The 281,355-nt window shown below is 49.7% G+C and overlaps 10 protein-coding genes and 1 long non-coding RNA gene across 45 annotated transcripts; 3 read left to right on the top strand and 8 right to left on the bottom strand.

Moving 5' to 3' along the window:
• Positions 1-7,455: 7,455 nt before the first annotated feature.
• Positions 7,456-13,637, top strand: LOC106845253 (uncharacterized). 2 transcript variants are annotated; one of them, XM_014863220.3, is made up of 7 exons: positions 7,456-7,966; positions 9,581-9,664; positions 10,400-10,488; positions 10,935-11,120; positions 11,810-11,947; positions 12,120-12,312; positions 12,878-13,637. In XM_014863220.3, the coding sequence occupies exons 1-7, from the start codon at positions 7,765-7,767 to the stop codon at positions 13,159-13,161; spliced, it is 1,176 nt and encodes a 391-aa protein (XP_014718706.1). In that variant the 5' UTR covers positions 7,456-7,764; the 3' UTR covers positions 13,162-13,637. The 2 variants fall into 2 exon arrangements, with proteins under 2 accessions (XP_014718706.1, XP_044601545.1); XM_044745610.2 differs by having other exon boundaries at positions 7,643-7,966; positions 12,865-13,637.
• A 2,532-nt stretch (positions 13,638-16,169) lies between these two features.
• On the bottom strand, positions 16,170-24,464 carry TMEM235 (transmembrane protein 235). The gene is made up of 4 exons (XM_044746013.2): positions 23,510-24,464; positions 21,809-21,889; positions 21,071-21,208; positions 16,170-17,885 (listed from the first exon to the last, which is right to left on the bottom strand). Exons 1-4 carry the CDS (start codon positions 23,688-23,690, stop codon positions 17,644-17,646), a joined length of 642 nt encoding a protein of 213 aa, XP_044601948.1. The 5' UTR covers positions 23,691-24,464; the 3' UTR covers positions 16,170-17,643.
• A 5,295-nt stretch (positions 24,465-29,759) lies between these two features.
• On the bottom strand, positions 29,760-37,096 carry BIRC5 (baculoviral IAP repeat containing 5). Of its 3 annotated transcripts, none has more exons than XM_014863208.3 (4): positions 36,904-37,089; positions 36,603-36,712; positions 35,218-35,335; positions 29,760-30,980 (listed from the first exon to the last, which is right to left on the bottom strand). In XM_014863208.3, the coding sequence occupies exons 1-4, from the start codon at positions 37,012-37,014 to the stop codon at positions 30,891-30,893; spliced, it is 429 nt and encodes a 142-aa protein (XP_014718694.1). In that variant the 5' UTR covers positions 37,015-37,089; the 3' UTR covers positions 29,760-30,890. The 3 variants fall into 3 exon arrangements, with proteins under 3 accessions (XP_014718694.1, XP_070339835.1, XP_070339836.1); XM_070483734.1 differs by lacking the exon at positions 29,760-30,980 and adding an exon at positions 30,987-34,249 and having other exon boundaries at positions 36,904-37,096; XM_070483735.1 differs by lacking the exon at positions 29,760-30,980 and adding an exon at positions 34,208-34,296 and having other exon boundaries at positions 36,904-37,093.
• Positions 37,097-46,353: 9,257 nt separating this feature from the next.
• On the bottom strand, positions 46,354-64,512 carry AFMID (arylformamidase). 2 transcript variants are annotated; one of them, XM_014863172.3, is made up of 12 exons: positions 64,163-64,512; positions 63,303-63,370; positions 60,777-60,867; positions 51,261-51,365; positions 51,133-51,181; positions 50,238-50,323; positions 50,073-50,145; positions 49,783-49,880; positions 49,409-49,487; positions 49,158-49,299; positions 48,857-48,961; positions 46,354-46,844 (listed from the first exon to the last, which is right to left on the bottom strand). In XM_014863172.3, exons 1-12 carry the CDS (start codon positions 64,359-64,361, stop codon positions 46,812-46,814), a joined length of 1,128 nt encoding a protein of 375 aa, XP_014718658.3. In that variant the 5' UTR covers positions 64,362-64,512; the 3' UTR covers positions 46,354-46,811. The 2 variants fall into 2 exon arrangements, with proteins under 2 accessions (XP_014718658.3, XP_044600413.2); XM_044744478.2 differs by lacking the exon at positions 63,303-63,370 and having other exon boundaries at positions 64,163-64,340.
• LOC139040086 (uncharacterized) lies at positions 54,629-56,470 on the bottom strand. The gene is made up of 3 exons (XR_011493961.1): positions 56,436-56,470; positions 56,030-56,143; positions 54,629-54,755 (listed from the first exon to the last, which is right to left on the bottom strand). It is a non-coding gene; the product is annotated as an uncharacterized lncRNA (long non-coding RNA).
• On the top strand, positions 63,501-76,208 carry TK1 (thymidine kinase 1). 2 transcript variants are annotated; one of them, XM_044744481.2, is made up of 7 exons: positions 63,501-63,771; positions 63,859-63,890; positions 64,972-65,082; positions 67,358-67,451; positions 74,320-74,409; positions 74,766-74,885; positions 74,977-76,208. In XM_044744481.2, the coding sequence occupies exons 1-7, from the start codon at positions 63,706-63,708 to the stop codon at positions 75,175-75,177; spliced, it is 714 nt and encodes a 237-aa protein (XP_044600416.1). In that variant the 5' UTR covers positions 63,501-63,705; the 3' UTR covers positions 75,178-76,208. The 2 variants fall into 2 exon arrangements, with proteins under 2 accessions (XP_044600416.1, XP_070339834.1); XM_070483733.1 differs by lacking the exon at positions 74,766-74,885 and having other exon boundaries at positions 63,614-63,771.
• A 1,196-nt stretch (positions 76,209-77,404) lies between these two features.
• Positions 77,405-81,437, bottom strand: SYNGR2 (synaptogyrin 2). Of its 2 annotated transcripts, XM_044744483.2 has the most exons (4): positions 81,257-81,437; positions 79,060-79,297; positions 78,540-78,679; positions 77,405-78,454 (listed from the first exon to the last, which is right to left on the bottom strand). In XM_044744483.2, the coding sequence occupies exons 1-4, from the start codon at positions 81,353-81,355 to the stop codon at positions 78,257-78,259; spliced, it is 675 nt and encodes a 224-aa protein (XP_044600418.1). In that variant the 5' UTR covers positions 81,356-81,437; the 3' UTR covers positions 77,405-78,256. The 2 variants fall into 2 exon arrangements, with proteins under 2 accessions (XP_044600418.1, XP_044600419.1); XM_044744484.2 differs by lacking the exon at positions 78,540-78,679 and having other exon boundaries at positions 78,144-78,454; positions 81,257-81,423.
• A 2,324-nt stretch (positions 81,438-83,761) lies between these two features.
• C13H17orf99 (chromosome 13 C17orf99 homolog) lies at positions 83,762-86,597 on the bottom strand. Its single transcript, XM_070483933.1, has 4 exons — positions 86,557-86,597; positions 85,877-86,214; positions 85,181-85,352; positions 83,762-84,485 (listed from the first exon to the last, which is right to left on the bottom strand). The coding sequence occupies exons 1-4, from the start codon at positions 86,595-86,597 to the stop codon at positions 83,903-83,905; spliced, it is 1,134 nt and encodes a 377-aa protein (XP_070340034.1). The 3' UTR covers positions 83,762-83,902.
• An 11,350-nt stretch (positions 86,598-97,947) lies between these two features.
• Positions 97,948-106,409, bottom strand: TMC8 (transmembrane channel like 8). Of its 5 annotated transcripts, none has more exons than XM_014863115.3 (16): positions 106,225-106,409; positions 105,334-105,628; positions 104,989-105,137; positions 104,482-104,631; positions 104,121-104,203; positions 103,474-103,610; positions 103,006-103,153; positions 102,484-102,654; positions 102,043-102,182; positions 100,814-100,937; positions 100,389-100,486; positions 100,006-100,189; positions 99,718-99,848; positions 99,469-99,627; positions 99,038-99,116; positions 97,948-98,465 (listed from the first exon to the last, which is right to left on the bottom strand). In XM_014863115.3, the coding sequence occupies exons 2-16, from the start codon at positions 105,492-105,494 to the stop codon at positions 98,280-98,282; spliced, it is 2,100 nt and encodes a 699-aa protein (XP_014718601.1). In that variant the 5' UTR covers positions 105,495-105,628; positions 106,225-106,409; the 3' UTR covers positions 97,948-98,279. The 5 variants fall into 5 exon arrangements, 4 of the variants coding, with proteins under 4 accessions (XP_014718601.1, XP_014718608.1, XP_014718592.1 ...); XM_014863122.3 differs by lacking the exon at positions 106,225-106,409 and adding an exon at positions 105,844-106,017; XM_014863106.3 differs by lacking the exon at positions 106,225-106,409 and having other exon boundaries at positions 105,334-105,791.
• Positions 105,999-124,110, top strand: TMC6 (transmembrane channel like 6). 18 transcript variants are annotated; one of them, XM_070483720.1, is made up of 22 exons: positions 105,999-106,059; positions 108,369-108,452; positions 110,306-110,444; positions 110,600-110,748; positions 110,917-111,012; positions 111,300-111,458; positions 113,062-113,167; positions 113,320-113,416; positions 113,675-113,932; positions 114,283-114,473; positions 115,715-115,859; positions 116,905-117,060; positions 117,428-117,579; positions 117,676-117,757; positions 117,985-118,082; positions 118,822-118,917; positions 119,195-119,270; positions 120,058-120,191; positions 120,355-120,531; positions 120,634-120,712; positions 122,938-123,005; positions 123,795-124,110. In XM_070483720.1, the coding sequence occupies exons 3-22, from the start codon at positions 110,389-110,391 to the stop codon at positions 123,859-123,861; spliced, it is 2,442 nt and encodes an 813-aa protein (XP_070339821.1). In that variant the 5' UTR covers positions 105,999-106,059; positions 108,369-108,452; positions 110,306-110,388; the 3' UTR covers positions 123,862-124,110. The 18 variants fall into 18 exon arrangements, 14 of the variants coding, with proteins under 14 accessions (XP_070339821.1, XP_070339824.1, XP_070339825.1 ...); XM_070483723.1 differs by lacking the exon at positions 105,999-106,059 and adding an exon at positions 106,350-106,444 and having other exon boundaries at positions 108,369-108,403; XR_006512748.2 differs by lacking the exon at positions 105,999-106,059 and adding an exon at positions 106,374-106,444 and having other exon boundaries at positions 120,093-120,191.
• A 5,740-nt stretch (positions 124,111-129,850) lies between these two features.
• TNRC6C (trinucleotide repeat containing adaptor 6C) lies at positions 129,851-268,701 on the bottom strand. Of its 8 annotated transcripts, XM_070483716.1 has the most exons (23): positions 268,569-268,701; positions 226,899-226,998; positions 226,091-226,112; positions 200,409-200,735; positions 180,347-182,944; positions 167,557-167,772; positions 165,633-165,799; positions 162,519-162,599; positions 161,028-161,085; positions 158,794-158,936; positions 157,111-157,260; positions 155,301-155,447; positions 153,000-153,119; positions 149,694-149,777; positions 149,192-149,423; positions 145,470-145,640; positions 144,267-144,458; positions 143,643-143,786; positions 139,776-139,892; positions 137,478-137,672; positions 136,522-136,592; positions 135,774-135,913; positions 129,851-131,356 (listed from the first exon to the last, which is right to left on the bottom strand). In XM_070483716.1, the coding sequence occupies exons 2-23, from the start codon at positions 226,959-226,961 to the stop codon at positions 130,996-130,998; spliced, it is 5,799 nt and encodes a 1,932-aa protein (XP_070339817.1). In that variant the 5' UTR covers positions 226,962-226,998; positions 268,569-268,701; the 3' UTR covers positions 129,851-130,995. The 8 variants fall into 8 exon arrangements, with proteins under 8 accessions (XP_070339817.1, XP_070339813.1, XP_070339810.1 ...); XM_070483712.1 differs by lacking the exon at positions 139,776-139,892 and having other exon boundaries at positions 135,774-135,971; positions 157,111-157,284; XM_070483709.1 differs by lacking the exon at positions 139,776-139,892 and having other exon boundaries at positions 157,111-157,284.
• Positions 268,702-281,355: the final 12,654 nt, after the last annotated feature.

The raw sequence follows: 281,355 nt of genomic DNA, 5'->3' as shown, positions 1-281,355 counted from the left end.
TGTATGTTATTTAGAGATTATAAGTTTCCATGACAATACGAATCTATTAAGTAATTTTATTACTTACAGATTACTGTGTTATAAAATATTCCCAAAAGATAGACATCTTAAAAGGATGAAATTTAAATACTCAGCATGAAATTCTCCTCTCCAGCCCAGTGGCTCATTCTGTGCATCCCACTTTGGAGACCCAAGTCAGGAGGTGGCCCCTTGGACTCCCCAGTTATGATGGGGTCCCTGGCGCCTCCCCTACTTTGGCCCATTCCCTAGCCTCAAGCTCTAACCTTCCTTCTCCCCAAAGACCGCCCCCAAACTCTGCCACTATGAAGACCATGCTCTTCCTGACTCCAGGCATCCTGTCAGCAGCTGAGGAGCCACGCCTGGGGTGCCCCCTAACAAGGGCCATCTTCCATCCTCTGCAGGGCTGCCAGGGGAAGAGAAATTAGACTTGTCTATGGCACAAGGGACAGAAGCAGGACCACTGAGGTAACAGTGGTAACAGAAGGATTGGGATTCCTTATGAGAAAAACTTCCCAGAGGTGTCCAACACACGGGCGACATCGAGGGGTGTTGCTCATCAATGAGGGCCACCTGCCCCCAGGGTACCAGAAGTCTGTCTCTGGATCCAGAACCTAGTAGAGGCTGGGCAGCCATCTTGCCCACGTCCCTGTGGCCTTGTGACCCTCTGGAGTAGTGGGGAGGGCCACCCAGGGTGGACAAGGTGGGCAAGCCCTGGAATTCTGGAGCAGAAGTCCTTTCCCATCCTTGCTTCCTGGGGAGAAGGGCCGAGGGAGTCTCCAGGCAGCAGACCCCAAAGCCCCTTCTGTGCATATGAATTCCATCCATGTCTGCTTTCCAGAACCTTCTTTGTCTGTCCTTCCCACACAGGCTCTGGCCCTGGTGGCTGCAGGAGCAGGAGATGGGGAGGCAGAGGAGGGTCGGAGGGGAAAGGTGCCCTGCCTGGGTCTTCTGCCAGGATGGAGGGGCAACGGGAGGAGCCCTGGCCGCCAACACACGGGATCCAGAGTCCCGGGCACAGCGCCTGGGACCCCCTCGTCCTGAAGTCCTCCACGCCCAGCACGGGGTCAGCGTCTGGAACTGGAGCCACCCGCCGCTGGGCCACCGTGCCCATGCCCGCTATGTGACCCCTCTGTCCTCCCCGCCTGCTGGGCCGAGGGGCCGGGGCAGAGGCCCTGGGAACAGACGAGGGCCCGGCCGGCACGGAGCTGACCCCACGCCTCAGCCCAGGCCGGGTAACAGGAAGCGAGCGGCCGATGCCGGTAAACGAGCGAGATTCGAGAGATTAGAGGTCTGCTGCCTGATCAGAAGCCGCCTGGAGTTGGAGGACAAGTTCCTGGAAGGGGTAGGAAGCTGCAGCAGTAAATAATGCCAGACCCCGGACACTTGCCTCCGCTGACGGGGGGCCCCACTGGGGCGTGCAGACCCGGGCCGGGAGGGGGCAGGTGGGCAGGTGCTCAGTGCGCTCTGGTTGCAGCCAGAGCTGGGCGGGCCGGGGAAGGCGGAGGGTGCAGAGGGTCCCCTGGGCCCAGCTGGCGGGGCCTGAAACACAGGGGGGCTCCGAAGCTCTGCAGGAAGTCCCTTGGGCCCAGTCCCCACTGGGGGCTACTGCCCGTGCAGACCCAGCCTCCACCCCCAGGGAGGCCCTTGAAATGGGGACCCAGCCCTCGGGTTGCTGGCTCCCCCCAAAAATCCTCCCTGCCCCCTGCCCCAGAGCCGATTCCTGGAAGGCGGGTGGCTTCCCAGCAGGACAGAGGGAGCCCTGGGGCTACTGTCCCAGCGCATTTCCCAGGATTCCAGCCACTCTGCCCACCGGCTGCCAGGGCTTCACACTGGGCTTTTTGCCTCTCAGACCCCCGAGGACCCTGAGAAGCCCTTAAGACCTAGAGCTCCCCGTGGCCCCACCCCACTGGACCCCAAGGTGTGGGTGCCTCTGTGCAAGGGGTCAGACTGACCCAGCACCTCCATTCTTGAGAGGCTGAGCCCCCAGCCTTGCACAGTCTGGGCGGGACCTTGAGAGGCAGCAGCCGCCTCCCACTCCCACAGGGAGGAGGTGGTTAGGGGTGGAGGGACAGTGCTGGGTCGAGGAAGGGGCCTCCAGCCTGGCCAGAGTGGCACGGGCGGGCGCCGCCCGTTATGCACCAGGCACTCTGATGTTCAGGGGCTCAAGGCCTGCCCAAGGCCACCTTTCATTCCCGAAGCCACAGTGGCACTTGCCTCTCCATCCTCTCTTTCCCTTCTGACCAAGACCTTCCCAGCCCCACCCCAGCTGCCCCCTCCTCCAGTCAGGACACTGTGAATCCCACCCTGACCCTGGCCACCAGCCTCGCCGGCCTGGACCGGGATGCAACAGCCATCTGGGAGCACAGCCACCCGGCCCGAGGAGCAAAGGGAGGACCCTGGTGGAGGGAACACGGCCTGGGCAGCAGAGGGTGGCTTTTCTCGGAGCTGCGGTCTCCACGCCTCTACAGCGGGGTGAGCAAGTGGCTGCGGGAAATGATCCGTCAACCAGTGTCAACTTCATGGGAAAGTCAGTACTCCAAACTCGTGACGATAAGTTGGAGACCAGCATTGTGACCCCAAGGAGAGGAAAGAGCTCTTACACAGGACACTGGAAAGGGGAGGGCACCCTACGTTTAACTGACTTAAGCTATTTAACTAAGTGACGGGAAGAAGTGGTAATTTCTCAAGAATTCCACGGAAGTGAAACGACAGGCCATAGAAAGGGGGAATTTTTTTTTTTGCAACAGTAAAACTAACAAGGATTCATGTACGGCATATATAAATAACTGAAAATCAAGAAGAAAAGACTAGGCTTCTCGCGGAAGAGGAATCCGAATGGCTGAAACATGAGAAAAGGTGCTCAATTTCCTTAGTTAGGGGAAAGAGCGATTAAAATCAGAGATACCGCCACACATCCACCAGAATGGCTGAAGTTACGAAGTCTGGTCATGCCAAGTGATGGAGAGTGACCAGCACGGGAACGCAGGAGGTTCGTCACTGCAGCCACGGGGGGGATGGTCTGGCCTTGCCGGGTAGAGCTGGAGATAAGCATCGGCTGCCTCAGCAGTTCCCCCAGCCGTGGCCCCGCAGAGTCATGCACACGTGCGCCCCAGGAAGCACGAATGCTCAGGCTCGAGGTGGCACTGTTGGTAACCAAATCTGAAAACACCCAAGGTCCCGAAACAGGTAGAACAGAGAGAGAAACTGTGGTCTGGTCACACAGTGGAAAATTACGTAGCCGTGGTGAAGAATGAACTACACCTGCAACACGGATGAATCTTACGGGCATCGACGCGACCAGAAGGAGCCAGGCATCTAAGGGCACCCACTGACTCAGTTTACATCATGCTCAAAACCCAGCAGCACTCAGCTATTACTGAGGGATCCGTCCATGGGGGAAAACCGTGAAGAGAAGCAGGTCACGATCGTAAATTCAGACAGCAGCAGTAACTTCTGGCAGAGGGAGGGTCTGTGAATGGCAAGGAAACTTCTGGAATCCTGGCCATGTTCTATTTCTTAATCAGAGTGGCAACGACACGGGAGTTCATTTGACATTTCTATTTATTTGTAAAACTGTACAAATATGTGTCATACACTTTTCTGTATTAGATCGTGTGAATTTCATAACTTTTTAAAAAACACGAGTGTGTCCGAGCGCTCCCTGTGCTGGGCCCTGGGGATGCGGCCGTGCAGACCCCACCCAGCCCTGCCCCTGGCACTCACGGTCCAGGAGCTGATGGAGTGCAGATGAAAGTTCTGTGGTTTTCCTCGGTGCGGACAGCTTCTGCTCTCCCAACGGCCATAACCTCAAGCCCACCATGAGCTGTCTGCAGGGTCTGCCTGCTGAGCTGTGGGGGGCAGCCCCTTCTCCCCTCGCTGCCCCCAACCTCTCCAGGTCTCCCACTCTGCTTGGAGTTCCCGAGATAGCTCTGAAGGCACTGTCACATTTCCTTCCCCAATCGGGGAGGCGCGGGGACTTGCAGGAGCTTTCTTCCTATCCCCTTCCCTGCCTCCCAACAGCACACGCGGCCTTGACATGGCATGGCCCCCCGGGGGCAAGTGTGTGCCTGGCCAGGGCCCCCAGGCCCAGCGCTCTGTCCTTTGCCACCCCCGAGACTGGGGAGATGATGGTGCAAACAGCTCTCCCTTAACTCTCAGGCTGTGAGGCCTGGCCCCGGGCCAGTGCCCTATAGATCCTGCAGGCTCGGGGCCAAGAGGATGGGATGGGAATGACATTTCCCCCAACCTGTTTACCAGGACCCAGGGCCGCTATCTCCAGCTCTAATCTGCTGCCTCCCTTTATCTCAGCGGGGCCAGCCCTGGGTTCCCAGCAGCGGCCTCCCCGCCGCTCACTTCCTGCCAGCGGCCCAGCATTACAGGAATATGCACGCTGCACTCGGCTTGTGCGTGTGTGAGTGTGCGCCCACACCTCAGAGCCTGCACCTGGAGGGGTGCAGGGAGACTGGGGGTGCCGTAAGTGGCAGCTACCCCAGGACTCACGTCCTGCTCCCCGGCCAGCCTGCTCAGTGTCCCCTCACTGCTCTGGGAGGAGCAAACAGACATCTCAAGAAGGCCAGGGAAGGAGCTATGTTGGGGACCCCCAGAGCTTCCCCATGGAGAGACCGAGGCAGGACCAGCATCTGCTCCTCATCCGTTCCTGGCCTCCTTCTGCACAGGGACCCAGGCTCCTCCAAAGTCAGAGCTCTCGACGTGGTCCCTGCCTCACACGACAGTGTCCACGCTGCCCAGGGTCCCAGGGTCAGGAGAAGTCGGATCATCCATCCCCCACCATCAGTCATTCGGTTGGAATTACTGAGAACTGGGGGCCAGTAGTGGGCTGGGTACACAGGACACTCCACAGGCCGAGTGTCCCGGCCCCCGCCCATAACCGGCAGGCAGCGAGAAGAGATGCCACCAGCACCCCAGAAGGAGGGCCACCCCCTCCCTGTTGGACTGGGGTCAGGGACCTTCCCGGAAGAAGGAGCGTCTCAGCTGAGCGCTGAAGACGGAGACAGTGGGAACCAGAGACACGTGCCAATGTTGGGGGTTTCCGGGCAGAGGGAACGGCAGGTATAAAGATCTGGGGGTGAGAGAGAAGCAAGTACATTCGGGGAACAGAAATGTTGCAATCGGGCCGAGGGATGGTGGGAGGGAGGTGGCTGCAAGAATAAGGCCGGGGAGGCAGGGGCGCAGGAGCCCGAGGTGGCCTGGCCAAGGGCGGTGGCTGTGGGAGAGAAGGAGGAAGCCGAAGCGTGCAGTGGGGCAGGTCTGCATGGAGGCAGGAGATGACCCCACACCCTCCAGGGCTGGCTGCTGGTGAGGGGGCTGGGCAAGCGGCTTCTGGCTTCTCACCCCAGCCTGGGGGCTATGAACTGTCCCTCAGATGTCAGACGCAGCCAGGGACACACACACACACACCTGGGTGCACCCGCCCACATACCCACCCCACACAAACACACAAGTGCACACACAAACACATACCCACACACATGTGTACACACCGACATAACTCACGCATGCAAATATACACGTGTGTACATGTGTGCACATGCAAACAATACTATACACGTGTGCACACAGACATGCATTCACACACACATATGCCTACACAATCCCCCTGAGACCACGCCTTAGTCAGAGGGTGCCCTGGGGAGGGTCCCCACCCTTCTCCCACGATAGCCCACCCTTCCTGCTCCCTCCACACTGGGACAAGCCCCCACTGTAGTGAGGGGGGCTGGCCCAGGTGCCCTGGGACTGGGTAGGAGGTGACAAGTAGCCGCCTGGCAGAAGGGACCTCCGCCGGGCCCAGCTTCCCCAGGAAGAGGCCAGCTCTGGGGAGACAGCTCTGCTTCAGGAAGCGGGAGGCCCGTTTGGTGACCAGATGTGTCACCTTGGTGGCATTCTTGGATGGCCCCAACCCCCTGTCCAGTCCCCCTCCCCGAGGTGGCTATGAGGATTAACAGGGAGGCTGTGGGCCAGAAGGCTGGGCGTACCGTGAAGAGCCTGCAAGCAGAAGGCTCTGCCGTGCCCGGAGGTGCTGGGGGTCCAGCTGTTTGCCCCTTTCTCCCTGCTCCCCTGAAGCCACCACTGCTGCTCCAACCCCTCCCTTCCTTCCACAGAGGCCTCTGCTCCCCGCCCCCCACTTCCCAGCAGAAGGGCTGGAGCCAGACACAGAGATAAGGGGCTTGTTTTCTAAGGGCCCGGAATTCAGTGAAGATTGCAGGTCAGGGCCAGGGGGCCCTGGGGTTGGGGAGGGCACCGCGAGCCTTTCCTTTAGATGGGGGTCCTTGGGGCCACAGACCCTACGGAAGCTTGCGATTTCCGCTCTTTCAGGATGGCCCCAGCAGGCCTGGGGGGAGCAGTGGAGCGCTGCAGGGAGGTGGTGGGACCCTGGATGTAGCTGTGGGTTCCATCTCCACCCTGCTCACTCCTCCAGCCAGGCTGGCCTTCTTTCAGGGCCTCCTACCCTGAGTCTTTGCCCATGCTGTCCCCTCTGCCCGGAGCACTCTCCCTTCTGCCTTTGTCTGATTAACACCTTGCTCTGCGTTCAAAGCTCAGCCTAATCGCTGCTTCCTCCAGGAAGCCTGCCCTGATGCTTTGACTAGCCCCATTGCAGCTTTTCCCAGCATCGACATTCTCCCTCCCAGTGCTCCTCTCTCCAGCAGCATCCTGTCCCCACCCCGAGGACCTGAGCTCAAAGGGCAAGCTGTTCTTGGGCCTGCAGGAGGCCCAGTCCCTGCCGAGGCAGGGTGCACCCCTCAGCAGTAGCGCCAAGCCCCGGACCCTGGGCTGTAACCAGTAAGGATGATAACAGCAGCAGTGAGAGAGCGAACACTCTCACACAGCACTTCCCACCAGCCAGACGCCAGGGTCAGCACTAAACACACTAAGTCATCGAACCCTCAAAACAGCCCATTTGACAGTTAAGGAGGCTGAGGCCCAGAGAGGTGAAATGGCTTGTCCAAAGCTGCACACCTGCTAAGTGGGGACTTGAGTCAGTAGGCGCCCTTCACCACTACCAGAAGGACCTCTGGGTGGCTACAGCCCACCCCTCTACGCCAGGGGTCATGGGGGAGGGGCTTTCTATGCACCCCTCTAATTCTGCCTCCCATTATGCTCCATGAAATCAGACGCTCTGACCGGTTGCACAATCTTCGTGCCCCTCTGCCTGGCACCTAGACGATAGCTGGCACAGAGCAGGTGCGCAACAGATCCGTATTGAAAAACGTAAATGTTGGGAAGCTACTTTTCAGGGCGGACGCAACACAGTGGTTCCGGGGCGGACTCGAGACAGCTGGCCCCGGCCGCTTCCGCGCCAAGTGACCTTAGGCAGTCCATTAGCTTCTGTGCGGCTCAGTTTCCCACGGAGATGATAACAGTACTTGTCCTAGCTGCCTTAAAGTCGGTACACTGCCTGGCATATGGTAACAGCCACACGAGCGTCTGTTCTATAAAAGCTTGGCCGGCTCGGTTTCCTCTTCGGTAAGCGGGACCCTCCCTCTCCCGCACGCCCGGCTGACGCTGTGCCCGCGGAACTACAACTCCCAGCATGCCGCGGGGCCCTCCCGCCCAGGCTTGCCGCGACGAAGTCCGAACTACAACTCCCAGCATGCCGCGGGGGCCCTCCGGCCGGCCCCGGTCAGCTGCGGCCGAGGTCCCGGAAGTCCCGCCGCGCCGACTCCGCGATTCGCGGTCGCCCTCACCCAAGAGGGTCGGGGCAGGGGGCTGGGCGCTGCCCCCGCCATGCTCCGCGGACTGGCTTGGGCCACAGTCCAGAGGCACCGGGCCCTCTGGGCTCGGGCGTTTGGGAGCTGGGCGGGGGTCCCGGCGCACGTGGTAGACCTGCGCAGCGACACGGTGACCAAGCCTGGGCCTGCCATGAGGCGAGCCATGGCCGAGGCAGTCGTGGGGGACGACGACTACGGCGAGGACCCCACCGTCCGCGGTGAGCCCGGCGTGCGGGCCCGGGCCGGGCTGGGGGTCGTCGCGGCGACCCCACAGCGCTGTCCGTGGTGCTGGCGGGAGAGGCTGCCCGGGCGCAGGGATGGCGGTCAGCTGGGGGCTGAGCACTGCGCTCTCCGTCCTCGCTCTCAGTCTGACCCATCGCCTGAGAGCCTGTTCGAAATCAGATTCTTGGGTCCCACGCTTACCTACTGAGCCAGAGTCTGCATGCTAACAGGATCACCGGGTGATTCATGGGCACATTACAGTGTCGTCCGACTGCCCGATGAGACGGGTGTTAGCCCATCTTGCCGAGGAGGGCTCTGAGATGCTGAGCCAGGTGCTCAAGGTCCCATACCTAGTGAATGGCGAGGCAAGATTTGAACTAGGTCTTCTCCCTCTAAAACCTATAGCTATCGTCCTGCACCCACCGCCTTCCCGCATGAAGACAAATAGAAAACCCGTCTAGAAGAGGGAGTTCTCCACGGGCTGCACCTCGGAGGAGTGGGTTCTAACAACCAAGGGAGTGTTTCAGGACACAGTGACTGACAGTTCTACCCTGGGTTGAGAGATGCTGCCAGTGTGAACCCCTCCTATTCCTGGGGTGTGGACAACCCTCAGCTGTGCCAGGACACGCCATAGGGTCGCCACTTGAGCCCCGAGGGCCCGTCTTTGGGGTCAGGCAGTGATTGGGGCTGGTCATGCATCCAGCGACACCCACTGTTGCCTGGAACTTCAAAGATGCTGAGCCCACTACTCAGCAGGCAGCCTGCTGAGAAAACAGTCACCACTGTCAGGGTGGGGGAGGGGCTGGGGTTGACAGGAGTCCACAGAGAGTGCCTTGGGAACTGAGGGGCAGGGGAGGCATGGGACTCACAGGGAAGGGGGTCTTTGCAGAGGAGCCCTCTTAAAGGATGAGTGGAGCCCCTGGCAGGGCAGAGTGCTGGCTTACCAGGTGGGGAACTGTAGAAATAGAAGCATGGTGGTGAGACAGGCATTCAGGATACAGATAGGGAATGTGGCTGGAGTGTGGGATGCAGGGGGACACCCCGTCCCTGGAGGGGGAGGCAGAGGCCAGATTCTGCTGGCCATGAATGTCATGCTAAAGGCTTCAGACCTGAGGCCACAGGCACAGAAGAGCCACAGCAGGATTTAAAACAGGAGCCAGAAGCCCCGCTCCCCTCCAGCCCCCCAGAGTCTCCCCTTCTGAGGGCTCCTGTCCTTCCATTCTGGGAGAGGAAGTCAGCAGAGAAACCGCAGGGCCCCACCTGCGAGGGGCTGATGGGAAAGGAAATGAGACAGGTGTGAGGTCTGGGTAGGATGGGGGTTCAAACCACAGAGTTTCATTGTGGGGGGAGACAGTGGCCCAGGAGGAGGCGGGGCACAGAGGGTTGACTGAGGGGCCTCTGGACTGGGATATGCGGTCCCCAAGACCACAGGCTGCGCAGCTGGCAGACTGGGACTCCAGTCCTGCTTGGCCAGTTGCCGCAGCCTCGGGCAAGGTGCCCTCGTCCGAACAGGCTCATGGTTGTGAGTAACGCAAGGAGGGCTCTCTGAAAAGCTGCTCTGAGTGACTGCCACTGTTGATGGAGCCCTCCCATCCCTTCCCTCTCCTCAGAGCTTCAGGAAAAGGCTGCAGAGCTGCTGGGGGTGGAGCAGACCTTGTTTGTGCCCACCAACACCATGGCCAATCTCATCTCTGGTGAGCGCGGGGGACTTCCGCTTGCCCTCCGGATCCATGCTTCTCTCCTTTGTGCCAGGGGCTGTGACAACATCAGTGGAGTCCCAAGCCTTCTGGATGTCTGTCGAGCTCACCCAGGGGGTGTCCCTGGCAGGAGATGAGGGAGGGGAGGAGAGTGAGGTCAGCATGGCCTTGCCCCTCCCCTTGCCCCCTCCTCCAGGGGTCTCCATGGGCCAGGCCCTGTCCTCCCCGTCCTGTCTCTAGGGTTCTGTAACCACACCCTCCTCTGCCCTTTCTGGCCTGGGGGTCCTGCACTGTCATTCATGACTTCCCTACATGCTCCCACACCTTTATGAATTGTCCATTTATTTAACTCTCCGGTTTCCCAGTGTGTGCATGCCCTGTCTCCTACCAGCCCAGCTGATGCCTGTGCCCTAGGCTGCTTGTCCCCCATGGGGTAGCATCATGGCCGGCTTCTCTGTGCAAGGGATGCTGTGCATGTGGGCCGCAGGGCACAGGGGTGCCCACTGTGCAGGGCCCAATGATTCAGTGTCGTCTTCCTGGACTTGTGTAGTTCATGGGATGGTTTCCTGGCACATGGCAGCTAGGTGTCTTGAAGGGGCGCTGTTTCCTAATTGGCATAAGGCACTTGGGAGCTGGCTGTGGTCCTGGGGCTCAGCCCAGCCGAGCTGGGTGGGGGCAGATGGGCCCCCTTGGATTCGGTGCCAACACTGCCCCCTACCCCATCTATCTCAGTGATGTGTCACTGCCGACGCCGGGGCTCCCAGCTCCTCCTTGGACAGGAGTGCCACCTCCACGTCTATGAGCAGGGTGGGGTGGCTCAGGTAAGGACATGGCACCCCTCACCTGGGGCCAGCGCAGGGTGCTCAGCACTTCTGGTGGGAACCTGCTTCCTAGGCACAGGGTTGGGACCAGCAGAGGGGAGAAATGGCTGGGATGGCCACCTCCCCAGAAAGGCGGGAAGGAGAGCCGTTCTCAGATTGACCACGGGGGCGCAGCCGCGGCTCAGACCAGCTGCCAGGACGCTAGCCGTGCTTGGCACCCTGCTGCCCCCTAGTGGGCACTCAGGATACCAGGGCGGAGGGACAGCAACCTCTCCAGAGCACACAGCGCCCGGGTTCCTCCAGCTCCTTAGCTGGGATGTCTGTACCCAAGTCCACAGCACAGGGGGAAGGCTCCACGACCCAGAGCTTGGAGGAGCAGACAGGACAGAAGTAAGCAGTGCCACCGGACCCCTGGACCTGATCCTCCATCCCCCCTACACCTGCAGATCGCAGGAGTGCACTCCCACCCCCTCCCAGACCTGCCCCATGGCACCCTGGACCTGGCTGAGCTGGAGAGGATTATCACACGGGGACTCGGGAGCCCCTACTACCCAGTCTGTGAGCTCATTTGCCTGGAGAACACCCACAGCAGTTCGGGGGGCCGGGTCCTCCCCATCGATTACCTACGCCAGGTAGGCTGGCCCACCACTGTGCCCCGCCCCTGCCAGCTGCTGGCTTCCTGTCTCCCCTGAGCCCCTCTCCCAGAATTTAGTCCCCTCTGATATATGCTGTGGATGTCCATCAGCAGCCAGAACTGCTGTGGGAGGGACGTGTGTGTGGTCCCAGGCTGCGGATGCAAAGGGAATTAGTGCCCCAGTTTAGGGCCCCAGTGCCCAAACTTCCCCCAAAAGAGCAGAGAGCCCCAGGGAGCTGAGTCCCAGAGCAGCGCCAGCTTGTGCCTGGTCCCTACCCCCAGCATGTGAGGCTGAGTTCTGTGCTCAGTGGCATGACAACCTGGGCCCTGACTCGGTCTCCAGACCTGTGCGTGCCTGGGAAATGGCACTGAGCATCTTCCTCGTGGTCCCACTTAACTAAGATGAGGCATTTATCGCTGGGACCACGGTAAGCACTTGGTCCATGGTGAGCGTGCCATAAACATGAAATAAAACACTTGCCATTGACCACCTTTCACAGAGGATGGCACACAGGTTCAGGCAGCAGAGGCGACCGCTCAGGTCCCAGATGGCCAAGCTGGTCACCAACCTGGGTCTCCTGACTCCAGACCCTTTGTTCTTGCTCGAGGAGCCAAGCCCAGTGACCTTCGGGAGACCCATCCTCCCTCCGTTCCTCCTTCTGACCTCCGTCTGTACCTTGCCCCCAGGTGCGCCTCCTGGCCCGGAGTTACGGGGTGAGGGTCCACCTGGACGGTGCCCGGCTGCTGAACGCCTCAGTGGCTCTGCATGTGCCTCCGGCCCACATCATGGAGCACTGTGACTCTGTGTCTCTCTGTTTCTCCAAGGTGGGAAGCCACTGGGCCACCCCCCAGACACAGGAGGGTGGGGGTGCCTGCAGCAGGAGGTGGAGTTGGGTTCCCCAGCTCCTGTGCTGGCAGCCGCTGAGCCTGAGCCCCGTTAACCCCTCCCCGGACTGGGCCATGGCATCTGCCCTTCCCCCTCTTCTCTTCCTCCCAGGGCCTGGGTGCACCAGTGGGGGCCCTGGTTGGGGGGCCCAAGGACTTCATCGAAGAAGCCTGGCGCCTCCGGAAAGCCCTGGGCGGGGGCATGCGCCAGGCTGGGGTGCTGGCAGCGGCTGCCCTCGTGGGACTGGCTGATGCCGAAGAGGTGCTGCTGAGGGACCACCAGAATGCCCAGAGATTTGCCAAAGGTGCCTGGATTATGGCCCCCCGCCCTCACTTCCCTTTGGTCCCAGGGGAGTGCCTTGGGGGTCCCCAGCAGCAGGGCCCAAATCCCCAGCAGTGTGCATCCTTCGACTCTAGAAGGGTGAAGGTTAGCCGCGGAGCCACTAGTGGTGGGATCCAGGGAACTAGAACGCTGGACCAGGCTGCCCCTGGTGCAGTGTGGGACCAGTCAGCGCTGAATGGGCATCAGTAATTCTTGCTCTCCGCAGACAGAATCCAGCAGAGTGGAGCCTCTAACTTGGGTCTTTACATACGTTAATTGAGTCCTCACAACAACCCCGTGATGTCCCTACTTTCCAAAAGAGGAAACTGAGGCCCAGAGAGGTTAACTGATTTGTCCAAGGTCACACAGCTAAAAAGTAGCAGAGCCCAGTCTGGGGACTCCAAAGGCCACGACAGGACTGAGGGTCCCTCTTTTCCTCCTGCCGTGGCTGAGCTGCCCTCGCCTTTCCTGGTGCAACAGGACTGGGTGGTGGGGGCAGTAGTGGGGTCCCGTGGTCAGGCTCCACTCACCACAGGACCTGGGCCCAGGACTCCAGGAACTGGCGTCCCCCATCTGCTCCGTGGATCTCGCCACCGTGGAGACGAACATAGTGATGGTGAGGGTGAACGGGCTGCCACCCGAGGAGCTGTGCCGGCACCTGGAGGCCGTGAGCGCTGACGAGGTGGCCCAGACTGGCCGTGCCGTGCGCGTGCTGCTCTTCCCCTGGACGGAGCGGTCGGTGCGCGCCATGTGGCACCGTGACGTCTCGGCGCAGGACACCGAGCTGGCACTGAGGAAGTGGGGGTTTGTGCTGAGGCAGCTGGGCCCCTGAGGATGGAGTGACCGGACCCTGTGCCCAGCTAGGATCATGGCGAGGAGTGGAGGTGTCCCCAGGGAGCGGGCGGGAGGAGAGGCACGACCCGGTCGTCCACTCATCTGCTTGGACCACTTTACCTCCCACGGCACTCAGGGCTAAGCTGCCACCCATGTTCCTCCAGCAAGCCCTGAGCGCTTCTGTGTCCCAGACAGGGCACCCACGCATGCAGGGACGGCAGGACCCCATCCCAGCGCCCTCCCCACGGCCCGGGAGGCCACCACAGCAGGGCCTCTGCTCCCAGGGACAGAGGGGAGACTGCCCGAGCCCACGAGAGCGTCCTGTGCTCAGAGGCAGGTGAGGGCCATCGGAAAGGGACATAGAGATGGTGGGAAGGGCGTCACCTGCCGTGGGAGGGGGCCGGGGCTTTATCTCGTAGTTGTCTAATACGTATTTACTTTTTTACAAAATAAAGTTTTCTGCCTATAAAATAATATGTCTTAATTGTAGAGAATTTGGGACTGGGTCTCATTTTTAGCAGCTCCTGGGGTAATTTCGGCAGACTCGGGGGTTAAGACCAACCTCCTGCTCAGGTGACCTAGAAGACCTGGACGAAGGACATTTTTAAAAGTCACCCAAGAATCACGTTTGTTAACGTTTGTGTGTATTTCTTTCTGGACACATATGTAAGCGTGCAGCCGAGTCTGTGTGTGTGCTTTAAGCAGCGAAGCTGTGCCGTCACATGGGTGCTCTGAAGCCCCCGATGGGAGTCCCGGGAGGCGGCTCTGCATGGCTTGAGCGGTGACTTCAGTTTGAGAGGGTGAGGTTTGAGACCCAGGTGCACGCAGTTAGGAAGCTGCCAGAAACACAGGTTTGGCGCTCTGGAGAGGGCTGGCCTGGAGGCACAGATGCGGGACGGCCGCGGGGTGGGAATCCTGACGGCGGTGCGGCCGGGTGTGCATGGGAGGAGAGAAGCGCCGAGGTGGCCTGAAGCAGAGCACCCTCCCGCGTCCCCTCCCGCCCATAGGAGGTTCTAGACCTATTCTCTGGGGGATGCAGCCGCTGGGGCTCCCCAAGGCCTCAGAACTGCTCTCCTGTGCTTGAGAATCAAAAGCCAGCCAGCAGCTCTGAACCTCTGTCGCTCTGCCCCTGCATGGCCCTGTCTGGGCAAGTGCCAGCACGTATGCACCAAATGAGTTACCCATTGCCATGCGACATATCACCCCAAAACATAGTGTCTTAAAACAGCAATAATCCTTAATCATTTCTCGTAGTTTCTGTAGGTTAGGAATTAGGGAGTGGCTTAGCTGAGCATCCTGGCTTGGCGCTTCTCACAAGGTTGCAGTGAAGACATCAGCTAGGGCGGCATTATGGGACTAACCCCCCTCCAAGGAGGCTCACTTACACAGCCAGCATGTTGCAGGGGGCCCTGGTTCCTAGCTATGGGGGTGTCTTCACAACATGACGGCTGGCTCCCCAAGGGCGGGCAGTCTGAGACCGAGGCGGAAGATACCGTGCCTCGTATGACCTAGTCACACGCTGTCACCTCTGCAGGATTCTATTTGCTGTCCAGGTCGGCCCTAATTCAGTGTGGCAGGGGCCATACAAGCGATGAGTCCCCAAGACGAGGATTGCGGGGGTCCACCTTGGAGGAAGGCTACTCCATTTGTGCGTGCTGGCTGGGAGTAGGGCCTGAGTTCACAAGAGGCCCCTGTCCTGGGTGGGGGCACAGGTGGCATCAGAGGATAATAACCAGAGCCAGCCCACAGAATGACGCAGGCAAATGTACCAGAAGGAGGAGAGGCCAGAGGGCGTGGGAAGGAGGATGGGGTGGAGGGGGACCGTCACTGAAGCAAGGGCTGTGACGACGCCAGAGCAGGAGGAAGAACATGGCCTGCTGGAGGCAGGGCCATCCTAGTCAGCTGCAAGGAACAGAGGCCCTGGGAGGCACTGCAAGTCAAGGATGGTGACTGTGGGACATGGTGTGCACTGGGAGGGACATCCGCCTAGTGTGGGAATAGCTGGCCTGCTTCAGTCACTGTTGCCCCTTGTTCTGCTTAAGCACACCAGTCACTGGTCCTCAGGCACGCCCCCCGTTTTCTGTATTTCAGACCCCATAGGGCGAGGGGTGGTCCTTCCACAGCAGCAATAAGTGGCGTGGGAGCAGCCATACCACCAGCATTGCCTGTAGAGTGGATCCACAGGCTGTGGGGACAGACACACTGCAAGGGGCTGGCTCTGGTGCACTCTCGCTCTCTCCTCTGGTTACAAGCAAATGCTGCACCACGTGAAGCTGGTGTGTGTCTGTGTCTGTTCTCAGCAACCTCAAATCATGCACTGGTCTCTCCCCTGGGTGGCACATACCTGCCTCATAACCTTGGCTGCACAGCCTGGCCACCCAGCGAACGATGAAACACTCACTGTGGAGGCTGGCCAATCGGAGAGTGAGGCACGTCCTGGCTGTCACACCCCCACTGGCATGTGGCCAGGCAGGTCTGTTCTAGAAGGGAAGGGGCAAGCGCCACACCCCTGCCCCCACGCCCTCCCTCAGGGAGTTCTGCGATCCCAGTGGCCACCCCATGTGTCTTTTCCAGTGTCCTGTTCCTAGAGCCCAAGCCCATGAGCAGTCAGAGAGGCCCAGGGTGGAACTCTTGCACTCCGCATCCCCAACAAACCCACGGGAGAGGCCACTGTGGGGCTGAGGGGAGGGAAAAGTCAAGGGCGGGCCTCACAGGCTCAGAGGATCTGCCCAAGAGGCCCCCGGATCCACCATGGAGGCCCCAGGAGTCCTCTCCTGCCTGGAAATGAGAAGGAGCTTGTCTCTGGATGGACCGACACGCAGACATACACACAGGACGTCTCTGGATGGACCGACACGCAGACACACACACAGGACGTCTCTGGATGGATGGACACGCAGACACACACAGCTAGGAGTGTTCTCACACTTGCACTGTCTGTAAGCTGTGGGCATGCATTATCTATTTCGAAAATCTTTAAGAAAGAAAAAGAACGGCTTATTCTGCATGCAGCACAAGCTGATTTATTAAGGACAATTTGGCACACCGTTATTGTGGAATGGTAAATGCTAAAACATGAGCAAGAAGGGAAGCCCCACACAGCGCCCAGCACTGTGCCCCTCAGTGCGACCCCAAGATGGTGCCAGCCCCTGAGCCCTAGGAGCTTCCTGTAAGCTTTGAAGCAATAAAGGGACACTGGGGAGGAGGGAGCCCAAGGCAGGAGAGGCAGCCATCTTCCCCAGCACACCCCAGACTCAGGGAGGCCCTGAGCCCGAAATGGGGCCGGTTGGGGCTTCAGGGACTGCACAGCCCCCCAGGCCCTTCTCCTCTGCCGCTCGACTTCTCTACCTACAGGCAGATGGGTGCACCTCAGTCTTCACAGACCCCAACAGCCTGGGGTGGGCTGGCCGCCCACCTGCCCTCGGAAAGGGCCTGCAGGCCTGGGCCTACGAACTGAGCGCCACCCAGCCTGGGGCTTGGCCTCCATTCCATGAGCCTGCAGCCCGACCCCAGGCTGTGGCCTCCGCCCTCCAGGCAGCCCAGTCCCTCCTGGCTGAGAAGCCCTCCCCTGCACGGTGGCATGGCACCCCAGCCCACCACGGCTTCCACACCTGCTTCTTTGGGGCGCCCAGCCGGCCCCTGGCCCATGCAGATACTCCCGGGGGGCTGCAGCCCGGAGGGTCGGGGTCCAGAGTGCCAGCCTGAAGGAGCAGCAGCGGCACCAGGTCTAGGACAGAGGCCTGAAAACAAGGCAGGGGGCAGAGGCGCATCCCGCCCATTCGGCTCCCCCTGTGCCTGCGAATCCAAGGGGCCCTCGGGCCCTCTCCTCACTCTCCTCTCCACCAGCACCTGCCCTCAGGGGTGAGTGGACAGAACAGAGGCCCAAAGGACATCTGGCTCTGCCATTTGCTCTGGGGTGGTCTGGGCCTCAGACTTGCCTTCTGTGAAATGGGTGAATGGTAACCAGTGTGAAGGGTGACCAGGGGATTAGAGGAGGAGATGGGTGGGCAGGCCCAGCACTGCGCCCAGCATGGAGGGTGCTTAACAGGTACCTGCTTCTCCCTTGAACGCCCCCCTCTCCAGGACAGCGGGAGCGGCTCCAGCCGACCCAGGTCTCTAGGAATGGGGACAGCTCTGGCACACCAGGACTCATGAGGGGAGTGTAGGCCACACACTCAAGAGGCAAGGAGGCCAGCTATGCCCCAGGGCCCTGCAGCACCCCCACCCCAATCCCCCCACTAACAATCCCTCAGGCCACTTGCTTCCTCTTTCTGGGACTCACTTTTCGAATCTCTAAGAGGAGCATAATGCGGCAGGGGAGCCCCCCAACATCAGGCTTTGCCTAACAAGAGATTCTTGGCTCTGTCCCCAGCCCCTGTTCACCCGCAGGACCCCCTCCCAGCCAGGCCGGTTCCGGCCGATCCCAGGAGATGCAAAGGGAAACCAGGACCCTCTCCTCCCCCACCTGCCGGCCTGGGACTCAGAGAACCACAGAGTGGGGGGTGCCCGGCGCCCGGCTCAGGCTGAGGGCTCGGGCGGCTGCGAGCAGGAGGGTGCCGCTGAGCGCCTCCAATGCACAGGAGCCCCAGGCCAGGGCCACAGACCAGCCGAAGCTGACACGGACATGCTGCACGTGCCAGGGGCCGTACTGGCGCGTGGTCTCGGCGAAGGCCAGGTGCGAGTAGCTGATGTAGGTGCTGAGGCCTGCCACGGTCAGGGCACCTGGGGAGGGAGTGCAGGGGCCACTCAGCGTGTCTGCCTGCTGGGGACACTGCCCTACCTGCGACCCTGGCCAGGGTAGTGCTGTGGACACAGCCTTGGGAGGCCCTGCCCACTGGCCTTCAAGGGGAATGGAGGCTCCAACTCAGTCCTCAAACCCCAGGACCTCCCCCCACAAAATCCCCTTGCAAACAGTACCACCGATACGCCCAACACACGGTCCCCACTCACATAACTGCCCCACGTACACAGCGCCCTCTTGTATCCCCGGGAGTACCCAGAATACACGCGTGCGTGCATGCACACACACACACACACACACACACACACAGACACAGGCACACACACACAGACCGCCAGTGACCTCTACTGGCAGCTGGGGGTCTCTGGAGCTCTGACCTGGTGCCCTGAGCCAGTCCCCCGGCCTGCACCTCCGGCCCCCTCTTCCTCACAGCTCCCTCTCCTCACCCCACTGGCTGACCGCCCCCCCTCCTCCTGGCCCAAGCCTCAGTGTGCCCCTTCCAGAAGCCCCCTCCCCAGCCCCAGGTCTGAGTTGCAGGCTCTTCCTCTCTGCTCTCATAACCCCTGTCCTTCCACAGACGAGGACTCCCTCCTCCCTCAACTTTCTGAAGAAACGCTCAGAGCCTTCCTCAAAGGACTGGCTTTGCCCAGGGTGCCAGGTGCCGAGTGACCCTTCGTCCGGTGGTTCAGGAGCAAGCAGAGAGCTGAGCACTGGGACATTTTCCTGTCCCCCCCGGGTTCAGAAGGACCAACCAGAGCGCCACCCTCTGTCCCACAGCTGCAGGCTGACATCAGAGCCTGCCCTTGGTGCCAACTGTAGGGAATCTTGGCCAGGGCGGGTGGGTACCGTGGCTCCGTCACTCACTTCTCAGGTGAGCACACTGCCCAGCCAAGGGCAGGAGGCTGACCAGAGCTGTCCTTCAGGGCCGGGTCTGGGTCTCACTGGGATCTAGAGAAGGGACCCAGCCTTGAGGTCCCCATACTGCCTGACTCTCACCCTGGTCCTCTGTGATTCCTCACTTGATCAAAGGTGAGAAGGAGTGGGGGGGGGGGGGCGGGGACACACAGCTGCAAGTGCAGGCTGGGCCAGGCAGCAGCAGAGGTTAGGGACTTAATCTGGGGAAGGATGTGAAGCCAAATCAAGGGACGTGGGCTCTGGGACTGGGGTCGGCACTCAGCAGCAGGGCTGGCAGACACTTCTCGGGCTTCCTCAGGGAGCTCTCATGCAGCTGGGGCCCCAGAAACAGAGGCGGCTGTCTCAGCCTGCAGCTGTCAGAGCGCCTGGCCAAGTCTCCACTCTGCCCCCACCCCCCTGGCTGCCCCACCAGCTGAGCTCATCTCCAAGCCACCAGCTGCCTCCATCCAGCCTGGCTGAGGACAGGACCCACTGCTCTGCCATGGCACAGGGTGCAGAGTAAGCTCCCAAGCTGGACACCCCCATCTGGAGCCCCCAACTCTCCCTGGGGACAGGGAGCCCAGGTCTGGCCCCTGCCAGACCACTCTCTGAGCCTCAGACTTACTGACGCTCTCAAACATCCCCCTGGCCAGCACCGGAGCCTCAAGCTGGGCGATTGTAGTGGAACGCATCACTCCAGGCCCTGTCCACGCACGTGCCCCACCAGGCTCCTATCTCAGGGAAGGGCACTCATCCATCCTTTGTCACCCTGGACCCCTCTGTGTCCCTCTCCCTTCTTGCAGTGCTGATGGAGGGGGGTGGGGTGAGCTGACCTCAGGCAGGTCCCCTTGGTGTGACCTTCCTGTCTTGGAGGCCCCAGACCTGGAATGTCTGTTGACCCTCCCCCCCAACCCCGGGCCACCTGAGTGGGCTCCTGACAGTGATGTCAGCAAACCCATTTCCACGGAAACCCGTCCTGCAAGGAAGGCAGCAGCGCAGTGAGGGCAGCACGTGGGGCTTTCTTGGAAGCAGGCCAGCTGCCTGCTCTCGAGCTCCCCGGGCCTCGGAGCAGAGGACGCCCCCCAGCAGCTGCCTCCCCTCAGCAGCTGCCTCCAGACCCTCCCTCCGCCCACTCGCCGCCGCCTTGGTTCTGACACAATGCCAAGGTTTATGGCTATCACCAGTTTACCTAGTTCCAACCCCACCCAATTTCTCCTCTTGGTGGCTTCCCAAGGCCCTCTTAATTGGATTTTGGACACACAGACCGTCTCCGGGCTCAGGCTGCAGCTGACACTTTGATTTCTCCTGCTGTCATTCTCTAAACCAAACAACTAGGCTGCCAGTCCCCTGGCTCTCGGTGCCAGGCAGGCCCACCTACTCCCTCCCCAGCTCCTTCCCAGAGCAAGCAGGCCTGCCCAGGAGGGAGCCCCAGGCCCACGTGGTCTGGTCCTCGAGTGCCACGGCTGGGAAGGTAGGGCTGGCCTGGGACACAAGACTCAACTCAGGCCTGGCCCTGGATGGCAGGGGCCACTGAGGAATGACCCCAAGGAGCCACCAGCCTACTGTCTTCGACAGCCAGCCTTGGACAGCTGGGGACACTTGGTGGCTGGCTGGGGCAGGTGGCACCAAAAGGCAGTGAAGGGGACCCCTAGCCAAGCTTCCTGCGGACCTCAGCAAATTCTTGGACATCTCAGCCAGAAGCTAAGACCACTGAGTGCCCGTGGCACACCATCATCGCATGAATCCCTGAGGGACCGCTTGGCCCAGCGCCCAGCACAGTCCAGATGAATGTCAGCTGATAAACTGTTCCTAGTCACAGTCTGGACCTGGGTGGGGGTCACTGCGGAGGACTCTGAGGCCCCTTCTCACCCCATCTTCATGTCTGGCCCTGCCTGGCCAGTGCTAACCCCCTGCCCGCCCTTGCTGCTCCCACCAGGACTGCCTAGGGAGGAGAAGGGAGTGAATGGGGCCGGCCCCACCCCTCGTGCAGATCCAAAAGGGCAGGTCCTGGGAGGGCCTCGGAGATCCCCGTGCCTCTTGAGCCTGGAAGCTCAACCCTGCGGCTGTCCCCATCCTGCTCGGAGCCCACAACCAGAGCCCCTGCCTCTGCCCCTCTGAAGGCCCCAGTGCCACCCAGGGTGCCTTTGCCTGCTGCAGCTCAGTCCCCAGGCTGGGCCCAGGCTTGGCGTAGCCCAGAGGGGAACCCACAGGGTGAAAGGAGAGGCAGCACCCCACTCCCAGGGCCTGCGACCCCCACAGCCCCCAGACTCACCCCCCAGCAAGAAGTAGCAGCCGGTGAAGAGCAGCAGAGGGACGCTCTGGGCCAGGGAGCTGAGGAGGCCGCAGACCCAGCCACACACGACAAGGACGAGGCTCAGGGGCAGAACCACCATGACGGCTCGGTGCAGCACTGTGGAGAGTGGGGCTCAGGGCGCGGGGGGGGCCAGGACCTGCCCCTCAAGGCAGGTCCAGGTGAGCACTTCACAGCCCTGTCTGCATGAGGTTCACCTTTGCAGGACACACAGGGCACCTTGGCCTTGGCCAGAGGAGGAGCTGGACCATCCACCTCCCTCCGATGCCCCTGTCTCCACGGTAACCACCTGACATTCCCAAGGGCCCTCTGATCCTGGCACAGGCTTCCTGAGGCCCAGGGCGAGGGAGGTTTCCCCAGCGCCGCCCCCCTCCCCACCTCCCAGCCTCCTCAGAGGAGCAGGCATGTGCCCCTCAACCCACCAGGTGGGAGATGCCCGCCAGGTAGACCCATTTGGAAAAATAAAGGAGAGTCCAGAAGCGGCACAGGGAGGGCAGGTAGGCTGGGGTCAGGTGCCTGTAGTCACAAGCCAATAGCGGAGCACGGGGGCTGTGGCCAGTCGACGGGAGTTTTCAGATATACATGGAAATGTCTTCTGGGAATGCAGGCTCTGGCTGGAAGTGGTTCTGCGGGTCTAGGATGAGGGCAGCTCTGATCCCAGCCCTGCCTGGAGATTAAGGGAGGAGGGCGGCGACTCACGGATGAGGTGCTGCACCGAGCTGGGGACGTCCAGGCCCTCACTGGCAAAGGGGTCGATCAGGGGGATGCAGCTGTTCTGCCCTAAAAAGCAGAAAAGATGCCAGCCTGGTGGGCTGGACATCCGTGGGGCCACCACCCACCCCGCACTTCTTGGAAATGCATTGTCCTGCAGGCATGCTTGAAGGCGTGCTCTCGTGCCCTGCCAGAGCCGAGGGGACTGACCAGTGACCACAGGGCCCTGTCAGAGTCTCTCCTGGAACTCGGAGTTGGGGCTCCAAATGGGTTTGGAGGGTCAAGAACTTCCATTTTGTTTACTTAATGTCTAATGTTTATTTACTGTCTAAAATTGCAAACATCCCAGAGAGGCTGGCCTTGGCACTCCCTCAGGCCAGGGTCCCCAGCATGCTCGCACCTGGAGGTGAGGCTTCACCTGGACAGGGAAAAGGTGCATGTAACATGGGCTCTCTGACTTGTGCACACCCACCCATATGCACACCCACTGGCACACACGTGCACAAGTCGGGAGGGCTCTGGAGCGTTCAGCAGTCTGTCAAGTGAATGAAGGAACAGCTGAGTCCTTCCTCCTGAGATGCCCCGAGGAAGCCACCCCCCCACACACATTCATAGTCACCTGCACACACGCACACACTCTCACAGACATGCTCACACTCACACACTCAGGTTTACATACACTCACACATTGATATTCACAGACACACCCATACACTCTCACACTGACGCGTGCTCACACACACATGGACACACACTCACACGTACCCTGCCATCAGCGCTCATCCAGTGCAGGGGGAGCTGCCCAGGCTGGCTGTGAGGGCGGCAGCTGGGGGCACCGGGAAGCCCTCAGCTTGCAGGCAGGCGCTGGGCCGTGCTGAGGAACACCCTCCCCTCTCCTGTGCCCCGCAGCCTGTGCACAGGCTTGAAACGCATGTGATGCTCCTGCCTTCTGCCTGTGCGCTGTCAGGCCATCGCCTCATATCTGTGGCTGCGCCTGACAGGGAGTGGTGATAACGGGGCTGCGGGCCCAAACCCCAGGGACCGTAATTAGGAAACAAACCCTGGTCAGTTGGATGAGGAACCTGGCCTGCCCAGAGGCCCCCAGCTCCCACGCCAGGCTTCCTGGGCCCACCCCTGCTCCACTCCATGCCCACGCCCTGCAGATGAGCAGAGGCCCCTCTGCTGGGCCTGCCCAACACTTTCCTCCCTCATTCTTCCTGACCCCCCAGTCTTGGTTGCAGGTATCATTTTCTCCCCATCTGACAGACCAAGACCTGGAGGCTGAAGGGGGACAAGGTCCCGGGTCACTCGGCTGTGAGTGGCAGAGCCTGTGGGAGCCTCTGGTGACCTGCCATCTATTAAGTGGTGTGCTAAGGCTTCTAGCTCAAGACAGGCCCCAATAGGTGAGGCCAGGGGAATGCCTGCGGGCTCCTGCTCTGGAAGCCTCTTTGGGTCCTTTTGGGGCCACCCAGAGTCCCCCTCACTTTTATTGCCCGCCCATGGCCTGGCTCTGAGCCCAAGTCCCTTCCTCCTCCAGCCCCACTGTCACCGCAGCATTTGCGGGGGCAGCCGAGAGACCCCAGAGGGCAGACACCCGGAGGAGGGGTGAGGGGGTGGGGAGTCCGAAGCAAAGGGATCGTGAGCGGAGGGGACGAGCAGGTGGTCACCCTGCCTGGGCGGCCGCGGTACCTTCGCAGATGCGCCAGAGCCCCGAGTGCGAGGACAGCTGCCCGGCGCGCCCCGTGTGGTTGCCGGCGTCCGCCACCTCCAGGATGTACCAGTAGTCGCTGGCCACGGCGGCGGCCAGCAGCGCGAAGCTGAGCAGCGCGCCCAGGGCGGCGGCCAGGAGCAGGGCACCCAGCCGGGCCATGCAGGGGGCGGGGTGCAGGGGCCCGAGGGGTGCGGGGGATGCAGCGGCCCCGGGAGTGGGGGCGGGAGAGCGGGTGAAAGGGAGTGCAGGGAGCCGAGGGGGCGGCAGGGAGTCGGGGATTGCAGGGGAGCCGGGGGCTCCGGAGAGTGGAGGGGAGTCAGGGAGTGGGGCGGTCCCCTGGAGAGTGAAGAAGCGGGAGAAGCCGAGGAAGAGCGGGAGGCGGGGACTTAGGGAGCCGGGAGAGCAGTGGGAGTGGGAGAGTGGGGGGAGGGAGGGTTCCGGGGAGTGCAGAGAGCGGGGAACGGGGGTCTCGAGAGGCGGGGAGCGGGGAGCAGGGCCGGGGAGCGGGGAGCCGCGCGGGGAGCCGAGCGAGGCTCCTCTGGCCGCGGCGCCCCCTTTGGCTGCTGAGCGCTGGCCTCGCGATGCCCCTCGGGCCGCAGGGAAATCGATCCCACCGCCGAGCTCGGGCCCCCGGAAAAGACGAGGAAGTCGCGCAGCCGCAGGGACAGCGCCGCAGACCTGGGTTCAAACCCCAGCGTCCCGACGAGCTGACCGTGGGTCCCTGGGCAAATTTCTTAATCTCTCCAAACCTTCGGCTCTTCAGCCGCCGAGGGGCTGGGCTGAGGAGGCATATGGGGAGGCGGGGGGAGCCTGAACGGGCCCCAGGAGGGGGCTCAGCTGGTGGCAGGTCGGCTGCCCTGGTGCTGGGGCACTGAGCCGCTGACTGGCCCCGTCCTGGTCTTCATCAGTCTCCAGGACCAACCAGAGGGCTCTGGTGAAGTGGGGTGGGTGGGCAAAGGGCCTGGCGGGGCTAGCAAGGGGGCTACAGGAGGAAGAAGTCTTGCTTCCCATTAGCTCCTAATTACAAAAGCCGCATGGGGCAGGCAGGCCCCTGCTGTTCCACTACTCACTCAACAAACATGCAAGAAGCACCTTCTGGGACAGGTGTCAGACACTAGAGGAGTGGGAGGCAGAGGAGCCACAGAGAGGCCCCCACCCAGGAGCAGGCAGTGACACGCATGGGGGTGACAGGCTGGGGCTGTCATGGTGGGCCTGTCTGGGGTTCAATCTTGGGCAATGGGAAGGCCTCCTCTCCAGGTCCCTTGACCAGCTGTTGCTGCCCACCCCCCACCCCCCCAACCCCCCAGACTGGGCGCAGACAGCGCAGAGGGTGAGCTCCACATCCTCACCAAGGGGGCCCTTCTGGGTTGAAGCAGCTTCGTGGCTTAGGGTCATCCTGGGGCTCTCCTTTCAGAGGGTTTGTTTCGGCCCCCTTTTCTTCCAGCAGGCTCTTCTTGTTTTGAGGAGTACAGTCAGGAAGTAAAAGCAATCGTAGCAAAGTTGTTGAAACAGTACTTCAAACAGCATTCAGACAGCGGCATGGAATTCGGTGGATATGGTGCAGACCGTCCATCTTGCCACACACCGCACCTGAGGCTGGCTTGGGGCACTCAGCGGGCCCCGGGGCTTCCGGCTGCCTCAGTCCCCACAGCTCTGCCCCCAACCCTTGCTCTGGAAGCTGGGCGGCAGCTAGGGACCCTTCTTTCTCCAGTAGCATTAGGCCCAGAAGGTGAAAGAATTCAGCAGGCAGGCAGGGAAAAGCAGGTGCTCAGGGAGCAGCAGCCACCTATGAAAGCAGGAGGGGTGGAGGGAGAGAGGCTGGGGAGGGGCCCTGCTGGAGAATGGCATGGGATCTGATGCGGCTGGGAAAGAAGCGTGCATGATGACCCGAACGCTTCTCCCACAATGTGGCAAGGATCAATATTGCTCTAGTTCGGTCAAAACCTTTTGTGTGTGTTTAAGGTTTGAACTGAAAGACTGTGTTCAGGGGGAACTAGAGGACCCCGTTTTTGGCCGCCTGCTCCACAGCCTTCCTCCCAGTGACCCCCTGCCTCTTGACCTGAGCTTTTGTGAAAGGGTCTCCTCTGCCCCCCTGTGAAGCTTAAACAGAACAGGATTCCGCTGTCAGGGCCAGCGAGGGGTGCTGTCTGAGGCCACACGTCTCCAGAGAGGAAGACACAGATTCCCCTTGTGTTGCAGTGTGGAAGGCCAGTAGCAGTCTACACCCCACGTGCTTCAAAGCTCTGGCTCAGTGTTTTAAACCCCAGATGTAGAGTCGGAGCCACTGATGGGGTTGTCCCCTAGGCAGCAGGCGCCGTCCTCGAGGGGCAACGTTGAATTCCGCTAGACTACTTCCCTTGAGATGGACCCAAATTATACTGTTGCCCAGTTCCGAAAAGGGGCCACTGCAGAGTGGCCCATTTTCATTACTCATCCTCCTTTCATCAACTTGTAACCGGTAACTAGAGCCGTTGGTGGGCCACTTGGCAAGCACCAAGCCATCTCCAGGCTGTCAGGGCCTCTTCACAGCCAGCACGAGACCACTACTGCCAAAATCAGGGGCAGGAGTGATCTTTTGATGGAAGAAACTCCAATTGTAAGTGACAAAAAACAGAGCTGCACAAGCCTCTTTTCTTTAAACTTAATTCAGCTAACTTGTCAGCAGCTGGAAGGACGGGATGCCTGGCCCCAGCAATGGCCCCAGCGATGGCCCCGGGGCAGATGAGACTCCTGCTCCAGGTGATGACACAGCCTCCAGCACAGGGCTGGGGAGGCAGCTGAAAGTGCTGGTGACACTGTCAGAGCAGCTCAGCATCGGCTACACGACTCCTCTCGCTGGAGGTGGCAGGCACCCTCCCACAGAAAATGAACCTTACTAACTCAGCCAACAGGTCAGCCCGTCCACTCAGGGGCTGTGTGAAGAGAATTCATCCTGGTGGACGCCGAAACTCTGTCCATGTCAAAACCAGCCATGCTACAGGGGCCGCAAATGGCTGAGGTCGTAGGCTGGGATCGTCTGCCTTTTACCCTGACCTGGATGGCCCATATCCTGTGAGACGTGGCCCTGATCGGGAGGCTGCTCATTCCCAAGCCGGTCAGTCTCATTCCCAAGAACTCATTGGTCTATGAAGGGCTCGTCAGGGCCCCCTCGGACTTGCCAGCATCTGTCCAGTGAGCCTGGCAACCTCTGACAGGGCTCTGCTAATAGGGAAACTGGAAGGTGTCACCGATGCCACATCACAGAGTGCACCTCTGTGCCCCCGGCATAGCGCATCTTTCCCATCCCGGTTCCCCTGGCAGCCTCCTCCTTGCTCCTGGACAAACAGAAGCTCCATTCTTCCTGTTGCGGCCTGAGGCAGAGTTCACGGTTGTCTTCTCAGTGCTCCTGAGTGTGGATGCTCACCACACTCACATGGCTATTTGTTGGGCTTTGTCTTCCCACCATTCAGAAGACAAGACCCCCGTGAGCCCACTGTGGGAGACTGAGTCCTCTCTGGGCTTCAGTTCCTGCACGCACCACCCAGCGCACAGTAGCTGCTCAAGCAAGTATCTGAGTGAACAAATGGATGGATAAATGTCACCTTGGGGATCAGGTGGAAAATAACCACAGGAGCTAAGGCCCCAGCCTGGCCCAGTCAGCTGAAGACAGGCTCGAGTGCTGTAGGCTGAGCCCAGGGGAGAGCACAGCTGCTGCTCAGGTGGTTCTTTGCTTTAAGAGCTCGATTCCCCCGGGGCGAGCCAAGAAACCCTCGTGAGGGCGAAGCGGCTCAGAGCAAGGCAGCTGCACGACTCAGCGCCTTCTCAGCTCAGACCTCAGAGGCTGACAGCGAGCACAGGCGCTGTACTGTGGGTACAACGGGGAGAACCTGGCAAAGGGTGCACGGGACCCCTCTGGACTGGCTTACAGCTCTTGTGAATCTTAGTTCAAAATAAAGTGACAATGCTGTACCGTGAGGACCAATGGAAGCCTCGGGGAGGCAGGTTTCTGTTCCATGTAATGAAGGCCTTTCTGACAACACTGTCTGAAAAATGGGAGGGGAAAGTTTTCAAGATGGCCCTCACTCCCTGGAGTCAGGCAGTTGACTGCGGCCGCCCCCCGAGGCTGGGCAGTGTTGGCAAGTGGTGAGGGCCTAGCTCTGGGGCCAGACTCCCTGGGTTCAAATCCCAACCCTAACACTCACTAACTGAATGTTCTTGGACAGCCATTTCACCCCTTTATAAGTCTCCACTTCTGCACCCAAAACATGCAGCTAGGATCACATTAGACTTTATTGGCAGTTGTTGAGTTATTCTTTTTAAGTGAGTACAACCTGCAAAAAAATGGTCAGCATCCCGAGGGTGCCAACCTGCCGGCAACAGCTGGCTGATGGCTCCATTCTTGACGTCTCTCCCTTCCAGTCAGGCTGCCCCCCAGTCCTTCAACCCACTGGAGACCAATGGAGGTTGTGATGCCCGAGGCTGGCCCTTGGGGCTCTAACCTCCCCTGACATGGTCACACCTGACGTGGCAGCCTGAGAATCACCCTGCCCACCTGACAGCCCATAACCACCCATTTCCGACCCTTTCCACTCCCACCTGACTTGGAGAACCTGAGAAGTGGACACACATTCGAAAGAAGGTCGAGGCTGTTGCCCTTAGCAAAGGCCTGAGCTTGATGAGTGATGTCTGTTAAGCGTTCCGACGCAGGCCGTCCCTAAGGTCCAGTGATAAATAAGCTTCTAGAAGAGGAAATGTGCAAGATGGACTAAGGGGCCAGCTCCAGCTCAGCCTTGCTCCAGAGCGCAGCCTGACAAAGTGAGAGAAAACTGCATTGTTAACCATTGTGCGAAAGAACTGAGGACAAAACCTTTTTCTCTCAGCCCCTCCACAAAGCCAGTTTGTACGGACCAGTTATTAAAGTGAAGTATCCATCCAAAGACTGGCACAAATACCAAAAATAAGCAGCTTAGATGAGTATAGAGGCTGGAGTGCTTTTTTATCCCCTAACAAAAACCACTCCAATGTTCTCCAAGCTTAGAGGGAAAAATACATTTCATTCTTTGAGATGTGGGAGAAAATTGAAGTCTGAGGTGCATTTTTCACAGCTGGTTTATACATGGAATGAGCCCAGATGAACAGACGGGTTGGCCCTCCAGTGGCTCTTGCAAAGGAGCCCGAGGCTGGCTTTGTCTCTGCAAGAGCACGTCCCTCCCCCGCAACTGTCTGGGCGGAAGGATCAGCTGGCAGGCTGAGAAGGGACCACCACAAGGAGCCAACAGTGCTTAAAAAGCCCATAGGATCTGCAGCAGGGTTTGAAATGGAACTGTTTTTATTTTCAAAAATGACAAAGATGACCTCCAGGTTTCCAATAGGACTGTAACAACCACCCTGCAGCTTAACTTCATGGACAGTGACATCGAATCTGTCCTCCTCCTGCCAGGCTCCAGCCCTGCTTGAGTTGGCCTCGGGGAGGGAGGGAGCGGGGTCACCGGCACCCAGCCCATGACGTGGAGAATGTGACAGATATGGAGAAGCCGATAGCAGTAATGCAGACTAGGGGAATCAGGGCTGACAGATCACCCGCAGGAGCCCACCCAGTGCCCACGGCTCTGAGCCAAGTCATTTAAAAAGGATCCAGGCCGCTGCGATGTTCCCGGGGAGGGAGCAAGCAGTGTGCGCCCCACGGCTCACCAGGGCTGTCCAACGTGGCAACAGCACAAATGAGTTTCTGTTAGATGATCATTCCTGCTAGCCTGTCTCCAAACTCACCTAAGGTTCACACTGGCCCCAATGACTCAGAATGGCTTTATGCTCGCTTTTAATTGTAGTTTGTGCTGTTCTGTGAAATAATAACTCAAACAAAATAAGAAAACGACACCGCAGAAGCTTAGGGGCTGAGACTGTCTCGATTCCCTTCCTCATCACACAAGTCATTTACTCCACCTACAATAAAAGCCAGCTGAGGCCGAACAGGGTTTATGACCCCTGTGTTACAGATGAGGAAACCGTAGCTCTGATTAAACAAGGGAACAAGGGCCGGGCCCAAGGCCACAAGGACGCATCCTGTTAGAGAGGGCCCCGGGCGGGTGTCCCAGAGCCCCTTTTTTATTATGACTGCTCAAACCCTTTGCTTAGTCCATGCCGGGGTTGAAGCTCACATATCACTGAATTTATGATCTTGTAAGATCGCAAACAATATAAACAAGTTATCTATTTTTTAAAAAAGTTCCTGAGAAAGGTTTTCCAGTCCACTTTTTAAATGAATTTATTCCATTGCCCTCCTTTAGGAGAGTCACATTAGAAAGACAGGTGAATTACCAGCCACCTAGGCCACATCAATAACGGGAAATAGCTGTCGGCAGAGCACTGACAATATTAAGACCAGGAGCTGCTCACAGGTGTTTCCCATGCCACTCGTGCCCGCCACATCTGTGAATGACAGCTCCCCCAGAGCGGGCTCCCCAGAAAGAAGCCGCTCTGACTGGGGACCCTTCTGACTCAGGAGAGGATGCAGCAGTGAGCCAGACCTCTGGAAAATGCCTTGTCTGGTATTGAGGACCCTTTCCTCATCTGTTTTAGAGAAATGTGGCAACCTTGCCATGTGCCCAGTGGGTAAAGAAGTATCTTCAACCGACCTCAAAGCAAGACATCAGCTCGAGACATAAGCCCTGCTCTGCGCCACCCCGCCACTCACGATCCAGTCATGGCAGGAGCTCACCCCACGCCAGGCCCGCGGCAGAGCCTGCGGTTTCATCCCAGTAGTTCTCCGTCTGAGAGCTCGAAGGTTACAAAACGCCAGGACAGGCAAGGGGCCGCCTGCACACACACAGCACTGCCAGAGGCTCGGCAGGGAGGTGATTTCAGACGATCCACTTTGGAGCAAAGGGAGGCTGTTGTAATGCCAGACCTGACGGGTGCAAGGATGGTCACAGACGTGCAGATGTCAAAGCGAGCTAATACAGAGTATTTGGAACACAGAAATGCACACTATAAACTTAGATTATTACACAAATAAAATTTAAAATGGTATCCTTAATTCTTTGCCCAGTCACAATGGACCTAGGATCACATTCACGAATTGAATCTCGGGCTCGACAGCCACAAGCCAACGTGACGCCCAGACACGTCAATAGAGCAAAAACTAGCCAAGAAAAAAGAGAGACTCCGTCACTGGACTCAGCAGCACCAGCTGTACAACGAAGGAGCCCCTGGGAACACTTTCAAGAAACAACGACACTACAGGTTAAATATTCTAATTTCAAAATGCTGACGTCCTCCTTCCCTAAGGCACCGCTAAGGGGCCCCACAGAAAAGTCAGTAACACCGGGGAAGGTGCTTGAAGTGAGGTCCCACTGTGGGACCCGCAAATATGCGGAGGCGTCACTCCAAGGCAGCCAGCTGCTCAATGGCATAGCGAACTTTCTTTGCAGTTTCTTCAAATTCTTTCTGCTTATTGTTGGTTTCCTTTGCCTGGAAATAAAGAACAGACACATGAAATGGAAACTCTAGCCATGCTGGAGTTGAGACACCCAGCTATATGAGGTGACTATCCTGATTCTCTCACTTAAGCTCCCTCCTAATAATTGTAACAATAGAGAACATTTGTGGAACACCTTGCATGTACTGAGCACCCTTCCACCTGCTTCACACATCAGCTCATGTATTGCTCAGTATCCCTGTGAGGCAGGTGCTATCAGCATCCCCATCACACAGATGAGGAAACTGAGGCCAGAAGCACCCTGCTCAGGGTCACCCAGCTGCCCATGGCAGAGCCGTGCTCTCGACCACCCCACATGCTCCTGAAGCTGCTGCGGAAAGGCCCAGAGCCCCCTCCTCTTGTCCCGTTAAAGAGACGCTGCCTAGCATCAGCTTTTTCCTGAAACAGGAAAAATTCTGTCACTTCCAGTCACTCCCTGAATGTGGCTTCCAAGCTTTTCACTCTGCTAAACGCTCCCTCCAGAGGGACAATGACAATCATGTTAGCAAATCCAGGGCCCTCCCTCCCTCCCCTCATTTTTATTCTCCTTGACTTCTCTGCCACATTAAAAAACAAACAAAATACCTTATTGGGTTAAATTTGTTTTCTAATAAGAAAAACAATAGAGGTTCACTTTTTAAAAATTACTTTTTAATGTGTATTTGTGTATCTTAAATTTTGCCCCAGGTGTAAGGCTCATTTTTTAAAAATGAATTAAAAAATAGTAAATTGACAAGAAAAAGGGCAACAGCACCTAACAAATAATGGTGCATCTTGTAAAGGAAACTCCACAGCCCCCGAGAGTCTCGTCTTTATTGGTATGAAAAGATGACCACGGCCTTTTAAAATATACTTATTTACTTTTTTCTTCTCTTTCAAAAGGCCTGAAATTAATTAAGCCCCTATGTACACAGGCCCCAATTTAACCACAACATGGAGGTCCACATCTTCATGTCACACATTTTCTAATCAAGGGGCAGAATCAAAGACAAGATGCTCACCACTAGAAACATAGCCCAGCGCCCCGAGCAGGACTCCTGCCGTCCGGGGCTTGTGACTCAGCTCTCCTTCCAGGACTCCGCTTGCTCCTCGTCACAGCTGCTCACAAATTCAAGTCTTACACAGAAGCAAGTTTCTCTGCTTGTTCCCATATTGAGTTTATCCCCAGAACTGATTTATTTTCAAACTGGCTCTAATTAATTTCATTCTTTTCAAGAGACGGAGGGCATGAAGCAGCAGCAAGAACCGAGTCACGAGCACAGGGTATGCCCCCGGTCAGCCCCACAGCCTGCTCTCTACCACCCGGCACCCATGCCCAGCATCAGGGCCCAGCGGGCGGCTTGATCGGCGATCCTGTCACACTGACTGGCAGCAGCATCTCACGCTGAAATCCGGGCTCTCAGAAATCACAGCATCACGACAAACACCGCCATTCATTCCTTGTCTTCAGTATTTGAATACAACACGTGAGTACTTTATCTGGTGTTGTCAACAATGTCTGGTAAACGATTGTTTTACACTGTGTACCACCATCACACAGCTGGCTGAATAAATGGAAGAAACGGTTTCAAGTACCAGCCCCCAACCATACGGACCCCTGCCAAGCAGACGAGGCACGCGTGCCAGCCCCTCCAGGAGCGAGGCGCCCAGCGCCCACCCGCTGCTCCAGCGTAAAGTGGACAGGCCTCTGGTCACGCCCATTCCTGCACTGGGCTCTGACCCCAGACCTTCCCATCCATTCACATGGGAGAGCCCATGGGGACACAAGGAGACCTGAGTTTTTATATTAGCGATAAATTATTTGCAACAAACCCCACAATTGCTTGGCACTCTAGAGCAGCTGTGTGCCACAGAACTTCCTGCAGTGACAAAAATGTTCTATCATCTGCACCCCCAACAGCAGCCACCCACCACGTGGAGCCACAGAGCAGGTAAAATGCTGCTAGTGCAACCGAAGACCCGACTTGTACGTTTTATTTCATTTAGTAGCTGCAGTACTGGACAGCGCAGATCGAGGACATCACGACAGCTCAGCCGAGTACCGCTGACTTACGGAAAACCTTTCTGCTGCATAAGTTTTATAAACCAATTAAGGAAAGTATGAATAGCTTAAACTTTCTATTCTTCTTTAAAATACATAAATTTTTAAATGAACTGGAAGGAAATACACAAAACAGTTAACAGTGGTCACCCCTAGCATAGGGGTGGAGCTTTTGATTCTTCCTTATAGAAGCTTTTATTGTCTGTTTTGTAATTTAGGTAATGAAAACAATGCCTAATTTTAAAGTATTCTGCATTCTGACTTGGGAAAAACAAAAAACAGCTGTAAAACGAAAGCAAAACACTTTGTTCCAGTCTCCCCACTGTTCTCATGGGAGTGTCTACTCCTGGTTCCAGTCTGGTTCCGGCCCCACTGCTGTGCACCCAGGGGACGGAGACCAAGCCCCTTCTGGTGGGTTTCCTGCTCCAAGCAGTCCTTCTGAGTCATTCTCCCAGCACAGGCCGACAGGGCCCACCGCCCTGGGCCGCTGTTCTGGGACCGGACCGTCAGCTGCACCGCCCTCCAGTCTGCTGCGCTCCCTAAAGGCCCCCCTCTCTCGCTGTCAGGACCCGGCTTCAGCCACCGTGCTCCACCCTCCGCCTTCCTCCTGTTCGTGCAGGCACAGCTTTCTCATGACTCTTCCTAAGCATTCAGGCTGGTCTCTCACCTAGAAGGAGGTCGGCAAACTGCAGCCTGCAGGACACAGCCAGCCAGCCACCGCCTGTTTTTCCTACAGCCACTGGGCTAAGAATGGTTTTTACATTTTTAAACAGTTATGGGGGAAAAAAAGCCACAAGGAATAATATCTAACAGAAACTACGTGGCCCATGAAGGCTAAAATACCATCTGTGGCACTTTACAGAAAGTGTGCTGACCCCTGACCCAGAAGGCTCTCCTTTCCCACTTCCCAGCTGCAACACTGCAGCTCCCAAGACCTCCATGGAGTAAACTCACTGCACCGACCACCGATTCTTTGCCCCTTCCTGACAAAAATAAATAAATGCTGAGGACAAAGTAGGTTTATTTATTTATTTTGAGGAAGATCAGCCCTGAGCTAACATCTGCTGCTAATCCTCCTCTTTTTGCTGAGGAAGACTGGCCCTGAGCTAACATCCATGCCCATCTTCCTCCACTTTATATGTGGGATGCCTGCCACAGCATGGCTTGATGAGCAGTGCCATGTCCGCACCCAGGATTCGAAGTGACGAAACACTGGGCCGCCTGCAGCAGAGCGCACGAACTTAACCACTTGGCCACGGGGCCAGCCCCTGGACAGAATTATTTTATATTGATCTCTAAAAAGGAACACAATTTTCAAGCCGAAAAGGACCTCAGAAACCATGGGGATCTACCCTCCATTTTACAGTAAGGAAAGTGCGACCAAGACTGGCCTAAAGTCACACAGTCTGCGTGTGGCAGAGACACAACCAGGACATCTCGACCCTCTGCCCAGTGCTTTGCCACGAAGATGTCAAACACGTGAGTATTTATTCTCAGGAGGGCTGCCAGATTTAGCAAATAGAAACAGGATGCTGAGTTAAATTTGAACTTCATATAAACGAGCGATTGTTCGGTAAACACCCATACAAAATGTGAGATTTAGGAAGAAATTACTCCTTGTGTACCTGAAATTCAGATTCAACCGGGGGTCCTGCTTTGCTCTGGCAACCCTAATTCTCTACAGCCAGGCTGCCTGAGAGCCACTTCTTTGCGGCCTCACTCTCCCAGTAGCCCAGTGCGCCTGCCCCAGAGTTGAAGTTCACCCGCAGAAATCCCGTCACAATCCAGTGGGACTTGGGCCTCCTTTCCCAGTACGTATAACGCCCCTTCCTCAATACGTGTCCCCGCTCTCTTCCTACCACTGCCAACACACGAACACACACCATACAAATGCCCTCCCATCTCAACTGTCGCGGAAGGCAGGAACGCCAGCCTAACCAGAGGTGACCTGACACCGGGCAAACCTTTCCCAAGGAGACGCGTTTCCCTGACTGCACAACCCCAGACCACACTCCAGGACAGATGCTTTTCTGTCCTTGAACGCTACGTCCTCACATACACATGTGAGGAGCTTAAAAAGCGCTCACTGAGGAAACCAGAGTCCACCCAGTGTTTGCGAGGGGCAGGGGTGCAGCGTCAAAGACGCTGGACAGGATTTGCTCCTGGTTCTTATTCCCAGTAATACATACAATTTTGTTCTTGGCTCTTTCTTTGTCCAGTTTCAAAAATTCACTGAGGGTTAATTCTTCAAACTGCTTCTTGACAGACAGGAAAGCACAGCCGGATGAATGCTTTTTATGTTCCTCTCTAGAAAAATCAACACAGGTGCATGTCAACAGAGAAAATCAGTAAAGGGAGAGGAGCAGAGCTCGTCACCAACAGTCCCCCCATCACCACCCCCAGGCACACGGACACACTGTCCTCTGCTCTAAGAGCAAAGTGTGAAGTCTGCAGCAGACGGAACAGTGCTGGGTCCCAAGCCACATCCCCACACAGCTCATCTTAGCACCTTCTCCCCCTGTGGACGTCGCTCCCCATGTCCTTGTGGCTGATGTACTTTATCTGGAGTCCTTTAGCAATTAGGAGGAAGAGTGTTACATGGAGTAAGTCCAGAGGTATCGCATGTCAAATCCTCCAGAAACTGCAGTAACCTCATTGCACTGGAATTGTGAGATAACCTGCTGGTGCACAATAAGGGCACCAGCGGCCAGGCTTCTCCCCCACACTCCTCTGCCTCACACCATCCTTCTCTGCGTTGGGAATCACCTCTGCACAGCGGACAGCACTGTCACCAGGACAGTAGTGAACGACCACACAGCCACACAAAGTCCAAAAGGACAGCCAAGAGTAACTATCATCTGAAAATACTACAGCCCCTAGAAACTCACTCCCAAGAACACAGAGATCCCCGTCAATACCAGATCACAAAGCAAAGATATGAGGGAAAACAGCAACACTCTTCTGGCCAAGAAGAGTAACAACTCAGGGGATTCTCGAGGGGAAAAAATGAAAGTTGTGGAAGCACTTGATTCTGACAGGGGGAAAAAGGGTGAGAACAGAATGTGGCACTACATTACAGAAAGACAGCTACCGTGTCTATCTGACTGTATACAACACAATTAAAAAAAATAACTAGGTGCCTTATAGAACAAAATCCAAAACAACACTGAAGTGTACCACTTTAAAAGGGTGGTGTTTGTGGCGTGTGAATTATAGTTTGAGAAAGCTTTAGATTTAAAAACTCTAAAACAAGAAAAGCACCTGGACATCCCTAGGTCACAAGAGGACCGGCTCCTGAATTCCGGCGAACGGGAAAGGCATCAAGTAGCTACAAGAAGGAGCCTTTCTTCAACATCCATCCTGAAGGACATTTGCCCAAATCAGGTTTGATTCGGTCGAAAGCGTCACCAAGGCGCCAGCACACAGAGAATCATCCATTAGCAACAGCTGGTTAGGGCACCAAAGGAGCTTGTGGCTCCCTCGCTAAGTGTCTTTGAAATCCGGAGAGTTTTCCGGAGCCCAGCTCAAAACAGAAGCTCCCGGAAGCCCAGCGAGGCCGGCCTGGAGGACTTACATGGGGTCGTCATCTGGCTCCCAGCCTTCCAGCTCCTTGAAGCAGAAGAAACACTGCGCCAAGTCGGGCTCGTTCTCAGTGGGACAGTGGATGAAGCCGGCCGCCGCCATCTGCAAAGGAGAGCGCGGATCAGGCCCCGGCGGGGCGCGTCCCGAGCCTCCAGGTCCTGGCCCGCCACGGAGGGACCGGAGCCCCGCGGGAAGGGCCACCCTGGGTCCCCGGAGCCTCGCTGGGGGGTCGCCGCGGGGCGGGCCTCTGGGTGGGGTGGGGCTGGGGGCCCCGGGAGGCCGCGCAGTCTCACCCGCTCCGGAGTGCAGGCGCAGCCCTCCAAGAAGGGCCAGTTCTTGAAGGTAGAGACGCGGTGGTCCTTGAGATACAGCTGCCAGGCTGGGGGCAACGACGGGGCGCCCATCCCGCGGCCGCCGAGCGCTGCCGCGATTCAAATCCGGCGGTTGGCGGCCACCGCGGGGCATGTCGGGAACGCCCCGCCCCGGAGCTCGCCGCCCGCAGCCTTCTGGGAATGCCAGGCTGGGAGGCGCGGAGCCTGCTGGGAGTTGTAGTCCTCCGGTCGGGTGGTGCTGTTCGCGGGTTGCGGAACGGCGGTCGCCCAGCGCTGGCCGGTTTCCACAGTTAGCGCTTCCCCGACTGCTTGCGAGAGTGGTGGGAAGAGGAGTTGAGGATGAGCTGAAGTCCCCGTAATGGGTTCAAAGAGTGGCCCCTGTCGAGCGCATACGTGTTAAGCCCTTTCAGCCTGCAAACTCTCGTTAGTGTTTTTATGGGCGCCCCACTGCTGGAAACCCCTAATGCCAGCTTCCTCTGCCCTTGTGCCGGCCAGGTTAGGATGTGTGCTGATCACATCGGTCTAGAGGCCCCGGCATCCCCCAGAGGGAAGATGTCACATAGCTGAAATCCACAGCTAAACCTCCACCCTCGCTCTTCTCTTCTTTTATCAAGCCTTCTCGCTGAAGCTTCTTGGAAGTCCAGAAATCGACCCTTGGACCTTTGCCCTTCCCTTTCCACCAGAATTCCTCCGGAAATAGATATCCCTCCAGGTCAATAGCTAGAACTCAACTATGCCGCAATGGCAGCACAGCTTCCAGATGTGAACAAACTCCTGCTTATTCCACCATGCCCCTTCGGCCGGGCTTTTAGGTATCCCGTTGTGCTGTACAAATGATGCTACGGCAAATACATCGTATAAATATCCTTGTGTCCTGGTACTTTTGCTTCCATGGGCTTGATTTCTAAAAGTGGATTCCTAGGTCGAATGTGAGTTTAAAATGTTAGTACCTAGTGCCAGGTGACTTTCCAAAAAGCTGCAGCAGAGCTCATACCCGTCTGCTGTGCCCGCTCCCTTGCCCCGACTTTGCCAAGTGTACTTTGACATAGGTATCTACTGAGTTGTCCTTTTTTTTCTTATCAATTTTTAGGAGTTCTTTATATGTATATATATCCCTTATCTGTTATGTGTGTTGCAGGTCTGTGCAGCATTAGGTGATGTCTATAGAGGTTACATGGGCATCAGAGCAGGTCTAAAACCTGATTGTCTACCTCCCACCCAGGGTCTCCAGAACTCCAGCTAGCTCACGTGAGGATAAAAGTCTGTGGTTACCGAGGCTTTACTATGTAAGCATTCATTCAGTGACTTCTAACTGATGACAGTATGCTCCAGGTACTGTTCCAAATGCAGGTGGCCCCATGGAAAACCAGTCAGGGGAGGCCCCCGAGTGACACCGCAGGCACCCCGCTAGCACGTCACCTGCAGACATTGCCTTACAGCTTACACAGAAGGCAGAGTCCTAACCTGTGCACATGGCCCATGGCTATCGGCAATAATCTGACTGATGTCTTCCTCCCACTTCTTCCAGCAGGGCAAGCTCCCTGGCCTCTCTGAGCCTCAGTTTCCTCAGATATAAATTGGAACTTGAATCACTCAGAACTATGGAACAACCCCTTTTCTCCTTTTCCACCAGCGGGAACGTTGCTGGACCAAAGATGGCATACTAAGTCCCCTGGGAGGGGGTCAGCCTTAAAAAGTCCTGGCTGCGACTGTTGGACGAGAACCCACACACAGCTGAGACCAATACACTGAAGCGCCTCTAAGTCTTGGGGAGCGGGGCTGCCTTCGTTGCCCAACTGGTGAGGGCCACCCAAAACGGAGGTGGCAGTGGGGGTCAACAGAGGTGACGAGTGTGGAAACACTGCCCACTGCCATCCCTCCAGGAGACCTGGGTGTCATCTCAGGGAGGCGGGCTTGGAACGGGACGAGAAGTGCTCAGCACAGGGCAGTCGGCCTGGATGATAGGAAAGAGAAGCCGAGGGGAGCAGCAGCTGCCTGTGGACTCAGCCATGCTGGGCCCAGAGCAGGGCTATGTGCGTGGTGGCTTCACCTGACACAGAGGTCCCAGCCTTCCAGTGACCCTTCCAGCTCTCTGAACCTCGTCCTTTAGGGGTTTTTTATTGGTTTGATTGATTAAATCATTGGCCCTTGGTGATTAATTCAATCTCCAGCCCCTCTCCCCTTCCTGGAGGTTGGGAGATGGGGCTGAAAGCTCCCAGATTCTAATCAAGGCTTGGTCTCTCTGGCTACCAGCCCATCCTGAAGCTGCCTAGGGCCCCACCAAGAACTGTCTCATTAGAACAAAAGATGCTGGAGCCGGCCCGGTGGCGCAGCGGTTAAGTTCACACGTTCTGCTTCAGCGGCCCAGGGTTTGCCAGTTTGGACAAGCAGACATGGCACCGCTTGTCAAGCCATGCTGTGGCAGGCGTCCCACATATAAAGTAGAGGAAGATGGGCATGGATATTAGCTCAGGGCCTCTCTTCCTCAGCAAAAAGAAGAGGATTGGCAGCAGATGTTAGCTCAGGGCTAATCTTCCTCAGAAAAAAAAAACCAAAAAACAAAAGATGCTCTTATCATACTGGAGACTGCAAAGGTTTTAGGAGCTGTGTGCCAGGAACTGGAGACAAAGACCAAATATATATTTATCACAAAAGTAAATTTGCATGTTTATGTGAACTCTCTGGATTTTCAAATAGTTTGCAACAAATTCTGATCAATACTTTGATGATCAAACAAACCCATTTGTGTGTGTGTGTGTGTGAGGAAGATTGTTCCTGAGCTAACATCTGTGCCGCTCTTCCTCTATTTTGTATGTGGGACTCTGCCACAGCGTGGTTTGATGAGCAGTGTGTAGGTCCATGCCCGGGATCCAAACCTGCAAACCCCGGGCTGCCTAAGCAGAGTGTGGGAACTTAACCACTGTGCCACTGGGCCAGCCCCCAAAACCAGTTTGAGATCATAAAATATCAATGCTAGATATTACTTTACAGGCCGTCTAGTCTGGCTGAGCCTTTTGTGAAAACGTTTCTTCTTTATTATAATGGTAACACATCAACATTGTAAAAGCAGAAACAGTGCAATGAGAAGGCACTCTTCCCCCCCACAAGACCTTGCTCCCTGAAAGGAGACTTTTCAGCAGTCTCTATATATCCTTCCAGATGTGGCACCCTGCCTTATCAGGTAACAGCACGTCCCAGCTTTATCAGCACACAGAGACCCCACCACCTTTTGTAATACCTGCGTGGTACTTATTGGATGGTCTACCCTGATTCTCATTGACCAGTTTCCCATTGGGAGACTCCAGGTTGTTTTTGCTACTAGGAACTTACCGCAGCATCAGTTGTACATGTGCGCCTGTGCCTGTAGGATAACTGTCTACAAGCAGGATGGCTGGCACCGTGTGTGCCCCTCTCACGATTTGTGTATATAGCCAATCACCCTCTCAATCATCAGAGCACAACACAGGTTGCTCTTCCATTTTGTCCCAGGAGATGTTGACCCTGCCTCTTTCATCCTAGGATTATTTTAATCAGAGTTCTACCAATATTGATGACATTCATTTGTGGACGCAAAATAACCTATAACCACTCAAGAAATATAAGGTGACCTTTACTGGGGCCAAGCTTAGGATTATAACCCAGGAAGGCAGTCTCCACAAAGGAAGCAGTCCTTCCGGAGAAGCATGGTTTTCAGGACAGTTTTATATCTTTTTGGAACAAAGAACATACATCAAACATGCCCAAGATACATGTTCACCAAAGTTTCAAAGACGTATTCAGTTGCAGACTAGCAGGTCAACGTGACCCTGATGTCCGGGAAAGGAAACAGCTTCAAGAGTTACCGACACTGGCACATTGTAGGAGGGGAACTATGCACTCTTATCTTAAAAGAGTGCATTCTTTTACTCTGAGATGGTGTCTAATGCATTCTTCACTTTAATGGTTAAAGCAGATGTGCAGTGTATGCTTGATACGCCATACGTCAGGCTTCTTTAGTTCACGCTGAATTAGTTTTAAACCAGAATAGCTACCCCACAGACTTCAATATGTGAACATTTCTTGTCACATTGAAAAAATGCGTCTTCTGGAGTGAACTCCATTAAGCCAATGTATTTCTATGATTCATTTTCCGTTTGGCATAAACAAGTTCTTTTTTTTTTTAAGATTGGCACCTGAGCTAACATTTGTTGCCAATCTTCTTTTTTTCTCCTTCTCCCCGAGGCACGCCAGTACATAGCTGTATATTCGAGTTGTAGATCCTTCTGGTTGTGCTATGCGGAACGCCACCTCAGCATGGCACGATGAGCGCTGCTAGGTCCACACCCAGCATGCGAACCAGCAAAATCCCGGGCCACTGAAGTGGAGCGTGCGAACTCAACCACTTGGCCACAGGGCGGGCCCCCATAAACAAGTTCTAACTTTTTTCTATTAAAATTTATATTTTACTGAAAACTTCAGCTGCTTGAAGTTGGTATCTGCGGATACCAATGGTTCCATTGGTCTTTTCCATAAGATTTAAAACTATTATTATTACTTGTATTTTTATCATACACAAGAATAACACACATAACATGGATAAGATATATATTATGAAGTTGGTATACATTGTAACATTGAATACACAGAGAAACCTTAACATTTTGGGCTTTGGTTACTTAAAGGTAAAATTAAGCTGAAGTATTTGGAGTGTCTACTTTTTTCCCCCCGAGATCATTCTTTTTATTATGTATATACAATTACATATGGTAAACTATCCATTACATAAAATTTACCATTTTAATGATTTTTAAGTGCACAGTTCAGTCACATTAATTAGTCACATTGTTGTGCAACCATCACCACCGTCCATCTCCAGAACTTTGTCATCTTCTCCAACTGAAGGTCTGCTCATTAAATACTAATTCTCCACTTTCCATAAGATTTTGTAACATTGAATTCCTAGATCAGCCTTTAGCTATATCAAATTTTACCAATAATAGCTTCTGCCATTTTGACCCCCCGCATTATTTCTACCAAGTGCCAACTGTCTCGGTCAAATTTGAATGTCCAAATTTAGTGGCTAAAAACCCTTGAGGCTCCTATCAGTCTTATTAAAAACATTGACCATGTGCAGCTTTAGCCTTTGTCAAATTAATTTTGTTTTGTTCATTTCTTCCAGCGACAATCACTATGAATTGGATAAGTTAGCTTGGATCTATTTCTCTGCGTAACTCACAGGAAAATTGTGAGCAACTTTGAGAAACAGAGTGGAGAGAAAATGAGGGCGAAAAAACACACAGAGATTAACAAACACACGGGGGTTCGAGGAGGGAGGGAGGGTTGTGTTGGTTCCATTGGTTGCTGAGTCCTCAGGGGTCAAAGGTCTCCCTGATACGCATGAGAATGTCAGGTCACTTTCCCTGACCTCCTGAGAGGTCTTGTTTTCCCACTACACCACGTGACGTCAAACTTTCTCATCTTTGCCCATCTGAGAAAGCAAAACAGCACGTGCTTGTTTTTTCGTTTGTTTTTTTTAAAGATTGGCCCTGAGCTAACATCTGTTGCCAATCTTTTTTTTCTTCCTCTCCCCAAAGACCCCCGGTTCCTAGTTGTATATTCTAGCTGTGGGTGCTTCTGGCTCTGCTATGTGGGACGCCGCCTCAGCATGGCCTGCTGAGCGGTGCCATGTCTGCGCCCAGGATCCAAACCAGCGAAACCCTGGGCCGCTGAAGCAGAGCCCGCGACCTTAACCCCTCGGCCGTGGGGCCGGCCCCAGCATGTGCTGTTTTAAGTTGTATCTCTTTATTTAAAAGGGAGGCTGATCATCTCTTCTCCGGTTGATCAGTCACTTAAACTTCTTTTTTTGTGAATTAGCGGTTCACGTTGTGGGAGAGCAGAATTGGCCACCCTAAAATGTGTGTCTTTGGCTTGATTGTTTTTAAGAACAAAAGACTCTGAAAGGAACTTTGACTCTCCCCCTAACTGCCTAAAATAATTAAAACAGAAGTTCTGTCCCAGGAAGGAGCTAATACCATAGGATAACTATAGTGTAATATAAATAGGTGTGGTAGACAGGAAGGTGCTGGAGGCCCATTTTTATCAAAGTTCTCTCTCGGGTCACACTGTCTACAGATGGCCCAGTAAACATTTATTTATCAAACATTCGCATTTTCATCTCCATGTGAATTGCCACCTCCAACACCCTGCTTTGTCTTTAGCTGAAGATGGTATTGAAGGTGGTGGCTTTGGCCATTTTGGCAAGTTACTCAGATTTCCTGGGTTTCTCCCATGTATACATGTTATTAAAGTCTGTTTGATTTCCTCCTGTTATTCTGTCTCACGTCAATTTAATTCTTAGTCCAGACAAAAGGACCTACAAGGTAGAGGAGGGGTTTTTCCTCCCCTACAATGTCTTTGCCCGCTTTTCTGCTGGGTTACTGATGTTTTTCCCATTACTTGGTGAGAATTTTTACACATAAGGGACTTCATTTTAGACATAAAGGATTTCACTTCATTTGTCATGTCCCCCACCCCCCAGCCCAGTTTGTTGGTTGTCTTTTGACTTTGTGGTATGTTTTTTTCCTACAGAAGTTTTAGATTTTTCTGCAATCATATTTATCACTCATTTCTTTCTGAGTTTTGTTCTCTATTTCTGGTTGGTTTCTTTTATATTGTTTTTGCTGTCCTTAGGAAGGCTTGTTCCACTCTGAGATGATTTATAAAAGATACTCATTGAAGATTTCTACTGGTTTGGGTTTTTATCTGAAGTCTTGACCCCTCCTGAAACGTGTCAACAAAAGGTGCGTGAAAGTGTTCAGATTTATGTTTTCCGAGATCCGGCCAGTTGCCCCCACATTATTTATTCAATCAGTGGCTGTGCACAATGGGTTTGAAACACCACCCTCGTCACATCCCAACCTCCTGTGTGTGCTGGGACCTGCCTCCCCAGTCTCGGTTCTGCCTGCCTATTCCTGCTCCAGGCAGAGTCTTTGACGGGTGAATAAATGGAGCCCCGGGGCCTCTGGCAGAAGTCTGGAAAGGACAAGAAGTCAGGGGTGAACACCGGGCTCTAGGAACAGATCCATGAGCAGCTCCCGAGTGCTAGTCAGCTGGAGGGCCCAGGCGCCCTGACCTGCTCCACAGAGTCAGAAAGGAGAGTTTCACAGGGTTCTGACCCCACACAGGAAATTCCACATGGGCTTGAAGGGCTAAGGGACAGGGAAAGAAGGAACTCCGAGTCCCTGAGGACGTCGCTGACCCAGACCTGGGGGTTCCAGAGGCTGCCGTCCAGCGGGTCCAGGGGCCGGGCCCCCACGTGACAAACCTACAGCAGAAAGGGAAAGACCAGGCGAGGGTGGGGGGCCGACCTCAGGGCAAACTCTCCCTTTCCCCCTCCAAGCAGGCGTCCCAGCCACAGTAAGTCCTGCAGCCTATGGGAAAAACATCTGTGAGTCCTCCGTCTGTGTGGGAACAGGGTGTTCTGAAGTCACTTCCCAGCTGCAGGGGTGGGTGGGCAGACGGCGCCTCTCTCCTCCGCAGGCCAGAAATAAAGAGGCCTCCTTGGTCCTCCAGCCCCGCGCGGCCTGCTGACCCCTGCTCTTTTAATGTCACAACTTCTCGGTAACTTTTTATTTTGTCATTTGAATTAGAGAACAGTTGCAAGAATAGTACCAGGAATACTCATGTACCCTTTACCCAGGTTTTCTAACTGGTTTGCATTTTCCCTGTTTTCTGTTTTCTCATTCTTATTCTCTCTCTGAGGACAACAGTCAGCCCTCGGTGTCCGCGGGTTTCCCCAACCACCGATTGTGGACTGTGTTTGCTATTCTGGTTGGTTGGGTCTGTGGATGCAGAATCCGCAGATACCAAGGGCCAACTAAGGGACTTGAGCATGCATGGATTTGTACATACACATGTGCAGGTGTGTATGCATATAGATGAGTATGTGAGTATATATATATAATATACATGTATATGTATTTTTTTTACGTGAGCCATTTAAGAATAAGTTGAAAGCCTTATGCCTCTTTATGCTTAAATACTTCAATTTCTCATATCACCACAGCACAATTTGTGTCAAAATCAGGAAATTTAACATTGATAGTTATCTAATGTAGACTATTTAATGTAACTTTTATATTAAAATGTTTATAGTCACATAAAAATTTATATTAGATAAAAGGAAGAAAATAAAAATTGCCCACAATTTCACCCTGTAGGTTAGCTGCTGTTATCTTGTGTACATCCTTCCAGAATGTCATATGCCCATATATGTGACTATGTATCCTTCTTAAATGAAAATAGGATCACACAGCGGGTGACACTTTTTTGTTCTCTTCTGCTTACCTTAAGGCATTTTGCCTTAAAAGGGCACAACCCAAGGGAGCAATTCTCCACCCAGGTGTGGTCACAACTCGGGTTTCCTGCCAGCAGCTGTGAGGTGTCTCACGAGGAATTTGTTACAAATATTAAACGAAGTCCTACAGTTTGTGAGTCATTTCCTTTAAAAATCCGGAATGGATTCAAGTTACACCTATAATGCCATTCTCATCTGCCTGCATGCTGAAGCTTTTCGAATATTTTAACGTTTCAAATTACATAGTACATTTAAAGACTCATTACATTCTTATCCTAAAAGATACAAAGAATCCAGACAAAGCCAACACCCCACTCCCCCTGTTCCCAGCCCCACTGCCCGGGGAGGAGCAGAGGCACGAGGTGTGGGTCCTCCCCAACCTTTTTCTCTGCATTCACACACACTGGGCACATGCAGAAACACGTCGTTTTGTGAATGCGTGTGATGAAAGGTTACTGAGATGGTCTTATTTTGTATCGTGAGCATCTTGCTTTTCGTCATGTAACAAATGTCTTGGAGATCTAAACGCAGGTCTCTTTCTAACGGCTACAGGGTGGTTGGCTGTTTAGATGTATTTATTCCCTACTGATGAATATTCAGGCCATTTCCTACTTTTACTATAATTAATCATTCTTGACCTGCTAGCTATGCAGAGTGGCGGAGAGAGGGGGTGGGCCGTGGAGGGTGTGGGTAGACACAGCTGGCTCCTCGGGAACTGAGTGCACACAGCCCTGGGGAGGCCAGAAGTGTGTCCTACCTGGGGATGTCATTGTCCTCTCACAGTCAAGGTGTCAGCCCCGAGGCTAACATCCCAGGGTGTTCAGGGACAGATCCAAAGGTCAGGTGGGGCCCAGGACAGAGCAGACAAAGAAGGGAAGCAAAAGACACAACAAAAACTGGTTTGGGCAACTCTTACAAAACGATTGGCAAACTTATTCTGTAAAGAACCAGATAGTAAATATTTTAGGTTTTGGGGGTCATATATCTCGAACACAACCACCCAACTTTGCCGCTGTAGCTCAAAAGCCATTACAGACAACTCGTAAACGAATGAACGGGGCTGTGCTCTGATAAAATTTTACTGATGGATGCTGAAATCTGAATTTTATATAATTTTGACATGTCACGAAATAATATTCTTTTTTGATTTTTTTCAACCGTTTAAAAACATAAAGTCATTCTCAGCTTGTAGGTCATACAAAAACAGGCATCGAGCTGGAGGTTAGTCCACGTGTGGTTAGGAGCTGTCATTTTTGTCACGCCCTCTCAGCAGGCTTGGGGGCCAGACTTGGCCGAGAGGCAGTTCCGGGCATCACGCAGTGTTGACCTGGGCCGGACCTTTCCTGGAGGCTGCTCCATCCAGGCCAGGAGAGGCCACGGAGATTTGTACTCGTGTTCAGGGCTGCGAGAAGGGACTCAAACGAAGGCGCTGCTGGGCGCCGGGGAAAGCTGAGGGCTGACAGGAAGGGACGCTGTCGGGCTCTTCAGAGAAGCTTCACAAATCCGGTGCACACCAGCTGGGGTTCAGGCGCTGTCAGGACTCCTGGAAGATTGTTTTCAAAATCATCTGCAGCAGGAAGAAAAGATACAAAAAGCCCAGAATTGGAGAGGCTCTTGTGAGGATCTCTGCGGAGGAATCTGATTAAAGAAACGCTGCGTTAGTGATCACAGAAATGTGACTTGAAGTGAGCGCTTTCCCACCTCTCCCCGGACACGTCCCAGTAAAGCTCCCAACCGCACGCAGACTTTCCTCCGGCTCGAGGCCTGTTTTTGTGTAACCCATGAGCTAAGAACGGCTTTACGTTTTTAAATGGTTGAAAAAAAAAAATTTAAAAAGCCTATTCTGTCATGAAATGTAAAAATTATACAAAATTCAAATTTCAGCATCCATAAGTCAAGTTCTATTGGAGCACAGCTACGTTCATTTGTCTGCGAACTGTCTGTGGCAGCTTCTGAGCTACAGCGGCAGAGTGGGTAGTTGTGTCAGAGACATACGGTCCCCAAAACCTAAAATATTTACTTCTTACATTTTTTAAGAGATGCCATTTAAGTGTGTTTGTTTTTTCCCAGTTAAAAAAAGTAATACATGGGAGCCAGCCCAGTGGCGCTCTGGTTAAGTTTGCACACTCCACTTCAGTGGGCAGAGGTTCGCCAGTTTGGATCACAGGTGTGGACATGGCACTGCTTGGCAAGCCGTGCTGTGGCAGGTGTCCCACGTATAAAGTAGAGGAAGGTGGGCACGGATGTTAACTCAGGGCCAATCTTCCTCAGCAAAAAGAGAAGGAGTGGCGGCAGATGTTAGCTCAAGGCTAATCTTCCTCAAAAAAAAAAAGAAAGAAAAAGTAATACATCTTCGCAGTAGAAAATGTGGGCATGAATTTTTAAAATGTACTTGCAATACCGCTGGTAAATGGATTTTTTCATGTACATACATGAGTGCCTCTAAGGGTCTAGCTGTCTATGTATTTAAAACTGGGAATACACTGGAACACCTGTTTCCTGTGTTTTTGCTCTCACATCTGAATCAACTTGACACATCCTAATTTTCACAAACTTCGTTTCATTAGCTGATTACATTGTAATTTGACCTCATTGGACACTTAGGTTGTTTCCAAGTTGTGAACATTAATAAAGCTTGGAGACCATCTTCATGTGCTTCTCTGATTATCCTGAAGACAAATTCCAAGCAGCAGAATTACTGGGTCAGAGGGTTTGGATCCACATTACCAGGCTGTGCTCCCACCGGCAGAACTGCAGAGGGCTCCTTTCAATACTTCTTCACCAGTGCTGGGCGCGAGTCTAATTAGGACATTTCCAGGAGAGGTGGGAGAGGACTGTCACTTTCAGTTACATTTCCGTGATCACCGATGCAGTTTAATTTTCCCCCATGTTTACTGGCCATTTATATTTCTTCTTAAATTGTTTCTTATTATTTGTCCATTTTTCCTATTTATTTCTGTTCTTAAAGGGAAATAAGAACTGTTCTTATTGATTTGAAGGTGCTCTTTATGTAGTAAAGATATTAACTTTGTGAATTAAAACCGAATGTTACAAAAGCTCCACTGAGGTGGCAGCTGATTAAAAAGCGAAGCTAAATCAGTGCCCACTTTCCCAGAAAAAAAGGAAAACAGTAGTAACTCTCTATCCGCCAGGTCTGTGGCAAATACTTTTCCCAATTCGTCCTTTGACTTTTAAAAGGCGTCCCTGTATTAAAATCGTAATGAACATTTGCGCAGCCAAATCCGCCATCCGTTCCCGTCTGGAGCTGGCGTTTGCTCTCAGCTTACACAGAGACAGGGGAATTTCTCCTGTACCTGCCTCTCCCATCCACACCGAGGCCCCGTGCGGATCCCACCTGTGTGCCCAGGACTGGACTCTGCAGCTCCCCTTGGGCTATTTCAGAGGGAGGTGAGGGGTAGGAGGCAAGTGTCTCACGCGAAGCCCACCATCAGGTCCCGCAGCCTCCTGGGTGCCAAAGAGCCAGCTGAGCGGCTCCTCTGTGCTCCCCACCTCCCCGCCTACTATGCGTCCGGGCTGTGACAGGACCCCCGGCATCCTCAGCGAAGGGACACATCCCACCTGGGTGAGCACGTAGTCCTTCTGGGTGAGGTTCCAAATGATCTCAAAGTGATCCACATCATCGAGTTCTTCAAACGAGGCTTTCCACCCTCCTCGGCGCAAAGCCTGGGTAGGAGACAGGAGGGCAGAGGAAGCATGAGGCTGCGGGAGAGGAGAGGGGCTCTCTCGTCGTGCCTGCATAGGCCAGGTGCTCACTAAGTAATTGTTGACTGAATGACTGATGGTCTTAGGGTCCATTTGGGTAAGATAATGAGACTGCATGACCCCTGACCTCCGGCCAAAATCAGGGTGCTGAGGGTACCTGATAAAACTCCCTGGACTGTCGGTGGTATTCGGGGGAGTCGTGTTGGCCCACAATCACCAGCACGGGGCAGGCTGCATCCACGGGCTGCGTCAGGGCGACCTCCAGGCACCGCTGTGGGCTGTTCCTCTGAGCATCCTCTCTGGTGCAGGGGGTGGGCATGGGTCAGCACAGAGAGAAGCCTTTGCTTCAGCCCTGGCCCTCCCCACAGGCTCCAGGCCAGCCGGGGGAGGTGGGGGTGAGTGACTCACAGGGTCATCAGGAGAGCTTCGTTCTCAGGGATGTGCATGATGGGCTCCAGGTCGTAGATCCCACTGACCAGGAAAAAGCCTGTGAAGGTGAAGAACAGCCACAGGGCCAGGCTGCAGGTAGGGCCAATGCTCCACCCAGGCCAGGCTTCATGCAGGCACAGGTGGGGCAAGATGGGGCCAGCCCAACTTCCAGTGCCAGAGGGACAAGACCAGCGTAGGGGGCAGAGAGGGAGCAAAGCGGGCCCTGCTCACAGGGCTCAAAACCCCCAGGTCAACAGTCACAGCTACTGGGATTTCGAACAACTGGTGCAGCCCCTCCGGCCCATCAGGGGAGGGTGAAGGCTGCCCCGCCCGGCTGCAGTCCCCACAGAAACCTTTGAGGTTGGGCGTGGCTCCATGCTTGGTCCAGTTGGCTAGCAGCATCATGGCGGCCAGGTGGGCCCCAGCTGAGTGTCCACACAGGTAAATCCCCCTGGGACGGGTCAGAGCAGAGGACCAGATTTGAATTCAGTTTCCCCAAAGCATCAGGCCAGTATCAAGGAGTCCCAATTTGCCTTCTGCTCCACAGGCTAGAAAGGGAAGTTGGGCTGCATCCAAGGGGCTGAATCCTCTGTCCTCCCACCCAGCATCGTCCGACAAAAGCAAAACCCGCAGTGACACCCACTCATTGCACGGATACCGCTTCTGGACAAACGCGATGCTCTGGGTCACCTGGTCCACCATCTGGTCCAGGGTGCCTGCAGAGAGCACGAGCTGGGTCAGGATCCACTGGGACTCTGTCCCGTCCAAAGCCCACCAACCTTCGAACCTGCAAGACCACCCCCTTTACCTTTGGGGGCGATGTCATAAGACACTACCACCACGGCCACTCCCTGGGCTGTCAGTGGGCTGACCATGAAGGCCGACGAGTCTTTACTGCAGAAAGAGACAAAGATGCGACAACCGGAGGCAACGTGGCCACTACTGCTTCTGTGTCCTGTCCACCCCAGCACAGCCCCTCTCTGACCCCGTGTGGTATGGGGAAGAAGGTGGGCTCTGTGCTTGCCACATCACGTGCTAGCTATGGGGCCTTGGGGACTTTATTTAACCTCTAAGCCTGGGTTCCTCATCTGTAAAATAGGGACAATCATCTTTTTTCTCTTAGGGTCTGCTTTTCGAGAACTGAAGGCGATCAGACACGTAGAGAGCCTCGCCTGGCAAAGGGCACAGGTGCGGCACATGTAGCCATGAGGATGAATCTGCCTGAAGGGCGGTGGGCCGGCACAGGCAGCTCCTTAGTAAGATCCTAGGGTACGGCGTCCTGAAGATCCCGAATACCCTGCTTGTCTGAGGGTCACCAGCTGTCCTGGGTTGCCCAGGACTCTCTTTTTAACACCGAAAGCCCCATATCCTGTGAAACACCCCCCGTCCCTACCAAACTGGGCTAGTTGGTCCCTGTGGCTTTCCCTTTGACTAGAGAGTAGACTGAATATGTGTCTCACCAGGTACAGTGGGTCGAACAGTGCCCCCAAAAAGATATGTGCAAATCCTAACCCCCAGTACCAGTGAATGCGACCTTATTTGGAAATAGGGTCTACGCAGATGTAATTAAGAACCTTGAGGGCCGCCCCGTGGCTGAGTGGTTAAGTTCACGTGCTCCACTTTGGCGGCCCAGGGTTCACTGGTTCAGATCCCGGGCGTGGACCTAGCAGTGACTATCAAGTCATCCCACTTCCCCAACTTACCTTCCACTCTGCCAGTACCCTCCGTGGAAAAACACAAAGAAGGGCAAAGCTGCAAGAGACGGAGGAGGCTGGGCTGCGGCCGGGCGCCGGCTGTGCTCTGCCACGGGGCCACTGCGCCCCCCACTCACCCTCAGACTCGTCCTCAGGAAAGTAGATGTCCAGTCTCTCTCGTTCCCTGTCTCCGTAGGGGACGTGCAGCAGGCTCCCCCTGGTGGCCTGGGCCCTCTTGGTGGCTGTCTCGGGAGAGGGACAAATGTCTGTCATCACAACCTCAGGCAGCAGCACTTTCTATTGTGTTTCGGGTAGAAACCTCTTTGCTGAAGGCCCCATGGGTCGACCAGTCAGCTCCAGCCGCCGGTGCCCCGTGAGGGTCTGTGGTGGTTCCAAAGCTTCCACGTGTGTGTAGCTCCACAGACCAGACCGCCTCACCCAGGTGGGGCCAATGCTATCTGCCGACGTCTGTCACTAAGTGAGAGCTCTAGTTCTGACCGGCACTGGCGGACACCCCTTATCACATGCTTGTATGGGCCTCACACTGTGCTACGTGCTCTGGGAAGAATGACCTTTTCTAAGCACTTGGAAAAGTAATCTAGGGAAACAAGGGGTGGGCTCCCTTGAAATAAATAGATAACGAGACAATATGAATATATAACTGAGTGCCACGATGGGAGGGGTCCGAGTGATGTGAGAACCGGCTGAGACTTGGGTGGAGAAGAAGGAGGAAGGGCATTATAAGAGAAATAAAGGGGCCGGCCCCGAGGTATAGTGGTTAAGTTCACTGGCCCAGGGTTTGCAGGTTTGGATCCCAGGTACAGACCTACACAGCACTCATCAAGCCATGCTGCGGTAGCGTCCCACATACAAAATAGAGGAAGACTGGCACAGATGTTAGCTCAGGGACAATCCTCCTCAAGCAAAAAGAGGAGGATTAGCAAAAAATGTTAGCTTAGGGCCAATCTTCCTCACCAAAAAAAGAGAGAGAGAGAAATAAATACCTCAGGCAGAGGTGTAGAGGTGGGAGGGGATTCTTATATTTACATTGCAGTAAAAATGCCCCAAATGCTCCCCCAACAATCACTGAAACCCTGGCAGCTTAGCTCCCCCAACACTGGGCACTGGGGAGAGTGTAAATTGGTAAGCTCTTCTGGAGGGCAACTTGGCCGTATGTATCAAAGGCCAAGAACATCACATTCCTTGGTGCATTCGTCCCTATCTATACATTTATTACAGGGAAATAGCCAGAAATATTCCCAGGGACCTGTTGTGAAGATGCCCACACTAGTACCATTTATAATAGCAAAAGATCGGGCACAGCCCAGTGACCTGTGGTAGGACACTGCTTAAATACTTTACGGTATATCCCCTTTCTCTGAATTATTTTTTATGCCAGCATTCATCCATCCTTGACATATTTTCCACCTGGTTTACTGTCTGTCTGTGCCCTCACCAGGACAGGAGCTCTGTGAAGACAAGGGCTTTGCTTTGCCCTCCTCTGTAAACCCAGGACCTGACACACGGTAAGCACTTAAAAAAAAATTGTGTGGGAAAAGAAAAAAGAAAAAGGAAAGTACGTAACCAATAAACATTTCAATAAGCAGGGCTGGGTCAATTGAGTATCCAAATGGAAAAGGAAGTTTCTTGACCCCAACTTCACACCAGGTGGGCGACAGGGTCTAAATGTGAGAGAGAAGACAACAAAGCTCCTAGAAAGGAAAATAGATCCTCATGACCTCGGAACAGGCAAAGATTGCATAACCTGGACCTAAAATGCACTAATGACAAAGGAAAAGCTGGAGTATTTCAGGACGTAAAGGGCGAAAACAGGATGCAAACTCCATGTAGTATGACCAGCTCCCTTTCAGCCGGACAGCTCAAGGCCCAGAGAAATAAAAACCGTGGTATATGCTAAGCCTCCCATGTGCCAAAGTCGGGGACCAGGCTGCCTTTGCAGGACAGGCAAAGTGGCTGCAAAACCAGTTTTGCCATCACTGACCATGTCTGCCCACCCCCCTGCCCTTGGAGTGAGGGCACAAGGCTGGGGGGCAGCTTCTTAGAAGAGATGTGGCAGGCTGCGCTCTGGGGGCCCCCACTCCCTTTCCCACGGAGGCGTCAGGAGAGACTTCTCGTCTCCTAAACCTTCAACCGACCAGCTGCTCAGAGCCTGACATGTGACTTCTGCAAGGACCTAACGACCGGAACGAGACAGGCTCCACGCGGGTCCACGTGCCACGCTGGGCGCAGACCACTCTGCAGGACACGCTTAGTAGAGTCGACCTATTGCTAGATAGATAAGTTTTAACTAGTTAGAACCATGAGATTCTGTTAAGCGAATCAGATATATTGCATTTGTGATTATAATTTAAAGTGTTTTTTAAGAATTAAACACATTTTGTAAATCGTGTTTAAACGTTTAGGGGAATTTAATCTGCGAAAATTAAGAGCTGAGAATTAATTAACAAATAAGTGAATGCCATTAATTTTTCTTATGCAGAAATAATGTTTATACGGTTAAAAAAAATACACAACAGCCTCTTCAGTGAAATGCTCCCTCCCCTCTGCCATCTGCCTAGCTCTCCGCCCCAGCCACAGGGACCCCCACTAACATGATACAGAATCTCCCCCCCTTTAACCCAAATCGCAGCATGTTAAAGGCATTTCTGCCCGGCTGTTTCACTTAACATCTCTGGAAGAGCTTTCCCAACCAATCCACAGAGAGCTTCCTCATTCTTTTTTTTTTTTTTTTTTGAGGAAGATTAGCCCTGAGCTAACTGTTGCCAATCCTCCTCTTTTTGCTGAGGAAGACTGGCCCTGAGCTAACCTCTGTGCCCATCTTCCTCTACTTTATATGTGAGATGCCTACCACAGTACGGCTTGCTAAGCAGTGCCATGTCTGCACCCGGGATCCAAACCAGTGAACCCTGGGCTGCCGAAGCAGAAAGTGCGTACCTAACTGCTGTGCCACTGGGCCGGCCCTCTTTTCTTTTTTGAAACAGTTACTTGGTATTCCATCCTACGGCTGCACGTTAACCTATTTAACCAGTGGCACCAGTTGCTTAGGACAAACAACCATGTCCAGTCATCAGGAAATTCTCTTGGCTCTCCCTCCTCTGGAGTCTCCTCCCCACCCTCACTGAGACCACCCGGGATCCCTCTTCACCTCTCCCCTGGAAGGCGGCGACAGCCACTCTGCTGCTTCCACAGGACTCCCTACAGCCACGGGTGTGAGCCAGCTGGAATGGGCATCCCATCCCATCGCTCCAAGGCTCAAAGCCACCCAGGGCTCCCGTCTTAGTCCGCTCCGGCGGCCGTAACAAAATGCCACAGAGTAAGGGTCTTAAACCGCACACACCGATTTCTCACAGTTCAAGCTCAAGGCGGAAGGAGGGTTGGGGGTGAGGGCCCTTCCCCTGGGTGGCAGACGGCCGCCTTCTTGCTGCGTGCTCGCATGGCCTCCTCTGTGTGTGTGCATGCAGCTCTCTCCCGCTCGGGAGCCAGGCTCTCTGACGTCTCTTCCAATAGCCCTGAGGGATCAGGACTCCACCTTTATGACCTCGTTTAACATTAATCACTTCCTTAGAGGCCCCACCTCCAAACACAGCCACTCAGGGGGCTAGGTCTTCAACCTGCGAACAGGGCGGGGGACACAAAGATTCAGTCCCTCACTGCTCCCACACTCCCCTGAAGGCCCTGCAGCTCTACAGAATCCACTCTCCCCTGTTCACCTTCTCCCAGGGGCGACCCCCGACCACCCTCACACCCACGCTCTGCCATCCCCTCCCCTGCTCCGGGTCTCCCATAGCATGTGCCCCTTCTGACAGGCGGTGATGTTTCCTTCTGCCTTATGTGACTGTCTATCATCTTCCCCTGCCCACCAAGAGTCACAGCGATACAGGAGCAGGGGTCGGTCTGTTTTGCTCACGGACAGGTCACATGCGCATAGATGGGGGGCCTGCACAGGTCAGGCATCCAATAAATATCAGTTGAATGGATCAAGAGACGATGAACCAGTCTGTACCGAGAGGCATCTGGGCTCAGCTATCACAAACAACCCTGCCGCGAAGAGCCTTGCACAGGCATTATGACACACGTGCACACGGATCCGTAGGACGTGCTCTAGGCAGTGGAATTTCTGGACCAGGTGGTCCATTCATTTGTCATTTTGAGGTCACTGCCCATTGGCCTCCGTGGGGGTTTGCCACCTACCCGCCCACGAGCACAGTGAGAAGATGTTTGTGCCTGACAAGCTCAGCAACAGAGTGCGTTCATCAAAAGGTAGCCATCTACTTAGCACAAGAGTCCTTAAAGTACAGGTGGACCAGCTAGATTCATCTGGTGCCAAAACTAGGAAACTGATCTTGAAATTGATGTTCTAAATTGAAAAGCAATTAAAACCAAGCGGCTGTAGGATGAACGACCCGGACAAGTTTCCCTGAGATGTTAAAAACTCAGCTGACCCTGAGAAGGAGAAATCTCCTCTCTCTAGGAGGTGGCCCGGTGGGTGGTGGCAGGCTGCTTTCTGTCTCTATGGATTTACTATTCTGCACATTTCATATACATGGAAGCATATATACGTGGCTTTTGTGCCTGGCTTCTTTCACTCAGTATAATGTTTTCAAGGTCCATCCATGTTCTAGAATGTACCAGAACTTCACTCCTGATTATGGCCGAATGCTATTCCACTGTATGGACATACCACATTTTGTCTGTGCATTCATCCAATGATGGACATTTGGGCTGTTTCCGCCTTTGGGCAATTGTGAGTAACGCTGCTATGAGCGAGTGTATCTAAGTACCTATTTTCAATTCTTTTGGATTAGAATGAATTTTTAATGTTTTTAATCTATTAAAAACAGGATTGCCGGGCTGGCCCCATGGCCTAGTGGTTATGTTCACGCACCCTGCTTCGGCAGCCCAGGGTTTTGCTGGTTCGGATCCCAGGCACGGACATGGCATGGCTCGTCAGGCCATGCTGAGGCGGTGTCCCATACAGCACAACCAGAAGGACCTACAACTAGAATACACAACTATGTACTGGGGGGGCTTTGGGGAGAAGAAGAAGAAGAAGAAAAAAAAAGAAGATTGGCAACAGATGCTAGCTCAGGTGCCAATCTTACAAAAAAAAAAAAACAAAAAACAGGATTGCACATTACAAATACAGAATGCTTTCTCCTAGGAGAAAAAAAGAGACCAAAGAAACCAAGTCAAAATGTTAACAATGGGTGGTGGAATTATTGATGGTTTTATTTTTAAAAATCTTTTTCAGTAAGCATACGCTCCTTTTGTAATCAGAAAACAACTGTTACCTGAACATAGCCAACTGCAGACGGTGCGGAGCCGGGCCACTTAACGTGCGGTCTGCAGATAGGGGAGCTGTCCCCGTTTCCCGCTGGTCCACGTTGAGCTCAGTGCACAAGGCGGCCGTGAGCATTTGCAATATATACAGTTTGGTAGAACGGCTTTGTCTCTTGAACTTAATAATAAGAAATTAGGGCTTTCAAACAAAAACTTGTACGTGAATGTTCACGGCGGCATTATTCACAATAACCAAAAGGTGGAAACAGCCCAAATGTCCGTCAACAGATGAACGGGTAAAAAAGATACACGTCCACCATGGAATAGCATTCAGCCATGAAAAGGAATGAAGGACTGACATATCCTAGAACGTGGACGGACCTCCAAAACATTACGATGCCAGGGGAAGAAGCCAGACCCCAAAGGCCGCATATGTGTGGTTCCATTTATACGAAATGTCCAGAATAGGCAAATCCAGAGACAGAGAGCAGTGAGCAGTTGCAGGGGTTGGGGGCAGGGGGAATAGGGAGCCACTGCTTAACAGGTGGGCTTCCCTGTGGGGGGATGAAAGTGTTTTAGAAATAGAGGTGACGGTCGCACAACATTGCAAATGTACTAACTGCTACTGAATGGCACTCTTTAAAATGGGTAAAGCGGTAAATTTCATGTTCTGTGTATTTTACCACAATAAAACAGAACGGGGGGTGGTATTTTCTGTGCCTTTGTTTTGCTTCTTTCATTTTTCTGTTGGAGAGGAAAAATCGGAGATGGTACGGGGGGCCCCCCGAGACCCTCTCAGAAGCAGAGGCTGCCGGTCACGGGGCCCCACCCACCTCGCTGGCGGCTGGTCCTCCTGGGGGAGGCGTGGTTCGGGGGACCACGAGTTCAGATGTGCACCCGTCGCGGGGTTTGGGCGAGCTGCTGGACCTGCAGAGGCGAGACCCCCTGACTGTGGTTCTCTCTCTCTCTACTTGTGTAGTTTATTGTACAATATATTTTTACTAAGAATCTTGGTAAAACAAGTTTAGAAACTGGTAGAGGAGCCACCAGGTGGCGTAGCGGTTAAGTTCGCAGGCTCTGCTTTGACAGCCAGGGGTTCACTGGTTGGGATCCTGGGCGTGGACCTAGACACTGCTCATCAAGTTATGCTGCGAAGGCATCCCACATAGAAAAACTAGAAGGACTTATAACTATGATGCCTAACTATGTACTGGGGCTTTGGGGAGAAGAAAAAAAAGAGGAAGATTGGCAACAGATGTTAGCTCAGGGCCAATCTTCCTCACCAAAAAAAAAAAAAAAACCACACCAAAACCTACTGGTAGAGGAAGTAGTTCTTAAAGCCTCCCTCTGCTGTCTGCCCATGCTCGCCCAGCAGCCCCGTGTGCCCAGCCTGAGGGAGGCCAGGCCTTGGCGGGTAAAGGTGGTCTGCTTATTAGAAGAGGACATTGTAAGTTAATAGGTCAACACTGTAAGGACGAATACAAATAAAATAATAGTAATAATTCTCCCTGGTACAAAAAAGGAAAAGAGTTTATCTCCCTCCCTTAGAGCATTTATTTGAGGGAACTTACAGTTGTAAATCCTTTCTCTATCCCTTTGAGATGTTTGTAAATATTTTTAAAGCTAAATGAGAGCCAGCCCTGATGGCCTAGCAGTTAAAGTTCAGTGTGCTCCACTTTGGTGACCCGGGTCCTGTTCCCGGGCGCCAACCATGCCACTCGTCTGTCAGTAGCCACGCTGGGGTGGTGGCTCACATAGAACTAGAAGGACTTACAACTGGAATATACGACTATGCACTGGGCTTTGGGGAGGAAAAAAAAGAGAGAGAGGAAGATTGGCAACAGATGTTAGCTCAGGGCCAATCTTTCCCAGCAAAAAAAAAAGCTAAATGAGTCTCCAGCCAGTTTTATAACCTAGGAATATTTTTCTCAAGGACCTGGGAGCCATCTCTTTGAAATGTAATCATCAAGGAAGATAGTGCCCCTGCGCTTCCCCACCCCTCCTATCTGTCCTGTCCTGGCCATGCACCCCCACCCCACCCGACCCCCACCCGCTCCCACGCCCACCTCTGCCTCACCATTACCATTCCACCGGAGGAATGCAGGCTCCTGGCTAACTTATGCAGGGGTCAAATTGCCTCTCAGTCATAAAGATGCGAAAGGTTTCTTTTTCCTCTGGATAAAGGCAGTTTGCAAGCACAAATGGCCACCCTAAATACCAGGTGGATTTAGGATGGACTAGTGTGGCAGATGGTGCTGCCAGGTCCCCGTGCTTGAGGACAGGCATGTTGATCTTGACAGCAGGTACGCAAGGGGGGCATCTGCCCGGCCACATAAAAGGGTGAGATTTCTTCCTGGCTTTGCAGTCTCTGCAGCGGCTTGCCTGTGATGCGCATGGCAGTTTGGTTTAATCTTTACTCAATAATAAAACATGTTTTCTTTCCCCTCCGCCTTTCTGGGTGGGCAGGAGGCTTTTTCATCATTTCCACTTTACATTCCCGGCCGCCTCCTGTGAGTCTGATTCCAAGGAGGCAATCTCCAGGCCACAGGCAGCACTGGGGAGGTTGGGGGCACTCCGCCAGGAGAGGCCGGCTGGTGGGCAGGTACTGACCTGCCGGCGCCATCACCCTGTCAACCTGCTCCTCCCTCTTACCCGGGAGCTGAGTGTGAGCCTGAGTAAGTCAGCCTCATGGAGCAGGGCCTGGACCGGGGTGGGGTGAGTTTGTGCACAATGGGGCAGAGGGAGGGGGGACCAAAAAACTCAGTAATGAAGATTGCATGGGCTCAACGTTTGTGTCCCCCAAAGGCATACGGTGAAATCTTACCCCTAATGCGATGTCATCAGGAGGCGGGGCCCTAGGGGGGGCAATCAGGTTGAGATGAGGGCCTGAGGGTGGGGTCCCTGCAATGGGATTAGTGCCCTTATGAGGAGAGGAAGAGACCCCAGAGCTCGCTGTCTGCCACATGAGGACACAGAGGGAGGGCAGCCATCTGCAGCCAGGAAGAGACCCCTCGCCACGAACTGAATCTCTGGCACCTTGATTTTGCCCTTCCTGGACTCCGGAACTGTGAGAGATAGATTCCTACTGTTCCAGCCACCCAGTCCGTGGCATTTCGTTACGGCAGCCCAAACTGACCAATACAAAGACAAATTATATTTGAATGCAATTAAAAAAAATCAAAACTAACGCCAAAAAGTCCATGACGAACAAAGTGTCAACATTTTAAATAGAGACAGCTCCAACCCTGCACACGCGGGGCTCTGCTCACTCGCCCGGCCGACTGCCCCCTGTTATCGGGCTCTGTTCTTCATCTGAGAAAAGGCTTCTGCACCTGCAGCACCCCTGGGCCAGCTGGAGCCTCGACACAAGGAAGCGGGGTGGAGTGGACACTTGAAGCTGTCCGCAGGGCTTATGGAGAGGAGCTACCAAAGAGAGGCCCCGAGGGCTCCAGGCGGCACACTCTTCTTAGAGCGAGTCCCTCTCTCAACGGGGGCAGCCCTTTTCTCCCTCAAGACCATTAAGATGGACAAACAGGTTTCTGCAGGCTCAGGTAGGTTTCACTGCACACTCAAATATTTATTGAGCAAATAAAGATGCATTTGGCACAGAGCTGGGCACAGAAGGGGACTCTGAAGAGCCCAGGGAACAGCTCCGCCCCGCAGGTATCGGGACAGGGAGGGGGCTGGAATGTGCTGGGACAAACCTCCGCAAGCCTGTTCCCCTCGCTGGCTTATGTCAGTGTCGAGATGCACCAGGCGTGGGAGTTCTGTTCACTCTGCCGAAACACAGCATTTGCCAACACCCCATTTTCCCACTGAGGGGAGGGGCTGCCTGCCTTCTCACCCACACTTCCTCGGGGGAACCGCTGCCCCAGCCTGGCTCCAACACTTCACCGAGTGTGAAAATCACATGGTCGCACTCCGGAGACACAGGGCGGGGGTGGACATGACCCTTGGGGCTTCAGAGCTTACAGGTTCCCAAGCCCTGATTTCTTGAAAGAAAAAGAAAGGCTTCTTTGCTTTTTTATAAATAGCAACATCCCACGTTCAGCAGCCAAATGGGAGGCCTTCCTTTTTCCACCCACCTCCCTGTGCCCCTGTGGTATGTGGCCTTAAGGGCCTGGGCCGCTTGGTGGGGCAGGAGGGGAGGTGGGACGTGGTCGCCTGGGCCTCTCCTGTCTCTGGTCGTCCTGCAGCGAGAGCTCCTGGACGCCTGGCCTGGAGCAGACGAGGCTTCTGCAGGGCCTGGACTTTGGGACTGCCCAGGAGAGCGGCTCCTCCCCGCCCCGGCCTTCTGAACCACTGCCACATGCTGAAGTCCACCCGGAGCAGCCACGAGAGTCCCCCAGTACCCTCGTCTCCTATCTGTGAGTAGGTCCTCAGGGTCTCCTCTGCTCCCCGTCGGACGACCCAGCTGCTGGGGCTGTACTGAATCTCCAGCTCCTAGGGGACACAGATACAAGCTCCCATAAGGCCTTTGTTCTCCACAGTGTGCACCCCCACCCCCCACCCCTGTGGCACGCCTGGATGCTCCTCTCCGCCTTGAGAAGCCTCCTCCCTAATATCTCAGGCTCTCACAGATGCCCTCAGCTTCCTTCAAGGCCCTCCAGTCTCCAGGCTGGCAACGTGCTCCCCACTCTCCCCCCCACTAATTAATTAGGGGCTTCGGATACAACATTGCAGATGTTCTCAGATCTGTGGTCTAGAGTGACAGCCATGCCTTTAACCAGCAGACAGCCTTAACAGAGAGATGAGGTCCCGTAAATGTGTCCCAGTTAGTGCCACTGATGAGGATTTTAGGCTGGTTACTTTTAAAACTACAGATGAGAAGCAGGCTCTGAGGACTGGAATTTGCTTGCTCTTTGAGAGATATTTGCATTTGTGACGGAAGGGGGGATGACCTTTTAGGGACCTGAAATTGGCCGCCCCAGGATATGTCTCTTTGGCATGGGGATTGTTTGGAGCTGATTGCTTTTGATAAACTGGGACAGGGAGGGAGGCTCTGAGGAATGGAACTTGCCCTTGTTGGGACACATTTATATTTGTAAGGTAAATCTCTATCTGTAAAAGGTGGCTCCCTCTCTGTACCAGGAAGAAGAAGAGAGATGACCTTGTCCCTAGAAACTCTTAATGGGGAAGGCAAGAACTTAAGTTGGTTGCTGTCTGGCAATCTCATGTAACTGATTTAGGGTGGTGGCTTCTGACCTTTACTTAATCCGATTTGATTCTTACCTAAAAGTCATGGGATCATCCAATGACCAGAGCCCACCTGCACTGATACCATTTTAACTTTTTCCATGTTCTTCCCTTTGTCTTGTAAAGAGATGACTCACATACCCATGCCTTATAAAATTGGCCCTAACCCTCAACTCGGGGCAGCAGCAGCAGCTCCTCCTGCCCGTGGGCCCTGTCCCCACGCAGCAGCTCTGACTGCCCATGGGCCCTGTCCCCATGCTATTCCACACTATTCTCTAAATAAAAGAGCACTACTGCCAGATCTTGAGAGTCCAAGAAATCTTTCTTTCGACTCCTCGGCTCACCGACCCCGCATCACCACCACGGGCTCTACTCCTACGGCAGCGAAGATCTGGGGGCCAGGGAGCAGGGTGGCCACTGCAGAGAAAGAGTCATGGAGCTGATGTTCCCTGACGTACAATTCTGACTGCAGGAGGACACAGCACAGTCAAAGGCACAGAGGTGAGGGGGAAGGGATCAAAGGTCAGTCTGGAAACTCTGACTGGGCAGACTGCGGAAACAGAGGTGAGGCTGAGAAGCAGGGGCTGGAGGAAGGAGAGTCTTGGACGTCAGGCTAAGATGTTCAGACTTAACACAGAATGTAACGAGGAACCAGGTTTTGGAGAAAGGGCTCAAAGGCACAAGAGAACGGATGAAGCCTGCACAGGGAAATTTGAAGACAGGGTGTCTTGGGCTCTGGCGTCAGGGTGCCATCCAAGCTCCATCACTTACAGGCTGTTTTACTCTGGGCAACTTACTACAGTCTCTGGGTCTGAGCTCCCTCTGTATAATCTGTATAATAACATCTGTATAATAACAACAGCAGCCTCACAAGGTTAAAAGGATCGGGCGTGTAAACGAAGCAAAGCTAATCACTCAAATGTGGGCTACCTCCTCCTCCCGGTCAGCAGCCTTCTTGGCCAGGGGTCTTTGGATCTGTTCAATCTGAGCCTGTAAATGTTATTCCTGTAGGATGTTTACAGCCATACTTTGCACTCTGTGACTATCATCATCTTTATTGCCATGATTTATGATAATGATACTGGAATAGGTTTCTGAGAGTCCTCTGATATTGTAGAGGTGTGTGTGTGTGACACAGAGACAGAGAATGGGATTTCTTGGGGGCAGGATCCATAACTTTCCTCAGATTCTCAGATGTGTCCATGAGCAGAAAAAGAACTACTGCCTGAAATGCAGGAAAACTAGTTAAGTGGGAAATTGTACCTGAATGATAATCATAACAAGTGCTTTGCATATGTTGTTTCTAACCTTCACAACCACCCCTAAATAAATAATACCAGTCTTTCTGCATCCTTCACGGTCTGGCACATTCTCCATACTCATTGTGTAACCTGAGATTAACATCAGAACTCCGACCCCAATCGCCTTTGGGTTTACAGATATTAACATAGCCAGGGCTTCAATTTTCTCCACCCTTAACATCAGACTAACGAAAGCCTGCCTGTGGCGAGAAGTAAAATGGATCACAGTGCTGAAGCTTTCAGGGGCCGGCACACAGCAGGCGCTCAACGGCGCACACGGGAGGGAGTGGCCTAGATGGCTTCTGAGCTTCCTTCCTAGAACTCCCTTCTGATCTCTGAGCTACGCTCCTCAGCCCCAGGCTCTCCCTGTAATCCGCCTACCTCTTTAGACATCTTCTTCCAGGAAGCCTCCCTCCCGGGATTCTCGCCGGTGACATCCATGCTGGTGCCTGCAACCACGTGGGCGCACGCCCCGCCCTTTACACTGGGCGGGCGGGGCGGGCGGGGCGGGCGAGGCTTCGGTCGGACACGCCCCCGAGGCCCCGCCCACCGCCCCGGGGACGTGCGCCCCGCGCGCGCGCGGCCAGGCCCCGCCCACCAGGGCGAGGGCTGCGGTCAAATCTCCCGCCAGGCCGCGGCCGCGCGGTGATTGGCTCCGGGGCTGCGGCGCCGGCTCCCGGTTGGCCCGCGTGCTGGGCGTAGGGGCGGACGGCGCGGGAACCGGCGCGAGCCTGCGGGGCGGCGGCAGTGGAGGTCCCTGGGCTTCGAGCTTCCCGGAGGCGCCATGAACTACATCAACCTGCCCACCGTGCTGCCGGGCTCCCCCAGCAAGACCCGGGGGCAGATCCAGGTGCGGGAGCCGGGCGGGGGCGGGGGCGGGGGCGGGAGCGTGACCGGCGCGCGCCGTGCCCCGAAGTGACCTCTCCTTCTCTCCTAGGTGATTCTCGGACCCATGTTCTCAGGGAAAAGGTAATGGCCTTGCGGGGCGGGGCTGGGCCGGGACCACCTCCTCCTCCTCCTCCCCCCCAGGCCCCCAGGGCCCCGTCCTCCTCCCCTACCGCCCCTCTCAGAGCGCCCCCAGAACAGCCCCGCTGCCCGACCGCGCTCCCGCCCAGGATGCGGCTCCTCCCTGGAATCCGGGCCTGGCCAGCCGCTCGTCCCCCTCCCGCCCAGGTCAAACCCCTCTCCCATTAGGGTCGTCCAACCGCCGCTCCCTTCTGGAGCTGGTCACAGCTGCTTACCGTGTAGCCCCTCACTAGGGACCACTCGGAAAGGGGCATCCAGGTCTTTTAAAACCTGTGTCTGCCGTGGGCCAGGCCCTGCGCCCTGCAGTAGCAGCACCGTCCTTCCAGTGTGACAGTTTCCTTCCGAGGAAACGGCGATCCTTTCCACACTGAGGAGTCCAGCCGGGGCGCCTTTGCCCCGTGACGTGAGAACCATCCCCGGACTGGACCAGGACCGGCTAGGGAGCCGGCTGAGTAGCTTCCCTGGCCCATTCGTACATGGCCCTGGGGGGTCCCTCCAGCTCAAACCCCTTCGCCGGGGAGTGAGGCTCAGGGTGGGCTCTTGGACCCAGAGGGAAAGTGCTTCTTAGTTGCACAAACAGTTCTCCTGAACTTAACTCAGACGAGGAGGCGCTCTGGATGAGATTACTTTGGAATGAATGCAGTCTGCTGGCCCCGACCCCTCTGCCCTGCACCCACTGCACCACATCCCTGAGAAACTGACCCCTCCAGCCTTTCCCCAGACCACCAGAGGGCCGGTCCTTGCCGCCCTCCCCACAGAGCATGACTTCGAACCTGGACGTGCCTTTATGATTTCCAGGCCCTGGGTGACATATGGCACTTGTATGTCCCTCTCAGGTCCGGACTGTGGACTCTGAGTGCCGGCCCTGTCTGTCCTCTGTTCTTTCCCATGCTCCGCTCTGCGGTGTTCCCATCTGTTGGTGGGTCTCAAGCCCAGAGAGTGTTGGGGAGCGCGGCTTGTGCTGCTGGGGAATTCCTCGCTGACTCTCAAGCCGTGGGCCTCAGCTGACCCTCTGTCCTTGCAGTACCGAGCTGATGAGACGCGTCCGTCGCTTCCAGATTGCCCAGTACAAGTGCTTGGTGATCAAGTACGCCAAGGACACGCGGTACAGCAGCAACTTCTCCACCCACGACCGGTCAGTCCCCACCTCCTGTCCTGACGCCTCTTCTGAGAAGCCCCGTGAAAATTCACAGGATGCAAAACCTACAGTCAGAGCTCTTTAGTGGGGATGGTTAAGCCCGCTGAGGCCTGGCGCTGAAACATTCAAATCGGCAGACTTTCAACGTGGCCTGGGAGGTCGCCTGGGACTGGCCTTTCACAGGACTCCAGCCCCGTGGTTCTTAACCGGGGGTGGTTTTGACCCCCTAGAGGCCATTTGGCAATGTCTGCAGACGTTTTTAGCTTGCAGAACTAGAGGAGGGGAGGGCATGTTACTGGCATCCAGTGAGTCAGCATCCTACAGGGCACAGGGAAGCCCCACAAGGAAGAATGATCCAGGCCCACACGTCATGGTGTCTGGCCGAGGCTGGGAAACCCTGCTCTGGGCCTGCGTGGAGGCTGCAAACTGGCTTTGTGTGGCCTGCATGTTAATTTTTACTTCATGTTTTTGGTTGGCTGTCCTCGCTGACTCCCTGTCCTCCGGTGGCCCTGGTGCATCTCCCTTTTATGTTGATCTGCCTGCGCCCTGTGGACATTTCAGTCTGTAACCTGAGGTCGGGGGGTTAAATTTAGTCCCACTCCTGCCCGTTCCTTGGCAGCTCATTGGGGCCTGATGTTTCCGAGCCTGAGACGCTCTTTTCCGGGTCCTCGGGACTTGTCTGCCTGAGCCCCAGCAGCAAAGCCATGCTGCGCTACGCCCGGGGCCTGCGGTCTCCCAGCCGCCCAGTGTTTGGCTCCGGGGTGGAGCGTGGGGTTTCCAACCAGGCGGTGGTGGGGCAGAGAGTGCCCAGGACTCGGACTTACAACTGTGGGGGTTTGAGTGATGCTTCCTGGCCCTGCTGTCTGATGCAGTTCGTTTCTGTGTCCGGGTTTGCTTCTTCGTCCCTAAAATGTGGTGTCGGCTGCACGGGATGCGGGGAGCATCCGGGAGGAGGATGAAAGCGGAGCAGGCAACACTGCAGGGACTAGACGTGCGGCTTGCAGAGTCACTCAGATCGGGGGTAAATCGGAGCTCTGCCCTGAGTGTCACCAGTCCTGTCTAACGTGGGCTGTAGGGGCCACAGCAGCGACCGAGCACTGGCAGCAACAAGGCCCCAGAGACACTGTCCTTGCCGCGGCTAGACCTGGCCTCCTGCCTTGCTCGCTCGCCATTTTCTCTATTTTGGGAGGAACGAGGGAATTTAAAATGCACAAAATAGTTGCATATTCTTCCCAGATCTCGAAGTAGGATTATGGCAAGATAACCAAGCCGTAGTTGTAAAGCATTTTGTTTTGTTATAAATACAGCTGCAAACTGCTGAGGCTTCAGGAAACTGCCGGCGCCTCCGAAGGCTAGGTCAGAGGAGCAGACAAAAATGAAACAGAAGAAAATAACATTGTAGAAAAACACAGAAGCTATTTAAAAAGAGGACAAAGAGTGGCATTCCTCTTCAAAAAGACCCTGGTGTGGGGCGGGGTGGGGTCCACTGTGTCATTCGATGCACTGGAATGTTCCCACGCTTTCCCACACATGCCTTTCGCTTTCAGATTCTGCTGGGTAGGAATCTTCTGCGGGACTGAGATCTGGCTCCTGGCTGTGCCGGTTAGCAGCTCTTGGATCTTGGAGGGATCCTTTGAGTGGCCAGAGGGGCCAGCTGGAGGACGTTCTTCCTGCTGGTTGGAGTCCCAGGCTTGTCTCTCCTGGGCGCAGGGCGCACAGTCTCAGAGCCTTGCTGGTGGTCTGCCCAGAGCCATGTTAGGGCTTTTCCCTTCGTGGGCCCCTTCCTCCATAAAAAGAAAAAAATCAAAAATTTCATTTTATGATTGCATTGATAGCAAGACAAATATAACCCAGCCTGAGTTGTATTTATTTATTCTACTGACTTTTAAAAGAAGTTAAAACATTTTGTTGGCCCCTAAAAGTCTCCTGGGCCCTGGGCCTGATGAGGTCACCGTGTCTGCCCCCGGCCCGCTGGATAGAAGCGGAGAAGACCTTTGGGTCTCGCTTGAGCTTCGTGTCAGGCATTGCTAACTTCTAGTCCAAAGTGTGAAGTGAAACAGCCTGTGTTGAGTGGCCGGTTTTCTGAACAAGGTCCTTTATTCTCCCTGGCTGCCTTCCCACGGGTGCTGGCTTCTCAGAGCTCTAGGCAGACATCGCAGGCGGCTCTGCAGGGCGACGCATGGTCACGAGAGCTGTTCCCTGGCCCCTGCATTCTGCTTTCTCCTCTCCCCAGTGTCCTCCGCCCTATGGACGCTCTGGCTTCTCTCCCCAGGAACACCATGGAGGCGCTGCCAGCCTGCCAGCTCCGGGACGCGGCGCAGGAGGCCCTGGGCGTGGCCGTCATTGGCATCGATGAAGGGCAGTTTGTAAGTTGGCTTGTCCTGGCATGGCTCTTCCTACAAACCCCCTCACTGTCCTCCTTTCTCCTCTGCTGGTTTGGAAGTTACTGGTTCTATTTCTGATCTTTTAGTAAAGGAAACAATGTTAACCTGGTAACTAGTGTCCGAATACCTTTTGAATTCCCCTTACTGCTTTCTGTATTATTGTTATACGGGACTTACTGTACCTTTACAAAATATATATTTACTTTACAGTGAACAAAGAAAACAGATTTCTCAACACTGGTGTATGGGGAGGGTTTGGTTTTGTTTGACTCGTTGCTGTTTCTTGCATGTTCTTAGGGGTTTATTTTTCTTCCTGCTGAAATACATCCTTTCGTAGTTCTTGCAGCTACCACGTGTTGATGGGAAGTTCTGCCGGTCTTGGTATGAAAATGTCTTTATTTTGTTCTCCAGTTTACGCTGGGTAGTAAATGGCAGGGTGGCCATTATTTTTCCTCGTGGCTTTGGAAAAGCACCAGCATTGCCTGCAGCTAATGAGAAGGCTGCTGTCGATCCCGTGATTCCTTCCCTGGGCAGGTAGTCGGTCCATTCTCTCTCAGAATGGTGTGTCCTGGCGGGGGTTGTTTTTACTTACCCTGTTTTGTATTTGACATGCCTTTTAAATCTGAGCACTCGTGACTTCATTTCTGCGGGAAGAAGGAAGCCACGATCACTTCAGCTGTCTCCCCATCTCTCCCCAAGGCCTTCTGTGGGATCTCCCAAGGTGTGTTTGGTTTCCATGACTCTGTTTTTCATTTCTGGGATTTCCGGTCAGTTCTTTTTTAATATCTACTACTCTAATTCACATATACTCATTTTTATTGAAGAATTTACTGTTGTTGTTTTTTTAATTGATTCTGTTCCTTGCGTTGTCTTTCTGAAAATCTCGTTTTGAAGTCTTTTCCTCTTTTCCAGCTCACTCTGTTTCCGTTTCCTCTGAGTTTGAGGGCTGTCTTTGTGATCTTAGTTTCTCTCCCGTGCTTTGGAATTTTTTTGTGTCAGCAAGTGCGTCTTGAATGAATGAAACTAGAGCTCACTCACGAGGGGCCTGCTCAGCCCTTAGGCGGTGTTGTGATCGCCTTCACCGGCGCTAGTGAGCGTAACGTGAGCTGCTGTATCAAATAAACCCTAGCTGTCAGTAGTTTCACGTGATAGAAACGTATTCCAAGTCCGTGTGGGGGAGCCGCCCAGAGAGGCTCCCCGTCACACTCAGCTTCTCAGATCGCCGTGGGGGCCTCGTCCAGACAGTGGAAAGGGGAAAATGTGCAGGGTCCCTGTGTGAGGTTTTCATGAGCCAGGAGACAGGTGCACGCACTGCCTCTGCTGGCCTCCCCACTGGAATTTGGGCACACAATCCTTTAACTGTGCGTTTGGTCTAGCTCTGGGTCCTGGAGGGAGAGGAACTGGAAATTAAAGAAATCTGTTTGTTCGTTTGGTGAGTGGTTAGCGATCTCTGCCCGCCCCGCCTCCCAGGCTCCTGGGGCGGAGTCAGGCGGCTCCCGCTGTCCTGTCCTCTGTGAGTCACAGCCCCACGCTTCGGTCCGATGGCGTGTCGCCTGTGGAGACGGACTCCTGGCAGCCTGCGTCTGCCTGCGCACCCACCTCACTCTGGCCGTTCCGTTTCTGGCCCGCAGATGCCTGTCTCGCGTCTTCACGCGCACACGTACATTTGTATTTTCTCTCGTGGCTTTACGGTGGAGGCGAGAAGGTGAGCTCGCGGGGGCAACAGGGGCACAGCCATTCCCTTCCTCTTCCAAACTGGAGTCTCGGGACGGATCTGAGAAATTTGGGGTCCGCTTGGGGGGTGTGGCTCTCAGAACAAGGAACGTGAACTTTGGGGAGGCCCTCCCTCCCTCCAGACCTGGTGGGGTGAGTTGACGACAGCTCTGCTCCCTGACTTTATGTAAAGCGTGTTTACAGGGCTGAGCAGACACCCTGGCAGGAGCCCTCCTTTTCTCACTTCTCCTTGGTGATATCAAGCGCCCTGGGTTAGGAGCCAGTGGGCCGGTTGCCCCCCAGTCCTGTTTCCCACTTATATGTCTGCTTCCTCCCTGGCCAGCAAGTAAACTCTGGCTTCTGTAACTGGTGCCCCATCCCTAGCCGTCCGCTCTGCCCTCGCCCCTGGGGCCCTTCCTCTACAGGGAATTCTGGGTCCAGGAGGTTGCCGCTCCCTTCCCATGGAGGGGGTGAAGGGTCTTCTAGCCCCCGCGTCCCCGTGTTCTGAATCAGCGAGAAGGACTTCACAGAGTAACCATGAGGCCTTCCTGAGGAAGGCCCGGAGTCGAGCATCCGCGCAGCCCCCCCAACTCCAGGCAGGAACAGAAGCACTCGGCGTGCTTCCTGGAAGCCACTGGTGTTTGGGAGAGATGCATCTGAAGACCCCAGGCCGCAGGCTGAGGATGCTCGTGGTAGGTGGGCACCTGGCTCCCGGGCACGCCAGCCCTGCAGAGGTCGCCCCTGTGTGTTGGTTAACAACTGCGTGGTGGCTTGGCTGTAGGGGAAGCCGTGATTTTAAAAACTCTTTCTGGAATTTATCTCTGTTTTACTACACAAATAATAACGTGTAATCTAGAAAAAGTTAGGCCTACACAGAAGGGGAAAAAAAGCCCACAATTGACTGCTGTTGACATCCAGAGACCCCCTGGAACGGCCCCAGAGGGACAGGTCAGGTTTAGTGTTGTGGGGACAACACAGACCCGGGAGCAGGGGCGTTCAGTGGTGGTTGCAGAGGACGTGGCTGTTAGGACTGGGGCTCATGCTGGGTCATTCTGGGGAGAGTTTTAGGAGGCTGGCTTGGCTCTTGATTCCGTGTCCTCAGGAAAGAGGGTGATTCGCGACGAGTAAAGCAGCAGCGGTCACTCCTGTTAGCCAGGAGAGGGGGCCAGTGTCCTTGTTCTGTCTGTGCTCTCACGTGATTATGGAGGGGTCTTGTTTTTGTCTTGATCCATCACAGTCACAGAGTGGCCTTGCCTGATGCTCCTGTTCTGTGAAATTGATTACAGTCAACAGGACAACACCAAGGGCCAGCTCTGAGTGCCAGGCCCGCTCCTGCTGCTGGGGGCTGCTTTTCTCTTGTCACTGCCAAGAAAAACAAACAAAAAACACAACATGTTGGTCTATATCCTTCTAGTCTTTATAGATTTTTCTTTCACTTTTTTTTGAGGAAGATTAGCCCTGAGCTAACTACTGCCAATCCTCCTCTTTTTGCCGAGGAAGACTGGCCCTGAGCTAACATCCATGCCCATCTTCCTCTACTTATACGTGGGACGCCTACCACAGCGTGGCTTTTACCAAGTGGTGCGATGTCCGCACCCAGGATCCAAACCGGCGAACCCTGGGGCCGCAGAGAAGCGGAACATGCGAACTTAACCGCTGTGCCACCGGGCCAGTCCCTATAGGTTTTTCTTTTATCGATTGGGCTCATATATGTGCTGTGACCATTTTTCCATGTCACCAAATACTCATCCTTAGGAATATACCAGGTCTTATTTGGGCTGCCCCCTTGTATGTGGCATTTCAAGGCTGTGACGCACGTCTGTATGCGGACATGCTGGGCTGCCGTCTGGTATGTTGGGATTTATTTACTAAGTGGAATTGCTGGTCAAGCAGCCAATCTCATTCATTCATTCACTCAATAAATATTTTCTGAGCTTGTGCCATAGGTGTTGGGGATGCAGCCAGCGTGTCTGCCCTTGAGCTTACATTCCAGTTAGGGGAGAGAGATACCTAACGGGTCAGCTGGTGACAACTGGAGGAAAAAGGCAGCGTGAGGGGGACAGTGCTAAGGTGGGGGTGATGCTTAAGGGGATGGTCAGAAAGGGGCCTGAAGGAGAGCCAGGGAGCGAGCCAGGCAGCGGGGGAGGTCCCGAGGCAGGAGTCTGCTTCCCGAGCGTGTCTCAGGAGTGCAAAGGAGGCCAGATGGCTTCGGGCAGGGCAGGCCAGGCCAGGCCCATGGGTAAAGACTTAGGAGTTAGGGGCCGGCCTGGTGACTCGGCGGTTAAGTTTGCACGTTCAGCTTTGGCGTCCCGGGTTTGCAGGTTCAGATCCTGGGTGGGGACCTAGCACTGCTCATCAAGCCATGCTGTGGCAGGTGTCCCACATATAAAGTAGAGGAAGATGGCCACAGATGTTAGCTCAGGGCTAATCTTCCTCAAAAGAAAAAAAAAAGTTAGGAATTAACCCTGGGAGAACTGGGAAGCGGCTGAAGGGTGGCTTCACGGATGGAGAGCACTCACGGAGAGTGGACAGCAGGGGGCAGAGGGGCAGGGGGTGGTGGTGAGACAGCCAGCCTTTTCAGAAATCCCCAGGAGAGAGAAGGGCGAAGGGCCAGGTGGCAGATGGTGCGAGTGTGTGTCTGTGTACACACGCGCACACACACACGCCCTGTTCTGACTGCGTTTCTCTTTCTTCCCTACTGTGGCTCACATCTTTTTCCGTGTTTATTACCTACTTGTATTTATTTCTCCTCTTGTAAACTGGCTTTCAAGGTCTTCCACCCATTTTTCTCTTGGTGTGTCTTTTTTCTAGCAGATGTGACATAACCGGGGCTGCTCTGTCGCGTGCTGTGAATGTTTCTTCCCTGTTTATTGCCTTTGTGTTCTGTCTGTGGCAATTCTTTAGTCTCTTGCCATTCGCACTTGGAGGGTTTACTTGGCCACATTCTTCGTCCCTGTCCTTTGTGGCCTTTGCTCTGCGCCATTGCGTTCGCAGGAAGCGAGGCCGTCGTGGGGGCAGAGCCGGCGTCGTCCACTGCGTGGCCAGAGCCAGCCCGCTCTTGGCAAGGTGGTGACGACGGCGGAGGTGTGCCTGTGGGCTTCCCGATCTCTCCTTCGGGTTCTCTCCCCCTCCTCAGAACTCGATTAGGAAATGGCTCGAGGCAGATGACCCTGTGTGGGCAAACTTGTCATCACCAAGAAGCCCCTCTTGTTATTTTTCACCCGAATCCTATGTTGTAATTACTTTTGTCTGCTAAGAAAACCTAAATTTACTAAGTACTTTGGGGTTCCATGTTAAGTGTAACTTGTATTGGTGTCCGAGGGCTGCTGTAGCGGGAACCACAGACTGGGCAGCTGAAACCACAGGAATTGGTTCTCTTCCAGTCCTGGAGGCCAGAGGCCGGGAGCCCGGGGGTCGGCACGGTTGGTTCCTTCTGAGGCTGTGGGGGGATCCGCTCCAGCTCCCCCCTCGGCTTGTAGGCGGCCTCCTTCTCTCTGTGTCCTCACCTCCAAGATCGTCCCTGTGTGTGTGTCTCGGTCCAAACTTCCCCTTCTGATAAGGACACCAGTCATATTGGGTTAGGGCCACTCTACTGACCTCACCTTAATTGGATGACCTCTGCAAAAACCCCTCTCTCTAAATAAGGTCACATTCTGAGGTATTGGGGGTGAGAGTTTCAACAGGCGAATTTGCGGGGTGGGAGGGAACACAATTCAGCCCATAATATAACCTAAAAAGCTAAGGGCAATAAAAGGAAATACCAGTAACGTGGTTACCAGTGGACATTCTGAAATGTTGCTGACAACCTGGGCTGCTCCACCCTTATCTGTGATAGTTCAGAAACCCCTGCCGGGTGCAGGGCTCCTCACTCCCGGGGGAGGTGGCCTGTGAACTGGGGCGACGTGTTCCAGTGGCAGAACCGCGCTCTTTGCTGTGGACATTGGTGCAGTGGCGGGGGGGGGGGGTGTCCGAGGACGCTCCTAGGGTCCCCAGACCCTGGCGTGGAAGGACCGGTGTCCTGACGTCTGCCTCAGCGTGCAGGGCGAGGCCCAGGGTGCTCAGCCCAAAGCAGTTTCGTCCCCCGGCCCCTACCCAGTGGCCAGCTGGCAATGTCTGGAAACAGATTTGTTTGTGACAACTGCGGGAGGGGGAGGGGTGCTGGCTGGCAGCTCCTCACTGGCTGGGAGCTGCATTTCTGTGGCCCGTGACGAGTCCTCCAGAGAAAAGGGGGGACGCGTGTGTGGTTGTGCTGGAGTCTCTGGGTGGGGGTGCCCGTTTCTGTAGCTCAGGCCCGGCCCGCTCTGCAGAGGGTGTCAGATTTGGCTTCGGTTGAATTCCACTTGAATTGCTCTTGGTTTTTCTAACCACTTTCATGGTCCTTTTCTTGCTAAGCGCTCGGGTCTTAGTGACTTTGCACCATGATGACAGCCTGAGCGGCCTGGAGAGAGACCCTTTGCCCAGAGACCAATTTAGTTAGATAAACGCTGAAGGCATAGGATTGACCCATGAAAACTCACCAAAGGATTTAAGTAGCAGCCTCTCCTTGGGCCATTTAAAATGAAATTTGCCTTACTGAGTCAATGGCCTTTCTGCAGCCCTGTATTTAGAAGGGCAGGCGAGCTGTGTCATCCTGCTCTGTAAATGGCTGGTGGAATCCCGGGCCCTTCTCACAGTGTCACATGGCACATTATCTGTTTATTATTTGAGTACCTTTGGTCCCTAAACAACACTGGGCGCCTTCCTTGCCGTTTCTTAGGCTCAGGAACATGAAGTCATGGCCAAGGTGCCACAGCTAACGGGTCTAACCAAGAGCAGAGTTCAAGCCCCAGGCAGCCCTCTTGCCCGAGCCTTTGACCATCGCAGTGTTAGGACACCTCCAGCCAGACCACATACCCTGGTGACAGGTCCTCGGTGCTTGGGTGTGGAGCGGAACCTGGTTCTGCCGGGGGATGCTGGCGGAATGGTGAAGGGACGTGGCCTTCGTGGACGTGTACGGCCACGTGCAGCAGGGACTGAGCGCAGAAACTCAGGCCAGCTGGGAGGGTTAGGGTCCTCCTGTTCTCATACTCCACGCTGATCGAGTGGCTGGAGTGGCCTTTGGCTCCCGGAGGACTGAGCCTTCTCCCACCCCTTCCAGTTCCCCGACATCGTGGAGTTCAGCGAGGCCATGGCCAACGCCGGGAAGACCGTGATCGTGGCCGCACTGGATGGGACTTTCCAGAGGAAGGTAAGGCGTCTGTCTGGTCCAGGTCTTGGGACGGGATCGGGAGGGAGGAAGGGGCCTTGGCAGGCACAGGGCTGTTCATGGAGAAGGGCGCCCAGCGCCCTTCTCCTCCATCTCAACACAACGCCCCCCGAAAGACTGGGGCTTGGCACTGGGGGGCCTGCGAGCTGCCCGGGTGCTCAGACAAGCCAGACCAGCTCCCTCGTTTGCCCAGGAGTAAGTCCTTCCCAGACTGGATGCCGTCTGCTGCCGGGGATGGCAGTCGGGGGCAAGCGAGGTCAGGGCAGAGTTCCCTGGCTTCGGTGCTTGTCCCCTGCGAGGGGCATGTGCGGACCTGCTGTCTTTCCCTGGGCCTGTAGGCTTTCGGGGCCATCCTGAACCTGGTGCCCCTGGCCGAGAGCGTGGTGAAGCTGACGGCGGTGTGCATGGAGTGCTTCCGCGAGGCCGCCTACACCAAGAGGCTGGGCACAGAGAAAGAGGTAGCTCCCACTTGCCCTCTCCGCGGGGCGGGCCGTGGCCCCGAGGGGCGGTGCCCGTCTCAGTCCAGGCCCTCTGTGTCCCCGTGGCCAGGTCGAAGTGATCGGAGGAGCAGACAAGTACCACTCTGTGTGCCGCCTCTGCTACTTCAAGAAGCCCTTGGGCCAGCCTGCCGGGCTGGACAGCACTGAGAACAAGGAGAACTGCCCGGTGCTGGGGAAGCCGGGGGAGGCCACGGGCGCCCGGAAGCTGTTCGCCCCTCATCAGATCCTGCAGTGCAGCACGGCCAACTGAGGCCTCGGCGCCCAGGGACCGGCCACCTGCTCCCTTTCCTGCTGCCGCCCCCTGGCGGATGGCTGCGTGCACGGGCTGCGCGGCCTTTTCAGAGGAGGAAGTCCTGGAGGACGTGAGGTTTCACTAGCATGTGGAACTCTGTGCGTCTGTAGGCCCTTTCCCCTCCTTTCCTGCCCACTGGCCTTTCCTAGTTCCCTTCCCGGCTGCTGGTCTGCTCACGGTCCACTCTGGGCCAGAGCAGACCTTGCGCTGTGGCTCAGGGTCTGGCCACAGCAGACGTCCCCTCCCTCTCATTTGAGGCGAGGGGTAGAGCCACACGCTGTTGTGACAGTGGTGCTGCTGGCTTCTTCCCCTTTTGTGGCTTTCACTGCTGAGTTTCTGTTCTCAGTGGGAAGTCCGTGCGGAGCACCTCTGGCTCAGCACCGAGCCTCGTCCCACGCAAAGGCGCACTGTCCTCCGCTGGGACAGGGTCCCAGCCCCTGAGGATGGCTGGACTTGGGTCCTCTGGCTTCCCTTTGGGCTGGAAGTCCTTCCTACACTCGCTGATCATTTTCTTCAGAATTACAGCTTGCCTTTTAAAGTGGGGGTGGGGGGAGCGGGGTCTGTGATCTTTTATTGTGGTATGTGAAATAAATAACTAATATTAAAATGCACTGGTTGTAAGTGCCCGTCAACTGATGATAAAGAAGATATATATACACACACACACACATATACACATACAATGGAATACTACTCAGCCATAAAAAAGGATAAAATCGTTCTGTTCACAACAACATGGATGGACCTTGAGGGAATTATGTTAAGTGAAATAAGCCAAATAGTGAAAGACAATCTCTCTGTGACTCCACTCATATGAGGAAGTTAAACATGTGGACAAAGAACAGATTAGTGGCTACCAGGGAAAGGCAGGGAGGGGGTAGGGGGGTGGGCACAAAGGGTGAAGGGGTGCACCTACAACACGACTGACACAACAATGTACAACTGAAATTTCACAAGGTTGTAAACTATCATAATCTCAATAAAAAGTTAAAAAAAAATGCACTGGTTGGTGAAAGCACATTTCTCTCTAATGGCCTGGGATTCCCCGGGTCTCGCTGTGGAAGCTCTGATGTGATTTGGGTGGGGATTTCTTTCCAGATCTTTTTCTAGTGCCACCAACCTCTTAACCGCAGCCCTTTTTCACTGAGAAGTGATTGTTTGGCGCGTCCTACGGGAAACGTTCACTTGCTCTTCCATCTGGGCGGGTTTCAGGACAGAACGGGGGCCCGGAGGGGCCGGGGCCTGGCTGGACGGATGAGGCCGAGGTCCACGCTGCCGGCTGGGGCTGTGAGGTCAGGTTTTGTTTGTGAAACAGACACTTGACCGTTCAGGAGCCAAGACGACCAGTTCAGCTGTGCCTTGGGAAATGGGCTGTTGGCTGCGAGCTCGGAGGCAGGATCCACCACCATCCCCCAGGCTGGGGGTGGGCTGGCGGTGTGTCCCCATACAGATGGGGCCTGGCTTCCGGACAGCCTCCCTGCTCCACTCCCACCCCGGCCTCCTCTGCCCCCTGCTCTGCTCTGGTTTGCTAGTGACTGCTCCAGCCTACATGAGGTGTACGCCGAGGGGAGGCTGGGCTGTAATTCACAGGGCGCTCTTAGTTTTACTCAAGATTTTGAGATTATTGAGGCCCATTTTTGACAGCTTCCTCTTGTCATTGCTTAAAAAGGGAAGCCAGGAGTTGCTTCAGGGGCTCTGGCCCCTCCTGCCAGAGCTAGGCTGGGCTTGCTCTCCGGGGTGGGCTGGGGTCCCAGAACGGGCTCTGGAGGTGCTGAGCCCTGTCTGCAGGAAGCAGAGGACCCTGGCTGCTCCCAGGGTGCCCCCACTCTGTTGGGGGGCAGGAAAGAAAGGGTTACTGGGGAAGAGGCGTCCAGAGGGGCATCTCCCGGGCACCCCCAGCCCAACTCTAGCAAGGGCGGAACAGGACCCTGGCAAGGCGGTCCAGAAAACCGTCCTGTTTCCCAGCTGAGCACAGTTGCTATTTTAAGATGTTGATGGAGGGCAGTGTGAGGAATGAGACCCCAGACAGGGGGAGAGAGGGCAGAGGAGAGGCTCGCTGGAGGGGCAGACTGCCACAACTTTGTTCAAAATCCATTTTTGTTCCATAAAGCCACCCCCGAGGGTGTACCCAGAGTGGAATTTCTCTTCCTCCTAGCCCCAGACTAGGAGGCCCAAGCAATGGAGATTATGAATGAGAAAAACCTTTATTCCATCTTCAGATCAGTCTAACACAATCTGAGGGTGCGCATCTTCCCCTGGCTTTTTAACACATTCAGAACAGCCTGGGGCGGGGGGGGGGAGGGGGGGGGCAGGCAGGGGTGTGCCCACACCTCCTAACAGTGGTGGAATATTTACATAAAGCTGGGTGTTATCGGTCAGGCAAAGCCCCTCCCTGTCGCCAACGGGTGGGAGCAAGGAGAAGTGCTGCCCGGTGACCCTGGGGTGGCACCAGCCAACCCGGGGGCTGTCTGGAAGGCAGCCCAGAGACAGTGGCTGCAGAGCGATGACCCCGATCCAAGAGTGGGCAGACACTACAGCAGTGAGCGCGGGCTGCCCCCTCCCAGAGCAGACGTGGGGGCACGGGGACAAACCTGAGTGAAGAGGAAGGGAGCCCCGCCCAGCACGAGCACCAGGGCAGGTGGAGGCCCCCAGCCTCGTCTTTGGCAGAGAACCCCAAGGAACTGCGGCCCCCACGGCTCCTCGGGGCTGGAGAGAAGCTAAGGCACTTGTGAAAACAGCACAGCGGGCACTTCCAGCTCTCTGGGCAGGGTGGGGATCACTCAAAGCAACCACAAAACACATCTAGCTAAAAACCCTTGGCTGACAAATGCCCTTGAGGAGTGCTGGGCAAAGCCCTGGGGGCACACAGGCACTTCAGGCAAGGCTCCACAGCCAGGCCGGGAAGGCAGGGGCTCTCCAGGCAGCGCCGGCGAGAGGGGCCAGCAGCTCAGGGAGGCAAGCCTCGCGGGAGGAGTCCAGGACGGAGGGGAGGCCCCCCGGCGCCCTCCCTGCTCCCCTTACCATCCCTGCCTGCAGCTCAATACACAGGGGGCGGCTGGTAGCCCTCAGTGGTCTCGGCGTTCTGGGTAAAGGGTGGCTGCTGGTAGTTGTCCGCAGACGCACCCGGGTAGGAGGCGTAGGCCGAGCTGGGGTCTGGAGTGGGGTCCACGTAGTTCTGGATGAAGTCGTCCACCCCGGCCTTGTAGCGCTGGTAGGCCAGGCAGGCCAGCACACCCTGCAGGGAGCCCCAGGTTTGGGTTTCTGAGCCCTCCACCACCCTTCACCGAAGACACCATGACCCTGCCCCCTGGCCCACCTACCCAGGAGAAGATTGAAAAGAAGCTGAAGGTGATGGCTGCCCGCGCTGAGTCAGCTCCTACTCGCACATCCTCCATCTTGGTGGCTGCCCACTGATTGGTAAGGAAGCAGAAACCAACGAACCACAGGAAGGTCCAGAGAGCTGGAGAGAGGCCGGGAGGGCAGGGTCAGCTCCACGGAGGCGGCTTTCCGGGGGACTGAGAGGGGACCCCTGGGAGAACAGGGAAGCCTGACAGACAGGGATCTCCCAGAAGCCTCCAGGAGTGTAAAGGGCCCTGATGCAGAAGCCAGGGTGGGGACGGGATGCCTGCCTCCCAAGTCCTGCGCCCGTGACACAACACCAGTGGGTTTCAGCAGATGGTCAGAAATCCCTGTGTGCGAGCCTGTCTGCTCCAGGGGGCTGGGGGCCCCGGGCTGCTCCCGAAGGCGCCGAGGCCCCGCAATCACGGAACCCTAGAGCTTTTGGGAACACCACCTGCTCCTATTCCCCCCCAAGATCAGGGAGGTGCTGCCGGCAGATACCTGAGAAGAGCAGGTCACCGATGACCAGGTACTTGCGGTCAGTGGCATTGCTGATCTGGGGGAAATAAATGTCGACCACGAAGAAGAAGGCACAGGCCAGGAAGGCCAACACGCCTATGGCACTGCCGTAGCGACAGGCATCCTCGTTGCGGTTGAACACGCAGTATCTCTGCTGGGACTCGTGGGTATTGCTGTAGCCCTCACCAAAGATGCACGAGAACACGATCAAGGCCAAGATCTGAGGGGGCAGGGGGACAGGGTGAGTGGCCGCCGGACAAAGTCCATGGGGGGCACATATAGTGGGGGGCCCTGGCATGGGGTCTGGACACCGGCCTCTCCGACTGCTGCCATTCCTCTTTTGGAGGTCGGGCATCGCAGCCCGTTCTGAACATGGGGAGTGAGCCGAAAAGCAAGTTGCCTCCTGCTGCACTGTCCCGACCTTCTCTGGGCGTCTCCAGATACCCGATCACAACCGTCAGCACAAGGGATGTGGCTGGGGATTCCTGGACTGGGGACGAGTAAAGTGGAGGGGGATCTCATGAGAGGGTGCTGCCCCGCCCCAGCTGCCTGTGTGGAGGGGTCATTGAGGTTAGGGTTAGGCTTAGGGACATGATGGGGATGAAGGGCAATCTGTCCACACCAGCCCAACCCTACTTTCAACTAGTTTTAAACACGATGGGCCACAAAGTCACAGAAATCCAGGCTTGGAGTCACCCTCCATCACCTCTGCCTGAGTCACCTCTATGACACCTAACCTTGACCTGAACACCTCAGTGATGGAGGACCCCTCCCACCTCTCACCTCTGAACTGAAACCCATGCCCCTCGACTCCCAACTCCCAGAGCCCCTCCGCCTCCTCCCTGCACAGGCTGGCCTCTGCAGTCTGGCCAGCTTTCTTCCTCTGAGGACTTCCGGCCTCTTTTCTGTACTGGCCCCTCCCTCTCCGGGGGAACCCCAGTCTGCCTCCCACCCATAGTGGGTCCTGCCCACACAGGGCGCTCCAGGCTGCTCTGACACACAGGCCTGTGGACACGGCTCTGCACTCAGACCTCTGGAGGTCCTGGAGGGGGGGTGGAGGGCGGTGCACCAGCCAGAACTCTGGGAGTGGCTCCAGGCCCTTGGGAACAGCCTCATGCCACCTGTCTCCTCCCCAAACTTCAAGGCCACCACCCATGCCCGCCCCATGTCAGCAGATACAGGATGATCTGGACACCTGGTTACCCCGGCCGGCCGGCCCAGGCCTCTCCCCTGCCCTGCCCTGACTGCACAAGCCTCTCTCAATAGGCTCTGGAGCTGGCAGTCACAAGCCCCACCCCCAGCTGGGGATGAGGCCGGAACTCCAGGATGCTGGGAGCAGTGTGCCAGGCCAACTCCTGGCACTGCCATCCCGACACTCGGGACATCAGCTCCTTGGGTCAGACCCCACAGTCCAGCAGGGAGGGTGCAGGGGCACCACCAGAGCACCTCCAAGGCCCCAGTTCCAGGCAGGCACCGTGTGGCCACTGCAGGCCCAGCCCTCCACCTGCCCACTCTAACACCTTGTCCAGCTCTGGGCTCTGGTTCTCCAAAAGTATGGGATGCAGTCCACCTCCCCCAACCCTGCAACGTGGTGCGGGGGTGGGGGTGGGGTGGGGTGGGGTGGGGGCGGCTGGGAGGGGTTTGCCCAGCTAGGGGAGGGGTACACCCTCGGGTTACCCGATCTTGGGTGGGGAAGTAGACCCGTGGCCTGCTCCTGAGCGGAAGGGAGGCCCTGTTTCAGGGCCCCAGGCCGCCCCCCACACCCCACACCCCACACACCACATGGCTTCGGAAAGCCCCTTCCGGTGAATTCCCCAAGCTGGGAGTCGCGGCGCGCCGGCCACCTGCCCAGGCGCTGCCCCAAGCTCCTCCCACTGCCAGCAGGCCGTCGCGCCCGCTCCCCGCGGCGCCTCTCGGCCACCCCGCGTCGGGCCCGGACAGTGGGGGACAGCGGGGCCCAGGGGTGGGCAGGCACGACCCGGGGGCTGGAGCGGGGGGCGGCGGGGCCTGGGAGGTGGGGTGGGCGGCGTCCGGGCCCCACTCGCCGGCCCCAGGAGCGCCGCTCCCCAGCCCCGGCCCTCGGCCGCCGCCACCTGTCGCGCTCGCGGGCTCGAGGCGGCCCCCGCGGGCCTGGCGGCGGAGTCGGTCCCCGCGGCCCCGGCGCCCCCCGCCGGCTCACCAAGCACACGGCGCGCGCGACCACCTGCGGCTGCGTCAGGAAGTGCCGCAGGTCGAAGGAGCCGCCCGCCTTGGCCGCGCCGTAGGCCCCGCTCTCCATGTCGCCGTCGCCGTCTCCGCCGCCGCCGCCACCCGGGACCGCCGAGGAGCCAGCCCGGCGCCCCGCCCCGCCCTCGGGCCCGCCCCCGGGGCGTGGCCAGCGCGGCCCCAGGGACCGGGGGCAAAGTGCGACCCGCGGCGAGCCGCGGCGGAGGGGCGGCCGGGGCGCCCCGTCGGCAGGGCCTGCGTTTCCAGCGGCGGACACCTGTCCAGCCGCCGAGTGCTCATTGTCTAGACCCCCTTTCGGCTGGGGTCTCGTCCCCCTCCATACTGGCCTGCGGCGCGACCAGAAAAGGGCCAGAGAGTCCCCAGGAAGAGAGGGACGCCCGGGGTTCTCGCTTCTCTGCCCCACCCATCCTTTGCCCCAGCCCTCCCGCCCCCTCCTCCAGGAAGCCCGGCCAGACGCCCGTCTGGTCCTCACTGCCCAGGACCCAGGCTTATTAGCACCCCCTGTCCTCTCCTCTCCATTCTACTCAAAACCCCCGGCCACAGCCCAGACCCTCTCCCTGCCTGGCCTGTCACTCTTTCCTCCTCTCTGGAGCTAAGCCTGGTATGGGGTCGAGACCCTCTCCACCACCACCACCAATTCTTCCAGGGCTGGGCCAGGCCCCAAGTCTGTGTGTCTTCAGATTTTCAGGCTCCAAGATGGTGTACAGACAGAAACGACGTTCCCAGAGTGATAGGCAGGGGGCAGAATTTAATCCGGTTCTTTCCCCGAAATGGTTCAGAGCCTCTGAACAGGGAAGGCTCTGTGTATGGGGGAGGGGGAGTGCGTCCTCCGCAGCAGGGAGGAGTTCCAGACGCCATTTACTAGTGGCAGGTGAGGATTAATGAGGCGGTGCTGGCCAAGTGGGGCCCAGAGTCCTCCCAGGTGAGCTGGACAGCCATGGGATGAGTGGGTGGAGCCAGAGGCCTGGGCCACCGGGAGATGGGGTGCCACTCCAGGAAAGAGGGAGCAGGAGTTGGGGAGGGGGAGGTGGCCCTCAGTGGGTTGGTGCAGGTGGGGCTTTTCAGAGTCTACCCCCACCCCCTCCCCAGACCCTCATGGTCTGCAAGCAGCTGAGGGGCAAGGACAGGGGCCCACACAGAGCCCCCTCCTTCCTATGACCTCGCCTTCCCTCTACAGCCCCCACCCCATCCTAAAATCCTCAAGCTAACACCTTGTGTGTTTGCTGAAGAACACCAGGGCTCCAAGAACCTGGGCTGGCAGACTTTTTCTTTATTCAAATAGAGCCCTTCTGTAGGGCGCAAGGACCATGGCTGTCCTGGGGGGACTCTGCAGAGCCTGCATCTTCTGGTCACAACCTTGAGGACAAACGAGTTGGGACTCCAGGTTAAGCAGACACCCCTCCCAACCACCCCCTCCCAAGGCCTCCAGGAATTTTATGGTGCCAGGTGTATCAGTGCCCTGGGCGGGAGGAGGGGTGTCAGGCTGAGTCACTCCACCAAATTAAGGGAGGGCAGTGAATCACCCGGAGGGCAAGCACTGGCCCCTGGTCACATGGCGAGCGGGATCCACGCCTCAATACCTCATTTTATAGAAGGGGAAACTGAGGCTCAGAGAGGTGACATGGCTAACCCAGAAATGTGGCCTCTGGAGAAGACAGAAAGTGGGAGAAGGGGACCCAGAGGGGAGACAAGGAGAGTGCCAAGGAGAGACTCCTGGACAGTGCCCACGGAAGAGGCTGGCCAGGGGACAGGAAGAGAACCAGGAGGCAGCAGTGCCTTAGGAACTAAGGGAACGAAGTTCATGGGCAGAGGTGACCGCTGCCCAAGGCCGGACAGGTGGAGCACACAGAGCCCTGTGGTGCCCGGGGTCGGACAGCACAAAGGCCCTCATCACTTTAGAAAAAAATTTTTTTTTTAAGTATTTTTCCTTTTTCTTCCCAAAGCCCCCCGGTACATAGTTGTATATTTTTTTTAGCTGTGGGTCCTTCTAGTTGTGGTACGTGGGACACCGCCCCAGCATGGCCTGAAGAGTGGTGCCGTGTCCGCGCCCAGGATCTGAACCGGAGAAACCCTGGGCCGCTGAAGTGGAGCGCACTCAGCCACGGGGCCGGCCCCCAGCCCTGGTCACTTTACAAGTCAGTGAAGTGATGGTCCTGGAGAGGGGACCCCAGGAGGTCTGGCCCCTGCCTCTTGTCACCAGCTGGGGAGCACTGACCTGTGTGGTTCCCATGGAGGGCAGAAGCCCCTGATGGACCCTGGTCCCCGGGAGGCCTCATCCCCCGTCCCAGCACCCCTCCTCAGACCCATAAGGAACATGGGAGAGGCCACACAGAGGCCAGCTGGCTCCATTGCAGGGCGGCTCGGAGCACTGGTCAGGGTCAGAGAAAGCCAGGAATGGGCAAGCCCTCAGCAGGCACCTGGCACACAGTAGGCCCTTAATAAACTTTTGCAAGTCATGCACAAGCTATCTGGCCCTTTCTTTGCCCTGGCGGCAGCCCTGCCCTACAAACCCACTGCCCGCTGCTCTCCAGCCAGGGCCCCTGTGGTCCAGGCAGGCCGTCAGCAGTTCTCACTCCTCCACACATCCAGCACCCATGTCCTACCTGGGCATCAGGGTCCAGCCTAGCATCGAGGCGGTGACAGCTGCAATGGAGGCGAGGCTGCCAGCCAGCACGATGGTGGGTACCTGGGGTAGCTGTCCTGTGAGGGGGTGGGGGCTGCTGGGCTGGGCTTCCTTTGGGGCCAGGGGAGGCCTGGCTGCTGCACAACGCCCATCCCTGCTCTTGGCAGTGGCCGGGCGGAGGTCTTCCACTGCCCACTGCCCTACCCAGAAGGGCCAGCTGCCCCCTGGAAGCTGAGGGGCCCTCTCACCTGGTGGCAGGAGCCTGAGGGGGCTGAACTGGACACCGTGGTCATTTTCAGCTTGGCACCGGAACCAGCTTGACGTCTGATTCAGTGAGAGGGAGAAGTTGGCAGGGCGCCCATCGTTGTGGCTCTCCTTTGTGTAGAGGAGCCCATCCTTTCTGAGCAGGCTGTAGGTGATGGGTGGGCTGCCCAAGGCCGCCCCGCAGGAAATCTCTACCCTGGGTCCTGATCCTCTGTCCAGTAGAGTGAAGATAGCCTGCAGCTGGGCCACAGGATCTGGCAGGGTGGGAGAGGGTGGCACAGGCATGGCTGGGAGACTTTAACACCCTCCCCCCAGCAAGTTCCCTTGTTACAAAATGCCTAATGAGCCTGGAGGCCTAACTGTGACTGCCACCTCCTCCAGGCAGCCTTCTGAATTACTCTCTCTGCCTTGTGTCTGAGCTTCTACCCTACTTGCAGTATATACCACACAGTTTCACATTTGTTTTTACTCTCTTGTGGTATATTCTGGGTTGCCAGACTTAGCAAATAAAAATACAGGAACTCTAGTTAAATATAAATTTCAGATAAACGATGAATAATCTTTTAGTATGAATATGTCCTATGCCAAATTTAGCTGGCAACCCGTTTTACATTCTTTCATTCTTGGCTCTTTTACTGAATTACATGCTCCTTGTGGACAAGAACTGTCACTTAGAAGATTCTAGATTCTAGAATCCTCCAGGGCCTTCAACCTAATGCTCCAAAGAGCTTTACTGAGGAGTAACACCCACCACCTACAAAAAGCTCCCAGCGATCCTTTCTGCTTGCCTGGGGGAGGTACTATTGTTATCTTTGTTTTTTTTTTTTCTTTTGGTGAGGAAGACTGTCCCTGAGCTAATATCCATGCCAGTCTTCCTCGATTTTGTATGTGGGATGCCCCCAAGCGTGGCTTGATGAGCGGTGTGTAGGTCTGCGCCCAGGATCAGGACCGCAAACCCGGGGCCGCTGCAGCAGAGCGCCTGAACTTTACCACGCCACCGGGCCGGCCCCGATATTGTCTCTGTTCTGCAGATGAAGCAGTGGAGGCCCAGAGAGGTTGGACGACTTGTAAGTGTCGAGCCCCCACAGCCTGTGAGCGTGGAGATTTGAACCCACGACCGGGAGTGCTCCAGCAGAGCCAGGACTCTCCACCCCAGGGCTGCCTTCTCCGGGTGCAGGTCCAGGGGGTCAGAGTCCGCCAGTGGTCAGGCAGCTGTCCCTGGACCCCCTCCATGCCTTCTGCCAGGAGGACGCCTGAGTTCCAAGCAGGATAGAAATGGGAAGAGCGCAGGCTTTGGAGCTGGAGGGAGCGGCGTTTGAAACCAGCCTTTGTCACTTGCGAGCTGGGGGGCCTGGGCACCGTCTTCACCCCCAAGAGCTTTAGCTTCCACCTCTATAGGCCGAGAACCAGGAACCCCCAGCCCTGAGTGCTGAGAAGGTTAAATAAGATAAAGCACTAAAGAGCTACTTCATCAGCAGGACTTCTGAGCTCTACAAATGGGGCCCAGGCCATTGTCACTTCTGCCAGGGGACAGTGTCCTGGAGGCCCAGCCAGGAACTACATCTGACCCGAGACCGGGCCCTAAGGGACTGACAGTGGCCCTTGGAGGCGGGCAGCCTGTCCTGTCCCCACCCTCCTACCTTCATCCCTCTCGCCCCAGTCCTCACGATTCCCACCCCTAGGAGCTTCTGTTTTTCTTCCAGACCCTGCACCCCACATGCCCCCACCCCTGCCCCCTGAGTGCTAAGTGCTCCCAGTACATCTGCAGCTTGGCGCTGTCCACGCTCGTGACCCCAGTGGCAGCCGCCTGGCAGGAGTAGGTGAGCAGGTCTGGCCTGGACTTGAGTTTGATGTTGAGGCTGAAGGGGACGGGCTCAAGGGTGTCCACCTCCTTCTTGGCGACCTCAATGTCCTTGCTCCCCAAGAGGGAGTAGGGGATGGGCGGGGCCGTCTGGGGTGAGTGGCAGGTTATGACAACTCTGCGGCGTCTGGGGAAAACCTCCAGGACTTGGTAGCAATGGAGACTTCAGGGATGGTTTCTGGGAGGCGAGACGGTCCGGGGAGGAAGAAGGAAACCAACATTTATCAAGCACCTTAAGAAAATGCTGGTTTGGCAGGTCCTCAGTAAGTTAAAGAATTCCCATATGACCCCACAATTCCACCCCTGGATATACACCAAAGGAATTGAAAACCGGGGTTCTAACAGGTTCACGTGCACGAATGTTCACAGTAGCACCGTTCAGAATCACCGAAAGGTGGAAACAGCCCACACGTCCATCAATGGATGAATGGATAAAGAAAATGTGGTCTATCCACACGACGGAATATTATACAGCCATAAAAAGGCATGAAGTACTGATACCTACTGATAGTGTCCCTGCTGCAAGAGAGACGAACCTTGAAGCATGATGCTACGTGAACCACACAAAAGGCAACATAGTGTATGATTCCATTCCTCTGACACCCAGAATAGGAAGATCCCCAGAGACAGACAGCAGATTGGTGCTTCACAGGGGCTTGGTGGAGGGGATGGGGAGTGACTTCTTAATAGGGATGGGGTTTCCTTTTGGGGTGATGAAAATGTTTTGGAAGGAAACAGAGGTAGTGGTTGTACAGCATTGTAAATTTACTAAATGCTACCAAATTATCACTTTAAAATGGTTAATTTGGTGCTACGTGAATTTCACCTGAACCAAAAAAAAAAACAAAAAAAAGGCAGCAGCTCCTGGAAAAAGTTCTGCCTCCTGGGCTCAGGCTCTTTCTGCCCGGAATCTTTTCCTAGCACACAGCGCCCAGAGGACTCCTCCCTAGACCCAGATCAAAGCCCACTCTCCGGGCGCGCCCAGAGGCGTTCCTCCATCTACAGCGGCTCTCTGCTTGGAAGGAAGCTTTCTCCTTTGCAGGCAGATCCTGGAGTCGATTTTGATGCAGAAGACATCTCTAAGGTCTTCCTGTGGGGCCTTGTGCTGCCCACACTGAGGGGGTCTGAAGGGGTCGGGATTAAACAGCGCTGCCTTCTGAATGGGGGTTGGGGGGAGGGGGTTGTATTATTAATGCTGGGGACCTACCTGCATTTTTTTTTTTTAAGATTTTATTTTTTTCGTTTTTCTCCCCAAAGCCTCCCAGTACATAGTTGTATATTTTTAGTTGTGGGTCCTTCTAGTTGTGGCATGTGGGACACCGCCTCGGCATGGCCTGATGAGCGGTGCCGTGTCCGCGCCCAGCATCCGAACCGGCGAAACCCTGGGCTGTGGAAGAGGAGCACGTGAACTTAACCACTCGGCCACGGGGTCGGCCCCTGCATTTTCAAGACTAGTGTGTAGGGGTCGTACTTGGGGGGCAAGTGGAGAGAAGGGTCTAAATATCTAAATCTAAGTGCCACATCCCTCAGACATCGCCCTGGCCCTGCTGCCATGCTGACTCTGGAAACCGCACTGCAATCAGAAAACTGCTCACTGAGGGGCCAGCCGGGTGGCACAGCGGTTAAGTTCGCACACTCCACTTTGGCGGCCCGGGCTTCACTGGTTCAGATCCTGGGTGTGGACATGGCACCGCTTGGCAAGCCAGGCTGTGGTAGGCGTTCCACATATAAAGTAGTGGAGGATGGGCACGGATGTTAGCTCAGGGCCAATATTCCTCAAAAAAATAAAAAAAAGAAAAGAAAGAAATTAAAAAAAAAAAAACCTACTTACTGAGCAGAGAACTGGGACAAACTAGAACGTGATGTTCTTCCGAGGCGTTTTCTAGGAGCCCTAAAGTTTCTGACCACTAAGCGTATTTCTTTCTAGACCAGTGCTTCTCCAGCAGGAATGATTTTGCCTCCAGGGGACCTTTGTGTCTGGAGACATTTTCGGTTGTCTTGAATGGGGGGTGCTCCTGGCATCTAGTAGGGGAGAGGCCAGGGAAGTAGCTAAACATCCCGCAATGCACAGGACCGCCCCACAGCAGAGAATGAGCCAGCCCCAATGTCAGCAGCCTTGAGGCTGAGAAGCTGTGGTCTAGACAGCCAGCAGCAGCAGCTCGTGGAATCAGGATTCTTCCCCTGCCCAGGGCTGCACAGACACCGGCAAACGTTTTCTCATCCGTGCCTCTTGCTAAACATCATGAGAACCCCCATTTTTCTAACACTTTCTTTCAAACAGGCTTTCATGCAAATGATTTGAAGTGAAGCTATATTGAGAGTTCAGTCTACTCTCTGGGCACCGTTTTGCAAACTGCTGCCAATAATTTCGTCAGGGCAACCCTGGGGCCAAAGGGCCAACTCCTCACAGCCAGAGGACGTTCCTGGGGCCGGAATCTGGCTCCACAGGGGGATGTGGGGGCCCAGGGCTGAAGTGTCGTGACACTTTTCTTTTTTGTGTGTATGAGGAAGATTTGCTCTGAACTAACACCTGTTACCAATCTTCCTCTTTTTTTTTTCGCTTGAGGAAGATTAGCCCTGAGCTAAAATCTGCACCAATCCTCCTCTATTTTGCATCTGGGTTGCCGCCACAACATGGCTTGATGAGTGGTGCAGGTCTGTGCCTGGGATCTGAACCCCAAAACCCTGGAACCCCTGAACTCCGACCACTGACACGGAGCATGCCAGACTTAACCACTACACCACATGAGGGTCCGACCCCTCGTGACACTTTTCTTTTTGCTCTTTTCTTGGAGGGAAATGCCCTTGACTTATAAAAGTAGAAGGAAAAAGCCCGCCCTCATTTCCATTTCAAGCGCCCATAATAGAAGCTTGATTTACATAAGTTCACAGATGGAGCCGTATATTCAGTCGCTGTGCAGTGGGGCAGGCACTTTTTATTCTAACAAGACTCGTGTGGGCGTTTTTCTTTTGCTCATTTAGTTTGTGAGTCTGGCCCATCAGTAATGTGGCCTGTCATTTAATTAAAAATTCATCAACTTTGTCAGAACACTAGATGGATGGGATGGCACACTCAGAATTGGATGAAGTGATGACAAGGCCACCCTCGGGGCTGGAAGTGGAGGCAAGCAGCAGCCCTGCGGAGCGGGTGGCCTGGCAGAGCCTCCTGCTGCTGTTAGAGAAGGAGCCACCTGGGGCTTGTGCTGGGCCGGACAGTGAGCTGCGCCCGGCGCGGCTCAGAGGCCCTTCGGGCTCGCTTCTGCTTTCTCCAGACTTGTCTCTGTGATAACCGGAACCCTGGAGAGTTGAGTCCCAACGCTAGAGATCCAGTTCGTTAGCCCTGAGGTGGGGCCCAGGGATCTGATTTGAACAAGCAGCCCACCTGTTGAGGGTTGAATTGTGTCCTCCGAAAAGATATTTCAAGTCCTCAACCCCAGTACCTGGGAATGGGAACTTATTTGCAAAAAGCCTTTAGAGATGTGAGATGTACTGCAATTAACTCACACTGGGTTAGGGTGGGCCCTAATGAGAGAAGAGACACAGACACAGACACACAGGGAGAAGGCCACGTGAAGGTGGGGCAGTCAGGAGCAATGCTGTCACTAGTCACGGAACGCCCAGGATTGCCAGCAGCCACCCGAAGCCAGGAGAGAGGCCTGGGCCGGGTTCTCCCTCAGGGCCTCCGGAGGGAACCAGCCCTGCCCACACCTTGATGTCAGCCTTCTGGCCTCCAGAAGTGGGAGAGAATACGTTTCTCCCCCCCGGTTTAAACCACCTGGTCTGTGGCACTTTGTTCCGCAGCCGCAGGAAGCTGATCTAGCACCCCTCCAAGGGACTTCGGAAATGATCCGGAACCTCACCCAGAAAAACCGACAGGGTTTAGGAGTAATGGAGCCCAACCCGCCCCGGCTCCTCACTCTCTCCAGGGAGCCCATGCTAGTCTGAATCTCCCTTCAACCAGATCCTCTCCCCCGCTCAATGAGAACACCGCCGTCTGCTCATGACAGCCCCACAGGAGCCCCAGGCGCCCAGGTCACCCTCGTCTTCCTGCCCCACCCCTTACAGGGCTCTGCAGCCCCCCTTCACATGCCACCTCCCAACCTTCCCGATACTGAAATCCTCCCCCTGCGCCCTCTGGGACACGGGCTCGGTGGGCAGCCCACATCCTTGTGACCCTCAGCTCTCCTCCGACACCTGTCTACTCCTGATGGAACCAGCCTCCCTTCCCCAGGGCAGGACCTGCACCAGCAGGATCCCCACAGCCTTCCTGCACCGGCCTGGGACGCCGGGGCGACATCCTCTTAATATTTCTGGATCATTTTCCCTCCTTCCTCCCTAAACACCAGCCTTGAGCTTCCTGTCTTCAGACATATTCCACCCTGCCCCTCTGGGTTGCAAGGGCTTAGAACTGCCCATCATTCCTTGACGATTCTTGCCCCTCTTTCCTACTATTCTTGATACCACACTTGCCATAATTCTTGGCGATTTCAAAATACGCAGAGATCGTCTTTCTGTTATCCTGGCTCTTCAACGTCTTGACTTCCAATGTCTTGTGCCCAACTTCTCACTTCCATCCAAGTCGTTTCGGCTGCATCATATTCCGTTGTAAGGCCACGCTTTCTTCAGCCAACCCTTCCAGTTGCTTAGAGTCACCTTCTGATGCTCTTTCTTTCCCACCCCATCCCATCCATCAGCAAATGCTGTTGGCCTGACCTTCCGAATTTCTTGACCACTTCTCCTGCCCTTTCTGGCTGCCACCCAGTCCCTCCTCTGGATCCCGGGATCAGGCTACTGGCTCTCTGGGATTCAGCCCTTGATCCCCAGCCCATCTCTTCTAACACAGCAGCCAAAAGGACCCCATGAAGGGTAAATCGGATCTGCTGCAAGCGTTCCCATAGCTGCACCCCCAGGCCCTCCCTACTCGGCCCTCTCTCACCCCTGACCTCACCCAACACCCCTCCCCCTTGCTTCCTGGGCTCTGGCCATGCAGGCCCTTGTCCAGGCATGTCCTACTCTACCAGCTTCTCATGTCCTTGCTTGGGTGTCTCCTCCTCAGTGAGGACTTCCCAGTAAATGCTGCCTTCCCTCCCTTCCCCCACCAGGTGTTCCCTTGCCCTCTTCCCTGCTCACTTTTCTCTAGCACATTCTAGCACACTGCAGAATTTGCTCCTTTTTATTGTCAGTTGTGCCCCCAGCCCCACTAGAATGTAAGCTGCGTGAGAGTAGGATCTTTGGTTTGTGGCTGCACCTTGTGTACCATCCTGGGGCCCAGAGCCATGCCAGGCACCCAACAGACGCTCAGGCAGTATTTTAGAATGAATGCATGACTTATCAATTGGTCTCTTAGGAGTTTAGTTAGCAGGACTTGCTCTGCCAGAGTTTGAGCAGAAGTTGGCAGTGGGAGGAGGGGGTCGGCCCTACCCTAGTACTTCCCGGAGACTCAGATGCACTGCTCTCTCCTTTTAGAAGAAACCCCAGGATGTGTTTGTTTTTAAAGCAAATGAGGAAATGATAGTTCAGCCTGTGCAGCATTCAAGTGAGACCCGCCCTTCAGTGGAATAGCGGTGATGCCAGCTCTGCAACCAACCCCGTGACTGGGGAAGGTACCAAGACTGCCCGGGGGGGAGACCCCGCACCCCCACCCCCACCCTGAGTGGAGACCACTTTGACACCCCCTTTCAGGGTCACAGGGCAAGAAATGGGGGCAGGAGAAGGGAGGGGAGCAGAAAAGTGGAGGAGCGAGGTTGAGGGGAGCAGGCTGGGCCAGTGTCCCCTGCCCCCCACTGTACCACCCGGACGGACGACTGGTGGCCCCTGACCTCTCCTGCTGCCTCTGAGAGTAGAGAGTAGGGCAGCCTGTGTCTGAGAGACCTCTAGGGGAGCCCGGACTTCCCCATTCTCTCATTGCCCTCCTTCAGGCCAAGCGCCCCACCAGCATGCCACCCGCCCTCTCTGGGGTCACACCCACCCCGCAGATCAGGCACCTGTGGTAGAGCGATGGGGATACGCCCTTTGTCCCCACCACTCCCCCCGCAGCCCAAGGGGAAGCCAAGCGCTCTCCCTGCCCCACGTCCCCTGGAGGTCCCACCTGGCCGGCTCAGCCTGCTTCTCGCCACTCCCCCAGGGCCCTGCAGGGGCCGAGGCCAGGCGCCAGTTTCCAGCTGTCCACCAGCAAACACCCCGACTCCATCAGCAACCCCCTGCCAGCCAAGGCACCCACCGGGGCTGGGGGCCCTTCTCCCTCCAGTGTGCTGGGCTACTCACCTCCCTCAGGGTCCACGGAGAAACTGCTGGCGACTCTGAGACAAGGGAGGGTGGTAAGGAGCGGGCCCAGGAAGGGGGGAGGCTGGAGAAATCTCCTACTGAGGCCAGAAGGAAGGCCTAGGACTCAGCAAGTGTCTTCACTCACAAAAGCTCTTTCAAGGGGCTGGCCCCATGGCAAAGTGGTTAAGTTCGCCCACTCTGCTTCGGTGGCCCAGGGTTTTGCCGGCCCGGATCCCGGGCACGGACATGGCATCGCTCATCAGGCCATGCTGAGGCGGTGTCCCACGTGCCACAACTAGAAGGACCCACAACTAAAAATATACAACCATGTACTGGGGGCATTTGGGGAGAAAAAACAGAAAAAAAAAAAAAGAACATTGGCAACAGTTGTTAGCTCAGGTGCCAATCTTGAAAAAAAAAATCCTTTTGAGCTCACAACTTTTAGTATCATCAGCCCATTTTGCAGATGAATAAATTAGTGGGCCCAGAATTGTGAAGCAAAAACTGGGCCACATGTGCAGTAAGGGGCTGGTCTGAGACTCAAACCCAGGTCTTTCCCTCTCTGCCCTGTGCTTTCGGAGGTGCCCATGCCTCAGGTCCCACTTCTCCTGTGCTCCCTAGCACCCCTGTCCCCTGAGCCTGCCTCCGCGAGGCTCTGGCAGCGGCCCCCTCCCACGATGCCCCCAGTGGGCTCACCTAGAGCAGCCAAGCAGAGGAGCAGAAGGAGCCTCATGGTTCTGCCAGTGTGGGGCCCTCTGCCTGGACTCAGAAGGGCATTCTGGGTGCTCCCTGGGTGGTGCCTGCAGTGGAGAGGTAACCTGGAGGCCACAGCACCCCAGGGCGGGACCCAGAACAGCAAACCCCTCCCACACCCCCAGGGAATTAGGAGGCTTCTGGGGCTTGGAGCCAAACCAGGGCTCACACTCAGCTGCCACTGCTGAGCTGTAGGATCCCGGGCTTGCTCGGTTGGTAGATGTCCACGTCCTAACCCCGGAATATGTGAGGTTGCCCGACGGGGGGAATTGAGCTTGCCGATCTGCTGATTTGGAGATGAAGGGATCATCCTGGATTATCGGGGTGAGCCTGATGTAATCACGAGGGTCCTTCTGCAGCTCCCCTGGGAGGCTGACTTACGGGCAGGAGAACTGGTGGGCTGGACCCCTGTCAGAGAAGCAGGAGGGGAGGCGGCTTCCGCCCATCTCACCCTGGTTCATTCGTGACCACGTGCTGGGCATCTGCTAGGTGGCCGACGCTGGGCTCAGCCCCCAAAGGAAACCTCAGACTGGATGAGGCCCCTGGTCACCCAGGAATGTGACTGGTTTGGCAAGTGCTGTGTAAATCCTGCCCTGAAGCTCAGAGGGCAGAGGAGCCCTTCCTCATGCCCCACAGACAGGGGGTCATTCCCCAGGGACCTGGACCCAACGCCAGCTGGACCAAGAGGAGGCCAAGCCACCTCACAGATGGAGCCTGGCCTCGTCAGCAGCCTGTAGCAGAGGTCCTTGGATCTGGAGAGAAGGGCGGAGGTGAGCAGGGCCTCTCGGAACAGGAAAATCCCCCAGTGCTCTGAGGCCAGACCAGGGCTGGACCCTCAGCGTTGGGGGCTCCAGCAGCCTGGAGCACAGAGACAACAGACGGAGCAGGTGAGGGGGGACCAGGACCAGCCAGCCCCTTTCTGGCCAAGTCCACTCAGTCTGTGCAGGGAAAACTCATTTGGCTGCCTTCCCCAGGGAAGGTGTCCCACCCGCAGGGAATCATTTGTTTCCACTGAGGGCTGCTGTCCCCTTCAGAACCTGGCAGGTGAGCCACATGCCCACCCCTGGCACGGTCCAGGAGTGGGCATCTCACCCAAGGAAGGCCAATTACAGTCCTGTCCTGGGGGTCCCCTTGGTCCTTCTGGGGGCACCTGCTGTGTTGGCTACCTCAGTGGTCCCCTTTCTCCTGGGTGGGCAAGAGGCAGCATCTGTCACTTGCCACCCACAGTCCTGACTCGGACCCCTGGGGCTGTGCCCTCTGGACCCACCTACCTCTCTGCATTTGGGAAGCGGAAGCATTTTCTTAGTTTCCTAGCAAAATTCCCTTCCAAAAAGTCAGCTTTCACTTCTGCTGAAGGAGGCCCGGGGGAGGAATTGAGGATTGAAGGGGACAGAGGGGTCACCGGGGAGGCGGGCTGGCTGCCAGGGTCTCAGCTGCTGGCACCCTGTTGCCTGAAGGCCCAGAAGCTCGCCCATTTTCCTCCGCTGTGCTCAGGGGACCGGACTCACGAGAAGCCTCCTGTTAGTCTCGGTGTTTGTGGGGAGCCAGAGTCAGAGGAGCGGCGGGCGGACTCGAGGGACATTTCCCCAGGCCTTGAGGGGGCCGGGGGGCATCTTTCCTGCCCCGGCCCGGGCACCTCTCGCTGTGTGCCCATTAGAGTGAGGTGTCATTTCTGGAGGGGGCTTGTTCTCTGAGATGTCCTGTCTCTCCTCTCCACAGGCTTCAGGTAGGATGAGACTGACTAGGACACACCAGGTCACCCCAGGCCACCTCGACTCAGTGGAGCTGGGGCGTCCTCAGAGCTCTCCAGTCACCCTCTGTGGACTGATGCTCTGGGAATTTTGCCTACAGAGGGCGAGTCTCCTCCATGTAAATGGCCTTACCGGCATCTGCTTGTTTCCCTCATGTCATGTTCCTGGGAGGGTCCCACCTGGTGGGAGTCTGGGCTGGGTTTTCTGGGCCCACGTGGCTGTGAGGTTCTGAAGCTGGGAGCCCTCTCAGGGCCTGGCAGGGCAAATCCAGGGACCCCCGAGACTGATGGGGACTCCTGCCCTCCTCGCCCTGCAGTGGGCTCGTGCACCTGGAGAGCCCTCACTCCAGTTATCGCAATAACCCCCCAGGTGTCCCCCTGTCTCAGGGCGGCTTCTTCACTGCTGGCAGAGCGGGCTCCTCATTTCACAGTCCCCTGGCTCCCCATCACCCACAAAAAATCATCCAAGCCCCTGGCATGTGCCATCAGTGGGCTGGTTCCGTCGTCACTCCAACCATCCTCGCGTGCCCCACAGCCCCATCTAGAGGGCCCGATTTCCAGTTTCCCCGGCCCAGCTCCACACGGGCCCATCTCCACACCTTTGCGCAGGCTGTTCCCTCTGCCTTTGTCTCCTGTCTGGATCCTCCCTTCCTCCAAGGCCCCAGGAAACCCGCCTGCCAGAGGGGATGGCTCACTTCTGAGCCGCTGGGTGGTTTGCGGGGCAGTCAGGGCCCCGGGGAGACCGGGGTCCACTTCCCATCTCTCCCACGTTGCTCCTTCAGGCCGCCGACCACATTGTAGGAAGACCTGGACTCCTAGGATGGGCAAGGTGCCCTTCCATCACTTTATAAGTAATTACTCATTTAATCCTCACAACCACTCAGCAGAGGGTGGCGCCACCCCCGTGTTTGGCCCCTTGTAACCGGAGGCCCGGAGTTTGATTTCCGAGGTCTCACAGCTCGGCTCCTCCCTCCCAGCTCCTCGGAGCCTGGTGTTGCAGCTGTTGCCTCTCAGTAAACATTCCCTGAGGGCACGGGAAGGTGGCAAGGAAAGAGCCTTGAGGTTGCAGCACAGCCTTCTCCCACCTTGGTGGCCTCAGCATCACCCTGGGTCCATTAAACACATCACTGGCCCCCACCTGAGAGTTCCTGACTCAGGAGGTGGGGCCCGAGAACCGGCATGTCCAACAAGTTCCCAGGTGAGGCTGATGCCGATTGGCCCTAAGCTGCCGATTAACAACGTGTGTCACTGTCATGTGGGCCAGGCTGGTGGCCCTCCCCAGACTCACGCAGCACAGAGCTTCGAGTGTGTCCCTTGTAGCCCGAGAACTGGGCCTCGCACTTGTTGACACACTGATGGGTCATGTGATGCTGGCTGAGTGGGAGAGCACAGCAACCGGACGAGCTGAACTTGCCAAGCCTTTAATGGCCATGTGAAGCCCAGACCTGAGGGCACCAGGCCAGAGCAGCCCGGACGCTTGTCTGGCCAGGAATCCAGCCAGGCGCTGGGCCCCCGGGGGAAGCAGAGGCTTTTCAAGCATGTCCTGGGGTTTCTCCTGACCTTCCCTCCTGACAGTGCTTGAGGCCAGCAGTTCTCAACCCTGACTGCCAGCCAGAGAAAGTCCTGAAACCTGGCTGCGGGCTGCCCCCGGATCCCTCGCCTCAGTGTCGCTGGCACAGGGCCAGCTTCTGAGGGCTTCTCGGCTGTTCTCCAGGCTGACAACTGTGGACGGAGGCTCTGCAGCCTCGAGGCCCAAGGCTTGGGAAGCTGGGACAGGGCCCTGGGTGGCATCCAGCCCTGCCTGCCTGGCCTATTGGCTCTGTCACCAGACCCCCTGCCCCCAGGACCACACTCCCTATCTCACAATGCAGGTCTGTACATGCCTAGCGGTCCTGGTCTGTACATGCCTAGTGGTCCTGGCGTGTCACCTTTGCCCCCACTGTTCCTAAAGGTCAGCTCAATCTGGGATGGGACACAGAGCAGGGTGGGAGAGCAGGTTCTGCAGACGGCGTGGCTAAGGGCCTCTGTTCTGCTTTCCTGAGGCCTCTTGTTGATGTGCGGTTCCTGGGTTAGAATATGGGACCACAAGGAATCCTGCCAGGGAGAGGCTGACCACCGACCCCCTGTTCCTCAGACTCAAGTCAGCCCTGTGACAAGAGGCTTTCACGTAGTGAGGTATATGGGGGGACTGTTCGGTTCCAAACTGATGCGGCTTGAACTAAAGAAGCCTGACTTACGCCCTGTCCAACACACACTGTACCTCTACTCTAACCATTAAAGTGAAGAACGCACTCTCTTGAGATAGGAATGTGTGCATCCCCTCCCATATTAGTCCCTTTCCCAGCATCAAGGTGGCGGTGACCTGCTCATTTGCAACTGAATATGTCTCTGAACTTTGATGAATAGTATCCTGGGTGTGTTTAATGTATGTTCTTTGTTCTAAAAAAGGTATTAGACAGTTCTGGAAACCATGCTTCTCTGGAACGCTTTCTTCCTTTCTGGAAAAGACCTCCCCGGGTTATAATCCTCACGTTGGCTGGAGTAGAACTCGCAGCCTTTTTTTGAGGAAGATTAGCCCTGAGCCAACTACTGCCAATCCTCCTCTTTTTGCTGAGGAAGACTGGCCCTGAGCTAACATCCGTGCCCATCTTCCTCTACTTTATATGTGGGACACCTACCACAGCATGGCTTTTGCCAAGCGGTGCCACGTCTGCACCCGGGATCCAAATCGGCGAACCCCAGGGCCACCAAAGCGGAACGTGCGCACTTAACCGTTGAGCCACCGGGCTGGCCCCTCACTTTCTCTCTCTTCACTATGGAATGGTCGACACCTGCAGGTCCCCAGGGTGAGGGACAGGAACAGCCTCCAAGCCCCATGCTGGGGCCGTGTGGCTCTGGAAGGCTGAGTCCAGGCCCAGCTCTGCCCCTAGTTGACTCACATTACTCAGCCTCTGTGGGTCTGGACTGCGTGACCCGTGAAGACAGACTAACAGGAGATTGTGTGTGGGGAGGACAACACGGGCTTACTCTAACTGTGGCTGGGTCTTCCCTTCACATGGGGGAGGGCTCCAAACTTTGACAACGGTGCTCCCCATTCCAAACAATTTCTGAGCACTCCCAATGCATGTATATCTATAAATTGCATTTATGGGTTACTACACTAATATATTATTTACATTATAAAACATTCAACAAAAATAGACTCTTTAAAGAACAGATAAAAAATATAAATACAAGTTCCCATATTTTCTTCCTGCTGCCCACTTTGGCGTGCCCTGCTGGAGGGCCCACTGAGAGGGGTAGTGGTCACCAGGGGGCAGGAGAGTGGGGTAAGGGGGACCCTGGGGCAGGAGGTGGGTGGCTGCAGGTCTGGCCCTGAGGAGACTCTGGGTGGAGGCGGGGGTGTCAGTGCCAGCGGGATTGACAGGCGGGAACCGGGGCACCGCGTAGCCCAGCGGGACTCATGAGGGACGTCCCGGCCTGAGGGGTGTAGGGCCAGGGGAGCCCGGGCACGGGAATCCGGGGCAGAAGGATCGGGGGCGCGAAGCTCGGGAGTGCGGGAACTGGGGTCCCAGAGAGTCGCCGGGGTTGGGATCCGGGAGCAGCCGCGACAGGTCCTCCACCAGGTGCCACTTCTCCTGGACTTGCTGCAGGGGGAGCCAGCGGCCGGTTACGAGGGGCGCCTCCGGCCACGTGGGGGCGGTGGAGGCCGCAACTGGCCTGGCGCGGGCAGCTCAGCGGTCAGCCGGCCCCGGCCCCGGCCCCGCCCCGCCGGCCCCGCCCCACCACAGACCACGCCCCCAAGCCAGAGACCACGCCCCGTCACTGTTCCGGGTCCGGTCTGACGCCCGGCTCTGGTCCTGCCTAGGGTTAGAGACCACGCCCCCTGCAGAGTCCCGCCCCCAGCCAGAAGCCACGCCCCATTACATCCCGTCCGCATCTCCAGAAGGCCCCATCACGGTCCCGCCCCGGCCCGGTCCGAGACCACGCCTCCACCAAGGTCCCGCCCCCGCCCTCAGCCCAAGGCCACACTCCTAATAAACCCCTGTCCCCAAGCCTCGGGCTATATTCCTAACGTTTGACTCCCGACCTGAGTGAGGCCACGCTTGAGAAGCATGTTCCCTCCTTCCGCCTTCCCCGTTTTTACTGCCAGCCTCAGGCCACACTCCCGGACAGTCTCGCCCGCAGTTGGGAGTCACCCAGCCTGGCGGACACTCACCCACATCAGCTGCTTCCGGAGCCTCTGGATGGCCCTCGCATTGGCGTGGGACTGGGAGACGCACACGGTCAGGACAAGGCTTTGGACAGATGGGGATTCAAGGTCAGTCGCCCCTCCCCACTTGCGCCCTCCCCACTCGAGTCTCTTAGAAATGCTTCCTGGGGTCTCTCCTCTCCTTCCCTCCCCGGGTCGCTGAGCCCCTCTCCTCGAAATGTCAGTAACTCAACAGCTGCACTGGGCTTCCAGCGCGTCTGCACCAGGCAGTGTGCCTCCCCTGTGGTCATTTAAGGTGCCTGCTTTACAGGTGAGGCCCCGTGGGGGCTGCCCAGGGGCCGAGGAGGAACTGCCAGGCCCATGCTGGAGTGCGCATGGGAGGGAGAACCCCCCTCCCAGCTGCCTCCTCCCTTCACCCCTGTTGTCCTGAGAGGCACCTGAGCAGGATGAGGAGGGGGAAGCTGAAGGCATGGGAGCCGAGGTAGTGGAGGGCACGCTGGCCGAGGGGTGGGAGCCGGAGGGCCACCAGCTCCGGGACCACCTGCCAGGGGGCTGAGTAATTGGTGAAGAGGCCGCAGTCCCAGGAGGAGTGGACGCTGAGGAGAGATGGCCAGAGGGTGGGCAGGGTCAGGGCCCTGGGTGAGGAGCTGCTTGCTCGCCAGCCTCCCGCCCCTCTGCTCCCTCACCTGCTGACCACATAGCCCAGGGGCACAGTGGCCAGGAGCAGGCCCAGGATGAGCACCAGCTGGAAGAAGAAGGTGGAGCTGGAGGCGCGGAATCGCCGAAGGGATGCCGTGGAGTTCCGCAGGAGGGTGTACTGGGAGCAAACAACAACAAGGGGGGGGTGGTGAGCCCCGTTTGCAGATGCCAGGAGTCTGAGGCCCCCGGAGGTGGGGGGGGGCGGTGTGAGGCAGGATGTAAGCCCCGCTCTGCTGACAGGTGCACCCCCTGCTCCCTCCCAACCCGTGAGCTACCTTCTTGATCTGGAAGGTGAGGAAGATGAAAGCACTGTTGAGCAGTGGCAGCAGAGGGCAGTAGAAGAGGCCCATCCAGGTGACCGTCTGCCCCGCCACAATGTCCAGCACGTTCTTGGGCACCAGGAACTCCTCCCGGCCCAGCCAGGCCCAGAACGGGCCCGAGAATCGCTCCACCAACAGCCTGGGAGAGGGGAGTGTCCAGGTACCCACCACCCGGGAGAAGCGTGTGGACCACACCAGTCACGGTCACGGACCATCACACACTCACTTGCCGGACGCACACATGTGTAGAACTGCTCACCCTTGGCTGTGACCACTGGCCATCCCCTGACATGCCCAGGCCACCCCCATTCTCCCTGTGGTGTCCCCACATGGCTCACCTCCTAGGTAGGGTGACAAGGAAGGCAAAGGCCACCGTGAGGAGAAAGTTGAAGATGCTCAGCTTGTACAGCTCCTCCCCCACCGAGTTCTCCCAGCACTGGGGCAGAGGAGGGACCTGTCACCACCCACCGTCCCCAGCTGCCCCTCACCTGCCCGTTGTGGGGTCTCTGTGGTACAGGATCCTTGCCTGCAGTCTGACATGATTGCTAAGTTAAAACCTGTGCCTCGAGGATAACATTTGGGTAGGGAAACTGCCACCCTGCATGGCATCTCATGTGATGTGAGTGGCGCCTCCTGGAGGTGTGCTGCTGGCTGGGCAGCTCTGCCCACAGGCTCTCAGCAAGGATAGACCCAGAGAGGGACAAGGAGATCAAAGAGCTGGGGCTTTGTGGAGAGGAACAGGAGGGACAGCCCTGATGGTCACCTGGTAGTCGCAGGCGTCATAGCCGTAGGACTTGCAGCTGGTCTTGTTTCTGCCAATGCACAGCACGGTCTGGCCCAGCGAGAAGGAGAACATTCCGAGGCTGGCCAGCTTCAGCACCACGCACCTGGGGGGTGGGGACTGTGTCAGGGGGCAGAGTCCAGGGACACGGGCACACTCTACCCAGGATCCAGGTGTGCTGATATCTGCCTGAGAGCATGTCTCTCCTGGGCCCAGGCCCCTCCAAATCCAGAGTGCACCCTCCTTCCAGCCTGCTTCATCCGTGGCAATGTTTCCCAAAGTGTGTTCCCTAGAATTCCAGTCTCCAGATGATTCATGGGAAAAGTGTTCTCTTTTAAAATCAGTTTGGGAAACACTGCACAGTTCAGCCGGCCTCAGCCCACACCTGGCCTGTTGACTCACAGGCATATACGGGCCTTCAGTTTCCTAATTGCAGGTGACATCTCTTTCTTCCACCACCTGTTCATACCCTAGTCCACTCACGCTGCCTCCTGAATCACACATCGTGCACACGTACTCCTGGTTAATGCATAACCGGGTTGTGCAGGCAGGACGGCCTAACCCGGAGCCATCGCGTGCACATTATATCCAAGCGTGGACTTTGAGTGCTGCCGCGTGGCAGGAGTCCGGCGGGGAACGGCGGTTCTTCTGTTGAGGGAGGCTGGGACAGGGGTGGTAGCGGCTTATTTTTTATCTCTCATCCTTTTGAGCACTTTAAGTTTTTTACCATGTGCTTGTGCTGTTAACTATTCAAAAAACAGGTTCAAACCAAGCACGGTCAACCTTGGAGGAAGGCTGAAGGGGCTCCAGACAGCTCCTGCTCCAGGGAAGCAGAAGGAAAGCAGACAGAGCCGAAGGCGGGGGCGGCAGAGGGAGAGAGAAGCCGGTGCAGCTCAGTGGGGGGTTCAAAGAGGGGCTGGGGGGTCCAAGGGGGGACCTTAGTCCTAAGGGGGGAGGCAGAGCCGAGCACGGGGCAGAGGAGAGCTCGCCTTTGAACCTGCACCCAGGAGGCATGAGGAGATTGACCTTGGCCAAGGCACTTTGTCCCTGCAAACCTCAGTTTCCTCATCGGTCCGATGGGGATGAGGATGGTGCTGACTTCACAGCTCACATGAGGGTTGTCAGATAAGGGGTGTAAACCCTCAGGCCCTCCCTGCCTTCCTCTCCCTCCAGACGATGTCCCACCTCTCAGTCTCAAGGGGCACACTCACCACATAAGGGTGAGGTTGACCTCAGTGTTGGGAGAGTAGTTTTCCAGCTGGACCAGGAAAACAAACAGCAGGGGACCCAGAAAGTTGACCAGGGCAATGACCCCAGGGGGCAGGTACTGGAGTAGCACAAACAGGGACTCCTGTGGGGAAAAGCAAGGAAGGAGGTGCCGATGCTGGAGGGGCCCCACCAGCTCCCCCATCCCCTACGAGCCCCTCAAGTGTAACTCTGGGACAGGCCCAGCATCCAGAAGCCCACGGGCTATTCCCAGTGGCAGCATGGCTGTCAGGGGCATGTCCACAGGGAGAGCCGGTCTGATCTGGCCGTGACAAATTGCTTTAACCTCTCTGAGCCTCAGTTTCCTCATCTCCAAGGTGGGACCACCCCATCTCCTCCTACAGTTCTGGCCAGGATTAAGTGAATGTATGTCAGTCGCCTGGTACCTCCTTGTTGTCCTGCGAATACTTGGTGGCCCAGAAGATGGCACTGATGGCCCCGACCACCAGGAGCCCGATGAGGATGTTGACCCGCAGGTAGGTGAGCAGGTGGCAGACCCTCTGGGCCCGGGTCTGTTGCTGCTCCAGCAGGAAGCGATGCCCCTCCTCCAGCTCCACCTGTCACGGGGCGGCCAGAGGCAGTTTAGGGCTGGCCCCCATGGGTCAGGGGGGCCGCCAGACAGACCCAGGCCCAGGTCAGGGGTGGGGGGAGACAGGCTGCCAGGATCTAGGCAAAGTTGTGGTGACACTGGGGCGGGCAGGGACAAGCTGAAGGTGGCAGTAGGTTTTATCTAGATTCCCCCTCGCTCCCTTGCACTGTGCAGGTGAGCGCTCACAATCAAACACCAGCACAGCCCCTGCCTCCAGCTATAACACCCTGTGCACATGTGACATATACGTGGTCACAAATGCTCTCACACTCATTCACACTCACACACACCTCACACTCACACATGCCCTCGCACGCACCTTGAACTCATTGCTGATCTCGTGCTTCTTGATGGTGGACGCTTGCTCTCCCTGGATGCAGAAGTCCCAGGAGGAGAAGACCTTGGCACTGAGAGGTGACTTGTACTCCTGGCCCAGGAACAGCTTCTGTGGCAGCCCTTTCACCATCCTGGAGGGGCGGGAGGCCAGGGCCCGTGAGGGAGGTGCATCTCCCGTCCTGGCTGGGCTCCGGGTCTGGGTGGGAAGCCCCTGGCAGCCCCAGGAGCAGGCTTTGGCCTCGGCCTGGGTGGGGGGTGGGCATCCAGGGGCGGTGGTGCCTGACCCTGAAGTCTGCAGCTGGGGACACAGAGTTTGGTCCCTGGAACCACTGATGAGTCTTACTGAACAGGGGCCAGGGCCTTCCTGATGACCTGGGAGTGCCATGCCAAGGGAGGGTGATCAGGGAAGACCCCCTGGGAGGAGGCAGAGGTGTGGGGCCCCCCCTCTCACCGCCGGAGAGTCCCACAGAAGCAGAGGAGCAGGGAGGCCAGCGGGCTCAGGAGGTAGGCCAGGCGGATGCTGTATGCTGAGCTGCTCTCAGGCCCCGCCCGGTACGCACCATAAAAGAGATAGGTGCTGTTGAAGGCCTGGGGATGTGGATGATGACACCTGAGCGAGAGTCTGTGCCAGGCTGTGTGCTAAATGCTTTCCCTGTATTAATTCATTAACTCTTACAATGACCCCATCAGGTAGGGAGTAAGAGTATCCCCATTTCACAGAGGTTCAGAGGGGTTAGGCAACTTGCCCAAGGCCACACAGCTTTGAGGAAGAGCCAGGACTGGAATACTGGAGCCTGCAGGGTAACTACTCATGGCTTCCAGGGATGAAGGTGGGGTGGTGCGTGTCCCAGAGGCCTGGACACTTCTCTCCTCTCATCCCCTGCACCCCCACCCCAGCTGGGCTCTGAGGGCAGTGGGCCTGGGCTGTGCACAGTGGCCTCAGCCTCTCTCTGACCCCATCACTGGCATGGCCAGTGTAAGACCGTCCACCTGGACGCCAAAATGTCTTTGGAGGCGTAGGGATCCTCTTGGACTAGGGTCCCCTGAGACCAGTTCTCTGGGTTCCCCAGCCCCCTGGTCCTTAGGAGACCCACTCACCCTGCCAGTTAAAACATTCCAAAGTTGATTGTGAAACCTGGGAACACCAGTCTGGGGCTGGTGGCCACTGGAGCACTGGAGGGCTATCGAGGAGAGAGAGGGGGCCAATACAGAAGGGTCCCCAAGGCATAGGCGAGGCTCTGCCCCTACCCGCTCCAGAGTCCCCTGCCGCCGGGAGGCCTGAGCAGAGCCCTGGGGATGTCAGGAGGTGTGCCATGCAAAAGGCGCAGGCAGGGAGAGTCCCAGGGCGGGACCCAAGCAGGAGGATGCCGAGGGTCAGGCAACACTCGGAGCCCTGGACCCGCCCCCAGGGTGCAGGTGGGCTCCCGGGCACTACTCCCTCCGTGGGCCAAGCACTCACTGAAGTTAAGGGGGGGGCCTGGGTCAGGGGGGCGCAGCCAGACCAGGGGCAGCAGGACGAAGCCACCGGTCAGAAGCAGAGTCAGCAGGTTGAGCAGCAGCAGGAAGCGAAGGAAGGTGAAGTAGGACTGGATTCCGGTGCCAAAGAGGCCTATTGGGAGAACAGCAGGTGGGTCAGGGAGGCACCGAGCCAGGGACCCCGCTAGGAATCCGAGGGCTGTGGGATGTGAAGGCTACGGGCTGTGGGTGACCAGTCTCACGGGGACCTCGGTTTAGTTGCCGCGGTGGGAGGCCTCAGCAGCAGTACCTCTGACGGCCACCAGGGGGTGCTGCCACCCGCCAAGATTGGGCCGTGGGTCCAGGGGCAGAGGCGGATGTGTGAGGATGGGGGGTTGGGTGGTGCGGACCGAGACCGACAATGGCAAGCGGGATGATGCCCTCCTCCCGTTTCTTAACTGGACACTGAGACTGCAGCGAGGGGAGGTGGGGGTTGGGGTGCAGGTCCTACCCCCGATCTCGTAGAGAGCCCCCTCCCAGAGCCCAAAGCCCCGGGCCAGCCTCTGCGCCGCCTCCCTCAGGCGTCCTCCCGCCATCCGCCGCCGGCGCCGCCACCGCTGCCAGCACGAGGTCTTCACCCCCTCGGGCTCCCGCAGCTGCCTGGGGTGGGGTGGGGATGGAGGCGCCCCTGTGTCACCCACCGTGCCCCCTCGGCCAGGCCGAGCTGCGCCATGGGCCGAGGGAGTCTTCCCACTGCTGGTGATTTCCACGCCCCCACCCAACAGGTGCATCTTCGCGGTGCCTCCCCCACCCCCACCGCTCGGCCTCGGCCGTGTCCTGGGCCCCGGGCACCCACCGGATGAAGCGCTTGTCCACCATGGCGTAGGGCAGCGCCCGCACGGGCTCCCGCGAGGAGCAGAGCCGCTCCATCTCCTGCTCCCACAGCTCCTCGCCCACCGGCTCGGGTTCTGGCTCCCCGGAGACCCGCTCCGAACATACCGACAGCTGGGGCAGCATCTCTGGAGGCGGGCAGGGGGTGGTGTTGCAGGCGCCGGGCTGGGACCCCCGCTTCCCAGGAGAGATGTGGGGCGCCTGTTGGGCGAGCCTCAAGTTCTTGGCTCTGGCAAGCCCAGACTTGAAGGCAAAGAATCCTGTTGGAGGAGATTTGGGCTCAGTCCCCATCCACCTCTAAAGCAACACAGGGCCAGGGGCCTCAGTTTCCCCATCTGTCAAATGGAGAGAAAGGTCCAAAGGGCACGGAAGGATGGGACTGTCACAGACAAAGCCAAGGCCAGGGGTGGCCCCAGATAAGCGCGGGGGTTTTGGGGGGAGGTCCGGGGCAAGGCCTGCTTCAGGACACCCTCACCTGCTACCTGTGGCCGCAGGCCTTTCCCGTCACCCTTTGGCCGGAGACAATTCCGGCTCTCTCCACGTGCTGATCTCCCCTTGGGGAGACGTCCCTGCACCAAAACTGGGCATCCTGCAGCACCCCGGATCCGGACGTACTGGGACCTCCTTCTGTCTTCTGTCTTGTGGTCCAGCCCCCAGGACTGGGTCTGCCTCGGTCCCCCATGGACCCCAGGTGAGGAGGCGTGGCCACAGCCCCAGCCGTGGGAAAGGGACGAAAGGACCCCTCTGCAGCGGCTCTCCCTCCCTCCCACCACGGCCCCCAGCAGTCCCTCGGCCGCAATTCTCTCTCCCACCTCCTCACGATCCGCCTCCTCCCCCTACCCTGCACCCATCTCACCTGGGGACAAGAGATCAAGGCCCCTTAGAAGCCCCCTCCTCGGACCGGCTCCCGCGCCTTCAGGCGGGGCAGTGAGGGAGCCGAGGGGAGGGGTCACATGACAGGAACCCCAGCTCCCCCCGCCGTCTCCTCCCCGCCACCCCTCTGCCCCCCTCCGGCAGTTTCCTCATCGCTCCACTGAGGCCGGCACTTCCTGGGCGCGCGGGGCGCAGGCGGGCAGGTGAGAGGCGCGCTCGGACTCCTGGCGGCGGAGCCTGGGACGCGCTGCGCGGGGGTCGCGCGCTGCCTCCTCGCGTGGGGCGGGGGCGACCGCGCCGGCGTCGGGCCGGCTCCTTCGGCTGCCGCCTTCCCGGCCCCCGGGGCCGCGCTGTGGCCGTTCCGACCGAGCCGGCGCTGCTCCTGCGCGCTCGCCCTGGCCCGCTCCCCTCCCCTCCGGCCTGGGGGGCGGCAGCCTGACGCGGGCAGGGCTGGGGGCGCAGGGGTCCGGCTCCTAATCGGCCAGTCGCCCCAGCTTGGCTGGGCGGGCGCGATAGTGGTTGGCTCCATCACATCGGGCTGAGTTATTTCTCAACTTCCCGCCTCTGCCGTTGGCGCCGAGGCCAAGGCGCCGGGCTAGCACCCGGCCTTTAGTGCTCACTCAGAAATCCACTCCATTCATGACTTGCTCAGGCCAAGGTCATCTTGGCCATTTTTCTCTCCTGGGATCCCCTGGGCACCCCGCGCTCCTGCCCTTCCTCCTTGCTCCCTCTCCACCAACTTTAGGGCCGGCTCATTTCATAGCTGAGCTCCGATGGCTTGTCTGCTTCCCCGCCTGGCTCCCCAGTTGGTTTCCAAGCCTCTCCTCTATGCCAGGCCCCTAGCTTGGCGCGGGTGCTGGGCACACAGTGGGCTCAGAGGGTGGGAAGGCAGAGAGCAGTCAGTAGGAAGTGGCAAGTGCTCCAAAAGGATTCAAGCCAGGAGGGCTCCCCAGAGGAGGAGACCTTCCAGTTGGGCCTGGGGTCATGTGAGTGCAACTCAGCTGGGGCATGGGTGTGTGTGGGGGGCAGTGGGAGGAGGGGCCTGGGCTGAGCAGGCCTGGGTCTCCACCCCCAGGTGCCCGTGCCAGGATCCAGCCTGAGCTAACCCCCTCGGGAAGCACGCTGGCAGCCGCACAGGCCCCACCCTGGCCCACCTCTGGCCAGCCCAGGCCCTGGACCTCTTCTCTGGAGCTGCATTAGGTCTCTTCATTCGGGCATCCTGGCTTTGCCCACCCGTTCTGCCCTCTAGGGGCCCTCTCCTTCCTTTCCCCCTGCCTGCCTCTCCAGGCCTCTCCCGCCCAGGAGTGTCCCCCACCGGCCGTCCACATCCCAGCCCTTTTCTCAAATCCGCGCAGCCTCTCCTGTAGCCTCTTGGTCGGAGTTCTCGGTGGAGCTCCCAGGTGGGCAAGACTCAGGCCCTGGCGGGTGACATGAGGCTGATGAACCCCTCAGCCCCCATGTCCTCAGCTGTGAACTAGGACACAGCGCCTGACTCCCTGGCTTGTGGGGAATACCAGAGAAAACAGCACTGGGGACGGTCACAAAGTGTCAGTCCTCCCGGAGCCTGCCCCCTCCTCCCCACCCAGCACACAGGAAGCGCCCTGCACTCTGGTCAGGAACAGCAGAAGCCACGCCCACGTCGGAGGGGGAGACAACCCCGGCCTGCAGCCGGCTCGGGAGTTTGTCGCAGGAGGCTGTGCGGGAGGAAGGGGTTACCCAATGGGCCTCACAAGGCGCCTATCAGTGGGGCTTTGCAGCATTGTGTTATTTGGATAATTGCCCTGGGAAGAGGGCGAGTCTGGAATTACTATCCCCATTTGAAACCTGGGGAAACTAAGTCCTACAGGAATTGGGGACTTCAAGCAGAGGTTGGGATCCACCCAGACGCTTGGCTGCCTGTACCCTGCTCCAGCCTCAGGGTGGGGTGCGAGGAGGGGTCGGAAGTTGGTTGGGACAGGGCGCAGCCGCCCGGGCCGAGCCGGGTCACGTGACTCCGGAGGCCCGCCGCCACGTGGGCCGGGCCGGGCGGTGCAGCTCCCTCTGGCCCCGCTAGGCCTGTGACCGTCAGAGGTCGCCCCCTGGGCCCTCGATCACTCCGTCCCCCTCACCCCGCCGTCCCTCCCCCAGGTGGTGGAGCCCAGACCGTGTTTGCTGGCGGACAGGTGAGCCGCTCGTGGGCGCGCAGGGCCGCTCCTCTCCGGCACCTTCCAGGTACGCGGCCTGGATCGGTGCTGCGTCCGGGCGGAGGCAGACCCCGGGCTTGGGGGCGGCGCCCTCGTCCTCCCAACCCCAGCTCTTCCCCAGCGGCCGGGCGGCTCCACCCCCTCCGAATTCCTTGGGGTCTGGGGCCACTGGGCAGTGAGTTCCCTCCCAGGTCCTCCCGGATCTCCCGGGGTTTGACTCTCCCCAGAGGGGCGGGGGCGGGGTAACGCAGCCTCCAGGCCACACCATCCGCTGGGGGCACCAGGGAGAGGCCGGTGGTGTGTGCCCGGAACCGGGATGGGGAAAGGTAGGGGGTGGGGGAGGCAGGTCGCCCAGGCCGGTACAACTGGCTGGAAGTGGGGGAGTGGGAGCCTGACGGGGCAGGGGTCAGGGGCTCCTGGAGTTGCGGCTGCCCCTGGGCTGCAGGTCGTCCTGGGCAGCAGCGGCTCCTGGAGGCATCGCTGCCGGCTGGAGTGGGGTTCCTGGAAATGGGCCCCACCCTGTCCCTCCCCACCTGGCTCAGGGCTCAGGAATGGTGCTCCCCGGAAACTCCTACGGACCTGCCCGAACCTGGGGTAGGGTGCCTGGGCGCTTGGTACCAGCCGGGCGGAAGTCCTTGGTGCCAGTGCCCAGGTGAACTCCCATCCCCGGGGAAGGCAGCCTGGGCCCCAGGCCAAAGCCTCTGAGCCCGGCTCACCTCGTCCTGCTCCCATCCCCACGCCCACTCCCTGCCTGGTGGAGAAGGGGTGGGTGGGGAGGCCTGTGGGTCCCAGCATGGAAGGGTGTGTCTGTGCAGGAAGGGGTTCCTGCTCCAGCGACTGGATTAGGGGGCACGCTGTCAGCCCCACCTCCAGCTGCTTTCCCATTGCAGGCCAAGTGGGGGCCCTCTGACCCATCTCTCCCCACGCTGTGCTCCGGCTGGAGGGAGGGGGAAGGGGCTGGGATTGTATGGGGCCTGGACTCAGGGGCTGGACCTCCTGCACGCGCCTAAGTGAGGGGTCCGTCTGGGCGCAGCCCTAGTGGCACCTGCTCTGTGTGCACACCTGAGCCTTGCTGGAGGAAGCCCCCTTGGGCTGAGCCAGTGGCTGAGTTCCTGGGAGTGAGGGTGGGGAGGAGGGCACAGGGCAGGGGAGAGCTGGGCTGCAGCCTGCGGGACTCCGCTGCTGGTTGGCACTTGTTACCTCCGCCCCACTCCCACGGGGTGAAGAGCCCAGACAAGGCCGCCCTGGTTCCAGTTGTCCCGGGTGACGGCAGAGCCTTCTGCCTGGACAAAGGCAGCTTGTTTAATGCCCGGCCCCCTCCCCCCAGCCAGCTGGCCTGGCCCGCCCTTGGGGTGATGGAATGGAGGGGAGCTGTTCTCCTGAGAACCGTCGCCCTTGCAGCCCCCCGCATGACCTGGAGTGATCGCTGTGTGTGTGTGTGTGTGAGGGGGGATGCTGAGGGGGGACACAGTGGCCTGGGGCTGGGGGCGGGTGAGGGCTAGCTGTCTGCAGGGCAGGATTTCCTGTGAGAGGAAGTGCTGTGGGTTTCGGGCTGGGCAGGGAAGATGTCAGAGCTGCCCTGACCATTCTCACCCGGAGGGTGGCGGCCCTGGGGGACACACCCCCTTCCCATTTCCCAGGGACTGGTGCCATTGAGGAAACCGATGGGGAACTGCCCAGACCCCACTCCTTTCCTTCCTCTCTCCCTCCGCCCATTCTAGCATGAGGTTTATTTGAGGCCACCCATGTGACCATTGTTGGCGATGGATGGGGGCAGGGTGGGGGCTCAGCTAGCTTCCCACGGCCCCCAGGGAGCAGGCAGTTGGTGGGGTGGGCAGGCGCTGGAGGCCAGCCTGAGTGCCACGCTCCATCTCTCCTCAGATGGGCTTCGGGAGGCTTCGGAGGCTGTGCCCGGGCTCTGAGCGGCCCTAGGTCTGCAGGCTGGCTGGGCGTGGGCCGCAGACATGGCCCAGCCGCCAGCCTTTGTCTTCAACATCCTGGAGACCCCAGAGGACCAGGGGTAAGTGCTGGGGGGCTGGGGGGCTGCGGGGCTGGGATGTGTCACCTGCAGGCAGAGGCCGTTTGGACCACTGCCGGATAGAAGGGGCAGGCTACTGGGGAGAGGGCTGGGTCAGCCCCAGCCTGAATTCCCACCCCCCATTCTCACCCCGGCAGCCAGGACCCCAGCCCCTATGATGAGAGCGAAGTGCACGACTCCTTCCACCAGCTCATTCAGGAGCAGAGCCAGCGGGCGGCTGAGGAGGGTCTGGAATTACGGGTCCTCCCCCAGAGGGAGCCGGGGCCCGAAACCCTGGGGGCCTCAGGTGAGCCTGCCTGGCCGCCCTGTGTGGTGCCGAGGGGTGCGGGCCTCCCCCACCTCTTGGGATGGCCGTCCCAGCAGTCTGTAGGCCGGGGTGGGGGGTGGGGAGGTGGGGAAGATTGCTGACCAGCAGGCTCTCCAGAACTTCTGGACATGTCTTTCTGCTTTGTAGGCAGTGGCCACCAGGCCCTCCTGGGGCCCGAGGGTGTCCCTGATTACAGCACGGCCACGCTCCGCATCTTGGCCAGCATGCCCAGTCGCACCATTGGTGAGTGAAACCCCAGCCCCTGGGCTGGGCCAGGGTTCCAGGCAGGGGTCTGTGTGCCTCAGAGCCAGGCCCTTTCGCCCGGCGCAGCCCCCTGCAGCCTCGCTGGGTTCTAAAAATGACTCCAGAGTCGTCACAGGGATAAAAATAGGCTCTTGGGAACCCAGTGGCATCTGAGGTCCCTTATAAAGAGACTTCACGGGCTCCTGGGGAGGGGGCTGCCTCTGCATCCACATGAGGGATGGGGAGGGGAGGCCCGGCCCTGCCTACCCTTACCGCCACGTCCACAGGCCGCAGCCGAGGCGCCATCCTCTCCCAGTACTACAACCGCACGGTGAGGCTGCGGCGCAGGGGCAGCCGGCCCCCTCTGGGGGGTGTGGGGCGCTCCGCCCGGCCCAGCCTCCGCCTCTATGACCTGGAGCTGGACCCCACGGCCTTCCAGGAGGAGGGTGAGTGAGTGAGGGGGGTCAGAGCCTCGGTGGGGAGGGGGTCAGGCTGGTTGGGGTGGGGGACCAGGAACACCGACCCAGGCTCCCCTCGCCCAGCAGGCTGCCTGAAGGCCCCCAACTGTGAGGTCCCTTTGCAGGGGTGGGGTCCCTGCCACTGGGGCAGAGAAGTGGGGCCTTTCAGACTGCGCAGGGTCTGGCCCACGACAGCAGGCCCACACGCTCCACAGCCTCTGTCGAGCGCTTGCAGTGTTGCAGATGCTGGTCTCGTCTTTGGGATGTGATGGTGGTAAGCAGGCCCCATCCAGCTCTCATGCAGCTTATGGTCTGCCCAGTGAAACAGATGGGAACCAAATAAACGGATAAGCGAGTGATTAAAGCTCAGATGCAGGCAATTGAGGAAAGGCACACAGCAGGAGAGCATCGTGGAACCGTCTAGACTAGAAGGATTCAGGGAGGCTTCCTGGAGGATGTGACACTAGGACAGAGAGGGCATGTGCAAAGGCACTGAGGTCAGAGGCCCTGGCCTGTCTGAGCCACGTGGAGGCCAGTGCACCAGGGCTGGGGAACGAGGGAGACTGGTCATCTCGGGGCTCGGTCTCACAGCTAGTCTTCCCCCAGGTGATCTCTGGTGTTCAGGTTCCCAGAAGCTCCGGCACTTTCTTGGGGCCCCACCTGTTTCCTCCCTCAGTTTACCTCAGGCCCCCAAATAGGGGGTGATGGAGCAGTGTGGGTGGCACAAGCTCTGGGGTCAGAATGAATACCGGTTGCACTGTGCAAACAGGGCCAGGTGTCGGCATTCTGAGTGTCATCTCCTTTTTTTCCCAAAGATTGGCCTGGAGCTAACATGTGTTGCCAATCTTCTCTCTTTTTTTTCTTCTCCCCAAAGCCCCCCCAGTACACAGTTGTGTATTCTAGCTGTGGGTCCTTCTAGTTCTGTTATGTGGGATGCCGCCTCAGCGTGGCTTGATGAGCGGTGCCAGGTCTGTGCCCAGGATCTGAACCAGCAAACCCTGGGCCACGGAAGCAGAGTGTACGACCGTAACCGCTCGGCCACGGGGCTGGCCCCTGAGTGTCATTTCTTATCTGTAAAGTTGGGGTTGGAAAATGTAGAAGCCCCTCTCAGGGCAGTTGTGAAGATGAGAGGAGGTGGGGAGGGGGCGTCCCCGGGCCCCAGGGGAGGTGGAGCGGGACGGCGGTGGGGTTGGGACTCTCCTGCTGCTGAGCGGGGCTGGGGAGGCTCAGGTGCCCTGGGGGTCAGGACGATGCCAGTGCGGACCAGGAGGAGAGTCCGGGTCGAGGGAGGGGGCTTTGGGCTGGGCCTTGGAGGACACTGGGAGCTCGACAGAGGGGAGAGGGCACTCCGGGCTCTGGGGCAGACGTGGCAGAGCGAGGACGTCCAGTGCTGGTGTGAGACAGGCGGGCAGGGTGGCGTCTGGCATCTATGGTCCAGGCAGAGCGGAGCCATCGGGCTGGCAGGGCAGGCAGAGGCCTGTGTGGGGTGGGCAGCAGGGGCAGAGGCCCATCCAGGGTCATGGCCACAGGGGCGGGAGCAGGGAGGGACGCTTTGGGGAACTGACAGGACTCCCTCGTTCTTCTCCTGCAGAGAAGCGGACCCTCCTGGTGAAGGAGCTTCAGGGCCTGACAGTGGCCCAGCGGGACCACATGCTTCGCGGGATGCCCTTGAGTCTGGCTGAGAAACGCTCCCTGCGGTCAGTGCCCGTGGCCTTGGGCGGCCCCCAGGCCCACTTCCTTGGCTGGGCTGGGTGGTGGGCGAGAAGGGCCCGAGCCTGTGGCAGGTATTCCCCGGGGCGGGGTGCTGGGCCATCCCCAGACCAGGCCCTGATGCCGCCTCTGCCCCCAGGGAGGAGAGCTGGACCCAGAGCGGGAAGCAGAGGGGCCCGCAGGGCCGTCGAGGGCTCCTGCCCTGCTGTAGCCGGCTCCGATATGCCTGTGGCCTGGTAGGAGCCCCCTGGGCCGGCTTCCAGGCCTCCGTCCGGGGTGGGCCGGGGCAGCGGGCGGGCAGGGGCAGCCACTCTCCCTTCTTCCACTGTCCCGCTGTGGGGTCTCCCAGCCGTCAGCCTAGCTCCAGTGGCGTGGATGACCCCTGCCCTCCGCTGTCCCCTGCACCTTCAAGCTGGGCGCCCGGGCTCTTTGCGCAGAGCTGGCCAGCTCCCCTTGGGGCCTCGCCTGCAGGACCTTTTGCCCTGTCCCCACAGGCCTTGCACAGCCTGGGGCTGGCGCTGCTCTCAGCACTGCAGGCCCTGACGCCGTGGCGCTACGCCCTGAAGCAGATCGGGGGCCAGTTCGGCTCTAGCGTGCTGTCCTACTTCCTCTTCCTCAAGACCCTGCTGGCCTTCAACGCCCTCCTGCTGCTGCCGCTGCTGGCCTTCATCGTGGGCGTGCAGGCTGCCTTCCCGCCAGCCCCCGCGGACTCTGTCCCCACCTTCACGGGCCTGGAGCTCCTCACTGGTGGGGTGAGGGCTGGCAGGGGCAGGGGCAGGGGCTTTGGGCTGGTGGGTACACGCCCTGGTCACAGCTTCCCCCAGGGACCCCTCGCCTCCCCGAGTGCTGTGACTCCAGGTGTCCAGCCAGCTCTCCTCAGTCCTCTTGTCCTGATTTCGGTGGGGTCTGGGAAGCCCCAGGATGGCCTTGGTCCTTTGTCCACTTCTGCATTCTCGCTGCCCCTGCCCTCGCCCTTCTCCTGCTCTGCCTTTCTCCTTGCCCTGCCCTCGTGGGTGTGCTGCCTCTGCCTCGTGAAGCCTGAGGGTGGTCAGGTGTGGGGAGCGGGGAGAGTCCCTGCCTCAGCCGGGCCTCCTCCCTGCAGGGCCGCTTCTCCCACTCCGTCATGTACTACGGCTACTACAGTAATACCACGCTGAACCAGCTGTGTGGCCCCCCACTGGATGGCAGCCAGTGCACCCCTGAGGCGGGGGGCCTGCCCTACAACATGCCCCTGGCTTACCTCTTCACCATGGGCATGTCCTTCTTTATCACCTGCATCACCCTGGTGTACAGGTAAAGGCCCTTTACCATATGCCCCTGGCTCTGAGCACCACTGATCCATCCATCCATCCTTTCATCTGGCTACCCATTCATCTATCAGTCCCTCCATCCATCCATCCATCCATCCATCCATCCATATCCAACCATCCATCCATGAACCCACTTATCCAGCTGTCCATTCATCCATCAGTTCATCTTTCCATCCATCACTCCATCCATCCATTCATCCATCCATCCATCCATTCATCCATCCATTCATCCATCCATCCATCCATTCATCCATCCATTCATCCATCCATCCATCCATATTCATCCATCCATCCATTAATCCTTTCATCCAACTACCCATTCATTCATCAGTCCATCCATTCTTCCATCCATCCATCCTTCCATCCATTCACCCAGCTACCCATTCATCCATCACTCCATCCATCCATCCCTCCCTCCATCCATTCATCCAGCTGCCCATTCATCCATCAGTCTATCCATCCTTCCATCCATTCATCCAGCTACCCATTGATCCATCACTGCATCATCCTTCCATCCCTCCATCCATTCATCCAGCTACCCATTTATCCATCACCCATCCATCCATCCATCCATCCATCCTTCCATTCACCCATCCACCCAAGGATATTTCCTCCCTTCCTTCCATCTACCTACACGTTAATCTATCCACCCATCCACCCCACAAACATTTGCTGTGCTTGGCTCAGAGCAGGAAGGTAAATGAGCATATTCCCTGTCCTTGAGGAGCTTGCTATCTAGGGGAGAAGAGAGACCAATGAGGAGGCCAGGAAGATCCAGGAGTTATGGAGCATTGCAGGAGTCAGGCTGGCTTCTCAGGGGAAGTGGCACTTGCCCCAGAGGGGGAGATTAAATAAAAGTGGGCAGGGAAGGAACAGAGGAAGGTGTTTTGGTTATCAGAAGAGGCAGTGCAAAGGCCCTGAGGTGAGCCAGTATCTTCTCCACCCAAGTCTGGGTAGGAGGCAGCCAGCTATGTCAGTGGGGCGTGGAGCCTGACCCCTCTTCCAGCCACTCATAGCTGGTGGGCACTGTATTGGACAGGGCTGATCAGGAGTGGCCGGCGGTCCACACCAGGAGGCGGGCAGGGGCCGTGGTGGGAGGCCCATCTAGTGCTGGGAGGGCTCCTCCGTGTGGGTGGTGGGCTTTGGCTGCAGGGAGTGTCCCGTCTGTCTTCTCCCCGGCCTCTGCGCCCCTCGTCACCCGCTGCCTGGCTCTGCTCCTCCCAGCATGTCCCGCTCTTTTGGGGAGAGCTACCGGGTGGGCAGCACCTCGGGGGTCCACGCCATCACCGTTTTCTGCTCCTGGGACTACAAGGTGACTCAGAAATGGCCCTCGCGTCTGCAGCAGGACAACATCCGAACCCAGCTGAAGGTGAGCTGCGTGGGGACCTGTGGCCCTGCCACCCGCCCCGTGTCCCTGGGACACCAGCCCCAGGCTGCACACTTCCCGCAGGTGGGGCCGCCTCTCGCCTGCAAGCGAGTGTAAGCGCCCACGGCCCTGGACCCCATGGGAGCCCACGGGAACGGAAGCCTCCGCTCACAGCGGGTTTGGGTGGGTGTGCGTGCTCTGGGCGGGCTTTGATGTCGGCCTGTCCTCCATCCTGAGGGGACTCTGGTGTCTGTCCACCCTTACCCCAGGCTGGAGGACCGGGGGCTGACGCTGTGGTGGGAGAGGGTTAGCTTTGCTCTCAGGGCCTCTCCGGGAGTCCCTGTGTCCTCTGGTCCCCAGCAGGCAGAGGGCGGTGGGGCTGTAGCTGGCACACGCTCCCGGCTCCCCACAGTAGCTACAAGTGAGGAGACTGAGGCACAGCAGTTCAGTCTTTTGCCCAAGGCCACAGGGCTCGAGGGTTGCTGACCTGGGCCATTTGGAAAGTTCTCTGCGTTTCTGGGGTTTCATGCTGCAGGATTTGCGTTGGGGAGCTCATGGCTTTGACCTGGCTAATGGGCCTTCATTGCCCTCAGGAAGCTCCCTGGGTTGACGGGGAGGCGAGGTGCTCTTTGCACCTTGAGGCTCCTGGTCAGTTGGGGGGTACCCACCTGCACTGCAGGCAGGATGGCTCAGGAGGCAGGGCTGGTGGGGGAGGGAGGAAGGGGCGGGTGGGAGAGGTGGGGGCTGGCCTTGGGAGGCAACAGGAGCCCGGGTGGGAGCGGGTGGACACAGCAGGGGGCCGGTGGGCATCAGGGGCAGGGCACAGCCTTGACACCACGTTTTGTGTTCTCTCTGTGCTTGGAGACAGGGCCTTAGTGGAGGGAGGGACAGGTGGGGGAGTTGGGGGTGAGCAAGTGGTGACCCCTCGGTCCCTCCAAGCCTGCCTGGGTGTGCACTCCGTGTCCCTGTGTGCGTCGTGCGTGTGTCTGCACTTCTCTCTATGTGTGTCTACGCCGTGGACTGAGTGATGGGCTCGCTGTCGCCGCAGGAGCTGCTGGCTGAGTGGCAGCTGCAGCAGGGCCCACGGAGCGTGTGGGGGCGGCTGCGGCAGGTGGCTATCCTGGGGTTCGTGTGGCTGCTGTGCCTGGGGACCACGCTGGGCTGCACTTTGGCCGTCTACGCCTTCTCTGAGCTCATGATCAAGGTGCGGGGAGGGAGTGGGCAGCCCCTGGGGGCTCTGGCTGGGACTGGGAGCCCGCCCAGGGCCCTGTGTGACCTGTGGGATGTCCTGCCTGTCCCCCCATCTGTCTCGCGCTCTCCCCTCCTCGCCTTTTATTTTCTCGTTTTCTTTGGGTTTCTCTTTTCTTTTTCCGACCTGTGCCCCCTCTTCCTGTGTGGTTTGAACACGAGGCCCGGGGTGGAGGGTATCTTGGGGGAGGGAGGTGCTGCCCGCCAGTTCCCACCCCCTCCTTCCGCCCTGTGCACCCCGCCCCGGGGGGAGCCCATCAGTGGACCTGGCCCCATTGATGGGGCGTCTCTGGTGACCACTGCCCCTCCCCCTGCCCTCGCAGAACCCAGTGTCTGCTGAGCGGGAGTGGGAGCTGCTGGCCCTGCCCCTGGTGGTCTGCCTCCTCAACCTGGGGGCCCCCTACCTGTACCGTGGCCTGGCCGCCCTGGAGCGGCACGACTCCCCCATACTGGAGGTATACGTGGCCATCTGCAGGTGTGTGACCCGGTGGGGCAGGTGGGCCTTCCTGGGCCAAGGCCTCTGTCTCCCAGGTACCCCTCCCTCAGCCTTCATACCTCTCGTCCTCCGCAGGAACCTCATCCTAAAGATGGTCATCCTAGGGATTCTTTGCTACCATTGGCTGGGCCGCAGGGTGGGCGCCCTGAAGGGCCAGGTGAGGGTGGGCCCGGGCGGTGCGGGGGGAGGCGTCTGGGCCCCTCAGGAGGGGCTGCCCTGGTCCCAGGGGCAGGGGTGGAGGAAGCAGCCCCTCACAGCAGCCCTGCACGCCAGCCCTCACCTGGCTTTATCTGGGCTGGTGGAGAAGCAGATTGGAGGCCCCCAGGTGGGCTGGGGGGAGCAGGGGGGTGGGGGCAGCGGGGACTAAGGCCCCGTCTGTCTCAGTGCTGGGAGAACTTCGTGGGCCAGGAGCTGTACCGGCTCATGGTGATGGACTTCGTCTTCACGCTGCTGGACACGCTTTTCGGGGAGCTGGTGTGGAGGTGAGGCCCCCCTCCCCCCACCCCTCCGTGAGCATGGGTCCCTGCCCTCGTCACCTGGGCTCCCATCCTCGGAAGGGCTCAGAGCATCCTCACCTGCATGCTGGGAGGGGTCACCTGGGAGGTCCTCAGGCCCCTGAAGTGCAGGACCTGACCTCCCAGATGGGGGTCAGAAATCTCCACCCACAGTGGGCTGGGGCTCTTTTGCAAAAGATGGTTAAACTGAGAAAAACACCTGCGAGACAGGATGTAGCCTATTTTTAGGTCGGAAAGGAAAACAGCTTTCAAAATGATGTGTATAGCCGTAGTCTTGGTCTTGTGCAGAGAAAAGAGGGTCGGAATGGAGAGGTAGAAAGTGGGGGGACATTTTCAAAACGCCACGGCAGCCACTGTGGGGGCCAGCGCTGTGGGGGGTTTTATCTCCTTCTTTTTGTGTTTTGTTCGAGAACATACAAATTTATGATAAAAAAATAAGATTTTCAAAAAGCAGTGAAACGTTTGATGCCGACTGTGTCTACACCTGGCTGTGTCTGTAGGTGCTCAGAATAAGGACCCAGATGAAGTCTAGAACCCCCCCAGGGTGGGGACCCCGGGCTGCTGTCCCCCCAGCCTTGCTGAGGGGCGGGCAGGGACGCCAGCTCCTCGTGCCGGTGCCCCAGCTGGGTGCCTGTCTTCCGGGGGCACTGGGGTTGGTCTTGGGGGGGGCCCTCCTGTGTGACCGTCAGGGCTTCCTCTGCCCCAGGTTCATCTCTGAGAAGCAGCGTAAGAAGCGGGGGAAGCCAGAGTTCGACATTGCCCGCAATGTTCTAGAACTGATTTACGGGCAGACGCTGACCTGGTGAGCGTCTTCCACTTGCCTCACGCTTTCCCCGGCCCGGCGAGGGCTGATCCCCTTTCCCCCTCGGCCCTTGGCAAGGCCCAACCCTGCGATCCTGGAGTGGCCCGGGCCCTGAGTGCTCGCCTCCCAGGAGACTCGGTCTGCGCCCGCCACTCTGCCTGTGCCCTCCCCAGGGTCCTGAACCCAGCCTGGCCCAGAGGCCTTTTAGCCGTGGGAGCAGCCCAGGGGTCGTGACTCCACCCTCTGGACTGCAGCCCCTCCTCTCGCCCCTCCCCAGGCTGGGGGTCCTCTTCTCGCCCCTCCTCCCTGCCATGCAGATCGTCAAGCTGCTGGTCCTCTTCTATGTCAAGAAGGTAAAGGTGGCGCTGGGGCCCCCGGGGGCGTCGGGGCCTTGCGAGCGAGCGCGCGCAGCCATGGGGCTGTTGGGCTGGCAGACATGAGCTGGGACTTGGGACCTCTCCCCTGACCCAAGTGGTACAGGCCTGGCAGCCCGGGGCCACCCTCTGGGGTCAGTCCCACGTCCCCAGGGGACCAGCTGACCCCCTTCCCCTGGCATCACTGTCCTTGAGGTGATGCCCGGCCTGTCTGGGGCCGTGGTCGTTAGCGGGTGCCCGTGTGTGCTGGGCTGGGGCTGAGGGCTGGGAGGCTGGGAGGCGCGCTGAGCCTCAGGTCCTCCTGGCCGTGGGAAGGACCCTGGCCCTCGGTCCTCGGGTGGGGGCGAGGGGGAGCGAGCTCCGTGGTTAAGAGTCGGGTTCCCCTCCTCGCTGGCCCTCTGTTTCCTCATCTGTGCAATGGGGACAGTGCTCCTGGGGGCAGGCTCAGACGATGTTTATAAAGCACGGGGTGTGGTGTCTGGCCCGGCAGAGACCTCAGTCACTGGAGGTGGCACTGTCAGTGCCGCCCGGCCCACAGGAGCCTGGAGGTTGGCTTTCGGGCTCTTTCCAGCCCGGTGCTCAGGGTCCCAGAGTGTCCATCTCTCTGCGGGGCTGCCGTGGCTGTGGCGGGGGTGGGGGCGAGCCTTGCTGTGTCCTGGGGTCTTGGCTTGGCCGCCTGGATGCACGGCCCCCTCCCATCCCCCCGGGAGGCCCCGAGGGCCTGGGGGGCGGCAGGGCGGTGGCAGAGCGCAGCCTTTGTCCTCAGATGAGCCTGATGGCCAACTGCCGGGCGCCCCGCAGGCCCTGGCTGGCTTCCCACATGAGCACCGTCTTCGTGTCGCTGCTCTGCTTCCCCTCCTTCCTGGGCGCCGCCATCTTCCTCTGCTACGCCATCTGGCAGTGAGTGGTGCCCGCCTTTGGGGCGCGGGGGCTGGAGTCGCCCCAGGACTTGGGGAGGTGCTGTGTGGAGGAGCCTGGGGGCTGTGGTTGGGGGCCGTGGCTCGGGGTGATGTGGAGGTCACCTTTGTCCGGGCTGAGGGTTCAAGCTGCCCTCCTCCCCCAGGGTGAGGCCCTCGAGCATCTGCGGCCCCTTCCGGACCCTGGACACCATGTATGAGGCGGGCAAGGTGTGGGTGCGCCACCTGGAGAAGGCGGGCCCCAGGGTCTCCTGGCTGCCCTGGATCCACCGGTACCTGGTGGAGAACACCTTCCCCATCTACCTGGTGTCGGCTCTGCTGCTGTGAGTGGGGGACGGGGGGCGTCAGAGGACCGGCCCGGCGCACGCCCCTCCCTGCCCCTGGCTGCCGCGGGGTCGAGCCTGACCGCCGTCTCGTCTCCGCAGGGCTGTGATCTACCTCAACATCCAGGTGGTGAAGGGCCAGCGCAAGGTCATCTGCCTCCTCAAGGAGCAGATCAGCAACGTGAGTCCCCCTCCCACCTCCACCCCTTGGGGGGCCACCTGCTAGCTCCCCCGCCGCACCCCCCATGGACCTGGGCTGTTGAAAGCGTTCGTTTGCCAAACCCGTCGTCTTGATCGCTGTGCGTAGTTTGTATTAAGCGGAGATGCAGACACGAGGCAGCTGGGGGTCCCGTCTGCAAAGCCCCGGCGGGGACGAGGGCTCCGGCGGATCTGACTGCGGCCGCAGTTGAGAACAGGCGTTTTAGGGTGTGCGGCCCTGCGTGGGCGCAGACGGTCTCTGTGGGGGTCTTTGAGAAGCTGGAAATGGCTGCTGGATGTCCTGGGGGACCCGTGTTGGTGCATGGACCCTGTTCAGTGCCCTCATTTTGCAAACAAGCGGAATCGGGTTGAAAGCGGCTGGGACTGAAGCGTGTCTGTCAAGCACGTGGCGGTCTGTGGGGACCAAGCCGGGGTGATGGGGGCCTGCAGGCCCAGGGTGCTCCTGCCACCCCGGCTGCTGAGCCCAGCCTGAGAGGAGCCCGGCCTGGCCCCAGACTGTCCCTCCTTCGGGACTCGGTTACTGGGCCTCCCATCACGTTGAAAACCAGATCCTGCCCTGTCGAGCCTGGCTCACCTGGCCTGGCGTTTTCCCCTTCACCCGGTCGCGTGCTGCCCGGGGCTGGGCTGGCTGCGCAGGGGGACCTGCCACTGCAGTGCGTGGTGGGCTCTGAGCACGCCCCTGGGGCCTGCCATCATTCTCCCACCGCCATTTTCTTCTTGTTTTTTCTGGTTTCCTTTTCCTCCTGCGTTCTTCACTTGTGCACTTAATGCTTGAGCCCACTTTGGGGCCGGTGGGTGCCTGTGTCCCCAGGCGTTCACTGCAGGGCTGGGCGGCGGCTCCTCTGCGGCACTGTGCTGATGCTGTGTTACAAAGGACTCGGGGCTCGGGCGCGGGGTGTGGGCAGGCGGGCCCTGCTGCTGGCCACCTGGGGCAGGGCCGCTCCGGCTTTTACGGGGTTATCGATAACGCGGTGCAGCTGACCCAGCTGCCCTGGCTCACACGGTGCGTCTTGCAGAGCTCACAGCGGCCGGAGCTCAGGGCCGGGCGTTCTGGCAGAGCTGGCGGCCTGGCCACAGCTGGTGGAGGCGGCTTTCTGCCAGCGGCCCTCCTGGGTGGGCTGGGGTCTGGGGCACCGGGAATGCATCCTGACGAGACTGCTCTTTTCTCTTTGCGAGGACTCCCTGCAGGGAGGCTGGTCTGGCGGGGGGCGGGGGGGGGGGGGGGGAGGGAGGGGTGCTGGTGGCTGCTGAGATCCGTGCTGCGGAGGGGCCCCAGGGCCCAGGCTCAAAGCGTGGTGTGCTTTCGCATTCAGTTGTCGAAAGAGCCCTGAGTTGGCCAGTCCTGGCTCCAGACGTCAGCGTCCTAATCACAGAACTGAACGTGCCACGTTACGTGGCACAAGGGGATAAGGGTTGCAGATGGCATTTTTGCTCATCAGCTGACCTTGAGACCGGGTGGTGATCTTGGACTGTCCAGGTGGGCACAGTGTAATCACAAGGTCCTTAGAAGTGGAAGAGAGGGGTGGGAGAGTCAGTGTCAGAGAAAGATGTGAGAAAGCCCCAACCGGCCACTGCAGGCTTTGCAGATGGGAGATGGCCCTGAGCCAAGGGACGCGGGTGAACTCCAGAGCGCGAAAAGGCAGGAAAGATTCTCCAGAAGGAACCAGCCATGCTGACACCTTGATTTTAGCCACGAGACCCATTTTGGACTTTAGACCTCCAGAACTGAAAGGTGATGAATTTGTGTTGTTTTAAGCTGCTAAGTTTGTGGTACTTGGTTAGAGCAACAATAGAAAACCCCGTGACAGACATTCTGATCCTCCTTTTATAGGTGGTGACTCTGAGGTCAGAGAGGAGGTAATTTGCCCAAGGCAGAGTTAGTGAGTGGCAGGGCCAGTTGTAAATCGAGTCAGGCTGGCTCTGTGGTCCACGCTGTGCAGCTCATCACATTTCCCTTTTTACCTTGGCCGCTAGGATGCTTCGATCTCTCTCGTGCTCTCTCTCTCTCTATGCCCCCTCCTTGGCTCTTGGTTTTTCCTCGTCCTTATTTTGGTGCCTCTTTCCCCCTTCTTTAAACTTTTTGTGCTTGTGATGTTGAATACTCCTTGTGAGCTCCCTCAAGGGCAGTCTGGAACAGATGGACGGACAACTTCAGTTCTCTCACCTTTTGCGTTCTGGCCTTTTTAGGAAGGGGAAGACAAAATCTTCTTAATCAACAAGCTTCACTCTGTCTACGAGGGGAAGGAGAGGAGCAGGTGAGGGGCCTTGGAGGGGTCGGGGCCACTCTGCGCAGGAGTGTGGAGGGGAGAGGGACCAGGCACTGGACAGGGAGGGACATGGTGTGGAGCTGGGGGGTGGGGAGGGAAGTGGCTGCGGGCTCCCTGGGTGGCCCTCCCGGAGTCCCTGGGAGCCTCTCGTGACCCCCTGCCTGCTCGCCCCTGCTTTCCTCCTCAGGTGTGTGGGGCTTTTGGGGGAGGAGGCAACCTGTTCAGTTTGGTGAGAGGAACACGGCAATGAGAGCCTGTGGGTGGGGAGGTCGAGCGGGGTCCTCATGCCCTTCCCTCCTCTTCTCTCTGCCTCTCCCATTTCTTTACAAGTCGGGGGTGCCTGCCACAAAGGTGGGGGGAACTCCCCCAAATGCTGTGTCTCAGCCTTGGGTGGCCATGGGTGGGGCCGGGGTTGCTGCTGCGGCCCCACGTCTCACCCTTCATTTGTTACCTGTGGTTCAGCCCAGGGAAAGGGAGATGAGTTCAGACAGCTTCCTGCTGCCTGGACAGACAGACACACGGGAATACACAGCCCCCCCAACACTCCCCCCGGCCAGGTGGGCAGGCTGAGGTCTGCAGACACCCCCCGCAGGCAGGAGCCCCCTTAAACAAATGCATCAGAGGGGATCCGAGCCTTTGCCCAGCCCCTCCCACTTCTCTCTAGAGCCTTCTTTACCCTCTGAGGCCGAATGCAGCCCCTGAAGAAGGCTGCTGGGTGTCTGGCCCACCAGGTTGGAGGGACCACAGCCGCCCCTGGCTGACTTCCCTTTGTGGCAGGGTTGGGAGAGCCCAGGAGGCCGAGATGCCCCCAACATTGCCTGCAGATGAGCGGGACGCCCGGTAGGACAGCGATGTGTCTGGCAGCCCTGTGTCTGCTCACAGCTCGGCCTGCACCCTGTGTCACCCTCCGTCCCCACGGCCCTGCAGGCAGAGATGCTGGCCCGAGACTGCACTGGTCCCTCTGGCTGACCCCGCTTGGACACAGGAGGGTGACAGGACTCTGTGGCCATCTGAGGCTGGGGCTGGAGGGTGGGTGAATGGGACCCTGCCCTGCCCAGACTCTATTTATTCTGATTAAACATGTTTTGCAAAATGGGTTTGTCTCTTGGGAGCCAGGGCCTGCCCAGGTGTGCGCAGGGCCTTGCCCCTGGGCCCACAGCCTGCCTCCCGCTGCCCCGTGGGTGACCTCCCGGCCGAGGTCGTGGGAACCTCAGCCTCCTGCACAGGCAGCTCCTTCAGTTCCTCCTTCTGGCTCTTGAAGGCACCTCCCTGGAGACCACACCAGGGCCCGCAGCCTTCCTCTCAGTAGTCACGGATGCACTTCTGGATGGACGAACGTGAACTGACCACTTCCTGCGGTCACGAGAAGCCCGGGAGACGCCTCGGTCGGGCGCCCCCAGGCCCGGGCTGTTTCAGCACAGATGAAACACGCAGTGGGGCTGCGGTGCCGAGCACAGGGCGCCCTCTGCTGGCCGAGCCCCAGGTGGCAGGGAGGGACCGCGCCGCAGCCTGAGCCCAGCAGGCCAGCGCTAGGGGGCGTGTCCCCGGTGAGCCTTTAGTGGTTAGTGGGGTGGGGGGCAGGAGGGCAAATTTAGGGAGGGACCTGGGGGAGGATGACATTTCAGTTGTGACTGAACCAATGGGAGAGGAGCCTGCCAGGCAGAGCGGGAGGGGGTCTGGTTGCCTGTGGCTGTAGGGGTGGCCCCAGGTCCCGCCAGGCTGTTTGAGGAGCCTGTGGGGTGAGGGAGCAGGGTGCAGGGAGGAGGGGACTAGGCTGTCACAGCCCCAGTGTCTCATGTCCGCAGGAGCTGGGCACAGGGCCCTGGGTGGGGAAACGAGATCAGAGAACAACGGGCCCCAGCACTCCTCATCCCAGAGGGGAGCCCAGAAGAGCGGAGCTCTGGCCTGGCTGAGGCAGTGGGCAGAGCCAGGTGAGACCCACAGTGGGGATGCCACTGCCAGTAGCGGTGCCCCCGGCTGGGCCCACGCTCACCCCAAACTGTCCCTTTCCAAGGACAGTCCCTCAGTGGTGCTCCTGTGTTTGGCAGAGGTCCAGGGGCAGGTGCCATCTGTTGACTCAGCTTCAGAGGCTCACCTGGCGCCAGCCAGACTTCTGTGGGTGGGGCATGGCGCCCTCGATGCCCCTGACAGATCAGGGTTCCTGGGCTTGTGGTGGCCGATACCAGCCAGCTGTGCTTAAGGACCTCGGCCAGTAGCTGGCGCTGATCCTGGGTGGCAACTCTTGGCTTTTATCTCTGGGCATGAGCGCCGCTGGATGAATTTGCATGCGCAGTCCAAGAAGTGCACAGCTGACCTGGGGTCTCTTGGCCAAACTCACCTAGCCACTGTAGTCTAAGTTATCACGGATGCCCTTCCTGGGGGATGAGTGTAAACGTACCTCTTCCAGTTTGACCTGGTGTTACCATCAGTTCTCATTTACTACCTCACTGCCTCGCAACAACTAAAAGTCAGGACGAGCTACTCAGGAAAACAAGTGGAAGGCTGGCCCAGGGTGCGTGCACAGCATTACCGTGTGCGATGGTCAGCTCTGTGTTATTTACTGGAGCACTAAAGGTGCTGCTGCGAAGGTACTGCGTGGATGTGTCTAACACCTGCAGTCAGTTGCCTTTAAGATTATCCCCAAGGGTGCATTTGGGCCTCATCCAATCAGTTGGAAGACCTTAAGAGCAAAACAGCTTTCCCAGAGAAGAGATCCCGCCTCCAGGCTGCAGCAGCGGCTCCGGCTCCGGCCTGCCTGCCGGCTAGCCGCAGACTCCAGACTCGCCAGCCCTGCTTTGTGCGGGCCGTTCTCTTTACGTCCACGTCCATCTCCTGTCGGTGCTATTTCTCATACACGTGTGGCCTCAGACCCTCCAGGGGAATGTTCTGCCACGCTCCTCCGTGACGGAGCCCTTGTATAGGGCTGACTGAGCGACAGCGGTGGAGTCAGATGGGCCTGGATCCTGACCCTTACTAGCTGGTGGCCTTGGGCATGTTCTGTACCTGTCCCAGCCCCAGTTCCTCACTTCAAGGGGCTGTGGGAGCAAAGGGCATGGCTCCTCTACAGTGCTTAGCACCATGCTCGGCACAGAGGAGTTTGGCTGAAAAAGAAAAACAGCAACAAGCTAGCTGGAATTGCCCAATGAGACCAACTGACAAGAGTTCAAGAGAACTTGCTATTCCAGTGGACGGGAGGCTGACGGTGCTGCTTCAGCCTGATGAGAAGGCTCCTCTTGGAGGCTGGCCCCATGGTGCAGCACTTAAGTTCGCACGTTCGCCGGTTCGGCTCCCGGGTGCGGACATGGCACTGCTTGTCAAGCCACGCTGTGGCAGGCGTCCCACATATAAAGTAGGGAAAGATGGGCATGGATCTTAGCTCAGGGCCAGTCTTCCTCAGCAAAAAGAGGAGGATTGGCAGTAGTTAGCTCAGGGCTAATCTTCCTCTAAAACAAAAACAACAAGATTCCTCTAAGCCACTGCTGCTCCATGTTGGCTGTTCAGTGGAACCACTGGGGAACTGAGTGTCTGCGGTGCCCGGGCCACCCCAGAGACTCTGGTTGAGTTGGTTTGGGATATGCCCTGGCACTGGGAGTTCTACAAATTCCAGATAATTCCCACACGGAGCCAGGGTTGGAAACCACTGCTCTGTGCTGGATCCAGCATCTGCAATGTCACTTAAGCCTGAGGCAGTGCTGCCCACTAAGGGGGCATCGTGGAAATGTGCTTCTGATTTTCACAACCACTGGGGGGCCAGGCCTGCTACAGGTGCTGCCGTTCAGGTAGCGGTCCCACACAAGCAGAGCTCGTCAACCGCGCCGCCGCTGCGAAACCCTGTTTCCATCACGATTCCTACGTAGGTTTTTCTTGATCCATCCCAGATGTATGATTCCCACTTCTTGAGACGTCTTCCTATCTCCATGTTCCCGGTTTCCAGTGCCCGTGTGCTCAGCTCCTCAGCATCTCCGAACTCGTCTTTCCTATCTCTAGGATCAGAGCTGGCTGCGACACCTCTCTTCTCTAACAGCCCTTTCTCTGCACGTTGCGCTATCACCCGCTGAGCACCCGCCTTCTCTCTTTGCCGTTGTCCCATGGTGTGGCCAGATCAATCCAAAAAAAAGTGCAGCTCTGAACTGTTTTCAGATGCCAGACAGCGGTGGGTCACAGGACCCCCAGCCTCACTCCAGTGGTGGGAGGCCGACACTCTGCATCTCTACTTGTGCTGTGTTCCCCACCTGTCCCTCACTTTCCCCAGTCTGTCAAAATTCGATCCAGCCACCAGGCCCAGGGCCAATGCCGCCTCCTCCATGAAGCCTGCTGCATCCTTTGAACATCCGGAGGCCCTGACCTTGTTCTCCCAGGAGCCGGCGCTGCTGCTTTGCTCCCTGCAGGAACTGGACACGGCCGGCGCCAAGTGGACACTCGCTGCAGACTTGGCTCGCAGCGCTGGCGAGAGGCTGCCTCCGGGCTCGGGCTAGTTTAGAGCGTCAGCTGCGTTTGCACTGCTCACTCCCTGAGTTTCGTTCTTCATCTCGTCTTTCATTTCCTTCTCCTGATTATAACCCATTCAGTGCTTTCCTTCCCAACTTTCAGAAGAGGTCACTAAGAGCCAGGAGCTCACCGCCTTGTCCGAGGGGCCAGCTGGGTCCGATCTTCTTGATGAAATGTGGAATTGACTCACAGGAGTGGAGACAGAAAGAGACACTCATTCTGCAAGTCGCCGAGCAAGGGGTCACAGAGGACATGCTGGCTTGTCTTCTAGAGGCTATCTTTAGAATCCTGATGAAAGAGCAGCACTGACGCTGAACTCACTTAACGTCATGGTAAGGGTTCCAGGGGTTGGTTTGAGAAAACAAAGCGAAGCGTTGCGATTTCTCACTGCCTCCTGCAGCACGGCGAGTTCCGCTGCTCGCACGGAGCGCTCCGTCAGCTAGCTGAGGCTCTCCTACACACACACATGAGCAAAACGTCAGAAACTCAGAGGACCTTCCCTCCTCCCTTCTCTCCAAATATTTCTGCGGCCCAAACTGGCTCACAGGGGAGAGTGATCAGCGGTCCTCGCCAGGACTCCAAGCAGACAGACCCTGGCCAGGTCCCACTGCTGTCCGAGAGAATCCTGGTTCTCCGATGTGGCAGATGCAGGCGGGCGGCTGGTGCTGGAGAGCTCAGAAGCTCCACTGCATCTCTCGATGATCATTGGTAAGATTTCAGTGTTAACTGTCAAACCACAGAACAAGTGATAAAACTACAAGTCAAACAATCGAAATTCGAAGTTTGTCTGATTATAGACGTAAACTCTAGGATATCATAAAAAGAGACAGGGAATTTGTTACACACAGCAGGACAATTCTCTCTCCTAAAACATAAAGTGAACATTCAAGATATCTGTCTTTGGAAAATAAAAACCACATTTATTTGAACAGCCAAGAAAAAAATTGCAATTTATTAAGATTCAACAAAGCGCTGTACTTTTGAAAGCAACTTTCGGTGCATGTTCTTCAACAATCACATTCTATGAGGAAAAACATTAAAAGCCACAAACTTGTTTTTTAATCTCAGAGTTACAGACATCTTTAATTCAAAATAAAAGGTCAAAAAAAACCCTCAACAAAACCCAAAAACAAACAGATTCTTGACTTCCATCCCCAATTTTAAAATATCAGGAGTTTTTCTACAACTCGATGCTAAATGGCAGCACGGGAAGCTGTATGTCTGGACGCACGCACGCACGCACGCACGCACATATATTTGATGTGCATGTGCAGGTATGCACACATCAAATATACAGACTGCGTGTAATGGCAATGAGATGCAATTACTCTGAGGAGGGTTTCTTCAGCTAAATACACTACTGAACTTGAGGAGAAAGGTCTTGAACCCAGTTTGTGCATAGTTCATGATCCTCTATAAAACCAGCTTTCGTTGATCTGCAATTTTGCAGGACCTTCTTTTTTTCTGTGTTTTTGTTTTTTGTCGTTTTTTTTTGTTTTGTTTTTTTGTTTTGATAAAACCATTAAAAAGCTAATTAAAAAAAATGTAATGCACAAGTTTCCTGATCAAGCAGGCAGGGAGCACAATGTTCATATATTTTTTAAACATACTTGAGGGTATGTTACTCCATTGTCTTTCTTTCTTGCAAAACAATCAAAACATTGATCATTTTTAAAACATAAAGCAATTTTTAATATATAAAGCACTCTTCAAACATCTATTTCTTTTGAGTCCATTATTTGGTAAATATGTAACTGCTACACATTAGAGATTAGGTATTTTTTCTTCTTTGTGTTTTTTTCCTCTTTTTTCTTTTTTTCTTTATTTTTTGTTTGTTTTTTAATAACATCTTCAGTGCTAGGAGTTGGTTACAAAATACATGAAATGGTGTGGAGCTGCCCCTCGGGAACCCTGCTTCCTGAGAGCGCTTCCGCATGTGCAAGACAGTGACCACGACGCCTGTCACCTTGACGAGGGGGACGATCGACAGAGTCCACGACGATGGCCGGAGGGAACAACAACACTGTCCAATCCCAGAGCTCTGAAGTAGCGGTCTGCATTCTGAAAATAGGTTTCTTCACGACGCAAGTCTTTTTTTTTCTTTTTTTTTTAATTCCTTTTTAAAATTTTTTTACTTTAAAGTCTTGAAGGAGAAAAAAAAGTCTGTAAACAGGTGGGAGCCCTAACCCAGGCTCCTCCGAAAGCAGTCACAACCCACGTCCAAGTGCTCGTTTCTGTTCCTCCCGCGGAACCATCCATTCTCTGCAAGTATCTATGGCCACAGTTCGACAACAGTCTTTTTCTCTTTAACTTTATATTCCAAATGGAAAAATGGTGCAATACTCTGGTAATAATTTTCTTGCATTAGTCCACAATAAAAAGCTGCTAAAGGTAGGTATACATATTATTTCTCCAGAGATATACACTGTAATTTTTAAACGCAATAACAGAGTCCTTGAGTAAACATTTACACATGAATTGTCGCCGGCCCTGTCCTGTGAATTCTCTTTAATGGATAGGATTAGCTAAAGGAAGGGCAGGGACACTCAGTGCAAAGTTAGAAGCTAATAACAATAATAACAAACGTTTGACCAATGCGCCAAAAAAAAAGCATATACTGAATAAAAGGGAAAACCCACAGTTAAATCCCTCACACACTTAACACGCGGACACAGAAAGTGCACACACACGCTTCTTTCAACACACACACACATAGGCTGTGAACTTAGAAATTTTTCCTAGAGCCTGTTTCTGCGTACTGACGTCAACCTGGAGGTGTAGAATTAGAAAGTGTTCACATTTCACTATTGGCCTGCTGGATTCAAGTATTTGCATGTTTGATATGTCTTTTTTTTTAACTTTTAAAAAATATTTTTTGGGATAAAAAAAATGACATGAAAAAGTAATGAAACAAGGTAATGTGCATAGGCGGCCCCATGGGGACAGAGAGCAGACGGCAGGCCAGTCCTCCCGCTCAGCACGCTGCTCTGGGCCGCCAGGGCCACCGTGCGGAGTCCCAGCGATGAACACGCCAGCCCCCTGATTACGGGTCGCCTCTGGTAATGTGCATAATCGTCACAGGCTCGTTTTCAATAGGCTTTCTCGTCTCCCTCCCTCCCCCCTTGATAAAATAACCCTTTCCAGCCCACAATCTGAAAAGTGCCCTTCATGATAGAACTATTCTAAGCAGCTTTTATACTTAAAAAATCAAAATGACAACACACCATACAAACATAAGACAACACAAAATAAAAAGCTATGAGAAACATCCTGTCATTAGCATGTGACACTGACCAAGCGCAGCCCGTACTGTCTTGGGAACAGTTCGCAAGGACTGCGGCGAAGGTTTGTCTTCAGTTCTGGACAGAGGTACTCGAAAGGGCTGCCGGGCTGCTTGGGGCAAGTGGGGTCCTCAGCAATGCCCGGACTGGAAAGGGTCAGCTTTTTCTTCCTAGTGCTGATGATTGTGGCGCCTACCGTCCTCTCGGTCCTAGATGGACTCGCCACTGAGAAGGTCGCCGGGAAGCAGAGTGTTCAGCGGGGTGGGGCTTCCTATCACCCTGCCGTCGTCGCTGCTGGGTGGGCCCCACAGGCTGCTTGAGTACTGTGGAACCCCACCCCACAGCAGGTCACTGCTCCCTTTGCCTGCCAGGCACGGGGCGTTCCAGTGGCCAGCGTCGCTCCGCACCAGGCCATGGGAGCTGCCCGAGGCGCCCAGCCGTGTCTGGCTGGTGCCAGTGCTGGACTGCCAGCTGGAGGTGGGCGGCAGCGCTTGGCCTTGGGCTAAGAAACGATTCACTTCTTCTTCGCCAGCGAACTCGGCCAAGATGGTAGTGTTTCCCAGAACACACCTAAAAGAGGAGCACAGCAACAAAACTAAGAGCTGGTTTTTTAAAAAGATAAATAGGGGGTACTGACTATGGCCGAGTGGTTAAGTTTGCGTGCTCCACTACGGCAGCCCAGGGTTTTGCTGGTTTGGATCCTGGGCGCAGACATGGCACCTCTCATCAAGCCATGCTGAGGCGGTGTCCCACATGCCACGACTAGAAGGACGTACAACTAAAAATATGCAACTATGTACCAGGGGGCATTGGGGAGAAAAAGGAAAAATAAAAATAAAATGTTAAAATAAAAAAGATAAACAAAATTGACAAACCTTTACCTAGATTAGCTAAGAAAAAAGAGAGAAGACTCAAATAAATAAAATCATAAATGAAAGAGGAGACATCACAACTGACACCACAGAAGTACACAGGATCGTAAGAGCCTGCTACAAACAGCTATATGCCAGGATACTGGATAACCTAGAAGAAACGGACAAATTCCTAGAAAAATGACTTACCAAGACTGAATCAGAAGAAAGAGAAAACCTGCACAGAGCAATAATGAGTCAGGAGGCTGAATCAGTAATCAAAACCTCCCAACACGGAAAAGCCCAGGACCAGATGGCGTCCCTGGTGAGTTCCACCAAACGTTTAAAGAAGAACTAACACCAGCCCTTCTCACACTCTTCCCAAAAAAACTGAAGAGGAGGGAACACTCCCAAACTCATTTTCTGAGGCCAGTATTATCCTGATACCAAAGCCAGATAAGGACATACAGGAAAACCACACAACAATATCCCTGATGAATACAGATGCAAGAATCCTCAACAAAATATTAGCAAACTGAATCAAGAGCACATTAAAATGACCACACACCATGATTACGTGGGACTCATCCCGGGACGCAGGGATGGTTCCACATACGGAAATCTATCAATGTGATGCACCACATTGAGAGAGTGACAGATCGAAATCAAAGAGCACCTCAATAGATGCAGGAATAGCATCTGACCAAACACAACAACCTTTCATGATAAAGACCCTCAATGAATAGTGTACAGAAGGAACAGGTCTCAACATAATAAAGGCCATATTTGACAAACACAGCTAACATGATCACCAATGGTGAGAGGTTGAAAGCCTTTCCTCTGAGATCAGGAATAAGACAAGGGTGCCCACTCTTGTCATTTCTATTCAACATATGACTGGAAGTCTTAGCCAGAATGATCAGGCAAGATAAAGAAACAAAAGGCATCCAAATCAGAACGGAAGAAGTAAAACTGTCATTATCTATAGATGACATGATCTTATACAGAGAAAATCCTAAAGGCTCCGCCAAAAACTGGTGGAACTAATCAATAACTTCAGTAAAGTTGCACGATCGAAAATCAACATGCAGAAAACAGGTGTGTTTCTATACAATGATAATGAAATATCTAAAAAGAAAGAAATAAAAAATCCCATTCACAGTGGCATAAAAAACAATAAAATACTCAGAAACAAATTTAACCAAGGAAGTGAAAGATCTGTATGATGAAAACCATAAAACTTTGATGAAAGAAATTGAAAATACAAATGGAAAGATACCTGTGTTCATGGATTGGAAGAATTAATATTGTTAAAATGTCCATAAAACCCAAAGCTATCTATAGATTCAATGTAATCCCTATCAACATTCCAATGGCATTCTTCACAGAAATAGTAAAAACAATCCTAAAATTTGTATGGCACCAGAAGACTCTGAATAGCCAATGCAATCCTGAGGAAGAAGAACAAAGCTGGAGGCATCACACTTCCTGATTTCAAACTACATTACAAAGCTACAGTAATTAAAGCAGTATGGTGCTGGCATAAAGACAGACACATAGACCAGTGGAACAGAATAGAGAGCCCAGAAACAGATCCCCCCACATACAAAGGCCACTATTTCACAAGGGGCCAAGAACACTCAGTGAGGAAAGGATAGCTTCTTCAATAAGTGGTACTGGGAAAACTGGATATTCACAGGCAGAAAAATGAAAGTGGACCCCTATTTCATACCACTCACAAAAAATAACTTAAAATGGATTAAAGACAAACACAAGACCTGAAACTGTAAAACTTCTAGAAGAAAACACAGGGAAAAAGCTCCTTGACCTTGGCTTTTGCAATGAACTTTTGGATACAACACCACAAGCAACAAGAGCAAAAATCAATAAGTGGGACTACATCAAACTAGAAAGCTTCTGCACAGCAAAGGAAACCATCAACAAAATGAAAACGCAACCTATGGAATATGAAAAACATTTGTAAATCATCTATCCGATAAGGGGTTAGTATCCAAAATATAGAGAGAACTCATATAAACTCAATAATGAAAAACCAAACAATCTGATTACAAAATGGGCACAAGAGCTGAATAGACATTCTTCCAAAGAAGACATACAGATGGCCAACAGGTCCATGAAAATGCTCAGTGTCACTAATTATCAGGGAAATGCAAATCAAAACCACAATGTGGTATCACCTCACACCTGTTAGAATGGCTGTCACCGAGAAGACAAGAGATGGCCAGCGGTGGTGATGATGTGGAGAAAGGGAGCCCTCGTGCACTGTGGGTGGGCCTGTAAATTAGTGCAGCCACTATGGAAACCAGTGTGGAGGTTCCTCAAAAAGTTAAAAATAGAACTACCATATGGTCCAGCAAGCCTACTTCTGGGTATTTATTCAAAGGAAATGAAAATAGGATCTCAAAAAGATGGCTGCACTCCCGTGTGTACTGCAGCATTATTCACGATAGCCAAGAGACAGAAACAACCCAAGGGTCTGTTAACAGCTGACTGTAAATAAAGAAAACGTGATGTATATATATGGAGAGAGAGGAGGGGGGATGGACACACACACACACACACACACACACAGAGGAATACTTTCAGCCATGAGAGAGAAGGATCCCCTGCCATTTGTGGCGAGATGGATAAATCTTGAGGGCCTCCGGCTAAGTGAGATAAGTCAAACCGAGCAAGATAAACACTGTGTGACCTCACTTATATGTGGAACCTAAAAGCCAAGCTTGTAGAGACAGAGTAGAATGGTGGTTTCCAGGGACTTGGGGGGGAGATGGGGAGATGGCTGGCAAAGGGCACACAAACTTCTGGTGCTAAGACGAGTAAGTTGTGGGGAGCTAACGTGCACCGTGGTGACTAGAGTTAACAACACTGCATTAAATATTTCAAAGTTGCTAAGAGGAGACCTTAAATGTTTTCACCACAAAAAAGAAATGATAATTCCGTGCCCTGATGGAGGAGTTAGCTAATGCTGTGGTGGTAATCACGCCGCAATATATAAATGTATTAAATCAACATGTACACCTTAAACTGACCCAATGTTGTATGTCAATTACATCTCCAAAAAAAACCCCCTCAAAACAAACAAGAGAGCAGGACAGGGGTCATGTGAGTGGAGCAGACTGGCGTTTTCCTGTGTTGGCCTCACTAGCTCTCTGTTTTAATGAGCAAAGCGCAGCCGAAGGTTCATGCCCGGGCCACCCAGGAATAACCCTGTGGTTCTGGTTTTGCCACTGCCACATCTGAGTCTAGATGATGAACTTTTTTCTCATTTTAGATTCTAGCAGCCACACTGTGTAGGTGGAGACAGGACATTCTTAAGGAAGCGTGTGAATGCACCATTTAACTTGGGTATCATTTAGGATCACTGTAATTTACATCCTGGACTAAAACCAGGAATAACTAATTTCTAGGTCCCACATCCCAAGTGATGTCGCTGAGTAGGTCTACTCACACATCTTATCAAAAGCGTCCTTTAATCAGGGGAGAAGAGTGCCTAGAAGGACCCCTGCTAGGCCCAGCAGTGGGCATGAACAGGTCACATGCCCGGTGTTACCTCGTGGAGGGTCTTCTTTCCATCCCTGGGCTCTACGTGTACTCTCTTGGGGGGCCTCTCCCTGCTGGAGGGCATGGCCATGGCAACTCAGCAGCAGAAGAAACCAATGTGTCACAAGACACTTGTTATGGGGTGAACTGTGTCCCCCCCAAATCCCTATGTTGAAGCCCTAGCCCCCAAGAGCTCACTTGTGCCCATGTTTGGAGAGGGACTTTAAAGACGTAACTGAGTTAAAAGGAGGTCATATGGGTGGCCCTAAGCCACTGTGACTGGTGTCCTTATGAGAAGAGGACGTTAGGACACACACACACTTAGACTGAGAGATGACCATGTAAGGACACAGGGAGAGGGCAGCTGTCTGCAAGCCAAGGAGAGAAGCCTCGGAAGGCACCAACCCTGCTGACACCTTGGTCTCAGACTTGCAGCCTCCAGAATTGTGAGACAGTCAACGTCTGTGCCTGCAGTGCTTTGTCGCAGTAGCCCCAGGACACTCCTACAACACCCAAACCCAGCGCCGCCACGGCGCAGCCACAGGCAGCCCACCGGCAGAGAGGAGACGTACATGTGCAGGGACTTCTGGGCCTTGGCGGCTTCCTCCTTGGAGCTGTACCGGACCACAGCGTTGCCTTGAGTCAGGTTCAGGTGGAACGTGATGAGAGGGCCGTGCTGCAAACACAGCGTCCGCAGCGTCGAGCCATCGATCTGATTGAGGAAGCAGAGGGGGCGGTAACGCGCTTCCTGGGACTTCTTCCACTACGTTCTTCAAAGAAAACATCTATGAAATCCAGGCGCACCAAACACTGGGAAAACGCCCTCGAGAGGGCTTAACGCATACGACTTCATGATAGTAACTGTTCATAGCTCGTAATTTACCATGTACGTTTTAATCTTGGACACCTCTATTGTATCTCATGAATTAAGCTCCTCAGAAGGAGAACACCCCTTTTCTCTGACCCCCTCTCACCACGGCATGTCACGCAGAGCCTGTGGGTCCCGCAGCCTCGCGGCCCCTGAGCCTGGGAAAGGCAAGCACAGGCCAGACCACTCACGAGTGGCAACAGTTACAGATGAGCAGTTCTGTTTACAAAGGTCTACTTTTAAGCCTCAAAAGAGGGAAAAGTCAACAATTCACCAGGAACACAGTTAAAGGAGCCCTGGCGCTGGCTCGAGGCTGCCTGCCTTCCCTTTGGGCCCTGACTGAGGGCACCCGGCAGGGAGACCAGCGTGCACCGCGCGTGGGTGGCTGGCCCTCTGGGTCGCTGACGAGGCCCTCGAGCTCAGGGACTCTCGGGCTGTGCTGCTGCCTGTACCTGGGGCGTGAGGTTGCGGAGAACGAGCCAGCTGCTTGTTCTTCCTGAGGTGTCAGTGCTCCAAGCAGAACCTGCACGGGCCCGGGAAGAACTCAGTCAGCAAGGCCGCGCACAGCAGACAGCTAGCTCTCTTCCCACAGCTTCGCATCCGGCAGCGCAGCCGGCGGTGTGCACCGTCACCGTGCGCTCCGAGCCTTTCTCCACCTCTGAAAACCCATTTGCTCTTTTTGGTTGGATAACCCAAAACCTCACAATCCCCGCAGAGCCACTGCCAGAAGTTCTGGTCTCCTCCTCTTCCATCCCCCGACCCTGCCCCATTTAGAATCAACGCTCTAAAATTCTACTTGTTAATAAAACAAAGCAGACCCAGAGGGCTGCTATTAAAAGGCTGAAACAGCTATTTTCAAGCCACCTGCAGCTGGTTTCAGTGGCACTTTCTTAAATTCCTGGTGTGCTTCTTTCCTCCCTACAGTTCAGGACAGGGCAGTGACAGAAGCCCATGCGCTGCAGCATCACGGCGGCAGTGCTCTCAAGTGTGTGGGTTTGTTTTCTTTGGGCCTGGAAAGCCCTATGCTCCAGCAAAATGTTCTGGAGAAGCAAACAGCAAAGTAGAAATGGAGACTCTCGTGCTGACTGAATGGGCCTTCTCCAAGGACCCAGCATGGCCCCTCAATGGGGGCTGGGAGCATTGGGGACCTCCTGGCCCAAGCAAAACTGCTGTGTGCCTCATCACCTGGGGCTGATGCTGAGAACACTGGCAGCTGGAGTGCTGGGCAGCCAACGCCCTGAGACGCTAGGGCGCCTTGGCCCCCTTCTAAGCTCTCCTAGGGTCCAGGGGTCCTTACAAAGGAGCTGCAGGACAAAACGATAGGCATATTCCCTACAGGTAAGCAGAGCTGGCAGGAAGCCCCACCCCCGCCAACCCACCCCATCTGAACACGAGAACTGGTGCGTACCCGAGGAGTAAGAGCTGGTCCAGCCAAGGGGACTGGCTCCCCAGGTGGAGGAAGGCTTGGGGGTGGTTAACCCTGGAGGTGGCCTTGTGGGTGCAGCAGTGTTTCTGGGCACCTTCCACAGTTCATGAGACAGAGAGGCTTGCGTGTGGGAGGCAGGGCCAGAGGACCACGTTGATTTAATGTCCGAAAGTTTACCTGGGAAGGAAGAGAAATGGAGCACAGGCGTTCTTGAGACAAAGAAGAAAAGTCAGTGCAGTGTGGAGAACCATGTAAAGTGCTCTCGGGCTCCAGGAGACTGCATGATGAAAAGAAACACCAGGCAAAGCGCCCCCTACTGGAACCACGGGCAAGCGCCCTCTTGAATTTCTGCCCAGAGACAGTCTGACTGGGGCCAGTATACACCTTGCCAGTATTTCTGATACTTAATCAATTTGCTAAATGTGCCAGACACAAGTTTGCCACCAAGAAAACAGCATTTCTATAGTTCAACGTTAAGCTAACTTATGAACATATTCTACTGGGACACATCTTACAACAAATTAATCAAGGTCAAAAGCCTAATGTGTATACGTCTTTGATGCTATTTCTTTAGGTATCGGTCCCTTTTCAAAGCAATGCCCCTTCAGACACAGCCCGCCCAGACCCATGGCTACCACCGTTCTCCTGCGCAGCTCTGAGGCCCGCCCTCCGAGCACACTCTAGACGCTGTGTGGCCCTGCCGCCCTGAGGGCTGAGCGGCTTGGCACCTGGGCACCTTGGCGCAGTGGTTGAGGGGAGCTTGTTTTAAGGCTCTTTGAGAGAAAAAACAAAACTCGTAATGACCAGCAGCCCCACGCCATCCTGTGCCCAGGGCTCGGCTTGGATGTGCAGACACCTGGAGCCAGCCATGCCCCCTCCCTGGACAGCACCACAGTGACCAGGCCAACCCAAACCCCGCCACCAAGTCCCCCTCCAGCCCTGGCCACCAGAGCCCACTATGCCTTCACAACAAACAAACGCTCGTCTGAGCCAAGGTGTCACTGATCAGAAAAACAAAAATGCCCTGAAAACTGCCTTCGATGCAGGAAAGACAATGGTGTTTTGCCCCTTCTCTTTAGCTCAATGAGTATGGAAGCATTAAAGGTCTAATTATCCCCTCTGTAAACATCAGAAAGAATAAAAATACTGCAGACGCACTCTCTCTTTTTAATAAGATGCTAAACTACATCAAAACTACTTTCTTCCCTATGTACTGGTATTCAAAGAATTCCTATAGCATTCTTACACTGGTTTAAAAAAGTCTGGATGAGAAGGTTTGATGGAATACAGGAATACATTTGAAGAAATTTGTAAACAATAAACTCTCCTTATTTAAGTTCTCTATTTACAAACCTGCTACCCATTTTGTTTGCGTTGTGTCCACATTTCTTTATATCCTTGTCTTAAAATTTTTAGATTCAAATTCCTCCGAAGTTTTTATGACAAAGAATTCTCAATTCTCCTCTAAGCCTAAAGGAAATTTCTTTTTTTTTTTTTTGGAGGAAGTTTAGCCCTGAGCTAACATCTTCTGTCACTCCTCCTCTTTTTGCTGAGGAAGACTGGCCCTGAGCTAACATCCGTGCCCATCTTCCTCTACTTTATATGTGGGACGCCTGCCACAGCATGGCGTGCCAAGCAGTGCCATGTCCGTGCCCTTGATCTGAACTGGTGAACCCCAGGCTGCCAAAGCAGAATGTGTGCACTTAACTGCTGTGCCACTGGGCGGGCCCCTAAAAGAAATTTCTTACTCAAGAGAGTCACAATGTCTACGGCAATAGAGAAATAATCCAGGCACAGCATTTATCGGCGTAATGGAACGCAGTCACACGCTGGGTGCTGGGAGTTAGTTACGGGGCCTGCTGCGGTCCCCTTCATCCCTGACGGTGAACTCAAGTAGCAGCAAACTCCAAGCAGCTGCCACCTCCAGGGTTTAAGCCCTTGTATACCCTTGTCTTGTAGCCACGGCGGGAAGGGAGGAGAGAGGAAAGCAGATCCATTTAGGCAGAGCTACGTCATGTCCTGCGCCAGGCAGTTACATAATCACGTGATCTTCAGGACAACCCCACGGAAGGACAGCATTCCCACTTCACACGGGAGGAGGCAGCTGTGCCTTACGTCCTGAAGCGGTTCCGGCAGAGCTCAGGCCCACTCTCCATCAAACCCCATGGCCTCCCGATTCAGGGAGAGAACAGAGAGACCATCAAGAAAAGCCGGGCCTGTCAGTTTTGTTCGGGGAAAGAAAGAAAAGGCTACCTGCACGTCGAGAGGCCAGTTGCATACCTGCAACACTAGGAGCGGGCGCAATGCTGCTGAAAGAGCGACTGAAGCCAGAGGCACTGAGCGGCCAGGCACTCGAGGAAGGCAGTGTGGCATTCTGAGATGATGGTGGGGAGGACCCTGCAGAACCAAACAGGCACTAAGAAGGTGGGCGCGGGCGCGCTGGGGCAGCCATCTAACTAGGGTGGGAGGCTTCTAACAACCAAGGACAAATCTCCTCCCACACTGCCGTGTCTGGAGCTGGCTGAAAAGGAAGGTGTGACATGATCAAGAGCACAGCGAAGGAGGGAAGAGACACGCAGCCCTCCTCCCCTGGGGAGCCACGCCACCTGGAGAGGCCTGAGGCCGAGAAGCAGAGATGAGGACATGGCATCAACTTCTCTGGGACAGGGGCTCAAGGCACGAGAGAAGAGAATCACCACCAGGATGTTCAAAACGCCACGCCAGAGTTTGAAAAGATCACAGTGAATTCCCCTTCCAAATGAGATGAAAATAAAAATACAGGGCAATCTCCATCTTTTCACACTTCAAATAATACCCACAAAATTGAAAATACAAAACAAAACGCTAAGCTTTTTGTTATAAATTTTACCATAAAAATATCCGCACTTTTTTCTGACTCACAATGTCTCAGGTATCCCATTACCTCCCCCACGCATTTCTCTCCTGCAGTGCAGGAAGGATGACAGGATCTGCCTAACAACTGTGTGAATGTGACTTCCTCCATCTCCAGAACTGCAGCTTCTGACTTTGAAAATGCCTCGGTTCCTGCACCCAGGAGGGAGGCGGAGGGTGTGTGGCCATCCTTAAGGCTCCCCCGCTCCTCCAGAAAGCTCAGCTCCTGCTAACTGGTGTGTTTTCGCGTCTCTCTCCCTCACGACTCTCTGAGGAAAGCAAGAGCCCGCGGAAGGAGATGATGAAGCAGTGGTGACAGTTCGGGTGAAAGCAGGATGGAATCAGAGCTCTGTGACTTGGAAAATGACTCTGCCAGGGTGTAGAAGCTGGCTGGGGGAGAGGACACAACACCTAACACTGGCTGTCAAGTTCACCACCATAAACAGAATCTCCAAAGACATGGGACCCAGCCCACATAAGGCCCCACCTGGTGAGGTGCACTGAACAACCTCAGGGGCATCCTTCACCGGGACTACCAGGTGTGTGCACCTCCCAGACTTGCGCAGTATACAACCTGCACAGCTGTTTGCAGTGCCCTGAGGACACCAGAGTTGATGAACATGAAAATTTATTTGTAATCTGGTCTTCAATTTTAAAAGCTACGAACATCTTAAGCTTTCTTCCTAAACCCTCTTCTTTCATTTACCAACAAAATGCAATCAACCTAGGATCCCAAGGCTACAGACTATTTAACTCTATGTGGATTTCTTTCATAATTAACAATAGGGTACTTAGATTTTAACAGTGTTCTAGTTTTGGAAGTTTCAGTTTTAATACTGGAATTTATCCCCTAAAATCACGGTTGGCTTTCCTTTCCAAAGGAAGTGTTAGCATCACTAGGGATGAAAGGGCATGACTGCACTCCCCATTCTGGTTAATACTCACTTAACAAGGGTTAAAGCTATAAATAACATCAAACAAACACTGGGCTAAGGCAAATCTTTAATATCAATCAGAACTGAATACCAAAGGCAATAAATAAAAAACAAAAATGTAAATTAAAAAAACAACACCTAGTATACTCAACAAAAGAGAAAATTCCATCATGAAAATCTATAAAATATATAAGCCCAGAGGGCTACTTCTGTTTTCCTTCCAGGACACATTTTCGTAATTTTTCTCTGTCTGTATTTTAGATCAGCCTGGTCACTCAAAACGTTGAGGGCAAGCCCGGTAATGTACTGGTTACGATCGCACGCTCTGCTTTGGCGGCCCAGGGTTCATGGGTTCAGATCCCGGGTACAGGACCATACACTGCTCTTCAAGCCATGCTATGGCAGCATCTCACAGACAAAAAACAGAGAAAGACTGGCAGAGATGTTAGCTCAGGGCCAATCTCCCTCACCAAAAAAACAAAACCCAAATCCAAACAAAACAAACAAAAAACTATGACAGCCTTTTGTGGCTTGGTCCCTGAGGCAGGTTGACCTCCTGGGCAGGGAACAGCACAGCTCACTCTGGAGAGAGGCTCTGGCCTCTGCGGTTTACTTCTACTGCAATGTTGTAGGGTGTTTCTTTGTAAACACTTTTTACGTAAAGCCATGCTTATTATGCTCCCCCTTCTCTCAAATAACAAGCCACACACGAGGGGCGCCAGAGTGGAGGAGCGAGGGTTTTCCCGGGGATGGGATGGAGGAGGAGCCTGGTGTGAGCAGCCTGACCTGCCCAAGACTCTCAGCGTCTACATGCCCCTCAACGCCAAGTCCCTAGATGGTATATGACGCCACGTAAAGCTTCGAGTTGCCCAGGATGGACGGCTGTTTGATTCCTTCATCCTAGAGCTGGAGCGCCTGTCTGTCTTGTCTCGTCTCGACGGCCTCCCGCGCTCAGATTCTCTTGTGCCTCTAAGTCTGTCTCCTCTGCCGAGCACTCTGGCACTGGAGGACAGCCGCTTAGCTCTGCCCTGAGGACTCACCTCCTCCCCCAGCCCGCCTTTGTCACACTGGCACACTCGTGCAAGTGCAGAGGCTGCCCACAATGCCCCAGGTGCCACCTGGAGGCCAAGGGATCACTGGATAAGTCCTTGGGCACCATCAGGAAGCTCAGCTCTACAAGCAACCTGGGTTCTTCCCAATGACTTTAATACCTGGATGAGCACAGCTTATTCACACTTCTCCACAATCCTCAAAATTCACTGACTAAAGTTCCCTGCTCTGGTACAACCCTGCTGCCACACTCAAGGCGACGAGCAGCGAGCGCGGAGTCCTTCTTCTTGCTTGTGCCTCCCTGTCCCCTTGCCATCTCATAGGGGCTCCATTTCCCACAGCTTTGAGGCCCCTGTACCACTCATCTGCCCAACAGCGGGGCCACCCGCAACGCCCCCGTTCTAAGAACCATCTGCATGGAAGCACAAGGAATGCACAGCATTCAACAGGAAGGGTGATCTGCAATTACAGGGGCTTTCTACTCAAACCACAGACACACTTAGAATCCTATCACTTTAAAGAACCATTAAAAAGAAATGCATCTTCCCCACAGGTCTTATTTTAAGTAGGAAACCTAAATTAACATTTTGGGAACTACTCAAGTGACTTTATTAGTGATAAGCATCTACGGCAACCTAGCTATTCTTTCACATTATTAGAACGGTGATGATCAAACTTCATCAGTGGCAGCACTTAGAGAACTTCTTCATTTGCATAACTTAATGGGGAGCGAGTCCCCGCCCTTCTCCATATCGCATTTGAACTCTGTGCTTTCGGTAAGCTCACAGCTCAGCTTACCACTTCCTCTTACTGCGTCCTGAAGTCTGACATATGGTGTGCCAAAATTTAGCATCATGAGTTTGTGCCAGGAAAAAAGTCCTGGGGACTGATTTCAGTCTTTTTTACCAGACTTTTTGCGGAAAGGCAAAACAGACTGAGATGGATGAGTAAAGCATCAATCCATTCTTAAAGAGATTTCAAGTAGAAACTTTTTCATTAAAAAGCTTAATGGTTAATACTGAGATTTTATAACACAATGCTTATAAAAAATGATGCGTTAATAAATCCAGCAAAAAGACTTACAAATCAATCTCTGTTTTCACCATAAGCACTGCTGGACCTTTTCTTACGCTGCTCCAGATGGCTGGAGACAGCACCCTGAGTGTGTCTGACACCACACCCGCCTCACAGCCAGACTGGCACCCTGATGCCTCTGGCTGCGTGTAGAGACCTTCCACACAAACGCAGGAGGAGTGGCTCCCCTCCTCACCTCCACTCTTGAGGAGGTAGCGGTTGACATCCTGTATGGTAGTATTGATGGTAGGCCCGGTGGGGACACTTCCAGGAGTGACGTCAGGGTCATTCTCAGGATCTATATTCTGAAGTCCTTTCCACGGAACTCCAGGGTGGAATTCTGGAAAATTCCAAACAAGATGAAAATTAAAACATGAGTATTAAGAGTACCTTCACATTGCTTCATGATAATTTATGGAAATTTTTATAATCTAATTAAATTAAGAGACACATTTTAGACTTTCTTTCAGTAAATCATCAATCTTTTGGAACAAACCAGAACCAGGTGTTCCAGCTGCCACATTAAGACCATGTTCAGACAGCATGGTGAAGCCTAGAAACTACCTGCCTGGATGGCAAGAGTGCCCGCCCCCCACTCTCTTGCACTTCTTCCACTGAACAAGGCACTACAGAGAAGCGCCTGATGCCGACCTCACCCAAAACTGACCCGACAAACGGACCTCAACGAAGAAACCAAAGCTACGAGGGATGCTTCCAGGATCCCTAGCTCAGGCCCTGCTTTCTCTCGGGCCTAAGCACTCTCCTCGGGCCTGGAGCATGTTCTGATCTGCTGCTGCACAGGAGTGGTTCACGCTCTTACCTGGGGGCCAGTTGATGCTGGAGCCATTTGAGATTTTATCACTGTCAGATTTGGCACGCGACCAGCTATGGGGAACAGCTACAGGAGGACTGGCTGGTGACTCACTGTTCTGGATTAAATCGTACCGCCCATAGGAGTCGTCAATGGAGGACTTAGCTGGAGGCCCAATGCCTAGACCTCCAGGGATAGCACCTGCAGGACAGCAGGAAACAAAGAGCCGAGTGAATGGGGGCACCATGAGCCCTGACTGCCAGGTGCCAGGTCTTGCCCTTTTCAAAAGAGGTGCACAAACTGTCACACCCAGTTTGTCCAGCATTCTCCAAGGTAAGTGTCTATTTCAGTTAGCCCAAACTTTATACTTGAGAGACTGAAACTCTTTAAGAACCATTTTGGTTTGTCAAGTTGGAAATCTTGATAAAATACATACCCATCCCACAGGAAGCTGGCACAGCGAGCCTTTCTGGGGCCAACTTAGGAGTCTGTGTGATTAGTGATGGAATTTGCTGTTGCCTGTGTCCCATCCTCCCTCTAGTCTATGAAAGGACAAACTGGGTGTGTGCACTCAGAGGCCTTAACTTCATATAGACTAACCCAACTAGCCATAGGCTACTGAGCTCTCTCCTGCCTAGGAAAGTGCCCAGAGAGCATGTGGTGATTTTCTTGCAGAATTAACCATTAGGAAGAATTGTCTTTTTCTTTTTAGAATACTTTGTATCACGAGACAATCAAATGCTCTATTAAATTTCCTTTGCAGTTTATGCTACGAGGAAATTTAGAGCTAAATTTAATGCTTAACAGTGAGATCTCCCCCTATAGTTACTAGCATTTTTGCTTCTTCCTCCTTTCTGGGAATTTGATTTTCTATTATGTTTTATCATTTTATTGAAAAAACTTCTTTTCGGTAGACTCAAATTTTTGTTGAAGAATACAGATACAATAAAAAGTATGCAGGCTATGACTGATATTCTTTCCTACTCTGTGGCATTTTCAATTGAATCTGGGTTTGCAGCTAAGATCTGGTAGTTGAGGTTTCCAGAAGTTTGATCCTGACTAGCTGGGATCTCATGTACTCTCTAATGGAATGAACTTTTTATTCAGCTTTCAGTGCTGAATTTTGAGAAAAGAAATGCAGTATGAGTGACAAATGAGCATGCTATGCAACTGGGTGAGCAGCGAGCAGACACAGCATGCTGGCGGGTGTACCATGCTTGCTGGGGTTCTGATCCAGGAGAGGAGAAGCAGCACCGGGTACGCTGTCCATCGGGCTGGGGTGTGTCCACTGAGGGAGGCGCGACTGGGACTGGGACGGGTCCTTCACTGACAAACCACCAGTCATGTCCATGCTGTTGACATTCATGTTTGGGTTCAGTCCAGCTAAAAATGAAAATACTATTAGGACATGCCTGCTCTTCCTCTAAATTACTGCTTTTCAGAGCTCTCGTAGAGAATCGATCTAAGTCTTAATTCACAGCCAAGTACTTGAACTTTTAATGCTGGTGCAAGAAAAAAACTTTCTGTCTTCTTAACAATACATATTTTAGGAATATTATTTCTGAATTAAGGTGAAAATGGTTAACAAAGTCTTTGATTAACTAAGACTAATGACTCTGCTTTATTTTACTTGTTTCAATTGCTAAACATGGTCCTGTGGCTTCTCAGATCCCACAGAATAGAACAAGTCCAAACAATTAGGAAAATCTTTTCCGATCTTAGGGTAAAACTCACCAGATGAAAACAATCCTTTCAGAGTTCTAAACAGTGTTCTCAAGTATTCCCCATAGAACGAGCTGGTGGGACAATTCAGTACTATGTTGAGTGCTGCCATTTCGCCCCAGCCAGAATGGGGCGCTGATCCTGAGGTTATTGCTTACAGCTAAGAGCAGGTCCTGGGGTATCTGACAAGAACCATTGCTGTGCCAGTTTAATGGAGAGAGGTATGGGGACGATGGAAAGACTTCCTCATGGGGACACCAGTTAGGAGCTGGACAGACTGCTTGAGTGGAGAGCAGAATCAATGAGAGTGCAACCTGATATTGACAGATCATGTTCTAACAGTGCAGTTCCCACACCACATATCCTGGTACGCAAGCAAGAGGAAATCTCTACCCTTAAGTAAGGTATTGAACATCTGTGTTCTTAACTTTAAATTGGGGGCTGCAAACTTAAATGCTTGTATGGGTCAAGCGAGCGATGTAAAGAAGGTGAAGTGGGGCTGGTGGGGATTGTAGCAAACGGGACAGTGCTTGCCCTGTGTAAACAAGCAGGTGCTACTGGTGCCAGCCAATGACTGCTGTACGGAACGTAGAGTCAACGCAGCCATTTTTAAGAGAAGCCAGACGCCACCTTTATTTGAACATTTCCAATTTTTAAATGTTGGCAATTAACACACACACACACTTTGCAGACCTCACAAAATACCCCTGCAAGTCAGATACTGTCAAGGGGCTGCCTGTTTGCTTTCACGGCCATCTTCATTCCACCTGCACAGATCTAGTCAGGCGAGTGGACAACGAGGTTGGGCTGCAGCCCGGCCTTCAAAGCACTCCAAATCCCACCCCTGGGCCTCAACCATCTCTCCCCACTTCACTGTCTGGTTTCTGTACTCCCTCCACAGGTGAGCTGGACTGGTGGGGCCCCCGTCAACAGGACTGCCCCTGCAACCTGCCCTTTCTTCTGTGCAAGCCTTCCCCCTTATTTACTGAAATCCGACTCCTTTGAGGTCCAAGCTTAGACCCTGCTCTGATGTTTCTTTCACCACTGGAGGTGAATATGAACTCTCCCTTCTCTATAGCTCTGTAATCACACTGCATCACACTGGTTATGAAGGTTATTTTTTTGTTTTTATAAGCATGATCTTCCTGTAGAGACGACCAATTCCAGAAGACAAGGAAAGACTGTGTGTGAGAAGGAAGGTGGATGGAGTTACAGCTGCTGAAGAAATGCTGAGAACCAACCAGGCAGGCAAATTTAGAGGTGAAGTTTCTGATACTTTATTAGCTATTTATTTTGAATAGATCTATCTTATAATTTTAGTGTGAAGGTTATAAAATTTTATCAAAATTATTTTTCATCCAATTTTGAAGATTCACTGCACTAATTCTTTCATTTGTATTAAGAAAATGAATTTTTGTTTTGGCAGGGAAAGATTCGCCCTGAGCTAACATCAATTGCCAAGCTTGCTCCTTTTGTGCTCCTCCTCCACAAAGCCCCAGCGCATGGTTGTGGACCCTACTTGGAAGTCCTTCCAGTTCTTCCATGTGAGCTGCTGCCACAGCATGGCAACTGACAGATCAGTGGTGTGGTTCTGTGACAGGGAAGCGAACCCAGGCCGCCGAAGCAGTGAGGGTGCCAAACTTTAACCACTAGACCATTAAGGCTGGCTCAAGAAAACTAACCTTTAAGAGTAAAGATTAGTGTATTTTACTCTCCCACAACAGATTAAGAGGACAGATGGACATGAGGAAGCCGAAGCTACAGCACTTTAGAACAGGAGATGGAACTGAATTTGTTTCTACAACAACTATTCCTAAGAAAGAAGTGCTTACATAAATAGCTATCATTTTACAAAGTGTCTGTATGCTAGACACTGTCCTAAGAACTTCGCATATTAACTCACTTAATCTTTAAAAGAACCTATAAAGTAAGTATTCCCACCTTCAGATGGGGAAAATGGAGTCAAAGAACAGTTCGGCAAGTTGTGCAAGTAAGCAATGAACGAGTCGGTGGTGGAGTTGAGACTAACGTAGGCAGTCTAATTTCCAAGTCAGGTCTTAACTACTAGCCTATGCCACTTCTTAAACGCAAAGGGCAGTAACGGGTGGGACAATAATAAAGGGACGGAATAATCATAGTTTAGCACATAGACATACTACTGCCACAACTAGAAGGACCCACAACTAAAATATACAACTATGCACTGGCGGGATTTGGGGAGAAAAAGGAAAACAAAAAGATTGGCAACAGTTGTTAGCTCAGGTGCCAATCTTAAAAATAAATAAGTAAATAAATAAATAAATACCGACATATCACATTGGTAGCATGTCAAATAGAAAGTGCTCCGATGATCAGAATATGCCACACTTTTCAGAGACATATGGTAGTGTTGTAGACAGAGCCATCACTCACCTGGCCTTTGCCCCTCTGGATATGTATTTCCGGGTTACTGATTCCCTTTGTCCTGTAGCTTCAGACTCTAACAGCCAACTGACAGACAAGACTGAAGAACTTGTGCTTGTCTGGATTCTTACAGCAAATTATTCTGCACAACCACTGACATGCCATGCTCCCCCTCTGACGCTTCTGCTCTGCTGTCTCCAGTTCTCCCTCCCGGCTACCCTGGAGGACCTCGCCAGTGGCTCTGTGTCTTCCACTGACCTGCGAGTTTAAGTGTTGACCGTGCTCCCTCCAGGTTAGGGGCCAGTACATGCGTGTTGATGTGGTTGATTATACAAACCACATTCTATACTACAAGAGTTGTATGGACAACGATTGCTTTTTAAGAAGTGCCTGATTTATATAAATCTGAATACCTTTACTGGCAAAACCATTACGAATTCTTCCCTGCAGTTCAGGCTGGTGGACAGTGGCTGCTAAAGAGCAGTAAGGAATAAACCAGGAATGGAACAGACTGCAGACTTAACCATGGAAAGGAGAGAATTTGGGAGCATTCACTCGCTATTTCAAAAAATTTTCTACTGAAAATATTTACGGCTGCAGCAAAACTCTGGGTCTGGAGGAGACAGCTACTGTTGCTCCCTTACTAAGAAGCCCGGGGATAGCTGCTGTCTGAGTTTGTCTGGAGCATTTCTGACATGCTGCCTCAGCACCGGCCAGTCATTCCGACCACGGCAGTGCAGCCCCGGCTGTAGCCCGTGGACCCCAGGCAGCCCCCCCAGCTGGTGTGGTCACTCAGCCCAGAGGCTCACCGAGAGGGTGCGGAGCAAAGGTGCTGGGCGAAGGCTGCTGCTCTTTGGTCTGCAGGTCAGGCAGGCCAGGGGCCTGGGGGTGGGGGGGGAAGCTGTCCACGGCCGATTTGCCTGCAGAAGGGTGCAGAGACAGGTGTGGCGGGGGCGGCGGCGGCTTCACGAGCAGGGCCTGGGCCAGCTGGCGCTGGTGCTGCTGGATCTGCTGCTGCAGGTTAGTGATTGTGCGCGCAACCTGGCGGTGGAGACACACACTTCAGCAGGTAGAAGTGACGCCCATCACTTGTCTGCAGACGAAGTGCATTCAGTCTCCACTATTTTCACCCCTGGGCCACCAGTGGTTGGGCCAACCTTTTCCCAAACCTAGGTGACCCCAAGACTGTTAAAAGGGGAGGGTGGGTGAGAGGAAAATCAAGGACATCAGAGTTCATCGATCAGCATCTCTTAGATCAGGGAAGATTGTAGCTAATGAATCCAGCTAAAAACCCAACTGGGTGACACCTACTTGCTGCTCCTGTTGTCTCATGGGTCCGGAAACATTACGCTGGGCCTGTAACATCTGCTGCTGGATTTGTAAACGTTGGTACGCCTAATGACAGAAGGAAAACAATTGAAATATTACAAGAAAGCCATCAACAAATGGTTCAACTTCTCAACATTAGTTAAAAAGTCAAAAGAGAAAATGGCAAGACTCTTGGTGCCCTTGCCATGCCGTGGTGTCAGCACACTGTGAGGCAAGAAGCATTTTTAAAAAAGAAATGTCTTTCCCAAACCCTTCTAGTGCATAGATTTTTACAAGTAACTCAGTCAGTACCCCTGTTTAGTACTGGTAATGAGTTTTGTCAGCAAATATTTTTCAAAATTCTTCTGCTCGATTCATACAAACTAAAAATAAAAAGAAATGAGGGTAAAATGAAAAAAAATTATTCTTAAAATGATATAGATGAAAGTTGTCTAGAATGGCTCAAGAAGGTGGCAGAAAAGTGGTGATCGGCTGCCCCAGATGATCACAGAACCATACATATTAAAGGCTCATAAGCACCAGGAGCCACGTGCTCATCCCAGTCAACATGGGGCCTCACATCCAGCTTGTGGCACTATTGTCACACAGACCCCCGTCTACGAAGCCAGCTAAAAGGATCGTGAGTCTTCAGCACATAGATGCAGAAGGTTTGGTCATCTGATTGTTTCAAAATGTTGACTGAATATTCTAAATTGTTTTCTTACAACATGGATTTTCTGGGACATCTTTGGCAAGAGGATATATTCAAACAGAATCCAAATAAAGGCAGAAATTACACTATTAGAAATGCCTCATTAGGGAAACAATAGAAAGAATAAACAAATGGGACTTCATCAGACTAAATAGCTTCTTCAAGGCAAGGGAAAACAGGAATGAAACAAAAAAACAACCCACTAGTTGGGAAAAAATATTTACAAGTTATTTATCCGACAAAGGGTTAATCTCCATAACATATAAAGAACTCACATAGCTCAACAAAAAAAATCAAACAATCCGATTAAAAAATGGGCAGGGGACATGAACAGACATTTCTCTAAAGAAGATATACGGATGGCCAATAGACACATGAAAAGATGCTCATCGTCACTAATCATCAGGGAAATGCAAATCAAGACTACACTAAGATATCACCTTACACCTATTAGAATGGCAAAAACAACCAAAACAAAAAGTGACAAATGTTGGAGAGGTTGTGGAGAAAAAGGAACCCTCATACACTGTTGGTGGGAATGCAAAGTGGTGCAGCCACTATGGAAAACAGTATGGAGATGTCTCAAAAAATTAAAAATAGAAATACCATATGACCCAGCCATCCCACTACTGGGTATCTATCCAAAGAACTTGAAATCAGCAATCCCAAAAGTCCCATGCACCCCCTATATTCATCACAGCATTATTTACAATAGCCAAGACATGGAAGCAACCTAAGTGCCCATCAACTGATGATTAGATAAAGAAGATATGGTATACATATAGAATGGAATACTACTCAGCCATAAAAAAGGATAAAATCGTCCCATTCACAACAACATGGATGGACCTTGAGGGTATTATGTTAAGCCAAATTAGCCAGACAGAGAAAGAAGAACTCTGTATGACTCCACTCATATGAGGAATTTAAACATGTAGACAGAGAGAACTGATTAGTGGTTACCAGGGGAAAGGAGGGGTGGGGGGAGGGCACTAAGGGTGAAGGGGTTCACCTACAACACGACTGACAATAACGTACACACAAGGTTGGAAATTTCACAACGTTTTAAACGATCATAATCTTAATAAAAAGTAAAAAGAAATGCCTCATTAATCTGTAAATTCTGAAGGAGTACAGTACTTCACTTAAGTGAATCCTCATAGGTCCGAAAACATAACGTTAGGATGCATCAAAACTTTATCAATATTTCTGGAAAAAAATGTAAAAACAGTATACCTCGTTTTTAAAATAGAACATATTAAACATAATTTAACATTTTCTTGGTGTCTTTCACACCAAGAAAGGGGTCAATAAAAAAATTACTGTATGAATAAAAGATTCTGGAACATCAGTATGATAATCAGCTTTGTATCATGTCAGAATACAGCAATGTCCTTACCATGCTTAAGGGGGAGAAAGCTATTTTCCTCTATAAAAAGAGTGCTACGTAATACGCTTTAAGGTTGTTTCCTCTCCATCTGAGACCAGCGGTCTTTGTTGGTGCTGTCGGTAGTGAGAGCAACAGTACCGTACACTTGCGCCACCCCCGCAGGCCGTCAGGTCTCAGGCAGCCTTACCGCCGCACTACGAGGCGCCCCGTCTCCCTTTGCTGGGGGAAGAAACAGCCTCGAGAGTCTCGTCATGGCCCTGAGCCCACGTCCAGAGCTCATGCACTTCATTAGCACTATTACTTGTCTCCAGGCTACTTTCCTCCTCCCATCCTACCCTGCTACTTACTGGGAAACCAGACACTCAAACTGGTTCGATGAGTGCCTAACAACAGCAAAGGGGCAGGACTGAGAGTGCCCAGGACTCTCCTGGAAGGCAAGATTTGACACCAATGGTTTTGTCTATCGGAGGCCTTTTTTTCCTTCCTTCATGATTCCTGCTCATTTTCCAGGAGATGAAGCTGTTGCACAAGACTTCTAAATCAACTGCCAACGCGTCACAGACAGAAACAGCACACTTGGTCCTTAAGTGCACATAAATCCAGTAGGTATCCAGGGATACAACAACATGGCATTTTGGGATAAAAGCAACCAGACTGTTGAAAATTAAAAATTCAAGATACATTAAGTTATAAAACTTTCAAGAATTACTAGGCTATATTAGCCTTTCTCAACAGGGATTCTGATAGAGATTTAAGTCCTAATCTCTAAGGCATCTACTGCAGGTAATGAAGTAACTTTTCTCTCATGCTTCAGGAATGGTATTTGTGTATACTATCCTTGGAAGAATTTAGAAAATAGTTACTCAAATGATTTTTTGTCTTCTGTGGTTCTGCCGAGAAACTCCAGATGCAAAAGGCTGGTGGAGAGCTCAGGCTAAAAGACATGCCTGATCATAGGATCTGGAGACTTTGAACATGAAGGGGCCAAAGAATTTACAAAGCTTAGGAAAAACACCCTTAAGTGAAACACTTCCTAATTCTTTTAATAGTGTAAAAACTTCATGAGAGTCTCAATGACATCCGCTGTCAGGAGGAAAAGTGTCATGTAAGCACTTTTATCAGTCAGCGTGCATGAGTGGGCCATCTAGGTGACCGGCGGGTGGGCACTGCTCCTTTGTCCCGGAAGGCGACAGATCCAAGCACTCACCAGCTGCAGCTGATAGAGCTGGTTCAACAGCGTCATATGCTGAGGATTAATTGGCGAGGTTAATAGTGCAGGGTTGAGACCAATGTTTTTTGCTGCAAACTGCAAAAGCTGTGCTTGAACCTGTTCAAGACAAACATAGACCATCAGGCACCGGATCTCGATTAAAAATATTTACTTGTCCGTGTAGTTTTGAGATGCAAAACTGATTAAATGACAATTATATGTTTCATGAGTGAACTTCAAAAGCCATTCAAACATTTGTGGACACTTTTACATTAGTAGTTAACATGCTTTTGTGAAGAATAAGGAAGGAAGGAAAGGGAAAGGAAGAAATTTCTTCCTACAAAGATTTTAGTTATGAATGAACTTTCTAGTTATGAATTAACTTAGTTATGAATTAACTCTGCAATTTCTTTTCTAGGAGTGACCTTGGGTCACTCCTGTCAGTAACTGATTCACGCTCTGTCACAGTGAAAATAAGTGGGCATAATTTCAGGACAGGGAACAGTGAAGGGGCCACAGGGAAGAAGTTATCCTCACTCGGCTCAAGCCTTCAAGGTGGCGGGTGCGTGCTCTTATGGAGGCTGCTCAGACCAGTCCTCATGGGAGCTCTGGGACAGCACCACAGCCCCCACCAGACGGTCTGGTCCCAGGGCAAGCAGTAGCTCCTCAAGCTGACATGCTTGGGAAGAGGTCACCCCTGCTCGTGGGAGCAGACATTCCTCTTGGTGGCACGACTGCCCAGGCACCTGCAGCACAGGCACTGGCAGGGCTCTGCCAGCCCTGACCTGGACTGTCAATCCCCGTTCAGGGGTACCTCTTCAAAGGGGACCCACTGCTCTGGGCCAGCCAGCGGCCTGCCCCAGGCCTGGCTTGTTCAAGGTTTCCACTGTGTACTATGTACGTTTATCTCAGCATTTATGGAAGATGATTTCAGGTAGCACATGGATGAGCATTTTGTACTTTAACAGTTGTCTAATGTGTAATAGAAAAATGTTGATTTTTCTATTTATGGTGTATATGAAAAGTTTTCTTGAAGAATAATTTATTTACATTAAGAAGGCAAGTCAACTGAAAGAACACCTATCATGGAATGGTACAGAGAACGTGAGGGACGCACAGACGACTGGCCTTCTGGACATGCTGTTTTGCTGCGTGTGGGGAAGACTGCTGCCCGTCCCCCAGGCCCCATCTCTCCTTCTGCCCCTCAGGCTGGGGCGGCCGTGTCCCTGGGTGTGGGCAGCGGGACGTGAGGGGAAGTGGTCTGTGCAATCCCCCGGCTGCGGCAGAAGGGTTGCTGGCCAGACTCCCGCCGGCCTCTGTGTCTTTGGGAACCGGCTGTGGCAGAGCTGCGCTCTCTGCACTGTCACCCCAGAGAGGAGATGTCTGTTGTGTCTGAGTCACCGGATCTGGGGTCTCTTCGTTAAGAGCTGTCTACTCTGTATCCTAACTAATGGATTTAACTCTTAATTCACCCAGGTTTCAGCCATCTCAACTCAGTGCACAAATCTGGGTTCAAACAATTACACAGTGATAATTACTTCAAGCTAATTCTATAATTTATCATTAAAATCGATTATTGAATATTCTTTATAAGGGGTAAGGACTATAACATTGTAATTAAAAATTCAGTCCAAAGTCTAAAATTACGGCGTGTTCTAAAAGTAAACAATACTAACATGAAAAAACTGATATGCTTTAGAGCTTTCTATAGCAACAATATCCTTTTCCTTAATTTTACTTGATCTTTTTTTAAACAATCTATGGGCAAAAATAATCTAATACTAAATAATAAACTTAACTATAAAGTCTATAATATATATACTGTGACACATGATCACATTTAGTTTGACACTAAAGCATTCTTCAATCCTTCGTCACTTCTAAGCGGTTTCTGGTACACCCCAAGCAATACTTCAGCTTGTCACTTTCCTCTCCCGCCCATCTAGGACAATTCATTGGGCTCATCTGAAGATTTTCTCAAGACCAGGACAAAAATCACATCAATGGTAGTGTGTATGGTACATCTAACACTCTACCCATATAGCACACTACCCAATAGTGCTTCTGGCAGGTGGCAGCCGAGCCCTAGCTCGCTGGCTGAGGCACCCCAAGGAGCACTGAGGACACGCCCCCCCGGAGCAGGAGAGTCAGACGGACAGATTAACGCGGAGAGGCCTCCTGGTGGGTGCAGGGTAATTTGCTCTCACTTTAAAACAGTCACGTGGCTGCGGCACAAGATACCACAGAATGCCTGCCTCTGTGTCGCCTCACTCAGTGACGCGTGGACGCGGGTCTGACCTGAGGGGATAGAAACTGAGGCACTTGAGCACGGAGACTGGGCTGGGAGGAGTTCAGAGGCTGCACGGGCGGCTGCGGCGGCTGTTGCATGGTCCTGGCTTGTGCTGCTCCGCTGCTGCCAAATACACCCAGATTGCCACTCGGTATCTGAGGGTGATGGAAAGGGGACACAGTAGTTAAGTCGGGAGCTACAGGAACACTGGAGGTAGGGGGCAATGCTATGTTTTCCTAAACATGAATGCAAGATGGTTTCTACTTCCTGTCAACTTTTACCAAAGTGAATTTTTAATATGTGCTGTTTATACTGTTTATAGATAATGGAAAATCATCCAAGACACGCATAGCTATTTGAATAATATACATTTCTAAAAGGACATCTGTGATGAGTTAGAGAATAACAATGAGTGGGGATTACTAATCTGAGAGAATGACCAAATTTTCAAATAGGAGATACAAATATTATTTCAACAACAAAACCTGAATTGAATAAACTGACAAATTCAGGTAATTAACTTGGTGTGAAATATAATAAATGTATTTTATTTATTTATTTTTTTGAGGAAGATTAGCCTTGAGCTAACAAATGCTGCCAATCCTCCTCTTTTTGCTGAGGAAGACTGGCCCTGAGCTAAGATCCGTGCCCATCTTCCTCTACTTATATGTGGGACGCCTGCCACAGCATGGCATGCCAAGAGGGTGTCCACACCCGGGATCCCAACCGGCAAACCCCAGGCCACTAAAGCGGTGCGTGTGGATGTAACTGCTGCGCCCCTGGGCCGGCCCCTAATAAAGGTATTGTAGGTGTGCTTTCTGCTCAGCTAGATGACCTGTCCGGCAGGCAGGGTGAGTGACAGCACTGAGCAGAAACCCCTGCTGCGGGGCTCGCTCCCAGCGCTGCCTGCTGCATTAGAGGCTTTCAGAAGGCAGAACGTCTGAAATGCAGACGCTCCACTGAACTGCCACCAGCGTTAGCAATGCCACATCCCCTGGGTCATGCAGCCTAGGATGGTGCAGAGAGCGGAACAGGGGCTGCTGACAGTTCCTCCAGCACAGCAGGCACACAAGGGACTGTTGGGGCCACCCCAAATATCACAGCATCTACTTAAAGAGAAGTAGCAAAGCTGTGTGTGTGTCAGCCTCATCTTTGAGAAAATCAGTGAGAAGAGAAATTCTACAGACGGGAAAAGAGTGATTTGCTTGCATTTCATTCTACAGAATTCACAGGAGAGAAGTGACACAAAGCAGTGATCAATCAAAACTCTCAGGTCATCCCTTTAGTGATGTCTGCCAGTGACGTTCTCCTTTCCCAAGAGTGTCAGAGGCAGGGAAAGGCCAACGTGACTATGGAAACCAGTGAGAACCTTACGACAGCTGTCACCTCTACGTCTGGGAAAAAGGTGAGGATGTGGTGTTTCATGCAGATCAGTGTATTTAAGGTTTCGATGGCCAGGACAAAGAGGCCAGCACCAACTAGACCTACGAATGGATTTGGCAACTGAAGACTACTCTGCAACATGTGTCATCTACACCAGCTATAAGGCGGCACCAAGGATGGTGAGCTCAAACATGTTTTAGCGATGTGTAAAAATCAATATAATTTTGAAGCATTTCCTACAACACGGTTAAATCTCAAGAACTAGATTCCACTCTTGACATCAGGAAATCCTTATAGTATTTCAACTACCTTCACATATTCAATCATATTTTAAAATACAGCCATGAATTAAAAACAAGAACGTTTCTGTCTCAAACATATTTCTTAAAGGCAAATAAAACAGAGGCCCTGTCGGCGCTCTCCCAACAGCCTTACCTGTCTAGAGGAATTCAAGTTTTGCATGCCCAGCCCTGAGGCAATCCCACCCAGGGCCTGATTAGGGAGTGCACTGTTTGAAAGGGGGAGCTTCAGGCTTGGTGAAGGCAAAAATGGTGAAGTCGTGGGCTCTTCCACTAGGCCGCCATCCTGATTGGAGAAAGAAAGGGTGAGCTGTGTGCGGTGTCCATCCACAGACAAAGCACAAAGCAGTTTCCCAAGGTCATATCAAGGGAGATGAATGAAGAAAGAATTAAAAGATCAAAAAAGCATGGATAATAAGAGAATGGAGAACATGGGCAAAAGGAAGAGGGGGAAAAGAAAAAAGAGAAACAGGATTAAGATGCTGTTTTCATTTTAACAATTATTTTACAAACATATATATTAGCTTATAACATTCTCATCCACTATTGATCCTGCCTAGGGGTAGAAGTCAGGAGAAAGAGACAGAAACATTGGCAAAAGTCTTATCTGGAAAACATTTTATGACCATTTTCAAATAAACAGGTTCCTTTCGAGAAGTTATTACAAGGCTAGAGGTATATGTTAGGCTGAATTCTGCTGACATTCAACTGTTTTTGACCTACAAACATAGCAATTTCATATGGTTTAACCTAATAATAGGGTAAGTTATAAAACAGAGAGAATCCTATTAAATCTTTTTACATTTATTGAGGTCACACTATGTGCCAGGCCTTTTGCAAGTTTATCTCATCTAACTTCATAATAAGCCTGTAGCATTACCCCACATTTTAAAAATTAGAAAACAAGTCAGGGTTCCACACTTAGCAAATAAAAATACCGGATGCGGAGCTAAACTGGAATTTCAGACGAACGACAAATAATATTTTGGAATAAGTTATTCGTAGTTATTCACGGGGCATCCTGAATCCAAAGCGTGCCCACACTGGTACAGGGCGGGACAAGGGCGTGAGCCCCGCTCCGGGCTCCACAGCTACAGCTTCTTGCAGAGGAGCGTGTTGGGGAGGACCCTGTTTATTTGAGAACAGAGATGAAAACTCATCTCTTCTCCTGTGAGATTTTCCTTTTTTTTTAACTTGTCCTTTCTTCCTTTAATTTTATTTTCAAGGTTCAACATTTGGATTGAATTTAATTCAATGCCATTTTCCCCCGTGAGTTCTACCCATCTGGAGAGGGGACAGTAATACACGACAATACTCAAAGGATTGAACTGGTGATGGGACTTGTTAAACATCCAAGGGGATGTCCCCACAGACACCTGCACGTTCTCTGAAGTGGCTGATCCAAGCAAGGGCCAGCAAGACACAGGTGCCAATGCCCAACCACCTGTAATGCCTTTTTCTGAGATTAAACATATAACACATCATTTCCAATCAGAAGAACCGTGTATATAAAATGAGACAGTAATGCAGAGATTTGATGACCCTCGTCTATTGGACAAATTGAAGCAGATAACCCAGCCAAGTTCATCCAATAAAACGAAAATCAGTTTTCAATTTCAGTATATTTTACTCCTAGTCACATCATAAGAAATACAACACTACCTCTTTTATGTTAAACATTTACATATACTAGAAAAAAATGGGTAGAAGTCATTTCAGTATTACAGTCCAGCAAGTTTTAATCCGGCTTGCGCTAAGGACACAGTTAAAATGAAAAACATCTCTTATTAAACAAACAAAAAACCACCCAAATCCATACCTTGTCAAGAAAGGTGGGGCGGTCCACGGAAGACTCTTTGGAGATTGGTGGGCGGCAGCCAAGGGGTTTGGTGACCATTCCATTGTAGTCAGGCACTCCCAGTCCACGCTTGTCCATGTCCACCTTCTTTTCCAGCAGAGCGCCTGGAACACAACCACAGAAGGCACACTTAAAACGCCCGAGGAACCAGTGATGCTGCTGAGCACATGACGGGCGCCAGCTGAAGCCTCTAAGGAAGGATCCAAGACCCTCAACCCTCCAGAAAACAGGGAGGCTCTTGGTTCGGTTCTGGCTGAGCCTCGACAGATCTGGTCGCTGCTCAGGCCTCCCTCCATTCCTGCTCCTCTCTACCTGCTTCGTCCACTCCAGCCACACTGGCCACCTCTGCCCCTCAGGGGCTCGGCCATCCTGTCCCCGGGAGGCAGCCCCCTTCTTCACACAGGCCTCAGTGGTCACTTTCTCAGATGGGCCTTCCCTGATTAGTTGTCTAAAACAGCTCCTCTGTCCCACCTCCCAGCCACTGATTTCCACTTACTGAGTCCTTATTAGTTGCAAGGACTCTTCTAGACGGTGGAGATACAATACAATGCAAGGCAGACATAGCTTTTGTCCTCATGGTCTTTCAGTCTAGTGACTAGAATCTGTTTAGCTCACTTCAACTTTGCACTATTTCACAATTCTAAGAAGTCAGAATGAACTTCAACTCACACTGACATTTTTCTCTGTCTTGGCAGCTTATACCATACATTTTGGCACGTGCACATGATTATAAAGTTGATCCTCATTACTGGCAGATTCTGTACTTGTGAATTCATCTACTAGCTAAAATTTATTTGCAGTCCCCAAAATCAATAATTGTGGCACTTTTGTGGTCATTTGTGGATGTCCACAGGGCAGTGAAAAATTCAACTCGCCCGACACGCACATGCGTAGTGCAGCTCAAACCAGACGACGCTCTGCTTCTTACTCCAGCTCTCCCAGGGCACACAAGTGTCCTTCTTGTGATCTAGTCTGTGCCATGTTTTTTGCATTTTTGTGCTTTTTATTGGTGATTACAGTGTTTAAAATGGTCCCCAAGCATGGTGCTGAAGTGCTATCTAGTGTGTTTCTGAGTGCAGGAAGGCTGGGATGTGCCCCACAGAGAGAACACACAGATAAGCTTTGTTCAGGCGCAAGTTATGGTGGTACTGGCTACGAGTTCAATGTTAATGAATCAATAATATGGCACATCCAGAAAAAGGAAGAGAAAAGTCATTGATCTGTACGTAAGGATCCTCGCAAAGAGCTAAAGTAACATCTACAGTGTGTGATGAAGTTATGGAAAAGATGGAAAAGTGGTAAATTTGTGGATTTGAGAGATGACATTAAAAAAAAAAGGCACAGCTGACAGCATTGGTGTGAGTCTAAAAGCCAAAGAAATTTATGGTCACATTACCCCCAGTCAGGAAAATGTTAAACCCTTCTTAGCTAAAGTTTTATTACAAAGAAATATGGTACGATTATTTGCGAGAAACATTTATTAAATAAGGTGTCTTTAAACAAAAACATGCATAAAGCAAGGTTACATAATGCCTGGTTGACAAAAATGCTGTGGCCAGAGACTCACAGGAACCCCACCCGATGCCCCCGAGAGCCACGGCTCAGTGTTTGCTATCCAGTGTGTGCAGTGACCTCACAGAACCTAAGTACCACGAACAATGAGTCAGCTGTCTTTTACACGGACATATTTAATATCACTATTATTAGGAAAGCAGCTCCAGCTTGTTCTGACAGTAAATCTCATCTCTCAACGAGAGTAAAAGCTCAGCCAGTGTGTGATGCTTCTGGTGGCCCCTGAACGAGCCCATTCTAGGGCAAGGCATGAGAAACGTGCCTGGTCAGTATTGAACGAAGTCTGGCCTGTGGTCTCAGTGCCTTTCTCCAAGAGTGTCATTATCACCTCCCCTTAAAACAGATGGAAAAAATGCATCTATTTGTTGAAGTACTGGAAGAAAATGGAAAAAGCAAACATGCTTCCCTGTGGCATTTGGCTGTTCGTCCCCAGAGCCCCAGCCCCAAGAGACTCGCTACGTGGTTAGTGCACGTAGTGTGGCTCCTCCTGCTTGCGGCCTCCTGACTCCCCAGCACGTGTCCCACCATTCATCTGTGACTATGATGAAACGCTTCTGGAAATAAAAACTCCACAAACTGGTACCTTTAGAAAAAGTGTACTTCAAGTGTGTCATCTTACTTACTCATGGCCTGGTCAAGGTTCATATTATTACTCTTCAAGGCCTCTTCAGCTGGCTCTCTCTGTGTGAGGAAACAGTGTTCATTAGGATTGCATGCTAAAAAGAAAACCTTGTAAAGAGTCTTATCACTATCAACTTAGGGAAGTGATTATTATCAACCTAATATTTTTAGGTTTTGGAACTGGAAATACTTTTCTTCATTGTTGAGGTTAGAGATAAATGTCTTGTAATAAGAAAAGTATTGAATTGATTTTTAGAGTAAAGAACTTGTATTTAACATTTCAAAAAGAAAACATACAATGCCAGTAGAATCCTGTAATTGTTTCTGTACCACATTGAACAGCAATGGTTCAGCAAGGATGAAATCTCTGCCAGGAGAGCAGAGCCACAGACATGGACACATGCAGACAGTAAGGCAGGACAGACTCCTGTGCTAATGAGCCACCTCTCTGTGCGGCTCTCTCACGCCAGCAGCCGCAGCAAAGTCACTGGAAGAGTCAGAGCGCAGAGCTGCATTCTCTACTTCACGGGCTCTAAGCTCCGCTGCCAACCACTTTTCATAAAGAAATGTAAAAACAAAACAAAACATAACAAGTAGATTCCTTTTGATAATTATCCCTATGATTGGAACAGACTGATCTCATCAGAACACTGAAACCAAGCAGAGGCACCGTGTTTCAGTACCACAGTGTAACTCTGGACTCCCGGACGGGCCTCCACGGTTCCTGCCATCATTTCACACATGAAGAGGTTGGCCCACCCAGGCTAGGCGCCCTGCCCAGTGTCAGAGGACCTGCGCCCAATGGGAAATATGGCGTTCCCTCCTCTAGACTGGCAACATTTTGGACTCACTCTTTAGGGACATCCACAGTAATCAAAAGGTAAATACTCATTTGAATAAGGATTTGGAAAGAAGACATTTGAAGGGAATACATGGCAGATATAGGCAATATCCCTCACTATCGGACCTCTTGCCATTCCTTCTTAGGAACTGGACAGATGGTGATAAATTTTCAGAGGAATACCCTGTGATTTCAAACTCTCCCTAACAGATCTGATTGAAACTCAGCAAAGTTTAGCTCAGGATCTTTCTCTGGACACGAAGCTTTAGTACTTTATACCAATTTTTCTCTTGCAATCTTTGTTAATCTACTGCATAAACTAAGGAAAACTGACTTCTAATTACGAATTAAAAGAAAATATAAAACTGTATAAAACAAAGAAAATTAAAAATCACACAGCATTTTTTATTCTAGGAAAAGGCTCTCACATCTTTCCCAATAGAAATGATGTGGGTCTTTGCTGTAGTTCAAAGCAATGGTCCCTACACAGAAGTGCCCAGGTGAAAGGGGAATTTACGAGTTAGGTTATGTCAACAGTCTCATCCCTCAAAAGTCTTCCTTCCTCGTTACACATGATAACGTGGACAGGACACAACGGGGCCATGCACAGCAGGACACACGGTGGGTAGCAGTAAAACAGGACAGCAGTCACCGGGAAGCCCATGTCTGTGAGTTGTCTGATGAGCCGGTTCATGATCCAGGCCTCGTCCTGCTTGCCAGACGTTTTCACGCCCTAGAGTGAAGTGTGGGCAGGGGGAAAGTCCATGAGTCACATTTTAATGCATTTCTTCTAGAAAAGGGAGAGGCTTAGAATTCATGGTGACTTATAGGTCACAGAACCTTTTTGTATTAATGTGGAATAGTGCTGTACTCCAGCAAGTCCTTGACAGGACTTGGTGCCTAGTACTACGGAACGCTTCAGGGGACATCTGTAGGTTGGCATATGCGTGTAATTTATGGACTTGAAAAAGCAAGATAATTACTTCCCTTCCCCAGAGAATGAATTTAGTTCATCACAGTATGTACTACTTCCATTATCAAATAATCGTAGTAAGAGCTCCCTTGAACATGGTCCTACGCTAATAAGTTTGTGAAGTTTACTAAAAATTACATGGTTTTTGCCCTTTTATAAGCTTTATTCTAAAAAATGAAAAAATACAGGGGTTCATTCCAACAGAATGAAAAGGCAACAAGAAGAAAGGAACAAAAAATCTGTTAATTTATTAAGTATTTGTTGCTTACAGCCCTTTGGGTGAGAAAAAGTAACTGGGAAAGTGCCAGTGAGGGAGAAAGGAGAGGTCAGCTACAGAAAGAAAGCAGCAGAGCAGAGGAGGGAGGCGGGAGTGCGGCAGCAGGGCTGGGGGCAAGACGGGAGCCCTGCTCTCAGCGTTCCCTCCCGTTCTACAATTACAAAGACTAACGCTGCATTAATACAATGTAAAAACCCTCCTCTAAAAATATTCCTTATAGTGCTTTTCGAAATCGAGCCTGCCATAACGACAGAACAGAGCCTACGGGCCAATATTAAACTAACGGGCCTTCTCTCCTTGAGGAAGCAGCTCATTTGGGGACCATGTTCATCATCACTCTGCTACCAGAGCCAGATTTGCCAAGAAGATACAATATTTTACCAATTTGGTATTTCTTGTCCCATCATTAACCGGGTTATTTGCCAGCCCAATTGTAAAAAGACTTCTTTTTGAGATCTGTAATCACTCCTACTCCTTACGAAGAGAGCCCTGGTTTTTGCTTCTGGGTTCTGCTTACCGCTATTTGAATAATTTTTTAAACTAAATATTTTTGAACAGATAATACATTCATACGATCGGAATGCAGAAAAAAGGCATACACAAAAGCATCTTCTTCCCACCATCCCCTATCCACTTAGTTCTTGTGTTTTCTAAGAGGAAAACTCTTTGGAGTTTCTTGTTTATCCTTCCCAAGAATCTTTTAACTCTACAGAAGCCATTAGGAATGACGCATTTTTTTCTTCTGTTCCCCCTGCCCCTCCAAAGTGGTGGTGTACTACACATATTTTTCTGTACGTTGCCTGCTCATTCAATCATATGTTTTGGTGATCCCGTCATACAATATGTATAGAACTTCTTTGAAAAAATCTGTTTAGCTTTCCATAATACGAATGTGCCATAATTTAACTAGTTACTCCATGAATGCACATAGAAGTGATTCTCATTTTTTTACTACAAAAATGCTAAAATAGAAAACTGTGTACAAATGCCGTTTGCTATACCCATGACAAGTGGCAATGCTGTGTCACAGTGTGGATGCAGCTGTAATTTTGATAGATAACGTCACACTGCCGTTTGGTTATCCTAATTTATAGTCCTACCAGCAACGTATGAGAGTGTTGGTTTTCTCACAGCTTTGCGAACAGAGCGTGCTTATTAAACTTAATGGATTTCTGTTGCTCTGAGAGATGAAAAACGGCATCTCTTGGTATTGTTTTAAATTGAATTGTCTTTCCATAAGTCAAGTTGAATATCCTTTCATAGGTTTATGAGCTATTTGTATTCCTTTTCTATGGATCATTTTTTTGCTCATTTTTCTATTGTGTTATTGGTTAATTTTTTAAAAATACCAGTTTCTAGGACTTTTTTAATGTATCAGGGAGATCAGCCCTCTCTATGGCACGAGTTACAAATACTTCTTCCAGTTTGTTATTTGTCTTTTGACTTTGATTATGATATTTTCTGTCATGTGTAGTTTTTATGCTTATCTACTCAAGTTTATAAGTCTTTCATTTTATGGCTTTTAGATTTTGGTCATAGTTAGAAAGCCCTCTCCCACTCCAAGATTGTTTTAAAAATTAACATTTTTATATTTTTATTTTTCACATTTAAATTTATGATCTACTTGGAGTTTGTCTTGGTGCACATGAGTTATGGATCTCGCTTAATTTTTTCCAGACGGCTGCCCATTTGTTTCAAGACTACTTAATGGTCTACCTCAGGAGTTCTCAGACTTTTTGGTCTCAGGCCCCCATTACTCTCTTTTAAAGACTGAGGATCCCAAAAAACTTTTGTTTATATTGGTTCTATCTATTGATATTTACTGTACTAGAAATTAAAACTGAGAAATTAAGAAACATTTATTAGTTTCTTTGCAAATAACAATAACAAATCCATTATATGTTAACATAAATAACATTTTTTTAATGGAAAATAATTATATTTTCTTTTTTTTAAGATTGGCACCTGAGCTAACAACTATTGCCAATCTTTTTTTTTTCTTGCTTTTTTCTCCCCAAATCCCCCCAGTATATAGTTGTGTATTTTTTTTCAGTTGTGGGTCCTTCTAGTTGTGGCATGTGGGATGCTGCCTTGATGTGGCCTGACAAGTGGTGCCATGTCTGAGCCCAGGGTCCGAACCGGTGGAACCCTGGGCTGCCGAAGCAGAGCATGAGAACTTAACCACTCCGCCACGGGGCTGGCCCCTATATTTTCTAAAACAAAAATTTTTAGCAAGAGTGGCACTGTTATGCATGCTTGCAAAACTCTTTACCATCTGGCTTCACAGAAGCAGCTGATTCTCGCGTCTGTCTCTGTATTCGTTTGCTATGACATTGATTCGCGTATTCTCTGGTAAACTCTGCCTTACGCTTAGGAGAGAGCCCCCTCTGCAAGGATCCTTGGAGCACTCTGAGAACCTTGGTCTCTCACCATTACTCGGAGACACCACCGTTCAACTGGCTGGGTTTTAAGCACCAGTGACTCTTAGAGCTGCTTTTCTGTGGCGTCACACACACCTTTTGGAGTCCTTTTTTGGAGGCGTTCCCCCAGGAACTGCAGGAGGAGGTGCTTTCTTGGGAAGCAGCATTGTTCCACATGCTCCCTTCTTCCTCTTCCCACTGACCAGTACCGAGGTTCATGTCATCCCCACCACTGCCCCAGCCTTCTTGCATAGATTTTGAAGCTAGAAAGAGAGTGAACATGAACCTATCAAATTCACCATTCGTAAAGTAGACAACGCTGCACTACCATGTCATTTAGGGGGAGGGAGGACAAAAGGGGTGTACTGTAATCTACCTTTCTACTACTTCATTTCCTCTCAGATCTAAGAATTGAATTTCTCCCACTAGACACATAATTATGTATGTATATATTTTTTCTTGAAACTCCAGCTATTTGTTATAGTCGGTGCTGTTCTAAACTTCCTTAACTAACTATAGATCATTCTGAAGCATGGATATTCTAAAAATAAATCCTGGGGGCTACAGCAGAAGGTGGCACTCTCTACATGGTATGAAATGGCCAGTAAGATGCAGAGTCCTGAAAAACATCACTGTCCCCCACGTGGTTTTTAATCACCACTTGATCCCAACCTGCCACAATAAGCCATGGGGACCAGCGCTCTTCCAGCATGCCCTGGGGATCCCGAGAAACGCGGCAGGTCTGCAGTTGGGCCCAAGAGTCTGTGTTTCTGACAAGCTCCTAGGAGAGGCTCCCAGAATAACAGGATAGAGAAACCTGAGGCCTTAGGCAGACAGAGCTACAAGCTGAATACTGAGTTTCAATTTCAGGATATTATTTTTTCTCCTTTCTTAAAATATAAGGTGATTTTTGGTGTAAAATTTACCCCAAATTTTCACTCCCTGGGAGAACTTGAAGAAGGCCAAAGATTAGGTGATAGTACAGTTAGCAGGAGTCTCTAAGACGATGAAGGTATGTTGCTTACAAGGTGGACAGCCATATAATTGGGCCTCCAAGGACAAATTACAAAAACAAATATATCACCTCAAAATGGCAAGTGAATCTAAATACCCAGAAGCTCCCTTATCCTTTAGATTTGTAACAAAAAGTAGTATGAATGGAATAAGTAATCCAGTAGAATGGCGAATATACAGAGCATACCATCCAGTGCTAGCAAAGTAACAAAATACAAAACCAATAAAGTTGCATTTTCAGATCTAAGACATTTAATGATGTCCAAAGAATATACGAAACTTCTGCAGCTACGTGAACGATTAACTTTAACATCAGACTAAATCAGCAACCTTACACTCACACTAAGGTCTTAAGCATCATACTGCAAAACACCCACAAATGACAGAATTCTACTTGCTAAACATGATCTGGACATTTATGAGAATATATACTTTATATGTGTACGTATTAAACTTTCAGATAATGGGAGGAAAATGCAGCACAATTTTTCTTTCATTTTTTCAAAAGAAAGAAAAAGAAAAAAACCTGGAGTATTCAAAGCAGAATTTTGTTTACAAGATGAAAGCAAGGCAAGAAGTGTCAGACGGCTGTGAAGTAATATGTTTTCAAAACCTAATCTCGAGAAGGAAAAATAGCATGCTGTATCCAGCTTGCTCCGTGAGACAGCAAGTTCAGACTGCTTCAAGTGGCAGGTAGGAGAATACTGCTGAACAAGTGGATGCTACTAATAGTGTGAAGCCGATATGCTAGATTGTTCAGGTTCTTGTATTAATTTTTTTCAAAAAAGGAGAGCATGAATTTCTATTAAAATCTCCTTTGTGTTCATGTGTCAGACATGGCAAATATTTCTGTATAGTCTTGGTTTAATGTTAGTCTTAAAGTGAAAATAAAATGAGGAAAGTGTTCTAAAAAATTAATTCTTAAAATTCAGTGAAAAGTATCCTTCTAAATAAAATACTGACACTTCTAAACTGCCAATACAGGGCACGCAGAATGCTGGCTCACCTGGTTTGCACAGGGCTGGGGCGGCAGCGGGAGCCCCGGCTCTTCCGAATGTCACCGCTGGCTCAGCAGGCTGATCCCCCCAACCGCTGCCACTGCTCGGCGGCTTGCCCCACGCTGCCGTGCCGTTGTCAACCAGGGTGGAAGGGGAGGAGGGCTCTCCCCAAGAGCTCTCAGGCTTGGAATGAACATTAGGCATTTCTCCCCAGCCTGAGGACACTGAAAAGGGTACCAAGGGAGAGACAACATCGTAAAAGCGAAACAGAGAAAGTAAAAATGGTAATTTCAAGTTCAAAATAATTTTGAGATAATGTATCTTCAGCAGGGCTTTTAGTAGAAAGTGAAAAGGAGACAACATTAAATCCAATTTGTTTAGTTTTTTTTTTCCCTTCTTCTTCTCCCCAAAGCCCCCCAGTACATAGTTGTATATTCTAGTTGTGAGTGCCTCTGGTTGTGGCATGTGGGACGCCATCTCATCATGGCCTGATGAGCGGTGCCATGTCCTCGCCCAGGATCCGAACCAGCAAAACCCTGGGGCACTGAAGCAGAGTGTGCGAACTTAATCGCTCAGCCACGGGGCCAGCCCGTTCAGCTTTTTAAAGTTGTAATTTTCTCATTCCTGACCCTTACTCACTTAAAACTGAAAGTCCGTTAAACATTAAAGATGATTAAATTCACAGTATTTGCAACATATTAGGGTTTAAAAGGTGAGTTTAAAACTAACGTTTAAGAAGTAGCTTTTTTACTTCTGGTATTACATGTAACGACCTAAAGAAATTTTATGGCACATTATTCTCTTACGAGAAAAATTTACAAGTTGCAAATATATACTGAAAAATTATTCTTATCTTTGACCAACCATCAAAGGCACAAATCTGGGCAAAGAAATGAGAAGATGGCAGATTAAACAGGTACAGATAAAGTAATAACTAGAGAACTCAGACATTTCCCAGGTACCATCTCATGGGCTGAGAAAGAGGCGAGGCATTTGCCTTAAAAGATGGGAACAGGGCTGGCCTGGTGGCGTAGTGGGTGGGTTCGTGCACTCTGCTTCGGCGGCCTGGGGTTTGAGGATTCGGATCCTGGGCATGGACCCGTGCACTGCTTATGGAGCCATGCCGTGGCAGATGTCTCACATATAAAATAGAGGAAGATGGGCATGGATGTTAGCTCAGGGCCAATCTTTCTCAGCAAAAGGAGGAGGATTGGCAACAGATGTTAGCTCAGAACTAATCTTCCCAGAAACAAAACAAAACAGAAAAAAGCAAGGGTGGCTCCCACAGGCACACTGACTGCAAGGGTTTTTCAAAAATTCTTCCTTCTTCCTCTGCCCAGTCCTGTTGCCATAGCATCCTGATCGGGAACTGGCACCTGATAAGGGTACAAATGAAACTAAATAAGGGTACCTAATGAATCCAGAAGGTTATGGCATCCATACCTAGAAGCACAGAAGTTGTCATGGGACCATGCAACAATAAGGATCTCCCCACTCTCTTGTAAGAAAAACACTTTATGTTACATATGTAAACTTCATTTTTCCCAATCAGCCCACATTCTGACCATTTTTGGTGAGAAAGACTGCGCCTAAGCTAACATCTGTTGCCAATCTTCCCTTCTTATTTTCCCCTCTCTCCCCAAAGCCCCAGTATATAGTTGTATATCCTAGTTGCAAGTCATTCTAGTTCATCTACGTGGGATGCTGCCACAGCATGGCTTGATGAGTGGTGAATAGGTCTGCACCCAGGATCCGAACTGGTGAACCCTGGGCTGCTGAAGTGGAGTGCACAAACTTAACCACTACGCCACTGGGCCAGCCCTCCACATTCCGATCATTTTGCTTCTGCCTATAAGCTCACTTGACACTTGATAGTCATATTGCTAACTCGTATCAGTTGTAATGTTCATATATATACAGTTTCTCACAGATAGAAATGAGAATGTTTTAAATACTGAAGAACAGAAGGCATAAAATGAAAATAACCATAGATTTTAAATTATTTAGTTGCAATACAGATATTATGATCTCAATTATAAAATTTATTTTCTGACTAAAAATAACATGAAATAAGTTCTTTGATGCTCTCTATTCTAACAAGATGCAATAATACTGAGGTGACAAAAGGACATGCAACTTATAAATTACTTAAATTACAAGTTCTATGCTGAGCCATCTATTATGTAAATCACAACAGGGAAGTTAGCTCCAACCAGTTATTGTCGACAACTCCTAACTGTAATATTACCTAAAATTACACAGAAAACAATAATGTATACTGGGAGAAGTACTTTCACAAACTGAAGGTATGAAATTAAATCTGGAACATTAACATAGCTGATAAAAATAATGAATGTTTTTGGAAGATAAAACAACTTGGGTGTTACCAAACGCCCATCAGCTGTAAAAACACTGACTGATTGCAGGTAATTAAGTAATGAATTCACCTGAAATTTGTCATCCTTATATTTCCATCTCTCTGAAAGGCAATACTATAAATTATTTAACTAAGTCAAAACTAAGAATAAATATTAAGACTTTGGTAATTATAATTAATTGATTTTTATAAAGAGTTTTTAATTCCTGTTAAAGCAGCAGAAACATCTACAGAGTATTTTTATATAGAAGGCAAATGATTTGTAAGGAGCATGTTTCAAAATCTTAGAAATAAATGGACGAATAATTGCTTACTCAAAAATCAAGAAAACAATATTTCCATTTTAAGTTGATCTCTGGCAAGAAAATAATTTACTTACAATGCCGAACTAACATATACATCAGAATGTGTGTACTGCTGGACACACGGAAGGCTCTATGAGAGATGCTGAAACTCAGGCAGACTAGACATTTTTGATGCAAAGCAAATACTTTCAGTAGCCAGAAAATAATTTTAAATACATACTACTAAAATCAATAATCCTCCATGTTTAGTGCTTATTGCTGGAGTGAATCTGGTATTGTTTTTGCAAATAATTTTATAGAGGTTCCCTTAAAGTTGGGCTTAAAGAGGCAGAACAAATTTCTGCCTTACATTTAAAACATTGATATTAAAATTCCAAAAGCAGTCCTTCAAATACTACCGCTTTTGGGAAAATCTTTCTGCACCGTGGGGTTCAGGAATCGTCATCTCCCTTCTTCAATTGAACAAATACAGTGTTGGGAATAAAACAATAATAGTAATGAAATGCCACCAGAACATGTAGTTTTCATTCAATTTTAAATATACATTCTTCATCACTCTATCAGAATGAAGAAAACAAAGTGTCTACTGGTGTACACCCAGAAGACTGGATAAAAATGAACACGAAACAGATAGAAGGCCAGGAAACACAACCGCGGGCAGGAGAATCTTCACCCGCCGTAAGGATTCTCATCTTAAGCACCCCCTAGAGTCAAGCTGGGAGCTGGCATTGGTCCTTCCGGGAAGCGAGAAGTCAGGGCTAGCCTGTTCCACGGGTGCTACTTGGACAGTGGCCTAAGCATGACAGGCAGTTCATTTCGGGGGGGGAAGAAAGGTTCAGTTAGAAAGTGGCCAACTATAATCAAGTGAAGGAAAGAGAAAGAGAAAGGACTAAAACTTCAGTTGACTTAGGATTTGAGTGCTTGCCATGTGTTCTGCAGTTTTAGGTACTGACTTAAATATTAATGTGATGGGACTTTGCTCACCTCAATGGCCTTTAAACATAATGTTAATTTATTATAATGCCTTCTTGGCCACTAGCTCAGAGAGGGACAGCATAATTGGTCCATAATTGGACAGCTGCAGCAACAATTAATTTTTCATATTTGAAATCAAGACAGGTACTTATAAAGTGAAGCTTATAAAGAAGAGTTTGCTCACCCAAATGGCAAAGTATCCTATCTTTCAGAATGCCTTGTCTTGTAGCATTTATTTCACACTTTGTTACAAATTCAGGGGACTCTATTTGAGGCTTACAGACAGGGGTTCTTTTCAAAAACGGGCCAGGTGACCTTGAGCTGCACGGCGACCTCTTAGAGGAATTTCTTTTTTTTTTTTTTTTAAAGATTTTATTTTTTTCCTTTTTCTCCCCAAAGCCCCCCGGTACATAGTTGTATATTCTTCGTTGTGGGTCCTTCTAGTTGTGGCATGTGGGACGCTGCCTCAGCGTGGTTTGATGAGCAGTGCCATGTCCGTGCCCAGGATTCGAACCAACGAAACACTGGGCCGCCTGCAGCGGAGCGCGCGAACTTAACCACTCCGCCACGGGGCCAACCCCTAAAGGAGCTTCTTTTGCCTGCTTTACTGGGACATTACAGAGGGCAGGTATTACAAACAGAAAAAAAAATCTTATTTAGCTTTTATTTTACTGCATTAAAACAGATTTTAAATGTGCTCTTTTTTATTGATATGTAGGGGGCCAAACCGTACTTTTACCTGTCTTATTCAGCTTGAATTGAAGGCACCTGAAGTGAAAATGTTCATGTGTGCACCCATGACTTACACTGACAGGGATCGCCTCCTCCCTCTTTAGCAGGACTTCTGATTCCCTGCTCCTCCTCCAACTCCAGACCCACTTACCAAGCCCCTCAAAACATAGGAAAGGAAAAACACCATAACCAAACCCAAACTCAAGAAAAATCCTATGTCCACAAAAAGCACAGATTGCTCAGATCGGTCCTCTCTTAGCAACTACTGCGGGCTGCTTAAATCAGACTCAGGCTGGCTGGAGAGGCCGGTGAGACTCATTTCGGAAGCAGCAGCGTGAAGAGCTGAGCTCTCACAGCGGCTTGCCGATTCACTTCATCCACAGGTGACTCTACTTTTTGGTAATATTTTGACACGAACGGACGACAAAGGAGGAGGTGAGCTTCCAGGACAGTGAGTCCTGCAGGAAGGACCACATTCTCCAGCTTCTGCTCTTGAGGAGACTTAGGGAAACGACATACATGTTTTATCCACCTAGGCAGAGGATTCCTAATCCCAATTTTTTCCAAGTTTTAGTTCAGTGAATGGATGACATGCCACTTCCACGATTAGCGTAAGGATCTCGGCCTTTGTTATAATATTTGTGCCAGAAAACTACGACATAAATATAATGTCACTAGATTAAATGCCCAAACGCAAAGTAAAGCTTGCCTCTGGCTGAAGCCTTCTCTCCCTTGCATGAGACAACTACAGTGATTATCGGACAGCTGAAGTGCTTGGAGATGGCTAGACATTCCTGAGGAGCTGAGGAGGACAGGTAGTAAAATGGATTAAAAAAACTCTGGAATAAGGGGCTGGCACCGTGGCCGAGTGGTTGAGTTCGCGCGCTCCGCTGCAGGCGGTCCAGTGTTTCGTTGGTTCGAATCCTGGGCACGGACATGGCACTGCTCATCAAACCACGCTGAGGCAGCGTCCCACATGCCACAACTAGAAGGACCCACAACGAAGAATATACAACTATGTACTGGGGGCTTTGGGGAGAAAAAGGAAAAAAATAAAATCTTAAAAAAAAAGCAACTCTGGAATAAGATCCACATTAGTAGTATACTTCTGGTTTTCTGACTGGCAGATGGTACTATTATTTCACTTTCACCCCCTGTTGGAAGACACAACCCCAGGGAAGACTTCACGAACCCGCTACGTCACTGGTTTAGCTTGGACCAAGTCCATGGCCTTCATATCTGACTCCAAATTAACTGTACAGTGACCTCTCTGCCCCCACCCTCATCCCCTTCAAATCATCTGAACGTTTTGGTGAAACCTGACAGAGTTGGGAGATGAAAGAAGCCACCTCTGGAGGTTCTCCCTCAATCTCATCGTCAGATTCTGAGTCTACTGTGAGGCTCTGTTATTCATCTAAAGTTTTAATTAATATTCAATGTTCTCCTGTGTCCACAAACTGATTTCTAAGTGTCCCAGAATATTCATTTCTAAGTGCACTAGATAATCAGGCTGCTAAGTATTTTTAGGATCTGCTTTTATTCACTCACAAACGTAAGTCAATGCTTTGCTTGCACTTTCTCACTTTTGGCCACATCTCCACTAGTTGTCAAAAAAACAGACTGGTTCTTCAGTGACTTAGTAGCACCTTGCTACAGCAAGGCACAGGCTAGCAGGTCTTGCACATTTGGCTCAATTCACACTAGGTCACCGGGGCAACGTCAAAGAGGAGGGACTGCCCGGGCCAGCCTACACAACTCAGCCCTCTCCGTTAACTACAACCTCATGAGTCCTTCTCAGGCAGCTTACCGTCTCTAATCAACAGACAGGCAGCTCTAGATTATCACTATGTTCCACCTCCAGAATGGGTTTGAACTAGATCCAAATAATCCAGTTTATGAAACTACACTGCATTTCCTAAATTAATATCAGTTTTCCTCAGGCTCATCAGAAAACTAATTAATATCAATACAACTAGGATGACACAAACATGATTGTCCCTTAGCTTTTACTTCTATAAAACTGGACACATGAGGGCCAGGCCGGTGGCACAGTGGTTAGTTTGCAAGTTCTGCTTTGATGGCCCGGGGTTCGCTGGTTTGGATCCTGGGTGCAGGCATGGCACCGCTTGGCAAAAGCCATGCTGTGGCAGGCGTCCCACATATAAAGTAGAGGAAGATGGGCACAGATGTTAGCTCAGGGCTAATCTTCCTCAAAAACACAAACAAACAAAAAAAAACCTGGACACATGAAAAAACATGTAGTTGAGAAACCATATTTTGTAACAGAGATCAATTCCCTTAAATGGTAATGATCCACAACTTAAAAAACAACTTAAAACCCAAACTCTGAGATAAGTGAAAATCTTGTAAAATCAGCATAGGTGAATAGCAAAATTGCAGAATGCTTGTAAAAGACCAACTGTGTAAATAGCAGGAACTTCAGATACTCACCAGGCGTACCACTCGGTTTGGAGCAGAGAATTCCTTTCTATTTATGAAAACCAGTCTGGGTAAGTATTCAAGCTACTAGCTCACTCACAGCCCAGCGGGTGCTGTTACTACTGCTCCCATCACTGATCAGGGCTGCCCAGCTAGCACAACGCCCACAAGGAGGGCCAAGGGCTGACATTTGTGATAACGAATGCAGAGGACCAAACGGAACCAGTGCGTTGTGACTGCTACGAAGGGAACCGGTGTGAAGGCCTGACTGTCCCTTCCACTGGCTCAAAGACTCGCTTGCGCTAAGAAGCTGGGCAAGCGATAGGCATAGAGCACCTGGGATCACTGAGGGTGATGAACTCTGCTCTCACTGCACAAGGACGCTTGGCTCAGGCCTGAGATTTGAATATCACACGTAATGTAGGGTAGGGATAATGCCTCAGTGCAGCTACTTTGTGTCATGAGAGAAAAAGAGACTAATAATGAAAAAATCACTCAGTAACCCCATCATACGTTGTGCAATACACTCGACCTAGTTTCTGCATAGGGGCTTAGTGCACAGAAAAAATCTGTCTAACTTCTTGTTTGTCTCTGTTCAGTGGTAAAACAAAATCCACCACTGCTTCTCCACTACCAGATGACTACAGAGATCACACACGTGCCTAAGGCCCAGGGGCTGGAGGGAAGAAGAGGACATGGTAACGCAGGTGATGGAGCACAGTGTCCTTCCTCTACGTTAGGGGATAACAAGTGCAATTTGCTAAAGAAAAAGTTATCTATAATATTCATATAAAAAAGAACGACGTGGGCCCTTCTAACTAAACAGGAACGCGCTTATCCAGGGACAAGTCCCAGTAAGAGCAGATTCTAAGGATAACATATCAAAGAGGAAAAAAATCACAAATGCAACGTGGTGCCAATCTCTGTGGGGTGTCATGGATGTAATATTTTAGAAACAGTACCAGGCAAGCTACACATCACTCATCTGAGACCGTGCCACCTCGTCACCACATGCGTGCCCTCAGTAAGCTACTTCATCTCCCAGGTTTCACCTGTAAAATGAGGCCCGAGGGCGAAGGATTACAGAAGACGCCTGACGAGAGGCTGCACGTGCTCACCCAGCACTGTCAGCCCACACTTAGTGCCAGGACCCCACGCAAGCAAAAGGGTACACTTTCCCAGAAGATGAGCAGGAGAAGGAGGGGACTCCAGCTGTGACCCATGAGGACAGTCGTGGGTGGGTGGCACCTGATAGCTACTTGTAACTATTAACTCTTCTCAGAGAACTTTGTGCATACGGTTACTACAATGCTAATCACACCACTAAATTTTATATTACTGGCCTCTCCCACTGGACCATACCATGTCTTATTGTCTATATCCCTTCATTTTTGGCATTAATTACCTCTCTTTCTTCTTGCTTCCTCTCTTTCCCTCAAGTACTTCACAAAATTTAAGTGCCTAGAAATGTCAGTCATATATTAGTAAAAAAGCAGGAATCACAAATTCAAATACCTCAGGGAACCAGCCAGTTAACGTACACAGGCCTGTAAACATGGAAGAAGAGCGAGAGCACAGGCTTGGTGATCAATGGCTACTGCTCAAAAGCCTCAATGCTGGGACACAACATGGGGTGGTGGGGAGTGTGGCAAACTGGAAAGCAAAGGCCCTATCGAGGTAGCCACTCGAGTTGATTGCTGCCATGCGAATGCAATGTGTCAGACCATCCAGGTTTCCAAAAGAAGCTAGAAATCTAGAACTTTATATAAAACATTTTCATTACAAAACATTTATTCACATGAAAAATGTGGGCCAAAAGGCACATTTGTGGGACCAGGTACAGCCCAAGGACCATCAGGTTTTTGCCTTTGGTTTGGTGACAGTGAAGTGTATGTAGAGGCTGAAATAGTCTTGAGCTCCTTAAAGGATTTCTGACGTGGTGGCTCTGAGATAAACGCGAACTGCTGAGGACTCTGAGAGGAGGCTGGAGGGCTGTGGGGGCTCTGGAGGGCAGCGGCGTTTGAACTGAGCGCAGCCCTCCTTGCCCCCAGCTGCTGGGCGCTCACAGTGAAAATCAGACAGCCGCCCACACGCCCAGGCTGTCCTGTGCGAGATGACAACCCCTGCACTCGCCCATGGCACTCCTGACTCCCCTCCCCGCTTCCACTCTCCACAGCACCCTCACCACTGGACACACTGCCTGCATATGTGCCAACACATGCAGCCTGGGCTCCCTTGCTGGACTGCTGGCCCCAGCAGGGCAGGGATTCTGTTTTGTTCCCTGCTGTATTTCCCAAAACCAGAGTGCTGCTGGGCACACAGCAGGCCCCAATAAACACACACCGAATAAACCAATGTTTCTCCACCGTGGGACTGTGCATTCCACCTAGCAATCCTTCAGGAGCCCCTGGTCAGCTCTCTGTTCCATCTTCTACATGGACTAATGCAACTTCGCCTCTGCTCACACCTTGGCCCCTCCCCTCCCCCTCTCCACTCTAGGCTGGTGTCCTGAATGCTCTCAGAGGAAACAGAATACCAGAAGGTACCCCTTACCCTCTGACTGCAGACAGCCTGGGCCACTCTACAAGACAGATGAAGTGCCCTCTCTCTGACTGGACAAAGAGATTGCCTCCCTTTGCATCCATTCTCCCTCTCTAGATGCTTTTTTTCTATCAGCTTTTAAACATGCTCAAAACTCTACCATCTTAAACTTTCTGCTCTTGACCTTGCCCCTCTACTCATCACCACTCTCCCATAGCTGTACCTTCAGCCTTATCTCTGGCTGAGACCCAGACTTCCATACCCACCCTCTGTTGTCATCTCCATGGAACATGTGCTTCCTGCTGTCTTCCCAGATGAGGCAGTGAATGACACAGTTATCAGCCCACTTGTCCAAGCTCTGAACTCTCTTCGCTCATCTTTCTTCTTTGCTCACACATCCAAACAGTTTCCAAGTCTCGCTGCCATCTCCATCTCCAACCCCCTGCCACTATTCCAATCCAGGCTGCTACCATCACCACCAAAACATTGGCTGAGCTCAGATCCTCTTCTCCAGTTTTGCTTCCCACTGATCCATTCTTAATTTTATAGCTGGAATGACTCTATGAATAACTCTGGTCATTTACTCTGCTTAAATCTTCTCCCTGGCTTCCCAGACTTTTGGATACAATCCAGCTCCTTCATATGGCCTAAAAGACCTTGTGTGATCTTGCCCTGGCCCCTCTCTAGCTTCTTCTCTCTGTAAGGCCTTCTCGTCACTCCCACCACTCACCCCAAGTGCCAACCACTCTGCACTTCATTTTGTTCCTCAAATATGCTACCTCTTCTCTTTGCCTCTAGGCCTTACATGCTAGTCTCTCTATCTGAAACATTCTTCTGTACTGTTATCCAACATCTGTTTACCCTGACCCCTCATGATCAAAATCTTGGTTAGGTGCCACCCTATATGCCGTCCCTTCCTGGTCACAACTGGCTGGCACCATCCTCTAACTGTCTGGGTGCTTGTCTTTCTGTCCAGGTGGTGGTTCAAGGAGGGCAGAGCTCCTGTCTTCTACACTGTCATGTCCTGAGCACCTGCCTGCTATGCCCAGCACACATTCAACAACGTATTTCGAATGAGCGTATGCCAAATAAAAAGATCCAGGTACCAGTCCTAGAAGCATTACCGTAGATGGGGGTGAGACTACGAGAAACCTTACAAACTAGAGCTTTGTCGGTGATCATAAATGATGCGATTGAGGACGCTCAGAGGTGGAAGCTGGATCAGAGGCAGAAGAATGGAAGTAACCAGCCTCAATTTGGTTTCCGATGGAGTTCTGGTACAAGGTAGTGGGGGTGCACAATAGATTCTCTACTCATATCTGTTTCAACGATGTTTGATAGTGAGAATTTTTTTTTTTGGGGTGAGGAATTTTGGCTCTCAGCTAACATCTGTTAACACTCCTCTTCTTTTTGTTTGAGGAAGATTGTCACTGAGCTAACATTTGTGCCAATCCTCCTCTGGGCTACGTGGGATGCTGCCAGAGCGTGGTTGGATGAGTGGTGCTGGGTCTGTGCCTGGGATCCGAATCTGCGAACCCTGGGCCGCCCAGGTCGAGTGCGTAAACTTAACCTAGGCACTTTTTTTTAACAAATCCCTGCACACAACAGAATCAACAGGCACTTGGCATCCATTCCACTGCCTTCTGTGAGCCTTCCTGTATTACACAGGCCCAAAGTTAAAAAGCTGCACTTTTCAGACTCCCTTGTAGATTGGGTTCTGGATGCAGATTCGGTTCCATATATAGATGACTGAGTGAGTGACCATGGAGAAAGGACTCTATCCTTAGTCTTGTCTTTATTGCGTGTTTATAAAATTTAGGGAAGGCATAAAACTGAAAGGAATAATTAATACGCTGATTATAGAATCAGGGTTCAAAAGATCTCAACAGTCTGGGGCACTAAGTTCACAGGGAGAAAGTTCTACACTTGGGACCAAGCAGCCAATGCACCAGAATAGTCCTGAGTGACGAGGGCTTCACAGTGGTCTTAACAAAAAGACTTCAGATTTTAAGCTCAACTGAAGAAAAATAGTGTGACAAGGCTCAAGAAGGCTAAACGAAACTTAGAACGTGTTACTAGGAGTACGATTTTAGGAGTGAGGGAGGTTATAATCTCAACTAATTCTGCACTGGGTAAACCATACTTATAGTAACGACATCAGTTCTGGGCACAAGGACCCTCACAAGCTATAACTTTTCCAGATGACAACAAAAAGGATTTAAAACTATGAGGAATAGCTGTAGGAGCTAGGAATGTTTCCTGGAGAGTGGGTAGACGGGACATAATAACTATATGCACTTGGTTGAAAAACTGCAGTATGAGAAGAGAAATTAAGCCTTGCTTTGTACTGTCCCAAAATGTTATGAGCAATTAAAGAAACTGGAGGGATGCTGACTGATGCTCAGTCTAAGAAGGACATAATAGCCAGAGGCGTCAGGAAAGACGGTGCCCTGGGCAGGAGGTGGGGGGCTTCCCCGGCACTGTGTGTGTGCCTTTATGCAGAGGCTTCTAGTTGCCTGAGTATGTAGAAGAGAGAAGGCCTCTCTCTGGTCCCTTCCACACCTGGGAGCTCTGCGATTTGGTGAACCCAGCTCTCACTTGTCGCTTAGGCGGATTCCGTGTCTGGAGCCCAGTGATGCCCTGTTCCACGGACCAGCATTTTAGTTAGAAATGTGGGGCTATGGTTAGTTCTCCAGTTACAACACCCAGCCAAATTTCATCTGCATCTCTCATGGGCCATGCTGCATGTTCATTTTCTCTGTCACAACCCCCATTCCCTATGGGCAGGCTCTGGTCTGGATCATCTTACCACCTTCTTTCCCACCAGTATCTAACAGAGTGCCTTGCACACAGCAGGAACTCAAAACATGAGTTTTAGTCTAACGTCAGGAATTTTCTTTCAATGGAAATCAAAAGATGACTTGTATAATGCCGTTCACATTTTACAAAAACGGTTTTATTTCAGTGTTAGCTGCCCATCAGAAACACCTGTGAAGCTTTAAAAAACACTTCCCTCCACACCGCCAACACTAGAAATCTCTGAGTTTGACATCCCCCAGCCCCAACAGCTCCCAGGTCATTCTAACGAAAGCCGGGATTGAGAACCACTGGTTTACCTCATAAAGAAACCAAGACTTCGTAGTACACGCAAACTACCCTAACGGTTCCCTATCTTTCCTGAAGAGGATGGATTTGTTCTTTCCTCTCCTTTCTACTGAAAAGTGCTTAATATATTCTTTTCTTGGATAGAAAGCTATCAGAGAATCCTACTTTATTTATTCTCTTTGGATAATAGTTAAATACAATATTACAAGGTGAAAGGCACTTAATGTCATTCGCTATAAAAATACTAGTCAGAGTATGTATGGATATGCAATGAGGATAAAGTATTTTTCTTACTTTTAAAGTCACATAAAGTCCCTCTCATACCTGGGCCAAGCAGTGGCGATCGATTCAGCGGGGCGCTGGCCTGGTGTGAGGGCGGTGTCTCGCCCACGTTCGTGCTGTTACTCGTGGTGGTGGTGGTGGTGGTGCTGTTGGCTGTGGTACTGTTCTGGAGGCCTGGGTTGTTTCTATCCCACATGTTTACAGTTTTGTTGGTGTAACTGCTCGGGTCGCCCCAAGCTGAGGTACCATCATCAATTTCCATTTTGCGTCGAATGGATGGAGGAGAAGGTTCTTCCCAGCCCGTGGCCTCACCATTGTCCTTCTGTTTGACAGGGACCGGCCCCCCGATCCACCCTGCTCCTGTCTGTTTAACGGAAGCGGCTCCGCCCCAGTTACCCATGTTGTTGTCTTGGGGCTTGCTGGCCCAGTTCTGTTGGGGGCCAGGTTTTAAAGACTCTCCCCAGTTTGTACCTGGATTTACCTTTGCGTTTGTGCCATTGCCCCAGCCACTGGTCCCAGACCTTGTAGCATCATTCCAACCAGACCCTGACCGATTACTGTCGGCATCCCACGCAGAGCCAGCTTTTTTCCCATCCCCCAAGTGTCCAAGGACAGAAGATGAATCTGCCCAGTCTCCCGCTCCTGCACTCCAGGCTGGATTAGCTTTCTGTCCATCTCCCCAGTTCTGAGATTTGGATTTTTGAGGCTCACCCCAGGTGGGTGACTTGTCCTCCTGATTTATGGTCCCACTCCAAGCGTGGCCACTCTTGGCAGCAGCAGCATTATTAACAGCAGTAGAGCTTATCGAGTCCCCCCAAACCCCTGGGCCATTTGGCGCTTTGTTGCTGCTGTCTCCCCAACCTGTGTTTGCTGGCACAGCAGCAGGTGGTGAGCTGACCCACCCAGATACTGAAGAGGTATTTGTACTGTTCATGATGGACCCATCGTTCTTCCCCCCTGAGTTTGAAGGCTGAGTAGCTGCACAACCCCAGGCCTCTGTCCCATTGTCATTTTTTCTCTCAGACCTAGGGGATTCTTCAAATTCCCAGGCAGTGTTTTGCTTTACTGGAGTCTGTCCCCAACCAGTATTAGACAGAACTCTTGGGTCAAGATCGTTCCTTGGCAATTGGATGTGCCCTTGGTCTACAATCCCTTTATCTCGCCTTCGGCCTTCTGCTCCTTCCCTCCCAGTGCTTCCTTCATTGTGACTGCCAGAACCATCACTACTTCCTTCACTTGCTGTAGTTCCAGAAGATGCAGCTTTGGCCCAAGAGTTCATGTGTTCACTGCCGGGCTGCATGGCAGGATTCTGGCTGCTAACACTAGGACTATCCCACCCTGTTGATCCTTTCCCATTGATGTCACTATTGGAATGCTGGTTTGGGGGCTTTCCCCACTCTCCATTCACACTGGTAGAGGTGCTTCGGCTGGGGTGGCCCCAAGCTCCCGAATGGATATTACCTACGGCATTGTTGCCACTGCCCCTTCCCCAAGCGAGGATTCCAGGACCAGCAGGAGGTCCCGAATCCCAAGCGTTTCCTCCATTCCCTTCCTTTTGCACAGCACTGCTGGATCCATTTTGTTTAGCACTTAATGCTGAGTTCACAGTGTCTCCATTCCCCTGATTGAACCCAGAATTGCTATTTCCTGTGGCAGGGTTAGCTGGGGATAGTCCCCACACAGAACTGCCAATTCCTTCACCACCGCCCCCACTGACTTGAGAAGCTGATGATCCATTAGCACCAGGAAGGCCTTGCAGGTGGGGTGGGATGATGGCGCCCATACCAACAGCCATGCCCCAGTTTGGCAGTCCATTTGCCTGCATTGCATTGCTAGGGTTTGGTGGAGGGTTCATGGGCTTAGTGTTATTTGGTCCATCAGTGTTAAGGTTCTGAGGTTGTACGCTGAAAGACACATTCTGAGAAGTGGACGTTTGTGGCTCTGTGCTCTCTTGTGGCAGCAAGTTTCCCCAAGCACCCAAAGTGCCTGCTGGGTTCCCATTGTGGTTGCCCATATTTTGGCCTACGGCACTGACTGGACTGCAAATACTGGAAGAGTTGCCTGTCGCCACAGCTCCTTCATGTCCAAGCACAGGCCAGGCAGCTGGGTTGGCATTAGGATTAAGGTTAAGATTAATGCCAGCATTGGAGTTGGAAGCACCCCAGCAATTCTGACTTCTCCCATCTCCGATCATGTTGTCCATTTTCCCATCCCCACCACTGAGAGAGCAGTGAGGCAGGCCGGAGCTGGAGCCTGCAGCTACGCCCCACACCCTGGCTGCACTTCCATTACCGTTTGCTCCCCCTGCTCCAAGGGCACTCTGATTCGAAGGGCTTTGGACGAGTGCGCCATTGGTGCCATTATTGCCATTGGTCTTCTTAGTATGTCCAGTGAAGTTGCCCTGGGCACTCCCTGTAGCCATGCTACTGTTCTCTGAGCCACAGTTGGAGGCAGAGTCAGTGTCTGTAGTACATTCTGAGGCAGATTCAGTCTCTGTTCCTGTGATGGAAGGCCACGCCTCCTTATCAGTCCTGTCTATTGTCACTTTATCCCAGCTGCGGGTGGCTTCGCTTCTGTAAGTGGGCTGCTGTCCCCACTGGGAAGTTTCATAATGATCTGCCAATCCACTGTGACTGAGATCTGAAAAAGATGAAGCAAATTCAAAATTAGATTTTCTTTCTATTTGTCAATGAATCAGCTGTTAACTAGTCTTTGGGGGAAGCTCTTTATTTCAAATTTTCAATTCTGAATGACTAATGCTAAAAAATGACTCAAAGAAAAAAACTTTTTGTCTTCTTAATAGCTCCCATTTAAAAAAGAGTTAATGTTTCTAAAATTATATTAATTCTTACTACTACACCACCTTATTACCCCTCTTAAGAAGATTCACAATGCACATTATTAGCACACGAGCATCTCTGAAAGCATTTATAGTAAAGAAAGCTGCTGAATTGGAATGTAGCAGCTTGGAAATTTATGCGACACCTATAAATACTCAGTCTCTTTGGGAAACACTGGCAACAACAGAAAGTTCACTAGGATTCTTGAATACAATTTGCAGTTCTCTTCAAAACTTCTAACTAGAGTTAACAGCATTATATAGAGGCTACACAGCTCATTCTGTAGAAAGGAACTGTAAACGCATTGCAGAATCATATAACAGAACGATATCTTGGGGGTGGGGGATGGAGGGAGAGAGAGAGAGAGAGGAGAGTTATTAGGAAATGCTATCTTATGTCATCAAGGTACAAAGGATTAGAAATGTTTAATTACATTTATACTACCTTATCTGTTATTACCAGCAATTCTGGTTTATCACTGTTTCCTGTGCACTAATAAAGACTATCCTCAGTCCCACATCTGCTCTTGGATCTCTATGCATTTCTTCTACACTCACTTTCTATTTCCTTAAATTAGAGTCTTTTCTTTAGAGACCTCCCAGAAGAACTTTACATGTTCTCTTCCTATAGTATTTACATAAGTTCACTGATGGTCCTTTTAAAGAATCCAGTATTTGGTAGCTGCATTTTGTTGCCTATGGTTTCCTAATTATTTGAGTATTTCTAATGTTGCAACCAAACTCCTATTTAAATAAATTTTCCAACAGACTTTATTAAAAGTATGTATCACTCAAAAACAAGTAAAAGTAATATAAAAAAATTAACTTATACATACAACAAACTCAAACAATTTAGAAATTCCTGACAGAGTTTCTTTAAGTAGTATGATATACAGATAACCGCGATAAAATATTTCTTCTCTTTTAGAAACTTTTCATCAGTATGTTCTTTTCAAATTTATTTTAACAAGAAAAATCGTACTCGTAGACAGTAAAACTGGGTTTCCCAAAGAAAATTCCTTTTAAAGTTTGATGGAGCTAAAAGAAAAAAAGTGAAAGTTTGTAAAGAATTATCACTATCACTAGGAAGAACATACTAAAGGTAACTCCAACCTTAAAAAAACAAAGACAGGATTTTTGTTGCCTGACTTAAAAGGAATACAATGAATCCAGACTTATGCTCTAGGTGATTCTAACCTAAGTAGGTAATTCCAGGTGAATAGTACAAATGAAAAATGAAGATAGGCATCAGAAAACTTTAAGTATCTAAATTACTATAAAACAACCAAGTTTTTTAACCCCAAATATTAGGGGTTGGCTCTGCAACCATGGTTTAGTACCATTTCCCCTGTTGGTTTTGAATATACTATAAAAATTAGCTTATATAGTAACTAATTTAAAGAGATAAATGAGCCATTCATTATTTAACGTGGAAAATAAGACCAAGTGAAAAAACAGAGATTATTGATTGTTATCAGCACGTCTACAATGTTCACCTTCTCAGCTGTCTGGCTTCTCCTGGGGACAGGGTGACCATGAGGCAGGCCACTCACCTCTTGACTAGGACAGCACTCACTGCAACCCACGCCCAGAAGGCAGGAGGTTAAAACCTGGCTTACCAATGCACTCCTTTCCAGGCGTGGGGTATCTTTTGAATACATATTATCTTTTCCATTCCATAATAGCTCACACTGTAAAAGGATCAGCTCCTTGTTAATGGTCTATTTTGAGGGTTTCTGTGAAATGCTTTTTGACTCTTGCTCAGCCCCCAACTGGATGGACTCACACTCAGTTATATGTCAGGTTTGAAAGACGTGTCTCTATCCTTGATGGATAAGAAGGATAGCATTACAAGCTGGTGGAGAAGGGAAGGACTAGCTAATAAACGCTGCTGGACAACTGGCTAGCCATGTGGAAAAAGTCAAAGGAGATTCCTACCTCATATCACACACAAAAATAAATTCTAGACAGATTAAAGACCTAATTATGAAAAGCAAAACTTTTTAAAGCTTAATAAGGAAATACAGGAGACTGTCTCTATGACCTGGGACATTTATCTTCTTACAGAAGACACAAAAAGTTGATAAATTTGACTATGTTAATACTAAAAACAACTGCATGACAAAAGACATATAAAGGAAGCCACAGACAGGAAGAAGATAGGACAAAGATGGTGATCAGAAAAAGAATTCCTGGGGCCAGCCAGTAGGGCAGTGGTTAGGTGCGCATGTCCTGCTTTGGGGGCCTGTGGTTCGCCAGTTCGGATCCCAGGTGGGGACATGGCACTACTTGGCAAGCCATGCTGTGGTAGGCGTCCCACATATAAAGTAGAGGAAGATGGGCATGGATGTTAGCTCAGGGCCAGTCTTCCTCAGCAAAAAGAGGAGGATTGGTGGCAGATGTTAGCTCAGGGCTAATCTTCCTCAAAGAAAAAAAAAAAGAAAAGAAAAGAAAAAAGAATTCCTACTAATCAATAAGAAAAAGACCAAAAACCCAACAAACATGGGAGAAGGATAGGAACAGGCAGTTTAGAGAAGAGGAAACCCAAACTGCCACTAACACATGAAACAATAATCACTCTCATCCATATGCAAGAAATGCATGTTAAAACAATGAGACATCGTTTCATACTTTGGGTGGTTATTTTCACAGTAAAACTTGAGGATGTGGTTCCTTTTGGGGAAGATGAGAATGGGATTGGGGGTGGTATCTATGACATTTCTAAAACAGAGATCTGAAGCAAATATGGCAAAATATTATGCTAAATCTGTATTGTGAATATAGTTTTATTATTATCCGTACACTTTCTTCTATTTTAAAAATATTTCAAAAAAATTAAAAAATGAAATGTGATCTCAAATGAAGTGACACAGATGGAATCCCAAAAGGTGCCTAAGGTAAGTATCCAGTGCTCTTAGATAGTAGGAATGCAATTAAAAGAAAAGAGCAAATCTTTACTGTGAGAAAAATGTGATAACTTTATGACAGCCAAGAGATTTAGTGCGATTAAAAAAGCCATCTGATCACTGAATTAGGTCCAATTTCCGAAGGTGAGTTCCTCGAGGGCACGGACAGTATCTTTCCAGTTTTATATCCGTCATGCTTACCACATTTGGGCAACCAATAAATGTTTCCTGGACACAGAGAAGAATAACCGTATAGAACCAAACCTAATAAGTTCTAGGTAAAGCTGCCAAGCTGCTGCACAATCTGAAGTCACTTCTCAACTCTAAAAAGATAACGCTCAACTACAGAACCCCCAAGGTTCTCAGCTCTCAAATTTATGATTTCTAGAGCTCATGTATTCTACACATTAACATGAGAACCACACACAAAAAACGCCAATCAATATTTTTGGCATAGTCAATCTCAATTACAATATTTAAGCAAAGATTTTTTTTTTATTGTGGTAAAACACACAAGATATAAATTTTCCACTTTAACCCTTTTTGAGTATGAAATTCAGGGCTTTAAGTGCATTCATACTGTGCAATCATCACCCGAACTGGCGCTCTGCACCCATGAAACAGTACCTCCCCGTTTCCCTCCTCCCCCGGACTCTGGTAACCACCATCTTATTTCCTTTCTCTATGACTCTGACTATTCCATGTACCTCCTATAAATGGAATCACGCAACATTTTTCCTGTGTGACTGGCTTATTTCGCTCAGCATAATGTCTTCAAGGTTCATCCATGTTGTAGCACGTGTCAGAATTTCCTTCCTTTTTAAGGCTGAATATGTTCTATTGTATGGATAGAATACATTGTGTGTATTCATTCATCTATCCATGGACAATTCGGGTTGCTGCCATCTTTAGCTATTGTGAGTAATGCCACTATGAACACGGGTGTACAAATTTCTGTTCCAGTCCCTGCTTTCAATTCGTTTGGTATATACCCAGCAGTGGAATTGCGGGATCACACGGTAAACCTATGTTTAATTTTTTGAGGAACTGCCGTACTGTCTTCCACAGTGGCCATAGCATCTTAAACATGCCTACCAGCAATACACAAGGGTTCCACTTCTCCATATCCTTGCCAACACTTATTTTCTGTTTTTTGATTAATAGCCAATCTAATGGGTGTGAAGTGGAATTTCATTGTGGTTTTGATTTGCATTTCCTTAATGATTTGTAATGTTGAGCTTTTTTCCACATGTAAAGCAAAGATATTTTTATAATCAAACTTAATTATCCCATTTAAAATGAACAGAATCGAAGAGAAATAACTACATCGTATGGAGATAAAAAAACATAAAGCCCAAAGAGTTTTCAATCAATATTGTAAAATAATTCCAACACATGCCATTGTCCTACTCAGACGACTTTGTTTGGAATCTCCTACAAATACTTATAATCAAAACATAAAACCAGAAATAATACATATGAATACAAAAATGAACTGAAACATTTAATTTTCAACACTATGAGATAGTAAAATGCGGGGCAAAGTCGGTGCTTGTGAGAAAAATAAACAAACCTGGGTCTTTACATTTTGAGTTACATCTCCTAATATTCTACAAGAAACAGTAATTTATAAACTTCTCTATGAGGTGCTAAGAGGCTAAGGCAAGTAACAAATTTAATATAGAAACTAAACCTGAAAAGGGTAGACAGAAAATGAGGAGAAGGAAATGAGGTGGAAAATCCTGAATCAATAATGCTGATAAATGCTTCATGGATAGTCCTCTGCCCTTAGAGCTTTACAACAAAGGGCCAAGGACCAAAAGCTAACATTGGAATTAAGCGGATAACCCTGTGAGAAAAAGAATTTATTTTCATTCACATAAATTAAAAAATCTCAAATTTCAAGAAAAATGTGTCACTAGGATAAAAAAAAAATCATTGTACCAAGGTGTAGGCAGGGGACCTAGAGGTGCCCATGCAGCCTGGGCTGTTCCTAACAAGCAGGTCCATCTTTTGAAGGAATGATCACCACAATGATGAAGTCACTACCACGTCCATGCCTTCTCAGGGCATGTGATAAAGGGCTCAAGATCAGCACCCACAGGGCAGTACTGCAGGAAGAAAGCAAAGTCACTCTACACACATGCCCATATCTGAGACAACAGGGTCGGATGAAGTCATGCCTGTGCATTTACATACTGGAGATCTCTAGAACTCTTCTACTTACAAGGAGAACACTACCTCCCTTTGCCACCACCCTAGTCCAAGGTCCCTGCATTTTCTGACTGGATTATTCTAACAGCTTTCTAACAGTCTCCTCCATACCCACTGCTGTTCCTCTCCAGCGTGTTCTCAATAATGCACCAAGCGTTCTTCCCAAACGGACAGCCAACAGATCGCGAATGCCTGTTTAAGCACTTCAAAGGGTTCTCAACATGAAGACCAAAGTCTTGCAGCAGGTACAAGGCTCGGTTCTCTTTTGGAATCGCATTTCACATCATTCTTTCTCTTGCTCTGTGTTCTGGCCAATTCCTCAAGGCACCATCTGTATCTTCCCACTTCCATGACAGGGCCTTAGAAGAAGGTGTCCCCTACCTGGACTCAAAGTCTATTCATTTTTCCTACCTCAATTCAATGGACATCTCATTTAAGAAGCTTTATTTCCCCAGTTAGGACCCTTGGACACATTCATTATAATGGTCTTCTTTTCCTTTTAATTCATTTAGACCAGGAATTGGCAAACATTTTCTGTAAAGGGCCAGACAGTAAATATTTTAGGCTTCATGGGCCATATGGTCTGTGTCACAACTACTCAATTCTGTCACGGTGCAAAAGCTGCCATAGATAATACGTGAATGAACGAGTGTGGCTGTGGACCAACAAAACTTTATTTACAAAAGCAGGTGTCAGGCTAGATTTGATTAGACAGTCACTATTACAGAGTGCCTCCTATGTGCAGGCATCATGCTGGGGACACAGTGATGAACAAGATGGACAAATTTCTTCTCTCAGGGAGCACACATCCTAGTCTGAATTATCAGTGCGACTGTTTGTCTCTCCCTTGAGGTTGTAAGCTCCACAAAGGCAAGGACTGTCTGGTTTTGCCTGATTTTTTCTCCAGTGCTCAGCAGAGCATCTGACACAAAATACGTAGCGAATAAGTATCTAGTTAATGAACAAATGAATTAATAATGCTTATAAATACATGAAAACAGTCTGCCAGTAACATAAGATAATGTTGCTTAAATTTTCAGTCAATTTTGAAGGTAATATTAAGCTTCAGGTGCTATGTTGGCTAGCAACCAACTTAACTGAAATTATTTGCAAAAATATTGGGTTATCTATTCAGACAAAGTAGTAGAAAAAGAACTAATAATTCAAGATCTTTTTTATTCAGAAAAAATTACAACTGCCACTACAAATCTGCAACTAAAACACAGTCTCCTTCAAAGATAAGTCATAGAACCACAGACGTCAATTTGGAGCAACGACATTTTACTTAAAACAAAGCAAGCCAGCGAGCAGTTGTACTGTCTCTTTTCTTCCACCTGCACTGTCTTCTCAGGGGGCCTGGATAAGCTGCAGCCTCTGCGCAACCTTGTGGTCTGGCACATCCCCTGTCATGGGAACAGAGCAGGGAGAGAGGGCAACAGCCCTCCCCATGTGGTTTCAGACTACAGCTGCTGACATTTAATGTTTGGCCAGCCCTTACGGGACACACTGCTATTCTCTTTTCCCTCTTTCTTCTATTTCAGTTGTTCTTTTGTTTCTTATTTCCTGGCTCTTCAATGCCACCACAATGAACTAGGTTGGGGCCGGCCCAGTGGCGCAGCGGTCAAGTGTGCACGTACCCCCCCTTCTTGGGAGCCCGGGGGTTCGCCGGTTCAGATCCCGGGTGCAGACATGGCACTGCTTGGCACGCCATGCTGTGGTAGGCATCCTACATATAAAGTAAAGGGAGATAGGTATGGATGTTAGATCAGGGCCAGGCTTCCTCAGCAAAGAGAGGACTGGTAGTAGTTAGCTCAGGGATAATCTTCCTCAAAAAAAAAAAAAAAAAAAACTAGGTCTCCAAAAAATTGATTTTACTGAAAATTCAGTGGCAGTATATGGAGACAAAAAGTACATAAAAAGTAAATGAAGAAGTCCCCTCCAGGTGGACTAATGCATCTCTGCAGGTGCTCTATCTAGCTCCCTAAAGGCCATTACTGCCGCTCTTTCTCTTCTTCACTCCACTCTATTAACCTCTTCAAGAGGCCGAACAAGTGGTGGCTGGATCAAACAAGCACCGAGTGATTGAGGTACTGTCATCCACTGAACAGTACCCTTTTTCTCCAAAGCAAGAACATGGTGCGAGAGAAAAATATTTTTAGTGTCTTAGATAGTAATAACACATAGATAAATGTATAGCAAATTAACTCGTTAGCCTCATTGTAAGCCCCTCCAGAGAGTTCCATGTATAAGGACTGCCAGCCTTTTCAGGGTTGAGGAGGAAAGTCCTCATTTCCAGGTGGACTTGGGCATTTCGTGCCTGGGTGAGAACTGAGCCTCTCCTTTCGCCTCCTTTGGTAGCAGTGACGCCTTACTCCTTGGTGTTCCCAGACCCAACACACTCTCAGTGCCCCAGGAGCTTTCTTTACAAACGTGTCTCTTCTTACGGTCTGGAGTCCCACACTGTGCCTGTCCCTACGCGACTGTAGTCACAGTGTCCTCAACTGCAAGTCCCTAAGCCACCCACATTCAGCTGAACGTGCATGGCGAACAGTCCTACCTGACAGGCTCACAGAGACCTCAGACCTGAACACGACCTGCCTCTCCTCAGAGAACGTGCCAGGCCATGGCAGGGACAGGCAGGAGACACGAAGACTCCACTCCTTGCTTTAGTTTTTCCTTATTTTCCTTCTTTCACTTTTATCTTGTTTTATCATTTTTTCTTTCTCAAGAAGTTTTAAAGTGGGTATCAACTGTGTCCTATGTACTTTAATATTTAAAAAAAATAATGGTTTAAACAAAAAAATGTATTTGAAAGCTGGAAAGGTCTTGAAAACTAGAGAGCAAAAAGTTATGACTTTAGTACAGTATTTATGGTCTTAAAATACAGACTCAAGTTGATTTCAAAATGCCACTCACCACTGTCAGAATGCAGTGGTACAAACAAAGCCAGCATCAGAACACCAAGAGCAGAACGGCTGTCTCCAGCACAGAAAGGAGGCAACCACTTTGGAGACACGCAGCTCTACCCCCTCCCTGCTGTCTCTTCCCCACTTAGACTCCTTTAAAGTCTTCCACGGGCCCCTGAGGAGCCCAGCCTGAACAGCTCTGCGCCTGGGAATCCCCACACGTGTCTCCTCACCCTCGCCACCATCACCATCATCTTCATCACCACCACCACCACATATTTTGACACTAGAATGTATCCCCAAAATGAAAACGTAAAAAGACTATTATTCTCTGTGTTTAAAGCACACTATTCTTAGGAGAACTTTATGACTTCAACAACATTTGAATAGCATGCTTTTCATAAACCAAATTCTCTTCACTGTGCTATTAATTCACAAACCTATCTTTTAGTAGTAATCTAAAAGAACTATGTGAAATGACTGACTTCCAGGAGGAGGTATTGTGAAATGAATGAGCTCTGAAATAAACCAAGACTGAATTCTCTTGTCAGTATTCTAGCCTTTCCTGGACAGCCCAGGAGCTTTAGAAGGCTAAAATCTACATGCGTCTGACATGCAGCAAGTCGGAGAGTTTATAAGTAAGAGTCTTCATATCCATAGGACCTCACCCACTTCACAGCACTTTGAAGTTCCGAGTATTTCCATACATCTCGACTTAACTGAGCCTTGCAAGTTATGTCCACTTCCAGATGGGGAAACAGTGGCTCAGAGAGGTCAAATTAGAAAAGGCGCTGTAATTAACAAGCAGCAAGGACTGAACTAAAACCTGCATTTTCATAATAAAATTTAGTGCTCCTTCCACTATACCATTCTATTATCAAAATAATTTCTCCCCCAAAAAGCCTTAAAAAGAAAAAAGTAATGAAGTTTGTGTATAATGTTAAATTCTCTTTTCTTCTGCTGTTTAAATGATTTACACATTCTAAAAATAGGTGTCTCTATAAAAACCTACGTAACATGACTGTCTTAAGTGATTACATTAAAAAGAATAACACGATAGCCTGGTTTAAAGAGAAAAGCTGTTTTTTGTTTTTAAATTCTAAAATGTTACCACATAAAGATACATTTTTCAGGGAAAAGTATTTAACAAAGAGCTTCCAAAAGCCACAGTAAGCAAAACTGTAATTAGGTATCAAATCAATCAGATAGGGAAGTGTGCAGAATGCTTAATTAGTACTAACAGCTCATCATTTTGATCACCACAGCCCTTTTAACTGGAATTACAAAATCATAAACTATACCTTAAAAACATAACTCCAAGTGCCTTCCATAGTGGAAAATGTGCGTTAACTCGTGTTTTCTGATGGCACAAATCCTCGCCCCTTGGCGGTCCGGGGCGGCATAACCGTACATGCGTGCCACCTTTGGGAACCCGGGAGCCCCCTCCCAGAGCCGCCGCCAGCGCCCCCTCGCCCGGAGCCCGCCCCTGAAGCCGGCGCCGGCGCGTCTACACACCGGGGAGCGGGCCGCGCGGGGCGGAGGAGACGGCTCGCCGGAACGACGCGGACCGCGTCCCGGCCCAGCTTCCCGCGCTGGGCTGTCCTCCACACAAGGCCGCGCGGCGCCATCTTCCCGCGGGGCGCCCCCGGCCGAGCGCGCGGTCGTGCTCGGAGCGGCCGCGGGCAGCAAAGCCCCGGGGAAGGGGCCGCCCGCCCGGGGACGCTACCTGGCCTGCCGGCCTCAGCTCCGCCGCGGCGCCGCGCGGCCAGGAGACTCCGGGGCCGGCCCGCGCCCAGGCGACCTGCAGGCCGGGCCGCCGGCGGGCCGGGGCTGCGATGCCCTCCACCCCGCAGGCTCCGAGTCATCCCCTTGGAGCAGGGCGCGCAGCCACCCAGAGGAGTTGGAAGCCTTGCTATCGAACTGCAGCTGACACTAAACCGATCTTCCTTCCTCTTTAAATTCTTTCAATTGGCACAAACATTTTCACTGCAGGACCCAGTTACAGTGAGCACCAGAGCCACTTTTCTTCTGTTTTTCTGAAAGTCAGCCAAAAGAATAACAGCATATTGCCTATTGGCTGCATGCAAACACACTGCCCCTCTTTGCGGCGGCCTTTGTTTTCCGTTCTTCTTCTTTCCCGCTTTCCCTAAACAGCCGCTAACCAGTTGGCATGCCACCACTAGCTATAACATTCTCAGCAGCCCCATATGTAAACGGGCAAGTGTCCAACTTCTTAATTACTTTCCTGCCTCTATCTCAAAAAGATCTAAGCAGCGAACAGCACCATGTATTAATCAAAGCCTCTGTTTATAAATGTACAAAGCAGTCACCAAAACAATCCATTGTTCTGCCTTTAGCACAATGAAAAACAGTTTTTTTTTAAAAGATGAAAGCTCTCAAGTGTTTCAAGCTGGAGTTACGTTGTAGACTTGCAAGAACATACTCTGAATAGAAAACAACATGATAAAATGATGTCTTCCAGGAACCTTCATAGTGTGAATCATTATATTTATATACTAACACATCTTCCCAGTTAAAATTTTTTGCCAATGGGCTAAATGAGCTACCCTCAAAATCAATACATGAATTAAAAAATCTATTTTGCCCCGTATTACTTTATTAGAAGGCCACTGTTTTATTTCAGGACCAGCTGTTCTTATTTAAAGACAGAACCTGGACCCGGAGCTGAAGAAACCCTGGCCTCTCCATGCAGGCGCCCTTCTGCCAGGGGTGACTCGTCACGTCTCTCGGTGCTGCCAGGAGTGAGGAAGGAGTCAAGGTTCTCCCAAGGGCTGAAACCAGCACCCAGCTCAGTACTATTACTCGCCCAGTTCTGCCCTGCCCTTGGGGGCGGCGGCCTCCGGGACTGAGCCGGCCTTGCTACAACTGAAATGCTCACACACCTCTTCCTCCCAACGCTCTTCTTCGGGCTCCCCTCAGTTCCTTTCCAGTCCGGACAGGACTTTTCTAGGCCTGTGCCACCGTGGCTGCTCTGGGCACACCATGTTTTTCCATGAGGGATATCACCCACAGGAGATATGTAAAGTGCAGTCAAAGTATCAACTACTAAGGGGCACTCTCATCTTGATGCTGGAAAACATCCTTATTTTGAATAGGTAGCCCTCTATAACAATCTATTTTTGCTTTAAACTCATTGAGTTTCACTTCAACATCAGCATTATTGAACCTTAAAGGTAGCCAGGACTTATTTTTGCATGTTAGTCTTGGAAGTCTGGGTTAGGGTAGAAAATGTGATAAATGTTGACTTAAATAATGCTACAAAACCAGTGACACCTCTCAACAACACCCAGGGTTAATGTGGAGATGGCACTAAGCCAACACAGAGAGGGACGATGGAACCTGAAATCCTGTAGAAAATGAGAGGAAGAGTTTAAATTGCTGTTCCTAGCAAAAGTTCAGCTGGTCCTCAAACACAGTGTACTCTTTATGACCAGGTGACAGGGCACAATGATGGTGGTCACTGGAAGGTTAACGTTACCTACACTTCTAATGGTTCCAAAGAGGCAGCAGTCACCTCCATTTTTGTCCCCATTGCCTCTTGACAGTCTCAACTCCCCTATCATTAGCTCATGCCATAGCGTAGAGAATAAAAGCCGAGCCTTAGGCTGGCAATAGAGAGCTGTGATGTCAGGGGTCTCTAGGATATACTCCTAGAGTTGGAACACCTGAGTCAGGAAGACAGGATCACCTAAAATTTTTATAAATTCTGGCAAACTACCCTCCATAGAGGTTATACCGATTTACATTCCTATCTGAGCAAATAAGAGCTGTCCTTTCCCACACTCTCATGGCCAGGCGTGGTTGCTCTGGAGTCTTATTGTGAAGACTAACAAGTTAATATGTGTAAAGCAGTTGCATCTAGCAAAGTGTAAGCATTCAATTAATAGTACTGTTGTTATTATAATAGATTTTAAAGTTTTGGCAATTTGGTAAGTGAAAAGTGGTATATCACTGTTGTTTTCATTTTCACTTATTTTTTCCTGATCACAAATATTATCTTTCAATATGTTTAGTACTAATTTATAGTAGTTTTATGATCTGCCTGTTCAAACTCTGCCCATTTTTCTATTGACTGTTTTTTTCCCTTGTTGATTTGTAGGAATCCTTGGTATTTCTTCTCAGGTTTTATTTATGGGCTTGTACAAAAGTCTGTAACTTTTATACACTCAAATTTGTCAGCCTTTCTTTTCATGGCTTCCTGCTTAAGAAAAAACTGCATCTCAAGATTTGGAAGTCTTCTCTTGCGTCATCTTCTAGTAGTTCTCACGTTTGTTTTGCACGTGGCTTTCGAAGCACTGTATTGATTTGAGCCACTGTTTTCCGTGATCTGGAAAGCCACCTTCCTGCTAACCTCAATCTCCACGCATCCGTGCTTTCCTCCCTGGTCCATTTTGCTCCGTCAACCTGTTTGTTTACTCCTGCCCCAGTGACGCAGTTGTCATTACTAGAGGGGCAGAGCTCCTTCTCATAACTCATTATTCTTTTTCAAAATTTTCTTGGCTGTTCTATTTATGCAACTTTACTCTCCTAGATGAGCTTTAGAATCAGCCTGTCAAGTTCCAAGAGCAGTTTGTTGAACAGTTTGAAGATGAATTTAATTTGACTTGATCATCACAAAATGGTTTTGTGCCAGTTTACTGCTACTACTTAGTGATACTAATAGCCAACCTTACTAGCTCTATTTCCTGTTGCTGCCCCCTTGCACTCTGTCCCCTAGCCACCCTGAACCACCTTTGTTACCCAAAGAGGCCCTGTAAGTGTGGGTCTACGCCTTTGGGCGTGCAGGTTGCTCTGTCACTGGCTTTTCACAGCTCATCTAAACTCAGCTCGCGTCGCCTCCATCAGAAAGCCTGCCCTGGCAGACCCCCGTAATTGGTCTGGGCCAGTTGCCCCTTCCCTGTGTGCACACGGCGCCCTACAGTTATCTCTGTCACAGCCCCTGTAAGTTGCCTATTTACCTAATGGTCATGCCAACACACTTTAGCCATGAATTGTGTATCCCCTACATTTAGCACACATTCAATAAATGTTTTGCTCAATGAATTAGTGAAGATACGCTTAAAGAAACTAAAGTTTTGAAAGGTTAGCATCTTCTCGCCCCTTCTCAGAGGTGTGCAAGGTCAGTGTGGCACTGCTGCCTAAACATTCTGATGGAGTAACAAAAGGAAAGAAATGGTGAAAAAGTATTAAGCTAGCGTACTGGTTTGTCAAAAAACGGCAAAACTGAGGGTTGCAATATTTCTATATGAACAAATTTGACAGATCAATGTGAATCACAAGGTGAATCATAACAAAACTTTATAAGAGCCAGACTGACCTACTGACTTACATCCTTTTAGGAAACACATGGTACATAAAGAAAAAGAATGATGACAGCAATCCTTGTCAGGCCAGTCCTCTCTCTACATCCACCAGCTGTCTTATATAACAGTATATACAATTTACCCGTACATGCAAGGCTAAAAATACTAGCAATTCAGTTTTCAATTCTTTTAAAACTTTCCCATTTCTACACCTATACCATTTAATTTTATCTGCACGTCCTTTCTCTGTTTGCTGGCATGGACACGTGGGCTTTCCATTACTACGGGAAGGGCTGCGACAACCTCCCCCCATGGAAGAGGCACACAGTCAGATGCTCAGCCGTGGGGAAACCAGGATGTCTGCTTCTTTGATCAGCTTTGTTACATACTGCAAGGATAAAGGCGTTCAGACTCCACAGCTCCTTCCAGGGATCTCTGCCCTTCTTTACTCTCTGCCAAGCACACTAAAACTTGGAGAGCGGAGTCCCACATACCGATACACTTGGGAATAACACAGGAATTAACGTGCTAGGCTGAAGTAACTCCCAATTTCATGTTTCTTGTCACTGGAAGCAGTCTGCCGTTAAATTCTTAAGGATTAGGCACTCACCTGCCCCTGCTGGAGTCATTCTATCTCAGTTCTGCTGACCCAGCATTCATACTCTTTAATTTAACCTTACAGTTAGAGGAATGGAATTATGAATGAAACTCTATTTTTCATTTGAATGTAGGAATGGCTACAGGAGTGAAAACCTGCTTACACAGATACAAATACAATGAAAATCTATGTATTACTTAAAACAAAGTTATAAGAGCTTTTACTTCAAGCAGTATCTAGAAAAGTTTCAATGCAGCAAGAAAATGTGGTTACTGTTCTAGAACATACTAATAAAATTTCACTTGGATATGAATTAAGAAACTTGCACCATGAAAACGAAAAGTTGACAGAATACTTCCACTCTAGGAAGGACAACTGAAATTTCAAAATATACACAGGTCATAGAGCAATGAGAAAGCTTTACTGCACTGCTGTTGAATTCAGTCATTTAAAGATTTTGTTAGTTAAAAAAAAAAAATTCCTGCTCCATAATAGTGTTTCAAAGATGGGTACATATATGTTGCATATTTTATAAGTCTCAAAAGTCCCACAGTAACAGCTATTCATCTGCATTTAGTGAGCACTTAACGATATTCAAGGCCCTGTGCTAAGTATGAAACAAATACCTCATTTATAAAATCCTCTAAAACAGGAATCTTCTCATTTTACAGACGAGTCTAAGGTGCAAGAAATAAGGATGAATTGGCGAAGGTCTCACAGGAATCACGTGTCTGGAAACTGAATCAGACCTCTGTCCCCCAGGCCTGTCTCTTGACCACTCTGCCATACCGCCTCCATGCATGCTGATGCTCACTTGCAATCCCTGTGCTGATTCCAGAACAACATGGGATGGTGTTCCTGCAATGCCTTCCACTGACAACATCAAACAAGCTCTCTGGAACAGCGTATAGGTCAGAAATCAAAGGGAAGGGACTTTGGAGACTAGAGGTCATGACCTCGCATTTTGGATGAGAAATGGAAGTACTAGCTGGTGGCATAAGCAGTGCCAGCTGCTCGGTCTTCTACGGCTCAGAGGTCTTTGCACCTGCTAAGCTAGTCGTACAGTAGGAAGTTCAGACACTTTCCCTATAGGATACTTGAGTAGCCAACAGTAGAGGTTACACAGTATACAGTGAGAGTGAAGTTCTAAGTTGCAGACTGAGTACCTTACAGCTTCAGGAGGAGCAGTGAGGATGGATATACATAAGGGGGTTCATGGAGGGTGAGGTGATGATTTGGAGAGAAAGAAACAGGAAGGGCAATCAAAGGGGTGCATGTACTGGGAAAGACAACACTGAGCAGGGAAAGGAAACAATTCCAATTAGAAGAGAAAGTAGGTCATGGAGAAGAGAAGGAAAAAATGTTGACTAGACAAGGCTGAAGGGCCTTGACAGCCAGGCAGAGAAACTGAACCTTTGTGGATTAGGAATGAGGAACCAGGACAGGTTTCTGAGAGGACTTCTGATGCAACGAAAGGTGACGAGTTAGAAAGAGTCACGTGGCTATGATACCAGAGACTGTTAAGGAAGAGATGAAATTGGTGTCAAAGATTTTTGCTAGGGAGTCAAAGTCAATCATCTCTTATTTTATTAATATTAATATTGTATAGATTACTTCCATTTTCTGAGCTGTTGTTATATATAACTTAGTCTTCATGATTAAATTGATGATTTAGTCTTCTCTATACATATTTTAAAAGTAGAATGAACTAGGAATAGCTTTCTGGAGAAGGGTATAATATTTACAGACAAATATTTTATTAAAGAAAATTATTTTCATACCAAAATTTTACTGAATCAATTCCTTGATTATTTACCGCTTATCTAAGGTACCAGTGACATCTCGCACTAGCAGCATTTGATGAGAACACTGACGCCATATTGCCAACTAATCAAACAACGAGACAAATCCAGAAAAAAGCAGGAGCCAAGGAAAAAACCAAGAAAAAACAAATCCAAGAAAAAACATTTCTTTTTCAGTTTTTCAAAACAAGCATCTTAAATTAATACACCAAGCTGTTTAAGTATGACTACACAATCTTTGTCTCTACTGAGACCTTCCTGAGGGCCGATTTCAGTGTACAAAGTAACTGTATGATTGATTACAAACTGCGTGCAGCTGAGTAGATGGGACTCTGTTTTCAGTCAGTGAATATATTTGATCCTTCTTCTCTTCCTTGCTTCTTGGTGACAAGCACTGACCTACAGCCCCTCCACCAGGACTCTGGCAGGTGAGAGTCAACACTACTATTTAAAGAGACATGGTGAAGTTGCCTAAAAACATTGGTTCTAAATCCACCACGGTTTTGAGAACTACTGCTAGAAATACTTTCAGGTCATGCAGGAATTATTCCCTGTGTTAAAAGGCGGCACATGAAAGAAAACAAATACTAACACGACTGTGACATTTCTTTTAAACTCCAGTCTAATATGCAAAACACCCCTGCTTCTCTAATTACAGACCTAACTTCACTACCATCAGCAAATGTGGTTTCCATGCTGGAACCAGTGCCAGTTGTTAGTTAAATTACTTGACACAGAAAGATTTAAGAAAATAACAGAGAAACATGGCAGCTGAGTACACGTTCTTTGATCTCTTCCAAAAATTTCTATAAAACTTCTGTAAAGAAATTTTTGAAAGTATAAATCCGTAAGTCAAGAAGACGGGAATAGGAGACATAGGAGATGAGAGACGTTAACATTCTGGAAGCTGGAAAGCAAATAAGCAAGTGGTCATTTCTCCTGGGAGCAAAGACAAAGCCACATCTCACAGCATGCAAAGAGGCCAACAAGAAGCAGATGGATCAGAACCCGGACCCCCTTGGGGGCTGAGTGCAAGGAGGTATCAGGCGGGTTTGGCTCAAAGTGTTTGAGTAAATTACAGTTAGAAATACCCATTCCCCATCAAATGCCACGACCTCCCTGCAAAGCATGTGTATGTGCAGCCACGAAACAGATTTCTTAGTAAATTGAGAGGAAAGAGTTTTATTTAAAAGTGCTCACTGCAGGGTTCTAAAGCATTTGCCTTGACAGATTTTTATGTACTGATGGAGTTTCTGGTGAGAAACAAACTTAGCTGAAGTAGCTAATGCCATCTGAAAATATGGGAGAAATAATAGAAATAAGTAGGGGAAAACAGAATCAAACTTTAAAATCCACTTGAAATCTATCTATCTACCAATCATCTAGCTAGTTAGCCCGCTCTGTTATATGTATATAGTGAATATGGACGACACTGTGCATTATTACTCGGCCGCAAGGCTGAAAACAGCACACCGGTCCCAGATAAAAAGAAGTCCTCGTTCTATGTGGTTTTACCTGGCTGGAGCTTGCTGGGATGCTGCTGTGCTCCGGCTCCAGGGATGGGAGGAGGGCTTACCCCCGCGGGCCCGGCACTCTGGCTCGGGCTCACACTGGTCAGAGCCCCTGTAGGCAGCGGCTGACCTCTCTTTAACAGCTGCTTCTGTTCTTGCTGGCGGAAGCGTGGAGGCACCTCTCGAGGCAGGTAACGGGAGGCAGCTGGCTGCTGGCTGCTGGCAGGTGCACGTTTGCCATTGCTGCTGTTGGAGAGAGTGCTGGTGGAAGTACTGGCACTGGGACCGGCAGGTTGGGGCTGGCTTGAACAGGTCTTAGTAGGTTCTGGCACTGTAAGGAACAAAATGAAAAGAACCCAAAACTTTAGTAACATCTTCTTAAAACCCAACCCAAACCAAAGAAAACAAAGCAAAAACTACGGAAGAAATGACAGTGTTGTGCTTTGGAAACAGAACTGGACTAAAATCTAGTGTTCCAGGTTTGAGATCCAGTTTTCCTATAAATCAACTGCGATCTTGAGCAATACCTCTTGGGCCATAGTTCCTCATCCGTAAAATGGGTGCTTAGGTCAAGTTAGAGCAGCAGGTCTTGGGGCCGGCCCGGTGGCACAGCGGTTAAGTTCACACATTCCGCTTCAGTGGCCCGGGGTTCACCAGTTCGGATGCCGGGTGTGGACCTATGCACGGCTTGTCGAGCCATGCTGTGGCAGGCATCCCACACATAAAGTGGAAGGAGATGGGCACGGATGTCGGCTCAGGGCCAGTCTTCCTCAGCAAAAAGAGGAGGATTGGTGGCAGATGTTAACTCAGGGCTAATCTTCCTCAAAAAAAAAAAAAAAAAAAAAATAGAGCAGCAGTTCTCACACCTCAGCTTGCATCAGACTCAACTTGAGGACTGATTAAAGCCCCAATTCCTGGACCGCACCCAGGGAACTCAGTAGGTTGGAGGGAGAGGGGCTACTGTGAATTCGCATTTCTGACAAGTTCCCAGGCGATGCTGATGCTGCTGGTCTCTGGACCACACTTTCAGAACCACTGCTCTCAGTCAGTGTTTCTTAAAATTAATGAATTTTCAGATGTCCATGAATTTATATACATTTTTAATTCTGACGACAATCTAAAAACATATATATTGAGGCATTCTGGGTTATCTGAGTAACTAAAGATTTGTGGTGATGGTATCTATAACAGTACTACACTCTAGTTACAGATTGATTGGAAAAGAACACAGGTGGGCTAATTTGCAAATGATGCATTTGCGTTAAGAGAAAGCCAAAATGCTGTCAGACCACAGTGCATAAACAACGGTTTACAATAATTCCAAAAGAGAAGAGAAGCAGAAGGCTGAGGGATAACCCTGAGGGTTACACTAATGAGCATGCCAAATGCAGAAGGTAATCTGAGCATAACCCTGCACGCAGAAGGGAGTGCAGACACGTCAAGTGCAAAAGAATCTGACCCTCAACAGTGTTCCCATCTTGAACCTGAAATGTCACTATCTAGGATATTATGTTTGCCTTGCTATTTGAGTAAAGTCTTTCTCTCAACTTAGTCTGTAAATCTCTTTGGTTCCACAGTTGAGTAAAACAAGTTTACACCCAGCTCCGTATATCTCATACATATAAGCAACATTATAAAAATATTTCCAGTCAACAGTTGGGGGAACATGAGACGTTACTGTTTGCCTTTAATTACCATTCCAGTCAGCCTGCATTTCTTGTCTCCCAACACGGGGTCTGCCGTTTACCCCTGTCACCCCACACTGCACAGACAGTATCCACAAGGCCTCTGCCCACTCTCTTTCTGGTACACTGCCCAGCAAACTCTCAATCCTGGATGAAGCCACTGTCTGCTTTTTCAAGAAATCACAGCCATGCAGTTTGGCACCACTCTAAGTTCATGGTTCCTAACCTCAGGACACCCTCAGTACTTCCCGACCATCCTACAATTTCCTGGGTCTGCCTGGTCCCACTGCTGTCAATGACTCATTCAAAGACCGTCCACTCTCGAGCCACTAATGCCTTTATCTCCCCATCCCGAAACTTCGTGTGTTTATTTTTTTATTGAGGTTAATAGTGGTTTGTAACATCATATAAATTCAGATGCATATCATTCTATTTCCATTTCTGTGTAGAGTACATCATGTTCACAACCCAAAGACTAATTACCATCTATTACCGCACACGTGTCCTTTTACCCCTTTCGCCCCCTCCTCCCACCTCCTCCTCTGGTAACCACCAATCTAATCTCTGTGTTTGTTGTTGTTGTTGCTTTTATCTTCTACTTATGAGTGAAATCACACAGCATTCGACTTTCTCAGTCTGACTTATTTTGCTTAGTCTAATACCCTCAAGGTCCACCCACGATGTTGCAAATGGCAAGATTTCATCTTTTTTTCATAGCTGAGTAGTATTCCACTGTGTATATAAACTATATCTTCTTTATCCATTCGTCCCTTGAAGGGCACTTGGGTTGTTTCCAAGTCTGGGCTACTGTGAATAATGCTGCAATGAATGTAGGGGTGCATCTATCTTTATGCATTCATGTTTTTGTGTTCTTTGGATAAATACCCAGCAGGGGAATAGCTAGATTGTATGGTAGTTCTAGTCTTACTTTTTAAAGGAATCTCCATATTGTTTTCCATAGTGGCTGCAACAACTTACATTCCCACCAGCAGTGTATGAGAGTTCCCTTTTCTCCACATCCTCTCCAACCCTTGTTATTTCTTGTTTTGTTAATTACAGCCATTCTGACAGGTGTGAGGTGATATCTCATTGTAGTTTTGATTTGCATTTTCTTAATAATTAGCAATGTTGAATATCTTTTCACGTGCCTACGGCCAACTGTCTATCTTCCTTGGAAAAATGTCAATTCAGATCCTCTGCCCATTTTTTTTCCTTCTTCTTCTTCTCTGCAAAGTCCTCCAGTGCATAGCTGTATATTCTAGTTGTAGCTCCTTCTAGTTGTGGCATGTGGGACACCACCTCAGCATGGCCTGAAGAGCAGTGCCATGGCCACACCCAGGATCCGAACCAGTGAAATCCTAGGCCGTGGAAGCAGAGCACGCAAACTTAACCACTTGGTGATGGGGCTGGCCCCTCATCTGCCCATTTTTTAACTGAGTTGTTTTTTTGTCGTTGAGGTGTATGAGTTCTTTATATATTTTGGATATTAACCACTTATCAGATATATGGTTTGGAAATATCTCCTCCCAGTTGTAAGGTTGTCTTTTTGTTTTGCTGATGGTTTTCTTTGCTGTGCAGAAGCTTTTTAGTTTGATGTCGTCAGATTTGTTTATTTTTTCTATTGCTTCCCTTGCCTGGTGAGACATGATGTTGAAGAGCATAGAGCCTATGTTTTCTTCTAGCAGTTTTATGGTTTCAGGTCTTACCTTCAAGTCTTTAATCCATTTTGAGTTAGTTTTTGTGTATGGTGTAAGATAATGGTCTACTTTCATTCTTTTGCCTGTGGCTGTCCAGTTTTCTAAATACCATTTATTGAAGAGGCTTTCCTTTCTCCATTGTTATGTTCTTGGCTCCTTTGTTGAAAATTAGCTGTCCACAGATGTGTAGGTTTATTTCTGGGCTCTTGATCCTGTTCCACTGATCTGGGTGTCTGTTTTTGTCCCAGTACCATGCTGTTTTGATTACTATAGCTTTGTAGTATATTTTGAAATCAGGAAGTGTGATATCTCCAGCTTTGTTCTTTTTGCTCAGGATTCCCGTGGCTCTTCGGGGTCTTTCGTTGTTCCATCCCAGACACACGAATGTCACACCGTTCTTTGTCCAACACTGCTATTACTCCTATTTAAGGCTAATACTGTATTTCATCAAGTCTAAGAATCACATTTCTTCTACATTAACATCACTCACATCGGGACGTGTCTTACCATCAATGACACATCAGTTAATTGGCAGCATTTTTCCTTTCCAAGTAGTACATGAAATACCTGCCTATATATCTCATAATCAATGTGTCAGAAAGGCAAGGCAAGGCAAGGTGCCCTCCACAGCTCTGGATCCCATCTCAGGGAGTTTGTGTACTTGAGTCCTCAACCCATGACACTCTCCAGAGCAGACACAAAGGCCCAAAGCATAAGAGTGGATCTTAGAGATTAATTCTTTGTTTTATAAATATTCACATACTTTCTAGCAAAAGGCTTAATATGATGGACATCACCAAGTGCACAAGAGAAGAGAATCCAGCCACTGTGTTTGTGTGGAGAGTGGAGGAAGACACATTTCCAACTTCTAACTTGCCTAGAGATTGTGTGGCCACCCTGCAACTAGCTCCTTCTCATCAGTATTTAAACATGCACAAATTGCTACTATCTTCAAAGACAGCATCACTGCTCTCCTTGACCCCAAATTCCTCTCCAGCTACCTTCCAATTTCGGTCCTCGCCTCCAGTCAAAAGTCTTGAAGAGTTTGTTTACGCTGTCTCTCTCTGCTTCCTCACCTAACATTTGCCCCTTAGCCAGCTTCTCTTACCCTCCTCTTTGTGCTAACTGATGACAATGACTTCCCTGATACTAAAATCCAAGGCCACGTTCTCAGCTTTATCTTCTTGAACTCCCAGCTGTCTTTATCGGCAGTGGCCCCTTCAGCCATCTTGACACTCTCTTCTCGGCCTCCCTGGTGGTGGAGTCCTTTCCTGGGCTTCCGGCTTCTCTGGCCACGCTTTCCTGCTCCCCGGCAGCCTTCCTCTTCTGCCCTTCTTTAAGGTTTTCTTGCAGACGCTCTTTGTTCATACACTCATCCTGCTCAACCAACCTACTCCCAGAGCTTCATTTATCAACCCTGTGGTCATGATCCGAGCCCCAGATGGCTTCTAGATTTCTACATTTGGATGTCTTACAAGCACCACAAAATCAACCTGTCCCAAATACTCAGCAGCTTTCTGCCTCAATCCTCTTCGGAGTCGATCTATCACTCTCCCGGTACACAGCACCAGGTCAGAAACCTGGGCTCCATCCATGATTTTTCCCTTTATTTTTCCCACCTATACCCCACAACCACCGAACCTTGGCATCTCTAGCTCCTATATGTTTCCCCTAAATATCCCTCAAACTCAACCATCTGCTTCTATTCCTCTTGTAACGACCAGAGCCTGGGCACCATTCTCTCTCGTCTGGAGCACAAGAGCCTGGCTGTTCTTCTAACTCATCATCCACACTGCAGCCAGTGTGCTCCTTCTGAAATGCAGATCTCCTCCCAAGTTTAGAACCCTTGGAAGCTTCCTATGGCCTTAGTTTAAGTCCACAGGGTCCTGAGCAGAAAGCTGTCCCCAATGTCCAGTTTTCCAGGCCCACCCTCTAACTTTACCATGCTCAACTTCCCGCCTCTGGGCCCTTGTTCTTCCCTCTTCCATCTAACCACGGTGTATCATCAAGTCTGAGACACATTTCTGCACACTTTAACATTTCTTTCTTTTTTTTCCCCCCAAGGAAGACCAGCCTTGAGGTAACATCTGCTGCCAATTCTCCTCTTTTTGCTGAGGGAGACTGGTCCTGAGCGAACATCTGTGCCCATCTTCCTCTACTTTATATGTGGGACACCTGCCACAGCATGGCTTGACAAGCGGTGAGTAGGTCCATGCCAGGGATCCGAATTGGCGAACCCTGAGCCACCGAAGCGGAACATGCGAACTTAACTTCTGTGCCACCAGGAAAGCCCTATATTTTAACATTTCTAAAATCAGAATGCATCTTATAATTGATGATGCAAATATCAATTTAACTGGTGATGTTTTCTTTCTCTAAGTGGTACATAAAATAAGGCATAATACAATTGATAATATCTCAGAGTCAACAAAAAATGGCAATTCTTCATCATTCTTTAAATATCAGAGTAAATGTCACTTCCTCTTAGAACCTGCCCTGACTCTCGTAGGCCAGTTTGGGTGCTTCTCAAACACCCACAGTGTCCCCCCTGTATTTAGCAGAGCACAAACACAGCACATTGCTTTTAAACATCTGTCTCCCCCTCTAGACTGTAAATGTCGGCAGGGTGCCTGCCACACAGTAAGTGCTCAATAAATGGTAAAGGCATTGACCATTTCTCTCAAACACACACTCTCCAGTTAAAAAGAAGTGCAGAAATAGCAGCATAGTAGAAAGAAAGAAATTGGTATAATAGAAAAAATCCTAGACCAGGAATTTGAAAACCTGGATTCCAGAGCAGCTTCACTAATAGTGTGTGTGGTCTTGGTCAGTCAATAATCTGATACCCCTGGAGCTCAGCTTCCTTCCCTGGAAGGTGCAGGGCTTAGACTGGCTGACACTCTAAAGTGCCTTCCAATCCTGCAGGCCTAGGATTTTGTAAGTGAAGAAGAGAGAATGTGACACGCGGTTTTCATTCTGGAATGGCTATCATATCAGAGTCCAGTGCAGCTCTCTCTTACCTGCCTCCCCCATTCCTATTTCCCTGGCCTTGCTATGGACATGAAATATTTTTAGTAATTACTCTAGATGTGAAGGTTCTCTATCTTTAACTCAAAGGCATATGAGATAAAAAACCAAAACCTATTATAGGTTGATTTTTAAATGTATAAGGACCTTCAAATATGCTTTTTCCTGACATTGGCCTTTAGCTAATTAAATAACAGAAGTTCCTAAGTATTTAGCCAAATGAGTTGAAAATTTATGTCCCCACCGGAATGCTTATAGCAGCTTAATTCATAATTGCCAAAAATTAAAAGCAACCAAGATGTTCTTCTATAGGTGAATGGATAAAGAAACTGTGGTACATTCATACAATGGAATATGAACGTTAAAAAGAAATGAGCTATCAAGGCATGAAAAGAAAAGGAGGAAACTTATGCATATTGTCAAGAAAAAGCCAGACCAAGAAGACTAGATACCACGTGATTTCCACTATAAGATTCTGGAAAAGGCAAAACTATGGAGACAATAAAAAAAAAAAAAATCAGTGGTTGCGGGGGTGGGGGGGGAGGGATAGGTGGAGCACATGGGCCTTTAGGACAGTGAAACTGTGTGATATTGTAACAGTGGAAACAAGACATTATGCATTTGTCAAACCCATCAGAACCGTACAGCACAAAGAGTAAACTAAAATGTAAACCATGGACTTGAGTTAATAAAAATGTGTCAACACCGGTTCATCAATTGTAGCAAATGCACCCCACTAATGCAAGATGTTAATCAGAGGGGAACCTGGGGAGACGAAATATATGGGAACTCTTTACATTTTCTGTAAATCTAAAATTGTTCTAAAAAATAAAGTCTATTAATTTAAAAGACAAAAACAGAGAAGCAAACTTGCCCCATCTCTCACAACAGCAACCTTCCACTGGAACTTTGTAAATGAAACTGAGAGCAGGGTAGAAGTACATTTGTCTAGGAAACATAAAACCACTAAATCTACTTTAAAATATGTACTTAGAATGATATCAATTCACTTTATTCCACATTTTACTGTATCTGGCCCGAAGGTTTTATTGTAGACGGAGCACTTGCAATTGCTTCTTAGGAAACTAGGAATAAGAATGCAATTGGTTCTTTCCTTTTACTACAAAATTCAAAAGCAGCAGCAGCAGAAGAAAAGGAGGAAGAGGGGGAGAGGGAGGACGGAAGAAAGGAAGGACAGAACACAGAGAGAATACTAGCAAGCTGCACAGAGCTCCGCCCGGCCTGGTTAGGAAAGCCCTGTCTCTTTTGTAATCAGTGACACTGGAGGCTGGCTACCACCAAAGTCAAGGCACTGCCACCTGTGGTCCTGCCTCTTCCAAGACTGGAAATGAAGAAAACCTGGCCGAGCCCAAACCTGAAGGAAACCACTGGCAAGGACTCAAAGCAAAGAATCCCAGCTGACAGGAGCCTAAGGATCACCCCGTCCCCGCCCATCCGCAGAGACCCCCAGGGCCCAGGAGCGCTAACAAGACGACACAGCTGCTGCTGGGATGACAATTCTCTGCCACCCCGCCGCTGCTCTTCCTCTACACTGCTGCTGTATTTACAGAAAGATCAAAGGACAAACTCAGGGCTACTTTTCCTTACAATCTTTACAGAAAAAGAAATTCATGCTACAGAAATGATGAAGTATGCACATAAGGCATGTTATCAGTCACTAGTTTTGAATCTAAACCACCAATTCTAAGATCCTTGAACACAGATTATTCAGTTTTCCTTGTGTGACCTGCCGATGCATTCACTATGTGCAGTCAGTTTTAGATCTCAGACAGCTGCATTTTAGGAGTCAACGTGTTCAAAACCAGCCTTCCCTTTCCCCTTTGAGAAACTGTGGTCTGAGGAGGACTGGAGCCGGCAGTGAACTAAGAATGCATCTGCCATTTTTAAAAGGTGGGGAAAAAAGAATGAAAAATATGTGTGAGAGACTGCATTTGGCCTGCAAAGTCTGAAATATTTATTATCCAGCCCTTCATAGGAAAAGTTCGCCAGCTCCTGGTGGAGGGACTAGAAGCTTCTTGTAACATTAGACTGAGCATCAGACACATAAATCTTGAAGGGAAAAAAAATCCCAGTAACGTATCTTAAAGTCTTGGGTAGGTGTGTTTTATTTTAAGAAGTAAATAAAAATAGCTACAAAAATTTTAACAGTTAATTAAATAATTGTTCCATGTCTCCTCTCCAATTGTGGGGATCATCTTCTTTATGATTACTGACTGGAAAGGTAATGTGATGCTATCACTCAGGAAAACAAAGGGAACATACTAAGTTTAGGGATTATTAGATTTCTCTCTCAGAAACCCGGTGCTTTTAATGTACCGTAGCACTGAGCTACAAGTAAAACAAAAGCCACTATGTTAGACCTGTCAACGAAAGATTGGATGAACTGCCCAGCTCCTTCCTATTCCTTCAGAGACTCCTCTGCCTTCTGACGGCCCTCTAACCACACACGGACTTTAGCCTTTGGACTCATCCCTCTGCCCTGGACTCTCTGGAGAGGTCAGACAGTTTCATGAGTCTGACAGTCCTGTCCATGCCACTGAAACCGAAGTACTGTCTCATGTTGCCCTAACTCAAAGTCTGCTCTCACTCTCCAGTTGCCTACTGGATAGTGCTGCTTGGCAGCTGGTACCCTTCAAACAGAACGCATCCATAGGTCAAACAAGAATTTCCCAAGTCTGAGCCCAAGATGGTGCTGACTGCTGTAGGAAGGCACTGATGCGTAAGATAGGGTTTCTCACCTAAGTGAACCAAAAATCAATTGAGGGAATTAAAATTACAAGTTACAGAAACACGTGGATTTTCTGAAAGTCAGTCATTTAGAGAAGAAAGACGACCATGTGCTGCCCAATAAGGTAGCCACTAACCATGGGTGGCTACTGAGCACTGAACATTCAAATTGAGATGTGCCATAAGTATATACACACTGGAGTTCAAAAGGTTAGTACAAAAGAAAGAATACAAAATATCGCATTAACAATATTTATATTGATTTCATGTTGAAATAACATTTTGGATCTACAGTTGTCTCTCTGCATCCAGAGGGATTGGTTTCAGGACCTCCCACGGACACCAAAATCCGTGAATGCTCAAGTCCCTTAGTCAGCCCTCCATTATCTGTGCATGTGGAAACCCCAGATACAGAGGGCCAACTGTATTAAGTAATCTCACCTGTTGCTTTTTAGTTTTAAAACTCTGCTACTAGACTATTTAAAATTACTAATGTGGTCACAATATGGCTTGCATTATATTTCTATTGAATAGCGCTGCTTTAGAAATTGCACTATCGTCTTGAAAGAGATCAAAATTTGAGCTGGTTTCTCAGAAATATGTTAAATTTAAATAATTATCTGTTTTCACAAAGGACCATTAGTTGTGGTAGATCACAAGCTTTTCAGATGAGAGATTGTCCCTTACCACTCTACTAGCTTAAGTAGTAGCACTTTATCTCACAAATGGAAAAATGTCACTAAGTATTTGTTAAATTAAGGAAGAGACCAAGACCCCAGAACACAGAGCAAGCAAAGTACTCTCAGGTCACCCACATGCTCATTCTCATGTTAATATTTCCAGCTGCCTGAAATGCTAACGCCATGGCTGGTGGTCTAGGGGTCACCCGGGACCCTTAGGAAAGGAAAGAGAAGTCTCTCTCAGCAGAGCCAAGAGGTAGAAGGAAGTAAGAATTTGGACCCTGTCCAGCTGCACCTCTGGCCTCTTTTATATGAGATAGTGATAAACCTTCTCTGGTGTAAGCCAGTATTTTTCACACCTTTGAAACTAGCAGTCAACTAACATAATCTCAACTGGTAAATGGAGAATCTTGAAATTCAATCTATTCTTACAATACAGATAAACCAAATGGGCCGTTTCTCACTAGCCATATACTCTCTCCAGATCCAAATTTCTCAACCTATTACTACCCAAAGAAACAGGGAAGGGTATAAAGGCAATCTTGACATTGCTCTTCTCAAACAGACCCGAATCTAAGGCCATACCTCAACGAGAGAGGCTCACAAACGAGTCTATCCCACACATCACTGTTTTCACACAGCAGCAGAACGCAGTAGGGCAATGGGAATTTTAGTTTGATTTTATTTATGGATCAACAAATCATTTGATTTAGAAAAAATTAAGATAGCAACTAGTTAATAACTTCATAGCTAATAAAAAAACTTTCAGTGACCTGGAAATTTCGGCTATTCTCCTTTGCCTAGTAAGCTTTTACTTTCTTCTTTTAAATGAGGGCGACATCTGCTGGGGAAAAGATAGATGTTAAATCATTATATAAGGAAGCAAACCTTTTAAAACTATTTTCTTTCCAAGCAACAATTTTCTGCTCTCAGTTAAAGATTTTCTGAGGGCACTGTCACAATAGGGTCCAAATGATTTCTAAATTCCTACTGTTGCTTTCCCAAAGCACCAGGGCAGGGGTTCCGCCGCTCCTGCAGGGCTCTGGAGGAGTGTATTTGGGAGCTCCTTTCAAGTTCTCCTACTACGCCTTGTCATCCCTAGGAGACCGAGAGGAGGAGCTTCCCCTGAGACTTAGCCTCGACTTTTCTCCCACCCTGCTCAGCATCCCGTTCCCTTCTGCCTCCCTAGCCATTGTACATTGCCTGAGCTTCCACTGCGTCATCGCAAGTCCCTGGGCCCTGGCCTTCCTCTCATTGTGCTATCCATACTGCTGTACCGTCCCAACCTTCAGTCTGGCTTCCAGGCTGCCTGACACTGCCACATGCAGGCTCTTCTCAGTCCCCATGCTGCTAAAGACTCCTCTTATAATCTGATGTGGTCAGCCAAAATTCCCTTACTGTAACTGTCTACAACTTCTCCGACACTCTCTGAAATCCTGCTACCACCCAGCCCCCCTCTCAATCCATGCCTTCAACTTCCAGGTTACTGAGACAAATGCTACTCGAACATTGACAAGTACTAAGCCTTTCTACAGCCCAGCCACTCTTCTAGGCGCTGGAGATATACCAGTGAACAAAAAGGCAGATGCCAGCCCCCGCTGGAGCTCACAGCTTAGCAGGGGAAGACAACGGAAACGATGCGGAGTAAGTTAAGTGCTGTGAAAAATGAGGAAAGCAGGGAAGGTTAAGTAAGGGTTCAAACTCACTGTTTTCTCATGTTCGCTGCCTACCATTCTTTTCACTTCCACAAAATGTGTCACTGTCCTCACTTAACCTCCCCTTATTTACTTATTTAGGAGATATTTAATGAGTGCCTATTTTGTGCCAGGCACTGGGTACACTGAGGAAAATAAACAGATATGGTTCCTATCCTTGGAGTTGCTAACGGAGCAAGAGATAGACACTATCTTTAGAAGGATTCTACAAATACATACTTACAAGCTGTGGTAAGCATGATCAAAGTAACACTGGGACAGAATAATCTATTTTAGGTTAGGGACTCAGAGAAAGCTCCTTTGATGAAGTAACAATTAAGCTGATCCTGAAGAAGTGTTAGCCAGATGAAGAGTGTGTGCGCGCGTGCGTGTGCCTGCCCACTTGCATGCGTGTGCTGTGCCTGCGAGCTCACTCCCACTAGCTGGACAGTGCATGGGAAAGTCCTGAAATGGGAAAGAGCCTCGTGCTTTCAAGGACCGAAGCAAGGCTGGTGAGGCTGGAGCTCAGTGCCTGAGGGTAGGGCCGTTGGAGGTGAGGCTGGAAAGGCCGCCACGGACTTGGTGAGGATGTTGGATTCCATCACTTGGCCAACGGCTGGGAGAGTGCTGAGGGCCGCCTGGTGGAAGGCTGCTCCATGTGGTCCTGTCCTGATTGTAGCACGTGGAGGGGTCTGAACCCTCCGGTTTCAGGGAGAAGTTCTCTGGGGACAGACGCCTCAGATTAAAAACTCATGGAGAGTCAAACTGCTGCAACCATCACTGGCTGTTTAAACTCAACAAGCGGGTGACCTTGATCAAGAACCTGCCGGTGCAGGCTCTAGAGCCAGGTGACCCTGTCTGACACCACCTTCACAGTTAAGGGAAACAACAGGGGAGCCACGGCCCACAGCAGCAGCTCCCACCTTGTTCTGTTCTACAAGTGACGCAGGCACACACTTGGGAGGAGTTGCACCTTACATTCCTCACCAGGGACTTAAGAGGGCAGGGGAGCATGGGGTGCCCAAGCACTGAGGCGTTTCCATCTTATTTCATTACCCAAGTCATACTACCAAGACATTCTTCTCTTTAAAAATTTACTTGGAAATATTTAAGATGTATCAAAAGGCATAAAGAGCAAATAGTCAACAACCCCCCATGAACCCAATCCCCAGCTTAAGAAATAAATGTCACCAATTCCACCAAAGCCCTACCTCCCCTTCCCTGACTGTACACTCCAGCTTCGCCCAGAGATACTCGCCACGCACAGTTTGGGTTTATTGTCATTCCCACACACTCCTCTTGAGATGCAGTGTAGTGGCTACGAGGATGGACTCGAGGTTTAAACCTCAGCTCTGCCAGTTACTGGCTGGTGACCCTGGGTAAGTCACTTAACCTCTCCGTCCCTCAGGGGGATAAAATGAGGGTAACAATACCTTACTGAAAGGGTTCTCTGAGGAATGAACGTTAATATATGCAAAGAATGGTTCAGAACAGTGCCTGGCACACAGTAAGTGCAATGTGTTCATATTATGTTAGAGAAAAAATCCACGGACGCTTGTGAAAGATGGTAAGGTAGATCTGATTCAGGACCACAGTGACGGGTATAAGGACACTGTGATGGGGCCTGCAGTGGGGGAGAGAGATTGGGCCCAACTCTGAATATAGTGTGGGCAAGTGTGAATTCACAGCCAAGGAGCAGGGTGGGGGCAGTGGATGGAAAACTACAACGAGGAAACCTCAGGGATGAGGGAGAGTCCTGCTGCCTACAGGCCAGGGCGGCCAGACACCGCCTCAGGGAGGTGGAGGACGAGGACCCTGAGCAGATACCGAGGGAGGTGAGACAGCAGGGTGGGGTGGGGTAGTGCTGGTTACACTGACGTAGTAAGTTCTTCCTAAAACTGGATTTTACAAGGTAGTGCACAGAAAGGCCCAGGAAAAGGTCCAGGAGCCTGACTCAAGTTTGGTCAACCAAAGAATCTTTGTTAGTTATAATCCTCCTCCTCTCAGAAGCAAAGGGAAATATTTTAGGCTGATTTAAAAGAAAGAAGTCACATGAAATGAACGGTAGATAAGGAAATAAAGAAGGGAAGAAGGTAGGCAGAGACGTGAAGAAGTCACTGTGAGAACTTAGGAGAGAGGAGGACAACTGTACTCAGGATTGGAGGGTTAGCTCTCTAGGTCTGGCCCTAAACCACCCCCCTTAATTTGGGTCTCACCTTTCCACTGTTTGGAAAGTGCTAAGCACTATATAAATGTGAATGAACAGCCATCCCATCATTTTTAAAAATGTTACAGAGCAGGAGTCAACCTTGTCTCCCCTCCCCCAACATGCACATCAGCGCAGGACTGGCAGCGCCTGGGTCGTAGCTAGGGCTCAGGCCCCCAGCAGAGGCACACGCGTGCAGTCTGGCAGGCAGTGACCTGGCCGCTCTCTGTCTACTACACCAGCTCCAAGTGTAAGCAGAACCCTGGAGATGGTGGAAGTTTCTGCTCAAGGTCCCAGTGCACAATCACTGCCTTGGTGGCGATGAGAGACATCACTGGTGGCAACTTCTTGAGTCACTGCTGGGCTGCAGCAGTGACACTGTGCTCTTGAAGTCAACAGTGCCAGTGGAGCCTCCAACTCTCTCCCAGGGAGCAGCTCTTGGGGAGGATGTCTTAGGGAATCATTTCTGGAGGCCCAGCCTAGTGCACGCTCCCTTCCCCTGGCCTCACAATGATTTTATAAGCACTCAATTCCCTGTACTTAAACTCATTTCTGCTTAAAACAGCTAGAGTCGTTTCTGTACTCTTCAACTGAACTCTGGTTAAGAGCACAAATTTTTTTAGCAAGTAGTACACTTGAATCTTGCATCCAATCGGCAACATCACAGTATATGGTATGAGCTAGATACTCATCAACTTTCCTTTCAATGGTATTTACTCTAATGGGACTTATTTATATTCACTCTCAATTAAAATCTCTTGGGCTATGACCATTAGCCTAAAGAATACTGACAAGTAGGCATGCAACAGATTGGAGAGGTAGATTTTAAAAGTAACTTTTTATAGGTAAATGCTAACCTAGAGGGACATTTTGTTTTTAAGATTTTATTTTTTTCCTTTTTCTCCCCAAAGCCCCCAGTACATAGTTGTATATTCTTCGTTGTGGGTCCTTCTAGTTGTGGCATGTGGGACGCTGCCTCAGCGTGGTTTGAAGAGCAGTGCCATGTCCGCGCCCAGGATGTGAACCAACGAAACACTGGGCCGCCTGCAGCAGAGCGCGCGAACTTAACCACTCGGCCACGGCGCCAGCCCCTAGAGGGACATTTTAACACATCTTATTTCTGAAATTGGGAAGAATCTTACAATTGGTGTATAAATTTAATATGGTTTCCTCATTCACTCTCCAATGCCATCAATAAGACATTATTAAATCAATACTATGTCTTATAACTGATGGCATCTTAGAACTTTAAAAAAAAGTTTTCGTATGATAAAGCATACAATTTCTCTTATGCATAGATACTACACAATGACAAAAAAGGGGAAAATATTCAAATATCATCCATTAATTCTAGGTATTTCAGAATATATACTCAAAGACAGAGTTTCTTAAAATTTTAAATTCACCCAAATATATGACTGTTTGCAAATGTGACTTTGAAAGAGAAGTATTCTCCCATGCTAAAATAATCAGTGATTTCAAATAATATTTTCATTATTACAATTTCTTCTGCAACCTATACAGCAACAAACACTGTAGTGAGAGGGTCCCTTAGAATAATGAGATGCAAGGAGAAGGCAGCTTTGAGCATCGAGGGTCCATCTGCTGTGTTTATCGGCAGTCCCAGTTGGGTACAAAGTGATGGCCTTCTGTTTGTTCTGCTGACGGTTTCTGGCTGATCTGTCACCATGGCAACTTTTGGAGCCCAACTCAAAATGAGCACAAACTCATTAACTACTAACTATATTAACTTAGTGTCTGTTGCTAATGAGAAATGCTGTTTAGAGATATTTTCTTTTCTAACATACTACAGTTACTTCTCTAAAAGGTATTAAATTAAATGCCACTCAATATATCAGACTGGATAATATAAACGTTAAAGTAAAATTACTTTAATAATAACTACTAATAATACGAATAATTTCATTAAAAGGTTACTTTGTGGGGCTGGCCCCGTGGCCGAGTGGTTGAGTTCGCACGCTCCCCTGCAGGTGGCCCAGTGTTTCGTTGGTTCGAATCCTGGGCGTGGACATGGCACTGCTCATCAAACCATGCTGAGGTAGCGTCCCACATGCCACAACTAGAAGGACCCGCAACAAAGAATATACAACTATGTACCGGGGGGCTTTGGGGAGAAAAAGGAAAAAATAAAATCTTTTTTAAAAAAAAAAGGTTACTTTGTTTTGGTCCTTTGATTCTTCTACTTTAAGAAAATATACTATTTACCTTACAGGCAAATGTTTCTAAGCTCTTTTAAACAATAGCTGGCTGATTTAGAAGATTAAAATAGAGGGGCTGGCCCCGTGGTCGAGTGGTTAAGTTCACGCACTCTGCTTCGGCAACCGGGGGTCTGCAGGTTCGGATTCCGGGGGCAGACTGACATACCACTCATTAGGCCATGCCGTGGTGGCATCCCACATAGAACTAGAATGACCTACAACTAGAATACACATCTATGTACTGGGGCTTTGGGAAGGGAAAAAAAAACGAGGAAGATCGGCAATAAATGTTAGCTCAAGACCAATCTTCCTTACCAAGAAAAAAAAGAAGAAAAAAATAGTTTAAAAAAGGGGGAAAAATTTGATAAGAGCATATGTTAAAGCCAAGTAATGAATACAGCATTAATATATATCGGCTTTTTTATAACCTTTTCAATATGTAACATCAGCTGAAATACTCCTCAAAAGAGGCAACACACACTGGAGAGACATGAGGGTAAAGGAAGTCCACCGAGTCCACTGCTTTCAGCTCCCTCACCTCCATCCTGACCGCGTCCCTTTCCCGGCTGAATCATGCTGAACTGAACAAGCTCTCGAGAAACAGCAAACCCTAACCTCATGAAACACAGACGGCTTCAGTGCAAGTGTGCCCACAGGTCTCCTCTCAGGACATGCGCACTGCCTTCTGCACCAGGACTCTGTGTGAGTTTTCTTTAATAAGTTAATAAAGTGTGGAAGAGCAATAATCCTGGGATGTTTTTCCCCAAAAAGTGCAGAATCCTTCAACCTGCCAGGAGAGGGAGGCCGAGTTAAAGCACTGCGACATTTAGTCGGAGAAGGCGGCGGGGGGGGGGGGGGGGGAATGGCCATGCGGCAAACTGATTCTGAAAAGCCTTATTGCTCGAGGAAAAGAACATTCCTCCTCTATGATGCCTGCCCCCATCCGCCTTTAGCCTCATCTCACACTACTGTCCTCTCTGCTGACTACTCATCTGCTAAGCCAACGTCCTGTTTGTTTAGGTTCTGGAAAACAGCTAGCCAGCCTTTGCAAATGCTGTTCCCTCTGTATGTGGGAGCCCTTAGCCCTCTCTCTACTTTCCTGGGCCTAGTTACATTCTCTTCATCCTTCAAATCTCAATTCAAGCATCACTCGGGATGCCTTCCCTAAGCCAGCCTCATTCAGGTTCCTCTGCTCTATGCTCTCATTAAATGATGTTCCTTTCCTTCAGAGCAGCCATCTCAGTTAGTAATGACACATAGTGCACTCTGATGGCTGTTTATGTCCATTCCCCATAAGACTCTAAGCTCCACAAGAGTGAGAAGCATATCTATTTTTCAAATCTTTTTCTCCCCATAGCAAACAGCACAGTGCCAGGAAAATGGGAGGTGTTCAACAAATATCTTTGGGATCAAGTGGTCAGCCCTGGTAGACTATCTACCAGCATGACCCCTTCCTCTCCGTCCTCACTACTCACCTCAGTCTCTGGAGCCTGAACTGTGCAGTGGCAGTGGTCTAACTGTACCCACTGCCCCCAGCTCTCCCTCTCGCCAACTGTTTAATTCATCTTCAATGTGGCACGTTCAGTGATCTTTCTAAAACATAAATCTCATGATGTCACTCTCCCACTTAAAACTCTCCAATGGCTCCCTCTGGTCTAAAAGATCAAATCTAACATCCTTCAGATGGACTCGATATATGAGCTAGTCACCCTGCCCTCCAGCTTTCTGGCTTCAACTCCTTTTTTTGGTAGGACAGACTGTCAAGAGTGCTCAGTTCTAATGGCCTAAGGGATGGCTCTGGGATGACTGGGATAGGCGTCCCTCCTTGTCCTTGTTCTCATGGCTACCTTAGGGGCCAGCTGGAAGCTCTAGAATACACTTATCTCATTCTTAATCAGTATGTTCCTTTGCCCCACTTTTCTCACTTATTTTTAAAAACAGGTTATCGTTTCCTATAAACATACAAATATTGGATGAAAAGACGACCAAATGAAGGTAACTTAAACGCTTTCAGATAGAAGACGTCGGATAAATCACAGCATCCACAACATTTTATTGCATTCATCTGCTTATATATCCATTTACTTATATATCTAACTATTCCTATTAACATATCTTTTTGAGAACAGGGAACGTATCTCTGCTGTCAGGTAGGTATTTATTGTTTATTAAACTAATTAGTGAACTACCTTGACAACTCTAGGTAGAAAAATGTGACTACCATTTAGTTCATTTATTAACACATTATTTGGTAGGTGTGCTAAAAGCTAGATAAAATGTGATCACAATTGAAAGTACATATTTTCTGAAATTACTATATTACAAGAAACTGCACGCATAAAAGGAAAGGGAAATGACTGAGGCATGCAGAAAACTAAGCAGCGATGAGACTTTCTGCCCAACTGTAGAGGCCAATTTAATATTAGAAACCAATCTGGAATAAGAAAGCAGATAACTGGGGCCGGCCTGGTGGCGCAGCAGTCAAGTGCACACGTTCCTCTTTGGTGGTCTAGGGTTCACCGGTTCGGATCCCGGGTGCGGACACGGCACCACTTGGCAAGCATGCTGTGGTAGGCGTCCCACGTATAAAGTAGAGGAAGATGGGCACGGATGTTAGCTCAGGGCCAGTCTTCCTCAGCAAAAAGAGGAGGACTGGCTGCAGTTAGCTCAGGGCTAATCTTCCTCAAAAAAAAAAAAAAAAAAAGCCAGCAGATAACTCAATAAAAAGTGGGAAAATATTTGAATAGATATTCACGAAAGAAGATACATAGCAGAAAAGCACATCAAAATAATGTTCAATCAGTAGCCATTAGGGAAATACAAATCAAAACCACAATGAAACACCATCACACACTGTTGGAATGGCTAAAACGACGCAGGCTGACTTTCCAAGTGCTAGTGAGGAAGCAGAACTGAAATGGTACACCACTTCGGAAAAGTTTTGCAGTTTCTTGAAAAGTTAAACATACATCTATCATGAGATCCAGCCACTCTACTCCTCCATGTTCACCAAAGAAAAATGAAAGTATATATCCATATAGAGACTTGTATATGAATGTTCGTAGAAGCTTTATTCATGAGAGCTAAAAACTCAAGTGTCCATGAACAGCTGAAGGGGAAAACGAACTGTGATAAATCCAAAGAAACGCCGCTCTGCAACAAAAGGAATGAACTACGGACACATGCGACAGCAGGAAGGAATCTCCAAGTGTGAGGCTGACTGGAAGGAGCCGAGAGCATATACTGTGTGATTCCGTTTATCAAACAGTCTAGAAGAGAGAGACTTCTGTCCAGACAGAAAGCAATCAGCGCCTGCCTACAGGGCGCTGGGGGTGGGCGGGCAGGAGAGACGGGTGGAGAGGGGCCCAGGGACACCTTCAGGGACGACGATGTCACCTTGATTGCAGGGATGCTTTCACAGGTGTGCACATGCCAAAACTCACTAAAGTGTTCTTTTCAGATACGTGTGGTTTGCTGTATGTCAACTATAACTCAAGAAAGCTGTTAAATAAAACAAAGAAAAGAAAGCAACCTGGGTAAATAAGTCATTTCTCAGAAAGCAGACTGGCAGCTTCCTTTAGAGCTAGAAACTGTCACTTTCTCTAAACTTGGAAACCGCTTTCACGTTTAATGTTTTAGTGAAAAGTTATGTTAACTGGAGATGTAGATTTCCTTCCCTTCATCTGAGCATTACTGGAAGGGCCCTCAAGAGGATGCTGTGAAAGGGGCTTGTGACCAAGAAGCAGTGCCCTGCTGCCCTGTTATCACTGGGTTTATCTCCTTTCTTCTAAAATGTGATCAAGAGCTTCTCTCTCTATATGTACCTACTTCCCTCCACCCCATTAAGTTTTCATCCTTTTAAATTGCCTATATACTAGGGGGAAAATACCACTTCTTAATACTCTTTCCTTTGTTCCCATGAAAAAAAAATATTAATGCATTTATTATATCTTCGTTCCCCTAGGGATTTAACAGTAAAATTAAATAATTACTTTAAATAAAGAGCAACATGGCCAAAGAAAGACACATCTAATATTTAAAATCCTGTAAGATACCATCCCATAAAGATCCCTCATGTAATAAATCTCTTAGGAATTTCTTTCATCCTTATTTGAAAAGACCGTAAGTTACTTCATAAAATGAATGGTTATACTGATAATAGATACATAATATCTATGTCTCCTTCATATGATAGCAGAAAAAAATACATAATTGGCAACCAGAAGATAAGGGTTCTAGTTCTTGTTCAGCCAAACGAGCTGTCAAAACTTATACAATTCACTTAAACTCTTTCAATCTCATTTCCTATCCAACGTAGGAATTGGATAAACTCTAAGGATCCTTCAAGCTCTAAGATTTTATTAATTTTGTAGACAGGCAAATAAATTGAGACATTTTATAAAATATATTGTGCTGAGGGGCTGGCCCCGTGGCCGAGTGGTTAAGTTCGCGCGCTCCGCTGCAGGCGGCCCAGTGTTTCGTTGGTTCGAATCCTGGGTGCGGACATGGCACTGCTCATTAAACCACGCTGAGGCAGCGTCCCACATGCCACAAATAGAAGGACCCACAACAAAGAATATACAACTATGTACTGGGGGGCTTTGGGGAGAAAAAGCAAAAAATAAAATCTTTAAAAAAAAAAAATATTGTGCTGAGCATACTGGTTAGACTCTTATCCACTGCTTTTAAGAGCAACACGCACTGAATATAATATTTGCTTTGGTTATGTGGATATGAACACGAACACTCATACATTTAAGGAATCTGGCCAATTTTATTACACAAGGTAACTCAAGAAACCACAGATCTGATGCTTCACAAAGACTAACTGTTGATTACTGTGTTGAGACCCCCGAAAGACTGAATGAACAGCAATCAGCTGCCTCAGCTGAACAGAAGTGCCACGGAGCCAGAGAAGTGCAGCACTGCGGGTTCCCATTCTGTCTGTTTTACCTCTCTCTGACTCTGACATGGGGAGGGTATGCTTTCAAACTCAATTCTCACTACTTCTCATTCATGCTGAGAAAATGCTTTGTAACTCTATGTTTAGAATGAGCCTTAATGACAGTATGGCACAGTGTATATAATTTGTGATCCCCAAACCCTTATCACTCAATGTAAGGCTACTGAAGAACATGCTTTCAATTTATTTACATTAACAAAAGCACATAAAGGTTTTCTTAAAATTAGCAATTACAAACTGAATGCAAGGCAAAGCTGAATATCTGACTGCAAAACTTATAATCCTTTCAGGCAAGATTAGGAGACTAATTAAAATGTATGAATTTATAAAAGTATATCAATCAAAACCACAAATCATCAATCATATGGAGTTTGAGCCACATTGGGTCATCAAGATATTTGCTTTCATATATGATATAATTAACTTTGAGTCTTTTGTATGAAAACGTATCTTCCTATTTTATGAACTTTAGAAAAATCTGGCTAAAACCAGTGAATTAAATTCACTTCACATTAATGAATATTATTAATAGTTCATCTTAAAAAAATCCATGAAAAAACTCAGAAGACAATACAGAGAATTTAGGCTCATAAAGCCATCACATCACATAGAAAGCTATTATTATCTGTGCCCAAATTAAGGGCAGCGCCCAAAATAAAGAACAGAGATTACTGCTTACCGAAGTAGAACCCCTGGTAAAGCGTCCGGCACTTAGACACTAGTTACTGTACCGCAGGGAGACGACACACAAGGTAATGGTGTTCCATAGCAGGATCGTGGCTGACTCCCCTCCCCCACTATGAGAGCATCCAGGGCCTCTTGAAGGCATCACAGGTAACTGTGTTCAGTTGGCTCTTCATCATCAAGGCAAAGACAATGTTCAGCAGAATTTACGAAGTATTATTTTGTTTGAAAATAGGCTCATAGAGAGGTTTTCAAATTGCTTAGTGCAGCTCCTCAAGGGGCAGCCGACGGGGGAGTACTCACTGGGGAAGCAGCAGAGAGGCCATATAAAATATACATTTATGTGTATATACTCATAAAGAGATGCAGTCAAGGATGGCCAACAAAATGTTTACTGGTGATACCTCAGAATGGAGAGATTTCACGTGAATTTAACTTTTCTTTAGACAATGCTCAAACTATTTTCAATAAGAACATATTATATTTTTTCATTGTAAGAGGAAAAATAAGGAAGAGGTGACTGTGACAACAACTACCCAAGACCAGAAGGCAGTGAAGGAGAAGGATTCCAGGCATATGCCCATGTTCAGACTCCGGCAGAGGAAGAGCTCAAGCCCATTGCAGGATCCGCATGGTCGGGGGACAGGAAGAGGAGGAAACTGGTGAAAGGCAAGAACGAGTCCACTACTTGAGTGGAAACCTCCAGAGCTGAACCAGAGTGTCTCTCCTGGCTGCAGAGAAAGCATGGTCCCCACCTGACACCAGGGCAGGGCATAAATGTCGGCAGCACAGTGTTTCAAGAAAGCTTAGTCACTTGGCCTGTATCTTAAAACAAGAAGAAAATGACCTCAACCAATAAATCACAAGTCAGGATTTTAAAAAACAGTCAGAAACAAAATTTTATTTTATTTGTAAATTTTGTAAAGCAGACTTTCTAGAAACCTAGTTTTCAGATGGGGTAGGAGGAGAGGAGAAGCATGCCATATATTAGACTAAGCTCATCAAAAAAGACAAATTTCTAGCGAGATTCAGTTCTGCATTAGTCTTTTAAATGAAGATTCATAGTTCAACAGCTATAGCCAGCTATAAAAAACTTTTTAAGCATAATTAATGCTATAATGAAGACTGACCTACCAAGAATGGATTAGGCTACTCTCTGGGAGAAAGCAGAAAGGTATAATATATATATGTATATGCAGTATATTCTAAAGAGTTCTCTGAAAATGTTAAACGTAAATCAAAATTTAAAGAGGCTAAGTTTCAGGTACTGAGATTAAGTCAAATATAATGTTAAATAATGGAGGCACTGCTTTACTAATGCTACCACTATTGAGCAGTGTATAATACTGCAGAGCAAGTATATTACTCATTGATTTGGTCTAGTTTGAGCTAATTATCAAAATAAAATCAATTCAAACTTCTTTCTACCATGTTAATTGACTCAGTGATATTATATAATCTAATTTATGACTGTAGCCTCTCTCATGAGAGTATTCAACTCTTGACTCACTCAAATTGCTAAACTCTTTCCTAGAGAGCAGGGTTCTCCGGCTCCTGTTGATTGTGGAGTGGGTTGTCACATCTGGCCAGGAAGCATGACCCGGCTCTGGAGTCAGAGGCAAGGTTGAACCAAGTTCTGCCACTCTCACTAGCTCTGTGACCTTGTCTAAGTTACCATACCTCTCTGAAAATCCCTGTCCTGATACAGGATTGTTCTGAAACATGGTAGGTACTGAGACACAGCGATGCTTGATAAAGGTCTACTGTGTGACTTTCCTGACGCTGTAAGTGCAGAAAGGTTCTGAGCACATCAGCCTGCTATTCCCCAGCTGTGTAGCCTTGGGGGCACTCAACAAACTTTCACAGCTTCAGCTTACTCGTGTGTACACTGGAGACAACGGCACCAACAATTAGAAGTAATAGATGTACAGGCTGAGGCCAGGGTCTGGCAGGAAAGCAGTCTCTAAGTGAGGGCGCTGACTCAGGCTCCGACCCTGCACACAGGGCTGGGAGCGGGGGCTGTATGGGTGAGCAAGGCCAAGGGAGCCCCTAGCAGACTAGGGCAGGGCACATCATTAAAACACAGAGCGTTGGAAAAGTAAATCTATGTTACGTGTGAGCACTAATGCTGCTCCTACAATATATCTCACACGTTCAGGCCAGCCTGTGTTACGTAAAACACGTGTCCACCCAGAAATGGAGAACCACCGTCTTGCAGGCAGTTAATTTTGATTTAACCAGTAATAATAGAGAGTCTGAGAAAAATTTAAACCTTGATGCTGCTAATATTCACTAATGAATTATCTAGCAACACTGTGAGATTCTAATTCAGAAAGCATTTTTTTGTTTAGAGGACATTAACAGTCATCATTATGATCTGTTCTGAGGCTAGTTATAGTCAGTACAGTCACTGACAAATTGTACCCAAAGGAGTAGGATTTTAGAGAAGATAAAAGAAGATAAAAACCCAGGAGAGTTTGGAGTCAGAAATGAAAATACTCATCAGAAGAGTAACAGAAAATAGTAACTCCGCGTAAGGTGTCAGGACAATGTAATTCATGATCTCTATAGAGTCATAAGCAATTTGCTACTATTTGAAGAGAAAACAATTACAATGACAACAGAATATACCTGGTATTGAATCAGGTTGTAAAAGCTCCTCAAAATGTTAAATGAAAAAGGAAATAGAGGAGTCAGAACAATAATTCTGTACTTTTGAAGGACAATTATAAGGAACCATTGTTTCTTATTCAAGGTCATAAATTCAAATACAACTACGACCACAACCTTTTGAACCCTTCTGGAAGGTTTGATGTAAACGCACACTGCTTCTGAGAGAGTAAGAGGGAAGAATGTCCTTTCTGAAAACTATGCTGCCTTTTAATATTCATTTTATACAAAATTCATCCCTTCATGTGACTCTGGTGTAGTGGCTCTGAGGCCTACTGCACGGGGGTCAGGAGCCCGGGCTCCCTCAAGTCCCACCCTTACCACTAACTGCTAGACCGAGAGCGAGCCACCCAGCTCATATGACCGGCTTCAGTTTCTTCACTGTAAACTAACACCTGCCCTGCTCAGTTATGAAGTTCAAAGGAGATAACACACAGAAACTTTACTTTGAAAACTATAAAATGTCAAGTAAGAGTATTAGTCGTGGTGCTGCCTGAGACAGCACTCTCACGGAAATCTTTACATTGCATGCATCTGCATGTACAATTTGTGTACATGTGATGGTCCAACAGAAATAAAAACTTAAAAATAATAACAATTAATTATAGGCAACGTCTACTGGGCACCAAGGCACTGAGCCCTTTTCATGCATGATCTCGCTGAGTCTTCACAACAGCTCATGAGGTGGGAACCATTCATTCATTCCCTCCCTCATTTTAAATACGAGATACCTGAGGCCTAAAGAAGCGAAGTAACTTGCCCCAAATCAAAGAGAGCTGGCGTACGTGACTCCTGAGTGTGTGCTCTTCACCACCGAACAGCCCCAACCATGTAAGCATAAAATGAAGAGGCTCGGAGTGCTGCTTCCATTTTGTTCATTCGCCAGCAAATCAAAGGCACGCCTAAGCTACCGTGAGAGCTCCACGTGTTTCCACCAGCACCCAGTAAGTCAATAATAAGCAAATTCTGGACTTGGAGAATAAAAAAGAAATCTCTTACACGTTAAAAAGCAAAGAGGGAATACAGAAAGAATATACTTCTTTTTATTATAAATAGTTGGCAAAGACAATTGGAAGTTTTTAAAAAATTCAGTATCTTTTGGTTGTTCTTATTAATTGGATCAACTTCATCAGTTTAATCCTTGTTTAGTGGAAATCAAACCAAAGGAAAATTATAAAGTATCGTTTAGAAAGCTAATATAACATTCTTTAGGCATTTCAGACTAAGCAAGTGTCAATGAGATGCAGATGTAAAACCAGTGATAAATGAAGAATTTCACACTGAATAATAAAAAGTAAATTCCAAGGCGGGTTGGATTCTTTGTTTTTAACATTAATTTTTTAAAAAGTCATCTTCATCATAAAAAGTTTGGTACTGCCATAAAATGTACCCCCCCCCATAAAATAAACTTACCTTTGGTTTTTTGATCAGCAGCCTGAAAAAAAAAATCAGAAACTCTTTAGGAATAATAATGTGTAGAATGTACACATCTATGAAAGTTTATAAGCAGACTTTTAATATTGAAAATTTTAAAAATAAATTTTTGCCCAGTTACTTTATTAAAATTCATTACCGGGAAAAATGTACAACTGTCTACATGCTATCGATTATATGACATTATTGATCTAAAGGCAAAAAAATCTATGTGGAAGTTCATTTAAGCTCTCTATTTTATTATAGTCTAAAAGGTATTAGAGTTTAAACTACAAGATATATTAAACTAGGCAAGAACAAAAACAAATGGCATAAGTTGGTACATTAAATGCCATCAAGTCCAAGCATGACTATAAGACTTACAGTAGGGCTTAACGTTTTCATATTTACCGACAGGATTTATAAAAGAAAATTTGCCAAAGCTGCAAAAATTATTTCCAGCTTTTCTAATAAAATCAGTTAAGTGGTCCTTTCCTCACTTCTTACACATGGTTGTTCTGAACAATTCATTTTAAGTAGAACAGCATGGACATTCTTTACCACCACCAACTAAAATCAAACTTCTTTAAAACACGGCTCTAACATTTCCAGTTCCTTGAGAAAGACATCTTGTGGCTGTCACCCTGTATTTATTTCACCAGTACAATATCTATTTTTTGCTGATTATAGATTTAGCATATTGATTTTTAAAAGCAATAAAACAAAACTTTGTAATGTAATGGCTATGATGATGCAAATGAGACACATAATGATTATAAAGACAATGACATAGTAACTCTAGCCAAACCTTTTTCTGAGCACCTTCCTTCTTTTTCTTTTCTTCCTGCTTTTTCTTTTTCTTTTCTTCCATCAAACGTTCCTCTTTTTGTGTTTCTTGTTCTTTCTCCCTATTAAATATAAAGAAAAGTAGTATTAGTATAATGTCCATTTTAAATCAAAAAATGAAAGAGCATTAGCTGCAGAAAATTTTAAGTCAAAGTTTCACACAGGCACAAAGAAGGACACTTCAGAACAGAGGTGTTAGGACAGACATTCGCCCCACCACGGGCCACATCTCTCCAGGACCACAGCAAGCTGCCCCGATTTCTTTAGGTTCAGTTGGACCTTTGTTCGGTCCACACGTGCTGAGCACCAACCTTCTATTAGACGATGTATTAGGAGATAAGAGTAGAAAACAGAGTGAGATGCAGTTCCCTCAGTCCAGCCCCAGAGCAGCACTTCTCAGTGTTGCCACAGGGACCACAATCATCAGAATCACTGGGGGTGCCTATCAAAAATATAGATTCCTGGGTTCCACCCACACCCAACCAAATTAGAATCTTTGGAGGTGATTCTTATGCACACTATAATTACGTGATTGTTTGAAAAACCAATAGCTTTTAAACAGAGATTCCTACAGAGCGTGGTGCGCTACTCTAAGGCCAGACTGGAACACAGCACAGAGCAGCTCCAATTGGAAGAGTCGGGCAGCCTCTGAGTCAGGCGGAACTGCTGCAAAAGTGTTGGCTGGCACGGGGTGGCATGTCAGTTATCAACCCATTGCCTGTCAGCTTCAAATTCACTCTTTAACACCTGCTCTACAATAACGTACAGACCTCCTTCAAGCATTTCTCTTTTCCAGTGAGCACGATGCAGAGCTTTCTCAGTAAAGGGTCCTAGAGGGACACGGTAGCAGAAAGGCACTCTCCCACTATTTATGGCTGCTGTGGGGTGGGGTCAACATGTGGCTGTGAGGACATCAGTGAGGACCTCAGTCACGGGCCCAGAAAGGGCGGCCCCTCAGCAACACTGCAGCTCTGGCAAGGTCTAGTGTCATCACCTATGACCCTTTCAACACAGACACTGTGCTCCAGGCCTGCCTCTTGCCCCCACTTCGCACTAGTCTCTCATGGTTCTCCCAATGACACGGCCCTCCTGACCGGGACGCTGTGTGCTCCACGCTACTGCACTGATAGCCCCACTTCTCTGCACACTTGCACGCCTGGCCATCAGCTGCAGCTTGCCACCAGGAGGGCTGCCACCAGGGCTCCACCTTCTGTGTGCCCACGTGACTGGCTACTGGCTGCGGCTTTCCTGGGCTGGGCCATGCTCTGGAGGAGTCTTCCTGCTGCCTAGCAACTGCAGACCAGCTGACCTGGGCAAACCAGGGAGTTGTTCTGCCATCCAGTGGGCTGCAACAACACTTTCTTCACTGAGTCTGAACCCCAACCTTGAGGAGAGGAGCCCTCTTCCAGTCAGTCCTTCCTCGGGTACTCTCTCTCAGCCTAGGTACCATACGGTTTTCTACAGATACTCTTTTATCAGAATTTAATTAGTGTTTATAATAAACTTTCCCTGTTTATATCACCATGTGGTTTCTATCTTCTGATTGGGCCCAGACTGATACAAGTGGGATGGAGGATTTAACAGACTAAGCAGAAGGAACAACAGGCAGAAAAGCCTCACCAAAACATCACCATCCATCCAGTAATGCTGTTTTTGAATTAGTAATTTCGGAGTTTGATTTTAATTTGTAAATATGTTTTATATACAACTGCATGCAAAAGGAATTTCACGCTATGGTCAGTTTGTACATATTTAAATACTACCATCATAAAAATTAAATTTTTTTTTTTTGAGGAACATTAGCCCTGAGCTAACTGCTGCCAATCCTCCTCTTTTGGCTGAGGAAGACTGGCCCTGAGCTAACATCTGTGCCCATCTTCCTCTACTTTATATATGGGACGCCTACCACAGCATGGCTTTTGCCAAGCAGTGCCATATCTGCACCCGGGATCTGAACTGGCAAACCCCGGGCAGCCGAGAAGTAGAACATGCAAATGCAACCACTGCGCCACCGGGCCGGCCCCCCAGCATAAAAATAATTTAAATCAACACGGTGTCATGGGGTACGTAGAGAATATTCTTCCTTTAAAACAGTAGTTCTCAATCTTGGCTGCTTATCAGAATTACCTGGGACACTTTAAAAACTGCCAGCGCCAAGGCTGCAATCCTTTTCAGTGAAATCTCTGGAAACTCAGACATCAGAAGTTTTTAAAGCTTCCAGATGACTCCAATGTTCAGCCAAAGTTGAGAACCTGGTTTTAAAGAAGGTCAGTACATTTATAAAGTTTGGGAAATGGCTATTTTTCATTATCTTAGATGATGCTTTCCAGGAATATTTTTATGTTGAAAGGTGCATAGACACTGGGAAATCTGCATTTAAAGATTCTGACAAGGTGCAGACGAGCCCTGTGGCTGACAAGCTGGTGCCACAATCACCATGCTGCTGGCACACATCCTCGGCAGAAGTACACAAATACACCAGGAACACAGTGGTGGCCCCCTACTGTTAGACGTTCTTGATCAATAGCACAACGAAAGCCTTACATTATCTTCAGATAGTACACTTAAGAAAGTCAGCAAGCATGTCTGCATTTTTAAAAGGCACTCAATAGAAGATGCAATAAAAATGATTTTTGCTTAATTCTATTACTCTGAGAATTAAATTACTTACAGCCAGCTATTTGCCTAGCAGTACAGTTCAGGCTTTATTGTAACAGTAAAATAAAATGTTGTAAATAAAGCACCCATATAGCCACGAGATATCTTACACTTTCCTGTCTGATCGTGTTTATGACAAAGCACAATTCAAATGTATGCTCTTTAATAAAATTTTATCTAACTTTTCCATAACAGCAATTTCTTCTACCACTAACTCTCAGTGTACAATTTCTGCCATTCTTCTTTTTAAAAATCAACACTGAACCACATTTTTACTTTATATAGTAACACATGCTCATGGAAAAAAACATAAACAGTACAAAAGATACATAACAAAAAGTAAGATGACTTTTTTTCCAGTGCCCACAAGCCCTCTCCTTGGAGGTAACACGTTAAGTTTCTTGGATATCTTTTCTTTTTTCGCTGAGGAAGAGTCACTCTGAGCTAACATCTGTTGTCAATCTTCTTTTTGTATGTGAGCCACTGCCACAGCATGGCCACTGACAGACAAGTGTGTAGGTCTGCACTCAGGCCACTGAAGCGGAGCGTGCTGAACTTAACCACTAGGCCACCAGGGCTGGCCCTCTTAGACGTCTTTAAGAACATTCTCTATGTGACTCTACACTTATCTTTTTTTAAAAAAGTAACAAAGCATACTATTCACTCTCTTCTACAGTATTCTCTTTTCACTTAATTATATACTCTAATATATATATGGGGAGGAGAAGTACCTCCACATCTCTAAATAATATGCTTGGATTGCTATTTCCTGACTTATCAATTTGAGATATTAAAATTTTTTAATTTTTTACACATTGCCTAAAGAATAATATTTATTAGAATATTTGGTAGCTCAAGTAAAACATACTTGGGGGAATTTCCAGAAGGCTCATTATTAAACTTTTTTTTTTTTATTGCAGTAACATTGGTTTATAACATTATATAAATTTCAGCTGTACATGGTAATATATTTTGAATTCTGTATAGATTACATCATGCTCACCACCCAAAGACTAATTACAATCCATCACCACACACATGCACCTCATCATCCCTTTTGCCCTCCTCCCTCTCCGCTTCCCCTCTGGTAACCACTAATTCAATCTTTGTTGCTATGCGTTTGTTTGTCGTTGTTTTTATCTTCTACTTACGAGTGAGATCATATGGTATTTGACTTTCTCCCTGCCTTATTTCACTTAGCATAATACCCTCAAGATCCACCCATGTTGTCACAAATGGCCGGATTTCATCATTTCTTATGACTGAGTAGTACTGCATTGTGTATACAGACCACATCTTTATCCATTCGTCCTTTGATGGGCACCTCGGTTCTTCCAAGTCTTGGCTACTGTGAATAATGCTGCAATGAACATAGGGATGCAAGTATCTTTATGCATTTGTGTTTTCAAGTTCTTTGGATAAACACTCAGCAGTGGAACAGCTGGATCATATGGTAGATCTATTCTTAATTTTCTGAGGAAACTCCATACTGTTTTCCATAGTGGCTGCACCAGTTTGCACTCCCACCAGCAGTATATGAGTTCCCTTCTCTCCACATCCTCTCCAAAACATATTGTTTCCTGTCTTGTTAATTATAGCCATCCTGACGGGAGTGAGGTGATCTTTCATGATAGTTTTGATTTGCATTTCCCTAATAGTTAACGATGTCAAACATCTTTTCATGTGCCTGTTGGCCATGAGATATTAACAATTTAATTCTTATAGGGATAGATATGAATTTGGTTCTTACAGTACCTCTATATTCCATCCTATCACTACTTTTAGTTCAATTGATAAATGGCATTTGCTTTATAAAGAATATGTAAACATTTGCTGCAGAGCTAAGTAGTAAACTGTGATTATATTGTACTTTTCATCTAATTCTTTTTCCTAAAGCCCTAGCTGTTTGTCTTTTCTTCTTGCACTATTTTCCTACAAAAATTCTGTTTTTTTTTTTTATATTCCCCACCTCCCCCAGTTGAAAACACGAGCCCTCTCTCCTGTTGCATTCTCAAATCTCCTTCCAGAGCTTTCAGGCTAGCTCACTCTGGGCTGGGAGCTCTCTCTGCTAGAGTTTTCTAATATCTTCTAGTTATTTTATTTAAAAAAATTTTCAGTTTTGGTAAAATATACATCAAGTTTACCATCATAACCATTTTTATGTGTACAGTTCACAGTAATATTACATTCACATTGTTGTATAAGCAATCTCCAGAATTCTTCATCTTGCAAAACTGAAGCTCTGTCCCATTAAACAACTCCCCATCACCCCCTCTCCCCAGGCCCTGGCAACCACCATTCTATTTTCTGTTTCTATTAATCTGACTACTCTAAGTACCACATGGTGGTTTTGATTTGCATTTCCCTAATGATCAATGATATTGAGCATCTTTTCATGTGCTTGTTGGACATCTGTATATCTTTTTGAAGCCTATTATTCTTTATATTAAACTTCTGTCTGTATCACTGAGTCATTTCTATCAACTCAGACTGACACAGTGGAAAGGAGAAACTAACGGACTAAGCAGAAAGAACACCACATGCAAACTCAGCCAAACACTATCACCCATCCATTAATGTTGATCTGAATGTATTAACTCAGGCATCCTGTGCTTCCTCGTCTTCCTCCTTGAATTATGCCCTCAATTTGCTGGAAAACTTCCTCAAAAGTACCTTTTCAAGAAAGGGTGCAAGGAAGGGTAGTTTCTGGAGACCATGCGTGTCTAAAAATAGTTTTAGGCTCCCTCTTTGTTTCACTGATGACCTGGATGAGCATAGAATTCTAGGTTGAAAATCAACTTTGAAGGCACTGCGCCACTGTATTCTAGCATCCAGTACCTACTCAAGAGAAGTCTGATGTCATTTTGATTTTCAGTCCCTTTTAGGTTATTAAAGCCTCTCTTTATCCCTAGATTCTTAATCCTAGGGACTCTCAATCCCTGGGAATCCGAAATTCCATGGTGATGTACCTTGGTGTCTTTATTATTTGTGTTTAGCATTTGGCTGATGCTTTCAATAGAGACATTTCTTTTAGCTCTCTATTCCATCTTTTTGTTTGTTTGGTTTGCTGAGGAAGATTTGCCCTGAACTAACATCTGTTGCCAATCTTCCCCTTTTTGTATGTGGGTCACCACCACAGCACGGCCGCTGACAGACAAGTGGTGTAGGTAACCACACTCATGAACCAAACCCAGACCGCCGAAGCAGAGTGCACCAAACTTAACCACTAGGCCATCAGGGCTGGCCCCCTTCCATTTTCTAAACCACAACATACTGAACCTCTCGGATTCATCAGCTATAATTTATCTTTTATATTTTCTACTCTGTCATTTTCGTTGTTATTGTTCTCAATTTTTTGGGTGCTTGGCTTTACCTGGTCTTCCAATCCTTCTACTGAGTTTCTTATTCCATGATACTTACAATTTGTAATAACTTCCTCATTCTCCAGTTGCTCTTTTTCCATTACATTCTTATTTCATGGATGTAAAACCCTCTCTATTTTAGCTGAGGATGTTTAATTAAGGTTTTCTCAAGTTCTTCTAGACTTTCTGCATTCTCTTTGTCTCCTCCCTGGATGCTTCTTCCCTTAGACTCTCTTTGATGTGAGAGTCTTTCCTCAAGTGCCTCGTAACCTCTGGCTGCCCATTCAGGCTTCAAAGTGAGGCACTGAAAAACCACTCAGCTTTGTGTGCACGGTCTGCACTTGTTTCATGATGGGCTGTGCTTGAGGGAGATCAGGTAGGGAGCTGACTCTTTTACTAGAGCAGCTTCAAATGTCAAAACATGCAGCTTCTTCCCTCATTACCAGGGTGCTCCAGCCACAGTATCAGCTACGAGACTTCATCTCCCAGAACTGCTCCACTGCTGAAATTTTAGATGTTACTGTTCTGTGTTCTGACCATAACCTCCTATCCGCACTCCTATTTCATTGTACCTGTTCTTTATCTTCACTGAAACCTCCTATTTCTCGACTTCCATTTTCTTGCAAGCTATTTTCATCAGTTCCTTTCGAGAGAGCCTAAACCTTAAGACCAACTCACATGTTCACTAATTCAATCATTCAGGAACTATACAACTAACATATGCTATTTACTGTGACTAGCACCAGGGACAAAAAGAGGGATTGATTCATTTAACAACCATTTTCTGTACAATGGCATTATAAGTGCTCTGGGATTATAGCAGTGAACAAGGCAGAGTCCGTATGCTTTCAAGGATACTCACAAAAAATGAGGTAAACAAATGACCACTATTACAACAGCTATGTACAAAACGCAGGAAGAGCAGGAAGGATGAGGACCCAAGTCTACCTGAGTGACGCCCTCCCGCTCATGTTATCTTTCTGTTATGGTTAGGGGACCACATGTCCTGGTTTGTTTTTTTTTTTTTGAGGAAGATTAGCCCTGAGCTAACTACTGCCAGTCCTCCTCTTTTTGCTGAGGAAGCTTGGCCCTGAGCTAACATCGTGCCCATCTTCCTCTACTTTATATGTGGGATGCCTAGCACAGCATGGCGTGCCAAGCAGTGCCATGTCCACACCCGGGATCCGAACCGGCAAACCCCGGGCCGCCGAGAAGCGGAACGTGTGAACTTAACCACTGCGCCACCGGGCTGGTCCCCATATGTCCTGGTTTTAATGAACACTATATGCTTCCTTCTGTCCTCTGGGCTCTAAGGACCTTGGCGGCAGGACTGTCTTCTGCCTTTGTGGCCCCAAGAAAAGCCTGTCAAAACATTTCCGGTACTAATTTCTGGTCCATAATCTCAGCTAAGATTTATAGCGGAGAAAATCTTTGGTAAGTATACTTTCTTTCCAAAGGAAATTTTATTTTCTGAAATGATCAAGTAATATTTAAGTTTCTATTTACCTTTGAGGGCTAGTAAGAAGATTTATAAACGTAGGTTTGCAAAGTTTCTTGACCCACTGGAAGAGGAAAAAACTAATAGGTATTGACTGTACAGAGCCAGCAGTGTTTTTTCTACAGGAAGAAGTTGTGTGACGGACTTACAAGTCAAGCAGCAAAGAGAATAAAGAAAAGGGATGGCCAGGTTGGGAAAATTCCATTTTTTAATTTTACTTTCAACTTTTTCTTTTTAAAATTATATTTAAATACACATGATTTTAGAATACTTGTGGAAATGTAATTTTTTTTCCAGTAAAACCTTTGCTTTTCTTGTTTCTCATTGCCTTGGAATCCCCTTACTCATTCTTTCTCCTCCCTCCAGATCCCTATCAAAGGTCCACTCTCCTCCACCTCCCTTCCAGATAATCTATGTTAACCACCCAGTTCATGTCCTTCCATGTCTTTCTCCACGCTCATGTAATAATACAGAAACATACATACCTGTATAGTTTTACAAAGGATTTTATTTGATAATTGTTTTGTAAAACTGGGATCATCTTAAACTTTTTTGCACCTTGCTTTTCTCATTCACTGCGCGTGTGTGGGAGGGAATCTCTCTCCTCATCTCTTCCCCCAAATGAGAGATCTAATCTATTATTGCTAATGGCTACATAACACATCATGGTATGAATGTTATCATATTCCATTTAATCATTTCTCTATTCAAACACATTCACTTCATTTCCAGTTTACTACCATTACAAATAACTCCAGCTTTCCTATCCAGCTTCTGCTAAAGAAAACAGCATTGCTCTGATTGGCGGTATAGCTCCTATTTCAGTAGTAGTGGAAACTAGGTAAGGAGAAAATCAGATACGCGGCTCAACTTCAGATCAAGTCCAAAGGGCCAAACTGGACACAAATTACCTATACTTTTTATGGCAAGGCATACTCTAATGGGTCCCTACCATAATGACTTCTATTAGAAAGAAAATATTTTTAACAATCTGAGTTTTCAATATGTATGTTTCTTTTATTCTCAGATAGTTTAGCAATCACTGGATCAGGACGCTTTGGGTGGAGAAAGAAGCAATGCTCATATTTTAGAGGCAGCTAGAAGAAGGAAGGGTTGGGAAGTAGGAGACTCCCCATAAGTGGAGCCTCTACAGGCATCATCTCCGTGTTCCTAGTTAGACTATACATTTCCCCAGAGAAACAATGATTTTAAAGGCAAAATTATGTTGGCAGACTGGGACTAGAATCATCCCATGCAAAACTATTCCAGGTAGAAAATCTTCCAAGTTTCAAGACTTTTTGTTAGTTGATTACTCCCCATATCTGCAAAAGAACAGGATTCAATAAAAGAAGGTGGGCCTGTTTCTGCCTTTGAGGTTTAGTTACCAGAAACTATAAACATTTCTCATCCTAACTTGGTTTCACCTATAAGACACTGCATAGCCTATATTCTGAAATTACACTGGTTAGACTCCAATGCCATATCATTAAAATATTTACTAATTCATTGTATGTGTGTGTGTGTTTTATGCCACAATTTAAAAAGTGTGGCTAATTCAATTAGAATTTCCTGGCAGTGTTTAGGTTAGGAAGGGCTGGTACAGTGTTATCAGACAAAATTAAAAAGGGGAGTGGAAAGAAGTGGCATCCTGTTCAGTTGTCACAGAAATATTTAAGGTTCTTAATTTTTCAACATGTCTTTGAAACTTGCTACATGCTGGAAATACTCACTAGATCCTTGTGAGCAGTAGGAGAAGGATGAGACATAAAACAGTCTTAGACCTCAAGGTCCATAGAATCTAAAAGGGAAGAGAAGGTAAGGTTTGAATTATCCTTAATACTGACAGGCTATGGAAATAAACAGAATAATGTCGTGGAGTCACAAGGACTGGGTTCTAAAGTAAAGGTCACCGTCACAGAGGAGGTCAGGAAGCTGTAGGCCTGAGCAGTGGACGGACTGCCCATGAGAACCATCATTAAGTCATTCAGCATGACACCAGGACTTGGGCTGGAAAACGGAACCACAGCTCTGATGACCAGAGCAGAGGGTGAAAGGATCAAAGGATCGTGTAGTTGATGGAGACTCTAAGGTCCCCAGATGTTCACACCTTTGTACAATCCCTCCCCTTGAGAGTAGGAGGGGCCCACGACTGGCTTCTCACCATTAGAATGCAGCCAAGGCAACGGGATGACTGCCATTGACTACACTGTAAAAGACTCCAACCTTCTAGTACATTGGCTTTAGGCTCCCTCTCGTGCTGGCTTTGAAGAAACAGCTGCCATGAATCCTACTGCTTCAAGGAAATGTATTCAGCCAACAGCCTGAGTGAGCTTGGAAGCTCACCCTTCCCCAGTTAAACTCCCAGAAGAAAACCCAGCCCTGGCCTTGACTGTATCCTGCAGCGGATCCAGCTAAGCCATGCCCACACTCCTGACCCACAGAAATTGTGAAATAATAGATGCGTATTGCTTTAGGCCACTAAGTTTGCGGTAATTTGTTGTACAGCACAGAAAACTAATGCAAGTAGTGATTTGAGACTTCTGGTGCTGGCCAAGATGAAGTAAGCCCACTATAGCCTCTCTCTGCCCTGATTACAACAAAAAAACTGATGAAGTACAGTATAAATACAAACATACAATTAATGAAAAGTACACAAAAGCAGGTGGGCTGAGGAGAGGAATCAAAACTGAGGAGGTGACTTGTACAGGGGTAAGTTTCTCGTTTTCCCCTCGTGCAGCTTGTCCGTTGATATTTTGACCAGGGGTGGGCCTAATAACAGAACTGTGCTGTGGCAGTGGTGGCAAAGGCAGCTAAAACAGAGAGAACGCCATCTTTCTGAACAGAGGATTAGGGAAAGGAGCTGCCGTGACGCAGACAGTGCCAGGGGAATCCCCAGAGAGCAATCAGCTGGGGGAGACCCCCAAATTCTGTGTATGAACTTTCACAGTTCCGGGCTCACTCCTGAGTCATGCATGCATGGGGCAGACCCAAAACAGCAGTGCAAACGCTTTGAGAACTAAACTATGATTTCAACTACCCCTCTCCTCCCCAAGTCTCAGACTAACCCCTGCATGGCACACGTGTGGGCCAGTCCCAAAGCAGCAGAGCAAAGGTCTGGGAAATTGAACCTACTTTGGGACCACTGCCCAGAGAAGGTGAGACAGACTTTGTGGTCTGAACCCAACTGAGTTGACTGCCTGATAAAACAAAAATGAAACCAACATGCTCTGGGGGAGATTAATGGGACTCAAAGTGTACACAACATATTCAAAATGTCCAGGATAAAATCTAAAATTACTCCTCATACAAAGAACCAGGAAAATGTGGCCAACTGTCAAGACAAAAGACAAGAGACACCAACTTCCAGATGTCCCAGGTGTTGCGATTATCAGACAGACTTTAAAGCAATTATCATAAGTATGCTCCAGGAAGCAAATAAAGGTAAACATACTTATAACAAATGGTAATATAGAATTTCACAGTAAAGAAAGAGAAACTATAAAAACAGAACTAAATGGAAATTTTAGAACTGAAAAATAAAATATCTGAATCAAAACCTTCACTGGATGGGTTCAACAGAAGAATGGAGGATGGAGGAAAGAGCGTGCAAACTTGACAGAGCAACAGAAATCATCCACTCGGAAGAACAGACAGAAAAATGACTGGAGAAAAATGAACAGACACTCAAAGATCTATCAGATAATAATAAAAGCTCTAACATTCATGTCATTGGAATTCCAGAGGTAGAGGAGAAAGTGATGGTGAAGAAAAATAATCTGAAGAAATAATGGTGGAAAACCTCCCAAATTTGGTGACATATATAAATTTACAGATTCAAAAAGCTCTAGAAACTCCAAACAGGATAAACTCAAAGAAAACCACACTCAGACATATCATATACTACATACGAGCAGCCAGATTCAAAAGGATATGTGTTGGGGCTGGCCCCGTGGCAGAGTGGTTAAGTTCGCGCACTCCGCTGCAGGCGGCCCAGTGTTTCGTTGGTTCCAATCCTGGGCGCGGACATGGCACCGCTCATTAGACCACGCTTAGGTGGCGTCCCACATGCCACAACTAGAAGGACCCACAACGAAGAATATACAACTATGTACTGGGGGCTTTGGGGAGAAAAAGGAAAAAAATAAAATCTTAAAAAAAACCCCAAAAAAACAAAAGGATTTGTGTTGTATGGTTCCATTTATATGACACTCTGGACAACGAAAAATTATAGGAACAGAAAACACACCAGTGACTGCCTGGGGCCAGGGGTGGAGGAGGGTATCGACTATAAAGGGGCAGTAAAACGGAATTCTTTTGGAGGGCAGTGGAGTTGTTCTGAACCTTAATTGTAATGGTAGCTGTATGCTTGTATATATTACCTATATACTGTATGCATTTTTTTGAAACTTACATAACTGTACACCAGAGAGTGAACTGTACTGTATACAAACTTTAAAAAAGTGAATTAAAAAAAATAAAAACAACAAAAATAAAAAACAAAAGCAAAAACACAATGATTTTTAAATGGTCATGAGGGAGTTCTGAAGAATGCTGAATCCGTCCCTCATGCCCCACCTCCCCCCTCCATTCCTGGTCTGATGAGAGGTGAGATTTCAATTAATGGAGGGGCAATCTGGGAGCAGGGTACAGGGCTAAAGATAAAAGGTTCTTGTTTACCATGTGACCAGTGTACACCACAAGGTGCAGAGGCAAGATTTGGAGAAAAGAAGGAAGAAACTCAAGAGTAGCAATGGGATGTGATTATTGATTAAGAATAGATGCCTGCAAGGACCTTTATTTTGGAAGGATGGAGAAGACTCATAGAAATCTGAGGAGAAACAAAATCAGCTGGCCTTTAAGGTATTTCAAAGGAACTCTGACATTATTTTCACTTTAGTGCTAATACAGACTTCAGCCCCAGGATTTAGTTCTCAAGACTTACCATTGTGGGTAAAACATCAAACCAGAACAAGCGCCAGCAGCACTCTCAGTAGGAGCTGCTGCAGTGACTGACCAGACTTCTTAAGAAACAGTATCTCTTGCTTCCCACCTGATAAACATTTTATGGTGCTTGTTAGCTAACCACTGACACAGGTATATCCATTCCCTGTTTCACCAATGTTTTTCTACATTCGGTTATCTTCTTCCACTGGCTTTTTATCACAGAACCAATGATGCTCCTCATTTTGGTTGGCTTTTCTCTGGACAGTAAAGCTGATTGCCTCCATCTGTTATTTTTGCACTCAGCTTCCTTTACTCCTTCCATTGGTTAACTGTATCCCGATTTCCCCTACAGTACCAGTCCCTCTCTCACTAGAACTCCACAGACTTTCAGGGCAGTGGCTCCAGGGATGAACTATGTGCCGGGCAATCAAAGAGCACTGCAATCCCTGGGCCAAGGTGCTGTGACTCAGGGACGACTCTGGATGTGAACCTAACAGCATCAGAAGAAAGGAAGCTGCTGTAGCCATGTCTTAATCACAGAGGGCTGAAAATCAAGCCAATGCCAAGAAAGAGAAGCTAAGACATGGAGTGAGAACTAAGTCCCTGTGACAAATGTCCTTTGAGCCAGGAACAAGTCGTTTCTGTGGCCTGCTATCTCAGTGCCTTACTTTCACCTGGTCATACTAGGCCAGTGTAGACATTCCTTGCAAAGTGAATCCTGAACTGAGGGGCAAAGAGCTGGAACAGACTCATCTCACTGACTGCATCCTACAAAATCTGTCCACTAGCACGTGCTACCTAGATTCTGCAGGCTGCTGCGCCCGGCTTTTCAGCTTTTCCTTCATTGACGTCAGCTACCTCATATTATTCCAAAAGTCCCTCTTCCTCTCTCCTACTTAAAATATACAGAGGCATTTTCTGTTGCTTGTAACCATAGAATCCTGATAAATACAGTTTCTCAATCATCTATTTAATTTGGGCTTACACAGGATGAGTAGGTGCTGACTAGATTCAGTACTATTAAATTATGATTTGTCTCAAAACTAAGCAGGCTCAATAAACATTTTTAACCACTATGAAAACTGCTTTAGTAATACTATGTTAACATGAATTACAAGTATAGGAGTAATAAGCACCATTTTATGAAAACCTTTTATTTCATTTCTGAGCTTAAAGTAGCCTCAAATTATGCCAGAAAGTGATGCCATAATGTTTAATGTCACTCCATTTTCATAGTCAATTCATATACTGACACCTGAATATGTGTCCTTTAAATATGCTTAAAATAAAAGAGGCAAATCTCTAAGATCCAGTAGTCCTTGCTGGCATGTCCTGGTGTGCAAGTTACTGAGTCGTTATAATAATGATCAGCATTTCATTGTTTGCTAGAAAATTTAAAAATATGTACTGTGTAAGCAACGATAAACATGCTTTCCCCAAAGTCTCTACTTCCAACTACTGAGCGGGGAACTGTGCTGGCTATTGACTTACTGCCTCTCAGCGCCACACTCTGCTGTTTGCCCACTCTGTGAAACCAGCCCTGGGATCTTTAAACGTCTTCCTTGGCCAGCTGGCACGATGCTAAGCTTTCTCAGTAGAGGGCGCTGGAGAGACACGGCGGGAGGAGAGTGTTTTGCTTGCGACAGGCTCCTGCAGCCCATCCCCCATCCCAGCAGCTCCCCAGCAGCTTTCCCTGTCAGCCCCAGCTCAGCGCCTTCGCTGCCATCCTGTGAGCCACAGCTGTGACCTATCCAATGAGGTGTGCTCCTCAGCCCGGGGGGCTCTCACTGGGCGCCCCATCCCAGCCCTGGGGGCAGCGGTTACTCCTTATACCTGCTACTCCTACATCCTTTAAAGCTTTCTTTCCTTCTGACTAGCCAATCGCCCATTACTTCAATCCCTTGTTACAGTTAGCAATCCTTTACATTAAACTTCCCCTCTTCACATTACTGTATGGTTTCTCTCTCCTCGCTGACTGAAGAAACCTTAAGTTACAGCCTATTTCAATCCTGTCAATAACCTGGAGACTTTTTAACACTGTCACACCAACAGATAAATAAAATTAACAGATGTGCCTAAATGACAAATAAATGACTTCAAATCACAAAACTACAAGTTAAATTTAATTAATAACACATAGACCTGAAATATCAAACTTGACAGGTGAGGAAAAGGACTCTATTAGCCTGAATTTGGTTAATAGCACTTGCCGAGTATTTCTTTTTTAACTCTATAATATTTCTATGCTCCAAAACTTGTGGTATAGTTGGGCAAATTCAGAAAAGGCTCTCCTTCATGATTATGAAAAAGAAAGGACAGAGTCTCTGCAGCGATGAAACAGACGCCTGGAGCAGGTATCAATGAGAGAGAGGACTGCAGATGACCTCCAGGGTAACTTTCTATTAAAAGATTCTGCAATTCTGTGAACAAAAAGGACTGTGAACTGTGGATTCAGTTTCAGGAGCCATTTAACTTGTGCTCAAAGCTGGATTCTAATTTGGGAGAGCAGGCGGGTGCACAGACCTAGGCAGAAATAGCTTTATGGCGATCTGCGCGAGGGAAAAGTCAAATGCAAAAAGAGATGAGACCACTATCCACCCAGACCCTAATTCGGAAACATCTGTGAAGTACAGGGTTTGTATGTAAGGAGAGAAGGTTTCAAGAGTATATGCTGGGGTCACAAGCTGATAAAGGTCTCAAATGCCTGCCTACCTTTTCTTTTCTTTTTTTTTTTTTTGAGGAAGATTAGCCCTGAGCTAACTGCTGCCAATCCTCCTCTTTTTGCTGAGGAAGGCTGGCCCTGAGCTAACATCCGTGCCCATCTTCCTCTACTTTATACGGGGGATGCCTGCCACAGCATGGCGTGCCAAGCGGTGCCATGTCTGCACCCGGGATCCGATCCAGCGAACCCGGGGCTGCCGAATCAGAACGGGCGCATTTAACCGCTGCACCACCGGGCCGGCACCTGAACAGTTTCTATAATGAAAGCTAAGGTAGAAAGAAATTATGTGACCAATTACATTTGTGCAGGAAAAAACCCACAGGTACTAAAAAAGATCGTTAATATTTCACATTAAAAACAGGAAATGTAAAAACTCGTATTTCAGAAATGATTAGGAAGAAAACCTACCTGAAAAAATATTATAGGAAAAAATTTTAATTTTCTATTTTGTATTTAAACACACAACAGGTTCATATGGCCAAATCTATCTATCTATCTATATATCTACACAGAACTTCTAGGAGAACTACCTAATTAAGAAAAAAGTGTTCTATAATTTGCTGTACTGTTCTTATATAATCAGGTTTAGCTTTTAGTCATTCACTCAACAAACACAAAGCAGTGAACTATTTACAGGACCAGTCTGAGACCCTGGCCTGCTTAGTCCCATACTTCATATACTAACAAGTATTTACTAGTCACACATAGTTGTTTCTGCACCTTAAACTACTGCCTGGGAATTACTGTCTGAAATCAACAACTCTAACACCCAAAGTATGTAAATTTGTATGAACTGTGTATCTAATATTATGTTCATATATCAATTTAAAAAAGCAAAAGTTTCCTATTACTCTCAAAGTCAACTTAGCGCTAGTCATCATCTGGCTTTCTGATTTCTTTAAAAAAGAAAAAAAAGGTCTAGAGTTTACCTTCTTAAAGGACTTTAATGGAACCACATCTAATAATGGATAAATATAGGTACTCAGAGCTATCCTACAATTTGCCCTATAGTGAAAGCGATGAACAATTTACCAAATTATGTTACTATTTATGATTTAATTCCTCTCTCTGTCCTTTATGGCTCCTCATTACCATGCGAACACACACCAGTTCTATAAAGGAAGAAAAAGTTTCCCTAGCACTCAGGTCCAAAACTCAGTTTCCAGGGGATACCTCACACAGGTGACAGAGTCAAGTACTGGACAGCTTCTTTCATGGCCTGGAGCACGTGCAAGGGTAGGCTGTATAAACCATCTCCTGCAGCCTCCTCACAGCCAAAAGCACGATGGGAAAGCTCAGAGAATTCTCAAAAACTCAGGGGACTCAAGGCAACATGGTTCAAATATGAAGGTTTCTGATGGTTTTGCTTAACCCAAACATAAAACCTAGAAAAGCAAACAGTTTTCCAGAGATATCAAGTCCAACTGAGAAAATACTAGGGCAGCAGAGAGTGTGAGGCTGCAGTCTTAGGAAAATCTAATGATAGCAATAGCCGTCATTTACTAAGCACTAGGCTAGGAGGCCTTTTAAACAGATGATCTCATCCACTCCTCAAAACAATCTAGTTGAAAAGGATATCACCTGCACCTTAAAGGAGAGGCATCTGAAACTCAGAGGATCTCAGTGAGTAGCCCAATGTGGCAGACAGTAAGCGGCAGAGCTGTCAATCAAGCTGAGGTCTGACTATCTCTCAAGCATATGCTGCATCTCTAAAGAGCACATATTCCTTATTGTAGTCCAAGAGCGAGAGCCATACGCTTCAGACTTAAGACGAGCTGATGGTAAGGCTGACCTCATTTTCTGGAAATTGAAGAGCCCAATCAAGACAAACTCTTAGGTGATACAGGCGAAGCTGCTATAACAAAGAGACCCCAAAGTACAACGTCCTCAAGATGTTTCTCCTCCCAGCCCAGAGGCTGGCCAGGCATCTTTGTTCCATGAGGTCACCTAGGGACCTACGTTCTTTTCACTCACTAGACAAGGGAAAAGAGGAATTGGAGAGCATATCATTTCCTTTTTGGTTCATGCCCTAGAAGTTCACATACTATTTCTGCTCACATCCAATTAACCAGAACTTATTTAGATGCTCATTTATCTAGCTACAGGAAGGCTGGGGAAAATGTCTCTAGATGTGCCCATCTAAAATTTCTTCCAAAAGACAGAAGGGGAGAACACATTCAAGGGGGATAACTAACAGTCTCTGTGACCCGTGGGTGGCCTGCCCACCTCTACATGGAGATAAAAAATAGAAAACTTTTCCAAAATAAGACAGATACACATACACAGACACAAATTTGAGTTTGTGGGTTACTTGAACAAATGATATATAAATCAAGTCTCCAACATTCAACTCTATAGAATATGACCAAAATGAGTTTAGGCAGAAACTTCTTCAAGGGATCAAGACGCCATCAGCTACCTGCCACAGCCATAGAAAACTCTTAGTAATGCTTCTACAGAATGATTGAACATCACATGGTTCCCAGTAAATCTTCCAGAATGAGTTTGCTATAAGATACCAAATTTTATCTGATCTAAGATGCCTTCAAATACAAGATGCACCATTATTTCATGCAGCACTAAGAGAAATGCTGCCAATTACACCATGATATGCCATTGCCTATAAGACGCATACCAATTTCAGAGATGTTAAAAGTGGGAAAAATGCGTTTCTTAGAACAAATGAAATACAGTATGCCCCTGAAATAATAAATCAAACTGTGGTCAATGAAATTACTGGATAAAAACCAATTAAATCTTAGAAGACAAATTATTATAGTTGCTATCAGGCCATTCTTTATGACAATAACATAAATAAATATATCGAGGCCATACCTACACTTCATGAATTAAAAAAATCCAACTCACTTCTATGGGAAAGACAATTACCTTCAGAATACATTAATTACAATTTGCTAAGAAGTATAGGGTGCTAGAGAGCACATGAGGGGGGAGGGTTCTGGCCTAGCAGGAGAGCACGGAAGGTTCCCTATGGAAGTGAGCTAAGTTCTGAAGGATAACTAGCTAAAATGGCAGGGGGAACGACATGGACAAAAGCTCGATGGTGGGAAGGACTAGGGTACATTTGAGAAGCAGCAAGATGATGAGTGGGCCTAAACCACGGAGCAATGAAGACATGGCCAGGCTAAGACTGGTGGCGTAGACTCAGGTTAAAGTTTTGGGTCCTTATCCTCAGAGCAACGAGAAGCCACTGATGAATTTTAAGCAAGAGAATAACAATCATATTTGTGTTTTTACGAGATCATTCTGGCTGCTATGTGGAGAACAGATTACAAGAGGATAAGAGTGGACAAGTGGAAACCAATGAGTAGGCTACTACACTCAGTCTAAGAGAGTTTAGACTTGGGATTAAACTTGGTAGTTTAGATTTGTGGAGCATTAGAGGATTTGAGGATAGAAAGCAGGGTTTGAAAATTATTTACGAGATAAAATGAACAGGACTGAGTGATTAACTGGATATAGGCATATGGGAGAGGGAGGCATCAAGATCCACTCCTAGGCTTCTTGCCAGCGTGACTCAGTGTATGATGGCGTTGTTCAAGACAAGCACTGGAGAAGGACATACTGAGTTTGAGAGGCTTGAGCATTCAACTGGGAAGGAAGTTGGCAGCTGGATATATTTCTGGATTCAGAGGAAAGACTGAGCTGGAGAAAAATCTTGGGAGATGTCAACGTAGAGCTATAAATCAAAGCCCTGGCCATAGCTGAGATCAGACAGGGAAGGGGTTAAACAGAAAAGAGGGCCAGGAGAGACACTTGACAAACATCAGTATTTAAAGGCCAGGCTCAGAGGGATGACACAGCCATTCACACAGCCATCCACTATTTAGGTATCAATTACTTATTAATAACTGGCCACAATGTGCCAGACTCTGTTTTAGGCATAAGGACATCCAGTGAACAAGACACATAAGATCCTTATTATTAAGGAGCTTACAGTTTAATCGGTAAGCAAATAAAAAACACAAGTAAATAAAGAAGGTAATTTCAATTTGTGATAAGTGCTACGAAGAAAACAAAATTGGCGTTGTGACTCAAAATTCCATGAATGGCACTGACATCAGAGAGGAGATTTCTAAAATGATGAGTAAATACTGAGAAAGTTCCAGACAAAGTACAGTCTTCCCTCAACTTACACGAGAGTTGCTTTCCTGAGAAATTCAGTATATATTACAATAGCATAAAAAACTGTGTAGTATACATGTAAAAGAGGTTCTGTGCAAAAATAAACAAGTTTTTCACCTAACTAAATATCGAGGGATATCCAAAAATTACGAAGGATGCAATATCGGTCTTTATTATATGGGACTGGTCCAGGCACTACAGAACATCTAGGATCCCTGGCTCCTACCCACTAAGTGCCATCATGCCTGACCCCAATCACATGACAGTCCTCAACACATCTCCAGATATCAAAATGCCCCCAAAGGGGTTGGTACCCTCCCTGTTGAAAACTGCTGCTTTAAGGCAACCAAGTGCACGCTGTGCTAAATGACACAAATTCCAAGAAATGGAGATGCACTGAGGTCTCCATACTAACAAATTCCAGGTGTAGACATTTCCACGAAGTGGCAGTTCACCCTTCCATTTGATACATGCTTCCTGAGAGTGTACTGTGTGCCAGACAACGTTTTGGCCCCTGCCCTCAGGGAGTTTACATTTTAGGAAACACAACTAACTTGAAATAAAGATGATCCAGAATATGGTTCTTACATTTTAAATCTATACACCCTTGCATCTCTCCTTAAAAGTATAAAAAGTTTCCTTGAAAACTAACGTTATTTTCCCCATTAACTGTTATTCATTTGTAGGCGCATGTAGCACAAAAGAGATTTAAACATTCAGCAGCCAGTGCATGATGTGCAAGACTGAAAAAGCAACTGCGTACTTTCAAATCCCACCGAAGAAGTTTTTACAGCCTGAAATATAGACAGTGGAACCTAGTAGAAAAGACGCTAATCATAACCGATCCCTTCCAGACTCAACATGCTCAGACAGAGAGAAGAGCAAAGGGGAGCTGTGCGTTTTCCACCAGGAATCACTGAAGCACAGGACCCATCTCCCGGGAGAACAGACTCCAATGGGCAGGTGCAGAGAGGAAATCCTGAGGTTGGGGAGAATCAAGAGCTGGTGGCCGAGCGGTTAAGTTCACGCGCTCCGCTTTGGTGGCCCAGGGTTTCACTGGTTTGGATCCTGGGCGCGGACACGGCACCGCTCATCAGGCCACGCTGAGGTGGAGTCCCACATGCCACAACTAGAAGGACTCACAACGAAGAATATACAACTATGTACCGGGGGGCTTTGGGGAGAAAAAGGAAAAAAATAAAATCTTTAAAAAAAAAAAGAGCTGGTAAATATTGCTGATCAGCGTAGTACTGCTGGTATATAGTTAACTACCACCTTAATTCACACTCTCAATAATGCTTAGTTCAGTTTACAGAGTTTTCTTTTTTGTTGTTTTTTTTTCCTAAGATTTTATTTTTTTCCTTGTTCTCCCCAAAGCCCCCCGGTACATAGTTGTATATTCTTCGTTGTGGGTCCTTCTAGTTGTGGTATGTGGGACGCCGCCTCAGCGTGGTCTGATGAGCGGTGCCATGTCCACGCCCAGGATTGGAACCAACGAAACACTGGGCTGCCTGCAGCGGAGTGCGCGAACTTAACCACTCGGCCACGGGGCCAGGCCCCTACAGAGTTTTCTAAACTTAAAAAGAAGATATGGTTGAAATAATTCTTCATATAAAATTTTATATTCTGCTTTTTTCATTTACAACAAGGTATTCTCACACTAAACAAGCTTCACAAATATAATTTTTAATGACAACATAATATTCTCATTGTGTACACAGACCATTATTTTCTTAACAATTTCCCTGTTTATTTAGGTATTTCCATTTTGTACTATTTTCATCTCTGCTCCCCTTTTGTGTAGTTTGTTCTGTATTTGTAATTACTGTATTTGTGATTTCCAGAAGCAGGCTTACTAAAACGAAGGGTATAATTAAGGGTTTCAACACTTTTTACCAAACTGTTATCTAAAAGCATTTTAATAATCTGTATTTTTATCAGCTGAGTACGAGTGCTTATTTCAAAACATCCTCACAAGCACTAAGAATTACAATTTTTAATCCTTCCTAATCAGATAGAAAAAGTATCTCATTGGGCTTCATTTATAATTCTTTGATTATTATGAACATACTTCCCCATATTTGTTAACTGGCATGAACTTTGTTTTCTGTGAATTGCCTGTTTATATCTTCTGGCCTATCCCTTGGGTTCTTAGTGGGTTTTTATCAATTTATAAGAGTTTATATACGTTAAATGGATTAACCTTTTATCATGTTGCTATAAACATTTCTCCCATTTTTGGTTTGCCTCATAATTATTTTTGACTGCAGAAGTTTTAAATTCCCATAATCCCACAAGAAACTTTTATGAGATTTGATTGTTAGCGCAGAAACACCTCCCAAGTCTGCTATTTTTATTTTCTAGATTTTTTATACAGATGATACTTTACTTAAAATTTATTTAGGTGTTTGGTAGACACTAGGATTCATCTTACTTTCTCTTTAAATCGAGTAGCTAACAAAGTGCTGGGCGTCAGTTAGTGCCCCAGAACTAACTGACCCTCCTTCCTCCACTCATTTGTGACACTGACTCTTCATATAGCAAAGTCACATCTAACAGATGGGCCTGCAGACCATTCCACTCCATCTATAACCGTGTGCTTCTGCCAGGACTGCACTATTTTAATTATTCCAGTTTCATAAAACTTTGGTTATCTGCTACCACTAGTTTCTCCTTGTTACTCAAAAAAAAAAAATTATTTAACTATGCATTTATCCTTCCAGATGAAATGTACAATCATTTTGTTCCAAAAGAAAAATACGTAGTTTTAAAAACCTAGGATGGAAAAAAAAAAAACAAAAAAAAACCTAGAATGGCTTTAAACCTACAAATTAACTGAAGTGAAAGCTCTGTGGGATTTAATTTTCCTATTTGAGAAAATTTGTGTCTTCTTCCAGTGAAACTGTCATTTTCTTCATATGTATTTCCTATATATATTAACCTCATTTCTAGGTATTTATGCTATTTTGTTACGATGCAGAGGATCAAATATTTTACATATTGCCTAATGGTTACTGATGTCAGTGTCTAGTCAGCTTACTGATTTATCTCTATTGCATCAAGTAACATTTCAGCGGATCATCTTGGGTTTTCTGGGTATACAATCTATAAACAAAACCATCTTTTCACCTCCTTATTTCTTACTTCTATTTCACATTGTGGTGGGCAGAATTCTATGAGCTGCTCCCCGACTCAAGCATCCTAGTCCCTGCTGTACCACAAACCTCCTCCCAGTCATTCAATCAGGCACTCATCTAGGTACTGTTGTGAAGGGATTTTGCAGACGTAATGTCCCCAATCAGTTGACCTTAAGATAGGGAGACTACCTCTATCTTAGATGGGCCTGCCCTAATCACAGGAACCCTTTAAATCTGGGTTTAGAGATCAGAGACAGAGGAAGTCAAAAGTTCAATGTATGAGAAGGATTCAACACACAGTTGATGGTTCGAAGATGGAGGGTACACGGCAAGAAACACAGTGGTTTCTTGGAGTTGAGAGCAACCCCCACTGTCAGCGAGCAAGGAAACAAGGACCTCAGTCCTACAACGGCAAGGAACTGAATTTTGCCAACAACAAGAACGAGCCTGGAAGCAGAGTTTCCACAGGAGAACTCAGCTTGGCTGGCATCTTGAGTTCAGCTTTGTGAGGCCCTGAGCAGAGACCCCAGTCACACCATGCCACACTTCTGGCCTGCAGAACTGTAAATGTACATTGGTTGTCCCCTTAAACCGCAAAGTTTGCAGGCAATTTGTTATGCAGCAATAGAAAAAGGAAGACACGTGTCTTATTTAACTGGCAGGGACTTAGAGGGCAATGTTAGAGAAAATGAAATAACAACGTTGTCAGCAAGGCCTAGCAGTCAGGGAACACCTGGAGTCAGAAACCACAACAGTAATTTGAATAGGGTAGATTTAATACAAAGATCTGTTAACTATTAAAAGGTGGCTAATTTTTAAGAGAGCAGAAAAGGTCTTTAAGGGGTCCAGAAAGAGCAAATGCAGAAAGCAGAAACTTACCTCTAGACTGGGGGAGGCAAATAAGGAAGGGGCTAAGAATTTAGCAGAGGATCCCTCCACATGGACTGGAGAGGGTGTGGCTGCTATAGGACACACTGGTCAGTAGCAAAAAGACCTAACAGAAGGCCTAGGTCAGAGCTGGTCCACAGGAGGGCCCCACTGGGTGGTAGAGAATCTTTCTCAAGGATACAGGGCACCAAAGCTGCTACCTAAGTGCCACTGAGGTCAGAACTCCCAGAACTCCCAGATGCTAATCTGCTGACCGCTGCACCAAAAAAAAGCACAGTGGAACCGGGAAGGGAAGCTCCTTCTGTCCCCCTCTTCCTCCTTATGTTGTCTCTCCAGTGCTCTCCATTGACAAAGACTAACATGAAGCCAGCCAGCCAAAAAGAAATGTTCACAGCATCCAGCTCCAGCATCACTAGGCCAGGCAAAGATAGATTTGAATTAACACAGACTAGGAGATAAGAGACAAATTGCTAACTGACATAGTCCATCCCTTTGGCTCCTTGGCACCCATATACACCCTCTACACACATTTGAACTTACGTAAAGTATTAGAAAACTGTTTCCACATAGCAGCATGCAGCTATCGTCCTATAAATGAAGGTGCTCTCACTTTCCCCACAAAACAAGGAGCCACAGTCTTAACAGCCATTGTATCCATCACTAGCCACATTAATTACGCCTTAAATTCAGTACAGTCCCACTAAATAGTCTGTTCGTTAAAGACTAAATTGTCAAATTAACTCCCAACAATTTGTATATAAAACAAGGGAAAGAAGAAAAAGAAAAGTTCAACATACAGGTTTAACACGCAAAGAAAAAATATGCTAAGTTACTACACTTCTCATTTCTGTACCTCGTCATGAGGTCATGGATGGTGTCCATGACTTTCTTTTTCCACTATCCATCCCATATTTCGTCTTCAATCAGAACCCCAGCTAGTCAAGGTTTTCAACATGATAGGATGACTCAAACTTTCATTCCTCAAGGATCTGACTCCTCAATAGACCTACCCTTTCTGGGGGTACTGACGCTTTTCATTATTCTTTAATATTGTGCAGAGAAGTAATGAGGCACTCCAAAGAATCCCAGGTTACAGACGTTGTCTTCTTCGCCCCCATGGTGTGGTATCACTCCCATTTCCCCTTAGTATCAGGACTAAGCACTCCGGTCAGTAAACAACTCCTCTGGTTCAGTGGCATAAAGAGCCCCAAATGGGCGGCAGTCTCACATTCCAATTCAATGAAACTATTCTGCGTCCTCTGGTAGAAGCACTCCCCACTTGGAAAGTAAGAACTCCAAGCCCCAGCAGAGCTCACAGTTGCTAGGATGGAAAGCAGAAATTCTTCAGGTGGGTTACTAGGTATAATAACAGTGAGAGACTGCTTTTAGGGTTTTACCATTAAGTACAATATGGAAAGTTGGTCTGAGAATTTTTACCACATTAAACAAATATCCTACTCTTCCTAATTTGTGTCTAAAAGAAGAAATAGCAATAATGAATTTATCTTTTTCTCCTTTTGATTTTTGCTTTTTGTATTTTGAAGCTACGTTATTATGTGCATACAAATTTCCTGGTGGATTGATCCTTTTTCATTATGAAATTTCCTTCATTTCTAGGGATGTGTCTTGCCTTAAAGTCTATTTTGTCTGATATCACTTAAATTGACCATCTTACAAACTCATTTTGTACTTGTCCCACCTATTCTATATTCCTTTTTGTCTTTTCCTTCTGCTTTCTTGTCTTCTTTTGGACAAGTATTTTTTGTTACTCCATTTCCCCTCTCCTTTTCTATTAACTTGGCAGCTATAAATTCTGTTTCTATCCTTTTAGTGGTTACCCTAGGGCAGCTTTTCTCAAGTGAAGTTCCATGCAAGAATTATTTCCATCTGAGTGACTATTTTTTCAGTTCTTCCAAGGATGATACACAGCTAATGCCATTCTAGATTCAAAGAAGTTAATTCATTATATACAAAGGATGCTTTAGCACAGGAGTTGGCAAACTTTCTCTACCAAGGGTCAGATAGTAAGTATTTTGAGCTTTGTGGGCCATATGGTCTCTGTTGCAACTACACCACTCTGGTGTAGCATGAAAGCAGCTACAGACAATATGTAAACTCATGGGCACGGCTGTATTCCAATAAAGCCTTACTTAGTAAGACAGGCGGCAGGCTGGATTTGGCCCATGGGCTGAAGTTTGTTGAGCTCTGTCTTTGGGAATTAGGATGTGATTCTCTCACTAAACATAGTTGAGAGGGGCTGCCTTAGATATTATACCATATATCCAGACTCTTTAGCCTTTTTAAATATAAATTACAAGGACTTTAGGACATCTGAACTATGTTTACCCTCTTCCTGCTTTTTGTGCTGTTGTCATTTATTATTTTTACTGTCATATACAGTTAATATTATTTTAGGTTTATTCACTGTTTATCCTTTCCACTGCTCTTCATTCTTTCCTGCATCTCCATGCTTCCAACTGGGATAACAGTCCGTCTCCCTGAAGAACTCCTTTATAGTTGTTTAGTGTGCATCTGCTAGTGATGAATTCTCCCAAGTTTTTGTCTGTCTGAAAATGTGTACATTCTACCTTCATTTGTGCCTGATATAAATATCTAGTCAGGCAGTTATTTTCTTACACTTTGAAGATACCGTTTCATTGTCTTCTGATTTCCATTTCTTCCACAAAGTCAACTGTTAGTTGTTCCTTTAAAGGTAATGTTTTTTTCCTCCTTTGGCTAATTTTAAGACTTTGTTTTTTAGCAATTGTCCCTTTTTCTTTTGCTTTTTCTTTTTTCGGTTTTTATTCTGCTTAGTTCCATAGTGATTCTTAAATCTGTGGCTGGATAGCTTTCATCAGTTTTGAAAGATTCTCAGAAAGATTCTCTCTTTAAATATTGCTTCTGATCTATTCTTTCTCTTCTCCTTCTGAAACTCCAATTCTAAGTATTTTAGACTTTTACTAGTGTCCCATTTGTCTCTTCTGTGTTTTTCCTTTCTTCATCCTTTTGTCTCTGTACTTGAGTGGGGATATTTTCTTCTGATCTATCTTCTAGTTCACTAATGCTCTTTTCAGCTATGACTAATCTGCTATGAAACCCTTTTGTTATTGTACCTTTCAATTCCAGAATTTCCATTCTACATTTTTCCATAGTTTTCTGCTTAAATTCTCCATTTGTCATTTAATTTTTTGAACATAGTAATCAATGTTATTTTTTTTTTTGAGGAAGAGTAGCCCTGAGCTAACATCTGCTGCCAATACTCCTCTTTTTGCTGAGGAAGACTGGCCCTGAGCGAACATCTGTGCCCATCTTCCTCTACTTTTTATATGTGGGATGCCTGCCACAGCATGGCTTGCCAAGGGGTGCCATGTCTGCACCCGGCATCCAAACCAGCGAACCCTGGGCTGCCGAAGCAGAACGGGTGAACTTAACCGCTGTACCACCGGGCTGGCCCCAATGTTATCTTTAAGTGCAAGTGAGATAACCCTAATATCTGGATCTTTTGTGAGCGTCCTTACTGCCTGTCTTTTCTCTCGATTTTCAGTTTTTTTCTATTTTTTTGTTTGGTTGTTTTTGATGGAATGCTAGTCACTGCATGTGAAAAACTGTGGAGATATTCTGAGGCTCTGAATGATATTATCTTCCTCTTGAGAGGATTTGCTTTTGCTTCTGAGAGGTACTTGAGAGTAGAGGTGAATCACTTAATCTATTTCACACAATTCAAAACTAAGTTTTAGTTTTTGTGAGGGCTAGATTTCAGGACCATCCTTAATGTTCGGCATTACTCCTAGGGTAAAACTTTTTGTGGAGGGCTTGGGGGGTTCCAACCAAAAGCCTGGGATGTTTGCCAGGGTCCTTCCTCCTCTACTCTCCCTGAACCCCAGTTTTGTGGCCCAGGCTCATAAGTCTGCCAAACACCCTACTCAGTGTCAGCTTCAGTTTTCTGTTCAGCATTTGACTGGCAAATGCCTCTGAGGGTCACATGACACCAAATGTTTATTCTGCTTCTTTAGATCTCCCTTCTCTCTGGGATCTTGGCCCCTCAAAGTCCTCAATGCTGTGGTAGCTTCCAATGCCTTCAGATAGTTGCCTTTTATGTTCTACCTATCTTTTTCAGTTTTTGGCAGCTGGGTTGGTCTGACATAGCTAGTCTGCCTAGCCAGAAGCAGAAATCGGGTAGCAATCGAGAGACTCTTACTAAGTTTCTTACCCGATCTACTACGTAGTGGAATATTAGTAAGGTTCTTTGCATTCCCAAGATAGACTTTACTTGTTCTTACTATCCTGTTGATTTAATATTTTGCTGCATTTGTCTCAAACTCTTTAGAAGGAAGTTTTAAAGAAGTAATACTAATACTGATGAATTATACTTTCTGGTAAATTATTTAAGATTCTCAGGTTATATTTATGTGACAGAAATCTACAGTTAGTTTTCATTTTCATCTACAGTTGCTATCATTTTCATGCTTTAGTTATCATAACAATGTTGCTTCATAAAGTGAATTGGATAGCTTTCCCTCTTTTTAAGTTCTAAGACAATTTACATAGTAAATATACAAAAGAATGAAAAAATTAACATTATCTGAAAAGGAGAAACTTCTTGGTGATAAATTCTTTTATAATTAAAATTTCCTTTTCTATTTAGGTTTTCTGGATTCTCAAAGGGTTAGGTGACTACGTAAAAAGTTAAGATCCTGTTCTAGCACAAAGCTAGGACTCAATATGTTGGTTTCCTTTTGACCTAAAAAGGTGTCTTTTTGTTTTGCACCAGGCCATAAATATCTACTATTTCTGAGTCAGGGAGTTGCTTTTCAGGGATCTAACAAAGACACTGTGGAACTGAAAAAGGGCTATTACTGCTCACTCCACTTTCCTCATCACCAGGAATTTCATCAGACTTTGGTGAGCGGGTACCAGCAGAACTCAGCAATCTAGCACACATAAAGCTACAGTTAATCAATCAACCAAGCAATATTTACTGAGGGCCTACTATGTGTAAGTCAATAAGCTAAGTTGTATAAAAGATGAAAAGAATTAAACATGAATCCTGCCTTCAAGGAGTTTATAATCTAATAGGAGGAAGAAAATACATACATATACATAATCATTACAAAAGGCAGGAAGTCTAAGTACCATAACACAAACACCAACTGGAAACACTTGTAATATAACAATTTATACAATCTCTATGCCAAGTGGCAACATGTTAAGCATTCTATTTTTTCTCTTTTTAACATACCTCTAAAACGCATGGGAAAATCCAAGTTTTATACATAAAGTGACTAAGTGACTTTATATTTCTTATGTGTCTCATCTTACTGAATAAAGCTTTACCACATTGTGATAATTAAATGCCACAGGAGACTGATTTATAAGCATTTCTGGAACCCTGACGGGGGCTTCTCCATGTGAAATACAGTAAATGAAACTGACAATATGATTATCACAAGAACAAATCCTAATAGTCTACAAAGAATACAAATTCAATCTCTATCCCACGTCTTTTGCTCAAACAATAATTTTATATGCCAGCACTTGTGGATGTTTTCAGGGTAAAACAACCCTGCTCCCACACCTTACAAATCATACCCAAGTGATTACTATGGTCATGTCTAAGATAGGGTTAAAATAATACCACTCTCTAGACTTCAATCACTCCTCTGAAATTACAGTAACATACACACAAATAGATAATGACAGTGCAAATGTGTGACAGTGAGGAAAAGACTTTTGCAGGGCTGAATACAGGGAAGGTAATATATGCCTACAATGTGTCAAATTTCTGCACTATCTCATTTAATCTACACAAAAACCCTGTATAGGCATTATTATCCACTTCTTCCAGACGAGCAAACAAAAGTTCAGAGGAATTAAAAAATAAACCCAAAGTCACCGAGCTAATAAGTGGCGTTCCTAGAAATCCAGCCCAGAATGGACAACTCTGAAGATCATGCTTATACCAGTGGTTCTCGACGCCGGTTATCAGTTGATAAGAAAGTTTCCATAACTCCACAGAACGAGAAAAGTAAGGATGATAAGGTAAACGTCTCATAAAGTTACATGCACTCAATTGATAGGACTTTCCTCTAAGATGGTGTCCTTTCTACCTCTTTGCATGGGAATGTCTTTTAATCTATAAAGTAATGATAAGAAAGGATGGTGGTAGTTTTTATTCAAATGTCTAAGTGGCAAGAGCAAAGGATGGCATCTGTATGTTGGCTCCCACTTTTATTGTTGAAACTTTACTTATATATGAAGTCCAAAAGTATTTTAAACAAAAAGTTTTTTCACATTTTCAAAAGAAAAGATTTTATCCCCAAAAGGAATGGTTTGATTAAATAATATTTAAGAGATAATTACCTTCCTACAAGAATGATAAATACTTTAAAAACTACTATGTGTAGCTACCTTTATGGGCAAAATGATAAGGGAGGCATCCCCATCCTCGCTAGCACCAACTTTCCAGTGGTCATTCAGTGTTTTTATTCTGCCTCTCATCTCCTCCAGTGCACTATCCCACCATTCCCACCAACATACTTCAAAACTTAACCTCATGGATATGCTCATTGTCTTGACTGTGTGGGGATGGTTTCACAGGTATACATATATCAAAATTTATTGAATGGTATACTTTAAATATGTGTGTTTATTTTATGTTTTTAAAAAACTCTTAACAAAGATACTTTAAAAAATAACCTTTGCCAACTGAATTATGTTCCAAAAAATTTCTAGTTTCTTTAATTTGCCTTTCTTTGATTATTGGCAAGATAAATTTTTAAAATATTTTTGCTTACTAATCTGTTTTATAAATTGTCCTTTCCTTTGTTCATTTTCCTATGCCAAAAGGCACAAAACTAGTTTTCTGCAAGATGTGGGTTTGAACCCAGGACTATCTGATCTGGGCAAGTCACACTGCCTCTTCAGATCTCAGTGTTCTCCTCTATAAACCCCATAGATCTGTGAATTTTAAATATTTTAAATTAGTTAAGACTTATTCTTGGAAACGCAGCAGATACACAAGATACAATGCTGGTTAATAATACCGCTGCTAATTCATTATCACCTTAACTACAAAGAACATTAAATAACAATGGTAATATAAACCCAAAATAAAACCAAGCATAAACAAAACCACACACAAAAAAGTCCTATTTTTAATAAAAAATAGATGAAAATGTCTGATAATAATTATATACATTTTAACATGCACCAAAGTCTTAAAGATAGATTTCTTATTCTCAAAAAAAGATTCATAGTAAATTTACAAAGTTGTACAGCCATAACCATAATCCAGTTTCCAAACATTTTCATTATCCACTAAAGATCCCTTGTGCCAATTTGCAGCCAATCCCCAGTCTTACTCTTAGCCTGAGATAACCACTAATATACCTTTGGATCCTATAGATTTGCCCTTCTGGAAATATCATACACATGAAATCCGGCTACTTTCACTTGGTATGATGTTTTTGAGGATCATCCACATGGTAGCATGTATCAGTACTTTATTGTGAATAACATTCCTTTGCATGGATATCCACATTTCGTTTCTCCATTTACTAGTTGATGGTCATTTAGATTGTTTCCACTTATTGGCTATTATGAATAACATTCACATTCACGTTTTTATGTGAAGATACGGTTTTATCTGTACTGGGCAGATACACAGGAGAGGAACTGCTGGGTCATATGATAAATTTATGTCTAACTTTTTAAGAAAGTGTCAAACTGTTTTCCAAAGCTGTTGCATCAAGCAATTCCCACCAACAACGAACATATGAGGGTTCCCATCTCACCACATCCTTGTCACTGCCTGTCCTTCTGATTGTGGCCATTCTAGTGGATATGAAGTGGTATCCTGCGGTTTTAATTTTCATTTCCTGAATGTCTAAGAATGCTGAGCATCTTAGGTGCTTATTAGCCGTTTGTATATCTTCTTTGGTGAACTGTCTCTTGAAATCTTTTGTTAATTTTTTAATTGGGTACTTTGTCTTATTATAGAGTTATGAGAGTTGTTCTTTATATATTCTGAATACAAGTCTTTTATCAGCTATATGATTTACAAATATTTTCTTCCAGTCTGTGGTCTTTTCATCTTCTTAATGGTGTCTTCTGTAGCACAAAGTTTTTAATTTTGATGAAGTCCAATTTATCAACTTTCGTCTCTTATGGATCACGCATTTGGTGTTGTATCTATGAACTCTGTCTAGCCAAAGGTCATGAGGATTTTCTCCCACGTTTTTTCTAATGGTTGTATAGTTTCAGCTCTTACTTGTTAAGTCGATGATCCATTTTGAGTTCATTGTTGTGTATGGTGTGAGATAAGGGTCTTAATAACCTTTGCTTTTTACATATGTATAACCAACTGTCCCAGAACATTTCTTGAAAAGACACCCCTTTCCGAATTGAACTGCCTTGGCACCTTTGTCAAAAATCAGTTCACCATAAATGTGAAGGTTTATTTCTGAACACTCAATTGTGCTCCATTTGTTTATATGTCTGTCTATATGCCACTACAGTGTCTTAATTGCTTTGGCTCTATAGTATTCTCTTAAATCGGGAATTTTTAGCTGTTGTTTAATTTCTTATGGATTATCCATGGAGAGAAAGAGGGGAGCAAAGGGGGACTCCAGAGTTTCTGAGTGGAGCAAGTGGAAGGATGGAAGTGTTCTCGAGTAGGACAGGGAGGAGTGCAAGCAGGGCGGCCGTGGAGGCAGGATCAGGAGCTCAGTGAGGACGTGGGAGGTGGAAATGCTCATTCAACAGTCATGTGGAGATGTTGGGAAGGCAACTGGATATGCAAATATCGAATCTGGGGAGCAGTCCAGACTGGTGAAATAAAACTTAGAGTCTTCAGGATATGTGTGATATTTAAAGTCACAGTACTGAATGAGGTCATCAAAGGCATGAGTTTAGACAGACAAGAGGAAGTTTACACGAGTGAGAAACAGTCTCATGAAGAAGACTGGTATTATGTTAGGTATGTTAGGACATTTAGAATTTGATCTGGCAAGGACAGAAGCCAATTCAAGCACTCTGTAAGCCACAGATGTGAAACAAGTGTTATCATATGACAGCATAACACTAGTAGATTAACTTTGTAGACAAACTCAGGAGACGCAGGTGTCCAGATAAACAGACATTTTCTAATACGGATATACTAACGTCAGGCTTACTGCACATACGTTTACTAAAATTATAATATCCTTAAATTGTCCATGTTACTAAAACAAGATCCTGACCCCTCACATCTGTTTTTTTCTATATCCATATGTGTCTCTACCAAGTCCAGTCATTTAACATAAATCTCTTCTGAAAACTGATATCAAAGCGAAGCAAAATTGTTATCCCTCCAACCAGAGAGGCAAACAACGAAACAAGAGAGAGCATGCTTATTCCAAAGCAGGCGTCTGAATCTCCTTACCTTACAAAGCTGTCATGGTTTACAACACTCCACTCCTTCAAACTTTTTGTGTTGAAGAACAAGAACAAAGATATAACACTGGAGAAAAATGGGTCAAGTGGGGAAAATTGCTTTCCAACTGCGATTTGAGATTGAATAGGAAGTAGCTGAATTAGACAGAAGAAAGACAGTTATCACCCATTCACACGCTGCTCTCGTCTATCAAACGCAGCTTATTGCTAGCTTACCCCATCAACGAAAGCATTCTAGTTTCAAGGTGACACAGATTTTTACAGAAATGTCTTTCCACTTTTTATAACCTGGATCAAAACTAGCAACAGGAAAAGTATTCATTTATCATCCTCTTCCCTTTCCCCTACTAACATTTGCAGAAGCAACATCTTTGAAGAAACAGATGCCTCAAAATAAAACTGAACAATTTTATCCTAGTATCCACAAAATACTGTAGATATTACAATGACAAACATATTATTATCCCTGCTCCCAAGTAACTCAAAATCTAACTGAGAAACAATGATGACAATGAACACTTTTTGCAAAGCACTTATCTGTAAGGGGCCATGCTGGGGTTTACAATCTAAAATGAACAGTGAGAATAAATAATGTCATCGATTAAACATAAAAACATAATATATACAAAGGTGGCTAAGTTCTCATTCATAACTTGACTGGTAAGCAAATAATATTTTGTCTGTTTTAAAGCTTTCCCACCCCACTCTACAGTAATAAAAAGAAAAAAAGTCCATTTTGTTGTTTTAATTTTTCTTTATTAAAAAAATCTATTATCACTTAAGTTTAAGGAATCTATTAAATTTATCTAATCTTTACAAAGTTCTAGTGACCTCAACACAGCGACTACTAACAATGGCATACTATTTATGTTATAATCTGATCTTATGTTTCCTGGAAATATTGAAGATTTGCTCTCTCTTTTCTGTCAATATTCCATATTCATAAAGCTTATAATCTATCTGGGACTGTTATATAAAGTCTGAGTTAAGATTTTTTTATGGGTATGGTACTAAGAAAATTTGATTTCATTGAGAGTATTCACCATAATTAACAGAAGAATCCTATTATTACATGGCTTATTACACACCAGGATTTATGCTGTGAGTCAAATCTCTACCCTAGAACCTCATACAATAAACTCTCCTAAAACTGTTATCTTATGTGTCATCCTTCCACACCAGCATTTTAAAAGGATTCACTGTATGCATTTAACCAAACATTTTAACATTAGATTCTTTATTTAGTTAATTTAAAGCTTTTCTGGAACATTCTAGAAAGAGCAGCAAACACAATGTGCCCAACCTTTTAGAACTCATTCCTTCCAACAGCTCATACCAATCATTCTGTATTGTTTTTGTCCTGCTGATTCTTCCTAACACTTTTTCAGTTCCACCCTAACATTATGCTTGTCCAAGCTTGCATCACTTTACACAGACAACTACAACAGCTGTGATCTTCATGCTTCCGATTTCCCCTCCAACCATCTGCTATATCTCGGCTCAAGGGAAGTTTCTAATCTAACACTTGGTTTATATCATGCCCATCAACAACCATCAATAGTTCACAACCAGCCAAAGAACTGAGGTTCTACCCACATAGCCCCTTCTAAACCTTATTGCCAACACAAAACCTCCACTTATAGCCAGGCCTCGGGGTTCATTTATTCAATACAAATTCTGAGTCCCAGTTGCTATGTTAGGCACTTTCCAAAATGTTTCCCCCAAACATGGCTTGCCCATTCGTCTCCTTGTTAGACTATCCCTTCCATCCAGCCAAATTCTATCAACCTTCCAGGACCCATTACAAGTGAAATCTTGACTGACCACTGTGATCCATGGGTCCTCCCCCTCTTGTGACCTTTCCGAAGTCCATCCCTCTGAACTAAAAGGTAGTATGAAGGGAAAACAATGTTCAGTGGTCACACAAGTTTGGGAAAGACTGGGCTAATAAAGGTAAACATATTTCTTTTGCTCCTGGACTTCTCGAAGCATCCAATATGTTATATGCATCTTCAAGACAGGAGATATGGTATATAGCTATATAATTAAATATTACCATATATTTTTTTAAAGATTTTATTTTTTTCCTTTTTCTCCCCAAAGCCCCCCGGTACATAGTTGTATATTCTTCGTCGTGGGTCCTTCTAGTTGTGGCATGTGGGACGCCGCCTCAGCGTGGTTTGATGAGCAGTGCCATGTCCGCGCCCAGGATTGGAACCAACGAAACACTGGGCCACCTGCAGCGGAGCGTGAGAACTTAACCACTCGGCCACGGGGCCAGCCCCAATATTACCATATATTTTTGTTAACTTAAGGAAGGATCACAACATTTAACTGCTGTCTCAGTCTTTTTTGTTTTTTGTTTTTTACTTTGTTGAGTGCCTGTCTCCCTCACTAGCAGGACAACTCCGGGAGGGCAAGGAGATGTCCAGCTCCTTCACTGCAGCCACTGTACAGAGAGGGCATTAAGTTTTTTTGCAGCAAAGGAAGGAATGATGTGACCAGGCCTGGGCTTTAGAAGGCATCACAGGGGGATGATAAAGAGCTCAGCTTCCAGCATCAGAGGACCTAGACACATTTAATTAAGGCTCTGACTTTGGGCAAACTATTCAACCTCCATCAGCCTCAGTTTCCCCACCTAGAAAATAAACACAGTAACAGCACCTCCCTTACAAACTGCTCTTGAGGAATGGATAACACACTTGAAGTGTCCAGAAAGCATCCACAGTTAATATTAGCAGATGAATCAGTGGGATACAGACCAGAGGAAGAGAGGCTAATTAAACAGTTATTCAAATAATCCATGCTATTTATCCATGTGGGAGGGCTTTGATGTATGGACTGTCGGAGTTTAAATTCTGGCTTCAGCTCCTACAAACTGTAGGATCTTGTAGAAATTAAATTACTTCCTTCTCTGTCCTCCCTTTCCACATCTGTAAAATGGGATTAATAAAGCCAACCATTTTCTGGGAGTGCTGTGAGGATTAAATAAGACAATACTCAGGTCCTTGGCACACTATCACACAGGAAATACTCAAATATTAGCCGTATCTATCTGAAGATTTTTTTTTTCCCCAGGAAGATTAGCCCTGAGCTAACTGCTGCCAATCTCTCTTTTTGCTGAGGAAGACTGGCCCTGAGCTAACATCCATGCCCATCTTCCTCTACTTTATTCGTGGGACCCCTACCACAGCATGGCTTGCCAAGCAGTGCCATGTCTGCACCTGGGATCCGAACCGGCAAACCCCGGGCCACCAAAGCGGAATGTGCGCAGTTAACCGCTGCACCACCAGGCCAGCCCTGAAGATTATTTTTAAGTGGAGATGTGGTGAGCTGCGAGGATGCTTTCTAACTACTCCCACCCCTACCTCACAATTCTCAGTTGTCTTCAGGGACTCAGCCATCACCTTCTTCTCTCATCTCATCTCCCTACCCAAGAAAACCTCATTTAAAACATCAGCCTCCTGAGGAACAAAGCCTTTTAAATTCCCTTCCTACCCGCTCTTCCCCCTCCCCCTAGGCATTTCATTTTTCATCTACGGTGTAAGAAAGCAAAACACAATCAAAGGAGTAACCCCGCACCCCCCTCCCCGCCCCCGGGGGTTTCTGAACAACTCTGCTGTGAACATCTTTTCACAGCACAAACGGCTGGAAAAGTGGTAAATTGTGCCTATGCTGTCATTTCCCAATTTCAGATCTTACTTTAATTCCTGGTTGCTATTTTAACTTAGATTTTCCCTGCTTATTAAAAGAGTAATTAAAAAGAAATTATCTTTGGGAATAAAAAGTAAACAATACCTTTGCCAGGCTCGATCCAAGCAATGGATTTTAGCTGTGCGATCTTAGTCCTCACGAGCTAGACTGTGCACATAAAATGAATCCAACAACGCGCATATTCCCAGTAACCACCTTGGCACGCATCTGTCTTTGGCACTAGCCAGTCTACACATCAGAAAGGGCTCAGCCATAGACGGGGGTCGTCCCGATGCTGACAATAACCTGACTTGATATTCTGGCATTCTAGCTTCACAGTTCAGGCCTTCAGAGGAAGAACACTATGAAGACAGAACATTAACTTCTAAAACACGCTAAAGAAGGAAAACAGAAAGAGTCTTTAGATTAACAACGAAAGACCTGTTCAGGTGTTAGTATTCTAGAGGATCACAGGGGACCACCTGCATTGATACAAACAGATGTTGGTCACAGAAAATGCTATAACCTTATAGTGGTGACACACTGACATATTTGCACTCTTTCATTTTCATATTTTTGTACAAAAATTTTAAATTGTGTCAAAAAAGGTTTATGAGGAAGTAAAGTGGGTACCGAGCCACGTCAGACCAATCCATCCGACGGGCTCTCTGGAAGACTGATTCTGGAAGACTCTTTGGGCCCTGTGTGCTGTGGCCCAGTGATCCCACGTGTCTGCAGGCAAGTGGTTCTCAAACAGGAAAGAAGTGTTATGACAAAGAGGCAAATAAGGAGAGGGAGACCACGCGACAGACACTTGCTCCTCCTTTTTCCCCAGAGTACACGTTTAAATCCACTGGCCTAGAAGAGCCCTATTTCATAAGCTATATTCTCGTCCATCCTTAACCATCACTATATCTGAGAAAACTGAAGTCCCAAAGCATAGCTGTAACTTCAAGAGCCACAGAGAATATTAAGAGTTCAAAACAGCAGAGAACGCTGCTCTCCCAAGGCCCTTCCTTCTGCTGTGGTTTGCAGCCATGGAGGGCTCAGGAGGGTGCGAACAGCTATCTGGGCTGCAGCAGCGATGTTTCATGGCTGGGCGCCCAGATTGTCTAGCTCTGCACACAGCTCTATAGTCTTTTGAGGGCTACAGAGGAAGAATGCACTCTTAACAGACAGCTCTCCAACCCCGCAATAGCTTCTTCATACTCTGAAAGCATCTGTGGCCAAGAAAAGAATTCATTTTTAGTAAAACTCCAAAAACGGCACAAAGGGTATGAATTTTCACCATGTTTTTAACATGCAAAACCTTGTCGCATCCCAGTTGGAGAATTAAAAAAATACAGATTTTACTTTTCACTGAATAAGTTACAGTTCAAATGCATGATTTGCACAACAGAAAACTTACAGGATTATTTTAATCAAGTTATTCAAACAAGTTCACTGGGCAAGGATTACACATTTCTTGGTTTCAACATCACACAAACAATCTCACACAAAGTTACATAGTTATTTCTGACAAGTAACCTTTATATTTTTAAGGAATTACATTCCAGAAAAGTTGTGTATAAGCTGAATGTTTAAAATCGAGAACATCTTTACTGCATTAAATTATTTTTTAAAAGCTTACTGTATATTATTTTGCAAAATAAAGAATGCTCTCCTCATAACTGCACAATTATTTAAAAGCCAATTGGTAAAGATTTAGATAGTCACAATTAGACTGGTTTAAAGCAGGAAAATCTAAAAATCTACCTTAAAAAAAAAGGCCAGTTCTCATTTGATGTTCTGCTCTTAAATCCATGACATCTTCAAACAAACTTATTAAGATGTTAAGCGTCTTAAGCAAATAAATCCAGTCACCTTCCCTGTGAAACCAGTGATCGTACAAAATAGACCACAGCACCAATACTTTCAAAAGATTTCCTTACAGCTCACCTAAAACATCAGAAGACCCTCAGAAATAAAGCTGGAATGAAAGGTAAAAATCTACTTGATTGTCTCAAAATTGTGAGTAAGAAGCCAAAAACAATTTCAGTGAAAGACAGCAAAACCAAACCACCAAAACCAAAGTGCCCCGGTTCTTCCCACTCACTCAGAACCCTCCACGCACTGCCCGCCGCCCCTCCACTTCTCATGCTTCCCCACGGGCTTCAGTGGCTCCAGCAAAGCAATCTTTGCTTGCTCCATTCCCAGATCTTAATGATCTCATATGCTATTCTGATATGTGGAACAGCCTCAGACTTCACAGCCCATCTATTTTCTTTCTTATAAAACCTTCTCGGATGTCACCTTTGCACAGTAAACCCTGCCTGAGCCGTAAACAGTCATCTAAGACATAAGCATGCAATCTCACGAATCTAACTCCTCCTGGGGAAGGCCAAAAAGACCCAGAAAGAGTCTTTAAAATGGCTCCTAAGTCTTAAAATGTTAAGTTGTTAGGGAAGTTATCTGATGCCAAAGACACCCTATATACTCAAATCAAATAATGGATAAATAAACTAATTTACACTAGTAATCCTTTTTTAAATTTAAAATTAGCATCACTTTCTTGAGTCAAGCAAGAGTAAGTTCACATTCAGGACCTCGTTACCCTCACTTGGAGTTGGGGAGGGAACGCAAACACCCCGCTCTCAGCCAGTGCTGTAGGAATTTTATCTTCGGTTTCTTTCCAACTGAAAGCTCACGTCACTAAAGAAAAAGGCTGCCCCACTCCAGCCCTGACCTTCTCCTCCTCCAACTTGGTTTTGGAAGGGAGCCAGATGACAGCATTTGCAAAAGCACAAATTTATCTTGTAAAGCCAGCTGTTTAACAAAAAGGTGATGGTGGTGAGAAATACTGCGATTTAAAGTTTCCTATATTCCCCTCATGACTTAAGTTATATGTTAATCACTGAGAGTCAAATGAAACAGTTCGCCCCACTTTCCACCATAATTACCCAGCACTCTAATGCAACTATTTGTTCTAAGACTCCGAGCCAACTAAGTATAAATATAAACCTGTTACAAAATAATCTTTGTCAAAGTGTTAAAACATATACCACTTGAAAAGGAACAATAATAAACATCGTAAGGAGGAAAACCTAAAATCAATATTTACATGTTCCCCATGTTGCCACTAAAATATTTAAATGCCACAATCCAAAATGAAATAGTTAGGATTTAGCCTTATGACAGCCTCACTGTTAACCTTATTTAATTTCATACCTTAATAGTAACAGAGGTATGGTCAATAAGGTCTTTGATTTGGACAAGAAGGATGGAAGACTTCAAATCAGGCTTTTAAAACTACATCCTCATAATAAAAAGTCCAAATATATATATACACATATATACATACATATATGTATGTGTATATATAATATCTGGGGCCCAGAGATCCATTCTGCTGCTTAAGGAAGTACTAGTTTGAAGAAATTATTATGTGTCACCATAAGTATAACTTAACCAATAATTTTACCATTATCATTTTCTAGGCTATCAATTTCTCACGACCCAACATCTGAAAGAAAAAGAGATTCTAAGAACGCCTATTCCTATGAAAATACAAATATTAAAAACTTTCTATAGATTAAAAAAACACCTTTCAGTATAGGTAAACAAAGAAACAAGTAATCAGATCATTATTATCTTCTGTGAACACCAACAATAAAATTAATTTGGATAATATAACTGGGCAAGTCATTTTTAAAACCTCACTTCGCATCACTTTCCCCAACAAAGCATCCCAGGGATGCCCTACTGAAAGGTGTTCAAAGACCTTCACCACCTCTGTGGTTCTGCAATAATGTAAATTTCTTCAAGGTGACCTCTGCAAACCAAGTCCATCTGGCCTGGGGCTAAGTTTTATCCTTTATTCTTTCACACAGTACTGAAGCAGGGCTGGAATCGATGCACGTAATTGTCAGCACCCCTTACACATTTCAAACTGGCCACCACTGTCCTCTGAGATCACTTAAGCCACATTTCCAGTGTCTCGACTCTTCCCCAGTTACTCAATTCTAAATGTAGCGAGTAACTTGCATAACATAAGCCTTCGACAGGGTCAAAACACGTTCAGAAACGTAGCAGCCTCTACACAGCGCTCCTCGTAGACTGACCACCTATCCCGGCCGCAGCACGGCGAGGACACTACCGGACACAGCCAGAAGACCCGAACCTCAGCGACACAATGGATTCAACCAGTCAGACGCCTCCAACTTGCAACTCCTTAAGGATGCTCAAGTCGGACATCCACAGAGCACCATTTTGAGTTCAGAATCCGCAGTTCATGCCTAGACATAACCGAGCAAACCACTCAAATGGAGGTTTCATCTGACAGAGGCAAAGGTTCGAGACAATTCCACTCATTTTGTACAGAATCACTGATACCGTCGAGCGCCTTAAAAAGAAATAGGTGCAGCCAGGATCTGCGGCTCCTCCTCCCCCGCCCCGTGACATCGAGGCAGCGATCCTGCATCTTCGGTGAGACTCCCAAAGCTCCGTGCAACCCGCAGGCGAATGGTCTCTCCGCCAGGTGAACGGGTAGAGAACCCCTCTACTCGCCTCAGTGCATGTTAACAGCGGCGAATCAATGAGCTAAATCTCATCCACAAGGTAAAGGTGCGAACGACGCGTCGCTCCAGCAGAGGTGGCACCGAGGCGCTCGGGTTACGCGATGTGATCGCAGGGCAGCTGCGGTGCGGCTCCTTTTCCTCGTGCGCATCGCTCCGCAGCCTGCACCACCGCGAGCAGCCCACCTGGTTCCAGCCCCGCCGGAGGCCGCGGGGGCCCCCACGCTCCCCCAAAGCGCGCCGGGGCTTGCTCTTCCCCCAGACAACGGCCCCGGAGGCCCCACACCGAAAACACTTGGGCTCGTGCATGCCATCAGAAACGCGGGATCGGCCGTGCCCGTTCGGGGAGAGCCCCACTCCACCGAGGGCACCAGTCTCAGAACAAGAGCGCCACACACGCAGCCGCCGCGGCCGCACACCCGGCCCCCTCGCGCGGGCTCCCCGCGCCCCGGCCCCGCGCGCACGCACGCACGCCCCGGCCCCGCGCCGCGCACCCCTTCCCGCCGGGACCGCGACCCCTCCGCTCCGGGCCCGGCCGAACAAAGGCGACGCCGCCAGCTCGGCCAGCCGCGGCGGCTCGAGGCCCGGCGCGCGCTCACCTGGGCTCCGTCCCCGGCGGCGGCGGCGGCGGCGGCTCCTCGGTGGGGCTCCGGCGGCGCGGGCCTGGCGGCGGCGGCGAACACAACTCGAGTGGCCGCCCCGGGGCCTGCGGGGCGCTCGGGCGGCGGGGGCCCGCTCAGCGCCGGCGCCGCGGGCTCAGGTCCCGGCGCGGGCGGCGGCGGCGCGGGCGGGTGGGCGGCGGCGCGTCCCGGCAGGTCCAGGTCCGGCCCCGGCGACGCCGCGACGCGCCTTGCTCCTCGCGCCCGCGGGCGGGACAGCAGCTCCGGCGCGGCCCGGGATCCGAGACGGCGGCGGCGGCGCTTGGCGCTCGGCGCTCGGCCGGCTGCGCTCCCTCCGCCTCCGGCTCGGGCGGGCCCGCGGCGGCGGCGGCAGGAGCGCGGCGGGCGCGGGGACGGCCCTGTCAGGGGCGGCGGGGACGGCCGGGGCGGCGCTCAGGGCTGCGGGGCGGCGGGGCCGGCGGCGGCGGCTGCGGCTCCCGGGGCCGTCGCGCTGAGGTGCGGAGCTGCCACCGCGGCCATCTTGTTGCTCTAACTGACAAGAACCCCCCTCCCCCCGCTGCAGCCAGACGGGGCGCTCGCGCCCCCTTCCCCGCCCCGCGTTGGCCTCCAACAGGAAGTTGTCCCGGCCCCCGGCACGTGACTCCACCGTATCTGCATACCGGAGGGCCGGCTGGCCAATCGGCGCTCTGCACTTGAGCTCCGCCCCCGCGCGCCCCTCCCCGGCCCATTGGCTTGTCTCGGCAGGCCACGCCCCCTCCTACCCCCTTAATACCCGCCCGCGCCTAAGTTCCCCAGACCGCGCGGGGAGCCGCCGGGGAGCGAGCGGGAGCGCGCCAGGCCCGGTGGCTCGCCCTCCGCTCGAGGTGCGTGGAGACCCGCGCGGCGTCCTTCCCGGTCTTTGGGTGCTGTGGCTCCGCGTTAGTACGCTGGACCCCGGGGCGCGGACCCGGCCCTGTGCGTCCGCTCGGAATTCCCCTGGCCGGCGCCCCGCGACGCCCAGGCCCGGGTTTTGCACGTTATTTTCACCCGGCGGCGCCGGCCGTCTCTGCAGCGGCGCCCGGCACCCGCACTGGCGCGCGTCCCGCCCGTGCCGTGCACACGCTCTGCACCTCCCCACCGTGCACACACACGTACACGCGCTGGCCCGGCCCGGGAGCATCCTGCTCGCCGCGCGCCTCCCCGCCCGACCCTGCGCGCAGCCGCTCCCCGGGGAGCGCCCTGCAGCGAGCCAAACAAGCCTCGCTGCGCAACACCCCCCGGGGAGACATCCTTCTGCCCCGGAGCGGGAGCGCCGCCCCCACCGCGCCAACGGCTGTCCGGGCGGAACCGGGCGCTCCGGCTCCACACAGCACGGTCTTTCCCCGCGCTCGGTACCCCGTCGTGGTCCTCCATTCCTCCGCTCCTCTTCCAGAGACATTAGTCATTAATCGTAGATAAGGTGAGGAGCGATGTGCAATTTTAAAAAGTCCCTTTTTAACTTTCGGTTCAAGTCAGGAGAAAATTTTGAAACCAAGAGTTGTCTCCATTTTCGTGGAGGATCGTGGAAGCAGGCCAGCTTTCCTCTTCGTGCAGTGGAGGCTCAGCGGTGCTGCTTGAAAGTTGTTCATGCTGGAAGAGGCCATTCCCTGTCTACGTGTCCCCATCTTGAAGAGCAGATAATGACACACTACTTTCGCAATGCAATTTTGTTACCGCAAGGGTCATGCTCCGAAACGTCTGTGGATGAAAGAGACACAACAAATTCCCCGCTCTCGTTTCCCTTCGCGGTCCCATGAGCTCGGTGCGCTTATTTTTTCCTTACTGCCATGTTTTAAGCCCTCGGCAGTCAGACTCACAAACCACTCTCTAAATCTGCCTTCAAATGTCTGTCTGTGTTGTGTATTTCTCCTCCGGAAAACCCACATCGCTTAGAAGGGTCTGAAGTCCGATGGAGCTGACATAGAGGATTCTGCCTTTTCCATTCATTTTATTTATGTTAACTTACTTCTTGGCTGCGGGGAAATCTGCATCTTTTGTATTTCTCAAAGATAGAGGTATTATCATCTGCTCCAGGAGGGAGTGCAAAATAATATCTTCAAAATATGCAGCGTCTGCTAAGTAGATTGCTAAATCAACGAAGAATCCGGGTACCTGCGTGGACCAATCTAATAAGCAGAACTTCACTTTTTGGAAAATTGAACCAAAATTACATTATTTAGGAAATAGGGAAAAAGGCAGTGCTTATATTGACCATATTTTATAAACCAAAAATTAGAGGAGGGGCTGGCTGGTGGAGGAGTAGTTAAGTTCCTGGGCGCTGCTTAGGCAGCCCCTGGTTTGCGAGTTTGGATCCGAGGCACCGACCTACACACTGCTCACCAAGCCATGCTAAGGCAGCTTCCCACATACAAAATAGAAGAAGATTGACATGGATGTTAGCTCAGGGCCAATTTTCCTCACCAAAATAAAAATTAGAGTCATGGTTTGGCATGTGGACAGTAGAAAGAATATTTGAAATTACAGTTGATCCAGAAACATTGAGGCATATCATGGCCATGAGTGTGGACACTGCAGAACACAATGTCACTTATTAGTGGCTGTTTGGACTGAATGAGGTATAAGCAAAGACCCCAAGCAAAGTTGCAAAATGGGTAAGTGCAGTTTTGGGGTCTGTCATCCCCTTATCAGCCTTGCCACTCTCACCTCATAACTAAGGTCTGAGTTAATAATCTATAAAAATGAGCAAAATCAACAGAATTACGTGTAAGAGGATTAAATGTTACATGTAGTTCTTAAGTTAAAAAGTCACCTAGCTGTTGGGTGGATGAAAGGGGCACATATGTATGGAGACAGATAAAAAATAGACTATTGGGGGTGAGCACAATGCAGTCTTTACAGAAACTGATACATAATAGTGTACACCTGAAATTGCACAATGTTATAAACGAATTTGACCTCAATAAAATAATCTTTTTTAAAAAGTCAGCTAGTTAAGGACAGATGAAGACCTAGCTGGACACAAGCTCATGTGAAAAAATTCTAGTTTTAGGCAGCCACATGCTCAACATGGCTAAATGTGCGAAATGGTGTGTTAAAAATATACGGTCTACATTAAAATAGTGTCCGCTTCCAAAGACTGTACTCTGAGCTGGTCAGATCCCCCGTGGGATATTAAGACCAATTCTGGGCCCCATGGTGTAAGAAAGAAATCGACAAACTCAAAGACTGTCTTGGGGAGAATGCAGGTTGCTGATGGAAATCCTCCAGTCATTGAGCAGTGGCTAAAGGAGCAGAAGAGGCTGGTATAGGGAAGGAGCGACAGGCGGGACAGGATGGCTGCCTTCAACTATTTAAAGAACTCCCATGTAGAAATGGGCACAGTGTACTCTGTGAGAACCTAGAAGGCAGACCTGGGATCGATGGGTGGAAGGTTTGGAGACAAATTTTGATTCCATTCAAGGAAAAATGATGAGGGTTATCCATAGAAACTCCTGCTTGAAATGTTACAAGATTCACAGCTGGTTTAAGTGGAAAGCCAGGGCGATCACAGCCCTGTCTCCACGGATATTGCAGAATAGGTTACTGCATCGGCCATGAGGACTGAATTAACTTGGCGGTTCTCAAAGTGTGCTCCCTGGACCAGCAGCGTCAGCATCACCTGGGAGCTTGTTAGAAATGCAACTTTTTGGACCCAACTGCTACATCTATGGAATCAGAAACTCTGGGGGTGGGGCCCAGGTATCAGCGTCTTAACAAACCTTCCAGGTGATTCTGGTGCACACCAAAATTTGAGAATACAACAAATAATAAAGGGCACCTTTTTTAGGGTTCTATTTGTGCATGATACTTCTTTCCGCTCCCAGCCACTTCCTACCACACAGGGCTGCTTTGCTCCCTGCTGAAGTCCCTTGTTCCATCCTTCAGTCTCTTGATTCTGCAAGTAGAATTTGCATCCTAATGGTGGACTCTTAAAAGGAAAAGCTTCAGGACTCAAACAAATCCTTGCTTTTCAGTGAAAACGTAATGGAGTTGGGGCTCAGTTCTCCCTGCTTGTCACCAGTAAATAGCAACTGACTTGGCCTTAAAAAATGTGATAAACTTAAAAGGCCTTTAAGACAGGCCGCAAGGCATAAGGCGTTGGTTCTCAAAGGCTGTTCCTAAGAATCATCGAGGTGGCTTGTTTAACATACAGATTCATCCAGGCCCAGGCCGAGGCCCACGAAGCAGCGTATTTAACCGGCTCCCCAAGTGATTCTGATGCAATTGTCCTTCCCCTGCACTGAGGAAAATACTGGAATAGAGAAAAGAGCCTTCGAGTAAAAGCAAGGCTGAATCTCATCTCCACAGTGTACTGGTTGTTTGACCTTAGGCCATTTTCCGGGCCTCAGCCTCCTCCTCTGTCCTCCTCACTGAGCTGGAGATTCTCATTGAACTGTTACTGAACTTGTGTTGTGTCCCAGGCAGCGGACTGGGTGCTGGGGATTTAAGCTGAAAGCCATGGTTGATTTATCATTATAATGCATATGAGGTGCTGAAGAGGGCAGCAGGAGAGACCTAGGTCATTCTGGAAGGACCTCTGATCTGAGTCTTGAAGGATACAAGGGGGAGCTGTGGTTAGAAGTGATGGAAGGGCGTCGAAGACAGAGGGAACAGCCAGTGTAAAGGAAATAGAAGAGAGCAGCATGGCACTTTTAGGGGACTGCAAAGTGTCAATAGGGTTGGAATAGCTCACGTATAAGGGGAAGGAAGGGAAAGAAAACCAGAGAGATGAGCAGGGCCAGATGATAAGGAGCATCTCATGACAGGTTAAGGAGTTTGGACTTTGTCCCGAAAGCAGTGAAGAGCCCCTGAATGATCCTAAACGTTTGACTTGGCTGTCTGAGAGATCTCTGTGGAAATACTGTGGTGGATGACAAGGAGGAGGAGGAGAAGACAGGGAAGCTGGGGCAGGAGGCCATGGCACAAGGTGGGAGGCCTGCAAAGTCGTGTGGCCAGGAAATTAGAACCTATGGAAGTAACCAGAGTGGCAACAGAGGTGAAAGAGAAAAGATGCATTTGAAAGGTAATTTTAACTCCAGGGGACTCCTGGGGACTTGGTGACTGACATATGATGAATAAGGAAGACAGTAAATGGTGTTGCGTGGTTTTCTTGCCCAGTGAGAGGTAGATGGATGGTGAGTCAGGGGCTCCAGGAGGAAGGGGAGGTTAGGCCAGAGGCCTTAGCTGGGACTTTGAGGAAGAAAGGGCGAGTCTGGTTGGGTACATTTGGACTTGGAGGCACCTGGTGAACAGCAAGTGGCAATGGTCAGATCTGAAAGTAAGGAGAGAGGTGTGTGCTGGAGAAATCTATCCGGTGTGGTCTGCGTAGGGGTGGGAGTTGAAGGCAGGGGCGTAGATGATTTGCTTGGGGCGTGGGTTAGGAGAGACCATGAGAAGGCTGAGCATGGAGCCTGAGGAACACTGAGGAGGAGGAGAAAGTCCTAAGGGAACCTGAGAAGGGACTGTCCGAGATGTGGAATCCCAGGTGATGCCCCCATGAAACTGGAGAGGCCAAAAGGGGAAGGAGTTTGAGGAAGATGGAAGCAGTCAACAGCATGACAGTAAGGTCCATGTGATAAGGACAGGAAAGCACCCATCAAACTGGGCCACCATGAGGTCATTCTGTCTTTAGCAAGGGCAGTGCGGGAGCCAAGGGGCAGCAGGCTGCAGGGTGGGGTGGAGTGCGGATGAAGGGTAGGAGTAGGGAGGGACCACGTTTCTAAGTTTCTTGTGTATGGGTTGCATTGTGTCTCCCAGAAAAGATTTGCCGGAGTCCTAACCCCTGGTCCCTCAGAATGTAACCTTATTTAGAAATGGGGTCTTCGCAGATATAGTCAAGTTAAGGTGAAGTCATTAGGGTGGGCCCTAATCCAATATGACTGGCGTCCTTATAAAAAGAGGGAATTTGGATGCAGACGTGCACACAGGGAGAAGGCCATGTTAAGATGAAGGCAGAGATCGGGGTGATGCGTGTACAAACCAAGGAACACCAAAGATTGCCAGCAAACCACCAACAGCTAGGAGAGAGGCGTGGAACAGATTTTCCTCACAGCCTCATGAGGAACCAACCCTAACAGCACCTTGACCTCAGACTTGTGGCCTCCAGAACTATAGAGAATGCATTTCTGTTGCTTAAGCCCTTAGTGCGTGGTGCTTTCTTATGGCGGCCACGGGAAACCAGTATAGCTGTGGAAAGAGGGAAGGTGACTAGAGAGGAGTGTGAGACCGAGAAAGCGGCTTCTCATTGGTTTGTTGTGTTTTGCTTTTTTTTTTTTTTGAGCAAGACTGGCCCTGAGCTAACATCCGTGCCTGTCTTCCTCTACCTTATGTGTGGGACACCTGCCACTGCATGGCTTGACAAGCAGTGCGTAGGTCTGCACCCGAGATCCAAACCTGCGAACCTGGGCCACCGAAGCAGGACGTGTGAACTTAACCTCTGCGCCACCTGGCCGGCCCCTGTGGTTTGCTTTTTTTAAAGGAGAGACTTGAATGTGTTAACATGCTGAGAAGAAAGAGCCGGTAAGAAGGACAGCAAAGAGGAAGATGTTTGTTTGTTGAAAGGGGTTGAATATGGAGTGAGAAAGGTGTTTGGACAGATCAGGAAGGGGAGTCGGACTCTGTGTGCAGGGGCTGCTGGGGTCATTCTGTTCCTGAGACCAGAGGGAAGCAGTGGAGATGGCTGCAGGGGCGCATAAGTCTGTGTGTGTGCATGTGTACCTGTGTGCGTGTGTGTGGGTGTAGGTGTGTGGGTGTCTGTGTGCAATGAGGGGGTGGTCTGCAAAAAATAGAAGGCATTACATTTGGGGCCTGCTCCATGGCCGAGTGGTTAAGTTCACGCACTCCACTGCGCCGGCCCAGGGTTCGGATCCTGGGCGTGGACATGGCACCGCTCATTAGGCCACGTTGAGGCGGCGTCCCACATCCCACAACTGGAAGGACCTGCAACTAAGATGTACAACTGTGTACAGGGGGCGGTTGGGGAGATAAAGCAGAAAAAAAAAAAAAAAAAAGAAGGCATTACCTTTTTTTGGGTTTTTTTGAATGAAGTTGAAAGTAACCTAACATTCCTTCTGGGTCTAAAATTCTGTTTCTAGATCTTTTGGAACTCAATAGCTATTTGAATACAAATTACTGTTTTGTTCTATATTAATAGTATTGCATTTTAATTTATTATCTATGGTGTATTAAACCTAATAGGAAAACATACTCCTTGTATCTTTGCCTGTTATTAAAACACATTCCAACCCCCAAACTCTACGGAACCACGTAGCTAAACCACGGGAGGCATAGTCCGTTTGTCTTTGTTTCTTTGGGTCTGAATCATAAGGTGACATTTTGGATGTTGTGGAGGCAAGCCTGGGCCAGGACACGTGGGCACTTTCTATCACACAGTGCTATCTTTCTGTGGGTCTGTTCCTACCAGACTCAGGGGTGAAAACCTGTGCAAGGTCATCTGGGTCCAGAACATAAGATGACTGATGAAGTCATGGTGAGGATGTTACCTGTACAGGAGGCTGGCTCAGTATTCATCTGGGTCCTGTGACACTGGGCAGAAGGCTTTGGGGCACCGCTGTTTCTTTGATCCGGCTCTGCCAGACAGGCAGTCTGCTGTAGCGGGGAAGAGATCAGGTGGTTCAGGTTGCAGGGTTTCCTTGAAGGGGAAGGCAGGATCCCTCACAGGCTGTCCCCTACCTGGGCTTCTCTGTGGCCCAAATCTGCTCATTCATCTAAGGATCAACTAGGGGCAGGTCTCTGCATTTGCAGCCGGCAACTCTTGGATTTGCTCTAGGAGTGAACGCCCCATCCTGGGGCTAGCTCCTTCATCCTTGCATGAATGAAGCAAATGTTTGCAAGCACCTGGCATATGCAAAGCTCTGCAGACACTCCAAGGCCACCGGCCGCCCCTTGCGAGCCACTGACAGAGGGCACGTGATAAAGACATCAGCTGTTCTACCTCCTTGTTCTGCTCTGACTTTTTTCTACAGCATTTGTCACCTTCCATGATATATAATTTGCTTTTTATTGTGTTTCTTGTTTATCGTCTCCCCGATTAGGATGTAAACCCCGCTAATGCAAGATCTTTGTGTGTTGTTCACTGATGCATCTCAGGCACCCAGAGCAGAGCTGGCTCTGGGTGCTCCATAAATATTTCTTTGTTGAGTTAATGAAGGAATTAAGAGAAATTATGGTAAAGGTCATAAGAGAATCAGCATCAAACTGCTGTAGAAGTGACATCTCGTGATTACGTGTCTGGGGTGGACCAAGGAAAGCTCCATAGGACGTGGCATTCCAACAGCTTTAGAGGCATGGGTAGGATTCCTTCCTCCCTCCATCCCTCCCTCCCTCCCATCCTTCCTCCTTTCTTCTTTCCTCTCTTTGTCTTTTTTTCTTCTTGAGTACTGTCCCCATTATTTGGGGACTTGGGACAACGCACAAAGGAAATACCAGAATATTTGACATTTACAACAGACATTTCCTGAGATCAATGTAGAACCCAAATTAAAAAAAAAAAGCTATACTATATTATATAATTTTCAATTTTCTCCCCCTCCCAAGTAAACCAAAATCCATATGTGATTGTGAATAGACAATGAAAATGACTATGTTAGTTATCTGTTGCTCAGTAACAAATTATCCCAAATTTAGCAGCTTCGAACAGCAAACGTGTTATATCACACAGTTTCCAAGCGTCAGGAACCCAGGAGCAGCCTAGCTGGGTGGCTCTGGTTCAGCGTCTTTTATGAGGGTGTGGTCGAGCTGCTGGCTGAGTCTGTGATCTCCAAAGATTTGACAGGGCTGGAGGATCTGCTCCAAGCTCCCTCTCATGGCTATTAGCAAGAGGCTTCGGTTTCTTGTCATGTGGACCCCTCCATAGGGCTGTTCATGACATGCCTTCCCTCAGAGTCATTGATGTAAGAGCGAGAGAGCAAGAGAAACCCACAACAGGAGCTGAAGTCCTCTATAATCCCACATCGGAAGCAACACCTTATCGCTTCTGCCATAGGCTGTTGACCAACCCTGGCTCAGTGTGGGAGGGGCCTACACAGGTTGTGAATATCAGAAAGTGGAGCTCATGGGGCCATCTTGAGGGCTGGCTCACATAACAACAAATCCACATGGAGATGCAAGTGCCCAGAGGTCAGCTAGGTTTATTCCCAGCACATATGATTCGAATTCATGGCTCAGCAAAATTCAAATCACACCCTGCCATGGCCTTTGAGGCTCCTGCTGAATTGTTGGCTTGCAGGAGAAGCAAATCTGCTGGAAATGCCATGTATTGGGGGTTTCCTTAGCTTTCCTGGGTTCCATTTCTCTTTCCTTATATCAGTGGGATTGGACCATATTACTAAGGTCCCATCCAACTCTCAAACTCCATGACTCAGAAATTCAGTTTCACTGATTCAGTCAGTCGATGGCCATAGATATGCAAAAGATCTTCAAAGAGGAGAGGGAATTTGCATTTGAAAAACCCAACTGTATTTAGATGGATGGAATGTGCCCCTTAGAATGAACAGAACCAAGTGGGAGAGATGATGACAAGATCTGGTGGCTGGGACCACAGAAGGCTCCTGCTGGGAGGCAGGAACCGCACAGTTTGGATAAGTAAGTGAACCGTTGGGCTAAGCCACGATTCTGCATGTGGCTCTGTAGGTAGTGAATGTGGCAGAGATGCCTCCCCCAAAATTCATTCTGTCCTCCACAGTATGTCCAACCAGGGACTACATTTCCCAGCGCCTCCTTCTCATCTGGGTAGGGCCATGTGACTAGTTCTGGCCAATAGAATGTAAGCAGAAGCGATGGGCTTCACTTCTACACCAAAACAATTGAGAAGCAGTTGTGTCTTCTCCTCTTGCTCTTTCCTCCACTTGCCTGGATGCAGAGGACTTCAGGGCCCCAGGGACTGGGGGAGCCTTGAAATGAAAAGTGGCTATGTTCTTGAAACATCAAGAAGAGAAAAATCTCCTACAAACCAGGAGGTCCAGGTGAATGAACAATGTACTCGTATTAGGTAGAGCCATTGAGAGTTTGGTGTTTGTATGTCCCAGAGTTACATTGGCCTTACACAAATTAGAAAACCTTTGTAAAGTCTTTCGATAGGGATTTCAAGAGAAAAACGGTGTTAAGAAGATGAATATGTCATTGACTGGTAGGATGGTGTAATAAAGGGAGAGAAATACTGAAGGCAAAGAAATTACTTAGGAAGCTGTTGCAGGGGTCGCCACACGATGTAGTGTGAAAAAGCACAGATCCGCATTCCCGCCTCTGCTTCATGGCAGGATTCATAGAAAAGACAAAAGTAATGGTCACCTTTTCTTCTTTGCGTGTTACATGCCGGGCGTTGCTCTCTGCAATTTATGTACATCACCTCATTTAATACTTTAGTTCTTATTTAAATTTTTATCTTGCTACATTAGGCATTAAAAACAATTTTTGTAAAACAAACTAACTCATGCCTTTAAAAAGGTAATTACGTATTCCCAGTCTTAGAACAACAACAACAAAAAAGAACAAACAAAAAACCCCCAGTCTCATGCCGCTTCCCTCCTCACTCTCGATTTCTACCCCTACAAGCAACCACTCTCGAGTCCTTTAGCTGTTTCTTCTCCCATTTAGCTTCATAGTTAAGAAAATATATAGATTTATACTCTTCCTTCTTGATTTTTCTATTTTAATATCATGACTTCCTACTTTAAAAGATCAGGATTTGGCTCTTCTATAGCAAATCCCAATATCCTACACATTTCCCCTCCCTCGGATGGATAAGATTTCAACCGCAGAATTGGAGGTGAGTTTTCTAGACAGGCAAAGCAAACAGAGCAGTAGTTACAATAAACACACATTATCCTAGAGGGTTAGAAGGCGATAAAGCTAGAAAGGCAGGTTGGAACTAGAGCACAGAGAACCACCAGGCTAGGCAATTAGAACTTAGTCTAGTGTGCAGTAGGGAGCCGTTGAAAGTTTTAGGCAGGGGAGAGACATGAGAAAAGCTGTCGTAGGGGACGGTTATCCAGGCAGCACCATTGTAGGATGGATCAGAGCAAGAATCATAGGACAGTCCTAGCAACTGGATATTTATGCATTCATCCATCCATTCATTTATTCTATCAACTTTCTCACTCACATTTACATTTGGGCCCTAGTTGATGCTGGTCTCCCCCAACTAGTCTGCACTTCCCACCATAGCCGAGATCTTGTTCCTTTGCTTGCTGCTCTCTCCCAGGACCAGTACAGTGCCTGGCACACTGTAGGTGTGGAATGAATGTTTGTTGAAGGAAGGAAAGACATAATGTTGGGAATGTGGACATAGGTAGGGTGGTGGCCGTGGCGAAAGAGTTAGTGGCATTTCAGAGAGAGAAGTGAACCTGGTCACTGGTGGGAGGGCAGGAGACGGGAGGGTCAAAGTGACTCAGATGATGAGTGGGTGATTAATAGAAGACCAGAAGTACGAATAGGAAGATTTGGGGGGGGGCAGCTAACATTCAGATAATAGTTCATCTTTAATACTATTTGAATCACACATCACCAACCACATTCGGCCCATTGTTAAAGTCAGCCGAAGGGAGTCTCAGCTGGGTCTCCACCAAGATGTTTCCTCACTGTGTCCCCAGTGGTGCGGCATGAAGCTCAGGTGCCTGCTCTGTTCCCACAGTGGGGCTGCGTTCCACTGGTTTCCTTTGGGCCATTTTATTAGGTGTCCATCCATCTCCACGTGAGCAGAATCACGTCTAACTGGTTCACTGCTGTCTCCCAGTGTGTGACACATAACAGGTGCTCGGAGTATTTGGAGGGTGAATGAATGGTTTTCTGTACCAAGCATTGCTGGTTCACCTCTGCCTGTGGGTGTCAGGGAAGGCGTCATCAAGATGTGACATTGGAACTAAAGAGTAGGTGTGTGTTGGGCAACAAGGGAGGACGAGCATTCTAGGCTCAGGGTTCCGTGTATGTAAAGGTGGGGAAGCCCGTTTCGGGAATGGAAGAAGATTCCTCTTCGCGCTTTGAGTAACGGAAACAGTTCTGACTTCAGATACTCAGCTGTAATTCTTGCTAAAATCAACAGAGTGAATAATTAGGGGAGAGAGGCCAGAGAAAAATTCACAGGCTTCTTGCAGCTGTCCAAACCACAGATTTCAATGAGTCGATGCGGTGGAAAGGAGGGCAGGTTTACCTAGAGCCTGTCACAGTGTGTGCCAATCTCCTGGGAGGGGGGTGCTCCCTCCTCCTGGGGACCCATCCCACCCTCAGACCCAGGGGAGGGCACTGGGGTATGTGCCCGGTATTGACTCTCAAGGATGCCTCTGGAACGCAGCCTTTGTGTTGGAGAGCATGACTGTGGAAATTACCACTGAAATCTGTTTCAACCACAGCTAGGCTTCAAGGGCCAATGTCCCTTGGAGAAGAACAGAATTGGGATTCCAACATGTATGAAAGGAGTCCATCTTTCTGCAAGGAGAAGGTACCCTGTGAACCTGCTTCTTGCAGGGGTGCCACCTATGTTGAATTCCACAAACTAAAATGTGCAGATTCTGGTGTGTGCATGAGTGTGTGTGTGTGTGTATGTGTGTATCCAGAGGCGGGGCAAAAATCCCCCAAACCTGGTGAAATTCAGAGGTTGCCCTCTGAATTTGGCATCTGGTGTGATCTGGAGTCAGCCAAGAGGTCCTGGATGTCCATCTTTTGTTGCCTGGGCAGGGTTCCCAGCTGCCAGTTGTCAGACCGGGGGTATAATGTGATACTGGAACAAGGGAGA

The sequence above is a fragment of the Equus asinus genome, chromosome 13 (genome assembly GCF_041296235.1).
Source record: "Equus asinus isolate D_3611 breed Donkey chromosome 13, EquAss-T2T_v2, whole genome shotgun sequence".
Lineage (NCBI taxonomy): Eukaryota > Metazoa > Chordata > Mammalia > Perissodactyla > Equidae > Equus > Equus asinus.
The sequence above is the reverse complement of the archived record's forward strand: the minus strand, read 5'-3'. Positions and strand labels throughout refer to the sequence as shown.

Coding starts and splice junctions, on each gene's coding strand:
- TMC6 (XM_070483720.1), top strand. CDS start 110,389: ATGGCCCAGCCGCCAGCCTTTGTCTTCAACATCCTGGAGACCCCAGAG. Junction 113,417..113,674: donor TCCGATATGCCTGTGGCCTG/GTAGGAGCCCCC, acceptor CTGTCCCCACAG/GCCTTGCACAGCCTGGGGCT. Junction 115,860..116,904: donor ACATCCGAACCCAGCTGAAG/GTGAGCTGCGTG, acceptor CTGTCGCCGCAG/GAGCTGCTGGCTGAGTGGCA.
- TK1 (XM_044744481.2), top strand. CDS start 63,706: ATGAACTACATCAACCTGCCCACCGTGCTGCCGGGCTCCCCCAGCAAG. Junction 65,083..67,357: donor AACTTCTCCACCCACGACCG/GTCAGTCCCCAC, acceptor TTCTCTCCCCAG/GAACACCATGGAGGCGCTGC. Junction 67,452..74,319: donor GCATCGATGAAGGGCAGTTT/GTAAGTTGGCTT, acceptor CACCCCTTCCAG/TTCCCCGACATCGTGGAGTT.
- TMEM235 (XM_044746013.2), bottom strand. CDS start 23,690: ATGGCCCGGCTGGGTGCCCTGCTCCTGGCCGCCGCCCTGGGCGCGCTG. Junction 21,890..23,509: donor GCTCTGGCGCATCTGCGAAG/GTACCGCGGCCG, acceptor TCTGCTTTTTAG/GGCAGAACAGCTGCATCCCC. Junction 17,886..21,070: donor CTGCTACTTCTTGCTGGGGG/GTGAGTCTGGGG, acceptor CTCCCTCCCCAG/GTGCCCTGACCGTGGCAGGC.
- SYNGR2 (XM_044744483.2), bottom strand. CDS start 81,355: ATGGAGAGCGGGGCCTACGGCGCGGCCAAGGCGGGCGGCTCCTTCGAC. Junction 78,680..79,059: donor CGGTGACCTGCTCTTCTCAG/GTATCTGCCGGC, acceptor GCCTCTCTCCAG/CTCTCTGGACCTTCCTGTGG. Junction 78,455..78,539: donor TCTTTTCAATCTTCTCCTGG/GTAGGTGGGCCA, acceptor GGCTCCCTGCAG/GGTGTGCTGGCCTGCCTGGC.
- TNRC6C (XM_070483716.1), bottom strand. CDS start 226,961: ATGGAAGAAAAGAAAAAGAAAAAGCAGGAAGAAAAGAAAAAGAAGGAA. Junction 226,113..226,898: donor AGGAAGGTGCTCAGAAAAAG/GTTTGGCTAGAG, acceptor TTTTTTTTTCAG/GCTGCTGATCAAAAAACCAA. Junction 157,261..158,793: donor GCCCCACCTTTCTTGACAAG/GTATGGATTTGG, acceptor TTCTCCAATCAG/GATGGCGGCCTAGTGGAAGA.
- BIRC5 (XM_014863208.3), bottom strand. CDS start 37,014: ATGGGCGCCCCGTCGTTGCCCCCAGCCTGGCAGCTGTATCTCAAGGAC. Junction 36,713..36,903: donor GCGCCTGCACTCCGGAGCGG/GTGAGACTGCGC, acceptor TCTCCTTTGCAG/ATGGCGGCGGCCGGCTTCAT. Junction 35,336..36,602: donor GAGCCAGATGACGACCCCAT/GTAAGTCCTCCA, acceptor TGATTTTTCTAG/AGAGGAACATAAAAAGCATT.
- AFMID (XM_014863172.3), bottom strand. CDS start 64,361: ATGGTTCTCACGTCACGGGGCAAAGGCGCCCCGGCTGGACTCCTCAGT. Junction 49,881..50,072: donor AAGCGGTATCCGTGCAATGA/GTGGGTGTCACT, acceptor GACCCGTCCCAG/GGGGATTTACCTGTGTGGAC. Junction 49,488..49,782: donor AGCCACGCCCAACCTCAAAG/GTTTCTGTGGGG, acceptor TCACCTTCACAG/GCTTTTTCCTGGTCAGTGGG.
- LOC106845253 (XM_014863220.3), top strand. CDS start 7,765: ATGCTCCGCGGACTGGCTTGGGCCACAGTCCAGAGGCACCGGGCCCTC. Junction 9,665..10,399: donor CATGGCCAATCTCATCTCTG/GTGAGCGCGGGG, acceptor CATCTATCTCAG/TGATGTGTCACTGCCGACGC. Junction 11,948..12,119: donor TGTCTCTCTGTTTCTCCAAG/GTGGGAAGCCAC, acceptor TCTTCCTCCCAG/GGCCTGGGTGCACCAGTGGG.
- TMC8 (XM_014863106.3), bottom strand. CDS start 105,659: ATGGGGACTGAGCCCAAATCTCCTCCAACAGGATTCTTTGCCTTCAAG. Junction 104,204..104,481: donor AGGCCCCCCCCTTAACTTCA/GTGAGTGCTTGG, acceptor TCTCCTCGATAG/CCCTCCAGTGCTCCAGTGGC. Junction 98,466..99,037: donor TCCGGAAGCAGCTGATGTGG/GTGAGTGTCCGC, acceptor CTCCCCCTGCAG/CAAGTCCAGGAGAAGTGGCA.
- C13H17orf99 (XM_070483933.1), bottom strand. CDS start 86,597: ATGCTTCAAGGTTCGTCTCTCTTGCAGCAGGGACACTATCA. Junction 86,215..86,556: donor TTGCAGCAGGGACACTATCA/GTAGGTATCAGT, acceptor CCATCCCTGAAG/TCTCCATTGCTACCAAGTCC. Junction 85,353..85,876: donor GGTCTGGAAGAAAAACAGAA/GCTCCTAGGGGT, acceptor CACCCGGAGAAG/GCAGCCCTGGGGTGGAGAGT.